General features: G+C 53.7%; 4 protein-coding genes across 16 annotated transcripts; 1 reads left to right on the top strand and 3 right to left on the bottom strand.

Annotated features, from left to right (window-relative positions):
- Window positions 1-5,532: 5,532 nt before the first annotated feature.
- ZNF414 (zinc finger protein 414) lies at window positions 5,533-30,933 on the bottom strand. Of its 11 annotated transcripts, none has more exons than XM_065578417.1 (9): window positions 30,781-30,933; window positions 16,067-16,220; window positions 14,203-14,310; window positions 12,873-12,980; window positions 10,701-10,806; window positions 9,460-9,989; window positions 8,371-8,421; window positions 6,823-6,981; window positions 5,533-5,985 (listed from the first exon to the last, which is right to left on the bottom strand). In XM_065578417.1, the coding sequence occupies exons 1-9, from the start codon at window positions 30,781-30,783 to the stop codon at window positions 5,909-5,911; spliced, it is 1,296 nt and encodes a 431-aa protein (XP_065434489.1). In that variant the 5' UTR covers window positions 30,784-30,933; the 3' UTR covers window positions 5,533-5,908. The 11 variants fall into 11 exon arrangements, with proteins under 11 accessions (XP_065434489.1, XP_005281286.1, XP_023961554.1 ...); XM_005281229.5 differs by having other exon boundaries at window positions 14,203-14,313; window positions 30,781-30,921; XM_024105786.3 differs by having other exon boundaries at window positions 30,597-30,906.
- Window positions 30,934-39,548: 8,615 nt separating this feature from the next.
- Window positions 39,549-89,956, bottom strand: MYO1F (myosin IF). The gene is made up of 28 exons (XM_005281233.4): window positions 89,779-89,956; window positions 76,975-77,112; window positions 67,017-67,106; window positions 65,974-66,068; window positions 62,590-62,677; window positions 61,869-61,958; window positions 61,365-61,496; window positions 60,760-60,894; window positions 58,472-58,604; window positions 57,762-57,958; window positions 56,723-56,803; window positions 55,984-56,070; window positions 55,432-55,518; window positions 54,815-54,982; window positions 53,527-53,612; window positions 52,052-52,133; window positions 51,857-51,963; window positions 50,810-50,908; window positions 50,475-50,619; window positions 49,608-49,722; window positions 48,302-48,471; window positions 47,568-47,713; window positions 46,933-47,079; window positions 45,950-46,098; window positions 44,841-44,924; window positions 43,651-43,852; window positions 42,857-43,023; window positions 39,549-40,991 (listed from the first exon to the last, which is right to left on the bottom strand). Exons 1-28 carry the CDS (start codon window positions 89,779-89,781, stop codon window positions 40,915-40,917), a joined length of 3,300 nt encoding a protein of 1,099 aa, XP_005281290.2. The 5' UTR covers window positions 89,782-89,956; the 3' UTR covers window positions 39,549-40,914.
- Window positions 89,957-96,315: 6,359 nt separating this feature from the next.
- Window positions 96,316-233,770, bottom strand: ADAMTS10 (ADAM metallopeptidase with thrombospondin type 1 motif 10). 2 transcript variants are annotated; one of them, XM_065578598.1, is made up of 28 exons: window positions 233,643-233,749; window positions 233,246-233,397; window positions 232,081-232,194; window positions 201,243-201,520; window positions 184,666-185,109; window positions 171,247-171,611; window positions 159,489-159,648; window positions 154,370-154,587; window positions 152,208-152,291; window positions 151,472-151,617; window positions 147,012-147,055; window positions 145,403-145,508; window positions 140,376-140,522; window positions 136,575-136,716; window positions 130,594-130,701; window positions 127,660-127,805; window positions 127,420-127,483; window positions 125,296-125,398; window positions 112,146-112,279; window positions 110,495-110,618; window positions 109,982-110,062; window positions 107,099-107,262; window positions 106,513-106,639; window positions 105,303-105,432; window positions 103,934-104,138; window positions 100,662-100,838; window positions 98,911-99,067; window positions 96,316-98,287 (listed from the first exon to the last, which is right to left on the bottom strand). In XM_065578598.1, exons 5-28 carry the CDS (start codon window positions 184,784-184,786, stop codon window positions 98,178-98,180), a joined length of 3,363 nt encoding a protein of 1,120 aa, XP_065434670.1. In that variant the 5' UTR covers window positions 184,787-185,109; window positions 201,243-201,520; window positions 232,081-232,194; window positions 233,246-233,397; window positions 233,643-233,749; the 3' UTR covers window positions 96,316-98,177. The 2 variants fall into 2 exon arrangements, with proteins under 2 accessions (XP_065434670.1, XP_005281291.2); XM_005281234.5 differs by lacking the exon at window positions 233,246-233,397 and having other exon boundaries at window positions 233,643-233,770.
- On the top strand, window positions 210,993-257,598 carry LOC101946149 (tyrosine-protein kinase ZAP-70). Of its 2 annotated transcripts, none has more exons than XM_005281235.4 (13): window positions 210,993-211,295; window positions 238,027-238,482; window positions 243,580-243,740; window positions 244,305-244,443; window positions 245,431-245,512; window positions 247,190-247,230; window positions 248,493-248,547; window positions 249,210-249,390; window positions 250,308-250,514; window positions 251,597-251,789; window positions 253,904-254,044; window positions 254,597-254,709; window positions 256,328-257,598. In XM_005281235.4, exons 2-13 carry the CDS (start codon window positions 238,081-238,083, stop codon window positions 256,458-256,460), a joined length of 1,848 nt encoding a protein of 615 aa, XP_005281292.2. In that variant the 5' UTR covers window positions 210,993-211,295; window positions 238,027-238,080; the 3' UTR covers window positions 256,461-257,598. The 2 variants fall into 2 exon arrangements, with proteins under 2 accessions (XP_005281292.2, XP_065434671.1); XM_065578599.1 differs by having other exon boundaries at window positions 211,071-211,305.
- The last annotated feature ends 16,849 nt before the right edge of the window (window positions 257,599-274,447 follow it).

The raw sequence follows: 274,447 nt of genomic DNA, 5'->3' as shown, positions 1-274,447 counted from the left end.
ACAAAAGGTGATGGGTTAAATGGAGGCACAAGAATGAAAGGCACTTGCCCAAGCTCAGTGGTGCCGCCAGGTCTCCTAAATCCCTGGCAGGGCCTGATCACCAGACTGCTGGGAGTTGCTTTTCCTTCCCCGGAGAGATGGTCCCACAGCCTGACTGGCAGGCAGTTCCTCCTGATCTCCAGTCTGTTTACTCCCGGATCTGCCCCGAAGACCCTTTGCTGTGGTATCCACCTCTGTAAGACGCAGGGATGTCCTCTCCCCTCCCCAGCCGACTGGCTGAAGCTGTTCCCGCATCCCAGCCCCTCAGCTCAGCCACATTGCAGCTGCACTCTCTCTGGGTGGAGTGGGCTTGTGGTTCCCTTGGCGCTACATCGATGCAGCCTGCTGTTGTGTTGGCCTCTTGTTGCATTGTGTCAGACTTCCCCTCCTATGTGAATTCCATGGGCGCTGAGGCTGCTCCCCACCCCTGGGCGCTGACTCATGCAGGGTGTAGTTGCCACAGGCAAGTCTGAGGAAGGCTTTGCAGTTGAAGCTGCCTGTACAGAGAGCTGCTGGAGGGAGGGAAATTAACCCTTCCATGGTCTTGGAGGAACTGCTCATCACCTGTGCTGGGGTAGGGGGAGTCTCATAGCCCAGAGTGGCTGCCTACCCCTTCTCTCTGACTAGCTCTGTGTAAGAGAACTGTAGAGTTTCCCCTTACCACAGTACCCTAGGACCTATTCTCCAAGTTCTCATCGCTGTGGTATGTGAATGCCTTCCACTAGAGCAGCGGTTCTCAAACTGTGGGTCTGGACCCCAAAGTGGGTCACGACTAGGCACGTAAATATTGTTTAAAAAGTTAAGCATTTAAACAGTTATATTGTTTAATCGGTTAACCAATTAAAGGGAGAGGGGCTGGGGTTGCTCCGGGCAGCGTGGCTAGGGTGGGGCGTTAACGGCTAGGGTTGGTTAACTGGTCAGACTAATGCTTACTGGTTAACCATTTAATATTTTACCTCTCTTGTCACAACCCCATTTTAATGCGGTCGCCAGGGTTAGCTTAGGGCAGTGGGACTTGGGCGGACCCAGGCTTTGGTCCTCCCTCTTGGGGTCATGTAGTAATTTTTGTTGTCAGTGCAAGGAAGTTTGAGAACCCTGCACTAGTGCATCAAGCAATGTGACCTGCAGCATCTGTCTTGTTTGCTCCTGTCCTCTTTCCCGGGGGAGACTTGAAGGTGGGTGGAGTGGTTTGTTTTGGTAGGGTTTTGTTTTGGAATGTCTTAATGATCCCGTTGCTCTGTTTATGTTGGAGAAGGCACGTCGGAGACATGTGTGTGGCCCAGGTCATGGCATGCCTGAAAAGGGCCAAGAAGCCAGTATAGAGGGCCGCAGGCAGGTCTGATGTGCTCACGTTAGGCTGAGGAGCTGGGCGCAGTGTTCTTAGTTAAGGGTTTCCTAAGGGCTGGATGTCACGGAGTCCCCGGGCGATGCTCTGGAACTGCTCCCCACAAAGCCAGTCAGGACGTTGGGGAGCATCCTCTCCCTCGGAGCAGACTGTCTTCAGGGCAAGAAGCTCACATGGCTTCACCTCCTGGGTCTCTCCTGGGAGCATTCAGCATATGCCCCTCCGTATGCTTCCCACAGCGAGTCCGCCCAGGCGGGGTCCTGGGGAAGCCAGAGGGTCCTGCACCCCCACTTCGCTGTCAGAGGTGACTCTCAGCCAGCCAGTAAAACAGAGGTTTATTAGATGACAGGAACAGTCTAAAACAGAGCTCCTCGGTCCAGCGAGCCAGACACTCCTGTCTGCCCTCACTCCTAGTCCCCAGCCAGCTCCAAACAGAAACCCCCTCCTCTTCTGGGCTTTGTCTTTTTCCCCCTGGGCCAGGAGGTCACCTGATCTCTTTGTTCACCTTTAGCTATTTCCTTGCAGGGGGGAAGGGCCCCGGCTATTTGTTGCTAGGAGATAGTGTTGGTGATTTATGCACATTGGCCTTTATCCCACCACCTAGAGACTTAAGAAATGCATAGGGGAAACTGAGGCACCCACACAGTATTAGGGGAAACATTAAGAACAGTCCCACTTCGTCACACAGGTATATGGTGTTGCTATGGGCCAGCTGAGTGGGGATAAAGACTGGTATAAGTGATGCCAGAGCATCATTCACCAGGATAGGACAGAGTCTCCCAGCCAATGGGTGATGAGAGCAAGCGTCACTAGCAGATGCAGCTATGTGAGAGCTCAGTGTTGGTGAGGTCTCCAGGAGTCTCCTGAATTGACCAAGTGTGGGGTGAAGCTTCAACCAGGGCCTAGGCTACAGCTGCAGATGCTTCAAAGTGCTTTCCTGGTGTGCCCCTCCTCTCCTTCTCCCCTCCCCCCTGTCTGTCGTGCTCAGGTTGACCCTGCTGATCTCATCCGAGCCATGGGGGAAGGATAAGTAGAGCTGGGTACCATCTGCCGAGCTGTGCTGGTTGGGTTCCTGGCATCCGATCTGCTTCACCTAGTGAAGGCAAATATGACCAGAGTCAGAATTGAGCCTTGGGGGGAAAGGTGGGTGGGAGGTGGCATCACAGGAGGGAGAGCCGATTTCCATGCTGCAGGTAGCCAAGTATTAAATCCATGTTACAGCTGAGGACCAGCAAGAGAAACTTGTCCAAGATCCCCCAGGGCTGGGGCAGACCCTGTGGCTACCAGACTAGCAGCCTCACTCCTGCATTAGTTTGCCCCTTACCCAGAGGGTGGTGTGTAACTCCAGCAGCTTGGCTCAGTCCTCTGCTGAACATTCAGCCCGGGCAGCAGAGATGGGGTGGTTTTCCCAGGGCAACATGGGACAATGGTGCCACTGTTTGTATTTCCCAGCCCCAGCCTTTGGAGCAGGTCGGGGAGTAAAGTGGTCCCTTGGTCCAGGTCCTTGTTGGGCCGCTTCAAAGGAAGTGCTTTGCTTTATGGAAAGTGATAAATAATGGTGTCCCCCAAGGATCTGTACTGGGCCCAGGGCTGGTCCACTTATTCATCAATGAGCTAGAAAAAGGGGCAAACAGCGAGGTGGCAAAATTTGCAGATGATACAAAACTACTCAAGGTAGTTGAGTCTAAAGCAGACTGCGAAGAGCTACAAAGGGACTTTACAAAAGTGGATGACAGGGCAACAACATGGCAGCTGAAATTCAATGTTGATAAAGGTGAAGTAATGCACACTGGAAAACATAATCCCAACTATACATATAAAATGATGGGGTCTAAATTAGCTGTTACCATGCAAGAAAGAGAGCGTGGTGGATAGTTCTCTGAAAACAGCCCCTCAATGTGTGGGGGCAGCTAAAAAAGTTAATGTTGGGAATCATTAGGAAAGGGATAGATAAGACAGAAAATATCATATTGCCTCTATATAAAGCCATGGTATGCCCCCATCTTGAAAACAGCATGCAGATCTGGTTGCCCCAGCTCAAAAAAAATACATTGGAACTGGAAAAGGGCAACAGAAATGAAGAAGAGATGGAACAGCTTCCCTATGAGGTGAGAATACCAAGACCTGGGACTTTTGAGCTTGGGAAACAAATTACTAAGGGAGGAGGGATATGATTGGGGGAGGCACATCCTATAAAAGCATGATGGGTGTGGAGAATGTACATAAGGAAGTGTTATTTACTCCAGCTCATAACACAAGAACTAGGGGTCACCCAATGACATTAATAGGTAGTGGGTTCAAAACAAGCAGAAGGAAGTATTTTTTTCATACAAACAGTCAGTGGAACTCTGCCAGAGGATGGTGTGAAGGCCAAGACTACAGGGTTCAAAAAAAGAACTAGCTAAGTCCATTTGGGGGGGGGGGGGGAAGAGAGAGAGAGAGGTCCATCAATGGCTATTAGCCAGGATGGGCAGGGATGGTGTCCCTAGTCTCTGTTTGCCAGAAGCTGGGAATGGGCGACAGGGGATGGATCACTTGATGATTCCCTGTTCTGTTCATTCCCTCTGGAGCACCTGGCATTGGCCACTGTCCAAAGACAGGACACTGGGCTGGATGGACCATTCGTCTGACCCGGTCTGGCCATTTTTAGGAATGGTGAACCTAGCACCATGGCTGCTTCGAGGCTGCTACTGCAGCACTGGGGGTGGGTGGTAAACGAGGCTGGCAGAGAGTAACTGTTTGGGAAAAGGCCATGCACCCGACACCCGGTCTGGGCAGCGAGCTGTTCTTCTGCCGCCACCTGGTCTTGCTTGTAAGATCCGTGGACAAGCCCTCTCCCTTCCTGGAGTGCATGTAGCGCACCTTGCATGGGGGGGAGGAGGGGTCACCCTGCTCCTGCTTGGGGCCCGTGGGCACCACTTCAATACAACTCATTATCAGGTGAGGCCAAACAGCTGCAGGTTGTGTAGGGCAGTGTTTAAAAGTAGCTTCTCTCTCTTCTTTACCCCCCTCCCTGTGAGATTGGAACAGGCTCTGGCTGGCGTGAGAAGAGGTAGGTGGGTATCAGCTCAGGTTTTCTTAAAGCAGGCTGCCAGGAGATCACAAGCCCCCCCTCAATGAGGGAGGATTTTAACCTGGCCAGGCTGAAGTGGTTTTCCTGAGCAAAAACCCGCTCTCGCCTCTTGACAGGTTTGGCTGCCGCTACCGTCAGTGACCCTCGCTTGCAAGGCAAAGGCAGCGCTTCGGTACCGTTTGGGCCACGACCCAGTTGCAGCAGGAATGGAGGGAATTTCCCCTTCTCTCGGGCCTGGGGTTACACTTGATCCTGCTCCATCCTACTCCCTGCACCCTGTAGGGAGGTTCACCTCCCGCCTCGGGCAGATACAGCTGGCTCAGCAGAAGTCTTCCGGCGCCCTTGCTCTCCTGTCCCCGAGCGCTGGATTAACCAGTCAGCAGAACAAAACCTGTTGCTGCCGGAAACAACCACGCCCTGGTGCTACAGCCGTAGCTCGGGGCAAGACCCTGAGGGTCAGATTTCTAGCCAGGCTCAGACCCCAGGAAGGTCCAGACTGAGGGGGCCTGTTTCACACACAGCATGCGGCACAGCTCGGGGGAGCCCTTTGGAGAACCGGACCCACCCACTCTCTGCCTCTGTCTCCCCTGCTGTGAGACACAGCGCGCTCTGCTTGGTTTTCTTAGAGCGTAAGCGCTAAAGGGCAAAGAGGGGCTGGGCGTTTGCACAGCAGGTCCCAGCCTGCAGGCACTGCCAGCGGAACCCAGCGAGCCTGCTCTGGCCAGCTCCCTACGCCTAGATTGATGCTGTCAGTTTCCTGCTCCCCAAAAAGCAGAATCCTGGAGGTTTGCCAGGAGGATGGGGAGGCACAGTGCTCTGAGGGAGGCAGGGCTGGCCCTTGCCCTGTTAAAAATTAATTATCCTGCCCTGAAGCTACTGCCTAGCCAGCCCCCCTCCCGTAGAGCCCTCCCCATGCAGTGTTCCTGCATCCAGCTCTATCCCCCAAGGGAAACTCACACCAGTCTTTTACCCGGCTGCAGCCCGCGCTTACAGCCCTGCCGCTCAGCCACCTGCTCCCCGCCCAGGGAGAGGCCATGCCCAAGGCAGCCCGACACAGAGCAGACGGAGACCCTTCTGTCCAATTCCCATTTATTTCTTAGCGACCTCATCCCCCGAGAAGAAGTCCACTAACTCCTGAGCAACTCTACCAGGCTCTACAGAGAACCCTTGTGCCTGAAGCAATAAGATCTGGAGCAGGGGGGAAGACACACACAAGCTCCCAGGACTTAAATTAAAGTTTAAAAAAAAAAAAAAACCTAAGAAAAAGCCTCTCCCTGCCCAAACTCTTTGCAGTGCACAGCTTGAAGTCAGTGGCATGGCTAGGGGGGAGGGGAGGGGTGCAAACACAGCATGGGAAGACGGGGGGGGGTAGGTTCCTGCTGCAGCCCTGGCCTTTACGTACACCCGTTCCTACGGCATTCCCATGCACATCTCCTTCCCCGCCCCTGGCATCAGAGCTGCGAGTACAGGGAGTTCTCCATCTCCGGCGGGAGCTTTGAGTGGAAGGAGGCGAGGCCGACGCCGAAGTCTGCAAGAGAAGCACAAGGGAGGCCCATCAGCGCTAAGAAATCCGCCAGCTCCCGGGCGGCTGCTCGAGAGGCTGTGGCGAAGTGGGGCATTGGGTGCATGGCCTCCTGGCTTGCGTGGGGCCAGCGCTCTGGCTTCCCGCCCCGCGGTTGCAGCTCAGCGGAGGCCATTGTGTTGGTGTAGAAGGCGAGCTTCGAGCCTAGCTGGTGACCAAGAAAACCTGGTTGGGTCCAATACAGCTGCCTTCGGGAGCTTGCAGAAAGGCCCAGGCCGTTATCTGCTCCAGGCACCTTGACGGACTCTGAAGCCTAATAAGTCCAAGGCCATTGCAATTTGGTAGAACCAGCCCGTTGTTCTGGGCTTGTGGGTGCAGCTGGCCCCTCTAGGAGCACTTCAGCCAGGACAGCGGGGCAAGGGGCAGGTTTCCCAGCCAAGGGGGGGAGATGGAGTTGGTGCAGCTCCGAGACAAGTAGGGAAGCAGTTAATGTCAGGGGCCATTTCTCGGGCAGCTTTAGCAGGGTCCACATCTCTCCGCTCCCTGTGCATTGGGGCAGCGTCCCCTCCCTAGATCAGTCAGAGACACGTTTTCCTCCCCCCCTGAACCTCCCCAAGCCAGGCTCCTTGCTTCTCCAGCCAGGAGAGGCAAACTCCAGCGCTGTCAGGCTCTGGGGAAGGGTGTGACTTTGGGAAGCTGGGCTATGACCCGCTCCCACTACGGGAACACTTGTCATGCAAAGGAATCTAGGCTGAATTCTGGGGCTCAAGATCCCCCGCTCAGCTCCTCCCACCAGCAAGCAGGCCAGATCCCCGTCCCCCAGCTCCCCCCGCTGCAGCGCACCCATCTCTCCATCCAGCCGGCCGGGCAGGGGTGGATTCTTGTGCTGATCCTCAATGTGCAGCGTCATCTCTTCCCGCGTGGCGCTGGAGAACGGGCACTGCATGCAGGTGTAGCGCCCTCGCGTGTGCTCCCACACGATGCGGCTGTTGGAGGAGTGGCCTGCAGCACAGGGGCGGAAAGCGTGTGCGTTGACTTGCTAGTGCCCGGGGAGAGCAATTGCACGGCCAACCCCTTCCCCCCCCCCCCCCGAGAGGCATGCGCAGCTGTTCACCACCACAATGGCAGCACCTGGGCCACGCCCCCTGAAACACACCCAGCAGGTGATGGCCGTGGGAATGGGAGATCCAAAGGCCAAGGCAGGCAGCATGGTACATTGGACTGCGATTCAGGACGCCTGGGTTCTATTCCCAGTTCTGCCGCTGACCAGCTGGTCCCCTCCCGCCCTTGGTCTGTCTTGTCTCTTGAGATGGTGCGCGCTTTGGGGCAGGGACTGTCTCTCTCTGGGCAGCACCCGGCAGGGCGGCCTGGGTCCCTGGTGCCTCTCGCTGCTATTGTAACGCCCCTAACACAGAAGAGGGGCAGGGGGCTGGGCCAGCGGCTGTTCCAGTTTACGCCCCAAAGGGCAGGTCATTCCCCTGCCCAAAGCCTTCGCTACCACACGCTTGACTCGGCTGGGGAAATCCAAGCCTCCCTGGTATCACAGTAGAACAGCTCATTTCCCACGCCTCCCAGGTTTGGCATGGGGTCCAACAGGGACAGGCCAGGCGGACGCTGTTTCCAAGAGAAGCCAGGCCTCCGAGATCATCCCTGCTCTATACCGAGTGGAGGGGAGCAAATGGTCAGAGCCCCCAGAAACTGCAGGGCCACTATCCCTCCCCAGATATCAGGGCCAGCACCCCATAGACACACACTAGCACCACAGCACACGGCGTCGGGCTCAGGGTAACAAAGCCAGGCCCGCCCAGGGTTGGGTTTAAACAAGGAGTCTTGTCCATCAAGACACCACCGCAGCGGTCAGTCCCAGACAACTGCCTCTCACCACCAGATCGATTCCCCCCGCCCAGGGCAGGCAGCACCCTCCCGTCTCAGCTAGAGATACGTCAGCAGTTTAATACCAGGCCTCCGTACTATGTCCCCTATGGAGGAGCTCGGAGGTCTCCATCCACTGACGGAGCAGTCTTGACGCTGCTTAGCGTACAGGCAATCAGGGCATAGGGCTGCAGGTTAGAACACCAGAACGGCCAGACTGGGTCATCTCCCCCAGTAGCCTGTCTTCCAACAGTGGCCAATGCCAGGTGCTTCAGAGGGAATGAACGGTTATTGGACTAAGCCACTCAACCACACGTATTGTGGTTGTTTTGCCCCCTGGGTGGTGCCCTTGGGCCTTCCAAGGAGAGCCCCTTGCTGTCCTGTGTGACATGGCTAATTCAAGCCCTCCCGCCGCTCCCCTTGGGTTCCCCAGTTCCCAGGGCAGGTCACCCCCTCACTGCACAGCAGCACCACCCAGTGACCAGAGAGCAGCCCAAAGCCGAGAGGTGCCGAACTAACCTGAAGTCACACCTGAGCCAAAGCATGGGAGGCGTGGGCCGACACACACACCTGCGAAGGGAATCGAGGGGCGAGACAAGCATTAGGCCTTCCCCTCCCTTGGCTGGGGGGGAAGGGACGCGACCAAGAGGCCCTGGCTCGGATCAGCTGCCACTGGCTTTTCAGAACAAGGCTGACAGGACCAGGGGGCATCACTCCAGGCGCTGCCCCTGCAGGAGTCCATGGACAGTTCCAGGGGGTGGAAGCGGGACAGAGATTGGGTGTGGGGGGGCGGGGGGAGCTGAAGGGCGATTTTTTTTTTTTTTTTAAGCACAGGGAGTGACTTTCAGACTGGAGCAAATGAGAGCCAGGAACACGTCCCGGTGCCCACACCATCCGCAGGTTTGCCAGGGCGTTAGTTGGGCAGCGGTCACAATAGCTGTCGCCGGGGCGCCTCCTCCGCCAGCTCCTGCGCCGAAGGGGTCCCCAGCGCAGGCCGACGACAGCCATGACGGGAAAGGGAGCGGGGCTCACCAGCCGAGCACGGCGGCCACAGGCTGGTGGGAGGGAGCGAGGGAGGGAGGAACAGGCCAGGGAGGCGTCACGGCCTCGGTTACAGAACGAGAGGGGAATTCTCCGCTGGCGTGGTATCTCCGTGGAGGCTGGTGGAGCCAGCGGAAGATTCAGCCCAATACTCCCCCAGGCCTTGGCAAACAGAAGGACAAATGGGATCGTGCCTCACGCCCCACGTCCGGGGAGCCCTCCAGGAGAGACGTGGGCCTTGCTCTCAAGTTTCCCCAAGGAGCAGCTTGTCTGTGGGGGGCGAGATGTTGGGACGAGGGGCGGAGAAATGGCCACTGGCACCCACCCCATGGAGCCCGGGACAGAGGGAATCTGGGCGCTTGCGCAAGTGGGATCTCTCTGGTTCTCAGGGTGGCAAGGGGAGGACAGGGCAGCTGGTGGGTAGCGTCCTCGGCTGGAAGTGCCTCCCCGCCCGCCTGTGGGTTCTGGCAGCAGCGGTCTGGGGCGAGCCTGGAAGGAGGTTTGCTGTAGCCTGGGGGATTCCCAGCTGAAGACGACAGATTTTACCTGCTGGCCCTGTGTTCTCACCTTGACTTTTCTTCCACACAGCGTTGGAGACGGGGAGGCCTTGGCTGGGCAAGTACGGCCTGAGGCGATGCTGAACCGAAGCCTGAGGTAGGCTGTAGGGAGAGGGGTGCATGTAGGACAGGAAAGGCCCCGGCACCGAGGAGTGAGGCTGGCCCGAGAACCGGGTCAAGGACGACGGCCCGAAGAGCGAGGGTTCCAGCAGAGGGAACGGGTGGGAGGCCGGAGAGACCAGGGGCATGGACTCCAGGGAGCCGTGGAGACTAGTCGGGAGTGAGGCTGGCACGGCGGTGGAGACAGCGTCCATGCTGGGGAGGATGGCTTCTTTCTCCATGTGCCGGATGACGCTCTGGAGTTTGGGCAGCCCCTCCAGCGGCTTGGCCGGGGGGTCCTTCTCCAGACCGGAGGTAGCAGGTGGGGTGGGCCTCTCGGCTTTCGGCGCCGGAGCCGGGCTGCTGGCGCTGTCGGAGCAGACGTGCAGGTGCTTGAAGAGGGAGCGGTGGGTCCGGAAGCGCAGCAGGCAGTTCTCACACCTGGGGAGCGACAGGAGAGGGCGAGTCTGCAACGGCCCGGCCCGAGGGGAAGCCGCCGGCCTGCAGGCTCAGCCGAGCGGACCAGGAAATCTCTCTCCTGGAGAAAGGAGCCATCCCAGGCACATGGCCGGAGTACAGGTCTGGGTCCAAACCCACCAGACCCCGCTAAGGTTGAGCCATTTTTTGACCCGACCCTTCCCCCGAAACCGGAGCCAGTACTGCAGCTGCCTCTTGCCCCCGGGGTTGGCACAGCCGTGCCAGCGGCCGCGTGCCCCTCTCTGCTCAGCTGTCACCCCCTGCTGCACTGCCCATGTTGTGCGGCCAGAGGTGCTGCCACCTTGGCAGTCACGCTGCGGCCGGCGGGAGTGGAACAGGCAATGGCTGCCCAGACCCCGACCCTCGGAGGCGGGACCCGTTGGGCTGCGGGACTCTAGAGCCCAGAGGACAAAGCCAACGCCGAGGAGGGAGAAGAACTGGCCCATTGCTTGTGGCGGGGCCCTGTGGGATCCAGAGGGACAGCACGGAGTGGTTCCCCAGGAGAGAGCCCCACTGCTTGGCACAGTGACGCCAGTGCCCTGGTGAATAGCCTGGTGGGCGCAGTGCCCTGCCTAGGAGATCTGGGGGCTCTGGACGCGCTGGGACCAGTGAGAGGGGTCGGTGAGGGAGGGGAAGAAGGGGCCTTATTTCTGTGACCCAAAGAGGGGGACTTACTTGAAGTAGCGGTTTGGCTTGTAGTGCACCTTCATGTGAGCCACCAGGTCCTGCATGCTGGGGAAAGTGTCCGTGCAGCCCTGGGTGGGGCAGTGGAATATTTTACCTGTCAGAAGAGGGGCAGAGGGGTCAGTGAGACACTCACAGTCAGGTCCACCGTAGACACAACGTTCTCAGCTTATATCGAGGGGATTCTTTATAACCAGCTACGCAATGGTTAGGGAGCCCAGCCCCTTCGACACGCACACCGTTCACCACTGTAAACACACTCGGAACCTCTACAGGAACTCCGCACTTAACGTCGTCCCGGTTAACGTTGTTACGTCGCTGATCAGTCAGAGAACATGCTGGTTTAAAGTTGCTCAATGCTCCCTTAGAACGTCTTTTGGCAGCCGCCTGCTTTGTCCACTGCTTGCAGGAAGAGCAGCCCGTTGGAGCTAGCTGGTGGGGGCTTGGAACCAGGGTGGGCTGGTAGCCCCCCCTCCCTCCCCCCATCAGCTCCCCTACGTTCCCTGTGCGGCAGGCGCCCAGCAGGCTATCAATTGCCGGCAGTTCAGCTGTCCCTACCCCCACTGCTGTGTGCTGTTCCTGCCCTCTGCCTTGGAGCTGCTCCCGGGAGCCTCCTGCTTGCTGTGTGAAGGGGGAAGAGGGAGGCTAATGTCAGGGTGTCCCCCTCCCCCCTGTTCCTGCCCCCCACTTAACCCATCTTCCATAGAGCAGGGGGGACAAAACGGACTCAGGGAGCTTGCTGATCTACTTAAAAAGGCAATGTACTTAGAGTGGGGTCAGTGTACTTAAAGGGGTAAAGCGCATCTCTTGCTCTCTCACACAGGGTGCGTGTCTCTGTCTGCCATGCGGTCTGCCCTCCCTTCATTCGTGCTGCATTGTAGAGTGTGAGGCTACATTAACAACGTGTTAACCCTTGAGGGCTCAGCCGAGTGCTAGTTCATCATTTAGCAGTAAGGCATTCCCTGGGAAATATCCCACCCTCTGACTCCATCACCTCAACCAAGCTTCACAGTCGTCATTGCTGTGTACGGTATTAAATTGTTTAAAACTTATACTGTGTACACACACACACACACACACACACACACACACACACACACACACACACACACACACACACTAATATAGTCTTTTGTCTGGTGAAAAAAGTTTCCCTGGAACCTAACCCACCCCCCACATTAACATTAATTCTTATGGGGAAATTGGATTCGCTTAACATAGTTTCACTTAAAGTTGCATGTTTCAGGAACAGAACTCCAACGTTAAGCGAGGAGTTACTGTATTTGCAAGGGAGGGCAGGGGACCTTGTTATCACAGCAAGAGAAATTTCAACTCCCCCACCCCCCAAAAAAAACAAAAATCAACCCCCCCCCCGGTTAATTGGACAGTTTACGAGCGGCGGCTCGGCAGCGAGTGGCTAATAAGATGAGGGGGTGCGGGGAGGGGCTTCGGAAGAGAACCTGGGGGTGGGGAAGTTAGTGAATTAGCTTCTCCTCGGACAGCCAAGGGGCAGATTGGATCTAGCTCTCAAGCAGCCGGAGCCCATTAGTGAGTGTTTGTACAGTCAGAGCCAGTGGGCTGAGCGTTTGGGATCAGGGAGCTGCTGTTTGCGAACACTTGGCTGGGCCAGTGCCGGTTCACACTGTCTGGGGTGGGGGGTTTATAGCTATGAGCTCCCATTCCCACGCACTGCTATACAAAGTTACGGCCAGAGCACCCAGCGTCTCCTGTTGTTCCTTGTTGGAGCAACTGAGCACTGAGCTCTTGGGAAAGTCCAGCACCTGTGCCGGGGCCAAGCCCCCGTAACCCCGGCCGTTATCACTCGACGAGTTTGCACTCTCCCTGCACACGAGTTCCAACCAGCCAATCAGTGGGTAGCAAGGCCATGCGACTTCAGTGGACAATCACCGCTCCAACAAATGCTCACGCGCAACCCACAGGCTGGAGTCTCTTCACGAGCTGCACTGCCATCCATAGCAAACCAACGCAGTAGAACAGCCAGGTTGATGCCCCAGAGGAAGCACTGGGAAGGGATAACAAGGCCTCCACATCTCAGGCATCCAGCCTGCCCTAGCATGTGGTGTCCTGACACCCCACCCCTCGGCAGCAAGGCCCCCCCTTCTTCCAGCACCCCGCTGGGATGATATGCAAGCCAGGCCTTACCCTCCAGGGACTGGGTGGGTCTGTAGTGGACTCTCATGTGATCCATAAGCTCCTGCATGCTGTGGAAGGCCAGTTTGCAGCCGTAGCTGGAGCACGGGTAGTGCTTCCCTGGAAGGAGAGAGCCACTGGAGTCATTTCTCTCCCAAGCCCCAACAGCTTCCCTGCCTTCATGTCCTCCCTCCTCCCCAGAACGCGTGCACGGCCTCACTGGTCCTTCCCTGCCGGCATCAGAATTAGCTGGCTTGGGCACGACGCACGTCACCCACCCGTGAGAAGATGGCAGGTTGCCCCTGGGCCAGAGACCCTGCAGATGTGAAACATAGCGGGTTCACGCAGGAAAAGGGTGCAGATGGTGGCAATGGCCGTTTGCTCCCCCCACAGCATACCTCATCCCTGACCTGGTGGGATCCCCAATGGCTCATTCAGGCTGGGGCTCTCTGCTGAGATGAGCAACCAACGGGGCCAATTCACACGGAGCGCAGGGGTGATGTGTGTCCCTGATGAGACCCACCGAACTCATGTCATACAGGCAGGGACAGCTCTATGTATTTTGCTGCCCCAAGCACGGCAGTGAGGCAGCCTTCAGCAGCATGCCGGCAGGAGGTCTGCCGGTCTCGCGCCTTTGGCGTACCCGCCGCCGAATTGCCGACAAAACCACGGGACCAGCGGATCTCCCACAGGCACGCCGCCGAAGGCAGCCTGACTGGCGCCCTCACAGCGACCGGCAGGCCGCCCCCTGCGGCTTGCCGCCCTAGGCACGCGCTTGGTGTGCTGGTGCCTAAAGCCGCCCCTGCATACAGGCTGCTGAGTGGTCAGATGGCAACAGTTTCCAGTCCCCATCGGCCTGGGCTCTGCTTGGACCAGAGACGAAGGGTCCAAAGCTTCAGTTCTCCCTTAGAAATATTCCATCACGTCCCTTTTCCCCGCCTCCTCCTTCCCACCTCTGCCTCTCTCCTGCCACTGCCTGGTCTCTCTCCCCTGCTCCAGGTAGCCACTGCTTTCCCTTGCCACCTCCTCCGGCGCCACCCCTCTGGGTCTTCTCGCGGGACAGTTCTCAGGGCGAACAGGAAAGGTTTAGCTGATTAACCCAGGAATACAGTAAAGGAATCTGGCCTGAACCCAAACTCCTTCCCCTTCTCTAGTAAGAATCCCAGGTTAACATTTAAGGGACAAGTTCGAATCAGTCTCCCTAAAGAAAACGGATGAACAGTTGTGCCCCTGAATATACCTGGAGCGGTGCCCTCTGCTGGAAGAGAGTGGACCTGCTGGGATCGCAGTTCTACCTCCCCCTCCCCCCGGCCCCCCATGCACTACTACTCCCTGAGCTCACCTGGGAGGGGTCTGCGCTTCGGGAGCCGCAGGTCCTGAGCTTGAGCCCCGCTGCCTCCACTTCCCGTTGGGTGCATCTGGCTGCCCGACACAGCCGGGTCATTGTAGCCTGCTGGAGAGATCCAGAATTACGACGCGAGCGTGGCCACCTGAGACGAGCTCCCAGCAGCCTGGCGAGGCTGAGCTGCAGTCAAGAGTAGCGTTGCCCAGGGCATAGCGAAGCTCTTGCCAATACCAGGCGGAGGCCATCAGACCAGGAGCGCGTTCGGCACAGGGGGTATTTCAGCGGTCGTGGTGGTCTCCGCGTTCTGTATTTCGACAAGGCCATTGTTGGGTGCCACTTCCCTGCTTCTCAGCGTTTGGATTCCTTTTCACGCTGAACCTGGGTGTTGGGTTTTTATTGGAAGCATCTAGGTTTGTCTACCTTGCCATTCAAAACCCGCAGCTGGCCCGTGCCAGCCGACTCGGGCGTGGGGGGCTCGGGCTATGGGGCTGTTTCAGTGCGGTGGAGATGTCTGGCCTCAGGCTGGATCTAGGACCCTGCAAGGTGGGAAGGTCGACACTGCCGTTAAACAGCCCCTTAGCCCGAGTCAGCTGGCACAGGCCAGCCGCAGCGCAGACCTCCGACATTGCGGCCTGGCTTCCCGATGCAGGCTCTCAGCCTGAACGCCTCGGAAAGGTTTGTGAGCCGCGTTGGGAGGGAGCCACAGCCAGGCCCCTCCACAGGGCATCTGGGGGCAAAGAACCAGCTCTTCCACTTCCCACCCAAATCCAGGGTTGTGAGTTCAATCCTTGAGGGGGCCACTTGGGGATCTGGGGCAAAAATCAGTACTTGGTCCTGCTAGTAAGGCAGGGGGCTGGACTCGATGACCTTTCAAGGTCCCTTCCAGTTCTAGGAGATGGGATATCTCCATTATTTAAATTTTTAAACATTTTTTAAACCAAGGCCTCAAGGCCATTTAAAAGCCAATGTCCAGCTCGTGCACTAAGTTCTGAGGCTCCGTTTGCTCTGCAGCAAAGAACTATTCTTGGCAATGAGCTTGTTAGCTGCTGGATCCAAGAAGGGCAGGTCCAGAACAGCCCTACACACGGGCGTCTCTAGCCTAGGGACGATTCCTACAGAGCACATGCAGGAAGCACTTTGGACGTCAGAATTTTCGTTGACCCAAATGGATTTCCCCACCCCCACCCCGAAAACTAAGGTGATACACTAGATCTTCACCACCACCAGGGCTATGCCACGGTCCAGACCTGGGATGGGGGCGGACGGGCAGGGGGGTGTAGGTCCACATTCAGATAGTCTGAACAGGGCTGGAAATTTTTTCAAGTGGGAAAAGCATTTCTTTCCCTGTTCTCCCATAATTCCAAGAGAGACGCTGGAGGGGTCTTTCCACCGTCTTAGTCTGATCTACTAAGTCACCTTGCCTGCCCCCCCAGCCAAGCCTGAAAGATTGGAGCAGGAAGGTTTCAGAATGGGAAGATGGGGGTTGGAAGGGAGAAAGGTTGGCGCTCGTCTAGTTCACCGCCTCTATGGAACCGGACGAGGGACATGCTGTCTTAACACAGGTGGGAGGTGACGGCCGAGACCTAGAGGTGCGCTCAGCTCTTTCAGCAGGAGAATTCTGCACGTGGGTCCCGATAGCCCACGTTTGACACCACCCTGACCAGAACCTCGTGGGGCAAACCCACGCAGCGGGGTCAGCTTTTGCGTTACTGTGAGCGGGGGCTTTCCACTCATGGACTCCGCAGCCTGCCACACGCACACACTGCCCGTGGCTCTTCCCTCTCATGCCAACTGCCTTGCAACCTGCATCCACGCTCCCCATCTCCCACCGACACTTCTGCTCCCGCGGAAACGTATTTACCGCCCAAGGAGAAGGAGGGCAACGCCGCGTCTTTCTCAGTCTTCAGGGCTTTGCTCTTGACGGGGCCGGGCGAGGCGTAGTGCTCGTGGTAAGCGAGTGCCGTGGCGGAGCGGGCAATGCCGGGCACTGGCGAGGGGCTCTTCTCCTGGTGATGCTAAACCAGACACAAGGGGACAAGGTCAGCTGTGCACAGAGAGGTCTCGTGAACGCGCAAGACCGACACCTCCCCTCCCCAGCTGCCAGCTGTGATGGACTTAAGCAGGGGAGAGCAGGCAGGGCTGGGCCCAGAGATGAGCAGGGAAAAGGTTCTGTATGAGGAGAGGCTGAAAAGGCCCAGGGCTGAGGAATACAAAGCTGCATGTGGCCTGTCGGGACTGGGAGCCCTCCACATCCTCTGAACCCCAGGCCGGCCGCCCCCCAAAAGCAGGGTCTCCTCTGCCCCCAAACCACTTGCTCCTTCAAATATTTTAGTTTCCCCTGCCCTGCCCCTCCCGAGTGTGGCATGGGAAAAGCTGCCGAGACAGCAGTGACCAATTCCGCCCCCTCCCTCCGCCTATCTGCTATCAGCTACTGGGGCATGTGGGTGCCAAGGAGATAGCTTTACCACTACCTGTGGCCACAGGACCCATGGGGGCATCACACTTCTACAGGGAAAAAAAAAAACGGGAGGGGAGGGGCTCACAGGGAAGATACGAGAGGGAAGGGGAGGCATGTTCGGGAATTGTCCTAGCCCACCAGCCTTCTGCTCTCCCTCTCCGGTCACTCTTCCCTGCCCCTCGTTCCCCACCACCGAGGAGAGGGCAGCGTGGCTGGAACGGGGCTGGAGGGGGGCAGCGGCTGGGCAGAAGGCCCTTGGGGTGGACAGGAGAGAGCAGTACTGGGGAAGGAAAGGAAGGGGGAGCTGCTGGAGGGGACGGCTGGTGGAATTGCTGCTCCTGCAGGGCCTGGTGAAGGACCTGCCCCGACGAAGCTGGGTCAGGCTCTGGGCATGAGCAGGTGGCAGGGGCTATGAAGGCGGAGGCCGTACGGCTCTAGGGTGACCAGACAGCAAATGTGAAAAATCGGGACGGGGGGTGGGGGGGGGTAATAGGAGCCTATATAAGAAAGAGACCTAAAAATCGGGACTGGCCCTATAAAATCGGGACATCTGGTGACCCTATACTGCTCCCTCTGGCCAGGGTGTGGGCTGGCAGCACCAGTCAGGAACAAATCACGTCAAACCAACCGAATGTCCTTCTTTGACAGCGTTCCTGGCACAGCGGATAGAGGGGAAGCTGCAGATGGGGATCTCTTGATTTTAGTAAGGCCGTCCCACATGAGGCTCTCATAAGCACACTAGGAATTACTATAGAACGGGTGGTTGAAAGACTGCCCTCAAGGAGTAGTGATTAGTGCCAAACTGGGAGGGCGTTTGTAGGGGGGTTCCACAGGGGTCAGACCTGGGTCTGGTACCGGTCAATATCATTAGTGACTTGGATCACGGAGCGGAGAGGATGCTTATTAAATCTGAAGAGGTCACAAGCTGGGAGGGGTCGCCAGCACTTTGGGGGGCAGGATTAGAATTCAAAACGACGGTGACAAATTGGAGCATTGGTCTGAATTCAACAAGATGAAATTCAATAAAGACAAGTGCAAAGTACTCTATGTAGGAAGTGCTGGGGGGAAATCAAACGCCAAGTACAAAGTAGGGAATGGCTGGCTAGGTGGTCGTACCGCTGAAAAGGATCTGGGGGTTACAGGGGATCACAAATTTAATAGGAGTCAAACTATGCGATGAGGGTTTGAAGAAGGCCAATATTCTGGGGTGTATTAACAGGAGTGTTGTATGTAAGACACAGGAGGTAACTGTCCCACCCTACTCGGCACTGGTAGGGCCTCAGCGGGAGGACGGTGTCCAGTTCCGGGTGCCCCACTTTAGAAAAGAGGTGGACAAATCGGAGAGTCCAGAGGAGAGCAACAAAAACGATAAAATGTTTAGAAAACCTGACCTCTGTGGAAAGGTTAAAAAACTCAGATGTTTAGTCTTGAGAGAAGAAGACTGAAGGGGGGACATGATAACAGTCTTCAAATATGTTAAGGGCTGTTACAAAAGACGCTGTTGATCAGTTGTTCTCCATGTCCACTGAAGGCAGGACAAGAAGCAATGGACTTAATCTGCAGCCAGGGAGATCTAGGGTAGATATTAGGGAAAAACTTTCCAACTCTCAGGGTAGCTAAGCTCTGGACTAGGTGTCCAAGGGAGGTTGTGGAATCCCCGGCACTGGAGGTTTTTAAGGACAGGTTGGACAAACCCCTGTCAGGGCTGGTCTAGGTTTACTCGGTCCTGCCTCAGTGCAGGGGGCTGGATTTGATGATTTCTCAAGGTCCCCTCTCCCAGCCCTGCTTTTCTAGGATTCTCAGTGCAGCAGGTGGCCAGGCATGCTGGCGGCCGAGCTAAACCCAGGATCTTGGCCAGCCTTAGCCAGAGCCCAGGATAGTCCTGAAAACCAGGAGACTCTCACAAAACTGGGCCACAGGTCTTGTCAAACAAACAAACTGGACATTGTTCTGTGGCTGGACCTCAAGAGCGCATTGTAAAGGTTACGGTGTTGAAACGCCGCGTATTCAGCAAGGGGTCCAGCCCGCAAGTCTACACAGCAACGAAACAGCCCAGCGAGCCTGAGTCAACTGGCACGGGCCAGCTGTGGGTTTTTCCTTGCTGCGTAGACCTACCCGTAGTCTGTGCATCTAGCCCGTACCCCCATCTCTGACAATGCAACGTTGCAAGAACCTCCCTAGCGGACAGTTTGGGAATAATATGCCCATGAGGACGTTTTTCCCACCCTCTGGCAGTTAGAGGTGGGGTGTGTCTGGAAGCAAGAGGGCTTTTCCCCCCAGGGATGTTCTAGGTCTTTGAGCTCCTACGCATTTTCTCAGGATTCAGATCTTCTGCAGAGCACCCCCAACAGGCCATTTTTAAGATACCCTGCATTTGTAGGATAGCCTGCTCCTCCCAGCCAGCGCATGCACCCAAACCCACAGTGCAAGCTCCAACAGATTGTATTGGCCTTGGAGGCACGCACCCACCAATGGCCAGTTTTTGCAAAGTCTTCTCCACATGCAGCATCGAAGACATCAGCGAGCTCAGGGTCTGCAGCTAAGCTCCTGCCAGGAGTACATAGATCAGCTGCAAAAACCCCTTCACCTCCCCACGGCAAGGAAGGCGGGTCAGATGCGGGAGACACTGGCTTGATTGGTCATCTGCCTGCCAGGACAGCTGATGACGGAGCAGTGCATTGTGGGAGCCTGCTTTATCTTTCTCTCCCCCACGCCGCCAGGGAAATCGGCCTTCCCTACGTGGGTCCCAGCCTAAGCCTATTAGAAACAGACCATCTTGAAAAAGCCATTTTAAGTTCCGTTAGCTGCAGTGAGAATGAAGGGCTGGGGAGCGACAGCTGCCAGGCTCAGACAGATGGGAGCCGAGGCAGGGAACAGCGTGTGTACAGCTCACCATCTAAACGAGGCCAAGCTGCCAACGGTATTTCCCCAAAGCTGTCGGAACAGAACAGCCCTTCAGGACAGAGCGGAGATCAACCACGTCGGTCTCAGAAGGTCCGGCCCCGGCCCAGTGGATGCATTAGCCTTGGAAACTCCAGGCTGTGAACGCCTCTCTCATGTCAGGAACTGGGCTGTTCCCCCACCTGCGCAGGGAGGCAGCGGTGGGAGTTAGAGGACAGTGTGTAGGGGACCCCATGCCATTCCATCAGCCCCACCTCTCCCCATGGAGGGCTCAGGGCAGCCCAGCTGCTAGGGAACAAGGAGGTGCCAGAGTTCACCCTTTGCTCAGACTCTCATGCAGGGATGAATATCTAACGCCGACACTGCTAACTACAGGGCGGGTCCAGCTGGAGACCGTTGGGCCAGTCCGCTCCAGGCACAGCGCCCACCATTACAGTGTGGGATGCTGAAGCTGGATTCCTAGTTTGCCTGGGCAGATGTCCTTGGACCAGTGGGGCTGCTTCCTCCCTTGGCATGGGCGTGTAGCTCTAGTTCACATCGGCACATCAAGAGCAGGGCAGCGCCGTGGTGCAACTCACTAGCTTGTTTCCAGGAGAGCCGGGTGTTTACTCTGTACCAGGCCTGAATGCAGCTAAGTACCCCTCAGCCCTGACCACTGGGGGAGGGTCACATAGGTGGCTCCAAGGTCTCCTTGATCCTGGCCTGCCAGTTGTGGACACTTGTCACAGGCCAGTTCCTAGTGGGACCATTAAACTCATTTTCATGCAAACCAGTAGTCAGATGAATGATTTTTGATCATTATTGCCCTGGGCAGGAGCTGAACCCATGACCTAGAGGTGCAAGGCTCCCTACTGCCAAAATCCCCTGGATACCCGCCACAGCCCCCGAGTATCTCATGTGTTTCTCCTCCCAGCACCCATTTTACCGACGACATGCCCATGGTCACACAGGAAGCCTGTGGCAGAGCGAGGAATTAAACTTGGGTCTCCCAAATGGCAGGCTAGCACCCTAACCGCCCCTCTCCAAAGGGCCACCGATGGATCCCTCACTGCCAGGCCGCTTGCAAACCACCGGTGAGTGTGGCACCATCTGTGTTTAGCTCGGTGCTTGGGGCAGCTGGTACCGCACAGAACCAGACCCCCCCCAAGGCGCCACTGATCAGCAAGGCTGATGGCGGGCAGAAGTTGGTCCTCCTTTGTACAGAGGCAGCACAGTGTCAAAGCCTGCTCTGTGGTACACAAAGAAGAGCCTGTTTCTCCTCCTGGCCGTGCTGCAGTGGAGTCGGTCAGGGCTAGGGACTCCCCAGGCGGATGCAGGCCCAGTACAGTGACAAGCATCACAGACCAGGCCAGCAAGAGATGGAAGGGGATAAGGACCTTGCCCCAACCACATCACTGCTAAACCCAGCTGCACTGGGGAGTTCTCAGCAGCGGGGATTGAACCTGGGACTGCTGGTTCAGAAAGCACGCCCTGCCCCACTGCCTGAGTTAACAACACCTCCACCTGCTGGCAAAGGGCCGCAGCAGGTTCATTAACCTTTGTGGCCCAGCCACCGCCCAAGCACCACCCTGACCTCCCGTCTTGGTCAGCCGGATTCCCCTCATGGCTTTTTCCTGGAAAAGTAAAAGCGACAAAGAGGAAGAACGCGGACAAAGGACATCTGTGGGATGCCCAGCAACTTCCCATTTGCAGGTACAGCGCAGGAAAATACTCCCAGGCTATGGCTCGGTGACCTCTCACCTTCTGTTCACCACAAGCAGTTAAGCACTGGCAGGTTTGGAGCTGAAAAATGTACTGATCTGAGCCTGGCTGCTTAACTTTGGGGTTTGTATTTAAAACAAAACAAAAAAACCAACCACCATATCTGGCTATTCTCTAGCTCTTTTCATCAAGAGAGCTCAAAGTGCTTTACAGAAATCACTATCCTCCTTTTGCAGATGGGGAAACTGAGGCATGGGAAGGCAAAGTGACTTGCTCCAGAACACCAGACAAACCAGTGGCAGAGCCAGAAACTGAACTCCCAAATCCCAGTCCAGTGGCCTATCTACTAGGCCACCTTGCCTTCCTCTTAGGCCAGATGTCAGTTTTATAGAGTTAGGGTGCTCAGCTTGTTCGCTTTCTGGTTTGTGGGGCCTCTTTGCAGCCATTGGCAATAGTTTCATGCTACCTGCCCAGTCTGTGCCTTTAAAGCCAGAAACTCCCTGGGCTTGTCTAGAGGATTATGCTGCCACTACATCGGAGCAGTCATAGGTCAGCACAAGGAGGCTGCTGCTTTTACTTCTCCTCCTTAGAGGCCGGAAAAGGAAGGTTCTGGGAGGACAGTCAGGGAGGAGTAAGGACAGAGCCAGAGAGCCAGGGGGGCGTGTGCAGTCGGTAGATGGATATTTGGGACCCATCAGGTACAAAGGCCTTAGAGCCCAGCAGCTGAGGTGCCTACAACACTTGCCTGAGAAGTGGTACCAAGGACAAAGGTGAGTGATCACAGCACTCCAGTTCCACTGGTGGCAGCAGTGGGATGCCCTTACCTTCCTAGTGGTAAGAGGAAGGCCTCTTATTGGCTAGTTTGGCTGGCAGTAGCTGGGATACAGGGGCCTGAGGACTACTCAGAAGTGACCCTGACACATTCCAACCGTTTCCTTAAATCCCAGAGAGGGGAACAGACAGGGCATATGGTGAGACGTAGGGCACCTCACAGGGCTATGCATCTATCAAGGATGCTTTGGGTGGTCCCTGGACCAAACCACTGACCCCAAGTGGAACCGAGCAGGCTACAACCACCACACACAAGCAAAGGGGGAAATCTTTCAGTGGGGCGATTGGGACTTGGTAGGCTCAGCGTGCCTCTGCCATTCCCCCCCACTCCACCCTGAGGGATCAGAACCCCCCCCCACCCAACCCCATACAGGGGCTGGAAATTCTATGCTTTCTACACTCTTAGGCTGGGGTTTTCCCCAGGCGGCCGAAGAATTTTCACCCCAACCCCCAGTAGGGGTCTGAGGCCCCCGCGGGTGTTCGCTTTGCACGCCGTGAGCTTTTCAGCGCATCTCCTCCTTTGGAAAGGTAGAGTAAAGAGACACAAAGTACCATTAGCTATAGCATCAGCTTGTGGGTCTGTGCATGTGCTCTCAGCAGTTTCTGTTGGAAATCCCCACCTCACAATCTCTGTACAATCTCTGCAGGGGTAATTTTTTTAAAACAACAAAAGGGAGAACTACCAGGTCAAAAAAATCCCTACGGGCCAACATTCAAATGACCTCCCGGAGGTAGAAAAAATAAAAATGCTGCATATCAGACAAGTCTTCGGGAAAGTCAGTCATTCAGCCCAACCTGATCAGTCCACCCTGGACTGTCTCAAAGGCTGGTTTGGCTCAGTCCCACGGACACGCAAGAAACAAAGACCAACAATCACCTCCAGCGAGAAGTAATCTAAAAGCGTGTAGAGAATTCCACAGAGATCTACACTGAGGGATCACGAAGGCTGCATCACTGAATCATCCGACTGCCAGAGCTAAGTCTGTACCTACAACGTTAGCTCTGCCCCCACTTGCGCATGGGCCTTAGGGTAAAGGGTTAAGTTTTCCAAGAGCACTTAAGGGGCTTATGACTTAAATCCCATTGAAAGTCAACTATGCTAGGCAGTGGACAGACTACATAAGTGACAGTCCTTGCCCCCAAAGAGTTTACAATTTAAGAGATAAGACAACAGGTAGGTGGAACAAACAAGGAGCAGGAGGGGGGGGGAGGGAGGGGACAGGACAACATATGGGCACAGTCCTTGAAACATCCTATATCTAGTCTTGGGGTAGTGTGAACCAGACACACTGAAAGTAGGGTTACCATAGGTCCGTATTTCCCCGGACATGTCCGGCTTTTTAGTTGTTAACTGCCGTCCGGGAGGATTTTTTAAATATATAAAAACGTCCGGAAAATACGGACGTATGATAACCCTACCCACTGCCCCCTCTCCTCTTGGGGTGTCAGCTCACTCAGCCTGCGGATTGCAACCCCCCCGTGCTGCTGCAACCCTGCGCCCCACGGCTAGGGGCGGTGGCGTCTCTGCAGCCAGCTGCTGGTGTGGGGGACCCGCGGCCGCTTCTCCCTCCTCTGAGCATCCCCCACGGCTCTGGCAGAGCCTCAGTCTCCCCCCTCTGTCCCGGCCGTGCAAGGAGCCCCCCCGCCAGCGGTCCGTGCAGCCGGGGCAGGTCCCGGCGCAGGGGAAAGTTTCTCGGTGCATGGTGGCTCCCGGGAGCCCGAGCTCCCCTGCCTGGGAAGGGCCCGCACTGCAGCGCCTCTTGCAGCCTGAGCTGTCGCAGCCTCATCGGGTCCGGCTGGGAGCGGGGTGGAGACTCCCCTGAGGGAGGTGAAGGGTGGGGGAATCTGAGGTGGGGGGGATTCTGAGGGTAGGGGGCGGGAGGCTCTGAGGCAGGGGCTGTGGAGAGTGGGGGGCTGTGGAGGGGGTGGGCTATGGGAGGAGGTAGGGAAATGAAGGGTAGGGGTTATGGAGGGAGGTGAAGGGGAGGACTGAGGTGGGGGTGCTGTGGAAGGTGGGGGCTATGGGAGGGGGTGGGGGGCTCTGAGGCAGGGGCTGTGGAGATTGGGGGGGCTGCGGAGGGCAGGCTCTCAGGAGGGGGGGCACTGAGGCAGGAGAAGGCTGAGGATGGGCCCTGTGGAGAGCAGGTGGCTCTGGGGTGAGGCCTGGGGGGTCCAGCAGGCGGGCAGGGAGTGGCTCTGGGGTGAGGCCTGGGTGGGGGGTCTGGTGGGCGGGAGGCAGCGGCTCTGAGGTGAGGCCTGGGGGGATCTGGCGGGAGGCGGCTCTGGAGTAGGGTTACCATACGTCCGGATTTTCCCGGACATGTCCGGCTTTTGGGTCCTTAAGTCCCCGTCCGGGAGGAATTTCCAAAAAGACGGACATGTCCGGGAAAATAGGGAGGCATGGTAAGGGGACCGCCTCCTCCCCGGGCTCCAACTTTCCCTGCTCCCGCCGCTCTCCACCGCAGCGGGGGCTGAAGCAACTTCCCCAGCGCAGCAGCAGCCGGGGGGGGGGGGGGGGGGGGAAGAGGGGGAATGCGGGGTGCTCAGGGGAGGGGGCGGAGACTTTGGAGAAGGGGCGGAGTTGGGGCGGAGCCAGGGCCCCGTGGAAGGGCCTCTTTTTGCAGTATTGAAATATGGTAACCCTAACTGAAAGTCTTTGGTGTTCTAGGTTTATCCCCTGTAGGCTAGTAAGATGTAAGTTGCAGAATATTAAATTTGGGAACAGCATGTGACCGATACAAGACTGTATCATGATGCATATACACAAAAGGGACAGAGTTAAGGATATATGTCAAGGTTAGCACAATATTAAGGTGGAGTGGCTAAACTGGGATGTTAAAAAGCACCCGTTTGACTTTGGAGCACAAGCCCCACTGTACGTCAATAGGATTTGTGCTCCCATCCCCCATGCAAGTTGCACCTGCAACGAGACAAGGGCTCCTCATTCGCTGAGCCCCTGCTCCAAAGCTTGCTTTAGCAAATGGGCGTCTTTGTATCAACTTCATTGGGCTTGGATCAGGCCTGAAGTGTGCCTTTCGCGCCAGTGAAAAAAACAGAGCTGACTGGGACCCGGAGTTCCTGTTCTGTGGGAAATTCAGACATTTAGAAAAAAAATTATTCCAATTGGGAACGAAAAACCAAAGTTTCAGAATTTCCGACAAAACAAAAAGTAAAAATTGATTCAGGACCATCAAAATATTTCATTTCGATAGCATCTAGGGCAACCAGACAGCAAGTGTGAGAAATCGGGACGGGACGGGGGGGAAGGATGTAATAGGAGCCTATATAAGAAAAAGCCCCCAAAATTGGGACTGTCCCTATAAAATCGGGACATCTGGTCACCCTAATAGCATCAAAAAGTGTTTCTTTAGTATCGTTTGATTCATTAACAAGTTCCCACAAAACCGTCTGGATTTCAAAGGAAAACTGTTCGGTTAAAAGGTTTCCCCACCGTAAACCTCCAGGTGCCGAGCACAAACGGTCCAGCCACATAACTCGGCACGCGCTGAGCCAACGGTTACCTTTTGCACGGGTGCCGGAGGAAAGGCTTGCATGCGTCCAGCTGCAACCCCAATGCCAGTGACAGCTCCAGGAGGAGCTGGAGATGAGGGGATAGGAGCGAGTTGCATAGAGCAGTAGTTCTCAACCAGGAGTCGGGGGGCTCTTAGAGGGCGTTGAGCAGGTTTCAGGGGGGCCTCCAAGCAGCGTCAGCATTAGACTCACTGGGGCCCAGGCAGAAAGCCAAAGCCCCCTGCATGGGGCTGAAGCCCGGGTCCCTGAGCCCCACACTTAGGGCTGAAGCCTGAGCAATATAGCTTCTTGGGGGACCCTGTGGCGTGGGGCCCCAGGCAACTGACCTGCTTGCTACCCCCTAACACCGGCCCTGGCTTTTATATGCAGAAAACCAGCTATCATGGCACAGGTGGGCCGTGGAGTTTTTATAGCATATGGTGCTGGTGGTGGTGGTAGGGGGCCTCAGAAAGGAAAAGGTTGAGAACTCCTGCCATAGAGGTTCTTAGATCTCCGCTCCGGAGCCGGAGGCCTATTTGCAGGGGAGCGGCCAGCAAGCCTCAACGTTTCTTCCGTTTGAAAGCCAGGGGTATTTCTGAACGGCGCTCCCGGAGCCTTATGGCCCTGAGTGCCATCGACAGGGCAGAGGAGTGGAGAAAACCCAGTGAAACATCGCACAATCCTGGCGGATTTGGAGTAAGAGGATGGAGAAAACCCCGCTGATTTGGGGTGGGGTGCGGCAGGGGAGGGGAAGATAACTTGGCATAGATTTTTCCCAGATTCCCCTGCTGATTTATGGCACCCCAGGTCAGGCTTCTCCATTGGGAGCAGCACCACTCGTTGCTATGGCAACAACTATTCAGCCTCCTTTCTTCAGGGGTTCGATCTCAGGCAGGGGACGAGCATCTTCTAAGCCCTACAGGAAGCAGCGAGCGTGCGCTTGCGTAGTGGGGGGCGAGGAGTGGGGGGAAGGAGAATCCAGTTTTTGGCACAAAACGTTCCGAGTTAAGAAAGGGAAGTGGCAGCAGGGTGTTTGAAATAGGGAGATTTTTCAGATCCCAGTTCCTCACTTTGGACACTGCTTCAGCTCATCCCCAAATGGCCACCGTGTTTTGAGAGCCAGAGAAAGGCGAGAGAGAATTTTAGGCCTGATCTCCCCCGCGGTTTAGCCCCAATTTCAGCATCTGGTACAGAACAGCAAACTCCCCAAGTCCAGTTCTCCAGGTCCCCGCTCCTTGTTGCACCCATTCACCCTCAGTGCAAAGCAGGTGCAGCATGTGATCAGATCAGAATGGGAGTGTTTTACAGGCACCGTCCTCGGCCCGCCGCCAGATCAGACCAGGACCTTGCCCTGGTGTGACTGCACGAGGCGTGGAGCCATGGGCATCAGGGCCATAACTCCTTGGTGTATTTCGGTCCTCCAAACCTTAACTCTGCAGCACAATCAGAGGCAGACAGCAGCTTGGGCAGACATACCTGAGCTAGCACTGTTAAAAACCGCAATGTAGATGTGGTGGCACAGGCTTCAGCGTGGGCCGTACCAGCATGCCGGGAGCCTGGGTACACACTCGCGTTACTAGCCCGTGCCACTGCATCTTCACCGCTCCGTTTAGCAGTGCTAGTGCGGGTAAGGTATGTCGACCCATGCTGCAATCACGCCTCGGGTCGCCGTGTGGACACACCGTTAGAGTCAGGATTCCAGCCCCGAGCGCTAATTCAAAAGTCACTTTCTACAAGTATTCCGCTTGGTTGTGCAAAGATCCACCATTTCCCCCCTCAAGAGACTTTCACTAGTGAGCTCTCTCGGTAGAATAACTGCAGGAAGCAAACGCAGCCAAAACACGGTCCTTTACAAAATCCAAACCAACGTTCCGTGGGGGAGGGGTTCACAGCAACCATGCAGCCCTAACTAGGGAGAGAAGTCCCCATTGCCACGTCTGTTAACGGCCACAGCTCGGCTCCCCAGTGCAAACACGAGGGCTCGTTCAGACCGGCTAACACAGAAGACATTCGCGAATCCACAGCAGCGGGATAAACGGAACAAATAATCCTATTTGAGCATCGATACCCTGCTCTGCAGCCAGAGGTTTAATACAATTTCTGAAACGCACATTGTCACACGCAGAGATAAGAGACAAAGGGTTTGGAGCCAGGGACTCCTGATCACTCACTACAAACATAATAAAAGAAAAGGGGGACGAGAGATACAGGAAATAAATGCTCTGACAGCAGAATGGCTTTTTCACTGATCGTTCTGCTGAGCTTTCAACCCACAGCTCTGGTGGTTGCTTGCTCAGTGTTTCCTGCTCAGTCTGGAAAGCATAAATTTGTCTCAGTTAAGCCTTGTCCTTTCTGGATGGATACAAGCAGACCAGGGATCACAGGGTTAATTACATACACGTTAAATAAGAATAACTGTGTTAAAAGAACACGACGACTGAGCTCAAATGACACGAAAGTGAGATAATTCAGATTTCTCTTCCAAAGTCTCCTTGACTCACGCTCATCCCCCCTCCCACACGTGTGTTTTGTATTATCGCATGGGGCTGACCATGAACTTCAACGCCATAATCTACAGTTTGTAATGGAGCCAGATGACACTTGTTTGTCCTTGTTTGAAATATTAATATTTCAGCCTTAAACGTAGATTTCTTCCTTTCTTTTTTTTTTTAAATGATGAAGGGAAAAGACAAGAACTTTGCATTTGTGATTAAATACATTCTCGGTGGAGATCACGCTTATTTATGACAGGTTTCAGAGTAGCAGCTGTGTTAGTCTGTATCCGCAAAAAGAACAGGAGTACTTGTGGCACCGTAGAGACTAACAAATTTATTAGAGCATAAGCTTTATGCATCCGAAGAAGTGGGCTGTAGTCCACGAAAGCTTATGCTCTAATAAATTTGTTAGTCTCTAAGGTGCCACAAGTACTCCTGTTCTTATTTATGAAGCATCTAACCTGTGCTAGTGAGAGGAACACACAGAGTTGCTTTGCACCAAGCCGTGATCACACCTGGGTGTTAATTTCAAGATCTATTCACTGGAATAAATGCAGCTGTGATGGTGGATTACAGCATTTCCCCTGCTCTTAATTATTTTCAGAGAGGGCTGCATGTCAGGATCCTAAATTTATGATGCTTTCACCATTTCTATGCCAGCTTTTAATGGCCCCTAGTCAAGTGACTTGCCCTAAGCAACCTTTTAAAATAGTCCTTCTGAAAATGCTGCTTCTTTCAAATCCTTCCTCATCATAGCTCACTTAGGCCAGGTCTACGCTACAGTGGCACAACTTACGGCACCGTGGCATAGATGCTTCCTACATGGATGGAAGGGGGTTTTCCATCGATGTAGTTAATCTACCTCTTCAAGAGGCAGTAGCTAGATTGGCAGAAGAGTTCTTCTGCCATTGACCTCGCTGTGTCTACACCAGGCTTAGGTACACCCACCTACAGTGCATCATTTTTAAGTGTAGACCAGGCCTTAGTTTGGAGCCTTTCATCACTAATCTCTGCCTATTCACAAACCTGGTCATGTAAATCAAATAACCAGGCATTAAGAAACAGAATAGATGATATGATCTACCATCATCAGTAAAACCACCTTCTCCCAAGAAAAAACAACGAGGAATCCTTGTGGCACCTTAGAGACGAACACATTTATTTGGGCATAAATAAGTTATTAAGTAAAATATTTATTATAATGTAAAAATAAAATAAAATATGTATGCCCAAATAAATGTGTTCGTCTCTAAGGTGCCACAAGGACTCCTCGTTGTTTTTGCTGATACAGACTAACACGGCTACCGCTCTGAAACTGTCTCCCAAGAGCCTCTCTCTCCCCCCACCCCATCTGACAGTGATCTCTTGCCACTGCCCCATGTGCTAGCCTGCAAATTGATCTGCAGAGGAAGCCTCCTTCCATGCAGGACCTATTTGAAGTTATTTCAGCTTGCAGGACCTTCCTATGCGTCTGTACTTCACCACACACACACACACACACACACGACATTACAGCAATACGGGGCGAGGGGGAGAATTCTCCCCCTCCCCCCAAAACAAAGGCTTGAACCCCCATTTTTCCTACAAACAGCCAGCACCAGCCCAAACCGGTGCAACACCCAACAGCTCACCCGTTGTCACAGCGCAATGCCTGACAGCCACCTCCAGTTCAGGCCACCCCAAGCCCTCTGAATAACTGCAGCATCCCAGAGCATCTGCAAGCAACCCTAGGAGAACAACAAAGCCAGTGCAGGCAGCTCTGGGACAAGGAGCCAGCTAACATGTGCAGTCAATCAGGGGTGGGGGAGAGAAACTGAGGTTTACAAGGGGGGGGGGGAGAGGGTGTCTTTACGAACAAAGACGAATTATAAAAAGGGGCAAGAAAAATCAACATGAAATAAGCAGCTTCCTGTTAAGAAAAAAGGGGCCACTCCAGGCCCATGTGACAGATGGGGGGGGGAGGGTACAATGGGCAGGGTGAATTCCTTATACCAGGTTTTCTCATAATCATCCTTAAGGCAGGGGGGTGGAGAGGGGCAGAATGGATGTAATGGCTGGGCCCCTGTCCAAGGGTCCCACTCCCCCACCCCTCAGGAGCCATCTGCCTGGCTCAGCTGAAAGCCAGTTTCAGTTTTCCTTTCCCCTCTGAGCGCAGAAGCTGCTGGCCAGGGGCTAGTTTAGAGGGGACCCCCCAGAACCAGGCATAGTAACCAAAGGACATAAGGCCACCTAGAGCGCCCCCTCCCACTCGGCCCGCACCCCTCCTCCCCCACCGCCCACGGGGGCTTGAATCCCCCCCCCCCCATCTCCACCCTAGCAGATGAAGTGACATTTTCTCCCTTTGCAAAACACAAATGCGGTGGATTATTTTAGGGGGTGGGGGAATACGTAACGCTACCCCCCTCTTTTAGCATGACCTGCTTTTCTCTTTGTGGGGGTGAGGAGGGGAACCCCCCCCCCCTCCTTAAACCCGCTCCTCCACGGTCCTCACTTACTTTCAGCCCCTTCTGGTTCATTTCACAAGCAGAGAGTCCAGCTGCCCCTGGTCAGTTTCAGGCTCTCTCTGTTGTACCGGGCTTGTTTATGTCCAGGACCAGGGAGGTGGGAAGGAGAAGGGGGGGGCTGCCCCCCAACACACACACACACACGGCGGCTCCTGGGTTAGCCGAGTCCACCTACCATTTCTCTGGCAGATCTTGCAGGGGAGGGGCTTTTGTTCTGGCTTTAGATCCCAAATTCTCCCGGAGCAGCAGCAAGACACATCAAAAGGCAAAGATGTTACATTGTAGCCATTTTATGTTAAGCAGCTGTCGCGAGACCGAGGGTGATGGTGGAGGGGGGGGAAGGGGGAGGGATTTGTTATAGGAGGGAAGTGAGGGATTAGATTCCTTTAGCAAAGGCGGGGGGGGGGGGGGGATCTCCTGGAGTTGACAAGACTCCAATACAAACCTAAGAGGCGGTGACTCCAGCGCCCAACCCCCTTGGTCCCCCCCCCCCCCTCCCTCTCTGCTCTCCTATCACATGATTGTGTCTCTCATGTGCTTCTATCCTGCTTATTCTTTGCTTCCTTTTCTCCCCTTAGTTTTTTTTTTTAATAAGGCCAGAGCTGATGGTGCCAATAAAAAAAAGATCTGCCCAGGCCAAGGGGCATCGGGTTTTGTTTAGGGCAATGCACGGCATGGCAGATGTGCACCGAACCATTACATCCAGAGGCAGAAAATGGCTGCGGCATCCTGACCTTTCGGGTGTTTGTCTTGGGCGTGGGGTTGGCGGCTCGCTTGCAGGTGTTGCTCTGCGCAAGGCCAGGCGGGAGAGACGCCCCCCTGCGCCTGTTCGTTAAGAGCGGCCACGGGATCTGAACCGATCTCACAACAGCCCTGAGCCCGCCGGCAACAAGGTCCATGCAGATGGACCCTCTGCCGCTTCAGGGCCTAGCAGCAAGATTTGCCAAAGAGTTTATGGGATTTAGGCACCCCATTCCTTTCAGCATTCAGTGGGAATTGGACACCTCCATTGCCTTTTGAAAAGCCCACCCTATGCTTACAGTTTAAGTTCTTTAAGAACTTGCTAGGCTTGACTAGGTTGAATTGGCTTGGCTGTGTGTACTGCAGACGTCCCTACGGGCCCCAATCCTGTTCGGGGCCCCATTGTGCTAGATACTGGACAAAAAGAGAACCACGAGACAGCCTCTGCTCCAACAGGCTTTCACGGATCTTGGAAGACAGAAAAGGGGAATATTAGGTCCTCCCACTTGCCAAAGCCAAAGATGTCTTTTCTCAATATTAAAAGGACCAGCAGCCCTCCCTCCATATCCCCCAAGTCCTGCAGCTAAGCATAATGCTGTGTAAATGCTGTAATTGTACAGTAAAATCCTGGTACTTTGAGGCCTTAGAAAATGTTCACATGGGGCCCCATACCAGTCTGCGACCCGCTGACCTGGGTCATCCACTAGATAGTGAGGGATTTCCCCTAATTCTCCACTGCTTTGTCCAGTCTAGTTTTCAATATCGCTTAGTAATGGGTCTCGCAGGAATGAGAGGAATCGCTGAGACTGATGTTTATGTGTTTATTAGATACAGAAGAAACGTCTGGGCCAGATCCTGCCCTAGATTACCTTTGTGCTATTCTTAGTGGGAGCTGTACAAACCTTTCTGAAGGGAGAATAGGCCCCATGTTTAGTAGCTCTGCTCCCTTAAGAGAGATCCTGGTGGCTCTTCTATTCCCAGTTCTCCCATTGGCCTGCTGGGTGACCCTGGCTAAGTCACTTCCCCGCTCTGTGCCTCGGTTTTCCCATCTGTAAAATGGGGATAATGATATTGACCTAAATATCAAGTGCTTTGAGAGCCGCTGATGCAAAGAGCTAGTGACGAGCTAGGGGTTAATATTGTTACAAGGATTCCTGGGATCAGTTTCTGGCTCTACCGCAGACCTGCCGTGTGACTTTGGACAGGCCACTGCTCCTCAATGGAGATAACACCCCTTCCGTCCTTCCCTTCCGTGAGGAGCCATTGGTCATTAATGTACAGAAGATGCTTGGCTCTTACAGCCATCAGCCCCTTGGAGAGGCCAATGATTAATGCACAGTAAGTCCTTCTTCTCAGGCATTTGTACATTTTCTGAGTTGCCCTTTGGGCTGAAGTTTCTCCAGTTATTCCCAGACCAAGGGCGTGTTGATCTCTGAGGAAGTTCCATGGGGGAGTTTTTGCTGTTACCAGGCGTGGCTCTAGTGGCAGGGGCAGCATGTACTACCAAGCAGCAATATAGACTCAGAGACTTTAAGGCCAGAAGAGAAGCCCATGGTCATCTAGTCTGACCTCCTGCACGTTGCAGGCCACAGAACCTCACCCACCCACTGCTGTAACAGACCCATAACGTCTGGCTGAGTTACTGACGTGCTCAAATCAGGGTGTAAAGACTTCAAAGGACAGAGAATCCACCACTGACATTAGTTTAAACCTGCAAGTGACCTGGGCCCCATGATGCAGAGGAAGGTGAACCCCCCGCCAGGGTCTCTCCCAATCTGACCCAGGGGAAAATTCCTTCCTGACCCCAAACATAGTGATCAGTTAGACCCTGAGCATGTGGGTGAGACCCACCAGCCAGACACCCGGGAAAGAATTCTCTGTAGTAACTGAAACTAACCTTTTCCTTCTGCCTTAGGTAATAGCTTCAGACCCGTCTCCTCCCGATCTGATTTGTCCAAAGCCAGTCAGTTTATAAATAATGAAGGCATGAAAAATCACTGGAAATAACAGCCTACCATGCACCCTCCCTGGGGGCTGTGACTCCAACAGCTGCACTGAGATGGGAGACCCAGCTAGGCAGATGTTTCAGCAGCATTTACTGCAGTGATGCGTTAGTGACCTCACTAAGAGGCACCATAGTTGACTGGTGACAGCGTAGAGACCCAAGAGACCTGGTGCTACCTGCCTCTGTAACTAATGGCATGCAGTGGTGTTGTCACCGTGTCGGTCCCAGGATATTAACGAGACAAGGTGGGTGAGGTAATGTCTTTCATTGGACCCACTGCTGTCTCTCTCACCGACAGAAGTCGGTCCAATAAAAGATATTACCTCACCCACCTTGTCTCTGTCACTGATTGGCGGTGTGTGCAACCTTGGGGCAAGTTACTAGGGCCCAGCTCCTCAAAGGGATTTAGGCACCTAATTCTCATGGGAGTTAGGCACCTAAATAACTTTGAGGAACTGGGCCGTCGCTGCACTGTGCCTCAGTTTCCCCATCTGTAAAATGGAGCGGATGCTGCTAATACTAGATGATCCCCACCACGCCGGTGCATGAAGGGTTCTCAGATCTGGGGGACCTGGAGTGCGACCCATGGCATGGGGGAGAGCCACATTCTTGACCTCGTATCCCCTCCCTGCAGAATCTCCCCTGCCAGGGGTTTTTGCGGCCTGGTGGGGCAGAGCAGGCCACCTCCTGCTCTGCTGACATCTGAGCAGCTCTTTAACAGGGAGATGCTGCTTGAAGAAGCCATGCAGGAGTTGTGTGGAGCAAAGCAGCCAGACCAGACGCCCCTGTCTGTTCAGGATTGGGGCTCCCCTTCCCCTGATCGCCATAACCGTGGGGCACTTTCCCAGCTCCCAAGGGGACTGAAGGGGTTGGATCTGAATGTAGCACCAGGGATTAAAAAATTGCTTCTGCTTCACCTCCTGCCTGGTGAGGATCCGGGCTGTTTCTAGCTGGGCGCATGGTGCCATCTAGTGTTAACTGTAGTGAATTAAAGTGATGTAAAGGTTACTACTGTCCTTCATAGCATTAGAAATATCACATGGTAATGTCCTCGCTGGGCTTCTTGTTTAGTGTTCATGGATGCTTTTTAATTCAACCTAACAAGGAAATTCCCTGACAAAAGCTCCACTGAGGTGGAGCTCAGGCTGAGAAGGGAAATCACCCCCCCCTGATGAAGGGGGATGTAGCCCACGAAAGCTTATGCTCTAATAAATTTGTTAGTCTCTAAGGTGCCACAAGGACTCCTGTTCTTTTTGCGGATACAGACTAACACGGCTGCTACTCTGAAACCAGTAATTTAGGGTAAACGGTATTAGGGTTTGTTTCTTTTTTTACATGGTGGGGTATGAGCAGGCTTTGAACCCAGCCCCGTCACCGGCAGAGACAGCACAGACCTCGTCCACGGAACTAAGACAGTGGAGATCCTGAAAGGGGCTTGGGGGTGGGTGCACAGTGGAGGCCTGGGGGGATTTGTTGAGTGTGGGGGACCAATCTCTCCCCTCCACGTATTCTGTCCCCCCACCCAGAGGCATATTCACTCGGCCCTCCCCATTGCAGGTCCCTGATGGCCATTTACTCAGCCGTCCCCTTCTCATCTCCAGCTGAGATGTTTTCCTAAAAGATCGGCTGTAGGAATTATTTGGGGCAGTTCTCTGGCCTGTGGGATACAGGAGGTCAGAGATGATCCCAATGGTCCCGTCTGGCTTTATAAATCGCCACCCTCCCCCAAGTATTCAGCAACCCCCCCCTTGTCTCCTGTCCCCCTCCTTTGGTCTCCCATCCTCCATCTCCCCCCATCCCTTGTCCCCTGCCCCCTCTTTTATCTCCTTCCTCCCCTTCTCCAAAGTCCCCAGAGTCAGTTTGGCAGCACCCTGGGGGGTGGAAAAAACTTCATCTCCCAGCAACCCTGGGCCTGTGTCCTATCACTCCCCGCCCCCTCAGCGGGAGGATCTACCCCACCCTAGAGAGAACTAGCTCTAGGGTGATCAGATGTCCCAATTGTATAGGGACAGCCCTGCTAGTTGGGGCTTTGTCTTATACAGGCACCTATTACCCCTCAGCCCCTGTCCCGATTTTTTAGACTTGCTCTCGGGTCACCCTAACTAGCTCCCACAGCCCCTGTGCCTGCATCTCCCCTCGTGACCTCGGCGAGTCTGCCCCACCCTAGAGAAAATGCCATCGACCCCCTCACTTCTGGGGTGGAGCATCTGCTTGGCAGGCTTGTGGCTGAATGTGAGGGGAGAGGCTCCCGGGGATGGGGAGCAGACCTGGGTAGGGGGAGAGAAAGCGGGACTGGAGGGGTTACTAGTCCGCCGGCTGGCCGGCTTGTACAGTGCCAGGACTGAGAGCCATTGAGCCAAACACTCAACCCTGCACGTCAAGCCAGGGGGTGCAGCAGTACCCCTAGGACCAGCAGCTATGCTGGCCGCACCGACCGCGCCTGCTAGACCTGACCTTTTCATCACCTTCTGCCTGCAGCCGTCCTCAAAGCACAACCAGCAGATTGCAAATGTACACACATTTGCATATATATATTTGCATAATGATACAGCGAAGGAGGAAAGAGGGCTGCAGTGAGGAGTGAAACCCCCAGCCCCTATGGTCTTTACCCTGTCCCCCCTCAGCCATTACAGCCCTTAGAAACCCCCTCCTCCCCAAACATACCCTCCTCTCCTTGGGCAGCACCAGCAGGCTCTCTCTGCTCCACTCCCCCACAGAACACTGGGAAGGGGAGGGTGGACGCCGGAGGAGTCTGAGGCCAGCCTGCAGTGTTTGGAAGAGGTACTTTGGCCAACGGGGTGCCCATAGAGGGCGGCATTCCAGCCGCAGTGGATGGGGCAGGGTAGATACAGCCATGGGAAACGGGCGTGGAGCGGCTGGAGGAATACAAGAGATGGCCTGTCAGGTGGCCCAATCTTCCCATTTCTCTGTTCTGTGGAGGGTGTGTTATAAGATCGTAAGAACATAAGAACGACCAGACTGGTCAGACCAAAGGTCAATCTAGCCCAGTATCCTGTCTTCCGACAGTGGCCAGTGCCAGGTGCTTCAGAGGGAATGAACAGAATAGGGCAATTATCGAGCGCTCCATCCCATCGCCCAGTCCCACCTTCTGGCAGTCCGAGGTGTAGGGCCACCCAGAGCATGGGGCTGTGTCCCTGCCCATCCTGGCTAATAGCCATTGACCGACCTGCTGAAGCGCTTCGCAACACTGGGAAGATGTCACTACAGAGTTAACTTGGGCGATGGGGTCTCACAAGAAAATTTTCGGTGGCCTCCGAGTGCGGCCATCAAGTCTCGCTTGTGGCTGCTCGGACAATCTTTCCTAACACCCTTAATCAACTTTAGGAAAAATAAATAAATATGCTCGTCAACGTGTCTAGACCGTAATTTGTTTAGGTAGGTTTTTATTGCAGCCTCAATAATGAAAATACTGTACAGTCGTCTCTGTTCTTTACCGGCCCTAAACAGAATAGAAACAAAGAACGTGCTTTGCACGTTCTGGTCTTTTCGTTGTGGTTTCTTTTGCTTTTTTTAAAAAAGGACTTGCTAGCTAGTAAGTCTGTTTCTGTGAAAGGTGATATTTGTATGCTTGTCAACACTGCTTGGCCCCCACAATCACCCGGCACGAAAAGCCCCTGGTGGCCCCATTTGAGAAACACGCACTGCAAAGCCCTACCTGAGTTCCTGGTGCCTCACCGGAGTGGCACTCCCCACCTGTGTGTCACCAGGGATATAGCCCACGGTCCCTTGTGCTGCAGGGAGATGAGCCGCTCTCTGATTCTTTCCCAGTGAACTGTAGGAGAATTTATCTGTCTTTCTGGGGGCACGTGCGTGTGTGTGTGTGTGTGTGTGTGTAGGGGGGAAAGGAATTGTGGGACGGCATTGGAGGACTGTCAGTACTCAGTGATTTAAGGTGTGTCCTCACTGGAAAGTGGGAAGGTTCCCAGCTAGTGAAACAGCACCTGGGCTCTAACCCAGGGCCAGGGAGCCTGGATATAAGCCCCCTTCCTCCAAGCACTCAGGAGAGAGGGTTTTGTGTGTGGACAAGAGGGGGTGGGGGCAACACCTGGGCGTGAGGCTGGGCTAATGCTGCAGTGAAGACAGACCCAAAGCTCACACAAAGTGGGGCCGGGGTGTGTGTATGGTGGGCAGACGGGACCGATGGCTTGGAGCACACACACACAACTGCCCCCTCTCCTGGGCACAGAGGCATCAGCTGGTACCAGGGAAAGATGAGGCACCAGCACTAAGGCCTGGAGGGGCTGGCCCCTGCCCCCAGCACAGCTCCCCCTCTATGAAATAACCCATCTCAGTCTCCCCCAAACATCCCCGCTCCTCTTCCTACTACCCCAGGTGGTCACAGCAGTATGGGAGGCCTCTGGGATAAAGGGCTGCAAGGGATACCATGGGGGGTGGGTGGGTGGGTGGATCAGGCAAGTCTTGGGAGCAGGGAAGGGAGCATGCATGGTATGGGGGAGGTCAGGGAGAGATCGCTATGTTGGGGTTCCTCCAGATTCATGCTTCCCTCTGGTCAGGCCTTCCTGCATTCATGCCCAGCTCTCAGACTTCTGCAAACATCACGAGAGGCCTTGCAAAATAGAAACAGTTCCTCCTGGTCAATGCCGGTGGACAGAGTGCTGTGCTGGAACTCAGGAGACCTGGAGTCTATTCCTGGCTCCGCCACAGGTCTGCTGGGGGACCTTGGGCAAGTCACTGCGCCGCTCTGTGCCTCAGTTTCCCCAGCGTTACAAGGGAGCTAACACTACTAACCTCCTTTGAAAGGGCTTTGAGATCTATGGAGAAGATGAGCTAACTATTAGATTTCCACCTTGTAGCAAACAGCGTAAGACCCGGAGAAGAGGAGAGAGAGCACAATTTGTCAGGGCCGAAAAAGAGCCTGGTCTTCAGAGCACACGGAGTAGCCCAGCCAATGAGGCCCCGCTCCACAAAGAGACTTGGGCGTTGTGACGCGGAACCTGCAAACATCTAACTAGAAACTCATAGGAACACCCTGAGCTGGGCACCTCGGGGCCCCGGGTGATAGATGGGTGCCTGAGAATGCAAGCCCAAAAAGCCAGCATGCTGAGCTGGGAGCTGCCGAAGCTAGCCCATGGGAGATGCCAAGGAGAGGGATATGTCCTAAGCCCCGTCCCCTCTATCGCGGCTTGCAATGCACAAACTGGGGACGATGGGTGCTCCTTCCCTTAGGCGCCGACTCCGTGGGTGCTCCAGGGCTCGAGCACCCACGGGGGAAAAAAAGGTGGGTGCTAAGCATCAGCCTCCCATCAGGCCTCCCTCTCCCCTCAGCGTCTCCCGCCTGCCCCGCTGATCAATGGGGGGCAGGAGGCATTGGGGGAGGCAGGGGGGAGGAGCGGGGTGCGCTCAGAGGAGGGGGTGGGAAGAGGTGGGGCGGGGCCTTGGGGAAAGGGGTGGAGTGGGGGCGGGGCCTGGGGAGCACCCCCTGGCACATTAGAAAGTTGGCACTTGTGCCCCCTAACTTGTATGCAATAGACATGCTCGGAGGCTGCCTAACACCACACAAACCAGCAACCAGGAGGCAAAGGCAGCCTGCCCTCCCCTACAACCTTTAGCTCAGGGGTTAGGGCACTCACCTGGGACACCCCCCCCCAATTCAAGTCTCCTCTCTGGCCCAATTAATATTGGGTTATTCGGTTATTTCGTTAGAACGGAACAACTTAATAGGAGCGCTTGTGGAGACCTACAGCGGAATATCTCACACTACCTGTGTGGGCCCAGGTGTTACCGACCACCCGCAGAGACCCCCACTCCCAGTTTACACGGACGTCCGGTCAGAAAAACCGGACCGAGGAAAAAGTTTTAGCCAACTCCCAAGGACAGTTCTGCCGCCTTGTTTCTCAACAAAAACAACTCAGCAACGGAATGTGAGACGATTTCCAGCCCAAGTGCGGAGGGGTCTGCGCTGAGAAGCTTTCAAACCATTCGGAGAAAAATCACAAAGCCCATTTCCCAGATCCTGAGGGCGACATTTGCACGAGAAGCACAATGCAAATTCGGAACAATTTCCCCCCCCAGCGTCAGTCTGTGTCTCCTACTTTACTAGGGGTGAGACTCATGAAGATCAATCAAAACATGCTGCCATCAGAAATCCTCCGACGATATAAGGTGAACATCCATTCACAGTCAACCCAGCATACGAAAGAAAGCAAAATTCTCCCTTTATTGATCTGCTAATTTGGGGCAGTCCAAGCTCTTTATTAGTCATGACAAATCCCTACATCCGTTGAGCCAGTGTTTTGGAGCATCCCAGTCAACCAGGGCTGTACGACCTGACTTGCCTGAAAATAAACTCCCCTCCCCAAAGAAAAATTGGCTCTCAGCACTTCAGTGAAATATTCCCCGTGACTTTTTCCCCGGGTAGTCAGATAACAGCAATACACACACACGGTTCTGTGGCACCAGGTTCCCCGGGGTGTCACTTTCTCGCCTAGACCTGTGTTGTTCTGGAGGTAGCGTTGTTAGAATTCCCTGCTGAATACGCATCCAGATCCCCTGTGGGACCCACGTGGTTTGGCCGAGCGGTTCAGCATAGCGCTGCGCCGCTCAGACGTATCGAAAGGAGACTGTACCTGAGCTATCATGCGGGAACGGCTGGTTTCCTTGCTCCACACCCTCCAGCAAAATCTAGATACAGAATCGTCTTCTTTGAGGTAACTGTGCAGTCTCAGAAGAGCATCCCCATTGTGTTGGTGCCAGGGTTTGTACTAAGGTGGGAACCACCACCTTGGAGGCAAGAGTTCCTATATCACTGCGGGGGGGCCTGAGGAAATCAGTCGTTAACCATGGCTGGGATTAACCGTGGCTGAAATTCCTGGGGATTTTGGATCCCCCATCTCCGCTTTCCCCGCAGCTCCAGGGTCAGGATTCAATGTGCAATAGCAACAACGTAGGAGTGCTATGTGCCGAGTCACACGGTCAAAGTCACCACTGCTATAAGTGAGGACAACATTATTCTTACTTACTACTTGTACTCGTCCTGTCCCGCTGTGCTAGGAGCTGTACAAATGTGTAACAAAGAGCCGGTGCCTGCTCCAAAGAGCTTACAATCTTAACTCGCGACAGCAATCGGGGTGCAGGTGACTTCCGCGGACCACGCAATGTTGCTCCAGGTCACGGACAACAGCAGAGCAGCAGAGCCACGCAGCAAGGGAAAGGAAACCGGAAAGGGAGTCGAAGCCCGCGGTAAAATGGCAGCTTCAGCAGAAGGGCACAACAAACAGCTGCCCAGCAGCCATCTGGCGTTAACTCCGCCCCCACCCGACTTTAAATACAAGCGTAATTGACAACGCCTGGGCCTGGGAATCCCAACGACGCTTGTGCCATAGTTTCTGCATCATGCTTGGTTGTTGCAGAGCTGTCCATCTGCTACACATCTGGCCTGCAGCTGTCCCTCCCAGTCGGCAAGGGGAGCCGGTGCTCACCGGGCAGGGCCTGTTTTCTCTTGATCAGAAGATGCGGTTGGATGAATTCATTCATGTCTCTCTCTGCTCCACCCGTCTGGGCAGCCGGCGGACCGAGGCTCGCTCAGATCTTCTTCACGTAATTCCCAGGGAAGAGCCCTTCTTTGCCGTGCAGCCGACCTTTCCACCATCCGGAGGGATCTGGAAAAAAGCAACGGGATCATGATTATTCAGTGCAGGGCCCGAGCAATGCCACTGGCGTGGTATTTGTGCCCTGCCACCTCAGTCTTACTCGGACAGGGGTGTGCGAGAGACAGAGAGCTGGGTACATGTCTGTGTTTGGTTGATGGGCTTTACGGCAGAGTTGTACACGTACCCAAGGTTCACGGTTGCAAGCCTACATAGGTACAGCCCAAACCCAGGGCATAGCTCAGTTGCTCCCTGGCTGAGAGCAGCCTTTTAAAGGATTGTTACTCATCCCTTTTTAGGAAGGGGTTAGAAACTATTTGTTCAATATAACTTTAGCCGGCAAGATTACCAGCCCGGGAAAACCATATAACAAAATCCTATGGCCTGTATTGAAGTGCTCTGGCCTGGGTTACGCAGGAGGTCAGAAGAGAGGATCGTATCAGTCCCTTCTGGCCTTAGAACTCGATGAGTGAAAGGTTCTCCAAACAGATCGCCTGCCTGCCAGCTACAGAAATACAACTGCGCACCTCATCAACCCCTCCCAGCGGCTCGCAGGGAGCAAACAAAGGCCTCTGAGGCTATGAGCAGACTCCCTGGGGAAGTCAGATTGTCCTTGGTAGTTCACACTTCCCCGACATCGTTTGTTAATTCCACGACCACAGCACGGGAAAGATGATTGTACACACCGATCCCGCAGGTGCATTTTCCTTGGTCAGAGGCAGGAAGCCAGGGTGTGTCCTCAGCCCTATGTTGCTCCGCTTGTCGTCTGAGGGTCCCGCCCCTGAACAAGTATTCAGGACGGCACAGTCAGCGAAGGGCAGCGGGGACCCTGAGATGGAAATACTCCCTGATGGCTGCACCCGATGGCTCCGTTACATTTTTCAGCCTCTGCAAACAGGTTCCATGCTTCCGCTAAGTCCTTTGGTCTTGATTCTTCATTTTGGTTCTTTAGTCTTTTTGTCCCTCTGAGGCATCCATCTGCAGGCGACTCTCATCCTCCCCCGTAACCCAGTTTAACAATACTCTGTTGGGTGCCGTGTCCAGGTTCCTTTACCTAAACAGCAGCCTCTCCCGTGATTGTGAGGTGAAGCAGCTAATCCTCAGGCCAATGCTTTGGCGGGCAGAGAGGAAGCATGTGGAATGTGCCCGACATAAGGATCCAACCCACACCCTGTGGTGGATGTCTCCTCTGCTTTATGACTGTGCAGCGAACGGGCGAAGTGCTGCATTAACCCGCCAGGCACACACAGATATACTGAAGATAAACCAGCCGGACGGTACGACGAATAACGTGTTGCTCATGAGAGCACAAGCGGCTGGCACTGAAGCCCCGATGGCGGAGGACAATCGAGATGAGCATGTTCCTAATGGGCCTTTTGAGAGGTTCTTAAGCAACTAAGCCATGGAAAAGGCTCCCAAGAGAGTCCAAGAACCATGCAAAGTCGCTAAGCGGGCAGCCAAAAAGCATGTAATGTCCCATCGCCCTGAGAAAAGGCCACACGGGACAGGGAAGAGGGTGTCCCAGCTAGCTGACAAAGCCACGTCCCTCACGCCAAGGCCACCTGCATTGAGCAAACAGCACTGAGCAGGATCCCACACTCTTTGGACATCCCTGATGATGGCTTGTGTGTTGCCCAGACCCAGGGCAGGAGGGACCAATAAAGAAACGAGGACGAGGCCAGTCAGCCCCAGAGACACCTTCTGATCCCCCGGCCGCCCAGCTTGCAGAGGCGGAAGGAGGCTACAGCAAGGCGGGGTTGCTGCGTCCATAGACTCCTCTCCTTTCCTTACATCCCTCCGCCCGCTGGGCTGCACTGCCCGCCCCTGCTCAGGTGTATGAGACGGGGGTGGGGGCGCAGCAGGTGCCTCGTACATACCTTCCAGCAGGATGTCGATGACGTCGCCGACGTTGAAGCTGAGCTCATCCACGTCCTGCCCGATGTACTGATAGAGAGCTTGGCAGCACGGGCCGGTGACCTTGGGCTGGGGCTTGGGGCGTCCCGCCGGAGGGGGCCGTTGGTTGACGCTTCTCTTCCTCTGCATGCTGGAGGGGCAAAGAACAAAAGGCATCCGCTCAGCGCGGGCCGGGCAGGGGTCATGCAGCAGCAGAACGCGGCGGGAACAGGGCAGTGGGGATCCAGCACAGAGAGCAGGCTCCTTCCAAGGGCAGGAGGGTCACAAGCTCCTGTGGATGGATTCCCCAGACCCCCCGCCCCCCCAAACCGGATCCTGACCCTGAGCATACCAAAAGGGAAAGAGGCTTTCCAGAGGGGCACACAGGTTAGAGCGCTCTTTGCTTATTCCCTAGTGCCACTGTCTGGACTTTCCCCGGAGGTCTCCCATTCCCGGGCTGCATGGGCACTGGTAGGGTCACCACCCAGGAGGTAGAGCTGCAGGGGAGAAGGAGGTCTAAACAGCCTCTTCCTCTTGGCTCCTCTCTGCCAGGTCACACAGCCCGGTGCTGGAGAGGTGATGCTGATCTCCCGCACCGTGATGAATGGGCTGCGCTGTGTCACGGCTGAATGCAGCAGGAGGGAACTGATTAAGAAAAAAGAGAGCAAATGTCCCAGTGCCCAGCTCCGAGGCGAGGGAGAACCCAGGGAGTGGCATTGGTAGCACGCAGTCTCTCTAACCAGCTGGCGCAGAGGGGCCCGACTTTTGCAACACCTACCCTGCCACCCCTTGGTCGGGCACATTCAGGAACTCCAAGTTTTGCTCCGAGGGGGGTCGCGCTTTGGTCCTGCGGCTCACGCCCTGTTTGGGCAGCATGGCGGCGGGAGGCCCCTGCGCTTGTTTCTGGGTCATGGAGTACATCTGCTCCCGCTGCCGGTTGTCATTACGGGGGAACTGGGCAGCGCCGTTCCTGCAGGTCCCTGAAAGAACCACCAGACGGGGATCGGTTACCCTGGAATACTTCACACCCACGCAGCCTCCCATTTCCCAGACAGGGAAACTGAGTCAGTGGCCAAGCCAGGACTAGATTCCAGTTGTCCTGGTTCCCAGTCCAGGGGCTGCTGGACATTGGGCCCGCTGCCTTTTCCATCTGAAAAGGCAAAGCCAGGACTAGATACCTCCTGAGGTCTCTTCCAACCCTAAGCTTCTCGGATTCTATTCTCTGACTTGGATTAACCCCTCCGTGGACACTCAGCGCACTTCCGAAACGGGGGGCTCTGCTGACGTGCCTTTGCCCAATCTTGACCCTTTCATGGGAGCTTTGGGGCTGAATTCACAGCGCTGGAGCCAGCCCTCTCGTTCTCCACCGAAGAGGGACAGTTCCAGGCAAACCGCCGCCTCCGACCTGGGCCCCGTAGGGCGGAGATGGGAGGCCAGCGTCCGTAGCTGCAGCTTGGCCCCTCCGCGGAGACTGGCCCCAGGCCTGCCAGCCAGAACCAGCGGAGAGAGTTGTTTTTTTGCAACAGGGACACCTGCTCAACAGGGGCTGGTCTGAGAACTAGCAACTCGTTTCACATGTGCCACTGAACAGCCGTCCGACGGCGGCAACTTTGGGTGCCAAGGGGCAAACTTCTGTCTCCCTGTCTCAGTCCCCGGAGCCATTCGTTCCTGCCCCCACCCCCCACTGAAGGTTTGCCGGGGGATGGCCCCTGAGCGCCCCCAGGGGACGGGTAGCCCCGAGGGGTCATGTTCTCAGGGTGCAGGGGACCCTGCAGAGAGCCACAAGCGCTGATGTCCCGGCTGGAACGGACACAGGTTTACAGCCCCGGACGGTAACTTCCAGCTGGCTCCAGGCCCTCTCCTTGGGGGTTCTGGGGTCGCCATCGGATCAGCAGGCTTCCCGGGGCGCGGGTTGGCTCTCACATGGCCCCTGAGGCAGTGCCCCCCCTTTGGCTCTGGCCGCCTCACCTCTTGGGGCTTGTGGGGCACCTCTGGAGGGCGCCGGTTGCTTGCGGTGGCCTTTGCTCTGCTGGACCCCTTTCTTAGTGGGCTCTGTTGGGAGAAACGAGAGCAGGGTGGATGGGGGCTGGGCCATATTGGGCTCTTTGCAAACCATGGTCGGCCAGTAAAACCTGCCATTCCTCCACCTCCTAATTCACCGACCAGCTGCACCGCTGCCCCTCGGCGGCATGTCCCCCTTTCACAGTCGGCAGAGGGGAAAATCCACTCCACCCTCCACAGAGCCCCCAGACTAAAATAATGACCCCCCCACCAGCCATTTTACAACCCCACTCCCCTCCAAGAGCTGGGGATAGAACCCAGGTGTCCTGCTTCCCAAGCCCCCCCACTCTAACCACTAGACATTACTCCTCTCCCAGAGCTGGGGATAGAACTCAGGTGTCCTGCTTCCCAAGCCACACACATCCCCGCTCTAACCACTGGACATCACTCCCCTTCCAAAGCTGGGGATAGAACCCAGGTGTCCTGCTTCCCAAGCCCCCCCACTCTAACCACTAGACATCACTCCCCTCCCAGAGCTAGGGATAGAACCCAGGTGTCCTGCCTCCCTGTCCCCCCCACTCTAACCACTAGACATCACTCCCCTCCCAGAGCTGGGGATAGAACCCAGGTGTCCTGCTTCCCAAGCCCCCCTGCTCTAACCACTAGACATCACTCCCCTCCCAGACCTGGGGATAGAACCCAGGTGTCCTGCCCCCCCACCACTCTAACCACGCGGGACAGAGTCCTGAAGCCCAAATTGTGCGATATTCTTCCTGACCCCACGACTGGAGCGTGCAGGACACCAGGCGCTGAGCGAAGCCCCTGCGAACCCGGCTCGCAGCGGGTTTCCGCATGGGCCCGCGCTGCTGTTAGCGGCGGGCGCCATCACCCAGCTCGAACGGCCTGTTTATTTTGCGGCCGGTGTTTATCCCGGGCGCAACGGGCCTGGTTCCGTACAAGCGCTCGGTACCACAAAGACCAGGGCGCAGAAGCTCCACCGTCCTCCGGGTGGACCTCGGCAGAACAGCCCCCCATCCCCGCCCCCCGAGGGCAACGGACCCACCGCCGATACTCACTGGAGTTCTTGGGGAGCCCGTCCCCGATGCTGACCGTCAGGGTCTTGCCTCCTGCTTTGAAGATGGCCACGTCGCCCTGGCCCCTCAGGAATGTGACGCTGCGCGTGCCACCTCCACCCCACCCTGCCTTCTTCACCCGGAACTGTAGTCTGAGCAAGTGGGGAGAAAGGCTGTCAGGGCGCAGGGTCCAACCAGGGACCCCCCCGACCTGGTGCGGGGGCTTGTTTTAAAAGCCCTAGTGCCACTGAACTTGACAAATCAGGGTCACAGGCTTCTCCTGACTACCCGCTACTCTCTACAGAGCCCCCAGACTAAACTAATGACCCCCCCCCCACCAGCCATTCTACAACCCCACTCCCCTCTCAGGGCTGGGAATAGAACCCAGGAGTCCTGCCTCCCAATCCCCCCCACTCTAACCACTAGCCCCCACTCCTCTCTCAGAGCTGGTAATAGAATCCAGGAGTCCTGCCTCCCAATCCCACCCCCATGCTAACCACTAGCTTCCACTCCCCTCTCAGAGAGTGGGAATAGAACCCAGGAGTCCTGCCTCCCAATCTCCCTACTCTAACCACTAGACCACACTCCCCTCTCAGGACTGGTAATAGACCCCAGGAGTCCTGCCTCCCAATCCCACCCCCACTCTAACCACTAGCCCTCACTCCCCTCTCAGAGCTGGTAATAGAACCCAGGAGTTCTGCCTCCCAATCTCACCCCCACTCTAACCACTAGCCCCCACTCCCCTCTCAGAGCTGGGAATAGACCCCAGGAGTCCTGCCTCCCAATCCCCCCACTCTAACCACTAGCCCCCACTCCCCTCTCAGGACAGGACTGGTAATAGACCCCAGGAGTCCTGCCTCCCAATCCCCCCACTCTAACCACTAGCCCCCACTCCCCTCTCAGGGCCGGGAACACAGGGCTCTCCAGTAGGTGGAGCTGAGCGGCAGATCGGCCCCAGCTGCCCCCGGAGCCCCACCGCCCCTTACGTGTCAGCGAAGCTGAGCTGCAGCTTGCGCTGAGTCAGCTCCTCGTAGCGTTTGCACAGCAGGCTGATGAGCTCCGTCTTAAAGATGGACTCCAGGAAGCTGTCAGCTTCCTCCTCGTGGAGGATGAAGAAGTCGTCCTGCCTCGTGCTGGCCAGACAAAGAACCAGAGAAGAGGGCGTCAGAGCCCAGCTGGGAGCAGCCCTCGGGCTGGCTGGAGGCCACACGGATCCATCTGGCGATCACAAGGGCCAGGGAGCTGTCGATTTGTAAAGCTGTCCATGGAATGTGACGCTTTGCCTGGGGCCTCCCCATGCAACCCCTTCCTTGCACCCCCACCCCGGTCCCCCAGGAAGAAGGGAGACTGGGGGACAGCAGGAGAGCCAGCCCACCAATGCACGCCATGCTGAGGGCCCGGGGCATTGGTAGGAGTGGTTGAGCTGGGTGCCTATAGGGCTGAGGTGATAGCAGTGGGTTGGTTTCCTGGTTGTGGGGGGCTGAAGCTGAGGACTCCTGGGGAAGGAGTCACTATGCCCACATGCAACCAGACCCACATTTGTGGTCCCAAGACCTTGCAGAGGGCTGTGGGGGTGGGCGAGGTCCAGGCTACTAGGGGCCCTGCCAGTTGCAGGGGTCACCTGAGTGAGACTCTGCAGATGGCCTGGATCTCCACCTTCTTCTTCAGCACCTCCTTGATCTGGCCTTTCTCAGGACCCTTCTTGACCTTCTCGCGGCCAATCAGGTAGAAGTACTTGGGGGTCAGGATGAAGTCACGCTTGATGGCCTGGGGGGAGAGATGGGGCAGCAGTGTGAGGGGAGGCGAGCGCCAGCGGGAGGAGCCCGGACCGACCCTGGGGAGTCAATCGCCACGTCTCACAGGGAGCAGCACCGGGGACCCCAGGGCAACAGCGGGCAAAGCTGGGGAGAGGAGGTCAGCACTTTGGGGGCATCGCTGGCGCAGAAGTGGTTAAACCAATCACTGTCTGCAGACTTCAGAAGGGGAGAATTCCCAGCCCGCTCCCAGGCCCCTCCAAAATCTCTCTCTGTTTCTGTCTGGGCAGGGGTAAGCAGATCCCATTTTCATGCGATGCCTTTAAAAACCGAGCGGCTGCCTGCTCCCGGGCAGGGAGAAATGGACACCTCTGGGACCTGACTGACCGCAGCCCTGCCGGAGAAATGGGTATGGGATCCCAAGGATAGCAGGGCCCTTGAGAGGACTATAAATAAGGAACTCTCCCATCCATACAGCGCAGCCTGGGATTTACCTCTTCCTTTCCGAGAGGAATCTCTCAGCACCCGCCCCTGGGTGAGGAGGAGGAATCCCGTCCCCCTCCCCCACACCCTCCCCCCCGCCCCGGACGAGTCCGTTTACCTTGAATCTCCGGTCGTACTTGGTGACCGAGTCGGCGAAGTCTATCCGCTCCCTCTTCCCCATGAACTGACGCAGCTCAGGCCTGTCCTCCATGCCCAGATAATCGCCCACAAAATTCCGGTTGATGCTGTTCTTCCTCCTCTCCTTGAAATTGTACAGGATGTGGGAAGCTGGACAGGGACACACAGTAACAAGAGTCAGTCGCAGAGCGGGTCAGTGGCCCGTCCAGGCAGGTATGTCGTCCCCATGTTGGAGGCTTTCAGAGGATGGCGTTAAAATTCTACAGTGTACTTTACTGTGCAACCCTATACCAAGGGGGTGGACATATCTTCCTGACCCCCAGTGTATGCCCTGAAGCCTGAGCATTTATAGCTCATGGGATTTTTGTCCTAGCTATTCTAATTGCAAATGCTATTCTTGGTCATATAAATGTCCCATCTTACTGAGCTGCTTGTCTCAATAACATCCTGCAGCAGCAAGTTCCACAGGTTAATTATACGTCACATAAAGTGTTTTCTTTCAGCTGTTCGAAGTTTGTAAACTTTTAATGACACTGATGCTTGTGTTGTGGAATGGGATGAATGGGAGCGCATGCCTGGCCTTCTTTGCACCATTATTTTAGGTGCTTGTATATCTCCTTTCGCTTTTGGCATGAACAATTTGAGCGAATTAGGAAACATTTGGAGTGTTAGTAGTAGTACAAGTAGGAATACCTGCACTTCCATATTACGTTACAAACATTTATTAATTAACTAAGCTTCATAACACCCCAGGGGAAACAGAGGCATGGAGAAATAAGTGGCTTGCTGGAAAACACAGAGGAAATCACGGAAAGCTTGTAAAAGAGCTGAGGATTCCTGCCTCCCACACTCCACTGCTCTAAATCCCCTCCCTCTCCGAGGCAGAATAGAACCTAGGAGTCCTACCACCCAGTCCCCACTATTCTAACCCCTGGGCCACACATTCTGGGAATAGAACCCAGGAGTCCTGCTTCCCACTTCTCTCATTCCAGACCCACAGCCAGGAATAGAACCCAGGAGTCCTGCGTCCCAGTCCCAAAACTTATTAAAAGGCCATTGTCAAAAGTTGGCAAGGGCTAACTTTGTGCCCTGCCTGCTTCCCCCCCACCCCTCGAATGGCTCCCCAGCTGCTCCTCCCTGTGCAATCCAGCAGGCGAGAAGGTGGAATGCCCAGCCGGGCTACGTGCACTTTACCCCAGGTTGTATCAGCTCCCTGCTCGGTGTCTCCACAGAATCTCTGCCCGCTCCCGCCCTGGGTCTGCTGGCGCAGCTCTCGGCTCTCTTACCCTCCTCTCGCATCTGTTCGTACTTCCGGATGGCGATGTGCTTCCGCCAGGCCTTCTGGATAACTCGGGCAAAGCCGTCAAACTTCCGCTCCCGCATCTCCTCCAGCAAAAAGAGCTGGTGGCAGCAAAACACAAACACACAGGGAACGTGAGACCCAGCCAGACCTATGCAGAGATGGGGTCGCAAGACAGAGCCAACCTGTGCTCTCCTTAGGGGCTGCAGAAATGGTTTGAGTAGAAAGACGGACAGACAGACAGGTTTCTATCTCATCTAAACCTCTCTCTGTATCAGCTATAACTCCCTCTAGGTTGCACTGGATGAGAGAGGACACCAAGTTGACTTTATGGGGGCCGTGCCCAGTTTTCTTCATTCCCCAGGGGGGTTGGGAACCAGAAGGGCAGCCTCCCCCCTTCTACCCATCAGCCGAGCCCCCGTGAGCCGAAGGCTGGGGAAATTGGTGAAAACATTTGACACTCATTCGGTTTATGTTTTTTTATACCCTCTAATGTTAGGAGTTTACCCCCAAATTAACGAGCCTGGGAGCTCTCTGCCAAACATGCCTCTCTTGGAAATGCTGTCATTCCCTAGATCCCCTCTGCTGAAGTTCAGACCATTAGCTGCAGGGCAGCCCTGGGACAGAGCAACACAGAGCCACAGAGACCAGGTGGGAGGCCCTTTGTCCCAATTTCATGGTGATGGCTGGTGACCTGCTACCCCTTCCGGCATCTGTGCTGGATGGAGCCGGGTGATTTTATGGGGGCCGCCAAGCACATCCGTTGCCCCGCCTGGAATCCTTGACAATCCTTGGGGGCAATGGGTGAACCCACATTGTCTTAGGGCAGATGGGCAGGAGCAGGGCCACTTACCGATTCTGGGTTCTTGACGAAGACCTTGCTCCGGCCCATCTGATACTGGTCGGCGTCCATGTTAACCGACCGCAGCAAGTGCTGCACGCCCTGGCGCTCGTCCCCGCGCCAGCACGGCCACGTTTCTGCCGTCAGGATGGCGTACCTGCCGGGAAAGAGGCACGTTAGCTGACAGGCTTCCGGTGACCACAGCTCGGATGCCTTCAGAAACAAGAGGTCCTCTCTGGAGCTCCCAGATCTAGCTGTGCTGATTCCAGGCGCAATGGGTGGGGGTCCAGCCCTGGCAGAGTGCACTGCTCCGGGGGTCCCTGCAGCACTCCCAGAGGTGGCCTTACCTTTGTAGAAACTTGTGAAAGACCCGTCGATAGGCAAATCCTGCCCTACGTACGCGGATGTTCTCTTTCAGCCCCAGATATTCCACTTGGTGCTTCACCCTGCAAAGCAAGGAGGGGAAGAGAGACGCTCAGTACAGGTGACCGATGCGCCCTACGGACGGACTCTCGGGCTGGAGCGGGGCCACCTGGATTTTGCTGAGTCTTGCTGGCAACGTATGTGTGAGGTGGGTGGGCATGTACACGCGGGTGTGGGAGCGTGAGCGTGTGCATGTATGGAGGAGTATATGTGAGTGTTTGCACGAGCGTTACACTTAAACTGGCCTGCTGGGTGACTGCGGGCAAGTCACGTCGCGGCTGTGTGCCTCAGTTTCCCCCTCTGTAAAAGCTTTGAGATCTGCTGATGACAAGCGCTGTATAAAAGCTAAGTATTAATTAATGATTTTAATGATTAATTAACCCTGTCTGGAATCACAGAAATGAGAGATGGAAAAAAACCTCATGTGACATTTTCAAAAGGGCTTCAGGGACTTAGGAGTGCAAGGCCTATTTTCAGAAGTGACTCATTTTCAATTACATTTCGGCTCATAGGGGCCAGGATTATAAAGCTAATTAGGCCCCTAAAGAGGAAGATAGCGGGGTTGTCCAAAGCGCCTGAACAGATGAAATGCCCGACACCCATCAAAGTGGTCAGGACCTTGTTTGCAGATAAACGTTTTTTCTGCCTTGAACCATGACCTGGATCTGCGGGCAGTCCCCTGGGGCTGCCTAGTAATGAATCTTTGGCTTCTTGCTCACACACTTGCAGTGAGGAGCAGTCTGGCCTAGTGGGTAGAGGCACTGGTGTGTCACTCAGGAGACCCAGGTGCCATTCCTGTTGAGCTCCTCTGAGACCTTGGGGAAGGTGTCTCCCCTCCCACCCTTTGTTTAGACCATCAGCTCTTTGGGGCAGGGACTCTCTCTCACGATGTGTATGTGCAGCTCCAAGCGCAATGGGCCCGCTAGGCGCTACTCGTAATGCAAGTAATGAACGGCGAAGGCCTCTCTCACCTGCTTTCCTCCCAGTCCTTGGGTCTCTTGGTCTCGTTGGGTTTGATGCAGCGGATGTAGTGTGGCGTGCACTTCATGAGCGTGTTCACCAGGTCGTTGGCCTGTTTCTGTTGGAAAGACCGACGTCGACAGTGTTAACAGTCTCACTGGCTCCCCGAGGGAAGGGAGAAGCTCTCCCGTACCCTCCTCCCGTACCTTGATCTTGGAGCTGGCTGTGGTCGGTCGGCCCTTCTTGTCGGCATCTAGTTTTTCTGGGAAAAGCATCCGGATGAAAGCACTAAAAGGCAGAAAACAGTCACCAGCGTGAAACCGCCACGGACCCATTGAGGTTCTGAGCTCCCCGCCGCAGGGTCTGGCCAGCTCAGGGAGCTCCTTTCAGCGCTGGCTCAGGCAGGTGCCGCTGCGGTTGAAGTTCATGGGAGCCGCACCTGTTTACACCAGGGCTGAATTTTACCCCGAATTTTCCCAACGGGGCTGACCAGCAGCAGGAAGATAGGAGCTGCACTACTAGATCAAATCCAGTCCAGTGTCCGGCTTCCTACACTAGAGTCATAGAATCATAGAATCTCAGGGTTGGACGGGACCTCAGGAGGTATCTAGTCCCACCCCCTGCTCAAAGCAGGACCAATCCCCAACTAAATCATCCCAGCCAGGGCTTTGTCAAGCCAGGCCTTAAAAACCTCTAAGGAAGGAGATTCCACCACCTCCCCTGGGAACCCATTCCAGTGCTTCACCACCCTCCTAGTGAAATAGTGTTTCCAATCTAATATCCCCCTTCACTCTTCTCTTCTGCAGACTAAATAACCCCAGTTCCCTCAGCCTCTTCTCGTAAGTCATGTGCCCCAGCCCCCTAATCATTTTCGTTGTCCTCCGCTGGACTCTCTCCAATTTGTCCACATCCCTTCTGTAGTGGGGGGACCAAAACTAGACGCAATACTCCAGGTGAGGCCTCACCAATGCCGAATAGAGGGGAATAATCATGTCCCTCGATCTGCTGGTAATGCTCCTACTAATACAGCCCAATATGCCGTTAGCCTTCTTGGCAACAAGGGCACACTGCTGACTCATATCCAGCTTCTCGTCCACTGTAATCCCCAGGTCCTTTTCTGCAGAACTGCTGCTTAGCCAGTTGGTCCCCAGCCTGTAGCGGTGCATGGGATTCTTCCTTCCTAAGTGCAGGACTCTGCACTTGTCCTTGTTGAACCTCATCAGATTTCTTTTGGCCCAATCCTCTAATTTGTCTAGCTAATACCTGATGCATCCCAGGAAGATGAGTCCCCCCCCCCCGCCCTTAATAGACTGGTACAATGCTGCACATAAAGGGGACATGCTTGCCTGACCCCTGAGAGCTGCTGTGCAACAGGCCAGTATACAACCCAGCAGGCTGGGGCACCACTTTGTCTGAGGCCAACAAAGGGTTAAGCTCAGTTAAGTTCTGGGGAAGGGCTGCTTGGGAGACAGAGGGGAGAGAAAGCCACTGGGAAGGCCAGGCTCCACACTGGGGGTAGGGGGCTGTCACAGCCCTGTCCTGTCCTTCTCCCTGCCGGGACAGGGCTCTGGGCTTGTTTCTCCGGCTCAGCTCAGCAGTTCGCACGTAGACAGAACTCAGGGCAGGAGCTTTAAGAAGACCCCTGTGATGGGCCCGGCTATATGGCCAGGGCGACACTCACTGTTCGCTGCTCTGCATGAGCTCAATGAGGTCGGTGAAAAGCACATCCCGGTTCCGTTCACAAAAGCCATTCACGTCGTAGGAGACCTGGAAGGAAACGTCAGAAATCAGCCCGAGGAGGGTCCTCTACGGACCAGATCCACGGGTTGCCTGAGCCGCAACGACCCGCGCTTTGGAAGAAATACACGTTTGCCGTCAAACGTCCCATGAGCGGGTTGCATACGTCTTGCATTTGTTCCGAGTTATCCCTCCCGTGATTCCCTCGGGTCGTTCTGGGCCTGCAGCTTGTTGTGGGGAGCGCTCCCTGCCAGGACGAGCGTAACCCGTGGACTCAGGGCTCTGGTACAAATGCCTCTGCTGCCAGGTGACTGCAGCTTTGCCGAGGTGCCTGACTCAATGCAGCCGATGGATCCAGGGAAGTAATAACTGCATGTGTCCCTATGGTGCCTAGCCACACGTAGACACGGGAATCAATGGGATAGTTGTACATTATCCATGCAACAGCGGGCATCATTCACTCTCTCTAGGCACTTACCTGGTCCTCAGCACCATCATACCTGCATCATACCTCACCCCTGTGAGTTAGGGGGGCGTTATCCCCATTTTACAGATGGAGAACAGAGGTACAGGGTAGATTCAGGGATTCACCCCTTAGCCCTTGCCCAGTGCCCGATGTATTATTATTTGTGTTATTGTAGCACCTTGGAGCCCACTCATGGACTGGGACCCCACTGTGCTAGGTGCTGTACAAACACAGAACAGAAAGTCAGCCCCTAAGAGCGTCTCCACTAGACCTACCCATTCCGTGCATATACCCAGGGATCCATGCAGTGTGCAGCTGTGTCCACGTGATGTGTGTGTACTCCCATGGGATTATGTGCAGGCGCCTGTCCATGCAGGGTGAGCGGACAGGGATCCATATGGTGTGCGGCTGTGTCCATGTGACGTGTGTGTACTCCCATAGGATTATGTGCAGCGTGAGCGGACAGGGATCCATGCGGTGTGCGGCTGTGTCCATGTGACGTGTGTGTACTCCCATAGGATTATGTGCAGGGTGAGCAGACAGGGATCCATGCGGTGTGCGGCTGTGTCCATGTGACGTGTGTGTACTCCCATAGGATTATGTGCAGCGTGAGCGGACAGGGATCCATACGGTGTGCGGCTGTGTCCATGTGACGTGTGTGTACTCCCATAGGATTATGTGCAGTGTGAGCGGACAGGGATCCTTGCCAGGTGCTCGCGTGGGTGCCGTGTGCAATGGCGCGAGGCCCTGTGTCCATGCAATATACCTTGCCTGCATAGTGGTGGATTACAAAGCCCGAGTTCCAGCTGTTGAAGTGCTCATGAGTTCCCACCGCCGCCTGGAGCTTCTGCAGGAGGGTCTGGTCCGCCCCTTCCCCCGTCGCATGCATGGTGGCACAGACGTCATCGAGGACGCTCATGATCCCAGGAGGATTCTGGGAGAAAGGGCAGGAACAAACGCAAGGAAGAACGTGGATGAGGGGCCCTGTGTTCGCTGCATCACTGACCCGCAAACCTGGGCGCCTGCCAGCAGCGCTGGAGGGAATGCAGGGATCGCAGTATCAGGGATTGTCCCGGATTGCTGGGCCAATCCCAGTGCCAGGCTTTGGCCCGTTCAGCCCAGCCACGTGCTGAGAGGGGTTATGCTCCACTCAGGTCAAGCGAATTAACCCCTTATGCAGAGCACGCGGGGAACAAAGTCACTCCCCAGCGCGGGCTCGTTCCCTGCGATGTCACCTGCACAGTGCTGCCGTTCTGCAACTGAACACTGCCCAGGGTTTCAGTCCCCTTCAGCATCCAGTGGGTTAAGCACCTTCCTCGGGGACACACCCCACAGCCCGCACTGCCCCCTGCCAGGAAGGACAGCAGAACTGCCCTCTCTTACCAGCTTGTTCTCTATCAGGTCACACACCACTTTGTTATTGAAATACTGGATCGGGGTCCACTTGATCCCCTCCTGCACATACTCTTCCTAGGACAGACAAGAGAGGCCCAGCTGATCCAGCTGTGTACGGCAAGGACGGAGCTTTGGGACCCACAGCTGGGGCACAGGCCGATGGGGGAGGGGGACAGTTTCACCTGCCTCCCTTTTATGCACATAAAGTAATTCCCGCAGATGCAAAATTGTCTCGGGGCCTTGGGCTGGCTGCAGACGCATTCAGGACCTTTGGGGCAAGATTTTCAGGAGTGGGGGCCTCAGGTGAAGTTCCTACATCCGTACTGAAGCACCTGCTTTGCAAAAGTGCCGAGCACCTAGCAGCCCCCTCCTGCCTGTTTCCCTGGTCTCTGCCAGGGGGGGAAAGAAAAGGCCACAGGCAAATGAGGTAATGCATACGCTCGTTTGCATAAACCCGCCTGATTTCAGAACCTCCAGCCTTAACAAGCCCGTCTCTGCTCTCCCCTGCCCCACAGCGCGTTGCCCCGGTGTGCACCGTACCTGCTCCGCTTTAAGGGTCAGCTCGATAAAGATCTGCTGCAGCTTCTCATTCACAAAGTTAATGCAGAATTGTTCAAAGCCGTTTTTCTACAGAGGTATAAAGGAGAGAGAGAGAGTGAGATCCCAGCTGGGAGGTCGGCTCCCCCCGACTCACACCCTGTCGCTCCTGTTGGGCCTTATGGGGCATTCTGCAGGGGGCTCCCCGGGAGAACAGCCAGCCCCAGCTCGGGACTCTCCCTCTCCAGGCTGGTGGGTCCCAGGGACACTGTGGCTCTGCAAGGCCGGGCAATTAGCTCCCCAGCTGGCCTGCAAGGGGAGACATTGGCATAGGGTCTAGGGCGACGGCCCCTGGCTCCAGAGCCGGTCAGTGGGGAGGATGGGCACCAGGAGGGGCAGCTGGCAGGCTGGTCCGTGCAGAACTGGGTGTTATACAGCTGTGGGGCAGACTCACAGGCCAACACAGATCAGTCCCCCAAACAGTGGACCCCCGAGAAGGAGCCCAGCATTTTGAGGGGTGCCAAGAAGGAGGGCGGTGGCAGGTGGAGGAAGAGGAAAAGGGCGTAGTGGGGAAACAGTGACTCTGGAAGGGAGGTACCTTTGGGTTCTGCATCTGGGAACCCCTCTTGGCAGTCTAGGCTGCAAGGGGAACCCCTGCATTTCCCTCTCAGCTGTTCTGTAGGGAGCGACCGTGCCCTACGGGTGGGGGGAGTTGGCACCTCCATTCAAGTGTAACAAGTACCTGGAATATTTCAAAGCCGTAGATATCCAGCACCCCGATACTGTACTCCTCATTGGGCTTCTGCATGGCCCTGTTAATGGACTGCAGGGGAAGAAACGGAGAGAGGGAGAGTGAAGGGGGAGAGACACAGGGAGAGCTTCAGCACCAGGAGGTCTAGTTCTCCGACATGTGACACTGTCTTTCTGGCCTCGCGGCTCTCATGCATGCGCTGACCCTGGCTCTGGCCCTGGGGGAAGGGAGAGGGACCCTGGCGAAAGCCAAACCCTGTCCCTTACTCACATCGCACCTAAAACGAGAGCCAGTCACAACGGCTGCTTTGGCCCCAGGGACATCGTACCCAGTGGAGAATGTCAAATCGAAGTCAGACACGTCCCCTTCATCACAATTCAACACACCATTCGCAGCTGCTAATCCCAAGTGTGTTGGAGGGTGGATCTATCTATCTATCTATCTATCTATCTATCTATCTATCTATCTATCTATCTATCTATCTATCTATCTATCTATCTACATACACCCCCTCTATCTATCTATCTATCTATCTATCTATCTATCTACATACACCCATCCATCCCATCCATCCATCCATCTCCCTGGTGTCTGAGTGCCAGCCAGAAGCCCTGCCCCATACTCAGACAGGGGTCTGACAACTTCAGTAGGGGAGGGGCCAGCAGCTGCTCCTTGATGAGGAGGAGGGGCAGCTGCTGCTTTAGAGACAGGTTGAAGCGGGAGAGGAAGGACCATCACATCCTCTGCCTTCCCCTCAAGTGTTGGGGCAGTTTGGGGGTGGGAGACTTTGGGGAACCCCGGCCATGGGTCTCTTCAGGCAGCTGCTGCTGGATCCACGGCTGGTGAGATGGGAAGCCTGTAACCACCCCTGGGTAGATGGGACTCAGTCTCCAAGGGGCATCCCATCCTGGGGGCTGATCTCCCCCAGATTCCTAGTCAGGACTCGGGAACAGCCACAGAAGAGATTTCACACAGAGCCAGGGACCCACCGGCTCTGCTTAACCCGGGTAGCTTGGGGCACGACCCTCACCTCCACGAGGAAGTCAAAGACCCGCAAGTAGAGCCCCTTGGCCAGGGCGTCCCGGGTGTAGGACGCCTGCTCCACATTCAGGGTCACGTTGATCGACTCCGACCGGCCGCCCCATTTGCTGTCCATCTTCCTGCTGGTGATCTTGTCATTGAGCCTGTCCTTATCAATCCCCAGCAGGTAGGCGGGGAAGGCCAGCACTGCACACAGGGAGTGAAAGTCAGGGTGTCTCTAGACACCCCACCAGCCCATACAACTCCCTCCCTCTGCTGTTAGTGAACAGGGCTGTTGTTGTTCCCCAGCTCAGCCATGCCCCCATGGACAAGGGGTGGCTGTGGTCTAGTGGTTAGAGCAGGGGTCCTGTGTGCCAGGACTCCTGGGTCCTATTCCTGGCTCTACCAATGTCTTGCTGAGTCACCACTAGCCAATTCACTTCCTCTCTCTGTGCCTCAATTGCCCCATCTCTAAAATGGGGACAGTGACGCTCAGCCTTGTCTGTATTGTGCTTTGAGACCTGTCGTGTAAGGAACTTGCATATAAGTCCAAAGCATTATGAAAAGCATCTCCGCTTGATCTCATTAACTAAATCCAGCCTGGATATTGTGAGCTGCTTATCTGCCCTGACACTGGGTGGAAATCTACCCATTCAGCTGTCTCCTGGTCTTCTCTACTGGCCCTTTCCCGGGGGGATGGATTCAGGCTGTGGCACTCACAGTCAGGGTTCTCCACCTGGGCATAGTTGCCCTGTTCTCGGAAGTTAATGTTGCCCAGGTGCAGAATTCCAGCCACGATCTGTAACACCAGCTGCTGGTCCGCTCTGGCGATGCCTATCACCTGCATGGCGTTCTAGGGGGCAGAGAAAGCATCCCATCAGCCCGGGTCCCTGGTATTATGGCTGTACACTTATTTGGGGAAGATTTGGAAAATTAAAACACCAGCAAAAATAAAGCCACCGTGACCATTTGTGAAATGGAATATTCAGCCAAAAAAAAAAAATAAAAGAATTAATTTTTGTTGACAACGAAAACGTTCGGAATGTCCTGCAGGACTTCCAAGGGTTTTAGACGTGTCCGCACTTTCAGAAATGTTGCCCTAGAAGAAAGCAGCATCCGCTTCCGGGACCTGGTGAAACCCGGACACGAACAGCCCTGCTGTATCAATCTACCACCAAACAGACAGCACTACTGAAAAGCAGCCACCTCTGGGGTGGGAAGACAGCAACGAGGTGGCAGGTAGCACCCTGCACAGTAATGGCGGGTTAACATTGGCAGAGGACACGCCTCTTCCAAAAAGTGCCAGGGGTTCATTCCTGCGCCGGCAGAGCAGACAGGACCAAGCACGGGTAGAAAACAGCCTCTCTCTGCCTCAGACAGAAAACCTAGCTGGTGTTAAGATGGAGTTTGATACATTTATGAATGGGACGGGGTGGCCTATGATAGCAGAGGACTGGACCAGTGACCCAGGAGGTCCCTTCCGAGCTTGTGTTCCTACACATATGTGGCTGTGTCGACCGTGGAGGCCCTTGGCAGCTTTGCTCTTAAGGCAGGGGTGGGCAAACTATGGCCCAGGGGCCACATCCAGCCCTTCAGACGTTTTAATATGGCCCTCGAGCTCTCGCTGGGGAGCGGTTTTGGGGGCTTGCCCTGCTCCACATGTGCTGTGGCTCCACACGGCTCCTGGAAGCCGAGACATGTCCCCACTCTGGCTCCTATGTGTAGGGGCAGACAGGGGACTCCGCACACTGCCCCCGTCCCAAGCACGGCCCCCGCAGTTCCCATTGGTCATGAATTGTGGCCAATGGGAGCTGCAGGGGCAGTGCCTTCAGACGGGGCAGCGCACAGAGCCGTCTGGCTGCGCCTCCGCATAGGAGCTGGACGGGGGACATGCCGCTGCTTCTGAAAGCTGCTTGAGGTAAGCGTTACCCAGAGCCTGCACCTCTGACCCCCTTCCACGCCCCAAGCCCCTGCCCCAGCCCTGATCTCCTGCCCACCCTCCAAATCTCTTGGTCTCAGCTTGGAGCACCCTCCTGCACCCTGAACCCCTCATCCCCAACCCCACCCCAGAGCCCGCACCCCCAGCCAGAGCCTGCACCCCTTCTGGCACCCCACCCCCCTGCCCCAGCCCGGAGCCCCCTCCGGCACCCTGAACTCCTCATCTCTGGCCCCACCCCAGAGCCCGCACCCCCAGCCGGAGCCCTCACCCCCTTGCACACCCCAACCCCCCAATTTCATGAGCATTCATGGCCCGCCACACGATTTCCATACCAAGATGTGGCCCTCGGGCCAAAAAGTTTGCCCACCCCTGCCCTAAGGGCTGCTTTTGGTTGCCATGGGAATGCTGGGAAAATAATACAAGATGGCGGCACCACGGGTTCAGAGACTGGGTAGCTGGCCAGATCCCCACCCATCTCCGAGTGTCCCGCTCTCAGAGGGCGCGCGGGGCGCCAAACCTGTTTGCGCATGGCCAGGGCCAACGAGAGGGAGGGGAAGCCGGTACAAATTACTGGGGCCTGGCGGTCTGGAAGGGGACTCGGGGTCCAGCTTCCCCCCATCTCGTCGGCCCCGTTTAGCCCCGCTAGCCTGGCATTCAGCTGCAGGCATGTTGCCACTGTTCCCACCTGGATGTCCAGCCCTCTCTTTCAGCTCCAGCCAGTCCCTCTGGAATACGGGGCCGGAGGGCCCCAGGAGCAGCAGAAGATGGGGCACAAAGAGCTGCCTTCTTGGAGATCAATCCTGTTTTCATTCACAAGCTGGGCCAGATCAGAGGGATAGCTCAGTGGTTTGAGCATTGGCCTGCTAAACCCAGGGTTGTGAGTTCAATCCTTGAGGGAGCCATTTAGGGAACTGGGGTAAAAATCTGTCTGGGGATTGGTCCTGCTTTGAGCAGGGGGTTGGACTAGATGACCTCCTGAGGTCCCTTCCAACCCTGATATTCTATGATAAACATACAGCTCAGGTAAGAGCCACATTCTAACATGCCCCACTGTGAGCACGCCACTCACCATGGTCTCGTGGAAGTCGCTCCGGTCATCGGTGCCGTCCACCTTGTAGGTTTCGGACTGGTTCAGGTAGTAGTAATAATCGGGGGTCATGATCCCCAGGTTCTGCTGCTGCTCCTGGGAGGCCCCTTCAATGAGCTGCCGGTAAAGGGGAAGAATGCAGGGCTGGGGTCAGCTCCTGGAAATGAACCAGCCCTTGGGGATCCCCTGCTCTGCAGCGTGGGGCTGTCTGTCCTGCTCTGCAGCGTGGGGCTGTCTGTCTAGCCTTGGAGTGCCGTCTCCTGCTCAGCCAGAAACCCAGGCCTATCAGCAGCTCTAGGGCGCAATTCTGCTACAGACGCTACAGCGTAAAAGCATGGGGGCACACTCACTCGTTTCCAGGCACGGACGCCAGTACACAGGCATGTCCATTTGCACACTCACGATGATGCCCGCATGTGCACATTCACAGATACACTCACACATTCTTAGTCAATCATGCACACATGTGCTGATATGCACACTCAGCCGTGTTCACTCTCCTGTTCTCTCTCTCACACACACACACTTGACCGCCGTGGGGCCCGCTCAGCACCAGATCCCCCGGGTGCCCAGGTTTGTCAGGGTACCTGGTAGTAGATGTGGAAGTTCCTCTCGCTCTCATTCTGGTTCACCACCCTGGATTTCTCCAGCAGGAAGTTGGAGATCTTCCCTCCATCCGGCTCACCGCCCCGGCTGAACTGGATTTCAAAGTATTTCCCCTGCCGAGGGAAGACATTTCAGCCGTGAGGCTGCAGGGCTGCGGTTCTCTGGGAATCAGCCAGAGGCCGGGCCGTCTCATTTCAGGGACCCCCCTGTCTAAGGAAGTCTCTCCCACCTTCTCCCAGGACCCTCTGCCTTCAGGCCTCACCATGTTTCTCTTCCCCACACCTGCTGTCGCCTGTCACTGGCAGCTTTCTGGGGCAGGGTCTGTCTTTGATGACATGTATGTACAGCACCATTACACCAAGCTTTTCACTCCTGATTGGGGCTTCTAGGTGGAACCCGTGGCTCCCATGGGACGATCACATCTCCCAATCCGCACACCCCTCCCTGGGACCGACCAGCGGTGAAATCTGGCCCTGGAGACTTACAAATCGGCTGGAGTTGTTGTTCCGGACGGTTTTGGCGTTCCCAAAGGCTTCCAGCAGAGGGTTGGATTGCAGGATGATGTCTTTCACGTGCTGAGGATTAGAGCAAAGACTGGGCGAGTCAGAGATCGGGCCATGTCCATTGTCTCACGGGGGACTAGTCGCAGCGTGGTGAGGTGCATGGCAAAGGGCTGCCAGAAAGCTGGCAATGTGGCACTTCACGGTTTAGGGGCGGGGGACAATTCCTAGCTCTTGGCTTGGAGCAGGTTTGCTATTTCCACCTCTGGGTTGGTAGGATGGAAGGGCATTGCTCCGTGTCAGGCTGGCACAAGGCAGGCAGTGCCGGATCTTGGTGCGTGTGTGGGCACTGCCGGATCTGTGTTGGGAGCGGTTGGTTTGGAAGCGCCAAATCCTGGATTAGAGCAGGGCAGGTCTGAGCATGCAGGGTGGGGTTTGAAGAGGAAGCAGGATCTGGTGCCTGGTAGGTCATCACCTTTCCCGGGCTAACCTACGGTGATCTCAGCCGGTGGGGAGAGCTGAGGAGCTGCAGAAGACGGGGAAGGAGGAGCTGCCCTCTGACAGACAGAAAGATGATTCAACCCTAGGAAAGTGGGTGGGGGGGAAGGAAGGGATGGAGTGAGGTGGGGGAAATGGAGAACAAGAATGACGCGAGGATGAGTAGAGAGAGGCTCAGAGAGAGCCCGGGCTGCAGAGGGAGCCGTACCTGCACTTTCTCTCCACCGCCGGACACTTTGGAAATGTAGCCCATAATGTATTTGGCTGCCACCGTTTTTCCAGCCCCGCTTTCCCCACTGCAGAAACATTCAAACAAAACGGGGGGACGTGAAATAACCTGCCCAGTGTCTACATTTCCAGAGAGAACCACTGCCCTGATGGAGGTTTCACTCACCCCTTAGCCCGCTGTGGGTTTCAGAGGCAGATTACACTTTTGTGGGGCTCTGGACCAGAGCAAGGGGGGGGCCCTCCCCACCCCTTCCACCTGCAGTGCCCCCCGCCCCTTGCGCTCCTGCCAGGAGCGGGATTGGGGCACGGGGGCTTCTACTGCTCCCCGGCAGGAGCATCGGGCGGGCGGAGCAGGGCAAGCCCCTGCACCCCGACCCCGCTTCCCGGCAGGAGCGCCGGGCGGGCAGAGCGGGTCCATTTTTCCAGGCCCCCCCAGTTGGACGGGGCCCCTGGACACGGGCCTCGTTGGCCCAGTGGCTAAACCGCCACTGCAGATGGGCAAGGTACCTCCTTGCCCAAAGACAGAATATTCATTCCTCCCCTAGAATGGGGTGCAGACAGTGACAACCGTCCACCAGTGACCAAACTTCCCTCTTTGGGCCTGTTTTCCTGTCCATCCTTTGTCTATTTAGGTAAACACTACGGGACAGGGACTGTCTCTTGCTTTTTCTGTGCAGTGCCCAGCACAATAGGGGGCCAGATCTCTCTTGGGGCCTCTAGACCCTATTGCAATCCAAATGCTACATCATTTTATAACTCGGAGACTCTTCGGTATTCTCTCCGTGTCTGCGGAAGGGGAGCTCTTGCTGGGTACAGGAGGGTGGTCCCGTTTTGAGTTGAATAGTTCTTCCTGGTCCCTGTGAAGGGGCAGTGGAGGTGTGTAGCGATATGGAATCATGGCTGCACATCCCTGCAGCAGGTGGGTGACGAGATTCCAAGCTCCGCACACTCTGGTTCCTGGCTCAGGCCGATGCCTGTATTATTCGTTTTGGTGCCTTGTACCTAGAAGGGAAGTCTCTGGACTTGCCCCACATCCGGACAGCTCCTCCGCAATATTCAAACAGACAAACCTCTTGCGTAACGTTCATTTCCTGTGCTGAGCTGCCGTCCTCTGCATACCAGCCGGGCACATTTGCTTTTAGCAATGAGGTCCAGGGGTAGGGTGACCAGACAGCAAGTGTGAAAAATCGGGACGGGGTGGGGGGTAATAGGAGCCTATATAAGAAAAAGACCCCAAAATCGGGACTGTCCCTATCAAATCGGGACATCTGGTCACCCTATCCAGGGGACTGAGTGCTCCACTCAGATTCAGTAAACCTGGGCTCTATTCCCGGCTCTACCGCAGACCCGCGGGATGACCTTGGGAAAGTCATGGCCCTTTGTCGTGCCTCAGTTTCCCCTCCCAACCTTTGGCTGACTCATCTGCTTGGACTGAAAGCCTTTGGGGGCAGGAACTGTCTTTTACTAGATGTACGTACAGCTCCTAGCGCAATGGAGGCGAGCCATGATCTTGCTTAATAATGAAGCATGAAAAGTGGCAGTGTGGTGGGTCATGTGAGAGAGGAAATACGTTAGGGCTTGTCTACATGGGAAAGTTTAGCCAGAGCTATACCAGCGTCCATATACACAAGTATAACTATAGCAGTTTAGATTCACACCTTAGCTCAGACGTGGGCAAACTACAGCCCGCAGGCCACACCTGGCTCGCGGGACTGTCCTGCCCAGCCCTTGAGCTCCCGGCCGGGGAGGCTAGCCAGACCCCAGCCCCTCCCCTGCTGTCCCTCCTCCCCTGCAGCCTCAGCTCGCTGTGCCGCCAGCGCTCTGGGTGGCGGGGCTGCGAGCTCCTGCCGGGCAGTGCCGCAGCATGGCTGGCTCCGGCTGGGCGGCTGCCAATCCTGCTGCTCTGAGAGGCATGGTAAGGGGGTGGGGAGTGGGGGGGTTGGATAAGGAGCAGCGGGTCCCGGGGGGCAGTCAGGGGACGGGGAACGGGGGGGAGGGTTGGATAGGTGTGGGAGTCCCGGGGGGCTGTCAGGGGGCGGGGGTGTGGATAGGGGTCAGGGCAGTCAGGGGACAGGGAGCAGGGGGGTTGGATAGGAGGTGGGGTCCCGGGGGGCGGTTAGAGGTGGGGGGGTCCTGGGAGGGGGCAGTCAGGGGACAGGGAGCAGGGGGTTTGGATAGGAGGTGGGGTCCCGGGGGGCGGTTAGAGGTGGGGGGGCCCTGGGAGGGGGCAGTCAGGGGACAGGGAGCAGGGGGGTTGGATAGGGGGTGGGGTCCCGGGGGGCGGTTAGAGGTGGGGGGGTCTTGGGAGGGGGCAGTCAGGGGACAAGGAGCAGGGGGGGTTGGATGGGTCGGGGGTTCTGAGGGGGGCAGCCAGGGGGTGGGAAGTAGGAGAGGGCGGATGGGGCAGGAGCCAGGCTGTTTGTGGGGGCACAGCCTTCCCTACCCGGCCCTCCAAACAGTTTTGGAACCCCAAGGTGGTCCTCAGGCCAAAAAGTTTGCCCAGCCCTGCCTTAGCTTATACTGGTCTGACTTTCCCCTTAGGCTGGTGCGGAAGTTTGTTCTCTTGAAAGTGGACGGGAACTTTAACCTGAAAGAGCCTAGCGGTGATGACTGGTGACTACAGTGCCCATACTACTCATTACGTGGAGCGGGCCGGGAGAGGGGAGGACTGATTCTGAGTATGCCTGAGAGAGGGGGCTGGCACAAGGCGGGCACTTGGTGGGTTTGTGGAACCCTCTCCTAGCCCAGCGTTTCGTTGGACGCCGTGCCAACGTGCTCCCTGCTAGGAATGCAGAGTCCAGGACGTCTGCAAGTGCCTTTGATAACAACACTGATGAATAACCTCACAATTCGATGGGGCTTTTCATCCCCGAGCACTTTGCAGATCACACACATCCACGGAGCTCGCCGCACCCCGCCACTGCTGGGCAGCTACCTTTGCAAGGCTTACCGCGGCTTACCGGCACATAGCAACGGAGGAGAGGAGGCGAAAAATGTTGTATCCAGTCAAAACTGGAAGAGGAATGTAGGGAGGCGGGACTGGAATTCAGCCAAGACACCAGCAGTAACAAGCCTGGTCATATGAAAAGTGTCGTGGAATCTCTAATGACCCCAAGAGGGCAGGACGCTAGCTCCACTCTTCTGGTTTACTTCTTCTCCCGAAGACGGCACCACTCCCCGCAGCGCGGCAGTGGGGTATTGGATCAGTACTGGCTCTGAGCGTGCCACTGACTGAATCGCCAACGCCCTCTCTGTGGGGCACCTATGGGGTCCTTGGGAAACAGACCTGACCCTGCTCCGCAGCTGAGATCAACCCCCACTTCCACCCAAGTCACGCTTATTTGGGAGTCGGTGTTCTTGCTACCTGATAATGACGCACTGGTTCTCTCCGTCGATCAGCATGTTCCGGTACATGTTGTCGGTCAGAGCGTAGATGTGGGGTGGATTTTCATACTGAGCCTAGCGGCCAATGAACAGACAACGAGAATAACGGTTACTAACTACAACGCAGAGTCTAACGCATAAACCAGAACCCTCTTGGTGAGCAGCGCTTTCCCTGGGAGGATAAGAGACAAACATCCGCCACCTCCCTTCTCCAGTTAGGCACCCAAACAACCTTAACTCTGCCCTATAGCAATGCCTTAACTCTGCCCTATAGCAATGCCATGTGGTAACTATACATGGATGACCAGTGGTTCTCAACCTATTTACCATTGTGGGCCGCGTATGCAGCATTCTACGTTATGTGGGCTGCATCCACACAGTATATACACTACCTGTATGGCCCTGAGGATGTCACCTGGGCCGCCGCTGTGTGCCGATTGGGCTGCAAGCAGTTGCATGCTGATGCTTGTGACGCCAGATTAGATTAAACTGATTTTTAAAGACACATTCGATTTTTTTCATATTTTTTCCCCCCTTCAGGGCAGAATTAAGGTTTTTTGGGTGCCTTATCCGTGCATTTCCATATCTTAATACCTTTGGGTTTCTTTTAAGTGTAACCTTAACTCTGAAGCTCCCGGGCTTATAAAGTTGGTTTTTGGAATAACTGCAGCTGCTCGGTAATACTTTTTTACCCTAAGTTGCTGATATGTACTTTCAACCTTTACACAGGTTTTGTTTGGAAATAGATACTGCAGTAATCCCTATAGCTGGAGAGGAGACAGACACCCAGGGAGCTGCCCGTGGTCATCCAGCAGGTCACAGAGTGAGCTGGGACCAGAACCACACCTCCTGACTCCCAGTCCGAGGGCCTAGCCTAGCCTGGGGCCCGTTTATACAATCAGTTAGAAACGTGTCTGCGCCTTGCACGTTATGCATAGGTATAAGACAGAATAGCCCGAACAAGGAGTCATGTCAACCAGCCCCGCCCCAGTTCTAACCCCCAAGACCAGCCGGCCTCCTCACCGCTCCTTGGTACAGCTCAACCTCCCGGTCCGTGAAGTAAGGCATCTGCTTGAAGGGATTGACGGAGATGAGCACCGAGCCAATGTAGGTCTGAGCTGTTTGTTAAGGGCCGTCAGCTTCCCCCGTGTTTCTCCTTTTCCCACCCAGCCCCACGCACCAGACATGCCACGGTACCCAAAGCCAACAAGACCCCAAAAGGACCACGGTAGATTCAGGCGCATGGTGAGGACTTTGATACAAGAGATGGGTCCAGACCAGCTCCCTCTGCCCCCACTCTGGAACCTGGGGGGGATCTGGGATCTGGAACAGAACTTGGCAGAGGTGCTGGAATTGGGGGTGCAGCACCACCCCCAGCTTGAAGTGGTTTCCATCACATCCAGGGTTTACAGTTTGGTTCAATGGCTCTCAGCACCCCCACTACACACATTGTTCGCGCTCCCCTGGAACGTGGCAGCTTATTGGGTGGCTCACTGCAGACAATACCCCATGGCGCTGTTACGGCCCGAGGAGAGTGATGGCAGATGGACCGTTCTGGGCTTCTCTGGCTCCTTCTAACTCCGGGGCCATGGACCTGTCACACAGATTGCCATCCCGGGGGAAGGGGCCATGATGCGGCACCTTGATCAGCAGGAGAATTAAGGGGTAGCAGCAAGCGGGGGTGCTGGAACAATTTGTATACTGGGGGTGCTGATGAAGGAAGCCATGGGAATCATGGAGTTGGTATTTGTTATTACTACTTCAAGCCAGGGGATGCGGCAGCACCCCGAGTTCTAGCAGCATTGGCAGCAAGTAAAACACATGATGTGCCTCCTCTCCTCGTGGTAAGGGAATCGCCGGGCTGCAGAGGGCTCATGCCACAGCCCTGTCCCTCCTAGCAGCTCCCTGACATGGGGCTGCGGGAAGGAGGCACTGGAATTCCACCAGGGGCAATGTTGGAGGAGTTTGTTCTTTGGGACCAGTTCAAAAGGCAGAAGGAAAATCAGATTCGGTGACACCCAAGGGCTGAATTTCAGGCGTTCAGCTCCCATTTAAGCACCTCGAGAAGGGCCTGGATTTTCACCTGACACGCGGGGTGGCTCTGTCGGAAATCTGGCCACTTTTGTCACGTGCCTAAGGGGGAGCTGCGCGCGTTTGAAAATCGGGCCCCAGTTGCGGGTGCCAATGCGGAGCACTAGTGAAAACTCTGCCCCTAGTGGCCAGGAGGTTTCACGAAGCCTGTCCTTGCCCAGCAGCACCTGGTGGGTGGTCTCCCTCCAAAGCCGTGTCCTGCGGAACAGCAAAGCGTTCTTATTGCAATCTTGAAATGGGCTGCGCTCACATGACATCACCCCGCGGTGAGGCTGTGTTGCCACCACGTAAATGCAGAATGCCAGCTGAGATAGTCCGTGGGTTTGATCCTGTATTGGAAAACGGCCACTGCACTAGATGGACCAGTGGTCATGTCCTATGCAGCAGGAGGTTGGGCACAGGACGAAGATGGGCCAAGGGTCTGATCCAGTGTAAAGTGGCTCTTCTCTTCTTAAGACCTCGCCTAATGATGCATTTGCAGAGTTTTCGCCTCCTACCCAAGCGCAACAGGAGCTTTCTGCAGCCTCGGACTGGACGACAGCCCGGGACAGGCCCATGAAAACAGGGGCCGCCCTGCAAAATCAGGTCCAGGTGATGACCCTGTTGGTAGGCCCCCCACCACCTCTGAGTTGTGGCCTCCCCAGAGAGCATGTAGCAAGCGAAACAAGCGGTGAAAATCGCAGCCTGTTTTGGAAGGGCGTTCCCCAGCGCGGCTTTGATGTGGTGAAACAGCTGTGCCACATGAAGGGGGCAGGAGGCCCGCTTCTGCACAAGGAGTAGAGCCTCATTGTTCCAGCCTGGAGGTTAACTGGCCACACCACTCTTGCCCAGTAGTGCCCTCCAGCGTCCCCAGTCACTGTGGCTTGGCCAGGGTCCTCAGGGGAGAGTCCGTGTGGAGCACAATACGGGATGGAGCACTCGGCAGCTCATCATGGGTTACCACTACTTCCGGCCACCTCGGCGATGCTCACCCTAGCAGCCTTCTGCAGCCTGCTTGGTCGCCCGCATTCCTTCCTTCCTAGTCAGCCCCACGTACAGCAAACCTGTCTGCACAAAACGCCTAGAAAAATCCTCGCATGTGCCAGAAGCAAACCCCGGGATCCCTACAATGGAGAGAATTTTATGGGCTAGAGCCTCAGCTGGCGTAACTCCGCAGGGCCCCGCTGAAGTCGGTCAAGCTACACAGATTCACATCTGGGTCCAATGAGTGACATTTACAACATCCTGTGTGCACTTCGCCCAGTTGTTATGATCGACACTCAGCACTTCATAGGTCTCAAAGCCCTTTAGAAAGGGGGTACAATTACCTCCCTTCTACAGATGGGGAAACTGAGGCACAGAGCCACCTCACGGCTTGCTTAGTGAGCCTGGGGCGGGGCTGGGGACTAGAACCTCGGTGTCCTGACTCCTACAGCTGCACCTTCCGCCTGTCCCTCCTATAGACCTGCCCCATGGTATCTGCCCTAGGTGGACCAAAGATGGAGGCACGTGCATAGGACACCCCAAAGACGGAGAGATAGGAGGTGGTGAGCTGGAGGGTATTGCCGTGAGGGGCTATGGGAACAGCAGGGCTGGGGAGAGCAGGGGGGACCGTTACAATGGAGGGGTCTGGGAGAGGAGGGTGGGTGTTACAGTGGGAAGGTGTGTGGGTTCATACAGAGCTAGGAGAAGCCTCACTCCCTGCCGCAGACGTTTAATCAGGACGGGTCCCCCTCACTAACTGTCAGGGTGGTTAAACACTGGAACAAATTGCCTAGGGAGGTTGTGGAATCTCCGTCTCTGGAGATATTTAAGAGTAGGTTAGATAAATGTCTATCAGGGATGGTCTAGACAGTATTTGGTCCTGCCATGCGGGCAGGGGACTGGACTCGATGACCTCTCGAGGTCCCTTCCAGTCCTAGAATCTATGAATCTATGCCCACTTGGTTCAAGAGGGGTGGCTTGTCCCCCAGGAGAGGGAGTGACCGTGGGGACTAGCGTGTCTCTTACAGAACGGAAAAGGGGGAGGAAGAGGAGGTGGAGGGGCTGGTGCTTCCTGTGGAATGCAGAAGTGCTCCAGACTGACTCATGGCTGGACACTGGGCCCTTACACAGCAGCAGAAAAAAAAAAGGAAGAGGGAGGTTTCTGTTTTTTTTTTTTTCTTTTCTAAAAAAAACCAAACAAATGAGCCACTCCAGCCCTTCCGGGCTGCTGTCACAGGCAGGAGGAGCACCCGCCCTGAGCTGTCGCAGAGCACAGCCTTGTAAGGACACAGCCTTGCCTTCGGTGGAAACCACAGCCCACTCGAGCGGTGTGCGCGCTGTCTCTGGTGCGCTCCTCTTCCCTGAGACCTGCCGTAGCTCACTGCTCCCGTCTCCCCTGCAGGGGAACAGTGTTCCCAGCCTGATAGCCAGGGAATTCAGTGCTCAGCCAGGCCTAGAAAGATTTCCCTGCTGCCAGCTCGCTGCCTCCTAGCAGGGATGGGACGCGGGAGCCAAAGGAGCGCTCTGGATGGCCATTGGGACGGCGAAGGCCCTTGTCTGGGCACAGGGCCAGGCTCAGTCTCATGCCTCTGTGGGTCAAACCCCGTGATAATCAAATATAAGGTCAGGGAGAGTTTATGTTCTCGGTCTGATGAGCAAGGAACCAGCCAAGCAAAGAGTGACGCTGCAGGGTTGTGCCGACTGCCTCCTCCGATCGCCATCGCAGCGAGCTCCTTATAGGCAGGGTCAACACCCACGGCCAGGCGGCCATCAGAGACTCGAGCAGGAGGGGGGGCTCCACAGAAACCGTCTTCCTTCCCCGGTGCAGTGCCCCATGTGGACACTCGCCAGGGAAATGCGGGAGACTGAGATCATAATGCATGAGGCTAAGCAACATCGCAGTTACAGAACTAGAACCCTGAGCACCAGCTGTGCTGCAGATGAGCATCTGGCTGCGTAGAGTCCTCAAAGACGTGCTGGGCTAGGGATGGAGGCGAGGCAGGTCAGCGTGAGGTGCAGTGGGGCATCAGGGCTGGGATAGCAGGGGGTCTTGGCCTTCCCAACATCCTCTGGCAAAGAGTTCCACAGGTTGACTGTGCATTGTGTGAATTGTCTAGGTCCCTCATTGTGTGAGGGACCTAGACAAATTAGAGGATTGGGCCGAAAGAAACCTGATGAGGTTCAACAAAGACAAGTGCAGAGTCCTGCACTTAGGGTGGAAGAATCCCATGCACTGCTACAGACTAGGGACCGAATGGCTAGGCAGCAGTTCTGCAGAAAAGGACCTAGGGGTCACAGTGGACGAGAAGCTGGATATGAGTCAACAGTGTGCTCTTGTTGCCAAGAAGGCTAACGGCATTTTGGGCTGTATAAGTAGGGGCACTAGCAGCAGATCGAGGAACGTGATCGTTCCCCTTTATTCGACACTGGTGTGGCCTCATCTGGAATACTGTGTCCAGTTTTGGGCCCCACACTACAAGAAGGATGTGGAAAAATTGGAGAGAGTCCAGCGGTGGGCAACAAAACTGATTAGGGGTCTGGAGCACTTGATTTATGAGGAGAGGCTGAGGGAACTGGGATTGTTTAGTCTTCAGAAGAGAAGAATGAGGGGGGATTTGATAGCTGCTTTCAACTACCTGAAAGGGGGTTCCAAAGAGGATTGATCCAGGCTGTTCTCAGTGGTACCTGATGACAGAACAAGGAGCAATGGTCTCAAGTCGCAGTGAGGGAGGTTTAGGTTGGATATTAGGAAAAAAATTTTCACTGGGAGGGTGGTGAAGCACTGGAATGGGTTCCCTAGGGAGGTGGTGGAATCTCCTTCCTTAGAGGTTTTTAAGGTCAGGCTTGACAAAGCCCTGGCTGGGATGATTTAGTTGGGGATTGGTCCTGCTTTGAGCAGAGGGTTGGACTAGATGACCTCCTGAGATCCCTTCCAACCCTGAGATTCTATGATTCTATGAATAAAAACATCAAACAGCCATACTGGGTCAGACCAATGGTCCATCTAGCCCAGTCTCCTGTCTTCTGACAGTGGCAGCCAGGTGCCCCAGAGGGAATGAACAGAGCAGGGAATCATCGAGTGATCCATCCTCTGTCACCCATTCCCAGCTTCTGGCAAACAGAGTCTAGGGACACCATCCCTGCCCATCCTGGCTGATAGCCATTGATGGACCTATCTTCCATTAATTTATCTAGTTCTTTTTTGAACCTTGTTATAGTCTAAGAGGCGCCGAAGGACAGGGCTGGAGTGCGTGGGCAGAGCTGTGTGGCAGGCCAGGACTGGAAAAGCAGGGGGTGCTAAAGGGCAGGGACTGAGACGCATCAGCACAGCTGCAGTCAGGTTGCCCACAACCTTGCAAAATCCTCCACTCCATCTTCTCCTGTTTCACACCCCATCCCTCTCAGCCCCGCTGAGCCCGCTGCCGCCCTTACACGCCAGACGAAGAGGAACAGCGGCAGCTCCTTTCGGAGTCCATTCGCCTATTCTTTAAATCCAGGAAGTGCTTCCCCTGCCCGACCCAACATTGCCACAGAGCGCTCCCGGTCCACGAAAGCATCGCTCCAGGGACGCCCGGGTCCGCTCCTTGAGCCTGCTCAGCTGAATCTGGTCTCTTTGCTGGCCTCCAATGTCGGGGACACGTGAAATCAGCGAGACCCCCAGAGCGGCCGAGTGTGCTGTGTGCACCGGGGCAGTCCCGGCATTCAGCAAAGGCCTCCGTTTTAGAAAGAGCCGTGGGCTGGAGCAGCGCAGAGCATCGTGCTTTAGAACGACCCATGCCAGGGCAGCAGCTCTGGGCCGCTCGAGAGGCCTTAGCGTAAACCACAAAGTCAGCCGCTGGGTCCCAGTGCCATGGGGGAGCACAGCCACACGGCCAAGGTGAGGGGCGGGGGCAGGAACCGGGCCAGCGAGGGCTGTCTGCCTGTGCCGCGGAGCACACGGGTGGTGAGACTGGCCGAGCCCAGGGCAAGCTCCGTCTGCAAAGAAACTTTGGGCTGGGGGCTAATGGTCTTGGCACTGGGATCTGGGAAGGATTCCAGCGCTCGCCCCAGAGCCTGAGTCCTTAGGCTGGGGATGCAAGGTAGGAGGACACCACGTGGAAAGAAATAACAACCATGTTTCCTCCCTTTAAGCCCTCATGGGGAGGTCCGTCCCAGGACCTATCCGGCAGCAGCTCTGGTGCGGTGCACAAAGGCCCGGGGGCAGGATTTGAGAGGGACTGTGCAGCGTAGCTCATGAGCTATTTGCTAGACAACAGAATGAAAACCAGCAGGGCTCACGCTTCCTGGGTTCTGTTCTTGGCTCTGGGAGAGGAGCGTGGCCTTGGTGGGTGCACAGAGAATAGCCAAGCACATAGACGGGGCAGATTCTTTCTGAAACACGGTGTGGCTGAGCCTTGGGTGGGCTATGCCAGAGAGCTGGGCTCTGTTCTCAGCTCGGCCAGAGGTTATCTTGTCTGTGAAACGAAGAGAATAACACTTGCCTGTCTCATGGGGAGCGCTACGAAGACTTGCTCAATTGTAAAGGTTGCACAGAACCTGCTGTGGGTGAAAGAGACGAGACTGGCTCGCGTGGTCTCCTGGCTCCCAGCTCAGTGCACCTTCCCTGGAACAGAGATGAAGGAAGCAGAACAGTCTCCTGAATGTAGGGACCGACTGCAGGGAGGCAAGGAATAGAGCCCCAGTGTCCAGACCTAGTGGGGGTGCGGATCTGGCCACGTGAGCCCGTCCTCCGGAGGTAAGGGGACGAGGAACTGAAATTAATTCCTCCAGCAGCTGTGACTGCATCGGAGGCCCGACATTTAGATTTTGTAAAGATAAAGCCTTCACCGCTAACGACAGTAAGGGCCTGATTCTCCATCATCCTGCCTCTTGTGCACTCATTGCAGTGGGAGTGCAAAACACAACCCTTCCGCTCAGGGAACATTTTGCACCCCTTTGCACAGCGTACACACTGGCACAACCAGGAGCACCTGGTTCGGGGAGCACCGAACCAGGCCCGCAGAGCAACACTTGCCTGACTCTAAACAGCTATGAAATGGGAACGTTATTTCACGATTGGTGTTGTTTTATAACTTGTCCTGCTGCAGGGCTGGGAACCAAAACCCCAAAGTGCTGTCCGATGGATGAGAGCCAGGAAGTGAAACTGACCAGTGTGGTTTCTGTATCTGAGCAATGAAAGGCATCGAGTCGATAAGCAGCATAAATGATAGGTAAACAGGTTTCTGTGCGGGGCGGGGCAGTGGGAGCATGTTCCGTTATGCTCCATACTCCGCACTGGCTGTCCATTCATATCGGGGAGCCATGCAAGGTACCTCAACGGTCTAGGCTCTAGGTGTTTCAGAGGATGCCTCTCTCCCGTGCCCTGTTGCAGCCGGTGTGCTTCTGCTGTCTGTCTGAAGGCTGGAGCTCATGGGAGCTGGCCGTTGGCTCCCATCAGGGATACAGTCAACTCTTTTACGGTGATGCATCTTTGCGTGCAGGCTTTCCACTTGGCGGAGGTTCTGGATTCTCCTGTCACTCAGCCTTGCTTTCTTTGGAGGCTCCAGTACTGTCCATGCCACACTCAGGTGTTCCAGCCAGCTACAAAAACGCAGAGGCGTAATTGAGGTGCCGGTGTGTTTTCCCATGAACAATGCCCTGGTGCTGCTCTGTAAATAGTCATCCTTTTATAACGCCCCCTCCGGCAGACTGGCTCCCAGCTCCAGTCAGCCTAGTTATACTCGGCCCCGTGATCCTACACCCTGGTACCTGGTGTCATCCAGCCAGGCCTCTGCACTGGGGAATGTATACAGCGGCTGCAAGGGGCTGGCCACAAATATAAGAGATTGTTCCGCCTGCTCTCGCTAGGACTGGCTGGAACTGGTTTTTGACAGAAAATTGGGTTTTCAACCAAAGAATTTTTATGTGTGAAAAGCGTTCAGCTTCTGCAGAAAATTTAGATATTTCATAAAAAACCAAAACATTTCAGTTAAAAACGTCTCATGGGAAGGGTGCAGTTCAGGTGGCGTATGTTCCCATTCTCCTCTATGGGCCAGGCTTTCTGGCCAGACTACATCTTCCATGATGCATCACAGCCAGGGACTCCTATTCACCACTTCGCTTCACCAACAGGGTAGAAAATGGTGCACCATGGGAGATATATTCAGGGTCCTTGTATTCCTCTAATGGCCAGCTAGGCTTTTTGGCTGGATTACATCTCCTATGATGCACTGCTTTCTACCTTATTGGTGAGGGGAAGAGACCCTAGCTGTGATGCATCATGGGAGATGTAGTCTGGCCCGAAAGCCCAGCTGATCCAGAGAGGAGAACGGGAGCATAAGTAACCAGAACTATAACTCCCATCAGGCACTGCTGCTCCCATTTCAATTAGAATAGTTTGGTTTTGGGCCAAAATATTTCACCAGAGATTCACATTTTTCAGTGCACTGCCTGCCCGGCCCCTGTTTTCTGACCAGCTCTACTTTACATAGGTGGGGTTCCTTCCCCCAGGTACAGGAGCCCCCCAGGGGAATAAGGACGGGGCAAGAGGGACAGTGGTGTACTGTAAAAGAAATGTTGTTACTGCTCTGCTTGCTGGTGATCGTTCTCAGTGCTGTATTTCCCACAAGCCGAGGGGCCCGTAGGAGAAAGCGGTGAGTTACGAACGGCCAGATCATAGAATCATAGAATCTCAGGGTTGGAAGAGACCTCAGGAGGTATCTAGTCCAACCCCCTGCTCAAAGCAGGACCAACACCAACTAAATCATCCCAGCCAGGGCTTTGTCAACCTTAAAAACCTCTAAAGATGGAGATTCCACCACCTCCCTAGGGAACCCATTCCAGTGCTTCACCACCCGCCTAGTGAAAAAGTTTTTCCTAATATCCAACCTAAACCTCCCCCACTGCAACTCGAGACCGTTGCTCCTTGTTCTGTCATCTGCCACCACCACAGTCTAGATCCATCCTCTTTGGATCCCCCCTCCAGGTAGTTGAAAGCAGCTATCAAATCCCCCCTCACTCTTCTCTTCTGCAGACTAAACAATCCCAGTTCCCTCAGCCTCTCCTCGTAAGTCATGTGCCCCAGCCCCCTAATCATTTTTGTTGCCCTTTGCTGGACTCTCTCCAATTTGTCCACATCCCTTCCCCCAGATCATCATGACACGGAGGCCATGGGTCCGACAGAGGCCCCGGGTCCGACTGAGACCGTCCTGCAGATCTGGGGGAAATGAGCTTTCCAAGGGTGCCTGGCCTGGTTGCTAACACTGAAAGCCAAAATATCAAAAGACCTCAGGGCTGGAATTTCAGAAGCACTTCGCACCCAGCAACACCCACTGAGACACTCCCCGGCACATTTTCAAGTGAGCTCAGCACCCAATGGGCAAAGCTCTTTTGAAAATCCAGGCGCTTGTTTTGGTGCGGAAATGGGAGCTGACTTCGTTTGAAATTCTGGCCCTGACTTTGAGCGCTGGAAAATTCTGCCCCTAGTGGCCCAGAGGGAGTGCGCACTGGTCCGTTCAGCCTTCCAGAAACCCCAGGTGTCATTGCTTCTCCAGCCTTCCTATGCGAAAAGCAGGAGCTTCCATACACGGATTGAGACAGGCATCTGGTTTTGTGGCTGCATCTGAGAGTGCCTGCATCCACTGCTGAGTATTGTTCAGAGGCTCACGGGAGATATCCCTACGCCTCCTACGACAAGACAATTGGGGACTATTTTCCCCCTGTATCTCCAACCTTGGAAGGACATTGCTGATACAAGAGCCTGGCCTCGCCCCCTTTACAGGGATACCGCTAGACCCGCCCGTGAAGGGCAAACCTAGAATTGCCAGAACAGACCCCAGAACTAGTCCACTGAAAGGCACTCAGGTGCAGCCCCGCTGCCCCAGGTGTGGCCTGTTTTGGTTTCTATGAGACGCCCCAGTGCCCCGAGCGCGGCCCCTGGAAAGGATACGAAGATGTAATCATCCATGAAGCGCTTTTTAAGGTTTTCCACAATGGCATCCTCGGAGATTTTGGAGAGCAGGACCATGTCATCCACTCCGCTCTGCTTGACATTGTGGCTCTGCCAGTGAAAAAGCTCCTTGCTGCCCTGTGGAGAGATGGGGGAGAATTACTGCACACAGCAGGGCAAAGGAAATGCTTTCCAGAAAGCAGAGCAGGTCCAGTGGCTAGGACTCGGGTCTGTGAGTCAGGACCCGTGTGTGTGTGTGTGTGTCCGCTCCTTGCTTAGCCACTGACTCACCATGTCACCTCTGTACCTCAGTTTCCCCATCTGGAACATGGGAATAATAATACTCAGGCCCCTTTAGAAGGTGCTTTCAGATCCCAGGAGTTACAGAAGAGCAAAGTGTCACTGTTATTTATGGCTCGAACTCATTTAAAAGATCCGAAAAGCGAAAGGCTCTGCTTGTAAAACAGAGTGCAGCTACAGCCAAGTCAATGGAGCGGCACCAATTTGCAAGAGCAGAGAATTTATCGCTTAATTTAAAGCAAGTACTGTTATCCCCCCCCTGCCCTCCACACTCCTCCACTCGCCCCCCTCCCCCCCCGCCTGCGTGGCCTTGCAAAGATTGCCCTGACATTTGGCACTAGCCCGTATCACGCAAGCTGCGCTGGTTGGACGCATCGCTTTTGGGGCCTGCGGCGAAACATCATCCGAAAAGCTCAAAAGGCTCCTCTGGGGAAATGAATGAGGGTTGGGCGGGTGTGGGGGAGAAGGAAAAAGCAGAGGCCTGTTTGGGGTGCAGCCGGATTGTGCAGAATCTGAACTCCCAGGACGTCCCGGGACCAGAGCCTCCTTCCCCTCCTGCGGATCACAAGCTGGGGAGGCCCAGCCTCACCAAGCCGCCTCGTTTTGGCCCCCATAGCAGTCCAAAGTCAGGAGGAAGCAACTCAGTTTACGCTTTAGCTGGTGTTGCCACCTCTGAGGTACAAAACACCAGGACAATCAAGCTGGCCGACAGGCAGCGTGTACTGAGCCCCTGACAGATTTCCTGGGACAATACCTCAAAAACCAGACCATCCTGGGAAAACCTGGCCAGGCAGCAACCTTGGCTTTAGCCCACTTCCATCCTGCTGGGCCGCAAGCCGGAGGTGCTGCGTACAAATCTCACCCACTACGCGATCAAAAACGAAGCTCAGAGACAAGAATGCTTCTCTGTACAGCACCAATGGCCTGTGCTCCCCCACATCCCATATCTGGAGTCTCTTGACTCCAACATGGTGTAATAGATCTCACCCCTCACCAGGGCACGCCCGGCAGCCAGCCACAATGCAAAGGATGAGCCCTGCCTCGGTTTCCCCTTGTCACTGGGGCCGACTGAGCTGCCCATTCTCTCCCTATGGACCCAATCACCAGCCACCTCACCTGTTTGGGAAAGGAAATATGTCCTCCTCCAAGTCCAGTGATTTAGTTGGGGATTGGTCCTGCTTTGAGCAGGGGGTTGGACTAGATGACCTCCGGAGGTCCCTTCCAACCCTGAGATTCTGTGATTCGATGACAGGCCCACTCCTAGGCATAGTTTATAACTGCAAGCTTCAGCAGCTCTCTCAGCGTAAGTTCATCAATCCCAAACGGGGGGTTTATAGGGACAGTCCTGGTATTTGGGGCTTTGTCTTATACAGGTGCCTGTTCTCCTCCTCCCACCCCCATCCTGATTTTTCACACTTGCTGTCTGGTCACCCTCACCCCAAAGCCTTGTCCAGCTGTGTTGCACCCAGTTCCTCCGTCATTCTTCCAGGTCCCATTCTCACGGCCTTCCACCCAAGAGTGAACAAACCCCACCTCACAGTTCCCACGCTCCTGTTCCGGGGCTTCCGCACCACTGGCCTGTGACCACACTTCTTATGACTGTTCCCCTTCAACCCTGGCCTCAGGGCTCCTCTGAGCAGGCTTCCAACAGAGTTCCACGCCCCCGGCCCCTCCGCTGGCAGCTCCCCCTGCGGGGTCACCCTCGTGCTGAGCCAGTTCTTCCCCGCAGAGCTCTTCCACCTAGTGGGGTTCCCCAGGTCTGTCACACCAGCTCCTCTTCCCTCCCAGGAGCTTCCAACTCCTGCTCTCCCAGGTCCCTGCCACTCTCTTCAGGGACCCCCCCCCCCACTAGGGTGACCATATTTTCCCAAAGGGAAAACAGGACACCCCCACGGGGCTGGCCTGAAGTGCTCCCCGCATGGGGCTCCTCCCTGCCTCCCGCCCGCATGGGGCTCACCCGAGGTCCTCCTCTCCCCCTCTGCACGTGAGGTGGTCCAAGCCCCCCTGCTGCCCGCCTGCGCCCACCCCGAGCCATTCTCTTGAGCCTTTTCTCCTGCGCAGGGCTGGCCTTGCCGCTTGCCCCCCACGTTCCTCCACACCCCGCTAGGAGTAGAAAAGAAGACCGAGAGGGGACCTGATAAGGCTTCAAACATGCTAAGGGCGAAAGAGGACGGTGATCAATTGTTCTCCATGACCATGGAAGCCAGGACAAGAAGCAATGGGCTCCATCTGCCGCAAGGGAGACTTAGGTTAGACGACAGGGGCAACTTTCTAACTCTAGGGGAGTGAAGCTCTGGAACGGGCTCCCAAGGGAGGGTGTGGAATCCCTGTCACCAGAGATTTTTAAGAACCAGGGCCGGCTCCAGGCACAAGCTTACCAAGCAGGTGCTTGGGGCGGCCACTTCGGAGAGGGGCGGCACGTTCAGCTGTTCGGCGTCAATTTGGCGGACGGTCCCTCACTCCTGCTCGGAGCGAAGGACCTCCCGCCGAATTGCTGCTGCAGATCGCGATCGCGGCTTTTTTTGTTTGTTTGGCTGCTTGGGGCGGCCAAAACCCTGGAGCCGGCCCTGTTAAGAACAGGTGGGACAAACCCATCAGGGACGGTCTAGGTTTGCTTGGCCCTGCCACAGTGCAGGGGGCTGGACTAGACGACCTCCCGAGAGTCCGTCCAGCCAACTGTCCTATAGTTCTGTGACTCTCCCTGAACGGCCGCATGGCTCTTTATAGCAGCCAGGTGCCCCCTATCAGGCCCCAATGGGAGGCAGCCAATGAGTCGCAGGTGAACCGGACCTGTTCCCTCTTAAAGGAACCAGTCTCCCTGTGACACTGGGGCCCAGATTCACAAAGGGTTTGAGCCTCGTAACTCCCACTGACGTCACAGAATCATAGAACTAGAAGTTAGGAGCGTAAACACTGTTCTGCATCTGCGTCTTAGATTGGAAGTGCTTTGGGGCTTTGTGTTATCTGTTGGTACAGAGCTCAGTACAATGAGGCCATGGCCTCTTGGTGCCCCTCCAGTACAGATACATTAATAAGTATAATGAATAATTTCCTCTCTGTGAGAGATGAGTAGGAATTGCTTGTTTCTGTTTTTCAGTGTATCACGGAGGAAGTCTTCTGAGGTTGTCTATCTCTGTACTTACATGGCAGCTGGTTGTGGGGGAAGCTGTGGCCTGGGGTTTAGGACTTTCCAGGCTATGCAAAGGGGATCAGAATGAGCTGGGCTGTGCCAAGTTAGTTTCCCTTGGTGGCTGCCATTTTGTGCTAAGCTTTCATTAAAAAAAAAAAAAGTATCTAATACTTAAGGCAGCAAAGAAAACCTTCCAGAGGGTGACCCGAGTGTAAACTCATGCAATGATGCCTGCCTGAGTCTGCAGGCAGCCTGAAACAACAGCTCTGAGAGAGGTTATCTTAATAGAGTGTTAACTCTGAAACTTAATAATGACAAGTTAAATATCAACTTTGTTCATCACTTAGAACCTGGTCAAAGCAGACAAGAAAGAATCCAGGTTATTATGGTGTGATGGGCTGCTCAACCCACTGTGAATAACCATCTTGTTTTGGTATCACACGGTGGTCGTGCTGGGCATGTGGGAGGAGTTTGGTATGGGGCGGAGCTGTAGAAAGTACAACCGTTTATTTATTTCAAGGCTGACCCTGCTTTGGTCACTCCTAGACGGTCTCTTCCTTTCCAGCCCAGTTCATTGCTCGAGTGAATTTCACTAGGTTTCACTCAAAGCAGGAGCCGTTCATCAGGCCCTGCCCATCCGGCAGTCCCTCGCTCGGTGAATCGTCTGCACGTTGCTGCTGCTGGTGCTCCAGAATTTCCTTTTTTCACTTGCCGTGCATCAGCACCGGCTTTCACTTCTCCCGTCAGCCAGTTGTTTCTTCCGCTTCCCCTTTTTCTTCTCTTCCTCTTTTGCTTTGTTTTCCTCTCTCTCCTGGAGCCACAGAGCTGATTTTGGACTCATGGTTTCAGATTGTGCCACATACTCATATAAATCCGGCCCAAGCATCCAGCCTCTCCCAGCGGATTCACACGGGAAAACACCTGCTCCCTTTGTCCCCTCCTCTGTCACATGTACCGCTCCTGTGCCGCCGGACCTCACCAGACCAGCAGGTTTCAGGCATTCTCTGATGAGGTCGCATCCACTTGTGCGGATCAGCCCATTTCCCGTCCTTGTCATTCCTGTACCTTCTCCACGGTGTCATCTGCCGTGTGGGCCAGCAGACGCTACTCGGCTGGACGCAGCCGTGGACATGAAGCCTTTGGTATTTAGGAAGCACCAGCTGCTAGTATAGAAGGCCGCAGCAACACATGCCACTGTCAGCTCATCACACCTGTCCTCAGCTCTCTGCATTGGCTCCTCGCAGAATTTTAAATCAACTTCAAGGTCTCAACGCTTATCTTCAAAGCACGTCACAGCTTGGGGTCAGGCCGTCTGAAAGTGCCTACAGCTGCAGGATGAAGACTTGAAGTTGACAATGGTGGTACCGTGCACCCCTCCAGCCCAACGGACCGCTCTACAATAAGGATACAGCAAATTCGTGCAGCAGACAGGGCTTTCGCGGGGGCTGGCCTGAGACTGTGGGATGAACTCCCCCAGAAACCAAGGCCCATCGCAAAGCTCCCCACCTCCCGTTCCAAGTGCAAGGCGCCTTTCTTTGCCCTCGCCTTCTCCAACATAACCACATAGCACCAGGTAGAGTTATAAACAACAACCACCCTAAACCGTACCAAAAAACTAGACACTCCACTGCACATGCGTCTTTTGGGGAGAGGACGAGAGACCAACCAACATCTGGCAGATGCTGGTCATAAGAACGGCCAGACTGGGTCAGACCAAAGGTCCATCTAGCCCAGTATCCTGTCTACCGACAGTGGCCAATGCCGGGTGCCCCAGAGGGAATGAACAGAACAGGGAATCATCAAGTGATCCATCCCCTGTCGCCCATTCCCAGCTTCTGGCAAACAGAGGCTAGGGACACCCTCCCTGCCCATCCTGGCTAATAGCCATCGATGAACCTGTCCTCCATGAATGTATCTAGTTCTTTTTAGAACCCTGTTTAATTGCTTAATACACAACTGGAAGGTGCTCGGATACAGAGGTGAGCACGGAGTAAGAACCTATCTAGAACAGATTAGGATAGCAAGGGCCCAAGGGAACACAGTATGTGATGTCATGGGCCAAGTTCAGCCCTGCCGTAGCTGTACTGACGTCAGTGGGGATGACCATGGCCCCCTCCTGTCCTTAGGCCTGAGAGGTCAGCAGGGGGTGAGGGAGGGGGAAATGTTACAGTCCCTAGGTGGAGACAGACGGAGACCACCGAACAGCGCCTCTCAGTGACCCCAGCCACATCTCTTACTAGCCGCAGGACCTGCCGTTGGGCTCTAATACCAGCCGTGAAGCTGAGTCATGCAACGGGAAGCCTGAGGAAAAAAAATGCTGTTATTCCATATAAGCCCAACTCCACCTCCCTCCGGGTACCCGGGGCACAAAACTCTTGTAGACGGAACTGTCACAGGATTGCGGCTAGTGAGCAGGGATCCTTAGCAGGCCGGACTCTGTGTAGGCAGGATTTTGAGAGACACTTCGAGAACTCAGCCTGTTCTTCCCTCTTTCTCTAGTTCCTTGTTTGAGTTCCTCCATCACCCATTCTCTTTCTTCCTAGTGAGACGTTCAAAAAGAAACCCAGTGAAGATGGGATCATCGTTCAGATTAATCATGCTGTTTTCCTGGCATGCTATTATTAGCCAGACTGTTGTATGACTATTGGTAGCATTTATCATTGTGCAAGCGAAGCAAGGGGCTAATGGAGCCTCATGCTTCAGGGCATGGTCAGCTGGTCCTGACAAAGGTCAGGAAGGGATTGTTCTTCCATGCACAGCCATTCGCAAAGGCAGATGCATTATGGGGCTTTCTGGCCTTCCTCTCAGATCTCTGGGATTGGCCATTACCAGAGCCAGGATACTGGTCAGACTAGGCCGGCCAGTGGTGTTATCTGGTGTAGGCACCCTGAGCTTGCTGCATTAAAGGGTTAAGGCAAATAGTTTAATTTCCTGTATCACAAACAGGACAATCCTGGTCCCGTTTCGTTCAATGAGAGTTTTGTCACTGGCTTCAGCGGGAGCAGGAATTGTCCCCGTGACAGCACTTCTCCAGCACCTTCCGCTGGAAGAGCTCAACGTCTCCTCTACAAGTACGTGTGAATTAGGCCTCACCGTACCCTGTGGGGCAGGGTACCCCCTTTTACGGGCGGGGGGACCGAGGCACAGGGAGGTCACACTGCAAGTCACGCACCCAAGTTGTCACATCCGTGGCAGAGTCTGGAACGTGTGATGCACAGGCTGCAACGCTGAACGCTAGCTGCACACCCACCCTGTCACACACAGACCGCTGCCAATGAAACCTGTGAACACAAGTTTGTGTTTCTGACTCATTCTTCACAATAAAGCCGCAGAGTGAAGGGAAGCCCTTCCATGCTAGCTAGGCCTGCTGAGGGAACTCACATGCTCACGGCTGGAGGGTAGCTAGCTCTCTGACTGGCCAGAAGGCAGTTCTGGCCTAGGGCTTCAAGCATAGGGCTAGCTGACAGGAGACCCAGGCTCTAGTTCCAGCCTCCTTACCAGCAAACTTAAGTAACGATCAGCCGAGAAGGGGGCAATAAGTGAGTTTGCTTTCACAACTGTTAGCCCCCAGTTCCCCTTTTCCTTCCTCAGTAGCACCCTGCGGTCGCAGCACAAACCTCAGGCCCAGCTCTTGCAAAATCCCAGAACTCAAGAACCAGGGCTTGAAAGTGTTGCCTGCAGCATTTCAGATAATTTCCGTGAGACAGTCACATACGTGCAGCCCCCCTCCCCTGGGAGGCGAGGGGTTCAGTCCTCCCTGCCAGGGGGCCGAAAATCCCCGACCAGGGTCCTTTTCCTCTACGTTCTCAACAGCGGGGGCCTTTCAGATCCCTGGACGTGACTCAGAGACCAAGCTCTTTGGGGGCAGGGACTGTCTTTCAGTTCTATGTACAGCGCCTAGCACCACAGGGTACTGGTCCATGCCTGGGGCCCCGAGACACGACTGCAATACAAATACATAAGTATCGATAATTGTGATCGTCACTCGAATTAGAAAAGGTTCCACTTCCTGTAAGGCTCCCAGGGGCTGGCCTGGCCTCCCACTGGTATTTGTAATTACTAGGGCCCCAAGCCGCTGCTGATTTCAATGGAAGTTAGGAACCTAAGTACCTCTGAGGACCTGAGTCGAGGACCCTTGGCTTGAAGCCAGGGGGTCTGATTTGACGTTTCAATGATTGGGAGAGGTTGTGTTTCACGCCCACCTTGTACTGGTGCAAATGACAACACAAGGTACCAGGTGATGGAATTTAGCCTCTTAATTTCTCTCTCTTCTGCTGTTATTTCTCTCTGAAACCGCCTCATTTAACTGGGAGACAGTTTGTAGGTTTAGCATCATCCCAGCCCGACTGCAGGTGCCTTCCTGCATTCACCCAGCCCAATGAGTCTAGACCAGATTTACAGATTTTGTAAGGCCGGAAGGGATCATTAGATCATCTTCTCTAAGCACCTGTATCACACAGGCCGTTCCATGTCACCCAATTACCCCTGCACTGAGCCCAGTAACGTGTGTTTGACTAATACACATCTTCCGGCAAAGCAGCCAGTCTGGATCTGAAGAGATGGAGAATCCACCACTTCCCTTGGCAGGGGCGGCTCCAGGCACCAGCGCACCAAGCGCGTGCTGGAGTGGCAAGCCGCGGGGGGCGGCCTGCCGGTCGCTGTGAGGGCGGCAGTCAGGCTGCCTTCGGTGGCATGCCTGCGGGAGGTCCGCCGGTCCCGTGGTTTCGGCGGCAATTCGGCGGCGGATACGCCGAAGGCGCGGGACCGGCGGACCTCCCGCAGGCATGCCGTCGAATCCGCGTTACCAGCGTTACCATGCCGCTGAAGGCTGCCTGCCTGCCGTGCTTGGGGCGGCAAAATACATAGAGCCGCCCCGTCCCTTCGGAGCGTGTCCCGTTGGTTAATCACCCTCGCTTATTTCTGTGCCTTATTTCTCATGTGAGTTTGTCTGGCTTTAACTCTCAGCCATTCATCCAACACCCTCGCGGACGAGCAGGCTTTAGGTGTGAGTCTAGTGGCTGTACTCATCTGTTAGCTGCGATGAGGGCACACTAATAACGAAACCTAGGGCCCGATTCCCCATTACGCTGCACCTTGTGCAGCCAGCCGTTCACAACAGGACGCAGAGGGTGTCAAATACTGCTAAATCGACGACACGCTATGCAGGGCAGTGGGGGTTCTCGCCCCACTTGTTTGTGCCCTAGTCTGACAAGTGAGGCTTCATCACTGGCTGTCACCGGCACTTGTATTTGCTAACTGCCTACCCACCCCGCAACGGCTCAGATATTTTGCACAGATAAAGATCCGACACAGTATCCAACACAACGTCCGCCACGATCTTAAACACCATCTCAGCCTTGCTTCAAAGTGCAATTCCAGTCAGGAAAGCAAGCAGGAAAAACAAAGACAGCGCAAAACGGGGCAAAGGCTCACTTCGGAAAGAGGGGCAGCCGGAGCCTTAGTACCCCCTGAACTACTCAAAAGACCAAGAAGGGGATAGTGCATTACCAGCCAGGAAATCAAAACCAATCAAATAGGGACGGGGTGTCCAACTTCCCCGGCACAAAACCCCACCTAGGACCGGAGAACCCAGCTGTGTTCTATCTGCCACTTGTGGGAGTACGAGTGACAGGAAGGATGAGTAAACTTGAGGTGAGAACACAGAGGGGGCCGTCAAATGCCCAGTTCCCAGCTCTGCTATAGACGTCTTGTACGGCCTTCAGCTAGTCACACAACAGCATCGTGCCTCAGTTTCCTCATTTGCAAAAGGGGGCTGATACCCCGACTCGCCTCGCCGGGGCGGGAGAGCTATGTGACGTGCCTTGAGATGCTCAGAGAGGAGGGGGGAGCATCGGAGCTGCGGGGCAGCCAGCTACACGAGTTGATCTACTCGCTATTGTGGGGGCTAGAATAGCCTCTGGCTCGCTCCCCCCCAACTCTGCAGGGCCAGGAGAAGGGAAGGATGGAAGACACAGAGGAATCCCGCTAGTATCAGCCTGACCACAACGACACTCTGAGAAGGTGCACCGTTCGCCTGCTGCTACAGTTCGGGGTTTTTTTTTTTGTAACACCTCTCACCATGCCTGAGAGCCATCCTCACGCTGTCTGTATTGAACCGGCTCTGAGAACAGGCCCCCAGGGGCAGATTCAGCTCTGCGCAGACACTGGGACAGAGGCAGCTGGCATCTCACCGATTCAGGGGCTCCTGAGAACTCAGAACTATTTTCAGTTGAGACCAGCCAGGCTGGCGGGGAGGCGAGGGGGGGGCAGGAAGCCCCATCATAGGGGTCGTTTAAAACCAGAGAAGCCAAAGGCCTCGCTATAGGGGCAAGTCTCGCACTGCTCCCCACACAGGGGACCAGGGGGGTCGCATAGGCCTTTTCTCATCTCGCCAATCTTTGGGCCTGATAGTCTCCCGGCTGGCACTTCACGTCACCCTCGCTGGTGCAGCACAAGGTGCCCGGCAGGGGACAACCAGGCCCAAAGAATGCGGTGCTGGGAAAAGGTCTGAGCTTCCCTGGTGCGTGGATACCGTGGGGATGGGCCCTCTGGTCCCCCCGAGAGACAGGGCCTGCCCCTGCCTCAGCATCGGTCGCGCGCTCCCCTCTGCATTCACACTTGCTGCTGTGTCCCGTCCTGGGGAGGCAGAATAGGATTATCCAAGCTGGAATTTTGCCTACAAATTCTACTCCTCCAAAAAGTGTCATGGGCTCCTTGGGGATGGCAACTGGTCAGAGCCTAGAGAGATGGTCTTGAGGCTAAAATACAGGCCTAGGGATCAGAAGACCTGGGTTCCCCCAGGTCCTATAAACTATGATCCAGTCAGTCCTTTACTTTCTCTTTGTTAAACTGAATAGATTGAGCTCCTGGCATGTGTCTAATCCTTCAATCATTCTCTCTGCTCTTCTCTGACCCCTCTCCAATTTCTCACCAGCCTTCTTGAATTGTGGGCACCAGAACTGGACGGACTGTTCCAGCAACGGTCGCACCAGTGCCAAACACAGAGGGAAAATAACCTCCTGCCTACCATGCCAGACTCCCCGGTTTATGCATCCAAGGATCGCATTAGCCCTTCCGGCCAATGTGAAGCACCACATCATGTCCTGCTGATTCTCTCTCCTACGCCCCCACATCTTTTTCAGAGTCAGGCCGTTTGGCGTACCCTGCCTTGGCCTTCCCATCTGTGTCACTGGAGGGCGACACTGAACTCCCTCTCGGTCGTGTTGTGATGCCCAATAGCTGGGCAAAGAGCTACAACGTTCATGCCTTGGGCGGCGTGCCTGCGGGCGGTCCGCTGGTAACGCGGATTCGGCGGCGTGCCTGCAGGCGGTCCGTCGGTCCCGCGGCTTTGGCGTCCCTGCTGCCAAATTGCCGCTGAAACCGCGGGACCGGCGGACCTCCCGCAGCATGCCGCCGAAGGCAGCCTGACTGCCGCCCTCACGGCCACCGGCGGGCCGCCTCCCGCGGCTTGACGCCCCAGGCACGCGCTTGGTGCGCTGGTGCCTGGAGCCGCCCCTGGCTTGGAGATGACTGTGCTGCTGAAAAGCTGAAGGCCAGCACGTCAGGGGCTCTCCAGCAGCCTGGGTAGCTCACGGGTCCTGGTGGGCAGGGGCAGGGAATTCAAAAGCAGCTTCTGTAACCTCACCACGTTGCCTGAACCCCTCCATCGCCATCAGCCCTTCGCCCCCCACCCCCAGCGCAAACAGCCCCCCTCCAGCCAGGCCCCCCCAGGCAGCAGCGGGTGAGAATCCAGCTGAACAAGCCAGCGTGAGGCCTGGCAGCATCCAGCCCGTTGGGCTCCCCAGCATCCCCCGCTTGCCTGTCCCTCCCCTCGGCCCTGGACGAGGCAGGGATGTTAATTCTCATTCAGCCCCAGCCCCACAGGGGCTCACCTGGCAGCCCCAGGGCCTTACTGGGAAGAGGGAGGGGTTTGTGCAGCCCCCACCTTCCTGTGTGGGGGATGGGGGGGGGTTGCAGCTTCCCAGCCTCTGGGAGTCTTTCCAGCTCCCTCTTCCCCACACAGCCATGAACCCAGGTTACTTCAGGCCCTCGGGGACCAGGTGCTCCCTGGAACTGAGGGCAGAGACGTTTGAGTGGGTGGGTTCAGGGCAAGGGGGCAGCAGGGGCAGGGACGCATGGCAGGTGCTACAGATACAGTGGCGGGGTGGGGGGGAGGGCAGCAGGCAGTGACACCTTGGTAGATTTTGTGAGGGAGGGAGCAATGACCCCAGTGGGTGCAGAGCAGGGCAAGGTGCAGTGACCCGGTGGGTGCAGAGCAGGGAAGGGAGCAGTGACCCCGTTGGGTGCAGAGCAGAGAAGGGAACAGTGACCCCAGTGGATGCAGGGGCAGGGAAGGGTGCAGTGACCCCAGCGGATGCAGGGGCAGGGAAGGGTGCAGTGACCCCAGTGGGTGCAGAGCAGGGAAGGGAGCAGTGACCCCAGTGGGTGCAGAGCAGGGAAGGGAGCAGTGACCCCAGTGGGTGCAGAGCAGGGAAGGGAACAGTGACCCCAGTGGATGCAGGGGCAGGGAAGGGTGCAGTGACCCCAGTGGATGCAGGGGCAGAGAAGGGTGCAGTGACCCCAGTGGATGCAGGGGCAGGGAAGGGTGCAGTGACCCCAGTGGATGCAGGGGCAGAGAAGGGTGCAATGACCCCAGTGGGTGCAGGGGCAGAGAAGGGTGCAGTGACCCCAGTGGGTGCAGAGCAGGGAAGGGTGCAGTGACCCCAGTGGGTGCAGAGCAGGGAAGGGAACAGTGACCCCAGTGGATGCAGGGGCAGGGAAGGGTGCAGTGACCCCAGTGGGTGCAGAGCAGGGAAGGGAGCAGTGACCCCGGTGGGTGCAGAGCAGGGAAGGGAACAGTGACCCTGGTGGGTGCAGAGCAGGGAAGGGAACAGTGACCCCAGTGGGTGCAGAGCAGGGAAGGGAGCAGTGACCCCAGTGGGTGCAGAGCAGGGAAGGGTGCAGTGACCCCAGTGGGTGCAGGGGCAGGGAAGGGTGCAGTGACCCCAGTGGGTGCAGAGCAGGGAAGGGAACAGTGACCCCAGTGGATGCAGGGGCAGGGCAAGGTGCAGTGACCCCAGTGGGTGCAGAGCAGGGAAGGGTGCAGTGACCCCGGTGGATGCAGGGGCAGGGAAGGGTGCAGTGACCCCAGTGGATGCAGGGGCAGGGCAAGGTGCAGTGACCCCGGTGGGTGCAGAGCAGGGAAGGGTGCAGTGACCCCAGTGGGTGCAGAGCAGGGAAGGGTGCAGTGACCCCGGTGGGTGCAGAGCAGGGAAGGGTGCAGTGACTCCAGTGGGTGCAGTGATGCCCCACAGCGGCAGAGCAGGGGGCAGTGCCCTGGCCTTTGCAGCATGGATCCAATCTTTTCTACTTACCATGGTGTCCTTGCAGCCTGGGGGTCCTGCTCTTCCTGCTGCAGCCCGGAGACGGGGTGGGGTGGGGCTCTCTCGGCGGGGGTGCTCTGGGCTCCTGTCACTGGGGATCAGGGAACATGGTCCCTCCCTGACACTGGGTCGCCTCACTTAGCTTTTCTGCAGCAAGTGACAAAAGTGCAACTAAAACTAGGACTGATTTCCTTTTTACCCCTCCCCCCCTTGCTTCCTCATTTGAAGCTGAGTGGTGAAGGGGAGGGGGGAGCAAGTGCTGTCTACCTGTGGGAACTGGCACTGGGGATGGGGAAGCACCCACTGGGCACCATGCCTGGGTGCGGGGGGCAGAACGGACCCATCGCTGGGCTGTGGAGCAGGAATAGCTCCCCAGGAGCGTCCTCGAACAGCCTGGCATTCGGGAGGCAGCTGGCAGCGGGCTGCCGGGCGAGCATATGGCTTTGGAGGGGCTCCGGGCAGTGCCTGCTGGAAGTTGAGATTACAAAACAATTTCCTCTGTAAGCAGCTGTTTTCCCACTCCCCTGGAGTCTGGGCTGAAATGAGCCTCCGGGGGGAGGTCTCTGACCCAAGCGGATTATGGCTTAGTTACCGACTGTCTTGCTTGGGCAAAGTTGGAGCAAAATCTCCCGGATCATTTTTGACTGGCTGAGCCCCCACCTCTTGCCCTCCCCTTCCTGTTTGCAGACCCGATGGCTGCCCTGGGTGTGCTGCAGAGATAACGCCCAGCCGGCTGCGCTCTGACGCCCGCCTGCGCAGAGTCCTAGGCCAGGAGCACGGCTGGGACCACCTTGATCAAACGGCGTGGCTAAAACTGGAACAAATCCACGGCCGCCTAGCACTTCCCATGTGGTACGTTGCAGCCGAGCCGGGGCAGAACTCACATCCTCCGGCTCCAAAAGCACAGGCCCCTGCCTCATCTGCGACAGGTGAATCTCCTTTAAGCAGTACGGGGCCTATGCCACACAGCTGAATCATTCTAATCCATCTGCTCGAGGGCAGTGGTCCATGTATGTGTACACACACTAGCCAGTTCGTTGCAGTAATACACCACGGGCACCGGAGCAGGGAGCCCGGCTTTCGGCCGAGCCCCCTGATGTTTAGGGGGGGGTATCATATCCTGGGTGCGAGCCACATGGCCATCGCTAATACAGCCACAGCCCTTCTGAGCATGCTCCGTCGGGAGCTGCTCATTTACTTGTTAAAACAGCCCCTAGCGAAGCCCCGCCCACTTGTGACATCACAAACTACTATCCCCGCCCAGCCCCACTAGGTGTTGCCTGCTGCGGAGACAAAGGGCCAGGTTTTCATAAGGGCCCAGCCAGGGAGATCCCTGGGGCTCCTCCCCCTTTGCAGAGGGGCCACGCCCTGCATGGGCAGCACATGTTACTGTCTGCGCCCCCCCAATTCAAATGCAGACAGACAGTGGGGGAAACTAATCGGGTAGTCAGGGCGGGGTGGAGCCTGGCTCCAGCCCATAATACTCTGGTGACCACTTTTCTGCATCCCTTCCCTCTTAATGTACAGCCCGGATGTAGCCATATAAATAACCAGGGGCTCTTCTCTCCTGCACGGCGGAGCGCCTCTCTGGGGGAGTGGGGAGTAGTGGTCCAATTCCCCCAGGCTCCCGGTCCACCCGTTTTGTAGATACCCCCATCTCGGGCATCCCCAGCAAAACCGCATCTGTTCCTGGCCTCAGCTCCTCCAGGTGGTCGCCACCCAAGGGCAGAGGCCGTGGTCCTTGCGTGTCATTCTGCTCCTGAGGGCGTCTTACAATCCAACCATCATTTCACTGGACTTGAAAAGACAAGGGGCCAATTTGCTCTAGGATGGTACCCGGAATCGACGCTGTATTGAAATGTTGGGTACAGCCCACGTCCTTTGGGCCCGGCTCTTTGTCTTTAGCGTAATAGGCACAGGGCTGTTTTCGGAACTCTTGCATGGTGTCAAGTATCAGAGAGGTGCCACAGGACCCTCTGTTGTTTTTTTCGGAAATCTTGTTGCCTTAGCATTTCCCTCTCCAGGCTGGGATGGATTAGATCCGCACGAGCGCTTATCTTCCTGCCCATCGGTAGCTAGGTGGGCTCACACCCAGCGCACTCGGAGGCCTGGTTCTGTATTTCCAAAGAAATAGAGCGAGGTGCCATAAATCATCTTTTCATCCCCTCTTTAAAGATCCTCTCTGCGAGGCCACTGCAGGCTGGATGAGATGGGGAAGTTTGAATAGATTTAATCCCATTTTTGTTCAGAAAGTCTTTGAATTCCATGCTCGTAAAATCTGGTCCATTGTCTGTGCCGAGGACACCGCGGTAACCCATGTGAGGCTCAGGGCTGTCGGAGCCGTTCACAGGTAGCAGTGCGGGTCGTTCAGCTCATCACGTGCTCACGGGGCAATTTGATGCTTGGCCTCAGGGAGGGATGAGGGAAAAGCGTCAGCGTCAAATCATTGCAGGTCTCCTGGGCCTTGGGCCAGTGGCCCATGTTGTTTGCTGCAGTCTACAAGAGTCTGCGAACTTGCACTTTAAAGGTGACCTGCAAAGTGTGTGCGTGTACGTGTGCCCACGTGTATATATGTGGCATGTATGTGATGTGTGCACACACGTGTGTATGTGAGTGTCTATTTTCCAGCCAGTGCCAACCTGACCCCCGAGCAGTAGTGTTTAAAATCCGTTACCATCGCGCAGCTCTGGGCGGCCTGTGCAAAGTGTAGGTGAACTCGCTGCAGTTCCTAGGGGAGCCCCACACTTGTCCCCCTCGTCGGCAGCCTCGCGAGAGAGGCCCAGCACTGGGCTGTGGAGTCGGGCCTCCCCTCTCCCACCTAGAGACGCTCACTCCCAGGGCGGGCAGGCAAACTGGCTGCGTCAAACGTGAATGAAGCAGGGCTGGGGCTGGAGCTAAACGGGGCAGTTTGGGGCTTGCAAGCCTTTATTTGGCTCCACATTCTTGTAAACCCCCAAAACGCTGCTCCTGATCTTGCTGGCAAAATCAACGAGGAAAGGACTGGCCGATAACGACCAGCTTTGCTGCTCCCGCTGGAGGAGGACGCTGACGCCGGGTTATGCCCAGGGAGAGACTTGTCCGTTGTCCTGTCCTTTGGAGCTGTCCTCTCTGCAGCGCTTGAGCGATTCCGCTCGTGGGCCCAGCGAACAAGACCGGCCTGAACTTTCTCTTCCCTTTTCTCAACCCGTAGGAGAGAGGGGGCTGGACAGGGCTGGGCTTTTGGGGCATCGGTTAGCTGGGCCTTGCGCTGATGGTGGCACATTAAAGGGTTATGTCATGCTGATCAGTTCTGCGGGTGTCTATGATGGAGAGGAGATTGTGAAACCAAATCCCAGTGAAAAAGTCTGGGAGCCAACTGACACGCCTAAGCCAGCAGGAGAGCTGCATGCCACTTAACCGTGTCTGTGCAGAAACAAAGGGAAATGATCAACCAAGAACCACTCACAGTCACAGGAAACGGTCGGCACTGAGGTACACCCACGTGCGGAGCACTATGAATAGCCAGACAGAGATGGGTCTTTAGAAACGCCTACTGTGTCTAGTCACAAACCCCTCTGTGATGATCGGCGGCACCCGTCGCAGCCTAACCAACAAGCAGCTACGAACCCACTCAGCCCCATGGGCGTTAGCAGGGATTGAAACCTGGCCCATCACCACTCCGGGTGCAGGCCGCAGCGTCTCAACGAGAGCTCCTGGAACTGGGCTATTGTCATAGCCTTGTGCAGCTCCAATCTGACCTAGGAGGAATTAACGATCTCCGGGCAGGTAAACAGACCGGCAAAAATGTCCCAGTCGTTTTGTTGGTTCGCTGGAGTTTTGCTCATTTACCAGGCTCAAGTCCCGCAGCGGAACTTGTCGTTCACATGGGCTGGCGTCAAAAATGTCCAAACTCCGCTGCCTGGAGCGAGACCCCTCCGGCCAGATGCAGCCACCCAAATGTAGAGGCAGCCTGATTTGCAGAGGCACCGAATGCGCACAAACCATCCGGAGCTGGGGGTGGGAATCAGACTGCTTATTTCAGCCTGGGCTTTGAAAGGCTCTTTAAGGAAATTAGGCACGGTGGAAAGCCAGCGGGGGAAGGGTACCTATGGATTTAGGGGTCCAACTGTGGGCCCTCAGGGTTGAACATTTTGGCTTGCGTGTGCCCTGACTGGCCCCTTTTCACGGCTGGGGGCCACCACAGATTAGGGATAATTAGTAGCATTTGGCAAAGAAAAGAAGCTCCCGTGGGTTGTACGGGTGATTGTTGGAATTCACATGCACTGCTGCGGTCCTTGCTCAGCGGGTACAAAGAGTAGCTAAGAAGCGAAAGGGCTTATCTCAGGAGGATCTTCTCTCTCTGCAAGTGAAGAGGTGATTCTGTGATACGCCCTCCTCGGGCAGGGAGGTGCCCAGGGTTAACTGAACTACCAAGCTCTGAAAACGACAGCAAGGCCCAGGTAACAAGGGCGCCGTTCTTGTGTCTCTGCAGCGTGATGCTGGTGAGCTGGGATAGGCCACCCTCCTGCTATTGATTAGATCAGTGTCGCTTGCTCCACACACAGGACCATATTTTGGAATAAGTTTCCTAAATTCCGCCTGCCTGCTGACAAATCCCTGTTTGTAAGAACAGAGTTATAACGCCAGCCCCTAAACGCTACCGGGGGACCCACTGCACGTGCAATTCTTTAGCCTGCAACCAGGACCTCAGGGCCTGTCTACGCTGGGGATATTTGCATCCCTGCAATTCTACACAGTAGCGGCAAACCAGAGTAAGCCAGACGGGGTCAGCCCCATAGTGCATCAGGGCAGGATGTCTGCACTAGGGGGTGGGAGGAAGGGACGTTGCAGAGATGTAGCTACAGCAGTACGTACATCCCCAGTACAGACAGGCCCTTAGATGCTCAAGTACTCATTTTGCGCACAGGTGATCATGCAGTGCAGGGACCTTTCCTACAACGCAGTGAGGGGGATCATTGAAACACTGGAAGGTGGTGGGATGGGGAATTTCGATGCCTTTCAAGGGGAGGTGGGATAAAACCCAAGACGCCATAAATCTGGCCAATGGGGAAGCTGGAACAAGAGGAACATTAGAATCAAATGAACTAAAGCCCTTAGCTCTACCACTGCGTTAAGGGTCATTTAGTGTCTCAGGCTTTGCTGTTGGATTTGAAAGAATGGGAAACATCATAAAATGGCACAAAGAAACCCAGCCTTTTGCTTGGGCAATCTGGCCCCAGCGAGTGATGGTTTGATTTTTGTTTCTCTCATATGGAACAAGACGAAAGCAGGATTTCCTGCCTCAGAACTAGTTCAGACTTGGAGGAGTGTTGTGCTTTGATGCGGAGGGACATCTAGTGGCGGATAACTGCACCACACAGGCGGGTTTCCTTCCTGAGATGATCTGGCTACATCTAAAGTAGGACAACAGTGACAGGCCAATTCCTGAAGCACCTCAGGTTTGAGCCTTGCTGCTAGGCAGAGGCAAGTAGTGTTGCCAGCGCTGGTGATATTCGGGGTTTTTCTTAAAGCCCCAGCTCCTGGAATCACGGTAGTTTGTCAGAATCCCCACGTTCGTTTCAAAAGAAAAGGTTCCAGCCCTCATGGCAACAGAGATGGAAAATGTGAGGTGAGTGCACCTGAAAGGCTCAGAAATGAGAATGCAAATTAAAAGCGCCACCCCCTTTACTAGTTAAAAGAATCTTGTGATTTTGGAGGGCCTGATTCCTGATTTTTGAACGCATGGAGTTGGCCATATAACGTCTTTGGGAGCCTCAGGATGTTGAGGTGAGCTGGTAACTTTTTCATAGACTCAGTGTCTTTCCTTTGGCTGCTTGCTCCTGTCTGACGGCAAGACTGGCTTCTCCTCATTCCAGCCAGGCACGATCAAGGTAAAACACTCCCCCCCTGCCACTCACCGTGGTGTCCTGGCCCATCCTTCGGGGTCGTGGCGGGTGTGTATGGTGCAGGGATAGCAGTCGTCTGCTCCAGAGATGGGTGGGAAGCTGAAGCCATGAGACAGTCCTGCAAGGAGCAGCCGGCTGGGATCCAGTGACAAGGCAGGAGGGGAAGGGAAGAGCGGGCGAGTCACGTGGCAGAATGAAGGAGACAAAGCAGGCGTAAATGCAACACGTCCTTCCCACAGTCCCCCCAGGCTTAGCAATCATCCATCCTCCTCTGCGCCTCTAGGGATCCAGAGATCGCCTTGTCCCGGGCCGCTCCAGAGACCACAGGGAGGAATTGTTCCAGTCCGCTTCCCCACCTTGACGGTAAACCCTTTTAAATCCCCTCTTGCCTGGGAGTTATGGGGGAACCCCACCAACGCTGGTTGGGTCAGGGGGGACAGGGATGGCAAAGGTGCGCAGAACTATGTCAATCCAAAACATGTCCTACTCCCCAGGTTTGGAGCGGGATGGGGGGGTGAGTCTGCAGGGTGGGGGAGGGCGGCCTGGAATGGGCCACTGGGACGCAGCTGAGCGCTCGGCCCAAGGCCCCAGGCCACCCAGGCAGGTGTGCGGCCAGCTGAGAAATGACACTCGGACCAGAAGCTGCCCGGGATGGTAGCTACTCCTTTATTATAGATCATGCCGTTATTTTGCGCCTTCTTCTCAGAGTTAGTATTTTAAACAATTTTGGTTATAATATATTTCTATAAAATCGTGAAAACAACGCCCCCCCCAGAGTAAGCGTTGGAATGGAACATTCCACCAGGAAGGAAGACAATTAATACCCACGCGCCAGCCAATCAGGAGCCACCCAGCACCTGAGAGGCTGTGATTGGCTGGTGAGCGGATGATGCTGCTGTAGCAGGTATATTAATAGCTAGAGACACTGGGGCAAGGGAGGAGAGAGATGTTCATCGTTCCTGCATTGTTCCTGCAAATGGAACAGACCCCCGGGCTTGGGCCTTGTGTTGCTTCATTATGATGCAGAAAAATGTGATTTAAAAAAAAAATCCATGTTCTTTTCACATTGGAAACTCAGGTCCTGTCTAGCCCTGTTTTTCCTGGAAGACTCTATGGAGAGCTGGGGGAAATCATAGGACGATAACACCCCCGTTAGCAAGGCAGCGGAACCTGATTGAGCGTGACGTGGAGGAATGTCAAGTGTGCTCTTCTCTTGCGGGTGCTCCGCGGAGGAGTCGGGGAAGTGGATTGGGAGCGCTCGTAGTCCTAACTGAATCTTGAAAGGAGAAAGCTGTGCTTTCCGTTAAGGCACCGTGCTGCAGGAGGCAGTGGGGTGCAGTAGGCAGTGCCCTGGCCTGGGATTCAGGAGACCCCAGTTCAATTCCTGGCTCTGCTGGGTGACCTTGGGCAAATCACTTCCTCCTTTTGTTTCTGCTTCCAACCTTTCTCTGTCCTGTCTATTTAGATTGGAAGCTCGTCTGTCTCTTATGTATACGTACAGCACCTGGCACCACAAGGCCCTGACTTCAGCTGGAGCTTCTAGGTACACCCCTGTGATACAAATAATAATAAAAGGCTTCAGAAAACCAATGTTTTTAACACACCTTCCCCTCCCAATTCACCCAGTGTCACTTCCTTGGGGACAATCAGTATCCGACCGGTTCTCCAGTCATCCACAGAGCCTTCCAGGGGAGACATGGCTTGCACAAACCAAACAATCCTGCTCCTCCCACCCCAGCAGCCTTGCTTCATCCATCATAAAGAAGCCCAAAGGCACAAGCCAAGGGTTGTCCTTGGCAGGTTGATGCGCCACACAGCTAAAATCTTTCTCCTCTTCTTGCTCTCCCTGTTTTCCCTGGGCTCCCGCTGGCGCAGGGCAGGACGGACTGCTCCATTCCCTCCCCTGCCCGAGGCCTGCTTCCCAGCGCCATGGCAGCCACAGGGCACACTCGGTTTCCCAGAGGCGGACAGCGATGCCCTTCAGAAGACTGGGCACGGAGCAAGGCGAGGGCAGGAGCAGAGCATGCTGACTGGCTGTCGAGAACCGCCCTGCCCTCCTCAGTGTGGCGGGCAGGGCTGTTGGCACCGTCTGGAGGCTGTTGGCTGGTGCCCGCAGGACCCAGCTGTGCTACTAAATAAATAACAAATGTCAGAATTTCAAGTAATGTCCTTGTTGCCACGCTCTCCCCAGCTCTGCCCTCTCCCGGCACGGTGACCAGCTCCGTTGTGGCCGCAGAGATCTCCCCGCTCCTCCCATGCTTTGTGCTGCCTGTCTCCGGAGTGGCACACGCCTCGGCAGTGGTTTAACTGAGGGTCCCGCCACTGGGGTTCTTGTGGGGTTGGGGTGGGGGGGTGTCGCCGGCTCCCACCAGAAGCACGACCAGTGTTTGGGTTGAATCCTTTGGAGATTCGCGGGGGTCGGGGGCGGAGGGGAACGGCACGGCTCGGCTGCCCTCCGGCATTGCTTTCGCCTTCCAGTTTTCCTACAGGGGTCGCCTTGCTCCTTTAATGCCCCTGGCACGTTTTACAGCACATCTGTCGGAAGTAGGTCCGGCTGCAGAACTTGAACTTCAACACCAGGGGGCAGTAGGCGACCTTGTTCACATCCTTGCATTCTGCAGGGAGCCCAGAGGGAAAAGGGTTAGAGACCCCACTGCGCACAGAGGGGGAGCCTAGTCTACGTAGGTAGGGTAGAGAATGGGCTCAGAGCAGCCCCCCACCCCCGAGCTGAACTGCCCCAAACTCCGGGAAAGTTTTGTTCCCCAGGGCCCAGTCTCCAGGGACTGGCTGCCAAGCAGCAAGTGGGGTGAACCCCACATAAGGGCATGAACCGAGCTCCGGATGGTGAATCTTATAGGGAGATCAAGGCCTCTCCTCCCAGGGGTCCCACAGTGCTTGGCAGACTCAGCCGGACAAAGTGTACATGCAGCAGCCACTTCACCCTCCACCCACTAGGGCGACAGGTTCAGCACTGACCCAGAGGGGAGAGCGCCCCTTACTGAGACCCCCCCCCACGCCCTGCAGCACAGACAGCGCCCCCATGCCCCCTCCAGGGGGCCTGGTTCAGCGCCGACCCAGAGGAGCAAGCGCCCCTTACTGAGACTCCCACCGCTCTGTGCAGGGATACTGGGGTCAGCATGGACCCAGAGGGGAGATTTTGACCCCAGCTGTTAGCAATGGAGAGGATTTAGAGCTGAAGCGCTCTCTTCTGGATCTGCGTGGCCAGGCCGGCCGGTACCTTCGGGGCTCTCGGTAGGTCCTGATTTGCACCTAGCTTCACACTGCTGCATGCCCACAGGCTTCAGGTTCTCCCCGCAGTCGCTGGACGGCTGCCCAGTGTGGGCCAAGCACTGGACGGAGCGCCTCTGCTGGCCGAGGCCGCACTGCGCGGAGCACTGGGGAGGGGGACAGGGCAGAGTCAGAGCTGCCCTGCAGTTCTTTAACCACACACAGGGGGCTGGGCCTGGCCTCTCCCCGGGCTGGAGCCTGGCCAATGGGTTTAACCCAACCCTTGATGGCTGCAGCTTGCTGCTTCCAGCTGGCTACAGGGACTCCTATGCACGCAGCTGATCACTACAGGCCAGCTGCCTTTATAGGCCTGATCCAAGCCTACCGGCCCTCCCCCTGCAAACCCCTCAATAGCTGTTACGGTGGAGAGTCCAACCCTCCACCCCCACCCTGCCCTGCACTACAGAGCCCAGTTCTCGGTACGTTTGCTAATCCAGCCGCCCACCCCGCATCAGTAACTGGGGCACTGCCTAGGCCGCGGAGGCAGAGACGGCCTGCCTGTGCCTGAGTGGAGGGAAGCTCCATCAGCCGAGTTCCCTGGCTGGACATCCCTTACTGGTTGATAGCAGAGGGCTTCGAAGGCTGGACTCCTGGGCTCTCGGGGAAGGGGCTGGGATGCTAAGGGGGGGGGGGGACGACACCAGCCGTGCCCAGGTAAATAAGGGTCCCCTTTGGGAAGGGAAGAGGAGCAGACCGAAGGGCATTCTCCCCTTTATCTGCCCGGATCCCACCTGGCCACGGCTTGGGGGCTCCTCGTCCCACTTCTCCCCGTTGCAGGGAAGAAGCAGGTGCTAAAACTTCATGGCTGAGTGGGAAGAAAGTGCCCAACTGACTCCAGGAGGGGGCCTGGTGGCTGGGACACGAGCCAGCCTGAACGCTCCACCTACCCCGGGGAAGGGGGGGCAGGGAGAGGGAGCCCCAAAGGTGGCAAAGGAGCGGCTCCGAGCTTGCACAGGGAGGCGTTTCATTTGCCCAGCCGGCTAGTCAGCACAGGGACCCCAGTGACTGGGCAAGAGACAAGGCTTGAGCAGCTGGAGTCCAAGTGGCATAGGCAGCAAACCCACGGAGTGCTGCGTGCGCCAGCCAAGCAGGGACTCCAGCCAGGCCTAGGCAAGACTGGCACAGCCGACCAGGAGCCAACGCCCACCAGTGTGCTGATGACCACCGGAAGCAGAGCGCTGCCTGGCACGCAGCCCGGTGTCTGTCTGCGGACTCCGAGGGCACGTCTACACGGCACGGCCGCGGCTGGCTTGGGCTGTGGGGCTGTTTAATTGCAGTGCAGATGTTGGGTTCGGGCTGGAGCCTGGGCTCTGGGACCCCACAAGGGGGGCTGGTCTCAGCTTGGACGCCTGCGTCTCGTCACTGCTATTTCGAGCCCCGCAGCCGGAAGTTATTTATTGCAGTGTAGACGTGCCCTAGGAGCCAAAGGGGGCCGTATGGATATAGCGGCGGGCAGACATTGCTCTCAGGCGAACAGGTGCCTGCGGGCAAAGGGACTGGGGCGGGGCTGTTTGCTGCGGTCAGTCAGTGTCTGCCTGGCAGGCCTGGTACTTCAGCTTTTCCACACATGCTGCATTATTCAATTCCCTGTGGTGCAGCACCCCCTGGTGGTCCCACCTGGGAAATCTCCTGGGTTCCCCACCCCAAGGCTACCGAGTGGGCCGGGAACTCCTGGGACTCCGGCAGGAGATCATTCAGTACCTCTCCCCATTCGCCAGTCACCCACCGCGGGGGCGGGCAGCGTCGCAGGTTGCATCTCATGTTGATCGGGGGCTTGGTGTTCTCTGGGCACTGTGAGGTCGGCAGGGTCGTGCTGTGGTCGCCGCTTTTGCAAAGCACGAGGCGGTGGCGGAAACCAGGCCCACAACTCGGGGTGCACTGCAAAGGGCAGGCTCAGATTTAGGGTGCACAGGGAAGAAAAGATACACTGATCTCAGGGGGTATGGAGAAGAATCTCCCCATTCCCTCTCCACCCAAGGGCATACAAGGTAAAGGTCTGAGCAACAACAGGCCCCGTGTCCTGTGACACCCACGCATTTCAGCCTGCCAGTGCCCAAGTGAAGAAGGCACCATGTCACCAAGATAATACTGAGTCCTGCCTGGAGTGCAGGGGACTGGACTAGATGACCTCTCAAGGTCCCTTCCAGTTCTATGATTCTAAGATCCCAACTTGGGGAGGCAACTATGGGTCATGCAGGTAACTTACAATGGCGGTGGGATCTCTTCCCTGAGCACAGCTGAGTTTGTGAGCTCAAGGCACTCCCATCCCGCTCAACACTTCCTACCGGGCGCACCCCAGGCTCACTCATGACGTTACACAGAGCAGGCGGGGTCCTCAGCTGCTGGAACGCAATGTAGTCCCAACTGACTTCTGCGCAACGACGACAATCCACAGCTCAAGATCTGGCCCCGTCATTCTGTTTGGCACCTGCTGCATCTGATCGCTTCTCTGCAGGAAATGCCACCCCTAATTCCCTCCTTCTGATCTCTCCAGTAACGCCAGAGAAAGCCAGTGGAAACTGAGAATTACCCTGGGCTAGTTTAAATACTGCAGTCAGGTCTCTCCAAGCTAAGTTATCCCAGTTTGGCCGGGTCTCTCCTCTGCCGGGAGCACCTCCACTGAGATCGGCAGCAACATGGCCTAGAGGTTAGAGCCGCGGAGGCGTGGGATCAGGAGACTTGGCCTCTACTCCCCATCTGTCAGATGTGGGGAATGATGCCTGGCTACAGCGCTTTGAGATTTCAGAAGAAAGGAGCTGTGTGTAGGGAGCCAGACCCTCGGCTGGTGTGGACGGGCGCAGCGCCACTGAAGTCGATGGAGCTACACCGATTTACACCCACTGAGCATCTGGCCCAGTAACTGTCAAGCATTAGCGTCTTCGTGGCCTCTCCAAAGGCAGCAGCCTGACAACCGCTGAGCGGCTGCTGTGGGGAGGCCAGCGCTCATCCCGCTGGCTAGAACAGGCTCACTGTTTCCTTGGGCTCCCCCATCTGGCTGTGCCCCAGGGGTGGCGCTTGTCTATTTAGAGTGGAAGCTCTCTGGGGCAGGGACCGTCCTTTCATTGTTTGTGGGGGGTCCTGGGCCGTGACTGGGGCTGCCAGGAGCTACAGTAATACAAAAATAAACTAATGAATAAATGACGCCTTCTTTAAATTAGGTGCCAGACAGGACCTTGCTTCGAAGGGGGCAGGGAGCTCTTCGACCAGAGTTTCTAAAGCGATAGCTCAGTGCCTTCGGATTTTCCCTTCTTGAGACAAGCCACTAAGCCAGCGAGCTTTCTCCCTCCTCGCTGCTTCGGCTGAGACTCCAAACTCATTTCACTTGGGGTCGTAACAGGCTAGGGACGTACTGACCCTCCGTGCTAGCTTAGCTCTCAGAAGTCTGCTGTAACACTGGCTTGACATGTCAGCTAATGAAGCCCTAGGCTTGCCCCTCCCAGCTCAGAGGACGTCAGAACGTAGAACTGGAAAAGGTCCCGAGAAGGACAACCAAAATGATTCAGGGGATGGAACAGCTTCCGGATGAGGAGAGATTAATAAGACTGGGACTGTTCAGCTTGGAAAAGGGACGACTAAGAGGGGATAGGATCGAGGTCTATAAAATCATGCCTGGGGTGGAGAAAGTCAATAAGGAAGTGTTATTTACTCCTTCTCATCACTAAGGCTGCGAGTCTGTCACGGAGGTCATGGATTCCGTGACTTTCCGTGACCTCCGTGACTTCTGCAGCAGCAGCAGTTGGGTGTGTGGGAGGGGGCTCAGGGCTAGGGGCAGGGGGTTGGCTGGTGCGGGGGGGCGTTTACCTTGGGGCGAGGGGCTCCCCGGCCCCCACTGGCATGGCCCTGCAGCGCCTTCTAGGCGGAGGGGCCAGGGGGCTCCACGAGCTGCCTGCGCCCACAGGCCCCGCCCCCACAGCTCCCATTGGCTGTGGTTCCCAGCCAATGGGAGCTGTGCAGCTGACGATTGTAGCAGGAGCAGCGCGTGGAGCCCCCTGGTCCCTCCGCTGCCTACGAGCTGCAGGGACACGCAGACTGGGTGGGGAGCCCCTGCCAGCCCCCCAATCTTCATCCTCCCAGCACCAGTGGGGGTCCCAGGCTGTGTGCCACTGCCCCCCCCCCAGCACCAGCGGGATCCTGGACCACCTCCCCCAGCACCCACGGTGCCCCCGGACCGCCCCCCAGAGCACCCACAGCCCCCGCCCAAATTTTAGTTAGGGGTATATAGTAAAAGTCATGGACAGGTCACGGGCCGTGAATTTTTGTTTACTGCCTGCGACCTGTCCATGACTTTTACCAAAAATACCTGTGACTAAAACCTTACTCATAACACAGGAACCAGGGGTCACCCAATGAAATGAAGGGGCAGCAGGTTTAAAACAAACAAAAGGAAGTATTTCTTCACACAACGCACAGTCAACCTGTGGAACTTGTTGCCAGGAATGTTTTGAAGGCCGACATTATAATGGGGTCCAAAAAAGAACTAGGTGAGTCCATCAATGGCTCTTAGCCAAGCTGGTCGGGGATGTAACCCCACCCTCTGTGTGTCCCTAGCCTCTGACCGCCAGAGGCCGGGAATGAGCGACAGGGGATGGATCACTTGATGATTCCCTGTTCTGTTCATTCCCTCTGGGGCACCTGGCATTGGCCACTTTTCAAACATAGGATACTAGGCGAGATGGACCATTGATCTGACCCAGTCTGGCCGTTCTGACGTTCTTAGGACCTAATGCAGCCTAAGCGTTCAGCGTGGGGCAGACACCGTGAAGTCACCCAGGTTCCCACCCAGTGGCAAAGCCCCATTAGGTCCCACCTAGTCCATCGCCTTGGTCAGTGCAGGACTGTGCCCTGCATGGGGCAGTACCCCTCCCCCGGTGGCACTGTAGGCCCTGGACAGCCTTGGCCTGCCCTAATGATTGGAGCGCAGCAGGGCCCAAGCTGTAAGGACCCAGTGGATTTCGAGAGCAAGGGGCCCTTACCTCTGACCAGTCCAGAGCGGCCCATTCTGGGGGGCACGTTTGGTTATTGCAGGGCTCGTGCATCTTGGGCCGGGGTTGGGCGCAGGAGCCATCGTCCAGGATTTTCTCCTCGGTGGCAGCGACCTTCCTCCGGCAGACGACGCTGCGGGTGCGGACGCCTTCGTTGCAGCTCCGGCTGCATTCGGACCAGTTCCCGATCACCCAGCTGGGAAAAGAGACAAGCGCTGGCAGCTAGGAGCGAGGCTTGACCGTGGGCAGCCGTTGTCGGAGCCCAGCACTAGGAGCCCGCAGCCCTGGGCTACATCTACACAGCCCGTGCAGCGAGCCTCCGAGCCCGGGGTGACGGACTTGGCTAGCACGGTGCTAGCCCTCTGAAAACAGCTGAGTAACCAGCGCTTTGAGGTTGTGGCTCGGGCTGGAGCTCGGGTCCTGAAGCTACACAGCTATTTATACAAGTCCTGTAGCCTGAGGCTGTCACAGCCCCCCCTGGGGTGAGAGGCTGGCTCCCACTGGCTGTGTACACACACCCCGAGTCCGCCCCGGCCTGGCACGGACTGGCTCTGCACCGGTCATTTAATCTCTGCATGTCTCCATTGCCCCACGTAGAGCGGGGACAGTGACACCGACTTGCGAGGCTGCGTCTGCGCATGTTTCTAAAGGGGACGCACAGAGAAATGGTGCTAATATTGCGGGGAGAGGGGCCCCGGGGGGGGGGGTGAGTGGGAAGAGCAGGCACAATGACTCTGGAGAAATGCCGCTTTACAGATGAACCACACACTCTGTGAGCCCATCCCCTGCACTAGTCTAGTGGCTAAGGGCCCCGGACAGGGACGGGGGTTCTAGTCCTGGCTCTGCCACTGATCTTGGGCAAGTCACGGCCGCTCTGTGCCTCAGTTTCCGCCTCTGTAAAATGGGAACAGTGCTATTGTCCTCCTTTGTGAAGCACTTTGAGGTGAAAAGCGTTGGATCTTATTATTAGTGACAAAGCGGAAAGATAACATAATACCACACCCTTGCCTTTCCTCTGGGGAGCCCAGTGGCGCCACACAGACTTTAGTGCCTTGCTGAGTATGATCATCACCCCCAGAGGTTGGATGTGACTCCACCCAGGAGCCTCTGGCCATGTCTGGAACGGATCAGCCTTTCTCCCAGAGGGAAGAAAGACGGGGAACTGAGTCAGGGGAAGAAAAAAGACGGGGGAACCTGCTTTGCTGATTCAGGGAGACAGCAGGCACCAGATCCATTCTCCACCTCGATCCAGCCCTGCTTCTCCATCTGAGAACCCCACCGGTCGTTCCCCAGCCCAGCCGCCCCACGCCCTGTGATCTCCAGCAGCAGACACCCTTCCCAGCCCGGTGACCGCACTCACGTGGGCGGACATGGCTCAGTGTTGCATGGCCTCTGCTTCTCAGGTAATTTGGTTTCAGGGCTACAGAAATGGTTGAAGACTGTGGAGCTGTCGGCCTGTTTCCTGCATATGACGGACTGGACTTGGCTGCCTGCGGGGTAAGGGGAAGGGAAGAGAGAAATAGCTCGACCCTGGGTCCAGAGTTTAGAACCGTTCAGCACGCCCCCTGCTGGCTAGTCAGCAGGCGCGATGCACCACCCAGCTGCTCACTCTGGGGCTACAGGAGGGCACAATCACTAGACAAGGATGCCCCTAAGTTTCTGTTTAAAGTCAAGTTTTCCATCATCTCTACAATCTACAACACCAGACAGGGTGGGCTGAAAACTGGTAGGTCAGGTCAGGGCCCAGGGCAAAGTTTGTAGAGAAAATGTGAGGGCATTTGATCAAGGGGTTCCTGCACCCAGAAAAATAAACCGGTTTTGAAAGTTTTGTATCTCTTTTTTTGAGCAGGATTAGGGGAAAGCAGTGAGACGGCGAGGGGGAGGGGAAGGGGGGGCTGTCCTGCACTCCCCTTGCTGAGGACTCCTGCCCCATGCAAAACCAAGGCCCCTAACATCAAAGCTGAAAGATCGTTCAGCCTTGGTTTTGAAACTGCCTCCGTCTTCTTCTAAATATTTGCTCAGCCTCTCGCAGCCAGGTTCTGCAGACACCCCACAGAAACCACGGCTTCAGCTCCCACCGGAACGAGCCCAAAGGATTCTGGGAAGCATCTGTCTGAGGCGGACCATTAGGCCAACCTCCTGCCTAACACACGCCATTGAATTTCAAGTGTATCATTTCAACCCAGTGACCTTTATCAGCCACTCTTGGGGTCCAGCCAAAGAACAACGTCCAGGATAGGTGACAAGACCTGTTGTCTAGGCAGCCTTGTTGACTGACACTGAGTTGCAAGCGGTTGAGTGTGAGGTCCTAGTCTGAGAGCCCCATTAGACCAACATGGCTCCCAAAATGACAGGTTTCAGAGTAACAGCCGTGTTAGTCTGTATCCGCAAAAAGAAGAACAGGAGTACTTGTGGCATCTTTGTTAGTCTCTAAGGTGCCACAAGTACTCCTGTTCTTCTTTTTATGGCTCCCAAAGCAAGTCCCTGTGCGTGGCGTCTTGTGCCTGGAAGTCAAGGGAGTTGCCGACACTACACCGCTACCCCAGCCAAAGTACAGTCAAACCTCTCACCCCCGGCACAGAGAGCTGAGCATTTGGTCCATGGGGTGTAGTGCCAGGAGTACTGGGTCAAGGAGCCTCGGGTGATGGGCGCGTTGAACTTGTACTGAATTCCCTGCAGCTCTGCCCGCACGAGAACCTGTGGAGAAAGGGGCTGTCAGTGCATTGGGGCCGACGTGCCATCAGAGCCGAGCGTGACCATGGGCCCGTCTCGTGGTGTGTCCCAGGACCTCCACCAGGCTCTCCAAGCTCTCCAAGGCCCGCTGGGCTTCCCTTGCCTTCCCAGCTCTGAAACCACTGGGAGTCGACTCCGGCCCGCCACAGCAGGGCAGCCCGGAGGCGTGAAGAGCAGTGATCAGGAGGGACCACAGAGCCAGGCCAGCCAAAGCCCAATTTCTTTCCAAAGCCTGGCTCTGTGGTGTAATGGACCCTCCGCTCCGGAGCAGGGATCTGAGAAGAATTTGGCCCCTATGGTGTCCCTGTACCCCTGATTAGCGCTAACTCTGGTGCGTGTGTCTGGAAGGGGGGATAATCGATTGGGGTGGGTTAGCCGTGGCCAGGCAGGCAGGCCAGGGGGACAGAAAGGGCCGTTACCAACCATGACAATGAGAGTGGCATTGGTAGGTCCTAAGGCCTCCAGCGATTCGGGGTCGTCCTGAGATCTCCTGTAATGGAACGTCGTCCCGGCGACGTCAAAGCGCCTGGGCGGGTCGATGGAGAGCTTCCCATTGATGAAATACTCATCGTTCTCCCCTTTCAGCGCTGGAAGGACAGGCAAGGAGAGGGTCCTCAGTGTGGAGGGGACTGCCGGCTATTTCCCAGCGTGCACTGCTTCCCCCCACCGAGTTAACGGGCAAAGCTCGGAGGCTATCGATTCTCTTTGAAAGCAACTCTGTACATAGGCCCCCGGCCCCCTGAGCAGCTCTGCCATGGGAATCATGGGGCATGGCTTCTAATACACCCCTCACCCTAGTATCTGGGCACTGCGATTTCCTCCTCTCCCCCCCCCCCCCCGCGACACCATAACACTGCTTAGCCTGCCATCCAGTGCTCTTCAACCACTGTCACAAGGCGGGGAAGTACCATTGTCCCCATTTTACAGATTGAGAAACTGAGGTGCATGCAAATTAAGTGACTTGGTCAAGGCCAGGGGCAGAGCTGGGAACAGCCCCCCCCAGTCTCTGAATTCACAGTCTATGCCTGAGCCATTGGACCACACTAAAGATGCCATAGTGGGACAGGGCTTACCAGCCATCCTGGTGGCACTAGGGATGGTAACCAGGGCAACAGCTTAGCACATGCCAGTTCATACGCCGGTAGTGTAACGAACGGTGGCCACAGGCTATACACAGAGACCCCAGCACTGCTGGGACCACACTCGAGATCTTCCAGGCCCGAAATGCAACTTCTAGAGCAGAGGTGGGCAAACTACGGCCCGTGGGCCACATTTGGCTGGCGGGACCCTCCTGCCCGGCCCCTGAGCTCCTGGCCCGGGAGGCTCACCCCCGGCCCCTCCCCCGCAGCCTCAGCGCGCCCCACTGCTGGCACAATGCTCTGGGCAGTGGGGCTGTGAGCTCCTGGGGCAGCGAGCTGCAGAGCCCGGCCTGACCCAGTCTCTGTGCTGCATGGTGGCGGCAGCATGGCCCGGCTCCAGCTGGGCGGCGCGGCTGTAGTACCGCCAGGCACCGGTGCTCCAGGCTGCGCGGTAAGGGGGCAGGGAGCAGGGGGGGTTGGATAGAGGGCAGGGGAGTTTGGGGTTGTGGTCGGGGGTGTGGATAGGGGGCGGGGCAGTCAGAGGGCGGGGAACAGCGGGGTTGAATGGGGGCAGGGGTCCCAGGGGAGCAGTCAGGAAGGAGAGGGGGGGTTGGATGGGGTGGCGGGGGGCAGCCAGGGGTAGGGGTTCTGGGGGCAGTCAGGGGACAGGGAGCTGGGTGTGTGTGGATGGGGCAGGAGTCCCTGGGGGGGGGCATCAGAGGGCGAGAAGCAGGGGGGAGGGGGGAGATAGGGGGCAGGGGCCGGGCCATGCCTGGCTGTTTGGGGAGGCACAGCCTCCCCTAACCAGACCTCCATACAATTTCCGAAACCCGATGCGGCCCTCAGGCCAAAAAAAGTTTGCCCGCCCCTGTTCTAGAGCCTGTGCTAAAGGAATGGCGAGTGAGCAGCTGGCTGTTGTAGTCGCAGAGGACGGTCACTAGAGGGAGACACGATCTCTCTCTCTCACACACACACACACACACACACACACACAAAGCCCGTGTGTTACACTAAGGCCCGCAGTTAAGTTTTTCACGGTTGCACACTTGTTGTTGTTAACGTGCTCTTTCCCACGATGCTTTGGGGCAGGCTGGATGGTCCCGCATTGGTGAGAAACGCAGGGGACACTCGTTCCCCTCCAGGCTGGAAATCTCACGCGCACAGCCCGGACAGGCAGGCCCTGCAGGGGACTGGCCGCAGGGAGAGATGCCGGCTGTTACTCCGGGGACAGAGGCAGGTTTGGGTCGTGCCTTTCCACAGGTGTGATGGGCTCACAAGTGTCCCAGCCAGGCAAGCCCCATTAGAGGAGGACGTAAATTCCCAGCCTGCCCCTTAGCCAGGATCATTCCCGGTGACGTGGATGCACCAGCCAATCGTTTCTGATGGACTGGAAAGACTAGGGGAGCCCCGCTCTGTCCGACACCAGGGCAGGCCCTGAACCAGCACCAGGGAGCCGGCCCGAGGGGTCCCTTCCCCGGTCTGGCACCAGCGCAGGCCCTGTTAGCGAATGCTGCTCCCCCAGAACTGCAGGGAAACCCCAGCTTAAGGGAGCCCCCTCCCATGGGACCTCCGTGCAGGCTCTGACATCTGCTGTGGCTCAAGGTGACCTGCCAGGTGAGGTGAGGTTTACATTCCCCTCCCTTCCTCTCCCCTTGCGGTAATGGCTGCTGATCGCTTGAGACAAGCAACGAGGCAGAGTCTGGCTGGAAAGCCGAGCGAGGCGGCTGGTTTTGAACCCCCAGCCGAACACGCCGGCTCCGAGGGAAGTGCCAAGGAGCCGGGGCCAGCGCCGGGGCGTGGGGTTGGTGTCGGGTTATGTTGCTGAACGGAGGCGGAGCTGCGGCGAGACAGGGGGGCGTCTACGCCACACACAAACACCCCACCGGCCCTGAAACAGCTCCCCCATCGCGCCCTGCCAACCTCGGCAGGCACCGCGCCTTTGCCAGCCGCTGCCACCCCTGGGGAGGGGGAAAAGCTTTTCTCAGTGGTTAGCTACCGAGTGTCGAGAATACTTCCCCCTACTGCCCCTCAGGCTGGCACCTGGAACCCTCCCAGTACCCCCCCTCCCCAGGGAGATCTGCCAGACAGGTCTTGCCCACAGAGCACCCACAGAGAGGGGCGCCTTGGCACTGAACGGGCATGTAACTGGGATTTCACTGGTGCTCCATCGTGACTCTCCCTGTCCCCCAGCGTCACCCCTGGGCTGCAGACCCTGCTGTCTTCTCACCCAGGTAGTTGAGAGAGAGATTCAGCTCCCGGATATCAATGTGCACTGAGCCCTTGGGGATCCAGATCACCTCCTTGTAACCTGGAAGACAAGCCCAGGGCGTGGGGTTAGCAGGGAAACCTGGCCATGCTGGGATCAGAGAGACTGCAGGGGGCAGCCTGGGGGTGGGGGAGACCACCTGAGCCCAGCGCAACTTGGGTGGGGTGGGGGAGGAATCCTGAACCCCACCAAGGGAAATCAAGTTGAGGACCCCAGCATAGCCCAGAGGCATATCCAACCCCCAGTGCAGGGAGCCCACGGGCATATCCAACCCCCACCTCGGGGAGTCCATGGGTGTACCCGACATCCCCCACCCTGGGGAGCCCACAGGTGTATCCGACCCCCGCCACCCCACCCCAGGGAACCCATGGGTGTATCCGACCCCCCCATCTCCTGAGATAAAGGCACTGAACCAGAAGAAAACGAGCGGCAGGTAAATCAAGCCGTGTCCCAGCTGGGCCGGACGCTCCTTACCCCCCTCGGGCAGGGACTGGTTGAAAATGCCTTCGATGGTCTCGCAGGTACTCCCGTCTCCCCCACACACGCGGCACTTGTCCTCCTTCAAGTCCGAGCCGAGGACGCGGTCGCAACCCACGTGCTGGAAGGAAAGAGCCCGGGGGATTATCTGCCTGCAGGGGGCGCTGGCCTCCAACTGACCGGCCCTCCCGACGGCCATTCTGGTATCAGGTGCGGGAGGGTTCAGACTTCCCCTTTGCCTCCATTTTACTCCTGCCCCCTACCCCTCACAGCCGTGGGGGCTCAGCATGGCTCCCCTGTCTTTCTGCCACCCCTGGGGGATGGCAAGAGAAAGGGGTGTGAGCATGGGGCCCGAGGGCGAAATCTGCCTCTCCCCATCCATGCCCTGAGCGCCCAGGGGGAAGGGCTGAGCGTGTGTGTGGGGGATGCCGTGATGGAATTCACCCTCCCTCCTGGGGGGGCGGGATTCCCCCCATACCTGCGAGAAGGCTCCTGCCACATGGAGCTTCGGGATCTCCCTCTCCAGGCCATTTGGGTACGAGGGGTGCCCCCTTTTCCCTTGCCCAGCCCTGCCACAGGTTTCGTGCTGGCCCTCCACGGCTGGCTGGATTCACCCCCTGAAGCAAATGCCCCAGATCTCTATGGTCCTGCAACGGCTAATGCCGGCCCCAGGCGAGCGATGGGGTGACGCCAAGGCTCAGGTGGAGGAGCCCCTGCCACGTGCCAGCGCTGGCCTGGCTATCTGGAGGGCTTGGCTCACGAGAGGAGGCTCCATGCTCCTCCCTGCCTCCGGCCAGGCTGGGCCCTTCGCCCTTGCTGGGGCCTGGACCTCCCACTGTGGGCGCAGGGTCAGGCCAGCGCGTCTCCGGGCCCCGATGCTGAACGCTCATCGGCTGGAGGCGGAACGTGCAGCTGCCCCGAGGGAGGATGAGGAAGAGGGAGAAGGTGACGTTTTCAAAGGGTGGAAGGAGGAGACGCCATGTGCTTGTAATCAGCAGCCCCTGTGTGACCGGCTGCTTCCTGCCAGGCTTCCACCGTGCTCTGGGGTCCTTCACAGCACAGGCCCCAGGGGTCCTTCACAGCACAGGCCCCAGCAGCTGGAAGGGACAGGCTGGGCCTACCTCCAACTTCCCAGAGACTCCTGCTCACGTAGCAATGCCCCCTCAGATCCCGGAGGGACTCTCAGGCCCCTTCAGGTCCTTCAGACCTTCCCCAGAGCTCTTGAGGGCTTTGCTCGTCTCCTCAGGGCAGCGTGCGGCGCTACCTTCACGGCCACCCACTGGTGTGGGGGAAGCCTCAGGCCCTGAGCCTGTCCCACGGTAATGCTAAGCACTCACAGCGCCCTCCCGGGCAGGGGACGTCGGGGCTATTGCCCGCACTCCGCAGATGGGGAAACCGAGGCACGAGAGGTGGGCTGACCTGCTCCAGGTCACAAAGAGTCAGCAGCAGAGCTGGGGCCTGGGCCTCATGCTGCGTCCATGAGCCCCCGGGCAAGTGGGAGAGTAGCTGGCTCTGCTCTGCTCTCCCCACCGACAGCCAAGGCACACGAGAGGGGCCTGCAGAGCGCAGGAGAGGGTCTGAGTGCCGGCAGGGGAGCCCTCGCCTCATCCCAGCTCCCTCCCCAGCACCCCCCGACCTTGGCACTTACCTTGCACTCCCCGTTGACACAGATGTCATTGGAGTCCTGCCGGCAGGGCGTCCCGTCCACCACGGCCGCTGCCCGCTCCGTGTAGAAGTTGAAGCCCTCGGCCAGGCAGTTGAGAGAACAGGATTTCACGCCCCCTGCAAGAGAAAAGGAGGCGGTTCCGGTTCCACCTGCTCCAGCGCAGCGACAGCCAGAGGAGCGATGGCGAGGGCCCTACCACATTCACGGCAGAGCCGCCGGCAGCAGCAGCGCAGAAGTAAGGCTGGCATAGGATGGCCCCGCCCTTTCTGGGCACCACCTTCAGAGCTGGGCGCCCAGCAAACAACCGCTGCTCTCCGGCCGCCCAGCTCTGAAGGCAGCACAGAAGTAAGGGTGGCAATACCGCAACCCCCCTAAAATAACCTTGTGATCCCCTGCAACTCCCTTTTGGGTCAGGACCCCCAGTTTGAGAAGCGCTGGTCTCCCCCGTGAAATCTGTAGAGTATAGGGTAAAAGCACCCCATGGACCAGATTTCCACGGTCCGGGACGCGTTTTTCATGGTTGTGAATTTGGTAGGGCCCTAGTGATGGAGCTTCCCCCCAGCCTCACGCCCTCCACTCTGTGCCTGGTCTAGGCTGCTCCGAGGGGTCAGGAGGCCCCACTGCCAGGCAGCAGGTTCAGAGCAGCATCAGGCCTGCTCACTAACTACCCTGTGGGGCTTTGGGGCAGAGACAGCCCCCCCGAGGGCGCCGTCTCCAGCACGCCTTCTGGGAGCAGCCACTCCGGCCTGACAGGCTCTTCTTCCTCCGGGCTCGTACCGCACAGCCCCCGGCTAAACCCCCGGCCACTGGACCAACCTGCCTACTCACAGGTGGGTCTGATGTACACCTCGAGGCTCAGAGGAGCTACCCCCTCCCCCCCCGCCCCACTGTAGGTCAAGCGCCAGAGAAAGGTGCGGACGGAGGGAGAGGTCCGGGTTCAAGAGAGCTTGGCGGGGGAGTAAAATCCTGACCTCCTGCCCACGCCACCCGCAGGCAGCCCAGCACAGACCCACCCCGGAGCTGGGTTAGCTCCGCCTCTGGCCAGCACAGGCCAGAGGTGAGCTGGAGGGCTGAATTCACACCCCGTGACACCTGCCTGCCAGGGGTAGCCTCCCTAGGGTAGGCGGGCCCGAAACCTTCACAGGATGGGAGCCATGGAGCCGGGGGAGAAGATGGAGGGGAGATGGAGGGGGAGGTCAAAGGCAGAGCAGGGGTGATGCTCACCATTTTAGTTCTCGAACGCTGCCCCCCTGCCCCGCTCCCCGCCTTGGTAAGGAGGCTGCACAGTCATGAGACCACCACCCAGTTCCATCCTCTTCAGCTACAGGTGCAGAAGGGCTCCGAAGGGCAGGGCAGGGCAGGGCAAGGATATTGGGCCATTCGTAATGGGGGGAAAAGCAGCTCGAATGTGCTGCTTAGAAGGGAGGAGAGAGGGAATCCCAGGGGAAGCAAATCCCACACTGCGGGGAGGGGTTCCCTTCCTAACTCGCTCCCTTCAGGCCCCAGGGTGGAGGTCTTTAACTTCCCCTGGGGCGTGAGCCCAGACAGCCATCAGTGCGAAGTTCCTGGAGCAGGCCTCGTCTGTAGGGCAGGGGGTAGGGAAGGTGGGGTAGTTAAGAAGAACAAGATGGTGACATTCATCCCCATGGTGAACCATCAATATTTCTGAGCCCAACCTAGTTCTCATGGAAATCACTGGCAAAACTCCTATGGGCCAGCAAAGGGAGCAGGACTGGGCCTGACGCAGACACTGTATCGTGTGTCATTTGACAAGATCTCAACCTTCAAGGATCGGCTGACCATCTGCCGGTGACTGGAAGGTTGTACCCTGTCTCCTACCGACTATGGTGCATTATGATTTCTTCCTCGTGGTACCAGCGATGTTCATGAGCCATTTGCTGGAGCTCTGAATCACCTAGCTTAGTGAGAACCTCAGCAACTGAAATCTGCAAGTCGTTATTGCACATCAAAGGGGCAGATGGAGGGAAGAGGCGGCCCAGCTGCGTCTGGGAGCCTGCAAGTTCAGTGAAAGCAGATGGAGGGGGAAGGAAGAGGGAAGTCAGATGGGGGGGACGTTAGAGGGGAGTTCAGTGAGCTCTGGGCAAAGCAGCTGAGAATGACGACGGGGCTAGGCACTTGGTGAAGGGGGTTGCGTTATCCCTGACTCTCTGAGAGCCAAGGATTATCACCTACCAAAACTCTTTTGCTTTGACCTCCCCTCTATCCTTGAAGGATGTTGAAAGATGCTGGACTGACAGTGCTACAGTCAAATCGCAGGCCAGGAGCCATACATGCTTCTCCTTCATGCTCACCACAATGTATCTCAACACTGGCTTGGGGGATCATTTTGAAAGGTTTAATAATATATTGAGAATATACCTATCTCATAGAACTGGAAGGGACCCTGAAAGGTCATCAAGTCCAGCCCCCTGCCTTCAGTAGCAGGACCAAGCACTGATTTTGCCCAGATCCCTAAGTGGCCCTCCTCAAGGATTGAACTCACAGCTCTGTGTTTAGCAGGCTAATACTCAAACCACTGAGCTATCTCTCCTCCCCAAGGAGAGAGATTCCACGGCCCATTGAATCCTCAGCTTCCTGCCTGAACTCACCAGGCATGGTGATAGACTGTCACACCGACTCCCATCCACTGGGCACTCCACTGAGGTCACCAACTCATTTCATGGAGGCCACCAAGCAGCCATCAGTGGGCAAGGCCTTTAGGTGGCTACGCCCCATGGGTGGATTTGAACTTGTCACTTGAAGGTCAGAGGTTCAACGTCCCGCCCTTGAGACAGCTGGACCTCTGCTGCTAGTTTAGTTCTCTTGGCCGCAGCATCCCAAAGCTCCTGTGTCCGAGAGCTCCTTTCCTGAGAGTCATCAGTGTACAAGACAAGTCTGCATCCTGTTACTCGCCATAGTTTAGTGCCAGCAGGTGGTGGCTTCCCACGAGGACAGGGACTAGTGATTTGGGCTAATTCAAGGGCTCAGTGGCTGCCCAGGCCGGACAAGGCCACAGGAGCACCTTTGACTGGCCTTTACTGAATTTATTTTATACCCTTGTTTGTCTTACTCTTCAAAACCACCCCAACCCTTGCAGCCGCTCCTCCACCGGAACCTCATTCTCCTTCCATCCCCGAAGCCTCCCACCATTTCTGCCTCTGGGATGGCTTCTTTACAATGAGGTGCCCCGCGTTGCCTGCCCTACCAAGGGGAGGAGAAGTCTCTGATCTGTGGAACGATGTTGTATCTTAAATAATACAGCCGAACCCTGGGCTTTTCTGCCTGTCGCTGCTGTGTCTGGAGCACGCCGGTCATTGAACTGCACAGAGATACTGAGAGGTGACAATTCAGAAGAGCCCATCAGTTTGCCCAAGCAGGTTAATTGCCCCTGGTGTTCTCTAGGTTAAATCCTGTCTGCCATCTTGCTTCAGAGCTGGTTATTTTCAGAGGTGTCACTCCTGCCTCCCCAGCATCACCTCCTAGTGACAGACACAAAGTCAATCCTGCCTGAGGATCCTTCAGCCCCAGACAGAGCCACTCGCTTTCCTGTTGTATCCACGTCTCGTTTCTTCCATCACTTGACCATGGGACTGAATACGTAACAAGGTAGGACCGAGAAACAGCCAGAGACTCAGCGGGTCTCATTTCAGGACTCGCAAATGTTTCTTTAAACTGCTCCGCACACGCAACCCCCTTTCCCCTCCCCACTTCCCTTCCTTCCTTGTCTTGGTTTCCCCTGCAGGAGAAGTGAGACCTCCCGCCCCGTAAAGCAGCTAAATCATGACACAGCCTTGCTTCCTCCCCCTTCCCTGTCTCCTCCTCCATTTCAGCAGCTGTGGGGTCCTCTTGCTTTTTCCTATAAGACTCGCTTATTGCTGCTGTCCTATGTTCAGCCTACAGCAGCGACCGGCCCAAAGCGTAACCATCACGGGCTCAAAAAAGCAGCCAACACGGAAAACGGGAATGAAAAACGTACTATGCCAAAGAGGGGGAAAAAGGGATCAGGGGTTGGTGGCGTGAAGGCCAAATTCCTTCCTTTGCCCCGGCTTTGTTGCAGCACCTACAGGAATGGTGCAGGGCGTAAGAACTCGGGAGAGAGGGAGGGAAAAGCTGGCAGGTGTGAATCCAGCTCTGGGGGAGGCTCGGAGTTTCCTCCTTGGCTTTTCCACATTACAGCCCAGGAGGAGGGTTTTTTTTATCTTTTCCTTAAATCCTTCAGAATTCAACCTTCTTTCCAAGTGAAATCAGCAAATAGAGAAAGTGAGCGAGCGAGACCTCCAGCTGAGGCCAGCACAGTCTGGCTCCTAGCAGGTCAATCAGGGGTAAATTCCCCTTGGGCTCACTTGCCGATGGAACACCAGCATCCTGTGTCATGTCTTGGCGGTGGCGATGTGCAAAGGGACGCCAGCCAGTGGGCAGGCAATCTGGCTGACCAGGCTAGTCCACTCAGGTGACTGTGAAATCCCAGGCCTCCCGGCCTTCTGCTAAATGTGCATGGCTTATTTATTTTATCTGATGGGAAAGTAAAACTGGAAACCGTTTGTTTTGATCGACTGGGTCGTAACCGGTTAGGCAAATTAACAATCCTTTTGCTGAGATCAATGGGCAAGATGCCCCAGTAGAAGGGAGCAAGCCGGCTTGGGACACTGCATGGGAGAGAAGGGGAGATCTGCTCACCGGGGTGAATTCTCCGGGATAAATGGAACAGAAGATCCTACAGTGGATGTCTCTGCCCTTTCCCTGGCTGCTTGTACCAGCCACCCGCTATGGTTATATGCAAATACCAAGCAGCTAGTGTCAAGTTTTGCCACATCCCAAGAAGTTTGTCTTGTAGATAAGGGCAGCGGACAAGGAGTCAAATCATTGCCTATGTGTGTCTCCCCTCCTGCCCTTGGCCTGTCCTGTCTGTTTAGATGATGAGCTCCTTGGGGCAGGGGCTCTCTCTCACTCTGTGTCTGGGCAGCACCTAACACATGGGACCCTGATTTAATTGGAAGCCACTGACACATGCAGAACAACAGTTCACCCCGGGGCCACGATGCCTCCCCGTGGCTATGATGCATCCCCCTTTATGCCTCACACTCTGGGCCATCCCACGGTTCCCTATGGCTTGGGCTCCAGTGTGGAGGGATCACCTCCTTTACAAACCGACAGGCTGGAATGAAGTTGCTTGGTTGGGGGGAGGGGGGAGGAAGAAGAGCTGCTTTGCTGAGAGGAAGCGCATCTCGGGTACCTCCTGGAGCCCGCTCCCTGCCAAAGCCCAGGATGGCCCAGGGTCTGAGAAATCTCTGTGAGTAGATGATGGTTTATTGGCACCTTCCCCTGGCCAGCTGTTTGGCGGGGGATTTGAGAAAGGCTTGCAGCTGGGAGAGCTTTTCTTTAATAATAAAAAAAAAAAGGGTTTTAAGTGCAAGGGAAATGGAGAGAGAAACCTCCTCCCACACGGTTTTCTGCCTCACTCACTCATGGCCTCATCCAGAGCCCACTTTGAGGTCCCCGGGAGTCTTTCCGCTGACTCCAACGAGCTTTGGATCAGCCCCTATGCATGCTGCTCGGCGAAGGCTTCCCAAGCTGTATTTGTCCAAGGAAGCTCACGGCGAACAGGCTGCACTCCTGCAAATCCGTGGCAGCACCGGCCGGGATCCCTGCGCAGCCTCCAAGAGAACTAAACAAACAGGCCACGAAGCAAAGCCACTCGGCTCCTTTCTAAGCCAGAAAACAGGGAGCTCACTGCAGCCTTCTTGCTATTGGCATTAGCCGCGTGCATCCCGGTCGTCCCCCTTCACACACGGACGGTCCCTCCTAGACCACTCTGCCCCAGCGCGGGCCATGGAGCACAAAGCCTCGTCCCTTCTCCCTCAATGCCCGTTTATAGTATTGTAGCGTTGGCAACTCCGGTTTCGGTTCATGCAGTACAGACACAAGGCAGAAGAGCCAGCCGTCCTGCGGGGCAGAAACAAGCCGCCGCTAAATGGGGAACGGCTCTGCGGCTGGGACCCGACTCGGATCGCCCCGGCCGTGGTGTAAACCCCACTGGCGGAGTTACTCCGGATTGACGGCTACGATTCCGGTGGTGGTTTATGTATTTGGTTCCTTGGCGGATGGAAGATTTAAAGAAAAGAAAACATGCGAGCTGTTGTGCAAAGGAACTGGTCCCCGATGGCCAGTTTGTGGGCTGCTGCCAGGCGACATTCTGCTGTGATCATGTAAACAGCAGGGCCAAGCCATGATTGTATTTGGCTGGGGGAACGACTGAGCACAGCAAGAAGAGGTGCCAGCTAGGAAGTAGGTAGCAATGGCCCAGCCTGGCTCTAGGGGGCGCTGTGCTGCTCTGTAGATACCATCATCCAGACGAGAGGTGAAATGGAAGTTCACGGTATGTGGGAAGCCTTAATCCTGATGTCCTGGCCAAATTCCAATGTGGGTTACGGCAGTGGGCCAAATTCTCCCCTGGCTGACACGCTCGACCATTCTACTGCGGTGAACTCTGCATTAACGTACACCAGTTGAACCCACCCGCTGCTTCCCTGAGCTCCTGTGACACTCCTCACTTCCTGTCCCAATGCTGAAGAGTGCTGGCTCACTCCACCCCCTACCCCCTGCCTTTCTGTGAGGGATCAAAGGATCTCGGTCCATCCCTGACACACCTCACAGAGACGCTATGGGGCTCTCTCAGTCTTTGCAAAGGGTTTGGAGCTCCTCCGAGGACAATGCAAATGAATGAAAGAACAGCGATACTAACAACCCCGGGTGGAACAAAGCGGCTGGATTGCATGGGGCCTATTAGCCCTTTGCCATCTCAGTCTTCTGTGCTTTGTCCCGACCTGCCTGACTCTCGCTGGCGGCTGGACCAGGCTTGCACCATTACACATCAGAGAGGCGGGTTTCCCCACCCTGTGTGTAAAAGCAGGTGTTGCCTGGGGATGTGGGCAGGGGAACCCGAGCGGCTGCAACTTGTCGCTGCTGCTCTCCGAGGTTTCTGATACTGCGGTTTCTCTTTCCCTTGGCACGGGATGCTGTGGAATAGCGGTGTTGGCTCAGCAGGGCTCCCAGGCCATTTAGTAAGGAATGGAGGAGGAGGAGGAGGGAGTTTTGCCCCTGGGGTGTGGGGGGGCGAGTGGCCCAGTTCCAGATTCTTAAAGTCCATTCTGGGGGGGGGGCCTTTGTGAACATGCTTAGTGGGAGAACAGCCAGAGACCAAATCTGTGACCCCAGGGGCCTCACTGGCAGCTTGCTGGGAACCTAACTGGCTTGTGAATTTCAGAGAGACACATTTCTAAACAGCAAAATTCAAACCCAGTTCTGAATTCTCCCCATGTTCGAGGGGGTTTGGATCTGGCTCGCCCCAACTAAAGGCACTTCTCTGTGTTACCTGGGATATTTGCTTGCACTCAGGGGTGAAAGTAACTTAAAGGACTTACCTGTACGCCGGAGTTCTGAGCAGGAGCGTGGCCTCAACTGGAAGAGGCGTGGCCTCAACCGGAAGAGGCGGGGCCTTTCAAGATTTAAAGGCCCTGGGGCTCCGGCTGTGGCTGGGAGCCCCAGGGCCTTTAAATCACCCCGGAGCTCCCAGCTGCAGAGGCGGCTGGGTGCCCCGGGGCGAATTAAAGCGCCCAGGGCTCTGGCTGCCACGGAGCTCTGGGCCCTTTAAATCACCAGGGGAGCCTGGCTGCCGGAGCTCCAGCAGCGCTTTAAAGGGCCCGGGGCTCCCTGCAGCGGCTGGAGCCTTGGGCCCTTTAAATCACCGCCGCGGAAGCCGGTCCAGTCCGGCACGGCGTTCTGGCTCTTGCCGGTACGCCGTACTGTACCGTACCGGCTTACTTTCACCTCTGCCTGCACTTGCATCTTTCTGGCTGGATCAATCGAAAAACTTCCTAACTGTCAGGGGGGTGAAGCACTGGAATAAATTGCCAAGGGAGGTTGTGGAATCTCCATCATTGGGGATTTTTAAGAGCAGGTTAGACAAACACCTGTCAGGGATGGTCTAGACAATGCCTTGAGTACAGGGGACTGGACTAGATGACCTCTCGAGGTCCCTTCCAGTCCTATGAGTCTATGAAATGGTTCGTGTGCTGCATTCACCAGGCAGGGGCTGGTCAGACTGTCGGATCCTGTGAAGCTCCTTTAAGGACTTTGGGCTTTCTGTGCAGCGTTGTTCACCTGCTGGGATCAACTGGGTGGATCTCATCTAATCAGTTCCTTGCCATTTCAAAGTCGTTGCGCACGGATGGCACTTCGATCTCCCCTGCTCTCTGCCTGGGGCATAGACTCCAGTCACCCAAGGACTGAAATAGTTTAGTGTTTAACTAAGGCCTTTGGGTTTAATATTTGGGTGAAAATTAATGGCTTGTGTTATACAGGAGGTCAGATCTAATGGCCCTTCTGGCCATCAACTCGATGGATATGGGTTATTTGTTGTTGTTGTTTTTTTACCTACCAACACTACAAATTCAACTGGGCTCTGAGATTCAAGCGGGACTCTTCCCTTCTCATGCATCCTGGCCAGAAATAAAGATCCACTAGCCTGAATCCCGCCTTCCTTTATTATTACTATTTATTAATTTAGAGAGAGTGCTCGGCCCTTTCCACACCCAGAGAAACATTCCCTGTGCTAAAGGACACACAAACCTAAAAGCCAAAGATAGCTGAAAGAGGCCAGGGGATGCAACGTACAAACAAAGGGCCTGATTCCGCTCCCTCCTATAGCAGTATAAACCAGCAGTGGTTCCACTGAAGTGAATAGGGTTACACAGGTGTAAAAGTGTATAAACGAGAGAAGAATCAGGCCCAACGTGATCACAAGGATGGCAGATCTTTTGTTACCCTATTGTCTTCAAATTCGGCCCTCTCTTACCTTTTGACTTCATTGCGATTGCATGGGGTCAAGTGAGATCAGAATTTGGCCCTGCGGCTCGAATGGAGGTAACCACGCTGAGCCAGGAGAGAATCCAGCTCTCCCCCAGCTGGGTTGGCTCTGCAGGGTGAATAGGGTTGAAAGTTTATCTGTGTTGAGCCGCCATGGCTCTGAATACACCCCAGGGGTGGGTTTGCTGGGTAAGAAAGGGCCACTTTCCCAAACTCCTTTCTCGGGGCAGAACCGTGCTGGTTGGCTGGCTTTCCAGCGAATGTTAGTGTTGTTATTCTGCACCAGCTCATCGGCAGCTGGGAAACCACAAAGACTGATGGGACACAAGCTACTGAGCAACAAAGGATCATGGGTAAACGGTGTGAAAATTCCAAATGTTGAAAACTAGGCTGATCCACAAAACATTCATCAGGAACACCAAGACGTGTGTTTTTTGGCTTTGGTCCGGTCCGTCCAAAGTCAATAAGAAAGAACGGCCATGGGTGCTTGCATTTACCCACAATGCTTTGCCGCAGAGGACGTGTTTTGTTCCCGCTGCCAGCCCGTCCCCCTCTCGCCTCCCCCAGGAAGGAATTAAAGTGCATAATAGCTTATGATGAGCAGTCTCTCCTGTTTTCAGCAGACCCTGGTTCCCCACCCCGACCCCATGAGCTGCTCCCCGCTCCCTTGGCTCTGACATTCGCCAAGAGCAAAATGAATAACTAAGCGAATAAAACAAAATAAACAAACAATTAAAGCCACATTCCAAGAGGTATCTGCTGACTGTTAAACTCGGACAGGCTGAGCTCAGCGCTTCTCGCTGGGTCTGTGTATCCTGCACTCCCAGGGTCTGGGCTCCAAGACTGTTATAAATCACCACCAGGAAAACACGCCGTACCGGCCCCAGGCAAAACCCAACCTCAACTCGCCAGTGACCCGGCAGCTGGCGCCAGGCCTTCAGCCGACTGCTCCTATCCTCCCCGGGAACCGGCTCCCTCCCCCAGCTGAGCCATGGGGATGCGCTATGCCTTTAAACCTTGCTAATAAAGACAACTCTTGGGCCTGCTGGGTTGGCCCTAGGTGGGATCTTGCCCCGCACAGGGCCACCCTCCCTGTCCCACACAATGGCAGCCATGTTGGCGAAAAGGTGGCATCCCGGTGCAAGAACACGGGGACATCTTGATGACCCTTGCTGTGGGAGCCGGCCCAGATCTGAGAGCTGAAGCTGGTTACCTCAGAGAGGAGCCTTTCTGAGGGGGCTAGTGGAAGGGGGAATAAGGAGCCAGCGGCACTTGGAGCTGGCTTGACCAGGTGCAGGGTACCAGATTTCCCCGCAGGGTGAGGCAGCAGCTGACAGAAGCTCTCTCCCAAGGTGGCACCATCTGAAGGAGCAGAGAGCACTATGGGAACTCAGGAAAGACTCCAGGACGGAGCGGAGTATGTCCTATGGGTGGGACTGATGCCTGGGAGAGAGAAGGGGACTGAATCCCTCTCCGCCCAGCAGCCAGACAGGAGGGAGCGGCTGGAGCACAGGAGAGAAGAGCGGGAGGTGGGCAGGAGATAAGGAGAGAAGAGCATAATCCCTGACGGATCCTTGGAAGCTCTGAGGGAACTGGTGCCGCCTCTGAAGCATGAGCAGAGCAAAGGGTTTTGCGGTACGGGGTCTTGCTGCAACATGGGGCGAGGGGAGAAACCTATCAGATGCAAATGGAGGCACTTGGACAAGCCACTCGGCCTCCTGTATCTGGGAAGATTGATTCTGTCTCTTATTAGCTGAAAACAACAACGTGGAGATGGGATGGCCTGAGACAACCTCTCCCTCCTCCAAATAGACATGTAGCAGGTTCCCTCTAGGGTAGCACCATTGTCTTCAGCAGACTTCCCACGCTTCCCAAAGGACACCCAGCAGCACTCCCTCTGAGCTACCTTGATCCCTGGGGATTTGACCGGCCAGGCACCATTGCTGGCAGGGTCACCTCAAACCAGCCACTGATATTCCCCTCCGCAAAACAGCTGTGATAGTCTGGCTAGCGCCACCGACCCCACTGGCCTTCATATGGGGCTCAGTCGACATTTCCCTCTCAGTCCTTGGTTTCCCTTTCTTGCACTTTGGTGGTCAGGAGTCTCCTCTAATAATACTGACAACAGTCACCATTCAACGTGCTCTCTGGCATTGGGAGCTAGACAGCGTTTTCACAATGTACGCAGTACTCCCTAGCTATTCCCAAGGTAGATGGAATACCTCGGTAAAAGCTGGGCAGTAGCTGGGACACTAGGTTAGGATTTGGGGTACCTAGATTCTATTCCCACTTCTGCTGGCATGACCATAGGCAAATCATTTCCCTTCTGCGTGCCTGGCTTTCCCCATCTGTGCAACAGAGCTAATGATACTGACTTGTCTTTGCAAAGAGCTTTCAGGTTTGTGCATGAGCAGGGTGCATATGAGCGAAGTATTATTGTTATTAGTTATCATCACGGCCAAAAGCAAAACCAGGATGTTTTTAAAGAGAGACAACTCCCCAGTGCTTTGCAGACATTAGCTTACGATGTCTCGTGTCCTCCTCAGAGGACGATGCGTTTTATCGTCTGATTTTTCAGATGGGGAAACCGAGGCAAGGAGCAGGGACGCGCCTTACTCAAGGTCACAGAGGAAATCAGGGTCAGAGAGGTGGACTGGAATGCAGGAGTCCAAGTGCAACCAGCCAATAGAGCGCTGCACCAAGCCCCGTAGTCAGACACTAGGCCACGCCTCTCTCTCAGCTGGGACTGAGCAAGAGTTTCAAGTATTTCAACTGCATTTTCCACCGTGGAATCCCGCGGGGTCATTGTCTGACTTCTGGCTTTGCCATTTTATTACATTTTTATTGATCCATCCCCTGCAGCCTCAGCACATCTGTTCCTGATGCAGGGTCCCCCCGGAGAGATAAGCTTATTGACACAGCTGCAAAGGAGTTCCCCAGTCAAGTTCATTAAGCACATGAAGGAGACGCACTGTTCTTTCTCATTATTAAAAGATTTCTGCCACACAGATCTCCCCCTCCCGCCTCCCTGTTAGCCATTCACTTCTACAAGACCCGTTAGAACTGCCCGAAGAGAAGAGGGGGCACTGCTAGCAACCAGCTAGCTCAGAGGGTAGACTCCGCTCTCTTCCCCAATTGGCTGGGCACAGACTAAAATGCCAGGCGCTGAAACGTGAAATCTGGGCGTGAGAGTGAGGCTAGGTGCATTATGGGTAGAGGTGGGCAAAAAATGTTCAGCGACTAGTTTATTTGCTGAAAATGACAACTTCAGGTCAACTGAACCTGTTCACGAATTTCGGTCGAATAGTTTAGGCCGGAAAAAAAAAACCAAGGGGCGGGCGGGTGAAATTCTGACGCCGTCAAAACGTTTCAATGTTTTTCAAAAGAAAATGGTTCAACTTTTCATTTTGAAACAACAGCTCGTTTAGAAATGAAGCTACATTTATCTTAAAATCTCCCCGGAGGGTAAAACACACCCATAAATGGAATATTTTGTTTTTTCATTCGACGCAAAGCAAATTTTTTTCTGGTTTTACATTCTGACAAAAAACGCTGAAAAACGGTCATTTCATCTGACTCAAAAATACGCCCCCCCCGAATTTTTTGGTTCAGCCACCAAACAAACAAAAAACAATTATTCATCTAGCCCTAATTATGGGAGGATTTCACTTTTCTTCTACGGCTACGCCAATACCAGAGGCTGGGTAGTGAACTAAATTGAGCAGTGGTTTCAGTCACTAAGCAACTCCTGTTTTTGTCTCTGGTCTTCTTGTTTATACCACTCAGAAATTAAGGAACAATCAGATCTAAAGAAATAAACTAAACAGCTCCTCTCCTGTTGGATTTTTGTCTGCATAGCTAGGAATTTAAAAAGCAGCTGCATAGAGTAACACGAACAAGAGCAGGAGAACTGCTGGGTGGTGTCTCCAGTCAGCTGTCGGAGGAGAACAAGACTTCAATCAGCGAAGTGTGTTTCTAGTTGTCATGCAAGAGTCACTCTAAATGTGGAGGCAGACAGCTCCTAAAAAGGGACTGGGGTGCCACACGAACGGGCGACCCATGGAAAGACAGATTTGACGAAATTTGCCAATCTGTGAATTTGACGAATCTGCACATTTGATGAAGTTGCAAATCCCTGCAGAAGGAGTGAGTAACCTCCTATTAATAAGACTCTGCTCCAACTCGGGCTGCCAGAGCTCCTGAGGCCCAGAGATGCGCTGGTGAAGCAGCGAGAGGACCAGTGCCGAACAAGTCCTGTGCCACTCACCTCCTCGGTACGTCTTCCAGGTGTAGTATTTCCCTCGGAAGGGGATGTTGTCGAACTCGGCGCACTGCAGCTCTCGGAAGTCGTGGGAACCCGGAGGGCAGTCCTGCGGGGCACAGATTCAAGTGAGATTAGTGGCTTCCCTAGAGCCTAGCAGAGAGCCAGGGTGACCGTGCATAAGCCCTACAAGGAGGAACTGCCGTATCAGAGTAGAGCCACGGTCCTTTCACATGGGCATCTTGCTTCCAACAATGGCCAACGCTCGGCACATCAAGGGGAAAGCCAATAACCCCTGCCAGTGATGTCCCTGGCCAACTGTAGCATGGGAGGGGCATCTTCTTTCTAAACCCAGGCGCAGCAGGAAGGCCAATGGCACCTGCCATTGGATCCCAACCACTGGGTCTGCAGATGGGACTCCTGCTTGCAAGCATCCCATTCATTTGTGAATCACGTCAGGGGCCTGATACGTAGCCAACTGAAGGCAACAGGAAGGCTCTCAACGACTAATGCAGGGGTTCTCAAACTGGGGGTCGCGGCCCCTTGGCATTGCAAGGTTATTATGTATTATGAAGGCAGCGCTGTCACCAGCAGCAGCGCAGAAGTAAGGGTGGCAATGGAGCGCTAAGTCTGCTGGGAAAAGTGATATTGGCAAAGTTTCTTCATGCCCCCGGTATTAAACAATAACCATTAAAAAAAAACCCTTTAATGCTTATAACAACAATTCAGTAAAAATATTTTAGTCTTAATTTAAAAGTGGAGAGAAAAGGTACATTCGTTAAAAAAAATAGGGTAATAAATTTAGCATTTAAATAATGTTAAATATAAAAATGTGTATAAGGGGGGGTCACACTCGGAGGCTTGCTTTGTGAAAGGGGACACCAATATAAAAGGTTAGAGAACCACTGGACTAATGCCATTAACGTCACTAGCAGCCTGCAAACGAATATAAAAGTTACAAAGGTTGGAGATACAGGCTGGGAGCGGAGAGCTGGCAGCAACGAAATCCCAGAATCATAGATGTTAGAGAGGGCAAAGGCTGTAGCCAGTGGCTCTCAACCTTTCCAGACAGGAGCCTGATTTGTCTTGGGTATCCCCAAGTTTTACCTCACTTTAAAATGACTTGCTCACACAATCAGATATAAAAATACACAAGTGTCACAGCACACGATTGCTGAAAAATGGCTGACTTTCTCATCTCTACCCTATAATTATAAAATAAATCAATTGGAATATAAATATTGTACTTACATTTCAGTGGATAGTATATAGAGCAGTATAAACAAGTCATTGTCTGTATGAAATTTTAGTTTGTATTGGCTTCGCTAGTGCTTTTTAATGTAGCCTGTTGTAAAACTAAGCAAATACCTAGATGAGTTGATGTACTGCCTGGAAGACCTCTGCCTACCCCCAGGGGTACCCATACCCCTGGTTGACAACCACTGTGCTAGGCCATTCAGTCACTGTCCTTGGGACAGATGCAGGATTGTCCTCTCCCAGACGCCTTCTAGTCTAGCTTTAGGTTAACTTTCCATTTGCCTCTTATAAGGCTTTCACCCCTTCCCCTTGGGACACTGCGTCACTGTTTAATAGAAGATTTTGGGCAGGGACTTTTTGTTATGTTTGTCTTCAGTCCCTAGACCAGTGGGGCCGTGATCCCTGACCAGGGCTTGGAGCTGCTCTTGCAACAAAGTCATCAGCATGATCTCAGAGTCAGAGAGTTCTCCTCAAATTCTCCTTCGTTAATTTCACCCCCGGTTCCTCATTCTTCACTCCATGGACCACACCAAATAGCTCTTTGCCCATCCTGCAGGTATGCATAAGCTGTTGCCGTGACATCTCATCACTTAGCCACGTCACTCTTTCAAGCTTCAGTCACAACTGAATCCCTCTGATCGTTTCGTGGCTCTTTTCCGCACTGCCCCCAGCTTGTCAGTGTATTTCTGGTTCTGTGGATGCCAGCACGGTACCCAGGACCCCCCGAGCCATGCAGAGAGGCACGACCCTCTCCCTGCTTTCTGATGTAACCCTTCCCCCGATTGATTTGGCCTGGGTTGTTGCCATCTCCCACTGCAGATCCATGTCAAACTCACTGTCCACCATCCCCCTTCGAGCCCTTTTGCTACTTACATCGGTGTTACACGACCGATAGCGTTTCCGCTCGCCCAGGCAGTACTTCCCTCCGATGGTCGGCCTTCCAACAGAGAACAAGAGGGGAGAGAGAGGGCTAAGTGAGACGGATCACGCTGCTTGGACACATGGCCGCTACATTCCCCGCCAGTGCAAACAGCAGTGGCAGGGCAGGGCAGCAATCCAGGGTACTCCCCCCAGGGGAAGGGTTGCATTCGGCGGCGCAAGCAGTTCACTTACCGCGGGCTGTCGCAGTGGCGGATGGATGACGATACGCCTCCCCCGCACGTCCTGCTGCACTCCCCCCAGGAGGACCAGGCTCCCCAGGCGCCGTCCACTCCCTCTGGCCGCGTACCGAAGGGCACGCACTCCCTCTTGTAGCACCACTGGGGAAACACAGAGCGTCAGCGCCCGAGAGCACACGGGCTCCGCACGGGCAGCTCCCCGCCCCGCGTCAGGCCGGCGCGGCCCAGGGAACGGCCAGGATGGAGCAAGGCGAGACCCGTTTTGGGACACTAAGCACAGGGCCCAGGCCGGCTTGTGGAGGTGCAGGGATGGGTTGGCCAGGGAGGCCTCCGAGGTGCATTTTAGGGGGTGGCAGGGTGGGCTCTGGAATTTTGTCAGCTCTTTGGAAAGGGAAGCGAGGCCCAATTTCCGCTCTTGCCGGGGCGGGGTGGGGGAGGGCAACAGTGCAGGTGTTGAGGCCCGGATTGACCCTCCTGCCATGATCCACTGCTGTTCGTGAGCTTTTGGATTGGCAGCCCCAGGCCGCATCCAGCCTCTGAGGCAGACAGAGGCCATGTATCCATTCCCCGTGCCCAGGGCTAGCTGGCCGGTTCATCCCAGCACTCGCATATTGTGACCAGCAGCAGTGGAGGAAGGAAAGAAGCCTGCCCAGCCATACGGGGCGAAGACGATGTCAGCTCCAACACCCCAGAGTCATGCCCTTCTTTTCTCTGACTCATGTCTCCCACCCCGGCTCTTCCGCGATCTGCCTCTAGAGGGTGCCAAGGAGCAACATGGGTAGCACGGCCTGGACCCTGGGGCCAAGCGTGAGCAGCAGCAGCTCTTGGTACCAGAGACCCCACAGGAACCGATTCCCAGAGAGCAACTACGACAGTCCATTGGAAAAAAACCACAGAGAGTCGAAGCTGGATTACCCAGAAATCTCCGAGTTGCCATAACCCAGAGGGCTGGTAAATCAAGAGAGTAGGCAGGAGAAGTCTTTATGCACCACTTAGAACGCAACTGCGGCGCTTTCCCCTTCAGGCTAATCTCTGATAGCCAAAACAGCTTTGCTGCTTCCTACAGCTTGATCCTTATTCCCCCACCAGCCCAAAGGGGAAAAGCCAATGCAGACCTGAAGGCGCAGATCTAGCAAGGTGTTCAAGGTGGGGGGCTGGCCCAGCAAGCAAACCAAAGAGGGAGATATCCAAACTCCGGATTACCAGGAACTTTAGCTAACAGGGGTTCTGAAAAAGCAACATTCCGTTGACGCTTATATCAACCAAAGACCCTCAAAACACTTCATAACCATGAATACATTAAGCCTCACATTCCATCTTGTGAGGTTGATCAGTCCCATCATCCCCATAACACAGATGGAGAAACTGAGGCGTACAGAGGTGAAGTGACTTGCCCAGGGATATACAGTGAGTCAATGTCAAGAGCTGGGAATAGAACCCAGGAGTTCTGGGTGTTCTAACTCCTAGACACATTGCCTCTCTTTAGAAAGCTGCCAATCACTAATAACTGGTAGAAAAGGGTAAAAAAAAGAAGAAATTAATAGAAAAAAAATCATGGGTAGAAAATTTTCTCATGGTGCGTGGAGAGCCCTGACCAGCAGGGATGCCCAGCTTCTACATCCGAGGTTCTCAAACTGGGGGTCGGAACCCCTCAGGGGGTCACGAGGTTATTACATGGGGGGGTCGCGAGCTGTCAGCCTCCACCCCAAACCCCGCTTTGCCTCCAGCATTTATAATGGTGTTAAATGTATTAAAAAGTGTTTAATTTATAAGGGGGGGGGGTCGCACTCAGAGGCTTGCTATGTGAAAGGGGTCACCAGGACAAAAGTTTGAGAACTACTGTTCTAGATGCTGTTTCATACATTTCAATCTGATTTACAGCTGAGCTGAGTGGACCGTTCGCAAGGAACAACACGCTTGTCAATTTCTGCCTCTTCTTCTGCCTGAAACTCTGAAACCTATTAATGATTTGAAATGATTCTTGAATTTCTTTGCAACAAATTCCCCCCATTGGAAAAACTCACGTCCATTTCATTGTGAATGTTCAGGGCCTGATTCTCCATCGTGTACATCGTGCAAAGGGCACGTTAGTCATTAACAGCCAGCTTTAGTGACCCACGTCACTCTGGCTGCATGAGGTCCGGGGCAATGGAGAACCAGGCCTTCAGTAGTCAAGCTCTGAAATTCACGCTGGGTTGGCTAGTCACGTGATGTTGAGCCTGTTCCCCGATTGGGTGGCATGCAGCTAACCAACCCAGTGTGACTGACAAGCGTCAATTTCACAGACTGACGTTAGTGCTCAGTGAATAGCCTTAAACATCTCCTCCCTCGAGTATCGGCAGTGGAAATTCTGAGCGAACATGAAGGGGGCGTGGACGCTGCCAAATCACAACTCACTTTCCAAAGAGATAGTCATGGCAACACACACAGCCAAAACGGTCCACGCTTCAGCTGACTGGAAAAAGTGAAGGGTTAATAACACCGAGCTTTATCTAGCTCTTTTCATCCGGTAGATTTCAAAGTGCCGCACAAGCCATTATCCTTGCTTTACAGAAGGGGAAACTGAGGCATAGATAAGTGACTTGCCTGAGACCACCCAGCAGGCCAGAGGTGGGAACAGAACCCACGTCTCCTGCGTCTATCCATTACACCACAGGGCCTACCTGCAGCTGGATTTTGGGCCTCATTGGGGTGGGGGGTTATAGAGTCTCTCACTTAAGCCTAAAATGAATTGAAATTCAATGATGCTCCTTGGTAGATTCCAGCCTTAATCTCCAGGTCTACCCCCTCCACACTGGGACACTAGAGGCAGGGGTGGGCACACAGTGCTTTCAAAACACTCACCAATGCAGCAGTAATCATGCTAATCATCAGAAAATTGCTTCAACCGCACAGTGTCAACTCACGCTGGTGCCCTGGGCTTCCTTACCCCCTTTTCAATGGTATTGGTTTGGCATATGGTCCCCTCAGCGGCCGGTATGCTGTTGGTAATGCAGCGGTTGCTTTTGCTCAGACACCATAACTCACTGCAGACTTCCTGGAAAGAGACGTCATCGGTGGTGGTGGTGGGGGGGGGGGGAGAAAAAAGAAACAAACAGAGCCAAGGTTAGGAATCACTTGTGCGAGCAGCAGCGAGGGTTGCAGTAGCAGCCCTTTGGTGTCTTTGAGAAGCTCCAGCTGGTCTGGGACATTCTAGGAATGAAAACATTTTCAGTGGGGAAAATACAAAACCGGGATCATATCTGGAGAGGCGCTTAGCCCTCGCAATGCACACTGAGTGCAGCCCCTCTTGGGATCTGGCCCGAGGATATTTCCGGTTCTTTGGACACCATTCATTGTCCATTCGGAGACACGGGAGCAGAGTTTTCAAAGCTGGACACCTGTGTTGGAAGGACCAAAGTGGCACTAAGGCAACAAACTGTGCCCCCAGCACATCCGAACTCCATTTTTAACAGAAGATCCCTCGCGGAAAAAGTGTCTCCCAGGATTACCCGGTACGTCCAATTCTAACCCAGTGTGTTCAGCCCTTCCCCTTCTCCCAGTCCTTCCCTTCTTGGGTGATGCTCGCGGGAATGTCTCCTTCTCTTGGTCTCAGTTATGAATACGAGGGAACAGATCCTGGCCCCTCCTGTCAGCCTCTTGGTGCCAGGTGGATGGAGATCTGTGTTTACAGGGCAACTGGGAATCCCCAAGAGATGTCAAGCTGGTTTTGATGGTTTATGCCTGAAACACCACAGGAAGTGCACTAGAGGGGGGGGGGGTGCCGGCACTACAACTGTCCCCAGATGGTGTAACGGTCCTTAGGGGACCGTTCCAGCTGGAAGACTTTAGATCTGCCTTTAGGAGGCTCTCAGTTATGCCAGGTGCTGAACTGGTGCCAGGACTGGAGGAGAGGGAGGCTGGCTTAGAGAGTCTCCTTCTCTCTCATCAGGTCCTGCCCTGAGTGCATCTCGGCCCTCAAATTCCACTCCTCCTTCGAAGCAGCTCTCAATCCAAGTTCCAGGTTCTCAAGCCCAGTCCCACCAGGACCCCTCATGGGCAGCGGGCGAGCAAAGCTCCCCTCGGCTGGGCCTTTTCTCCCCTCGGTCCATTTAAAGCCCACCCAAAAGTCAGTTCCGTCACAGAGACTCTGCCAATCCGTCACAGCTGCTCAATTGGAAAAGGCAGAAGTCTCGGAACCTGCTCTGGCCCCCAATCTTCTACATCCAGACTTCAGCACCTGCAAACCGCAACGCAGCACCTAAGGAGGGTGGCTGAGTTGGTTGCCGGATCTCTGTGGTGGCCCTTTTGGTATTAGAAGCAGCCTATTTGAACTTTTCAGCGTTACACAGAAAGTGACTCCCTGGGGAGAGGGGGGAGTTCATCTAGGTGTGTGGGTATTAAAAAGAAAATGATAGTTTGTTTTTTTATTATGGTAGAAACGGCCTGAGATGTGAGAACAGGAGCTAAAGGGGCCATGGTCCTCCGTTACCCCAGCCTCGGCAGGGCAGGGATATCCGATATGCTAATAGTGAATACAGGCTTTACGGCGTGGATTGCAAGGCCTCTTAAAACACTGCCACCTACCAGCTGAGTCCTTTGCTCTAGCCACTACGTGGCATGACTAGAGCGGCAGACCCGCTTAGCACTGTCCCAGCATACAGGGAGGGGAGGGGGGAAGCAGCACTTGCTGTGGCAGCAGCATAGACTTGCGTTGGTGAGTCTCGCAGTCGCCAAGATGACCAGGTGCTGGAAGGAGGTTGGCAGCAGAGAAGTGAAGGCCACTGGCTGATACAGAGGGAGGATCAAATGGGATTCAGGATCTAGGGAAGGTGACTGCTGGGCCTCCCCCAGAGATGCAGGGACAATGGGATTCGGAATCCAGTGCCATATGCCCTGGAGTCAGGGCTTCTTCGGAGACCCGGGGCTTGCGGTATTGAGGACCCGGCGGCACGCACATCACGCTCTCAGGCAGGCCTGGCTGCGATCCGAGCAGGAGAGCCGAGGCCTTAGCTATATTCAGCCAAAGAAAGCTATAGCTCATCGGCACTACAGGCCCGGGGCTTAGGGTTGATGAAACCTCCAGGAATGTGTCCGACCAAAGTTGGCAACTCTACCGGTGCTGCTGATAGAGAACGAGGCAAAATCCTCCCAACCTCTGGCCTCCCCCTCATTCCCAAAGCGGCAAGAGCTGACAGTACCACGCTCGTGCAGGCCGCCAGCCTGCATCAGGTGACAGGCCATTCATCACGCCTTCCTCTCTCATCTGAGCGCGTCAGGAGGAAATCCCCTTTGGCCCCTGTGAAGGCAGCGCTCAGAACAGGAGCCGACACCCCAGGACGATAAATTAACTCGTTCAGCAAGTGGGAATCCCCCTGATGGGTGCCGAAGGGGGCAGGACGTGAACCCGACCCTGGTGCTGCTCCCATTGTTACTGGAGTTACCATACGAGGGGACTAAGGACAAAGAAATACCGTAGTATCTTGCAGTAATGATCCAACACCCTACAGAGGCTGGGCGTCTCAAAGGGCTGTAAAGGAGTCCAGCACCCAATTCCCACTGAGGTTCAGTGGGATGCAGGCGCCTAACTCCCTTAGGCAAACCCCAGCGACTAACCTCACTACTGCCCCTGATTAGAGGAAGGAGAAGTCATCTCTGCTTATTGATATGTGTCTACCACTCTTCATGCCTGTTCACCCTGCAGAGCCAATAGAGGGATGGGAGAGGGAGTCTGCTCCTTCTTGTGCATCAACAGAATTGCTTGATGAGCTTCTACCAGATACATCTGGGCAGCCCACTGAAGGGCAGAGGCTCCACAGGCATCGCTGGGTTTGTCTACACTGCACACTAAGCCCAGGCTGACTCCAGTTTGATCCCAAGGCCCCCTTCGGTCCCCACACCAATCAGTCTAACTTGGGTCACCCAGCACTTAGGACCTGGGTCCTAGGACCCTGCTAGGGAAGTGGATCAGAACCTGAGTCTCACTGTGACTTGGGTCCAAGCCCTGTCGTTTTGCAATGTGGACGCGGGTTGAGCCACAGACCCGAGTTAGGTGGTCTGGGTGATGCAGGACGGACAGGTTAGCACAGCTGGGAGACCCAGCTCCAGCATTTGTAAACCCAGGTTTACAATGCAGTGTGGACACAAAAGCACAGGTCCCATAGACCCAGGTTTAGTGTGCAGTGTAGACAGACCAACAGAGGGCAGAACTGGAAGACAATCTTTCTGTAAAAAAAAACAACAAAAAAACAAGGAGTCCTTGTGGCACCTTAAAGACTAACAAATTTATTGGGGCACAAGCTTTCGTGGGCTAGAACCCACTTCATCAGAGGTATGAAGTAAAAAATACAGGAGCAGGTATAAATACATGAAAGGATGCGGGTTGCTTTACCAAGTGTGAGGTCAGTCTAACGAGATATATCAATTAACAGCAGGATACCAAGGGGAGGAAAAATAACTTTTGAAGTGATAAGAGAGTGGCCCATTACAGACCGTTGACAAGAAGGTGATGAAGTGGGTTCTAGCCCACGAAAGCTTATGCCCAGATAAATGTGTTAGTCTCTAAGGTGCCACAAGGACTCCTGGTTTTTTTGGTTTTGTTTTTTACCATTTCTATAGTCACTGTTCTGGGTAGTACTCTACCCGAATTCATTAAGGTGAAGAAGAATGTGCAGGTCCTTGGGCATCACATGGTTATGGGCAGCTGTAGTCTTTGGGTCAATTACTCTAGAATACTGCAGGTGTCCCCCCACAGGACGCATCTACATAAGCTAAAAGGGAGCTGGGGAATGGGCGCGTGAACTTGGAAAGGTTCCATTCCACATTTGCAAATACAATAACAATCAGCCCTTGTTCATGGATTCATTTTAAGGCCAGAAGGGACCATTAGATTATCTAGTTTGCTCTCCTGTATAACACAGATCATAACATTTCAACCAACCTCAACTTCATTGAGCCCAGTCACTTGTGTTTGACTAAAGCAGAATCTACAGAAAAGCCTCCTGTCTTGCCTTGAAGACCTCAGGATATGGAGAATCGACCTCCTCCCTTGGTAGTTTCTTCTTGACTGTTAGAAATGTGGGCCTTATTTCTAGTTTGAATCTGGCTTTAGCTTCCAGCCATCAGTTTTTTGTTCGGTCTTTCTCTGCTAGATTACAGACCCCAGTGAGATCTCCCGATGAGTCCGAGCTGATTGATAATCATCTGTTTTAATCCTGCCAGTCCCACAAAGCCGACACGGCTGCAGGAGGGTGAGCAGGATTCTCCTCTGTCTTGAGCATCAGGTCAAATGACCAGTTAAGTTCTGATTTCAGAATCGTGTCGGTTGCTGATGATGCTAGAAGCAGAGAGAAACCAGCGTGGCCATCAGATCCCCATAATGAGCAGGTGGTGGCTGCCAATGAAAAAGAAACTCACTTTGCCTTGTAAGCAGAGTGAACTGCGGTGGGAGCTGCTGATGGATGCAGAGATGCCATCATTAGAGAATCGCTCTCTGGGTCATAATTGGAGGAAGTGAAATGCATCCGAGGGGCTCTTTGTGCATCTCTAGAGCAGGTGATGGGCCAGACTCTGATCTCAGTTACACGAGTGTCAATCCAGAGTCACTCCATTGGCTTCTGTGGATTTCCTCTGGATTTACACTGGTGTAACTGAAATCAAGATCTGGTCTTACTCTCTTTTCTTCCTGGCTGTTTTTCTTTTCTAACCCTAGTTTGGCTCTCCCCACGGACCCACCAGTGGTGAGCAGAGCTGGTAATTTTACTGTAGTTTAGTTTACTCCTCGTTTCTCCGTGGCCTCCCCAACTCCAACAGATCCATCGTGCGGCGCCCTCGGAGACCTGCAAACCGCTCCTCCATGAATCGGCGTGGAGGCCCAGTCCACATCCCCAGGCTGAAAGGCAGCACCAGGCCCATCTTTCCTGCTTCCTCTTGGGATGGTCTGAGTCTTTTACGTTTCATGCTGGAAGTGAATCAGTTTTGAATCCCTCCACCTTCTTCCCCATCTAGGGTGAGGCCTGCTTCCCCCGACTAGCTCACGGGTGATGCAGCTTGCACTTGGCCAGATACATCCCTTCCAGCCTGACAGCAAAGCTACTGAAGCACCTTCCTGCTGGGTTCAGTCTCCAACTCAGGTGGATTCTCTGTGCACTCTTTGGGAAGCTGGGCCTTTCACATACCGCTATTAACTCTTTGGTGCACAGGCCTCCAGCTGAAGTTCCAATCGGACAGGCTGTTCAGACCCAGCGCAGGTGGGGAACGGAGCAGTTATGTCAGGCAGCACTTTAGGGACAGGCCTGGTGGCGGATACGGTTCACCTCCAGAGGAGTCTGGCCTTCTACAGCAGACGTTCCCTGGCTTCAGCAGCTTCCCCCTGAGTTGATTGGCTGAGTGTGAAAGAGGCGGAGGGGCATTCTGGGGAAAGGCAACGGCTGGTTTAATGTCCCAAAGCTCTTTCACCGTTGGGACTGTCTCATCTGAGGGAGACCGATCCTCTGTGAAGTGTCTCTGTCCGTCTCCCCAGGAAAAAATTCCCACGGGAGGGGTTTCTCCTCCTAATTTGCGCGCGTGTGTGAGGGAGTTCTCCAGCCAGCTCCCAATAACAACGACGAAAATTACCAGTGTGAACAAACCCCGGCCATCACCCGCCAACTGCTCCAGCGAGGACTATGGTGCTCCCTAAGCAGCGGATGAATCGGGTGAGTGGTTTGCTTCCGCCAGAGCTGAGCGGATGGAAACCGAGCTCAGCTGAGCTCGCCCTTCGCAGATCTGACTGGCCCCTTCCGCCCTTTCACAGCAAAGCTAACAGGGAAAGTGCTTTTGTTTCACGCAAGCCAGCAAAGCCTCGTGGGAGGTGGCCCCGATGGCCCAAGCCCTTCGCGGCCCAGCCCTCCGCCCCCTCAGAACCGATAGTAAAGCAGGAAGGCTCTCTACCCCGTATTTACACTGGCGAGATTTAACTCCGTACTGGAAACGGCACTGCTCGTCCGCGTCATAGGCCTGTCCGGGAGCCACCGTTGGGTAGACAAAGTCTTGCTTGGGAGGAGCGTTGTTCAAACATAGTCCCATGCCTGAGCTGGAGAAGAAATAGAGAATCACAGATGGGAAACCTGTGCAGACAAATGGGGTTATAACCAGCCAGTGGAGAACGAGTGATGGGCTTGGAGATGAGCCTGGGTTACCTCTCCAAACAGCTGGAGTCTGCACAACTGGGATGGAAACCTCAGTGGGACAGGCTTTGTCGAGGTCTCTCAGCACCTCCACCTCCAGACAGAGCCGGGAAGTGCAGAGGCTGCTGGGAAAATGACATGAAACAGGAGGACAAATGAACCAAACTCTTCCGAACCTCATAAAAGGCTCCGTCTGAGTTTTCAGCAAGGACCCAAATACTACAGCGATGGTGGCAGTGGAGATACCAGAGACACAGGGACCTAGAACTTCAGACTGGTTCTCCTGCTACTCAGATTGGAGTTGGGGTCAACCTGCAAAGTCTGGATCTGAGTTTCAAGCTTTCCTTGAACTCTAGAGCTGTATGGTGCTGGGGTTTCAGGTCTACCCATTGTGAAGTCTGGGGCCCCCGGGCAGCAGGAAGAGGATAAGAGAAGGGAAGGGAGTGGGAAGGTTAGTCCTGTGACCAAAACACAAGGCCAGGGCGCAGGAGAACTGGATTCTGTCCCCAGCGATTTGCTAGCCGACCTTGGGAAAGTCACCTAGGGCAAGATTTTCAAACAGGTTGTCCTAAATGTAGGCAGTTGAATTTGGGCCTCTGAGTGTCTGAAGATGCTGAACGCACCCAGCCTCTATCGGCTGTGGCAGGATTTGAGTGCATTCAGCTCCTCTGACAGGCCGCTTTCATTTAGGCACCGAAATATGGACTAAGTTTAGGCACTCAAGTTTGCAAGTGTCGGCTTTAATCTCTCTGGAGGGATTTTCAAAGGTATCCAGGGGAGTGAGGCACCCAACTCCCTGTGACTTTCAGTGGGTGCCAAACTCCCATAGGCCCCTTTGAAAAGTCAGCCCTCTATCTGTAGGCTGGAGATAATTATACTGACCTACCTTACAGGGGCAATTTTGGGACTTATTTAATGTTGATAAAGTGCTCGGAGATCCGCCCTCTGTAAGGGCAAAGGACTAGGCTCTGATTCAGCAAAGCACTTATGTACGTCCTTAATTTTCGGTATATAAGTGTGGTTCTGTGGACTGCTGGGTTTGAAGCACTAGCCTATAGGCTTTGTGTCTTGTTGCCCACCCCTCTAAGCTACCCACTCGGACAGGTGGCCTTTTGGGTATCAGATCCGATGGAGAATGCATGGCTGGAAGGAGCAGGTCTGAGCGCAGAGCTTCTGCGCTTCTAGATCCCAGCATCACGTGCCTGGAGTTAGCTGGAGCTCTTCACGCAGGAGCCACATGGCACAAAAATGCTACAATGAACAATGGCTGGAACACTCCTGCTTTTCCCAGCTTGCCATGTGTGTGCCAGGCCGTCGTGGGGATGCCCAAGTTTTGCAAGAACTTTGCCTTTCCCTCCCGCACCACAGTCCTTCCTTGCTGCCATGTTCTTTTCTGAAATCAAATCTCCAGTCATCACTCCCATGGCCGCTGTGGCACAAGAGGACCATGTAGGTACGTGCATCTGAGCGGGGGTGGACGGAAGGGATGGCAAAGGGGACTAAAGTCAACTCTCCATCCCCGGCCAACCAGTTGAGACCCTTCAGGGCTCTGTGCCAACAATGGAAACCTCTTTGGTGAGACCACATTTCTCTGGCACTATCGAGGGAATGCTCTTTGCCATGTTGCGTGTGCAGAGTTCGCTGCAGCCAAAGACGAGCTGCCAGAACTGGAATTTCATGGTAAAGCCTCATGTCCCAGACAAGGGGAGGAAAACTCACGCCCTCGGGGTCCCATCGGAAATATTTGTGTTTGTTACATTCTTTAAAAATTGCAACTGGAGGAGTCTTTGTTTAGGGCTCTGATGCTTGGACCATTCTAAGACTAGACCAGTGGCTGATGACCCCAGAACATTGTTTGCTCCTATCCAGCTTCAGTTTAAAGTCAGCATCATCTTTCTAGCAGAGACAGGGGTCCACATCACACCAACAACCCCCCATCACAACTGGTGCTAACCTGCGCCTCCTTGATAGGAAAACTGAGGACTGCACAGCCACAGAAACGGAGCCTTCTTGTCCCTGGGAGTCCTGCTTGAGCAGGACTGCACTGCATTGCTAGGACGGGGTATGATTTTCAAAAGCACATCAGTGGCTTAGGAGCACATGTCCCATCGATATTCAGTGGGACTCAGGGGAGAGAAATTCAAAATCACCAAAGGAACTTTGGTGCACAAATCTTGACAATAACTAGGACTTGTGCACCTAAATCCCAAAAGGTGCTTTTGAAAATCTCTCCCATGTCTCCTAAGTTGCATAGCTCAGGGGAGGGCAAACTACGGGTGGGAGGCCGGATCTGGCCCATCAGGGCTTTCAATCCAGCCTGCAGAATTGCCAACCCAATGGCGCAGCGGGGCTAAGGCAGGCTCCCTGCCTGCCCTGGCCCCGCACTGCTCCTGGAAGCGGCCGGCACTACGTCCCTGTAGCCCCTGGGGGAGGAGGGGGCAGAGGGATCTGTGCATGGTCCTCACCTGCAGGCACCGCCCCCCGCAGCTCCCATTGGCCGGGAAGGGGGAACCGCGTCCAATGGGAGCTTCGGGAGTGGTACCCACAGTTGAGGGCAGTGCACGGCAGAGCCGCCTGCCCCACACCACCCCCAGGAGCCATTGCCGGACATGCTGACCACTTCCAGGGCAGCGTGGGGCCAGGGCAGGCAGGGAGCCTGCCTTAGCCCCTCTGCGTGCCACTGCCACCCTGGAACCGCTTGAGGTAAGTGGTGCTGGGTAGGAACCCTTCTTGCACCCCACACCCCAACCCCCTGCCCCGAGCCACCAATCCCTGCCCTGAGCCCCTGCTGCACTCTGCACCGCTCCTGCACCCTAACCCCCTGCCCTGAGCCCCCAATCCCCTTGCCCTGATCCCCTTCCTGCACCCCACACTCCCTCCTGCATCCCAACCCCCTGCCCTGAGCCCCCTCCTGCACCCCGCACTCCCTCCCGCACCCCAACCCCCTGCCCTGAGCCCCCTCCTGCACCCCGCACTCCCTCCCGCACCCCAACCCCCTGCCCCATCCCTACATTCCTGGCCCTGCATGCAATTTCCCCACTCAGCTGTGGCCCTCGGGCCAAAAAGTTTGCCCACCCCTGCCTTAGCTATAACTGAAAATCCTCTTCCACAGCGTATGGGGGAAGCTGGTTGTGCTGCTGCCCATGCCGCGTGGATAAAGAGAGGAGCTGACTCTCCCGGGCACCTTTCCTCAACACGCAAACCCCTCTCCGCACTTCCTGGCTCAACCAAAATCCTTTGAAAGGTCTCAAAAAGCTGGTGGTTTGTTTGGGAAATTCCTGCAAGTTGGGAGGATCTATGGAAAGGTCTGGATGCTGCAGGGCCAGGTAAGTCGGGAGAGTTAGTGGCATTAGCAGAGGGTAAATGTACAGAGAGGAGGGGAAATGCATTGTTGGCTGGGAAAGGGCTGGATATTGGAAGCCAGGGAACAGAATGCATATGGGGCAGGAGCATGTGGGGTAATTTATGAGGATGGGCAGGGGAAGCCAAGGGAATCGCTGTCAGAGGCTGGAGAAGTCTCTGCGCCTGGGGGAAAAGGGTGGGTGGGGCTGGCCAGGTTTCTTACTCCAGGAAGCTGGTGATATAATCTCGGCTGCAGGTCGACCATACGAAGGGGTTGGTCTTCATGGTGATGTGAGCCGCCATGAGCTTGGCCGTTTCCTGCCCGCGGGAGCCGCAGCCGTTGCCAACTCCATCATGGTTCATGCCGAACCTGGAAAAGGTCACAACAACAACGACAAAGACGCGAGCTGCGGTTACAAGCAGCTGATGTCCCTCCAGCATGTCTGGGCACAGAGCCACATGCCGAGATGGCCAGTCTCCTCGGCTGGGGGAAGCCAGTAAGGGATGCTGGGCCGACGGAAGACGCCCTGGGAGATGGGGACTTTTGGGTGCAACCGGTCAGCTTTGCCTGCCCCTCCTGGGTACCCCCTCTTCTCCGGGCCTCCCACCACTTCCAGTTTCTGATCCCTCCCTCAGGCAGGGGACTAGGATTGGGAAAACATGGAAGAACTGGAGCGGGGAAGAACAGCGAGGATCTGACTACATGGCTGAGTGGGGAGACGGGGCTGGCGGCAGAGAAGATTTGGGGGGGATGTAGGGAGCTGTGTCCTGGAATTCCCTGGGAGATAGAGGAATCTCACTTGATCAAAGAGCGGGAGGGAGAGTGGGGATGGAGGTGGGACTCAGTCTGGGAGGAGGGAGATGGACCAGGGAGGAGTTTACTCAGCTCTAGTCTCGGAGTTCCATATCCTGTTAATTGTTTCAGGACCCTGTAGACCAGGGGTAGGCAACCTATGGCACACGTGCCAAAGGCGGCACGCGAGCTGATTTTCAGTGGCACTCACACTGCCCGGGTCCTGGCCACCGGTCCGGGGGGCTCTGCATTTTAATTTAATTTTAAATGAAGCTTCTTAAAAATTTTAAAAACCTTATTTACTTTACATACAACAAAAGTTTAGTTCTATATTATAGACTTATAGAAAGAGACCTTCTAAAAATGTTAAAATGTATGACTGGCACGCGAAACCTTCAATTAGAGGGAATAAATGAAGACTCGGCACACCACTTCTGAGAGGTTGCCGACCCCCCGCTGTAGACTGTTCTCGTATCGTTTCTTTCCCCTGCGTCTTCAGCTTCACTAGCCTTACTTACTTTCCAATTTCGCTTATCTTTTTTGGCATTGTTTCTTTCCTGCTTTGCCAAGGAGGAACAAGAAAATAGATGGGTGGAACACTTTAAAGAAGTGCTAAACCAACCAGAACCAATTACAAGACTGGAATTTGACAGTGATAAACCATTAGACCTAGATACAGATTTGTCTGAGGTAAAAATCGAAGAAGTAAAAAAATGCATTGCAGAAGCTGAAAAACAACAAGGCGCCTGGTTTGGACGGCATTCCTCCTGAGATGCTTAAATATGGAGGTGAAGACATGGAACGAGTCATCTGTTCGCTGTGCAGCAAAATATGGACGGAGGAGAAAGTGCCGGAAGAATGGACCCTTGGTATCATAATTAAGTTACCAAAGAAAGGTGATCTAAACAATTGTTCAAATTGGAGGGGAGCAACACTTCTATCTGTCACAGGAAAAGTATTAGCAGTGGTCCACCTGAACAGAATGAAAGGAAAGATGGATACCATCCTACGTGAACAACAATCTGGATTTAGACAAGGGAGATCGTGCACAGACGCTATTTTCACCCTGAGACGGATTATTGAGAACACAATTGAATTTCAAGGCAGTCTTGCCATTGATTTTGTGGACTTTCAAAAGGCATTTGACAGTGTAAACAGAGAAACAATGTGGAAAATGGTGGAACAATATGGAATTACAACAAAATTAATTAACATTATGAAGGCATTCTACGCCAACTCAAAATGCTGCATTAATATGGAAAGGGATTGATAGAACAAGGTGTAATGGTCTCAAGTTGCAGTGCGGGAGGTTTAGGTTGGATAGTAGGAAAAACTTTTTCACTAGGAGGGTGGTGAAGCACTGGAATGGGTTACCTAGGGAGGTGGTGGAATCTCCTTCCTTAGAGGTTTTTAAGGTCAGGCTTGACAAAGCCCTGGCTGGGATGATTTAGTTGGGAATTGGTCCTGCTTTGAACAGGGGGTTGGACTAGATGACCTCCTGAGGTCTCTTCCAACCCTAATCTTCTATGATTCTATGATTAAGCCATTCAGCATCAAGACAGGTATAAGGCAGGGGTGCATCCTGTCTCCTTTTTTGTTTATACTAGTCATCGACTATGGATTAAAACAATGCAACAGTGATACATATGGCCTAAAATGGAACAATTCATGGCTATTTGATCTAGGCTTTGCTGATGACATCGCTTTTATCAATGAAGATGCCAACGGACTACAAAAATGTACAAATCAAGTAAAAGAAGTAACGGAGACGATAGGTTTGAGATACAATGCAAAGAAATGTAAAGTCATGTTAATGGGGACTATAGGGACAGAAATCAAAATTGAAGAAGAGAAACTGGAGAAAGTGGACAATTTTACGTATCTTGGAAGTACCATCAGCCAAGAGGGTACTAGTTCCGAGGAAATAATAAGGGTATGTCTACACTACCCACCGGATCGGCGGGCAGTGATCGATCCAGCGGGGGTCGATTTATCACGTCTAGTCTAATCGATCCAAGAGCGCTCTCCCGACGACTCCTGTTCTCCAGCGCTGCGAGAGGCGCAGGCAGAGTCAATGGGGGAGCGGCAGCAGTTGACTCACCACGGTGAAGACACCATGGTAAGTTGATCTAAGTACGTCGACTTCAGCTACGTTATTCACATAGCTGAAGTTGCGTAACTTAGATCAATCTCTCATGCCCCCCCCAGTGTAGATGACCAGGGCCAAGAAGATGAATCGGGAAGGCCAAACTCTGCATTTTGCAGACTCAAAAACATCTCCCTCAAGACAAAACTGAACGTGTACAAAGCAATTGTTATCGCCATCACAACACATAGCAGTGAGACATGGCAACTTACCAAGAAAGAGACGCAAAAGCGGGACGCATTTCATCACAGATGTCTGAGAAGAATATTGGGAATAGGGTGACCAGATCACCCACGTCAAATATCGGGACGCGGGGGGGCGGGGCAAAAACACCCTTCCTCCGCAAGCGCTGGAGGGAGGCCCCGGAGACGCAGGGGAAGCGCGGGGCCGGGGTGAGTGAGAGTCCGGCCTGGCCCCGAGTGCAGGCAGGACTCAGTTGGGCGGTAGGGAGAGGAAGGGGGTGGCCGCTTCCTCCCCCCGCGGCAGTGGGAGCTGCAGCAGCGGCTGCTCCCGAGTCCCGCTGCCCAGGGGGGAGAATAGCCGCCGCCTGGCCCCGCGGGCCGCCCCCCTACTCTCCCTACCGCCCGACTGAGTCCTGCCTGCTCGGGGCCAGGCCGGACTCTCACTCACCCCGGCCCCGCGCTCCCGCTGCGTCTCCCGGGCCTCCCTCCAGCGCTTGCGGAGGGAGGAGGAATGGCGAGCCTGGAGAAGAGGAGGGGATTCGGGGAGGGAGCCAATCGGGGGAGGAGGGGGCGGAGTCGGGGCGAGGGGGGCGCGAGCACGTCCGGGCTCCGGCGCATTTCCTTGTTTGTCCAGTGTCGCAACCTAACATCGGTCGGGACGCGGGACAAACAAGGAAATATCGGGACAGTCCCGATAAAATCGGGACGTCTGGTCACCCTAATTGGGAGTAACAGAGAGAGAAGAAGACGAATGAAGAAGTCAGAAAAATGACTGGACAAGGCACCCTCTCACAAATAATCTACAAAAGAAGACCTCAGTGGCTGGAACATGTGCTGAGAATGGAAAACAAACGCTTACCAAATACCGCCCTTGAATGGAAGCCAGAAAAGGCAAGAAGAAAGAGGGGAAGACCGCGAATAACATGGAAACGAACAGTTCTGAACGACATCAAGCATCTCAACATGAAATGGGAAGGTTTGGAGAGAAGGGCAGTTGACAGGCAAGGATGGCAAATGTGGGTAGCCCAATGTGCAGCAAAGCACGGGATGGACTAAGCTCTGACTCTAAGGTAAAGTAAGTCTCTGAGTAATGAGTGCTGAGAGCCTGATCCGGCGAGGTCATCACCTGCTGATGGCAACAGGAGTTGAGTTCCTACAGCATTTCCCAGGATTGGGCCCTTACTGACTAATATTCTCCCCTCGAATTAATGAGACTCACTCTGTACTGGGCTTGTAACGCAGTATTATAGGAACACGGCATTTCCTCTGTTTGACCAGACCATTGGGCTGCCTACTCCAGAGTCCTGCTTCTAGCTTCAGAGGATAGTGTAATAATCCTGACCACCCACAATGCACCTCGACAACTGTGCATGAAAGCATGTGGGGCACAACTTCCTTCCTGACCCATGGAGGTGGCAGCTGAAGACATGGAGCATGAGATTTGATTGCTCTTAGCTTAGCCTTTATAACTACAGGATGCTATTCTTGTCATTCTTGATATGTGTCATTGCTAGGCAGGATTAAAAATGAGGAGGGGCTAATTTGAATAAATGTATTCATTATGATTAAATATTTCTACTGAGGAGCATGTGCATGTGAGGTAAATGGGTCCCGCCGTGCAAGGTGCGGTACAAACATAATAAACAACAGTCCCTACCGCAAAAGTTTACACAAGAGAAGATAAAGTGTCAAGGGGCTATTAGTGCTTAGGCTTCAGGACACAGCACATCACTAAGGTCAGGAAGAAATTTCCCTTCCCCATGATACATTGGTCCAGGTGCATTAGGCATCACAAGCCTTCCTAGGATGCACGGAGCATTGGCCACTGCTGGAGACAGGACAATGGACTAGGTGGACCAATGGCCTGGTCCAGTATGAGCAAGAAGTGAGATCTTCAGTCTACATGGACTACTGGTGTGATCTGCTTTGGCCCGGAGTGGGGACATTGGCCTATCTGTTCTGGTGGGTTATTGAACTGGATGGACTGTTGGTCCCACCTCGCATGGCTATTCCAAGGTCTTTACACTGAAGATGATTCTCCAGTTGGCTACTGGTGAGAGCAGCCCAAAAGGGGAGGTCTTTCCTGTGAAGCGACTCCCCGGGGGAACGCTTCCGGGTGTAACACTCACGTGTGGCCGATCTCATGGGCAATGGTGAAGGCAGTGGCCAGCCCGATGTCCTCGTTGATGCTGCAGCTTCTCTCTCGCTCACACATTCCTCCCACCGGGGCCAGCCCTAGGAAAGGCAGCTGCGGTTGGTATGGGGCCAGTGAGGAGCATTGGTGGCGGGGTGTAAGGCCACATGTTTCAGGGTTAAACAGCGGGCTTTGGGCTTAATGTTAATTTGGAGTGTTAACCTGGCCCGGAGGGCCTGACTCTTTTCATTGACTTCAGTGGACCGTGCATCAGGCACAGGAGGGGAAAGTGGTTTGCTGGGCTCTGGCACCCATGTCTCCAGCGACTCCCAGGGCTGTTCACAAACTTGCTTTGCCGCGAGATGGCTGGCAACAGCAGGAGGGCTTGGAAACGCCAAGCGCCAATAAAACTCCACCAGGCTTCAGATCTGCTCCCCAGATTGTCTACACAGGGAGGAAGTGGAGCTGGTCACACCAAATGAGCCCAGTGGGGACAGAAAGGCTCATCCAAAGCCTGTCTGAATCTCGGTCTATAAAGGGCCGAAGCCACGGTCCTGCCGCTGTCCATTGGAAAGAGACAAAGCCCAGATCCTGGGCTTCCGCTCCGGGGGTTTGATTGGCACCCATCACCACTAGAATCAAACCTGTGTCCATCTGTGCTGCTCAACACCTCGGAAATATCTCTGGGTTCCTCAGTCCCCTCTGCACACACAGCGCCCCAGGCTCAATGCCGGGCACCCTTCCACCCGTGGAGGCAGAAGCAAGGCAGCGGGGCGAGGGGGGGCCTTTGGTTATTTGTTAAGAGCATAGATTCCTACCGACAGGTGCCATACTGAGACAAGGTAAACCTCTATGTACCTACAGGGCAGGTGCAAGCTTCCCACCAATCTATCAGAACAGGACACAATCCCACGACGAGTGAGGAGCTTGTCCTCCATGGCCCATTCAGTTCTTGGCCTCCTGGCTGGACCACCTAGCCTCTAAGAAGATGCTTTGAGATCCATCCCATCTATTTTACTTTGGGGGAGTATACTCAGCCCTCCCTTCCAAGACCGCTCAGTTCAGACCAAACTTACGGAGACCCTGGGTATGGGCAGTACAAGAGGGCAGAGCAGAGAGAACTGCGGGGTCTGTGTCCAGCAGCGGCAATAAAGAATTCCCTTTGTGTTCAGAGTCCTAGCTCTCTCCTTGGCAGCCAGGGAGACTGGGCAGCTAACCAGCCTTCAGAATGAGACCAGTTCTGAGTTACTGGGCTGGAACTGGACAAGGGATAGAACAGTGAAATGGTCCAAAGCCAGTCACCAGACCCTTGGCACTAGGTAGATTTTTTTTTTAACACTTATTGAAGTAAGGAGGCAGTGTGGCCTAGACGATCAAGCATTGGACAGGGACTCAGGATACCAAGGTTCTGTTCCCAGGTCTCTCACAGGCCTGCTGGGTGAGCTTAGGTAAGGCACTTTGCTGCTCTTTGCCTCAGTTTCCCTATCTGTAAAATGGGGCTACTGATCTCCTTTATCAAGCATTTTGAGATCTATTGACGCAAAGCACTAGATAAGAGCGAAGAATTAGTTACAACAGAGTCTCTGAATTGGGCTCTTACCTACCTAAGGTGCCACATGGCTTGTTCTTGTAGATGCATATATCGTATCTGAAAGATAAGAAAGGAAAGAGATGAAATTAAACCAAAAAACTGTGCAGGCTGAAAAGATGGCAGCTTTCATTAGATCTCCATAGTTTCCTCCCAATGGAAAAAAAACCACCATGGTTTTCTGGCTAATTGCCAAAGCATCTTAGCCCCACGGGATTTTCCCCTAGGATAGGTGAGCACAGATCCTTTGGATATTTGCCATCCGGCTGCTCTGAGCACCTGTATTATCACAGCCTGGGTCTCTGAAGGTTTGTCTACACTGCACCGCATGGCTGCGAGTCAGCTGACTCCAGTTCATGGGGCTCTGACGGCGCAGCTATAAAACTGCAGTGTAGATACGCAGGCTGGAGTCTGGGCTCTGAGACCCACTCCTCTTATGAGATCCCAGACTCCAGCCTGAGTCTAAGGGTCCACACTGCCCCGCAGCCCAAGCCCTGCAAACCCGTCAATTGACCCAGGCTCTGAGACTCGGCGCTGTGGTGTTATTTATGGCAGTGCAGACGTCCCCTGAGATGCCAGGAGATCTTGGGAACCAAGCAGCAGCAGTGCCCCTCCCGCTGGAAAATACCCTCCTGATTTCGTTTGATCAAGAAGAAAACGATGCCGAGATTGAAAGAAGGAAGCGAGCAGCAATTTGGATGGCCAATCACAGCACCTGTTCTACTGACCTCACTCCAGGTGAACCACCTACTACCCATGGGGCCCTGCTCCCAGTGCTTAATATGTGCCAGGGCTTGCCAGGGCTGAGCCCCGGCACCTCCGGGCCTGGCCGTTCAGAGCCCCGGCACCTCCGGGCCTGGCCGTTCAGAACCCCGGCGCCTCCGGGCCTGGCCGTTCAGAGCCCCGGCGCCTCCGGGCCTGGCCGTTCAGAGCCCCGGCGCCTCCGGGCCTGGCCGTTCAGAGCCCCGGCGCCTCCGGGCTTGTGAATGTAAAAAAAATTGCTCGAGTCCCGGTACCTTTTTAACTACAAATTAAGCACTGCCTGCTCCCCAATAGACTTTCCCATGAGTGTCTGAGAGCCTCACATGCCCCAATGAATGAATCCCGCCTCAGGCTCCCTGAGAGCCACCTTTCACAGATGGGGACAGCGACGCACAGGGAGGTTACGGCGAGGCCTACGTTTCCCAAAACAGCTGCTCATTTTGTGCGCCTCGGTTTCCGGAGGAGTCCTTTACCCAGGCTCAGACGGGGGGACCCGAGCAAACTCATGGCCGCTTCGCCGCTTTGGACAATTTTACGCCAGCAGAGATCTCTCGGGGCACCTGACCTGGCTGCCCTGATCTCAGCACGGCTGGAGGGGGAGGCGTCAGCAGGCTCGGAACAGGGCTTGGCTCTGCGATCCGCTTTCCCCATTAGTCAGCCCCAGCCCAAGTCCATTGAGCTTCAAGGCGAGGAGCGTGACGCATATAGTCTGTCAGGATTCCTTCACCTGGGGGGTAGGTACAAAGAAAAGCCAGAGCTAAGCGCCAGATAGGAATACGCATGGGCTTTGGGAATTAACAATTCCGTGATCCCGGCCTTTCTTGAGTTGTTATACCGTTGTGTGACAGAGAGAGAGAGAGAGAGAGGATGATGGAGGGTGGGCTGGAATAGCAGGGGTGTTGCTGGTCAGGAGTGAGGTGCATTGGCAGGGCTGCCTGTGGGCCCAGGGCTCAAAGGGTGGAGGATGCGGAGTCCAGACAGAGCCGTGAAGGGGCGGGAAGCTCACGTGCCAGCCAGCATTATAAATCGGCCTCGCTACCGCTGGCTGCCTCACAGGCCCTGAAACCGGGGAGAAAAGCAGCTTCCAGCAGGCTATGGGTTAAGAGTGACAATTGCTGGTAGATGGCTCCTGGCCCTCTGGCCTCCCCGCTCGCTCCACGTGTCCAAACCCCTCGCCCTCGACAGGAAACCGAGCGAGGGGGAAACATTCGCCGCTTTGTTTCGAGCGGATTCCGCTAAAGCCTTCGGAGGTTCTGACTTGACACGTCTCCGGCGGAGGCAAAAAGCCCACAGCTCAGCAAGATGTTATCGGGAGACAGGGAATTTATTACAGACAGCTCCAGATGCGGTAGGCCCTTCCCAGGGCTGGCGCGGGAGCTGGCCCCGGGGACTTGGGCCCAGAGAGTCTCTCAGGGTTAGTTCAAACATCTGGCAGGAGGCCGAGGAATTCGGAGTCAGCGTCCGCGTCCCACACGCGGCAGCCGCTGCCAGCCAGGGAAGGTGAAGTCGGGGCTGACAGGGCTTTGGCTTGCCCCTCCCCCCCACATCAAAAATTTCACAAGCTCCCCTGACATGAGCCAGGCTCCGTGCAGCTCCGAACTGGAGCGAGTGTGCAGCGTGCTGGGGAGGCCAGCAGGAATCGGCTCCTGCTTGGAGACTCCCCGCTCTGCTGCTTTCATTTTAGGACCTTCCCCCTTCGCTTCCTGGAGGAAAAAGGAAGGCGCAACCTCCCCTCCCCCCCGCCCGCAGTTGCCCACTGCAGGTGCCCCAAACTTGGGACGTCCAACCAGTCTCCACCCGGAGCCCCCCACCATTAAAACGGAGCCTTCTGGTGGGCGAGGGGCGGCCAGTGCTGGCTGCGGGCGAGCATCGAGCAGCTGTACCGAAGCCTTCCAAACATGCCTGTCAGCCCCCACGGACGTGCCAGTCTCATGCCCCATAACCAGTGCCGGGCTCTCAGGGACCCCCGGCTTCTGTCTTGCTCTTACACAAAGCAGGTCCAGCATCCCAGTGCCAGAAGAGGTGCGCCCTGTTTGGCCAGGTAAGAGGGCGGGACAGCTAGAAAGGATCAATGTGAACCTGAGAAAGGAGAGGGCGGAAGCGGCTGCTGGGAACGGAGCAGGCTCCAGTGGTAAAGGGGCAAGAGCTGGACTTCAGGGGTGCAAGGAGGCCTTTAAACGAGGACTAGAGCCAGGAAAATGAGGGGGATGAAAAGTCAAGCCCAAGCAAGGCAGAAGTTCAGTTTACGTTTATACTTTTAGTTTGGGATTTTGTGGGGAATTCCCGGGGAGAGTCCTGAGGCTCGCGGCCCTGGAGGACGGGAGAACCCAGAGAGGCTGTGGGGGAGAAGGCCTGACAAAGGTCACAGTAGGAAGAAAAGCCCATGGAAGTAGCACCGAGGAACTGGGGGTTGTAGGATACCTGGGCTGGATCCCGGTGCACGGTTCCCTGGCCAACCACTAGTACAGCGGCATGAGGCCGGAGATGGGGGACAAGGACACCTGAGGTCTAAGACACTTGGGGCTTGCCTTGGAGCAGAGACTGCATCAGTCAGGACAGGGCTGGTGAGAGCTGCCAGAGACCGGGGGGCTTTGGAAGGTCCCCGAAGGAAGTTGCGGTTGGTTCCTGGGAGAAGGCTGAAGGCAGGAGAGCAGCAAGAGGGGTTTGCTGGCTGACTTCCCCTAGCCAGAGGACCAGGGCTGAAGACAGCTGAAGGCTGGAGAGCAGCAGAGGGAGTTGCCTGCTGACATCTAACCTGGAGAGCTGAAGCCGAGGGCTGGAGAAGGCTGAAGGCAGGGGGGCAGTGGAGGAACTTATCTGCTGACATCTCCCCGCTGCAGAGCTGGACCCAGGGGAAGAGTGAGAGGACCGGGGGAGTGAGGGATGCTCCCCTGATTAGAATGATCTCCCAGAAGAGAGGCAGCGGGAGTCCCACTCGGAAGAGTGGGGTTACACTCCAGCTGGAAGGACTTGGGTGGCAGTCCTGGCAGAAGGACAGGAGAGGACCACGCCAGGTACGGCAGAAGACACTGGAGAGTGGAATGTGGGGCACCGAGGGCCTAGATGCCCTGGGATTTTAAGGACTCCATGCGCAGGAGGTGACAAATGGACTATGGGTTGGGACTGATGTTTTGGGATATTTGCACAATGTTTCTGTAATAAACTCGATTGGGAGGGGTATTATTGAGGCAACAGAACCTGGAGTACAGTTATTGGGTCTCCGAACGAGGGACACTGAGGCAGACGGGCCTGTTGTGCCATGGCGTGCCTCCGGAGAGCGCTCCAGGTGGGGCTACCCTATGCCCCAGGTTAGTTAAACCCTGCACAGTTCTCATATCTGCACGGTGGTCATACAGAACAGTACGGCCCAAAGCACCTGGGTACGTGCTTCTATCCCATTGATTTCAGCACATATCCTTCTGGACAGGCCGGGCGAATTCTGGGAAGACATCGTAGGACTGTCAGCACTCACGGGGTTTAGCCTGCGTCCGCACTGCAAAGGGTGGGTTACCAGCCTGGCAAAAGCCTCGCTCGGGCTTTAGCCTACAGCCCCAGAAGGGCCAGCGAGCCTTGGGGTAAAGCAGCTCCATGCTGGGGAGAGGCGGGTTTGTGTCTGGATGGAAGAGGTTTGGGGGCAACATCTGGGTAAGTGTCTGGGTCACCTCTGCAGTGAAGAGGGACCCGGAGAGCACAGCCCAGCAGCGGGGGCCTTACCTGGTGATCAGCACGGCGGTGTCGTGGTTGGCTATGCCGTTCTCGGGGATGGCGTTCCCATTGCCGTTCCGGTTCACAATCGATTTCTGCCACTTGCAGAAACTGTCCAGGGATTTCCCAGCGTGGTGGTTAATCTCCAGGGTGGGCTGGAACGGAAGTAAGAGGAGAGCGTGTGACATGGGGAAGGTGCACTGCCCCTCTCTAGATGAGCAGGGGGCTAAGTCCAGCACTGCTTCCCTCTCCCATTGCACAGTGGGGCGGTGGGCATGGACTGGTTGGCAGGCAGAGGTAGGGAAAGTACAGCAGAAGATGCAGGTCCTGCCTGCAAGTAGAACGGCAACTGGCTCCCTGCAGCAACCCCTTCTCCACTCTGTCCGAACAGAGAATTAAGCCCCCAGTAAATACTTGGGTCCATGCAGGGGCACAGCAGGTGAGTTCTGATGGAACAAAGGTGGTCTGGTCTCTAGCCCAGCAGGTACCTGGCACATGCACAGCAGGTGTGCTGCACCTGGGAGAACCTGCTTTGTTGAGCAGCACACCAGGTGCGCGCTGCATGGAACCCGGACCACTCAGCAGCAGTTCACAGCTTTGCCACATGGGAAAAATACAAGATTTCACAAAGCCAGGGCAGCACTGCCGGGTCAGGGGGTCATGACTACACTGCACAGCTGGGGGTGGGGGTGGGGGGGGTTTGGCAAAGCTCCCACACTAGCCAGAAGCTCCGCTGCCACCTTACCTGGTCCTCAGTGAGAAGGATCAGACGGGTCACAAGGATATTGACAATATTGCCCAGACTTGAGTCCTGGAAAAGTTTGGCAACCTGACCTCCAAGAAACAAGAAAAGACAAGTCTTAAAAATGAGCTCAGCATTGGGGAGAGGGCGTCTCACGTGCCCTCTGCTGCTTTCTGCTGGAAGGAACCAGGTCGGCTTGAGTGTTTATTGGTGCGTAGAGGTCTCGCCCTCCACTGCGGGGAGGCCTGGACTCAAGATACAGGGTAGCCAGCGATGGGCTGGAGCCATCACACTGGGATCTGGATTTCAGAACCTAACAAAGGCCAAGGGTGTTCAGATCGGGGCTTTGGTTGTGCCCTGAATCTAACAGAAAGCGCCACCTCTCTAGATCTTCTGCTGGAGCTCAGAGGGTGAAGGCCTCTGGCTTTGGGGCTGCACTGTCCTTGGGTCTGAGCGTTGCTGAGGACCATGCGTAGGTGCAGGGAACAACGTGGTGAATGTTTTACATCACGTGCAACAATCGGAAATGGGCTTATTTTCAAATCTAGCACCCGCCTTAAACTACACACAGAACAAGCCCCAAGTCTAGCTAAACGGTGTCCTGAAGGGGACGGGGCAAAGAGCCGGCAAAGACAGGCTTTCATACCTGCTGTCAACAACTTCCCAGCCTGTCTCCTCTCACGGGAAGACAGGAGTCAGCACACCCAGCTCACCCCCTGAATCCATCTCGCCTGGTATCCTGCCTCTGTAATAATCTGCACCTGGTCCTATTGGGTTCTGGGGAGGATGCATTGAGCCCGGGAACTCAAATAATTACGGGGGACAACAGAAAATATAACAAGGGCAGGTGTGAAGGTCAAAGGGTCAAAAAAAGGGAACCCGAAGGGGACCATCAAGCAGAGAACCCTGGACAGCGCCCACTGCTCCTCGAAGGTGTCAAGGGAGCCAGCGGACGCCGCCCGGAGGAACTCTGTCCGGATGCGTGAACAGAGGGAGGATCGGAAATAGGCCCCAGAGTCGCAGAGAACCCCCTCAGCCATCATCCTCTCCCCGGTGTTGTAGATGGCCACTTTGGCCATCGCTAGGTGCTGCAGAGGAAGTCCTTCCCTGTCCATAACTCACCTGGAGACCTGAGCAGCATTGCATGGAGGGATGGGATATAGTCCTTCCTAACCCTCATGTCAATCAGCTTATGCCCTGAAGCATAATGATGGCCGCTCTGTTTTCCCACGTGTTTCACCCTTTCTCCTGCTCTATTCGCAGTGCGGATCATAAAGGAGGTGCTGTTTAGAGAATGGCTTTTGGTCCCCCCCTAAGCCTACAGCTGGGGGCTTCAACCTTTTTTCATTTGCGGATCCCTAAAACATTTTGAATGGCGGTGCAGACCCCTTTGGAAATCTTAGCCATAGTCTGCGAACCCAGGGGTCCATGGGCCCCAGGGTGAAAACCACTGCCCTACAGCACAGCTGTATGGGGCTAGACTTTGCCACTCCTAGTCAGATACCTTAGCACCCGACTCCAGAAGTGGTCCCCATGGGCTACACGAAGAACTGTAGGCTCTGCCCGGAGTAAGGGGTGGCATGTAATTGCTCCACCCCAGCAATAGCCGTGGAGGGCTTTCTGCTCCCGACACCCCGCACCCTGGGGGCGGGGAGTAAGTTACTGCAGGCCTCCAAAGGGGCCACCCATTCCCCACTGCTCTCTAGCCTCTTCTTATCCATGTGCTGGCAGTGGGAGCACTGGGTCTGCCCCACACCAAACCCGGACCCAAGAACTGGCTGGGTCGATCTTACCCGCCTGAACAAGGAGGCGGGGGCAGAGCTTTCTCCCGCTTACTGTGCCCTGCTCGGCCGAGTGAGATACGGGCACCGTCTGGCCTGTTTTGATCCGCCCTCCCCAGCAAATACACAAGTTGGGTTTTGGGTCACCGTGTTTTAGGCCAACCAGGCCATGTCTAGACTCAGGTTGTGACCTGTCCCAGGGCTGCTGATGACCCTCCAGGAGGTGGGGCGCCCTCTGAGTGCAGCACTCTGCAGTCTACCTCCCACCTGCTCCCTGGCAGCCGATCCCGGTTTGCCAGCAGCATGGGCACACGGCTGTCCCCTGGCTCCCATCCCGGGGGCCACAGGGACCCTGGGGGGCCGTGATGTGGGTATAACACTTACAATATTCATGATGGCCAGGATGTACTGCTCTATGTCCCGCCGCCCGTGGTACCCCACCATCATTTTATCGGCCACCACGAGGGTCTCCACGTAGCGCTCGGTGCTGACGGATCTCTTCAGGGGCAGTTGGCCTCGTTGGCTGTTATTGCTTGATGGTTTCAGAGGGGAGGGCTTGAGCGTCCGCAGCCACCAAGGTCTCCCCTTCCAGGGCTTCTCATCTGAGGAGAGAAAGGGGCCTTCTGGCTTTGGGGTGCGCTTTGGTGCGCGTGAATGGGATTCATCACAACCCTGTCCTGCCAGTTCCCCTTGTAGCCCAGCCCTGGTAGCCACCCTCCTCGCCATCTGCCCTTGCACTTCAATGCCGAGGCGGGCGGCACCTTCTGCTACCCCGAGCCGGAGCCCTTTCCTCAGCGCGGCCCGTGCTCTGCTCTGTCGTGGGGAGCAGCTGCGCAGATTTAGAAACTACAAAGAAATAACCTGAAAACAAGGCAACGGCAAATCATTTTCTTCTCCTTTTATCTGCCGGGACCCGAGTTTGAGATTCGGGATTCCCCCTGCAGCAAGAGCTGCAACCTCTAAGGGTACGTCTACACTGTAAAAAAACCAACCCCACAGCAGCGAATCTCAGAGCCCGGCTCAACTGACTGGCGCTGGCCGGGCTCATGCTAAAAATAGGGCTCAAAATAGCAGCGTAGACATTCCCGGGTGGGGAATGGGGCCTGGGCTCTGAAACCCAGTGCGGAGGGTGGATCTCGGAGCCTGGGCTCCATCTCGAGCGGGAACGTCTACGTGGCTATTTTTATCCTCGCAGCAGGAGCCCGAGTCCATTGACCTGGGCTCTGGGACTCACTGCTGGAGGTTTTATTTTGCCGTTTGGATGTACCCCAAAGCAGCAGCAGGACTGTGGTATTTTGCTGCAAGCTTCAAGAGCAGTTGGTGCCACCAGCTGGTGCAGCGAGCCCTCTGCCCCCCAACTGGCTGCCTCCCAATGGGTTCAACCTCCCTGGGCTCCTTCCCCACCGCCAAACACTCATGGTGACTTCCCCTGGGGAGAAGCATCTTGCAAGGAATTCTGGGAGCTGCGGTCTGCTGGAAGGCGGTGGCCAATGCTCCCACTGACCTCACCAACTGGGAAACCAGAGGCAGGGCGAATTCATGTCCTCTCTGTCCTGACGTGGGACTCAATCCATAACATCCCCCTGGGCGGGAATGCGGCCGTGTCTGGCCATCAGGGAGAGGTGACTCTCAGTCACTGCCTTGCGGCAGCTCGGGCTAGCCCACTGGGGCTGACGGGGAGGAGCTCTTTGTTGCACACAGGCGAGGCTGGGCTGCTCAGGCAGTCGGGGCGCAGGGGATGGGAGGGAGTGTCGCTGCTGCTGCGGCCAGTTGGGCTGTGGTTGTTCTGAGCTGTATTTGGCCCGTGGCTCTTACTCTGTGGTCTTTGCTTTCCAAGAAACAACTGGGAACAGCCTCGCGTTCGAGGAAGCCGGGGAATGTGGCAAAGAGTCAGCCTTGCGTAACACGGGGCCAGGAGAGTCCAGATCGTCTCCTGATGCTCCGGCAGGCACAGGTGGGACGGAGCTCGCCTCAGACCCCGCCTCAGGCACCAGCCCTTAGAGCTGCGCTTCCTCAGCGGGTCAGGGAGATGCTGGATTTACGTGCTCTGGGTCAAACGCATCCTGCAGTGACATTCAAACTTGCCAAGGGCCTGGGGCAGCTGCCTCTCTGCATTCTCTGACCCTGACAGAGAACCCTGGAGCTTCTCCTTTCATCTTCCTTTAGTGCGATCAGCAGGCGCCTACCCAGGGCAGCCTAGGGGTGGGATTGTCGCCTTGCCACACACTACAGACAATGGGGATGAATCTCAGATCCCCCCTGCTCCCAAATCAGAGGCCCTGGCCCCAAAGGAGAATCTCCCCTCCCACTGCAGGACCTACCACACACTATGTATTTCAGGTACATATATAATATCCAAGTGTCTGACAATCTTTAATGTCTTCTCCTCACCAGGGAGGCAGGGCCGTGCTGCTCTCCTGCATTCACAGAGGGGGAACTGAGTCACAGAGGCTAAGTGGCTTGCCCCAGGACACACAGACAGTCTGTGGTAGAGCAGGGAACAGGGCGCAGGTAACCCAGGTCACAGGCTAGCACCCTAACCACTGTTCTTCAGCTCTACACACCCGTGTGCATACACCACACAGTGCATTAGAATATGATGCATAATCAGATCAGTTAGTCCGTAGGCTCTCTGTGGCAGGGAGCAGTTCTCTGCCGGCTGATCACAGACCTGTGCACGGCGCTGGGGATTGGTACGGCTGGCACGACAGAAAGGATTTGTGATAGTGAAATGGGGCCCGTAGGTGGGGGTTCAGCATCGTTCCGCAGAATGGAGGTCGCCACAAATTTTGCAGCTGGAAAGGGCACTTCTACCGGCACCCTCTGGGCCATCTGTATCTGGGGGTTCATCACCTCTAAAGGAGTCCTGTCCTATGCTCTTCTAGGGCACCGATCATCAGAACCCAGATGGCGAGGAGAAGGGGGAGGGCCGCCCAGTGGAGGGGTAAGAAAGGAAGGTAAATACATAACTGCCCTCCTTTCCCAATACCTCCCAGAGCCCACGGTGACTCTCGGAAGCTGCTGTTTCTCTCCTGTGAACGGCTCCGGTGTTCTCACCCTGTCCATGGAGCATCCGACAGCATAGCAGCGCAAATGTGACTCACACTGACAAAGGGAAGTGTAACGCTCCAGCCCAAACATGAGCCAAACATCCCACATGGCAAAGGGGGGGCAAAGCCCCAACTCGCCACAGCCGGGGCCAGAGATCCAGGATGAGGGGTGGACCGGCATCATCCGCACATGCACTGACATTCCTCTACCCAGGGTGTGCCCCTAAACACCAGGCACTGATACACAGAGCACGCCTCGAGCACACAGACACAGTAACACAGTACACACACACACACACACAGAGCACGCCTCTAGCACAGACACAGCACACACACACACAAACACGGCACACAGACACAGCACACACACACACTCAGCACCAGAGACTCACCCAAACATACAGTACCTCACCCCACACCTCCTCACACAAACACATCCACACAGAGACACAACCCCTACCCCCAACACAGAGATACTCACACAAGGCACCTCCCTCCCAGATCCCCCCTCTAAACAGAACCTCCCTCCCAGGACCCCCCCAAAAACCTCCCTCCCAGGTTCCCGCCCCCCCCAGAACCTCCCTCCCTGCTCCGCCCCCCCCCGAATGAACCATCCTCCCAGGTCCCTGCCCCCCAGAACCTCCCTCCCAGGTACCCCTCCCCCCCAGATACCGTTCCCCCCACAGGCACCAAAACTCATGGTACTATACCCCACTCAAAGAATCACCCAACCTACAGTCCCCCCTCACATGGTGCATAGACACTTCAGTTGTGCTCACCCCAACGTAACAACACTCACCCACCCACCCAGAACGGAGACGCCCACGAACACTCACCAGCATACACAGATACCCGCATGCACAGGACATGCTCAAGATGGCACCTATGATGCAAAGTCTGGATCCAGGTCTATGGTTTGGGGGTATCGGGGTCACACAGACACTCATGCTCACCAGCTCAGTGTCTCATCCTCAGACTGCGAGGGGAGGACGTGAGATGAGGAGGGATTCCTTCCTTTAACCCTAACTGTATATATTTTGATCACCCCTCCCCCCCCCCACACGCACATTTTCACAACGTTATTCATCATTACCCCCTTGTGCGTGTGCATCCTTTAATTACATGAGCACATGCTAATTTTCCACAGCACCCCCGCCTCGTTCAGCGCATCGGATGGATGGCGCTCAATTAACAAGCAACTAGTTCAGGTTTTCTTTTCTCCTCATTGTTCCATGTGGGTCCCTAGGCCTTATTCGCTGCATGCTATTCATCCAGTCTCAGACTCTCTTGCACCCAGTCCCAGTCTCCTTGCCCAGCAGTCCCAGTCTCCCCCACCCAAACACCCAGTCTCAGTTTCCCTTTCCCCCCAACCCTCCTGCCATCCTCTGGTCTCATTCTGCCCTCAAACACCTCCAAGCTCCTTGTCCCAGTCTAATACCCCAACCCCCACTCCAGCTCTTGTCCTAGTTGAGTCAGGTGGCTTCCTTTTTCCCAGTGCCTGGGCTCTGCAGGGGGAGGGGGACATTGAGGCCACAGTTGAGACTGGCTCCCAGCTCTCAATTCCAATGCCTGAACCAAGACCCTGGCCCAGCAAGTCCTGTTCAGTGTGGACGGAATCTTCAGGGAATTTAACACCAAAGCTCTAGAAAGTCTCCACTGAGCATGTGCAAACTGGAATTTTTCAAAGGCTTATAACTTGGCCAAATTTGGGTGGATTTTCATGGGGGCAGCAAAAGCCACATCCCTGACACAAAGGCCACCCACCTGCCAAACTTCAAGTCCTTGCTACAAAGCATGGGGTTGCTAAAGCTTCTGAAAGAAAAAGGTCACCAGGATTTTTTAACGTTAGCAAAGCAATACATTTTTCACTGCACCCATTCTCGGAAACGGCTGAACTGCGTTGGCTGAAATATAAAGTTACAAGCAACGGGAAACTGGGTCTTATAATGGAAAGTGTCAGGGAACCTTAATAATAGCCAGGTGCTGCCAGCCCTGCCTATAACTATCATAGCTTCATGTAATCCCTGCTGACACCGAAGGGACTCTTCATCCCTGCGTGGTGACTATGGCATGTGTACAGGGTTAGTCCCCGTACGGGCACTTGGAACAATGTCCCTAGTCGAGTCATCTGCCTGGATTGAACTCCCGACCTCTGGATCTAAAATCTCTTTGAGCTAAAGAACCAATCCCATTAGTTTACAGGCAGTAGCTGACTCGTGATCTTTTATATGTGGCCTAAGCGTTACAAGGGGACAGAGGTACAGTGTGATAGCCTGGTTTACATTTGGTTTCCAGAGTCGGCATTCCTGGCCTCTCTGAAACAAGCTCGGCGACGCCAGGTTCTCATGGATGGGAGAGAAATCTGGCTCGATCAGCGGGATTCTCTGGCACACACGGAGGTGACTATCATAGCGTTGGGGAGGATTTGAGGGTTTGTCTGTCAACATCGATACCTAAAACACCGCAGGCCGCGTCCATGTGCGAGTGCTGCAGAGATGATCGCTTGTACACAACATGGGGGCTTCCCTCGCCTTCACTCCCTGTGCTCACGTTGGCTCCCAGGCTGAGAGGCTCAATGAAATACTCTTCCTCCTCGGCAACGATCACCCCGTGCTGGAAAAGGAGAGAGGGAGGGGGCAGTGAGGAGGGAAGCAGGGTGCTGTCTCCCAACTGCAAAACTCCACCCCCCCAGGGGACAAAGAGGGTAAGACGCATCAGCTGCCGTGGATGAAATAGGAACAGAACTGAACCTTCACACAGAGCTTAAACCAACATAGCCTTGCTTGCGAGCGTAGTCCCGGGTTGATTGTGGAACTATGAATGTTTTCTGGGAGCATTCACATATTCATTAGTTAAATGGCTGCTTTTATAGAATCATACAATATCAGGGTTGGAAGGGACCTCTGGAGGTCATCTAGTCCAACCCCCTGCTCAAAGCAGGACCAATCCCCAACTAAATCCCCAAATGGCTCCCTCAAGGATTGAACTCACAACCCTGGGTTTAGCAGGCCAATGCTCAAACCACTGAGCTATCCCTCGCCCCCCCCATTCAGTCTTACTAATACTAATTCAGTATTAGCCAAAGTCATACCTAGCTCCCATATGGTCCTTTTCATCCATAGAGCTCAAAGTACTTTACAAAGGAGGTAAGCCCTTTAAAGGTATTTAGATGACTAGACCTAGATGTTTCTGAAAATCTCACTAGGCACTTTTTTGCATCTTTAGGCACCTAAATACCTTTGAAAATCTAGCCTAAAGTCACCCAGCAATCCAGGTCTCAAAAGTCCCAGGCAGGGGTGGGAGGGGGTGTCTACCCACTAGACCACACAGCCTCCTCATTATGTTTCTTCCTTCACACTAGGTGATTGGCCAGCTAAGGCTTGGTCTACACTGAACATTTAGGTCAGTGGAAGAACAGCTAGGTCAATGGAAGAATACTTCCCTCGACCTAGGTGCTGTTGCTCCGGGAGGTGGTGTCTCTACACCCACCGACAAACCCCTTTGCTTGGTCTAGGCTGTATCTATTCTTGGGGGTTATGCCGGCAGAGCTATGGTGCGGTAGCAATGCTAGTAGAGTGCTGCAGTGTAGACATGGCCCAAATCCACTGGCATTGCTTCTGGTCCCTGACCAGCTTCCACTTCTGATTTCTCCCCGCCCCCTTGATTGAACATATCTCAGCGGTGGCTGCACAATTCGCTTTCTGCAAACCGGTGTGCAAGCAAAACTCTGCCCTCCTGAAAAGCAGTCAAGAGAGGGTGGGGGACCACTCGAAATGCAATTCAGAACCAGCAGGATGCCTGCGAATACTTTTCCCTAGAGCCTGCCCGGCTCGTTAGGCCAGACTAATGGTCTAGGTGACCCACAAGGATTTTTGCTAGCCTAAATTCTATGCTCAGCTCAGCTCTGCATGGTCTGAGGGAAGCCTATCTATCTTAAGTGCTTATATGATCACTGTTATGCCCATACATCAGCACCTCACAATTGTTAATGTATTTATCCTCGCCCCACTCCGGTAAGGTACGAAGTGCTGCTAACCCCATTTCACAATCGGCGAACGGAGGGAGAAAGGGACTTAGGGCTTGTCTACACAAACCTGGAGTTCCCAGCAAGCTGGGGTGTGAATCTGCCCTGTAGTAGCCTGCCGCAGACTAGCTGTCCGTGTGAACCCTTTGATGAGCCTTTTTGAAACAGGCATAGACCAAAGTGCATTAAAGAACTGTTCAGGTGGGTCCAGACAGTCCGTCTGTGGGAGATTCACAGCCCAGTTTGCCGCAGACTAATTGTGCAGGTAGAGAAACCCCAAGCGACTTCTCCAAAGTCACGCAGGAAATCAGGGGTGGAGCAGTGAACTGAATCTGAGTCTTCCCGGCTAATCCCCTAACCACTGGGCCACGCTGCCTCTCGGTGCTCATAACTAAAGTACAGCCCTGGGAACAGCAACGTTTGGGTTCCCTTCCAAGCTCTCCCACTGTTTGTTCTCTGGCAAATCACTTCACCCCTCTGGCCCCAAGCTTCTGGCTCCGTGGGGTGAGACTGGAGATCGATAAAGCCCCCTGAGATCCTTGCATGGAAGGTGCTATGTAAGTAAAATAATGATTGCTGGGAACGTGGGGGTGAGCATTCTTTGGGGGTCTATGCTGCCTCCCTAACAGGGCTCTCTCTGTCTCCTCCTTCCCCCCTCTCCCCGCTATGAAAGCTGAATCAGGGGAGTGTGCACGCCGCGAAGTCCCCATCTCCACCGAGTGCTGGGGGATTTCCTTCTGCACCAAGCTCTGTTGCTCTTGGCCCGGCTCCACCTTTTCATACACAAGCGAGGTAGTGTGAGGTTAGCCTGGCAAGGATTCCAACAGAAAGCCGAGCGTCGGCCTGCAACGCCAGCTGGCTGCTGGCTTTGTGGGACAGGGGGAAGGAGGTCACTGCCGGCTTATGGTGGAACAGCGGGAAGGGAGAGCACGGAACTGCCTGGAAATCGTGTGCAGCTAGAAAAGGACCCTACCGATCTGCCCGGGACATCATCTCTGGGACCACTGCAGAGTTTCTAGTGTGCAGGGGACACCACCGCCTCTCCTGCCCGTGCGTGTGTGAAGCTCTGACCTTTCTGGGGTCCAAAAGCAGCTCTGCAACGGGCCAGGCTGAGTGGCTTGGGTTGCTGACATGACATCTGGCTGCTGAAAGGGGACGGACCGGAGTCCTTCGAGATGTAGCTGCGGTTTGTGGGGGAGATGAGCCGGACATCCTGTCTGCGCTTTGCTCAAGTCACCTGCAGAGCAGGAATGGGCTCTGAACCGTCTATCCCATTCGCTGATAGCCAGGCGTGGGAGGGTTTGAGCGCTGAGCCGGCAAACACTTACACGGGATATTGCTAACGACACTTGCCTCCTTTGTGAAGGGCTTTGAGATCTGCGGATGCAAAGTGCGATGTAAGAGCTCGGGATTATTATATAAGATTCATGAGTAAAGTTAAGCACGCCTGTGTTTGGAGGACGGGGCCTTGATTTGTCATTCTTACGAGTTTTGACTCGAGAGGGATCCAAGCCACGAAGTTCACGTCTGGATTAGGCTCTGGATCCAAACGTCCCCAAAATACAGGGAAGTTTGGAGTTGGGAGGCTAAGGTTCTCAGATGCCACAGCACAAAGGGGTTCAAATACTAGGGGGATGGGCTGCCTTATAAAAATGAGAAAGACAGACAGGCTCCGTCTAGACATAGGAGCCAGTAGTGATAATCAGATCATGATCTTGATGATACCAGAGGTGGGAGATATTCACCAGAGCAGAGCTCTGGGGTCGAACTCGGATGGATAGCGAATTATGTTGACTTCCAAGGTCATTTTCCCGCCCCGAGTCTTAATTAAATTAAAACTGTTGCAATCAGGAAATTAACCCCACCTCCAACATCAACAGATAAAAAGGGGCCAAGTTCTACTCTTACTTCCCTTGGTGTAAAAACCAGAGTTAATTCCAGTGAAGTCAGTAGAATGACTCTGATTCACACCAATGCGAGAGCAGGATTTGATCCCAAGCATTACTCATGCCAAATGTAAAGGCCTGAAAAATTCAAGATTCAGAAAGAAAATCAGACTGTGGCACAATAATTAATTCCATAGTCCTTGATGGTCAGATAGAACTGACAGCACAGGAGGGCCCGCATAGGCTGTCTGTCTGTCTGTCTGAAGTATTTACACAGCTCCAATCACTAGAGTATTTATTAATCATTATTATTATTATTTGCATTGCAGTAGGACTCAATAGACCCAGTCATGGAGCAGGACTCCACTATTCTAGGTGCTAGACAAACACTGAACAAAAAGACAGTTTCTGTCCCAAACACCTTACAATCTACAGTATGTATTTGTCTACAGGGATAGAATGTTGGCTCATAGGGTTTTATCAGTCCCGATCTCTACTGCAAGGTTATAAACCATGGAGTTCTTTTTGGCAGAGACAGCAATGGGTGCTGTTTTTTACTCCAGGTTTGTACAGCTCCCAGCACAATGGGGTCCTGATTTGGATGGGAGGCCCTACTGCAATACAACTCATAATAGGAATAACTTACCAGTTAAATCAAATTCTTTATCAAACCCGTTAATAATTAGCATTAAGGAGGAACTGGAATGTTTTTAAACCCTGTCAAAAGCTCAGAATGTCACGTGCTATGCCTCCCCGTGAATATTAATGTTAATACCTAGCCTGTCTCCCCCAAAGCACTTCACAAAGGAGGGTAAGTAGCATTAGTCCCTTTTTACAGATGCAGAAATTGAGGCACAGGGAAGCAAAGTGACTTACCCAAGGCCCGCAGCCATTCAACAGCAGAGGAGGGAGTCGAACGCAGGCAGACTGATTTGCAAGCCAACTTTCCTAACTACCAGACTATACCGCTCCTTGGCCCTAGCAGCAGGCCTGGTGTCTTGTGAACTCAAATCATGGGAGGTAAAGGAAGGAAAGTGTGATTTTCAACCCTTTCCTTCTGAGCTGAGGTTATCTGTGGTGCTCCCAGGCACCTGGGTCTCGGGGATCCCAAACAGCCAGTGGATTGAAATATTGCTTTGGGTAATGCAAGGTTTTCAGTTCCCCTTTAGGGCCCAGGCAGAGAAGGGCTGCTGGGCCTGCTTTCTGCCGCCTCCAGCTGTTTTTCGTTGCAGGCTTGTTGGCGGCCTTGCCTTGCTGGCAGCTAACAGCCTGTGCAAGTTTTGGAATCCTGACCATTCTGCCCTTCGCTTCCGACAGCTTAAGCCTCGGTGACTTTTATTCTGTTCAAAATGAAGTGTAGCAAAGAGCACATTGCATGAGGCAGCTCTCAGTCCTGGGATGGGTGCGCATTTGTGGGTAGCAATGGATACAGGAGATGGATGTGTTCAGATCTGCATGTGTGTTCAGATGATTGTGATTGTGAGTGTGGTGTAGATGTCTCAGGGTGTGTTTAGATAGCAGGATAGAGAGTGTGTGTGTGTGTGTGCGCACAGGTAGCTAGCAATAGGAGTCAATGTGTATCTATGTAATTATCAGTGGGCCAAACTCAGAAGTGACATAAGGTGTGAGCTATACATCATTAAGTGGGTGTGAGCTAGTGTAACTTGCATGCTGAGGCAGTGGTGGGTGCAATGGGGAGGAGTAGCAGGAAATTCAGAGAACAAGGGATGGTCTGATTTACGTTACCCCTTCTCACCCTCTCTCCTCATGTCCGTTGCTTTTCCTGCAACACCCATCCAGCTTCTACCTCCTTCATGTACAATTTACACCAACGTACGCCAACTGGCACCACTTAGCAACATCTAACATACAGCCCACTTTCCATCCCCTCTCAACTTTGCTCTGTGTGAACGGGTGCAGGAAGTCAGCGGATGTACCTGGCATGGGGCGTGTTGGCCATAAGGAACAATCCTGCACTGGCCCCTGGGACAGGGTCTGGGTGAACTAATAGGTCTTTTCCATCTGTATTTTACTGGAGACAGAGGGAGCAGGTGAGAGAGAGAAAAACAGAGCAAGAGAGATTGCGGGTTTGGGGTTGTGTGCGTGGCTGCTGAGTGAAATGTTGGGGCTTGAGGTGCCCTGGCAATTGGTGGTGGCTGAGGGAATGCCGGGTGGAATGCTGGGGTCTGAGGGTGTCGGGGTGGTGACGGGTGACTGGGGGGCAGCCGGGTGGAATGCTGGGGTCTGAGGGTGTCGGGGCGGTGACGGGTGACTGGGGGGCTGCGGGTGGAATGCTGGGGTCTGAGGGTGTCGGGGTGGTGACGGGCGACTGGGGGGCTGCGGGTGGAATGCTGGGGTCTGAGGGTGTCGGGGTGGTGACGGGTGACTGGGGGGCTGCGGGTGGAATGCTGGGGTCTGAGGGTGTCGGGGTGGTGACGGGGACTGGGGGGCTGCGGGTGGAATGCTGGGGTCTGAGGGTGTCGGGGTGGTGACGGGTGACTGGGGGGCTGCGGATGGAATGCTGGGGTCTGAGGGTGCCCTGGCAGTTGTGGGTGGCTGGGGTGTGAAGGTGTCAGAGTAGTTGGGGGTGACTGGGGGGCTGCCAGGTAGAATGCTGGGGTCTGAGGGTGTCGGGGTGGTGACAGGTGACTGGGGGGCTGCGGGTGGAATGCTGGGGTCTGAGGGTGCCCTGGCAGTTGTGGGTGGCTGGGGTGTGAAGGTGTCAGAGTAGTTGGGGGTGACTGGGGGGCTGCCAGGTAGAATGTTGGGGTCTGAGGGTGTCGGGGTGGTGACAGGTGACTGGGGGGCGGCCAGGTGGAATGCTGGGGTCTGAGGGTGCCCTGGCAGTTGGGGGTGGCTGGGGTGTGAAGGTATCAGAGTGGTTGGGGGTGGCTGGGGGGCTGCCAGGTGGAATGCTGGGGTCTGAGGGTGTCAGGGTGGTGACGGGCGACTGGGGGGCTGCGGGTGGAATGCTGGGGTCTGAGGGTGTCAGGGTGGTGACGGGCGGCTGGGGGGCTGCGGGTGGAATGCTGGGGTCTGAGGGTGTCGGGGTGGTGACGGGCGGCTGGGGGGCTGCGGGTGGAATGCTGGGGTCTGAGGGTGTCGGGGTGGTGACGGGCGGCTGGGGGGCTGCGGGTGGAATGCTGGGGTCTGAGGGTGTCGGGGTGGTGACGGCGACTGGGGGGCTGCGGGTGGAATGCTGGGGTCTGAGGGTGTCGGGGTGGTGACGGGCGACTGGGGGGCTGCCAGGTGGAATGCTGGGGTCTGAGGGTGTCGGGGTGGTGACGGGCGACTGGGGGGCTGCCAGGTGGAATGCTGGGGTCTGAGGGTGTCGGGGTGGTGACGGGCGACTGGGGGGCTGCGGGTGGAATGCTGGGGTCTGAGGGTGTCGGGGTGGTGACGGGCGACTGGGGGGCTGCGGGTGGAATGCTGGGGTCTGAGGGTGTCGGGGTGGTGATGGGCGACTGGGGGGCTGCGGGTGGAATGCTGGTGTCTGAGGGTGTCGGGGTGGTAACGGGGACTGGGGGGCTGCGGGTGGAATGCTGGGGTCTGAGGGTGTCGGGGTGGTAACGGGGACTGGGGGGCTGCGGGTGGAATGCTGGGGTCTGAGGGTGTCGGGATGGTGACGGGCGACTGGGGGGCTGCGGGTGGAATGCTGGGGTCTGAGGGTGTCGGGGTGGTGACGGGGACTGGGGGGCTGCGGGTGGAATGCTGGGGTCTGAGGGTGTCGGGGTGGTGACGGGGACTGGGGGGCTGCGGGTGGAATGCTGGGGTCTGAGGGTGTCGGGATGGTGACGGGCGACTGGGGGGCTGCGGGTGGAATGCTGGGGTCTGAGGGTGTCGGGATGGTGACGGGCGACTGGGGGGCTGCGGGTGGAATGCTGGGGTCTGAGGGTGTCGGGATGGTGACGGGCGACTGGGGGGCTGCGGGTGGAATGCTGGGGTCTGAGGGTGTCGGGGTGGTGACGGGCGACTGGGGGGCTGCGGGTGGAATGCTGGGGTCTGAGGGTGTCGGGGTGGTGACGGGCGACTGGGGGGCTGCGGGTGGAATGCTGGGGTCTGAGGGTGTCGGGATGGTGACGGGCGACTGGGGGGCTGCGGGTGGAATGCTGGGGTCTGAGGGTGTCGGGGTGGTGACGGGCGACTGGGGGGCTGCGGGTGGAATGCTGGGGTCTGAGGGTGTCGGGGTGGTGACGGGCGACTGGGGGGCGGCCAGGTGGAATGCTGGGGTCTGAGGGTGCCCTGGCAGTTGGGGGTGGCTGGGGTGTGAAGGTATCAGAGTGGTTGGGGGTGGCTGGGGGGCTGCCGGGTGGAATGCTGGGGTCTGAGGGTGTCAGGGTGGTGACGGGCGACTGGGGGGCTGCCGGGTGGAATGCTGGGGTCTGAGGGTGTCAGGGTGGTGACGGGCGACTGGGGGGCTGCCGGGTGGAATGCTGGGGTCTGAGGGTGTCAGGGTGGTGACGGGCGACTGGGGGGCTGCCGGGTGGAATGCTGGGGTCTGAGGGTGTCAGGGTGGTGACGGGCGACTGGGGGGCTGCCGGGTGGAATGCTGGGGTCTGAGGGTGTCAGGGTGGTGACGGGCGACTGGGGGGCTGCGGGTGGAATGCTGGGGTCTGAGGGTGTCAGGGTGGTGACGGGCGACTGGGGGGCTGCGGGTGGAATGCTGGGGTCTGAGGGTGTCAGGGTGGTGACGGGCGACTGGGGGGCTGCGGGTGGAATGCTGGGGTCTGAGGGTGTCAGGGTGGTGACGGGCGACTGGGGGGCTGCGGGTGGAATGCTGGGGTCTGAGGGTGTCGGGATGGTGACGGGCGACTGGGGGGCTGCGGGTGGAATGCTGGGGTCTGAGGGTGTCGGGATGGTGACGGGCGACTGGGGGGCTGCGGGTGGAATGCTGGGGTCTGAGGGTGTCGGGATGGTGACGGGCGACTGGGGGGCTGCGGGTGGAATGCTGGGGTCTGAGGGTGTCGGGATGGTGACGGGCGACTGGGGGGCTGCGGGTGGAATGCTGGGGTCTGAGGGTGTCGGGATGGTGACGGGCGACTGGGGGGCTGCGGGTGGAATGCTGGGGTCTGAGGGTGTCGGGATGGTGACGGGCGACTGGGGGGCTGCGGGTGGAATGCTGGGGTCTGAGGGTGTCGGGGTGGTGACGGGCGACTGGGGGGCTGCGGGTGGAATGCTGGGGTCTGAGGGTGTCGGGGTGGTGACGGGCGACTGGGGGGCTGCGGGTGGAATGCTGGGGTCTGAGGGTGTCGGGGTGGTGACGGGCGACTGGGGGGCTGCGGGTGGAATGCTGGGGTCTGAGGGTGTCGGGGTGGTGACGGGCGACTGGGGGGCTGCGGGTGGAATGCTGGGGTCTGAGGGTGTCGGGGTGGTGACGGGCGACTGGGGGGCTGCGGGTGGAATGCTGGGGTCTGAGGGTGTCGGGGTGGTGACGGGCGACTGGGGGGCTGCGGGTGGAATGCTGGGGTCTGAGGGTGTCGGGGTGGTGACGGGCGACTGGGGGGCTGCGGGTGGAATGCTGGGGTCTGAGGGTGTCGGGGTGGTGACGGGCGACTGGGGGGCTGCGGGTGGAATGCTGGGGTCTGAGGGTGTCGGGGTGGTGACGGGCGACTGGGGGGCTGCGGGTGGAATGCTGGGGTCTGAGGGTGTCGGGGTGGTGACGGGCGACTGGGGGGCTGCGGGTGGAATGCTGGGGTCTGAGGGTGTCGGGGTGGTGACGGGCGACTGGGGGGCTGCGGGTGGAATGCTGGGGTCTGAGGGTGTCGGGGTGGTGACGGGCGACTGGGGGGCTGCGGGTGGAATGCTGGGGTCTGAGGGTGTCGGGGTGGTGACGGGCGGCTGGGGGGCTGCGGGTGGAATGCTGGGGTCTGAGGGTGTCGGGGTGGTGACGGGCGGCTGGGGGGCTGCGGGTGGAATGCTGGGGTCTGAGGGTGTCGGGGTGGTGACGGGTGACTGGGGGGCTGCGGGTGGAATGCTGGGGTCTGAGGGTGTCGGGGTGGTGATGGGTGACTGGGGGGCTGCGGGTGGAATGCTGGGGTCTGAGGGTGTCGGGGTGGTGATGGGTGACTGGGGGGCTGCGGGTGGAATGCTGGGGTCTGAGGGTGCCCTGGCAGTTGGGGGTGCTGGGGCGGTTGGCAGTGACAATTGGACAGTTCTGTTCAGTGAGGAGAGAAAGCAGAGCGGGAAGGGGGAGATGCTCTTGGCATCTAGGCAGGGCTGGCTCCAGGTTTTCTGCCACTCCAAGCGGCGGAAAAAAAAAAAAAAAGCCGATCGGTGACACTTCAGCGGCAGTTCAATCGCGCCGCTCCATTCTTCGGTGGCGGGTCCTTCACTCCCTCTCTTCCTCTTCGGCGGCAGCTCAAAGAGGAAGAGAGGGACTGAGGGACCCACTGCCGAATTCCCGCCGAAGAACCAGACGTGCCGCCCCAATAGTGGATGGAGTGCCGCTGCCGCCCCTTTGTATTGGCTGCCCCAAGCACCTGCTTCCTTCGCTGGTGCCTGGAGCCAGCCCTGCATCTCGGATCCTGTTTCCTGTCCCAAGCGGCCCTAGCTGCCTGCACTCTGAGGACCCAGGGGAGGAAGCACGACGGCCGAGTGAGGGGGTGATGGGGGGGTTCGGTGCCTGATGCGGTCAGCTCCCCAGAAGGCTGCCCTGTGAGGTGGCTGGGCGCAGCTTGGACGTTGCCAGACTCCCCCCACCCAAGCACCTGGACTCCCTTTCCCCATCCCCCACACTGATGTCCATAAGCTCCCCAGGACAGCGGAACTTCGCTCAGGTAATGGGGAGATTTCTGGGCTTGCAGAGGGTTTATTTCCTGCCCTGTTGCACCCTCCCAAGTGGGGTTGGGCGTTCGTCTGTCATTGGGATCTCTCCATCCCCCATCCATTCCCCTGGGATGTTCTGGGCTTGGTCAAAGTACTGTCTGGCCATCAGGTGTCCTGGGATGTGTGGGCCGCTGTGGGAAAGGCATTGATACCAGATCCCTTATGAGTCAGCAGTGTCCAATGCACCCACCAGCTCACCCTCTGAGTCCTAGAAAATCCGCTAGGACATCACTGGAGCGCTTACCCTCAGATGCATGGAGAGCCCAAACTGACACAGCAATCTGGGGAGGGGGAAAGGATCCAGGATGCATCCTGGTGCCGGGGGTGGGGTGGAAACATGGTAAAAGGATCCTTGACATAATGAGCCAGATTCTCATTACATTAGGGCCTTTTCAATGGCAACGTAAAGCTGCATTAAAGGCGGTGTAAATTCATGCCCATGTTAATGCCCTTTTATGTTGCCCGAAGGGCCTTGGCATAAAGGAGGATCTGGCCCACCGACTCGATTCCTATGTATGTTTACCCCACTATGGAATATGTTTGCGCCATCCTTCTCTCTGGGGGGCAACAGGGTATCATACTTGGCAAGCTATTCTCTGGAGGTAGCACCAAGCCCCATGTATGGGGAAGCCCCAGAGATACCACACCTGCCATCAAGGGGAAGCAGAAGGTGACAAAGTAAATGCTAATGTGACCAGTGAGACGCTGGACTCCGCCCTCGTCCATGCAGGAGGCACTAGGGATACTGGACAGTCTCACAGCATAAGCACAATATATCCTCTCTGTGACTCAGACGACACACTGCATCCCCGCCTGGCAAGGTTGATGTCACAATGTGACAGCACTACCTCATCTCTCATTAAGGCGTTGCCAGGGCAGAGCGATGCAAGGTTTGCAATCCAGCCGTCTGGCATCACTAGGCAATTCTTTTTCCCCAGCAGATTAAACATAACTGGGTGGCAATGTCTAAGGACAATTTATTAACTACACAGGTCTGGATAAGCATCTTACTTTCTGAGGGCTTGTCTCAGAGAGTCCTGCCCCCTCCCTATCCTCCCTATCCCAGGCCAATTGATGTCAATGGAAACTGACTGGCTTCCATGGGACTTCGACTAGCTTTTGGTCACCCTCAGCTTTAAGAGAGTGAGTTACGGCCAATGGAGACGATGGATCCCAGCATGCAATGTCCCATCTCAGCTCTGCCCGCTTGGCCATAGAATCATAGAATCATAGAATATCAGAGTTGGAAGGGACCTCAAGAGGTCATCTAGTCCAACCCCCTGCTCAAAGCAGGACCAATGCACATCACAATGGAGCACTGAATGCTGGGACCAGTCACCTTAGTAGGTTGCACCTCCGTAACGAAGATCCGGGAAGCTGCAATCTGCTCCATTTTATGGGCAGCCCTAATCATTGTTACCACCCTCGGCTGGGCAAACTGGGAGGGCCTGTCTTACGATCCCTTTGGAAGCTCACCAGTCCGTTGCAGTTGCTGATGGCGACTTTGGAGTTCAGGTACTGATCTTGCAAGTGGCCCGCGTAGTGGCAGTCCTCGTGGAAGTCGTGCTGCCAGTCCACCCCGTCCCGCTTCCAGTACTCCACCGTGAAGTGCTCGGCCAGCAGGTTGGAGTGCAGGGTCAGGTTGAGGAGGAACTGGGTGCGGTGGGCGGAGACCTTGTAGAAGACCCGCCGCTCAGCGGCCTCGTAGGACAGGGAGCCCAGGCTGCGTCGGGAGCGCCGCTTCAGCTGGCTTCTCATGTCGAAGGTGAGGAAGTCCCCGTTTTGGTCCACTTGGATGGGGAAAGCGATTTCATAGTGATCGAGGCTGGAGAGGAACTCCTCTGGAGGGCAAAGCAAACGCAGTGACAGTCACGTTCTGGAGAAACAGGGAGGCCAGGAGACCCGGGGCATAGTAAAAGCCAACACAATTCTCAGCTACAGGGGCATGTCAAAAGCAGGGAGAGGACCATCCTTCTCTATAGAGCTTTGGTAAGATTGCAGCTAGAGTACTGCACCCAGGATGGCCCAGTGGAGGCAGGAAGGATGGTTGAGTGGTTAGGGCACAAGCCTGAGACGCAGGATACCTGAATCCCCTGCTCTGCCACTGATTCCTGAGAGACCTTGGGCAAGTCACTTCGGGCTCCTCTACACTAGAATCGCTGCAGCAGTGCCGATGAAGCTGCTGCCAGTGCAGATGCTGTATGCTGACGGGTGAGCTCTCTCCCCTCGGCATCATGACTCCACCTCCCCGAGCAACGGTAGCTCTGTCAGTGGGAGAGCTTCTCCTGCCGACGTTGCGCTGTCCACACCAGCGCTTAGGTCGGAGTAACTTACGTCGCTCGGGGGGCGGCTTTTCCACACCCCTGAGCGACTTAACTTATACCAAAGTCAGTGCTAGTGTGTACAAGTCACTTAGTCTCTCTATGCCTCAGTTTCTCTTCTCTAAAATGGGGACAATTCCCTACATCAGAGGGGCACTGTGAGGATAAATATGTTACAAATTGCCAGGTATTCAGACACCACAGGAATGGGAGCCAGGTAAGCTGGAAAGCTGAAGGCAGACCGGGAGGATTGATTGGCAAGGAGAGATAAAAAGCACTAGCTAGGCAGAGCTAATCCAGACAGCGACCACGAGGCTGGAAGAAGGCGACAACTATCTACAAGCTCCTGAAAGGTGTAAATACCAGAGGGGGAGCAACAACCCTTAGGAACAAGAGGCTAAAACCGAGCAAAGGAAACTGGGCCAATTTTCCTTACAGTTCAGTTGTATTAGCCTGCAGAGCAGTCTCCCCAGGGCAAGGATGGAAACCTGATTGTTTGCGTGATTTAAACTAGACTGAACAAAGGCCCGCCGTGAGGAACCTCCTATGCTCTGGCCAGGGGATGGACTGAAGGACCAGAGAGGGCTTTTCCCATCTGTCTTCTAGGATTAACTCATTTGAGTGTGCTGCCCTTGGAGAGAGCCACATGCTCTTTTGGCAAATTACAGCTATTTATTTCTGAAATTCTTAGATCAGGGGTTCATTTCCTTGGACTCTGGGCTTGCAAAAAGGTGTCAAGGGATTGCGATCACCCTGCTGCCTTTCCCATATTGCTGTATGGGCCGGGGTTCCCTGCTAGAGGGAACAGGGGTCCGGGGATGGGAAAGGGGGTCCCAGAACAGTAAACGCTGAGAATTACTGTCCTAGAGGGAAGGTCTCACAACTGTGCACTAAAGCACAGAGGGTGCACTAATGGTTTAGTGAATGAAGTCATAAACCCAGAGCCTTATGTTGAGAAGAGGAAAGGAAACACACTCCTTGACCAAACAATCATTGACTGTCTACAGCCTGGTACTGAAGAAAAGAGGGCTACTCTACAATTTTCATGATCAACTTTTAAAGGATAGATATGACAATAACTACCTTCTAGTCCAGTGGTTCTCAACCCGGGGTACACATACCCCTGGGGGTAGGCAGAGGATGGACCCCCTGGAAGACAACTCCAGATATTTCCCTTATTTTACAACAGACTACTTAAAAAGCACTAAGCGAAGTCAGTACAAACTAAAATTTCATACAGACAATGACTTGTTTATACTGTTCTATGTACTATCCACTGAAATGTAAGTACAATATTTATATTCCAATTGATTTAGTTTATAATTATATGGTAAAAATGTGAAAGTCAGCCATTTTTTTCAGTAATAGCGTGCTATGACACGTCTGTCTTTTTATGCCTGATTTTGGAAGCAAGTCGTTTGTAAGTGAGCTGTAACTTGGGGGTACACAAGACAAATCAGACTCCTGAAAGGGGGACAGTAGTTGTGCTAGTCCTTCAGCATAGCCATCGATTTTGATAAGTGATTGTGCTTTTTTGTTAGCAACTCAGCAGTCAGGTTCCTTCAGAACTTTGGGATGTACCCTCTGGTCCTGATGACTCATTGCTATTCATTATAATTATTATCATTTATGTGATGGTAGCACCAAGAGAGACCAGGACCCCGTTGTGATAGGCATGGTTCAAAACCCTGTTCAGAGTCCCTGCCTTGAAAATCTTACAATCAAAATAAGAGAGACAAAGGGGAGGGAAACCAGAGTTCAAGATCACACAACAGGCTAGTGGCACAATCAAGAATAGAACCTACCCCGGCCAGTACCCTCCCCACTAGGCACTTCTGCCACTTGTTGCACTTTAACTTATCAACTTCTTCTATCATCTCCTCCTCCGCTGCTTCAGTCTCTGAAAACAGTCCAACCCCACTTAGCGTATGTGCTCTAACAAGGTCCCAGTCCTACACGTCTGACTGCACTTGTAGGGGAACAAGACACCTTTCTCCATCAAAGAGATTGGCTCCATGTAACTTTTAGTGCCGTGGTTCCCAAACTTTTCAATGCCACGACCCCCTCTGGGCTCACCTGTGTTAACCAGGCCTCAGGGTCTGAGACAGAGCCCCGCAACCCAACCGGGACTCAATGGGACCAGACTACGCATGTTGGGTTTGGGTTGCATCTAGGTTAACCACTAGTCCCTTATTTTAAGATGTATTGAAATGTATCAAAACTGATCATGACGGATTCCAATCTAAAGATGAAAGTGAAGCGTATGATAATTGCATGATGTACCTGAGGGCAGTAGAAATGTACATTTGAGTGACAAATCCATACTGTGCTCAAGGAAATGGGGTTTCCCTAAAACGTCCCTTAAAATGAAATGTTGTCCCGGATTTTTCACACGGTTTCCCCTTATTCCCATCCAACGAATCGCCCTAGTTGGGCCAGGTTGTCTTCTGACCCCCTTGGGCTTGGCTTAGGTGGGCTCCCTTCCCCCTGCTCAAGAGGTTGGCATAGCAGTGGCTACAAGCCCCATCCCTGCTGGCTGCCGCCACCTTGCGGTGCCAACCCACGCGTGGCACAGCCAGGCAGTGCCGGACAATTGGGGCGGGGCAAGCAGCTGCCCCTCGCAATGCAGCACGCACATCTCGTGACCTCCTGATGCTCTTTCATGTTTCATGAGCCCCCCAGCTCCCTCGGCAGTATGACCCACAGTTTGGAAAACACTGCTCTAGAGAAACTTCTTGTGCAACTAACAAACCATCACAGGAATTGCCAGAGTGATTCAGACCTGAGCTCTAGCGAGCCCAGTATCCAGTCACGGGGTAATCTACCTGCAGGGCATGTCCTCCTAACCCCCAGTAGCTAGAGGCTGACTTATACCCCGAAGCATGAGCTATTCATGGCATGGACCAGGAGAAGTTCTACCCTATTGGACTCACCTGCCCATTTTGTCCAAGGGATTTGCTGTACGGTTTGCATCCTTTTTCTTGTTGCTTTCTGGGGAGAAACCAGGCTGCCCTGAGGTGGCTGCATTTTGCCTGGTTCCACAATGCCCATCTTCAACGCCATCATAAATCTAGACTCCAAATTACGCTGTCACCACATGCCCAGCTCTGGAACGTTTACTTTCCTTCCAATGCATTTTCCAGCGTGGGCTCTTGACAGAGTGGTTTCTTCGGCTACTGCTAATGGAGCAATCCTTCCTACTGGCTGGGTCTAGGGGTTACGTCCGGACCTTCCAAACCATAAACACCTCTGGCACCTATTCCTTGGCCTGACCAACCAGAAGCGATGGTTTTATTTTCACTCCTTCTGCCTCGGCTTCCCCCACATCAGACCACATCTGGTGCGATGCAGCCGGGCAAACAGGAAAAGCTATTTCCACTTAAGGAATGACTGGAAGCCTGCAAAAACTTGCTGCTACCGGAAGCATTTTGTTTTTCTTTCTGTCCTCTCCAGCCTGCCACATGGGCAGAAGGAAGCCTGGCTAGGAAGGGAGCTTGTGCATCTAGTGGTGAGAGCAGGGGGCTGGGAGCCAGGAGCAGGGCTCTCTGCCACCGACTTGCTGTGTGCAGCTAATCCCAGAACAGAGCGGTGGCATTGTCCAGTGGCTAAAGCATTAGCTTAGGCGGTGAGAGAGCCAGCTTCAAGTCCCTGGTTCGACACAGACTCCCTGTCTGACCACGGGCAAGTCACTTAGCCTCACCGTGCCTCAGTTTCCTATTAATAAAATAGGGATAACAGCATCGCTCTACCTTGCAGGAGGGTTGTGAGGATAACTACATTAAAGATTGTGAGGTGGTTAGATAGGGGGCTATGTATTACTATTGCGTCTAGGAGGCCATCAAAGACCAGCACGCACTGCGCTAATTGTTGTACAAACACAGAACAAAAGGACAGCCCTGCCCCGAACAGCTTACAATCTAATGTATCGAAGACAGACAGACACACACACACACAGAGGTTCTATCTATCAGCCTGTAAAGTGGGGATAAAATGACAGCTTGCCTGATAGGGGGCTATGAGGGTTTATTAATGTGTGGGAAGTGCTTTGAGATCATCAGCTAGAAGAGGGGCAAAGTTACTCTTATATCCCCGAGATTCACGCAGCGACAGAAGTGGAACTGGCAGGTGCAGGAGAGGGATCTCCACCTGCCCCCCAATTCCTGGGAGAGAACTGATTTCATGGGCTGGTCCGACACGCTCACACCCAGCAAGGCAATCCAATCCAATCCAAAAGCTCCCCGTGAACGAGGGCTGGAGAACGCTGGGGGCTGGGAATCGGCCACCGAGCCTCTCTGCTGTAGGCCACCGGTTGGAATCTAGCCCTGCTTAATAGCGATCAGCTGTCGGGTGCTCGATCTTAAAGGGGGATTGTCAATTCACAGACTGCACTTCTGTTGGAAAATGGTTTCGCAACTCTAGATACATCTGCCCCTGGGCCCTGCTCCTGTGTTTCTCCCTTCCCTAGAGTATTACGGGGGCTCCCCCTACTCTGCTCCAGTAAGGGGCTCCCGTGCTCCCCTGGCCTGCTTCACTACAGGGGCTCCCCCACTTTTCTGCCCCACTCCAGTACAGGGGCTCCCCTGTTCCCTCCTATCCTGGGGGACTACGGAGGCTCCCCCACCCATTGGCATTACAGGGCCCCTCTACTTCTGTTGCCTAGCGTTGCGGGAGAACTAGCTTGTCTGGCCCTTAGCCAGCCTCGTTCCTTCCAGAAAATCCAGTCCTGTTCTCTCTCTCCTTGCAGCCACTCATGCTGTATTAATAGACCTTGGCGTGACATCCGTAGAATTGTGCCCATCTGTACCAAAGGGGTTTGCACAGGTGATAAGGCGCCTGCTGTTTCCCGCAAGCTCTCTAGCAGCGACCGCATTCCTAGAGAGAGACCATACTAAGCCCTGGGGGAACAGAACCTGCTGAGATGTTTGGGCTGGACGGCAGGAACTTGCTCAGTCCCTATTCTAGGTCTCCTCTCCGACCTAGGGAGGGGAAATGCATCTGCAAAGGAGCGTGAAGGGTGCAGGCACGGACGGGGGCAGAGAGGAAGCAGGAGACACAGAGTGGGAGTGTCGGGGAGGAAGGGAGACAGCAAGGAGGAGACGGAAAGAGGTGAAGCGGGGCTGGAAAGAGGGAGCCGAGGCGGCCCAAGGAGGGGAAGAGAGGGAGCATGACAGGGGAAGGGGGAGGCAGGAAGGAGCTCCCTACCAAGTGGTGTCCTTCGTTCCAGAGAGCCCAGGACCTTGTCTCAGTTCCTGCACCTCGTACCGCCGCATGGTCGCCTGGGATTATGGGATTAAAGGAAGTCACAGCTTCCCTGGCCTTGTTACCACAGCAGAGACAAGCCCCGGCAGCAGCCCATTCACACATTTCATAATGCCCTCCGGCCCCCAAAGCTCAGGCTGCTCTGGGACCCCATGCCTTGAGTCAGCTCGGCTACACAGTATGGCAGTACTGGGTCAGACCAATGGTCCAGCTAGCCCCGTATCCAGTCTTCTGACAGTAGCCGGTGCCAGGTGCTTCAGAGGGAACGAACAAAACAGCAATTATCGAGTGATCCATCGTCTGTCGTCCAGGCCCAGCATCTGGCAGTCGGAGGTTTAGAGCCATCCAGAGCATGGGGCTGTGTCCCTGCCCATCCTGGCTAATAGCCATTGATGGACCTATTCTCCAGGAACTTATCTAGTTCTTTTTGAACCCAGTTATATTTTTGGCCTTCACAACGTCCCCTGGCAAGGAGTTCCACAGGTTGACTGTGTGCTGTGTGTAGAAATACTTCCTTTTATTTATTTTAAACCAGCTGCCTATTAATTTAATTGGGTGACCCCATATTCTTGTGTTATGTGAAGGGGTAAATAATACTTCCTTATTTACTTTCTCCATACCAGTCATGATTTTATAGACCTCTCTCATATTCCCCCCCTTAGTTGCCTCTTTTCTAAACTGAACTGTCCCAGTCTTTTTAATCTCTCCTCATATGGAAGTGGTTCCATACCCTTAATCATTTTTGTTGCCCTTCTTTGCCTCTTTTCCAATTCTAATAGTCCTTTTTTGAGATGGGACAACCAGAGCTAGACACAATATTCAAGGCGTGGGCGTACCATGGATTTATACAGAGGCATTATGATATTTTCTGACTTATTATCCATCCTTTTCCTAATGGTCTCTAACATTCTGTCGGTTTTTTAGACTGCCGCTGCACATTGAGCAGATATTTTCACAGATCTAGCCATGTTCACTCCAAGATCTCTTTCTTGAGTGATCACAACTAATTTAGACCCCATCGTTTTGTACGCGTAGTGGGGATTATATTTTCCAATGCGCATTACTTTGCATTTGTCAACACTGAATTTCATCTGCCAATTTGTTGTCCCATCACCCAGGTTAGTGAGATCCCTTTGTAACTCTTTGCAATCAGCTTTGGACTTAACTCTCTTAAGGAGTTCTGTATCATTGTACATTTTGCCACCTCACTGTTCACCTCATTTTCCAGATCATTTATGAATGTGGTGAAAAGCACTGGTCCCAGTACAGATCCTGGAGGGACAGCACTATTTATCTCTCTCGATTGTGAAAACTGAGCATTTGTTCCTACCCCTTTCTTTCTTATCTTTTAGCCAGTTATTGATCCATGAGAGATCCTTCCCTCTTATCCCATGACTGGTTACTTTGCTTAAGAGGCTTTGGCGTGGGACCTTGCCAAAGGCTTTCTGAAAGTCCAAGTACATCATATCCACTGGATCACCCTTGTACATGTGCTTGTTGACTCTATCTAAGAATTCTAATAGACTGGTGAGGCATGATTTCCCTTTACAAAAGTTATGTTGACTCTTCCCCAACATATCGTGTTCATCTGATGTCTCTCAAGTCATCTCCCACTGCTTTATATTGTCCTCTGCTTACACCAACACTGCCACTAAATCCTGCCATTTCTGTCTCTAGGGCTTCCATTCCTCCACATTCCCACAGAACGGCTTTCACCACCTCACACCCTGACTACTGCAGTCCCCGATCCTGGCCTCCCTGCCTCTCACCTCACTCCTCTCTAGTCTGTCCATAAATGATCTAATCCTGAATGTGTCTACCTTCAACTTCTAGCCATCAGAGCTCGTTATACCTTTGTCTGCTAGAATGTTCATTGTGTGTCGGGACTAAGAGACTGGGATCAAGTTACCCCTTAACCTTCTGTTTGAGAAGCTAAATAGATGGAGTTCCTTGAGTCTATCATCATAAGGCATGTCTTCCAGGCCTTTAATCATTTTCGTGGCTCTTCTCTGAACCCTTCCCAATTCATCAACATCCTTTTTGAATCGTGGACACCAGAACTGCACACAGCATTCCAGTAGCAGTCACAGGGGTGACAAACACAGAAGTAACATAGCGCCTATTCCCATCATATTCTGGCTCCCTTTGACAGACATTGATCTACACACCTCCACTGATGGGTTGGATTGCATCTGAACAGCTGGGCCCCCCAATCCACCTCTAGTTTGCAGAAGTGACAGGAACTGTCCGTGGTACCATAAATTGGTGGACGTCTATCCCATGCATTTTCCCTTCCTCACCATATGGGCAGCAGCTTGGATTGCTCTAAACCAGGATCATATCAGATTACTGCTCTGGCACCATGCCTAGCACAGCAAAATCATACCAGAAGAATGTTCCACAATTGGGAGTGCAGGCTAAATGCATTTACACGGGGGTCCCACCTATAATAAAAGGCAGTGTGCTCTCGTGACTGGAGCACAGGGATATTATAGAGTCCAAGGCCAGAAGGGCCCAATCTGATCATCTAGTCTGACCCCATGTGTAACACTGGCCAGAGAACTGCTCAGAAATAATTCCTGCTTAAACTAGAGCACATCTTGTAGAAAAACACACAACCCTGAGCCAAGAAGTCCTGAGTTCTAATCCTACTTGGATGCTAACTAACTGAGCAGCCTTGGACACATCACACAGGCGTCTGCAAATGTTGGTTTTTAATTGCTCTGTGCCTCAGTTTCCACATCTGCCAAATGGGGAGTGTCATTGCAGGTGGTGCCTCTGCTTGGCTGCTCTGGGGTTAGCTCTTTCCAGGCCTGAGGCCCCCTGTAGTAAGAGGAGGCCCTGAGATATAAACCTTGGTATCAGAGGCCTGGTATGAGGCCTAAGGCCTGAACTAAAGTAATGGTCAAGACTTTGCTAACATAAAGCAAAGTTAAGCTGTGAACCAGAGGCAGGCCCTGCTCACAGAAGATGGCAAGGAAAGGGCTGATGCTGCAACAAGAGACATACCTAAAAGGTACTGAACACCAGATATCAGAACATACACTATACCGGAACATTCCACAGATAATATGGAACAGGCCGACCCATCCCAATGACAGGGGCAAAAGGGTAAAATGATGGATAGAGTTGTTTTGATCGAACCAACATGTACAAGGTGAGAGGCGGCACCTTACTACGTAGAGGGGTTGTACCTCAATACGTCAGGAGTGATGTGTAACTTGTTTGTACCTGTGTATAAGAATGTATCCCTAGGGTGGTGTCTTTGTCTGGCCGAGGGGGCAGTGGAAAGTCCCGCTACTGACTGAGCCGGGTCCATTGCCAAGAGGCATCTATTAGTAGTATGCCCGGTAGACTAAGTAATCTATGGGGAACTGCAGTTGTGTCGCAATAAACCTACTCGACGTGACTTTGCATTTTACTAGACTCTGTGGTCATTGGGGGTTCTCGTCGGGTTTGCTGCGTCAGCTATCTGCAGAGCTGGGGCAGCACACAGAGGGAACACACGCACGCAGCCGAGTGATGTCAACATAGGAGAAAGCAGAGCACCACACCGGTAGCGTCTGACAACATTCACACTTCTGCAGCTTGCTGCCTTCCCCTGCTGCCGCTCTCACTCTTTCTGTCTCTCTGGGGCCCTTCTTTCTCTCTGGGCGCTGCAACCTCCTCTTCACGACTTGACCCTCCAGCCAGGTCACTATCCGTGTTTCCTTCTTACAAGGTACCAAAATCTCTCCTGACAAATGGGCAGATAGATGATGCTATAGTTGCCATGATGGAGGATAATGCTATGACAGGAACTGTTCGTGGGAGAACAGTGGCAGAGGGAAACGGAATCACCAGAAACATACATAACTTCACATTTCTGTGCGGCTTAGTGTTGTGGCATGACCTACTGTTTGAAATAAATGTTGTAAGCAAGAGACTCCAAGGTGTTGACCCTGATGTATCTGGAGCAATGGAACAACTGGACAAAGCAAAGTCATACCTACAGTCTTACCGGTCAGATGAGGGATTTCAAAACGTTCTGAAAAGTGCACAGAAGTTGGCAGAGGAACTTCACACTGCAGCTGTTTTCCCACCCATTCAAGAATACAAGAGTCACCGAAGAAGAAGACATTTTGATTACGATGCACAGGATAATCCCATAAGAGACCCCAAACAACAATTCAAAGTTGAATTCTTTAACCGGGTGCTAGATTGTGCAATTCAGTCAGCTGAAGAACGTTTCATGCAGCTCAAGGAACACAGCAGTATATTTGGGATGTTTATGATATTGCAAAACTCCTCGCTATAGCTGAAGAAGACCTACACCAGCAATGCAGGGCACTAGAGACAGTGTTGACACATGATGACATGTGCGATATTGATGTGAGTGATGTAGGTGATGAACTGAAAGCCCTTTCAAGATACATTTCAGCAGGATCAACTCCAAAGGTTGTCCTGGAATATATGTGCACAGATAAGATGACCACCCTCTTTCCAAATGCTTTTGTTGCTCTGCGCATACTTCTAACACTTCCTGTAACAGTTGCCAGTGGAGAACGCAGCTTCTCCAAGCTGAAGTTAATAAAAACACATCTACACTCCACAATGACACAGGAGAGGCTGGTCGGCCTTGCAACCATCTCAATAGAGCATGAGCTGGCCCAGGCTGTGGACCTTCAGGAAGCAGTTCAAATCTTTGCAACCAAGAAGGCACGGAAAGCACCACTTTGATTATTCAAACAGACAAAAATGCCAGTGTTTACTATGCAGACAAGGTGTCAAGTATCAGAGGGGTAGCCATGTTAGTCTGGATCTGTAAAAGCAGCAAAGAGTCCTGTGGCACCTTATAGACTAACAGACGTATTGAAGCATGAGCTTTCGTGGGTGAATGCATCCGAAGAAGTGGGTATTCACCCACGAAAGCTCATGCTCCAATACGTCTGTTAGTCTATACTGTGCCACAGGACTCTTTGCTGCTTATGCAGACAAGAAAAGTTAACTTCCAAATAGCTGAACAGCAAATGTAAGTGTTACTTAAAATGTTTAAATAAATAAAAAATATATGGAGATATACCCATCTCATAGAACTGGAAAGGACCCTGAAAGGTCATCAAGTCCAGCCCCCTGCCTTCACTAGCAGGACCAAGTACTGATTTTGCCCCAGATCCCTAAGAGGCCCCCTCAAGGATTGAGCTCACAACCCTGGGTTTAGCAGGCCAATGCTCAAACCACTGAGCTATCCCCCCTCTGAACAAGGCATTTTAAGTTGTTCGCTCTCCTTTATTGGGGTAGGTAGCAGAGCGGTACCATGAGAGGAGTAGAACAGGAAGAAGGCAGAATTGAGACCTTTCAAAGTTTTGGCCCAAGCGAGGGGGCCTCATTTGAGCTCCCCGCCTCAGGTGCCAAAATGCTGTGGGCCGGCCCTGGGTGCGCTGGATGAACGGCACTGGATCCCCGGACTGGAGCAGCAGGGGGCACTGTAGATTTGACAGAACTGAGTGGGGGGTCAAGGCTTGGCCGCAGGGGCTGTTCCAGGTGAGGACCGAGGTGCTTTGGCAGAACTGCGTGGGGTAGTTAAGTTTTCACTGGCGTTTCTTTAGCGCAGTGAATAAGGTAATGCAGCTGGAGCGAGGTGTGAACTCACTGATGGAAGAAGCCCAGAACATTCAGAAGAGGCATTGCCAGAGCCTTTGGCTAAAAGCCCCAGGAACTGTGTTTGTTTCCGATTAAATGTCTTTTCTGCCTCTATAAAACTCTGAACTGCACAGCGTCGGTGGTGGTTCTGCTTTCAGTCACCTCTTAGTTTACCCCTGCTCAGGCTGCAGCTAGAGGAGGCCGTCCCACGGATTTGGAGCACAGATGTGGCACTCGGACCGTGTTCAGAACCCAGAATAGTTTTGTGGCTTTGTCCTTTCTCCGTTAGAACTCTATGTAACAAGCAGACCACAGCCTGATGGCATTAGGCGTGTGTGCAAGGGGCCTTAATACAGCGTTGAATTTAGCCCGACTGCAGCTAGCCCCATCACCCTGAGTGCGTACAGTTCCCTGGGCATAATCTAGGATGACCAGACAGCAAATGTGAAAAATCGGGATGGGGGTGGGGGGGTAATAAGAGCCCATATAAGAAAAAGACCCAAAAATCGGGACTGTCCCTATAAAATCGGGACATCTGGTCACCCTAGCATAATCCAACCACCTGCACAAGTTCACCTAAACCCATGCACCCTGCATACAGACCGACAGACACAACCAGCCGGCAATACCACACACTAACTCAGAAATGCATTCATAGATACACCGCCAGATGACACGCACATGTTCCCAAAAGTACACAGACGGACACCCCGCCCACCCACACGCAAGCCCATAAAATCACAGCTATCTGCACAGACACAGACCTATACATGTACAGACATATACAGACACGCATACACAGAGACATGCCTGCAAACACACACGTGTCAATATGCACATACACACGCGTCTCCCTTTTCATAAGGCTCTTTGCGATAAAGTTCTTACTCCTACTGGGATGCTCCACTCCACTGAAGTGCAATGCGAGCGTCCTCATCCCGCTTGCTAACAGGCAGCTCCCTCCTGCTCTTCCTAGCTGTCATCCTGGGGCTTGATACAACCCTTATCGGTTTGCCGGCTAAGCACTGCCTAAAATCAAGGAGCATTAAATCCCACAACAAAAGCATCTCTCTTTTTCACGGAAAGACAGGGGTCTATAACTGGGCTACAGGCTTAACAGAGCCAGTTCTAGGGGTTCCCCTACTTTAGGGGTGGGTCAAGGGATTCCCTAGCACAGCGGCTCTCAACTTTTCCAGACGACTGTCCCCCTTTCAGGAGTCTGATTTGTCTTGTGTACCCCCACGTTGCACCTCACTTCAAATCAACTTGCTTACACAATCCAACCTAAAAATACAAATGTCACAGCAGGCTATCACTGAGGGATTGCTGACTCTCTCATTTTTACCCGTTCATTATAAAATAAATGGATTGGAATATAAATATTGTACTTACATTTCATACATAGAGCAGTACAAACAAGTCATTGTCTGCATGGAATTTTAGTTTGTACGGACTTCGCAAGTGCTTTTTAGTAGCCTGTTGTAAAACGAGGCAGATCTCTAGATGAGTTGATGGACCCCCTGGAAGATCTCTGCGTACCCCCAGGGTACATGTACCCCTGGTTGAGAATCACTGGACTAGCACAGCAGGACTAGCGCGCAGGGTTTCCCAGCTTAGAGCCAGCATTAGGGATTCTGCCCTCCTCGGCACACAATTCCAGCCCCTCTTCCCCGCCCCCGTGGGAAATCCCTACCTTGTGAGTGGAATTTGTAACCGGGAGAGTCGCACGCAGCTGTGGTGAAGATGAGAGTCCACGTCAGAAGCCTCCAAGCGGTTGCCATGGTTAGCGATGCTCGTCTCAGCGCAGGGAGCATTGTACCAGCCTAAAGGGCTCTGTCCCAACATGTCTCTCTTTGGGCCACTGCTTATGTAGAGACAGGAGTCCTTGGTCCCTTCCCAGACATCCTCAGCCTCTCCGTGCTCTCCCCAAAGCAGCGAAGCCGATGGAATCTTTGTAGTGCGCTGTACCCGGGCCGGCGTAATGGCTTCAACATGTGCTAATTAGAATCAAAGGCTCTCGGCGGCATTGCCCCTGCGGAAGAGAGGGTGAGGAGAGGGAGCGGGAGAAAGAGAAGCGGAGTAAAGGAGAGAGGGAATGGAGGGGGAAAAAAGGAGAGAGAGAAAAAGGCAGGGAAAGCTAGGGAAAGCAGAGTGTGCAGGAAGGGAAGAGTGAACGTGTCAGAGAAGGAAAGGAAAAGAGGGGCGTGGGCAGGGGGAAGAGTATAAATTAGATCAACCACGTCATTTTCTAGCATGTTAAAGCTCCGTTAGGCAAGGGGCCTGCTCTCCGGCATCCTGCCCCTTGTGTCATCATTTCCACCAGTGAAGAGTGGCTGCCTTTCTGACTGACTGGCCCTGTACCCCCTTTGCACCCACCTGCCTGAACGCTCAGCTATACTGAGATCCCTTATACCGCTTGGGCCAAGTAAAGAGACCTTCAAGTGATGGCAACTGCCATTTGCCCCCACTTTGAGGCCCCTTTGCCCTGCCAACGTGGTCTAAATCGTTCTGCGTGTAAACAAGACCCCCCCCCTTTTCTCGGCTTTGCGCCAGGCAAAGGAGAATCAGGCCCCAGCCCCATCTGAGCTCTTGATAACAAACCACAAACGCAGGCCCAGCGCTGCTGCTCTGGCAGAAACGTTTTACGGCGGCACAAGGCTTGAGCGTCGGAAGTGGCCGCTCACCAGCGAGCTGGCTGCAGAGACCTCCAGAGAGAGAAACAGGACAGAGCGGAAGCGGAAGGCACCAGGTGGAGGAAAGGGTCTGAGTTCCAATCACTCCCGCTGTAGCATCAGGCAGCATTTGGGGTGTCACTGCCATATCTGTGGGGACAGACTGGGATGCCACAAAACAGACAGGGCGTGTGAATGCTCAGGCAAAAGGCTGAGGAAGATGGGCTGTACAGACGAACGTGTGAATTCAAATAGAAAGAGCTTTTCTGCTAACAGGAGGATGGCGGGTGATGGGTAACGGGAATGGCCTGCAGTTCACAGCAGGGTTGTGCATTCTGCAGGAACGGGAAGAAACCTGAATTGCTCTGTGTTTTGTATTTACGTTTCTAGGTTAGGGGAGTTAATTTTGCTTTAGAAAGATAAAATAAACCAAAGATACAGCTTCCTTGGGGTATTTCCACCATTCACGAATTTAAATACCATGAGCTTGTGTTTAGTCCCATAAGTGGCTCCTGGAGGCATTACGAAAGTTAATATTTTGTTACGTCAAATACTAATTGGACAGGGACGGAATGATGCAGTACCTATCTGTGAACACTAGAGGGAGTCTGGGGAAAACAGAAGATGGCGCAGAGCCTGCTGTAATTTGCGAGTTTCTTTGAGACCCTCCCTCCCCATGACGTACATCACTGCAGCTTGGCTAGCTAACATCCCAACCCCTGAAATGGCTCACCCTGTCCTCTCAGGTTACTCTGTCCACTACCAACTGAGAAAGACAAGCCTGGGGCAGGGCGGCTGTGTCATTCCCATCCCACCTCCATGCAAGGGAGGTTCCCTTGAGAGAGAACAATGTCCCCCGAGTCCATTCACGTGGCCGGTGAATCCAGCAACGTCTGGGATCTCCAAAAAGCATCGATTTCATGGCAGAACTGAGAGAAATATTCTCCAGGCACGATGCTGGAGTCCCCAAGGCTTCCTGATTTCAGTGCATGCCCGAGCAGCTCCTCTGAGAAACCGGAACGGAGCTTCATCTCAACCTTCTCCTCCTGGAGCTTTTCCCGGGTAGTCTCCTGTCTAGCTATTCAGCCAGTCACACTCTAGACCTTATCTTTAGCCAGGATTTGGGCACTGGGAGTCCTTGTCAGACAGTCAACTCATCCAGGCTAGCGTCAGCTCTTTCTCCCTACCGATAATAGTCTGACCATACAGACTCAGGAAGCCAGCCAACTTTCAGAACATCCTAAAAGAAACTGGCCACCAAATAAGTGGCCACGGCATGGAGATCTGGTCAGACATTTGGACCACATACTTTCCACTGTCACTGACACCTTAGTACCAAAAGTCTCCTTCCTATCACTCCATAGACACCCATGGCACTCAGATGACTTGCGGAAAGGAAGGAAGCATGAAGGTCAATAACGAAAACTGTGAACAGCCAGGGACAGAAGCATAAGAAATTCGTTGCAAAGAATGTTAATCTCAGATCAGGTCACACACATCCAAGAGGTCCCCTCAGGTATACTGATGGACACATACAGAACCCGTGATTCCATTTCCGTCCCCATGGATTTGGACTCTTCATATCAGATGAAGTCCTGGAAGCACTGCAAGATCTCAGAGGCACCACATGCAACTTTGTCCCGTGCCCTTTTTGGCTTATTAAGGACAGCCGGTAACTCTTGGGCTCCTTGGTTAATTTATGTCTCTTTGGATGAATGTAGATGTCTTCCCTCTCAAAGCCTTGCAAACTCCAGCTAGTAATTAAGAAACAATTGCTTGACACAAACTTGGTGAACTATCCAGTATGTCTGTCTGTAGGCTGGTGTCTAACCTCCCATTTCTAAATAAGGTGGATGAGAAGCTAAGATTCCAACCACACCTGACTGCCATCAACATTCTGTATCCCTTTAAATAGCAGGCCAGGTATGGGTCAGAGATGACCCTGGTTGTGTTACTAAATGATCGCTTCTTTGCTATGGACAGCGGAAAAGTGTATTCCTGGCACCAGGCTCTCCTCTCAGTCCAAACCCACCGAGTTGTAATGGGTATCTTCAGTTCTGTCTCTTGGGTTCTCATCGGAGGAGTCCTACAAGGTTTTATCGTCTCACACATGTCGAGAAGACTATTAGAAACCCTGGGTTCAAATGCCAAGTGTATGCATATAGAACTCAATTGTCCATGCCCTTCACATCCTACGCAGAAACCATCATCTCCCAATTATGCCATAGCCTCAGTGAAGTAAGTACATGGCCGAAGAATAGCTGGCCAAAGCTTGACCTTGGGTTACTCTGGTCACCAAGAACAGAGAAATCTGGGGGGCTGATGGGCAGGACTATCCCACCTCTCAATGTAAGGCCGATGTGGCCCGTGCTGTGGGGTCACGAGGCAGTGACGTAGCGGCGTCCAACCTAGTGACCACAACACGACCTTCAGCTGTACCAGTGAACGGAGAGTAAATTTAAGCGAGCAGCAATCGTAATCATGCAGCCAAACTGACGCAAAACCTCAGAGCTTGTCCATCATGAGTCCCCTTAAAGCTGCGTGATTGAAACTGCACAAGGGAGACGGGAAGCAAAAGCCCAGCATGGTCTGGCTCTCCTAAGTCAGCATTTTTAGACTCTATTAAGCTTTGAGATTCCAGCTCTTAAACTTTGTCCTACTTCCAAGGTTTCTGGACAGAAAGCCTCTCGGCTGAAGTATATTTCCCCTGGGCTTTACACTCCTAATTTGTCTTGTTTTTCCGTTGTTGAACCAGCTTCCTCAAAGTGGTTATTATTTCCTGTCGCTCTTCCACATCTCCAGGACCCTGAGCTGCAGTGGTCATGACTTCTGACCTCCCTCCTCTCCCCTCCATCTTTCCCTCCCTCTCCCTCTCATTTATGTTAGCAGCGCCCTCATCCCCAAAGGCATCAAAGCCTGGGAGAGGTTGCAGAGCAGGGAGAGCCTGTCAACCCTTGACCCCACAGGGAGGAAAGTCTGTTTTTAGCACCACAGGTTGGGAATTAGAGCTGTAAAATTCCCCTGAACTGCAGTGGGGGGAAGGGCCCAAGCGTTGATTCCCTCATGCCCAGGGTGGTGAAAACGCATCCCCTTTTCCACAGCACTCCACCTCTGAGACCCCCAATGACCCTTTATCATGGGAGGGAAAGACCCAAAACAAGGAGCAGAGGAGGAGGGAAGCTGGAAGACCAGTGGGCTCCTCAGTTTCTTTAATATGTATAAAGTTTTCCATAACGTTCGTGTCAAGCTTTAGCTTTCAGGATGTCAATAATACACAGACACAAACAGGCAGGAAGACCACAGATCTGTGCACGGGGGGAGTGGCAGTCTCTTCGGATCTTACGAGGCGGGGCCATGTCCAGCAGTGAAGAGGTCCAGGGTACAGCGTGACCTCTCTGGGTCTCGTGCCTGCCTCACTTGGGTCGGTTCCGATTTGCTCCTTTCCTAGGAATTCATTGTACTTGGCAGGCACTGCCTGAGAGCTAACACTCCCAGCTGCGGGTGCCAAGGTGGATTTCGCTGTGTGAACTCTTGGGTTGTGGCGTGAGTACAAGGCGGCTGTTTGGATCCCTGGCTCGAAAGAAAGAAAGAAAGAAAGACAGAAAGAAAGACAGAAAGACAGAAAGGACAACTGTTACTAATTTCAACATCGGGTCTGCAGACAGAATTCCCTGAAAGCCTGGCTTTTTGGCTCCGGAGGCAGCTGGATGGGAAGGTAATAGAAAGCAGATGGGCTCTGAATTGGCCCAAGAAGAAGGTTCAAGGTGCCTCCTAGTGCAGAGGAGAGGAACTTAAATGCTTTTAAAGGCGCAGGGGCTTGCTGGTTCCAGGTTTCTCATCCAGCGTTTGCAATTTATGAGCTCAGGTGTCCCTTTCCCTTTTTGAGAAATAAAGACAAACGCAGATTTCTGCTTCCAGCACGCCCCGGTGGGAGGAAATACTTGTGAGCCCCTCTTGCCAGCCCCTCCCCATCCCCCTTCCACCAACACACCTTCCCTGATGTGCAGCGTCAGCTGCTGAAAACAAGGAGAACATAAAGCTCTGGAATCAGAACTTCCAGACCGTGTTGTTCTCTTAACTAAATAATGAATGACTAATACCTGGCTTTTGTCTGTGCCGTCGCAATGCAGTAACAGTTCATGCAGGCTGGATACACTCTCAAAACCAGAGGAACTTAACCACAGAACACTCAGTTAATGCCCCGCGTCTGCTGCCCAGATCCAGTGCGGGTGGCCGATATAATTAGATCAGGAGCGCACAGCCCGAAGGAGGAGGATGTTCCAGGGGTTTAAGGTGCTCGGTTGGAACTTGTGGGACCTGGCTCCAATACCCTGCTCTGTCACACACTTCCTGGGTCACTTCGGGCAAATCACCCAGGCAATATCTACACTCTGGGCCTCACAGCAGCACAGCTGTAACTCCGCAAGGTCTCCGGTGTAGCCGCTGTATGCCAACAGGAGAGCGCTCGCCTGCCGGCGTAATTAAGCCACCCCCAACGAGCGGCAGTAGCTGTGTCGGTGGGAGAGCCTCTCCTGCCGACATAACGCCATTCACACCGGTGCTTTTGTCAGTGAAACTTATGTTAGTGTGTTTTTCACACCCCTGACCGACAAAAGTGCGAGTGTAGACATAGCCTTAGTCTCGCTGTACCTCAGTAAAATAGCACTTCTCCAAAACACAGGGGCGCTGGGAAGATCAGTGCATGAAAGATTGAGGTGCTCAGGGCCATAAGTACCAGAGGTAGACGCCATCCAGCCGGATAGTTTCCTTTCTCCAAGATTTCTCATCATAAACAATCACCGTAAACCAAACTGCCCCGTCAATCTGCTTCACTCCTATCACCACCGCTATTGACCAAGACCAGAAAGATGCTACTGTAGGTCAACAAGGTCCTGAACTGAGGAAGGACCCAGGACTGCTGCAGAGCAAAGACCTTGCAGCAGGAGAGGTTCAGAGTTCATCCAAATAGTCATAGACTCATCCTGAGATTCTCATAATCTCTTCTCTCTGAAAACCAGCCTCTTTCATTACCCGCTCTTTCATTACCAATTCTGGTTTGGAGCCTTTGCTGAAATATGGCGCTCAGATATGGACCAATCCAGTCAAAAGGTGAAGGAAGGATAGTTCTGTGTCGTCCCAAAGTGCGGTCCCAAACCTAGTCTGGGTTATTCTACTCAGGGGTATATAGTAACCAAGGCCAGTGTCACCGATTATTGCATAATTGTTCATTATCAGCTCTGAAGACTGGAGTTTTGTCCACTGATGGAAATAAGCTACTGAGATGGGCCATTGGCCTGATTTCTGTGTTCCTATGAAAGGAAAAAACCTGCAGGGATCACTCAGATAAAATGTGAAAGCTGAGAAATTTGTGATCAAGAGAACTCCAAATTGCTTAACGGAGGATTGGCATTTCTTGAAAGCCAAACGCCAGAGCCGCTGTTAGCTTTGCCAGGCAATAGCTGAAGGGAGGCCATGGCTGGATCTCCAGAGACAGCCCTTAATTCGTTCCTCATGGCCCACCTGCACAGCATCCCTAAGCTACCAGTGAAACTGTACCACAGAGAGGACACCATCGTCAAGGGCTGCACCCCCTAGTCAAGCCTCTCTTTATTAGGATGATTATTATTTTAAACATAAATTTCCCAGACATGTGACAAACTCATTCTTATCAACCAACTGCGTATCTTTGTTCTCTGCTCTTTGAAAGGAGAAACAGGCTGTCCTGCTGGGCTTGGTCGCATGCTGAAATACCACCAAGTCACTGACTCCAACTGGCCATTCGGCACCATGCGACTGAATCCGATTGGCCGTTCGGCTCCATGCGACTGAATCTGATTGGCCGTTTGGCTCCATGCGACTGAATCCAATTGGCCGTTCAGCAGGATGAGAGGCACAGCCAGACAGGTCTGTTTTGAAGTGAAAAATTCATAAAACATGGGAATTTTAAAATTGAATTGAATTTTGTTTTAGTTTATTTTGTTGAGGGAAATGAGCCCTTTTCTGAGTTTTTAACCAAATCCAAACCCCATCAAGTAGCTTTGCCCCTCATTGCGAAGGTCTCACGTGCCTCAAATGTAGCAAGTTGTTTGCTCCAGCGTGGCGGAACAAGGCAACCGGCCTGCCACTCACACATCAGGGAGATCAAAGTATCAGCCCCAGAGGTGAATGGCGTGCACGTCGGTCTGGGGTCTACTACTCCCCTGGGTGGTGGTGTCGCCTTCACTTCCCTTTCCCTTGCAGGTGGCTGTCTAGCTGGGGGGTTCTGCTGACGCCGATCATGGCAGTATCTGAGCGCCTGCCCCATAAAATCAACAGCAACGCCCCCAGCACACGTAATGCTCAACACTGGTCCATTCTACCGCGTAGTGTGAGCATCCCAGAGGGCGGCACGGCGCCTGGACCGGCCACAACAGCCCGGTTGGTTGCGCTGGGATCTGTTTCTCTCTGGGTGCAGGAGGGCTGTAAGGAGCTGAAACAGAAGAAGGATCGCATGAGACACCCAGCAGCCTCAGCGCTGGAGAGTCTCCTGCCTGCCAAGGTGAGGGCATAAGGACTTGAAGGGTTAGAAAAAGCCTCTCAAGACCTGCCTGCTTGCCTTTGAAATGGGGCCCTCAGAGCAGATCCCATTTCTCATGGCTCCTGCTCCGCTGTCTCCCTGCATCCTGTACGCTCCTGGCTCTCCAGGAAGATACTGAGCTGCGTCCTAAAGGCGTTGGTGAGTCCCAACTGCAGCTGCGTGCTCCCAAGCTGGGCAATGCTGGACAAGCGCAGCTCTCTGGGGCTGCCCTGGCTGCCGGCCAGCAAGGGGAGTTTAGCGCGTTTGGGTTCGTTCTCCTAAGCTCTCTGCAGGCCCGTTCGGGCTCCACAGGAGAGAACGCAATTACCCTTCGCTTCCCTCCTGTTTTGGGCCTAACACTCCCTCCCTACACAGCCTCAAGCAAGGAGCCAACGCAGAAGTCATTGAGAACTCAACCCTCGCTGGGGAGAGAACGCCAGCCAGGGGACCAGGGCTTTGATTTCCCCAGGCCTGGGGCAGAAGGCACCGCATTTTAGCGGGAGGCAGCCGAGTCCAGGACAGGGGGCAAGGGAGTCCTGGGATCTCTTCCCTGCTCTGCCACTGACCTGCTCTGTGATCTTGGAGGCATCGCTTGACCTGTCTGTGCCTCGCTTTCCTCATCTGTCCCACGGGGATCACGTTACTTGTCCAGCTCCCTCATACAGTGCGTTGAGAGCCTGATCTGGGAGGTGCTGTAGACATGGGGGCAGTGCCTCCTGTCCTGCCTCACAGGGCAGCGTCTGCACTCGGTCGGAACCCTAGTCCTTGGACCACCCAGATTAACCCTCTAGGCCCGAGATAAGACAGCTATGGACTGAGTGACACAAGAAGCTCCTGCCCTCGAAGGAGACACCGGCCCCGGGACGTCTTTTTCTTTAAGGAGATGAAGCTAAGCGTTCCCAGGCAGGTCCCCTCTCAGACAGGAGTTATGCAATGGCTTGGAGCCATTCCATGTGACCCAGACTTGCTGGCCCCCAGCCACCACACTCCTCACTGGCTTCAGCTGTTACAAAACGGCAGTGAAAAGAAAAAAAAAGAACAGGCAGTCACTGAGCGAACGTCTCTGCCATCGGCGTGTGCGCATGCCATCGAAACGTGGGTACACACACGCCACCTTTGTACAAGTGTGCGGGCCATCAACACATCGGCTTGTGCGTGTGTAGGTGCCACCGACACTTATATGTCCTTGTGCCATCCACACGTGTGCATGCCTCTATGCCTCTATGCACACATGTGTCATCTATGCATAAGTGTGTACGTCCGTGTGTGCCATCTACACGTACATGGATATGTGCCATCTCTGCGTGTGTCATCCATGCATAAGTATGTGCGCCATCTACATTCTTGTGCACCATCTATGCATGTGTGCCACCTAAACACATGTATGTCTGTGTGTGTGTGTACCAACTACATGTGTCTGTCTGTGTAATTGCCACTCCCATGCCTGTGTGACTAGGTATGTATTCCATCTACATAGAAAAATCTCTCTACCCGTGTGTCCGTGTCTGCCACCTGTGCTGGGTGTGCTACAAAATTATAAGGGCCGAGCACGTGAAAATTTGACCCTGAGTTCTTTTGAAAATCTAGCCCTGCCTATCTGACGTGTATACGTAATACTTGGTCCTGCCAGGAGTGCAGGGGGCTGGACTAGCTGACTCTCGAGGTCCCTTCCAGTCCTACGATTCGGTGATTCCATGTACGTGTGTTTGTCAGAACATGGGACAGATGGAACGTGTGTGTGTGAGAGAGAACACGGGACAGATGGAACACGTGTGTGTGTGTGTGTGTGTGTGTGAGAGAGAGAGAGAACACGGGACAGATGGAACGTGTGTGTGTGTGTGTGTGTGTGTGTGTGTGTGTGTGTGTGTGTGAGAGAGAGAGAGAACACGGGACAGATGGAACGTGTGTGTGTGTCAGAACATGGGACAGATGGAACGTGTGTGTGTGTGTGTGTGAGAGAGAGAGAGAACACGGGACAGATGGAACGTGGGGGGTGTGTGTGTGTGTGTGAGAGAGAGAACACGGGACAGATGGAACATGTGTGTGTGTGTCAGAACATGGGACAGATGGAACGTGTGTGTGTGTGTGTGTGTGTGTGAACATGGGACAGATGGAACGTGCGTGTGTGTGTGTGTGTGTGTGTGTGTGTGTGTGTGAGAACACGGGACAGATGGAACGTGCGTGTGTGTCTGTGTGTGTGTGTCTGTGTGTGTGAGAACACGGGACAGATGGAACGTGTGTGTGTGTCTGTGTGTGTGTGTCTGTGTGTGTGAGAACACAGGACAGATGGAACGTGTGTGTGTGTGTGAGAACACGGGACAGATGGAACGTGTGTGTGTGTGTGTGTGTGTGAGAACACGGGACAGATGGAACGTGTGTGTGTGTGTGTGTGTGTGTGTGAGAACATGGGACAGATGGAACGTGCGTGTGTGTGTGTGTGTGTGTGTGTGTGAGAACACGGGACAGATGGAACGTGTGTGTGTGTCTGTGTGTGTGTGTCTGTGTGTGTGAGAACACGGGACAGATGGAACGTGTGTGTGTGTGTGTGTGTGTGTCAGAACATGGGACAGATGGAACGTGTGTGTGTGCACGCATGTATGTGTTTATTACAGTCTCAGCTGACAAAGAGAGATTCAGGATACAACCATAAAAAAAAAAATCAGCAAACCCTATTTCCACCGGATCCAGAGCCACAAACACCTGCTTCAGTCGTTAGCGTTCAACGGTGCAGACTGATCGTTTGGCACTTGGGGCCTCCACACCAGCTCTGGGGCCCCTGCACCCGCTCCCATAAACTGGATCGTTGACTGCTTAATAGTTCGCCGTTCAGCGGGATCGCCGGCTCTGGCGTCCCGTCCTCAGACATAAGCTGCACTGTGTGCAACTGTGAATGGCTCCACTATGCTCCTTACAGTTTATGGGGTTCGGGGTGGGCAGGAAATATGGACTCACCACCTTCTTGGGTGTCAGTGAAGGCAGCTTCCCTCCCACTCCTCTTACTGCCCCCATCCCCCTTCCTTGGCCACCGGCAGCGTCCGCGAAACCCAGCAGTGTCGCTGGCTCTCCTTTGGTTGCAATAAGCGTGTCAAGGCTCGGAAAAGGATGAAGCATGCATGGTTATACACAGGCAGCGAAACACCCCTCCTCCTCCCCCCCCCACCCCCCTACAAACAAAACCTCATGGCCTGATTCTCCACTGCCGAGAGCCTTGTGCAGCCATCGGCACCTGTGCAAGACAGACGACCATGGTAGCCTTCTACACCCACTGGGCACGGGTGTTAATACCTGCACAGGGTGCAGGGCTATGGAGATTCAAGCCCACAGGCTCACCGGGTGGCACGGTGACCACGCCACCACAGCGCCAGTCTTGATCTCTTCTTTCAAGCACAAGTCCCACTGATTGACTACAGACGAAGAACTTCAGTACCGAGCCCGACGCTGGGACGCCGCACGAGCGCTAGGGCAACGCCTTGCAACTCCACCGTGCCTCTCATCCCAAAAGGTCCCTACGTCTTTTAACCGCCAGCATACAGCGATCACTTCGCCCTCTCTGGAGTGGAGCGCGGCAGTTGTTTAATGCTGGACAGTGACACTCCAAGGCAGCAAGTGGAGCCGGGTTAAAGTGGTGCACAGCTGCACTCAAAACCTGGGACTGTGCTGGGATGCAGCGATTCTGACCTCTGGGGAGTCATGGAGGATCATCAGGGATCAAAAGAGCGAATGCCATCCTTGGATACATACATGGGGCACTCTCGAGTAGGAAGCCTAGTATACCTCTTGGCACTGGTGCGACCGCTGCTGAAATACCATGTCCAGTTTTGGTGGACATAATTCAAGAAGGATGTTGATAAATTGGAGAGGGTTCAGGGAATCATCGAAGGATGAGAAAACCGGCCTTCCAGTGAGAGACTCCAGGAGCTCAATCTATTTAGCTTAACCAAGAGACGGTTAAGGGGTGACTTGATCCCAGTCCATAAGTACCTGCTTGGCAAACAGAACTTAGAATCATAGAATCGTGGAATAGTAGGGTTGGAAGAGACCTCAGGAGGTCATCTAGTCAACTTTGATCCTGGGCTCCACAATCTAGCAGACAAAGATATAACAAGATCCAATGGGTGGAAGCAGAAAGTCTAGAAATAAGGTACGAGTTTTTAACAGGAGGGTAAGTAACCACTGGAACAATTTACCAGGGGTACTGGTAGATTCTCCACCACTGGCAATTTTTGGATCAAGACTGTACTGTAGGCGCTGCTCAAACAGAAATTAATTCAGGGACATCCTATGGCCCGTGTTATGCAGGAGGTCAGACTGCTCACAACCATCCCTTCTGCCCTTAGAATCTCTGACTATTCTGGTATGTGCTAGCTGCCTAAAGTAACACTAGGGAGGGGCCGAGGGGCGGGTTTAGGGGGTTCTGTGCGAGTATCACCACTCTAGGATCTATGGGATGAAATTAAGCAAAGGAAAATCTACACTAAATATCAGGAAAAGCTTCTTACTCCTGAGATCTGCGAGGCTGACAGGAGGGAACTGGTCACTGCTTTCATTGTTTGCATCACTTAAAAATGGCCTGGACAATACACTGCGGGGAACCGGTCCCCCACTGGTTGAGGGTGGGCTTGATTGATTGAGGGCTTGCTTCTCCACGGCACTGCAACTCTCACTATTATTTTTCTAGCTTGGCCCTGTGCAAACATGCGTTGTCACTGCCCCGAGGTTTACACCATTCAAGTCAGATGCAGACGGATGGTGGCTAAAAGTCCCACGCATCATGAGGGGAGCATGTCTGACGGAGGGAGCTGAAGGAAGAGAAGCGCGTGAGGGAAGGAACATCCACGCTCTTCAACTCCCAATAGATCGGTGAGTGGAAATCAAGGCTGGAGTTAATCCTGGCCCGAGCAGCTTCTGGAGGCAGGGGAAAGGTACTTTAGAGCAGCCGGAGAGCCAGTGACAGTACGGCGCTGAGGAGGAGTGTTGCCCAGGAAGCATTGCAGAAGGAACGGTGAGTCATACTGCTGGGCCCTGACTTCTATATGGATCTCATGGAGTCTCAGGGTTTGCAGGTCATGTCTCTTGCCTCTTGCTCTGGGCTCCAAATCCCTCTCCTGATGGGAGCATGAGCAGTCAGCTCTGATGGCTCTCACCTGCCAAGATTTTAGGGTCCCTTTCTCCCCCGTCTGTGGGCTCTCCCCTGGAGGACGCATGTCAGCCAGACGATTTAGAGTTGACGGGACACGGCAGAGAATGCTTTGACTTGCCAAAACGTGTAGGTTTCTAATGAGGTAGCTGCAACTCAAAGGCTATCTATGCCCAGTCACCGACGAGACACCGCGGTTCATCGCTTTGGAATATGGGGCTGATAGCCAGACAGGGGATTGAACTAGTTCTTTTGTTCTGGTTTCAACTGAAGTGTGAAATCCTGGTGCCATTGCATGGTAAAACTCTGGGTATTGCATGCACTAAGATCAACTCATGTTAGGACCAATATCTATGTAGGTTTTGCATTCATTAGGGTTTTGCAAACCTAAAAGGAGCAGAATCCTGTTAGTGATTTGTTTTTTCTTTAAAAATTAACTGAAAATGGAACAGAAGAACGGCCATCCTGGGTCAGACCAAAGGTCCATCTAGCCCAGTATCCTGTCTTTTGACAGTGGCCAATGCCAGGTGCTTCAGAGGGAATGAACAGAACAGGTAATCATCAAGTGATCCATCTGCTGTTGTCCATTCCCATCCTCATGCAAAGAGAGGCTAGGGACACTATCCCTGGCTAATAGCCATTGATGGACCTACCCTCCATGAATTTATCTAGTTCTTTTTTGAACCCTGTTATAGTCTTGGCCTTCACAACATCCTCTGCCAAGGAATTCCACAGGTTGACTATGCATTGTGTGAAGAAGTGTTGGAAACCCAAAAACGACAGCATTGGCCTAGGACAATCAACAGGAAGTGAAAGCGACTAGAAACGGTGCCGCCGAATAGTCTGTTTTCACTGCCCATACTGAGTGAAACCAAAAAATAAACTACCAGCATCACTGGAGAACAGTCCGATCCTCAGCTGGTGTCAACTGATGTAGCAGCTCCACTAACTTCAATGAAGTTATGCTGATCGTAAAGGGATACTATCGAGCTAAGTATTTCTCATCTCAGTTACTATTAACACCTTGGATTAGGTCTGAAGACAGTTTCAATGTGATTCGGCTCTGGAAACTGACCCCCAAAATGGCCTGGTGTTTCTCATGCTGGAATGATTCCACATCAGATCTGATCGGCTTACCAACCAGAAGATGGTTTTCCTAACTAGCCGCCCTGCAAACCTTGCCCGGAATCAGAGTCAAGCTGTGCTCTTTCTGGTTCCTGCGTCACCCAGACATCGGAGCCTAAACTTCGCCATAAAACTCCAAATCTGCCTTGAACCTTTCTGAAAGTTGAGGGACTTTGGTTCGCTTTCTGTGGGTTTTAACCTGATTGGCACTGCCCCTGTGCTTGGTCTGGGAAGTGACAAACGGCTGAGAGGCACTTCCCGGCTTGGAATGAACTCAGAGCTGGTCTATGGAGGTTTTCAGAGTCAAGGGGGGGTTGGATAAGCTTTAGATACGGCCGGAACCATCCCACTAACTGATGTTCTCTGCTCACTGGGCCCCAATACAATTCCTGCTGAAGTCAATGAAAAGACTCCCCCATTGGTTGAGGTTTCCTCGGAGCCGCACAGCGCTCACCATCTCCTGCCCTGGTGGGCAGCCAGGACTGACCGTGGCCATAAATGCTCCCCTCCCCCTCTGGGTCACCCCACTCCTCCTGAGCGTCGGAGCATTTTATTCCTCCATTGTCAGGGGCCCAGTGACCCGTCTTATGGCCAACGGGCCCTGGGTTCTTTGCACTTGGTGCTGCCCTCTAGTGGCCAGCTGCCTAAACTAACAAACAACACCTGTGACCTCTATACTTTAAGTACCGGAAATCAAGCATTGCTGGTTTTTCCGTGTGGCTGCCTAAAGCACATTTATATTCCTTGTATGGGAGGGGGAATCTGTATAGCTTGGGGCAGCCAATAGCCCTCCCTGAAGCTAACAGCTCTCTTTGTCATGGGTTTTGTTTGGGGCATTCCGTGCCCAAGTGTTCTGCCTCCAATACCTTGTCCTTGTGAACTGGGCAAAGGGGTTGGTTTACCCAGAAAATCACAAGCGCAAAATCTATGTGATTTTGACCATATGGCTAAGGGTGAGTAGGACTGGAGAACCAAATATAAGCGTCTGGAAGGTTTAAACATCAAGGAGGGGAAAGGAATGTACAGGGAGGGCCAGTGGGATATAACTGAGAATAATTGGATGAGATGGAGCAAAGGAAACACTTGGTATGTTTAATATAAAGAACTCTTCCTGACAGCGAGATCAGGGGATCATTTCAGAAAAATTCTGGGGCAGGACAAAGTTGTGTCAGCAAATAGAACATTATATGTGATATTATGTCCTGCAAGTCATGGTGGGGGTGGGGGTGGAAGACATAATCAAGCATATAGATCTATAAAAGTCACGGAGGGGCAAAACAAGGTTTAGGGGATCAACTGCCCCCTTGTCCCATAGCAAATGATGCCTGTCTATAATTTTGTGGAAACATGGAACCGGCTGAGACCAACATAGATACAACAACACTGCAAACTATAATTCAGCGGATCAGACTCCCAAGAGACAGCGTCACTGATGGAGACATTTAAAACTAGACTAAGAAAAGCACTGGTGAACAGACGGTGGGGAGGAATCTTGCGCCGGCTGGGGAAATTGACTAGATGGCCCAATAAGTCCTGTCCCTTTCCCACAGCTTCCAAGCTTCTATGATGGATCCAAACCAAAAGACCAACAGAAATCACAGAGCCCCAAGAACCCTCGTGAGCCTCTGCACAGCTGATGCCAGACCCTGAGCTGTCAAAGTCTAAACCCTACTGACAAAAATGGATAAAACCAGGATAGAAATCCCATCTGGCTGGTGTGTCTGAGGATGATAGCGAGTCTTCTCCCATGGAAATCGGTATCAGCTGCCATTAGAAAAACTCAAGGCTTACAAACACTGTGATATTGGACCCAATCGCTGCTGAGAACAGCTCTGGCCCCAATTTGAAAATTTAAATCTTGCCGCACACCCCTAGTTGGCGCCAAAGTCAGAGGGTAGCAGCCCTTCCACAGTGCTCACACCAGTCCAGCATTCAGTGCCTCTCCTGATTTCATTTTGCTGGACGTGATCGCCAAGGTTATTTTATAAACGCCTTCCTATTTATAGCGCAGCTCTACCAACCCTAATGAGATAATCTGCTGGCATTTCACCATCGCTAACATTTACCTTGATGTTTAAAATAACATGGTCCGGGGGATTAAATGAGAAAAAAAAACCCCCTTTAAAAATATAATCAAGGCAGAGAAACATATGACCCAGTCCGAACTGCCAAATGCCTGATGCTGGCTCACAAAATTAGAGGCACTGTAGCTTTTTGGGGGCAGACAGTTTATAAGCCACATAGTACAGGAGGGAAAGCAAGCCTTGGCGCTCCTGAAGTCAGAGAGAGAGAGAGAGAGAGAGAGAGAGAAAGCAATGTGTGCTTATACTCAGGAACCAGGGTAGCTAAGAACATATAATTCTGCAGCGTGATTACAGCTTTGGGGCTTGGTAATTGAGAGTTTCACCCCATAGCCGCTTTGCAAAAGGGACTCCGATGTTAGAACAAACAAGCATGCAATCAGAATCTAAGCAGTTGACTGGTGTGTTTGGGAGAGACAGAGAGCAAGCGAGAGCAAATGCCTGACTCCTGGTGTTTGCAGCCACTCTGAAACACAACCCAGAGTTTTTATGGAAACTCTGAATGTTGGAGACGGGTGAACATGGTTTTCATTCTCATAAATGTTTTTCCAGCATGCAGTATTCCTCAGCCTCATTCCTTCAACCGGAGACCGTTTGGATTTCAAAGAACATCTGCATAACCCCCCTCCCGTCACCCCCACAAGCCCAACCTCTGAGAGTTTGCTCTGCAAAGATTTCTTTATTAAAAAAGCAAATTACCTTGGCTATCTTTTCCCCCTCTTTCTTCTGTTCCCCCCTTCTAGTGTGTCAGTGTCTCTTCTTTTTCCCAGCCGCAGCCAAAAGCGTCTCTCTCCCTCCTGCGTGTGTCAGAAACTTTCCAGGCTGCGGGCGTGTGTGTCGTCCTTCCTCAAGTCACAGCAGAATAGCCTTCTTCTGTCAGAGGTCGGCAGCTCTTGAGTGAAAGGCTTTGCTGAAAAGTCTCCTTTCAGGAAGTGAGCGGTAATCAGAGAGCAGCTTGCAGGCAGCATGGATAGGGGCTGTTAAAAAAAAATCACCGCTCACTCAGGAATTTTGCCAGGGATACACACACACAAAAAAAGTCAAAACCCCACAAGGCCATAAAAGCCCTGCCCAGACTGATGAAATCACTAAAGAAGGCAGGCCTTTTCTGTTACAAAATAAAACTACTCAGTTTCCCTGTTCTAAAAGGAAACACTCCATCCCTTACTTGAATTAATGGGACCAACTTTTCGTGCTGTGTTTGTACCGGGCCTATCATGGTGGGGTTCTGCTCCATGACTGGCGTTCCTAAGGGCTACCGTAATTACATATGGTAAATAATTATAATAATTAATGACCAGGAAACTAGAGCAGTGGTTCTCAACCAGGGGTATGTGTACCCCTGGGAGTACGTAAAGGTCTTCCAGGGGGTACAGCAACTTATCCAGATATTTGCCTCGTTTTATAACAGGCTACATAAAAAAGCACTAGCGAAGCCAATACAAACTAAAATTTGATACAGACAATGACTTGTTTATACTGCTCTATATACTATCCACTGAAATGTAAGTACAACATTATATTCCAATTGATTTATTTTATAATTAGATGGTAAAAATGAGAAAGTCGGCCATTTTTCAGTAGTAGTGTGATGTGACACTTTTGTAGGTTTATATCTGATTTTTGTAAGCAAGCAGTTTTTAAATGAGGTGAAACTTGGGGGTAAGGACTGGGAATGGCTGAGCCATTACAAACATTGACTCTATCTCCCCTTGTAAGTACTCTCACACTTCTTATCACACTGTCTGTACTCGGCTAGCTTGATTATCACTTCAAAAGTTTTTTTTCTCTTAATTAATTGGCCTCTCAGAGTTGGTAAGACAACTCCCACCTGTTTATGCTCTCTGTATGTGTGTATATATATCTCCTCAATATATGTTCCATTCTATATGCATCCGAAGAAGTGGGCTGTAGTCCACGAAAGCTTATGCTCTAATAAATTTGTTAGTCTCTAAGGTGCCACAAAGTACTCCTGTTCTTCTTTTTGCGGATACAGACTAACACGGCTGTTACTCTGAAACTTGGGGGTATGCGAGACAAATCAGACTCCTGAAAGGGGGACGGTCGTCTGGAAAGGTTGAGAGCTCTGAACTAGAGGAACGGATCTGAAGGTGATGTGCAATAGATGTTTTAGAAATTGGGCTGCTTTCCTTTTCCACAATGAATAAAGAAAAGGTCCTCCCCTCCCAAACGCCTACGTTTCTTTTCCACTGAAGATTTAACCATAGAAATATCAGAAACATCAAATCTAGTTGTCCCTGGACCATTTGTACCATGAGCTCTCACCCCTTTACGAAAAGGGTTGTGGGGAGGGGTTGGTTCTTTAACAAAAACATCCTTTCTCCAACTTGTTACTAGGCGTTGGAGTTTAATACCAACACACTGAGTTTGATGGTCCGTCATTTGGGGGACGGCCACCCTTTCAGCTCAGCCTTGTCCACAATCCCCCGCCAGCTTGCTGGAAAAGTTCAGGGCCCAGCTGAACCCGCACAAATGTCTGCTCTGCTGCTAGTGACAGTGCTACTTAAATCGCTTGCTAGCCTGGCAAGGTTAGCTCTGAAGAGCCTTCTGTTTCCCTATTGCCTCAGGGAGACCACGGAGGGGTCACTTTGGCCACATGGCCAATCCCGATCAGTCTGGAAACACGGGCTGCAGGGTTTCCTGATCGCTGGGGACCATCAGGAGCAGAGAGGGTGAACTGGGGAATGAAGCATTGCAGCCCCTTACCCTGCAGCAAAGGGTGCCTGCCTCCCAAAATCCCGCAGCCCACCACACTCCTAGCTCAAACCGGGGCATGTTGGAGAAAAGAGCCATCAGGTGCAGTGATGTAGTGTGCATACAGACACCACTAGCCAATGGAACAGTGGTTCTCAGCTAGAGGTACACATACCCTTGGGGGTAGGCAGAGCTCTTCCAGGAGGTCCATCAACTCATCTAGGTATTTGCTTAGTTTTACAACAGGCTACATAAAAAGCACTAGCGAACTCCGTACAACCTAAAATTTTCATACAGACAATGACTTGTTTATACTGCTCTGTATGCTATACACTGAAATGTAAGTATAGAAGATAAAAACCCTACTCTGGGGACTGGAAGACATCCTTTAACCTAAGTGGCTTGGCTGGTTCTGCCTATCCACCCTTCAGCCAAGGACCCTGATGTCTGTATAGAACTCAGCCAGGATTTCACTCTGAAAGCCCCAGCAAGAGGCCGACGTTCTGGCGGGTGGGTAACACACACATGGCTACGTTGGAAGCATAGACAGCAGAGGTCAGAGCCGCCGGTGTCTCTGCACGAGGCGACACTGGAAGCACAGAAAACGTCAGGCAAGAAAACGCCTTTTCATTTACGGACATTAAAAACCCAAAGGAATTGGCCATTTATTGAATAAAAGCAGTTCAAAGAGGAGGTGATTGTTGGGTTGGAGTCTTGGCCAGCTCGCTTGGTGGGTGGGAAGAGTGGCTTCCTTCCTTCCTCTTCATGCAGTGCACGCTGCTTTGGCCATTGTATGAGCCCCCAAAGTACATGCATAAAAGAGCAGCCAAACAAAGTATTTGGGGGCTTAATTGTTGAATGGAGCTGCTTCTGGCCAGGGGAACACTCACTAATTGCACTGAACCTGGCCTGAAGCCAGGCAAAGGACTTTCGAATGACTTCTCTCTGCTAAAGCTTGTCATCAAGCACTTCATGTATAATTACAAGGAAAGGAGGTTCCAAACATACACCTTTCCTGCCCAGGAATTTGCTGCCCCGCATTCTCTCCCCTTGATATTTGTTTTTTCCCATTGCGGGAAGAGATTCTCCTTGTATTGGAAGTTGGATTTTGTGGCTTCTCAACGGATCTGCAGAGATACCGCTAGAGACCATATCGTAACATACAAGGGGGCAGGGTTAAAGTACCGTCTTATGCTCAAAGCCTCCTAGCCCTGCATCTGAGCACAGAGCCATACTGGGGGACTATCATCTGCCCACGCAGTCTCCCTCTCCTTGCAGGGCACCTGAACAAAGTGGCTGGGACTGGCTGTCACTCGCAGCCCGAAGGAGGAGAGGGTTTCCTGGCTGGCGTGAACCAGAGCCCCTCTCGCCCGTGGTAATAGCGCCTCCAACCCTAAGAACTGGCCAGGCCCAAGGCGACTCATGCTGGAGCCATCCAGGAGCTTCCTGGTTGTGACTATCCTGAAAATCCGCAGCAGCAGGGATAGAATTCAGTTCCAGCTCCTTCCAAAGCGCAGGCCTCTGTCGCTAAAGCAAACACTGACCGTCCATCAAGCTGTTAACAGTGCATGGCAGCAGACACACAGTTGTACAGTTCAGATTCTCTCCAGTAGAGGGCAGCGGTGACGAAATGAAGATTTCGGGCAGGACTGGCCTGCAAACCCCACCGTTCGACTAACTACGCACACCGTTGTTTCGGGAGCCGCTCTCTCTCGCAGTGAAGAATTTTGGTCCTGTTTCCAGGAGACGCTCAAAATCCCACGCCACTGGCTTTGCTGCAACCTCACTAGTTTGGACCCTCACAGTTTGGAGCCGGAAAATCAGCAAGGGCCTTAAAAGCAGTTTACACTGCGCCCTCGTGTGGCCACCACTGGCAATAGTCACATAAGGATTCAGGTTACCATCATATTTCAAATGCACTCAGTCAGTACTTCTCACATTTTCCCCACGTGACATTGCATTTGGCCTGAGCAGAAACTTTTGCTCCAAGGTCCGGACTGCTTAGTTGTCATCCGTAGTTAAACGCGGAGATCCCACAGAGCTGTTGTACGGAGTCCGATCCCGTCCCTCTAGAAAGGTTGTAAACACGATCACATACAGTCTGATGCACACGGCAGTCATCGTCACTGGATACAGTTGTCAGATTCCCCCGAATCTGTGGGGTGCTCCTGAGTTTTCAGGGGGCTGCCCCACAGCTCTGGCTCGTAGGATAATTAAAGAGCCCCTGATAGTATTTGAGGTCTTGCGATGTTGCTCTGCAGCAGTGTCACGACATTGTGTCCTTTTGCTGGAATGTGGCATCCCGACAAGATGACACAAAGAAGGGTGTGATGCAGAGGCCTGGTGCTGTGTTGTGATCGTTTTGTACCACAGCGAAATAAAAACAGGAACCAGGTCTTTCTGTGCTGAGATCATGGTCTCTACCACCTTCAGTTATCCCCATCTACCCAGCTATCCCCTCAGCCAAAAAGCCTTGGACCTAACGTATATGCCAACCAACATCCCGATCACCTGACTGTACTTTCCCCCCACCTTTCATGTGCCATCTAAATTGTCAGCATCTCAGGTCCTGGGTTTTTTTATGTTTGTACAGCACCCAGCACAATGAGGACCTGCTTGGGACCTTTAGGTGCTATCGTAATAAACAGCAGCAGCAGCAGCGAGTAATTCGCACTCCCTGCACCCTTTGCCACCCAAAAGTTGCAGGGCTGAGCCCTTGCAAGTGAAACTAACTACCAAAAAACAGTGAAACTGACGTCCTTGATTTTCATAGCCTGAGCTGAGAGAAATGCAAAAAGGAAGCAAGCTAACAGCACCAATAGGGAGAAATAGATCCCATTAATAAAAAAAAATGGTGGTCAGTTTCATTAATCTCAGGTATTCCTTGTCATGGAGGTGATTAAATGAGTTTGGTGCAGTAACTTGATGTCACCCTAACTACACCTCCAAAGTTATATGAGTGTCACTAGGGAGAACAAAGGCCCAGTCTGGAAGTGATATCGAACGACTGATGGCTTTGACAGTGTGGCTGGAAGGGGACATGGCTTATTGCCCCGGCCTAATGGGGGCTTTGAACAAGGACAAACGTGCAGGCGAATACAATGGAGAGAAAGGGCCCTTGGCTGAGGCTAAACAGGCAATGAATGGCTCAGGTGGACAGTAAGGTTGGTATGTTTAATAACACTCCGGACCCTGTACTGTGCATCATCCCGCATGTAACAACACACAGAGATGGCTGTAGTGCCTTGCGCACATTTAAATTCAGCTTGCTGGTTGACTTCCCTCTCATCTGCAAATACCTCCATTTTCCCTGTTATACAAAGCTGGCTTCCTTCCTCTGCATCCTTTGATCAGTTCTCAGGAAAGGATTTCAGCAACACCAACACCCCTTACCGCAGCACCCTTTGGGATAATCAGACCAAAGCCTGACTCTGATCTCCCAATGTATATCGGGAGCGGCTCCGTTTCCACCAGTGTGTATAATCAGAGTGAGTTGACAGGCCCCCAGGCCTGGTACTTATGGCATGCTATGGTACTTATACAGTCTCAGTTACCAGAATTTCTGCGCACCTCACAATTGTTAATGGATTTATCCTCAACACCCAGCAGGTAGGACATCCCCATTTCATAGATGGGGAACTGAGGGCCAAAGAAACAACGTGATTTGCCCAAGGTCCAGCAGGGAATTGAACCTAGGCCTCCCAAACCCCTGGCTAGTTCCCCAACCACTAGGCTTTCCTTCCTCCCCTTATCAGCCTGTTGATTTTGAATTCAGACCTGGTTCCCCTGGGGTTTTTTGTGCATTACTTTTTCCCCATGAGTCCCTGATTCATGGATATCATCTTGTCTTCCTCAGCTGGCCAAAGCATAGATAGTGATGCACGTGGACGGTCTCCTGGGGCAACTTGAGAGGACGCTGGGTTGTTAAAAATCCAAGACTCTGCAGGAGGCCAGATCTAAAGCCCACGAGATCCAATGGACAGGCTCTGGCTGAGACCCTTGGACACGGCAGCTGATCCAGCCGCGTGCATCCTTAATCATAGTTCTGGCCTGAAGCGCACTGAATTAAGGAAGGCGTCTCAGCTCTCAATGGTGCAAAGAGAACTGTTTTAAGGCAACAGAATGGGAACGCCACCCCAGAGGTAGCGAGGCTGACTTACACAGCGTCGCTGGAGACGGTGATTTATAAAGCACAGGACAGAGGGTAATGTGCAAACATATGGGAATCATTTATGGATTATATTGATGGGTCTGGGATTAATGTATGAAAATATGTCACCCTGCTATATTTTGTTGGAAGGCTTGCAGGACTGTGAACAGTTCTTGCTAAAGTATGCATTCTGCTGCCAAGTTATGGATGTATGTTTCTGTCATCTTGTTGCAGGGGCTGTGGGACTGACTGGTGTGGTTGTGATGTGTTGTGTAATTAGGGCTTAGTCAAGAACTGGGCTGTGAACGTGTTTGCAGAGACATGAAGAGTGTGTGTGTGAGTGTGTGTGCATACACACCACTGCCCTCTCCTGGAGGAATCAGAATTGCCCAGCTGTGTGTCAGAGGTACACATACCCCCAGAGGGTACGCAGGGGTCTTCCAGGGGGTACATCAACTCATCTAGATAGTTCCCTATTTTACAACAGGCTACACAAAAAGCACTAATGAAGTCAGTACAAATGAAAATTTCATACAGACAACTTGCTGATGCTGCTCTATATATACTATACATGGAAACAGAAGGACAATATTTATATTCCAATTGATTTTTTTTTATAATTATATGGTAAAAATAAAGAAGTCGGCAATTTTTCAGTAATGGTGTGCGGTGACACGTCTGTATTTCTATATCTGATTTTGTAAGCAAGTAGTTTTTAAGTGAAGTGAAACTTGGGGGGTACACAAGAGAAATCAGACTCCCAAAAGGGGTACAATAGTCTGGAAAGGTTGAGAGCCACTGTCCTATACTATCGAGAGAGATCCCTGGCTTCCCTTTAGCTCAAATGCACTGCTTCCTTGAAGCAGGAAGATCTGGGTCCTATCCCTACTGAGGCTATGAAGTTTTGAGTGGGGATGGTATGCAGCGTAGCAGTCCTGTGTTTAGTGTTAAACCTTTAATATAGGTTGGTGGTCACAACCTCATGCTGCTGCAGAATTAAATGTAAGAAAAGAAATCCCAGATTGAAACCTGGCAATAAAACCCCGTGGTGGGGAGGGGGGGGGGGGGAGGAGAAACATTCATGGGCAGCTGGTCTGTCATATGCTTTCTGTCCTAGGATCTTGTTTGCACTTGCACTTGGACCTTAAAACACTTTAGAAATATCAGAGGATTAAACCTCTAACTACTGGACCAGTACGTCTCAACATTTTCCATACCTGCACCCTCTCCCCTCTTCCATACCGGGACTCCCCCCAGAATCACCCTCCTGGGATATAACTCGGACCAATCTGAGAAGGGCAGGGTGGTTGTGACCCTCCCAGGTTCAGAACCCCTCCACTAAACATCTCAGCCTCCTTCCTTAAACAGACAGAAACCAAACCCAGGAGTTATTTGCCCATGCCGGTCACTGGGAGGCCCGGGCTGGTTTTCGTATGGCGGAAGGGACTATGTGACCACTGCCCTCTAGTGGATTGAATCAGATCTGTGCAGAAGTTTGTGCTGCCCTCTATGGGAGGAGGCCTATGAAGAGGACCGAATCCAAAATCCAAATACAAATACAGCTGCCAATGCAGCTTCTCCTACATCCTCAAAGGCTGGGATTTTGGAGGCAAAAGGTGCTAAACTCTGTTCCCCACACTGTGACTGTGGTGTAGACAGGGCCTTTGCTGCACGCCTTTTCAGAGAGGGCGCAACAAAGCCCTCTGAAGGAGGAACGGGATAGGCCGAATACATCCACAGGACCAAGATTTCCAAAGCAAGGAGCCGTTGCCTCTTTCAGCAGCTGCGAGGCTCTGGGGGAACCAGGATGTGAAATACCTGCAGCACGCTCAGTGAAACTGCAGATAGGGGATTTGTGAGCCAAAGGACTGGGACCGTTAGCATGGGTCTTTTCCATGCAGCAGCACAGAAGATGGACAAAACCAAAGCTTGGTCACTGTTCGGCGTCCACGGAGAAAGAGGCACTGAGCAGAATGAGATCCTCCCGACATGCCTTCTGGGTGCTCGCAATGAGCTACTGTTATTACTGCAAAGGTACATAGAGCTTTTCTCATACGGAGGCGAGGTCTGCCTGCTGACAAGTACAGTAGAGATGGCTGGATGGGTAATGGGGCGGGGATCCTTTCACCTCTCAGACAGGGATTTACAGCCAGTGCAGGGGTAACCCTAAGTCTTTCCCACCTGAGGCTGTTCAGCGTGAAATGGGTTTGGTGGATCTCAGATCAGCTCTTAGTGGACAGATGTGATGTTATTGACATGAACTGTAACCATATAGATCATTGTGGCAACCAAGTTCCTGTAGTGGCACCAAATCTTGTATAAAGGGGGTCAAATAAGGTGTCTAAGACAAGGTTATGGTTTGCTGGTTACGATTATGTTGTCTGTATGCATGGGTCATTTTTGTATTTAAAGTTATAAGTATTGGTTCTATACGGTCTGTATTTCAAACTTGTGCTATGCTCCTGGATTACACCCCAGACAAGTTGGTGTCAGCTCTGCCGAGCCTGCTTGATGGCCCATGAAGGACCATCAGCTACACGGTTGACCCTTTGAGAGGTGGCAGATACACCTTGTGACTCAGCAAGACACACAGGGACATGCCTATAGACAGGACTCTGAGGTTTTTCCATGCCATGTGATGGACAGCTCGTCCTTGGGACAAAGAAAGCAGAGACCTCATGGCAAGAGATTATAACAAGCTGCTGCATCTCCTCCATCTTGTCTTCAATCCTGCTTCTTACCTCTGGAGTGACTTTGTTACAAACGGAAGTTCTACACAAAGGACTGAGAAGCCATCCCAGCTGGGGATGTTCCAGAGACTTGAGTTGAACCTGCAGTTTATTCCATCACCGCTACAAGCCTGAACCAAGAACTTTGCCATTGCTGTATGTAATTGATTCCATTTAACCAATTCTAGCTCTCACCTATATCTTTTTCCTTTTATGAATTAACCTTTAGATTTTAGATTCTAAAGGATTGGCAACAGCGTGATTTGTGGGTAAGATCTGATTTGTATATTGACCTGGGTCTGGGGCTTGATCCTTTGGGATCAAGAGAACCTTTTTTCTTTTACTGGGGCACTGGTTTTCATAGCCATTCATCCCCATAATGAGTGACTCTGGTGGTGATACTAGCAAACTGGAGTGCCTAAGGGAATTGCTTGTGTGACTTGTGGTTAGCCAGTGGGGTGAGACCAAAGTCCACTCCGTCTGGCTGGTTTGGTTTGCCTTAGAGGTGGAAAAACCCCAGCCTTGGGCTGTAACTGCCCTGTTTTAAGCAATTTGTCCTGAATTGGCCCTCTCAGTTGGGTCCCACCAGAACCAGCATCATTACAACAGGTGTCATATCCCAAAAAGCCATTAGCGGGGCAATACAAATGACCCTTTCTTGGCGGTCTCAGTGGAGTGGCCAGGCCCAGATTCCCTGCGCTCTAGCCCCCAGTGATTTCTACGTGAAGGGCTGTGGCATGTTAGTGAGGTGCATTGTGCCAAAGGGCTCATTTCCCGGATAGTGTCTCCTCCATGGATGAACTTTGCTCTCCAGGCAGGGCACATCAGTTTCTTCATTTGATTTTGTTTTCCTCCATACCAGGCAGTTATGCAACCATGTCGGGCTGGTTCTCAGAACTCTGTGCCCCTTCAGAGCTGCAGAGCTTTCTTCTCTTCTTTCCTTTCCTGTCTTTGCGACAAGGAAATAGGTCACATTTCAAAGAAACCTAGAGGCGGGGGTTTGTGAATGTCAGTCAGCACAGGGGATGGGACGTGGCTCTCTCGCTCTCTTCTGAAGCCATCACGTTGCTTTTACGCCCAGGAATATTGTTCGCTTTCTTTCTGCGTATTTGATGTAAAGAAATCCAGCCGAGACCCTCGCCCCATCTGCAAAGCCAGGTAAGCTACGGTACGTGGTCCCTTCTCTTATATCTTTCTACATGTCCTCAGAGCACCGAGGGCCTGTTAAGTATCACTGCAAATGCACTGAGCCTGATTCACCGCTGCATGGCTCCAGTTTCACCCTGTTGATTTCAGGAGCGGTGCAGCAGAACAAAACTGGAGGAAGGTTAGAGTGTTTCAGGCCCCCTGGAGTTTTCTTTTAAAACAGAGGGAAGTTAGACAGCTTGGGGTAGTGATTAAAATGGCCTGACATCCTTTTACCCAGTGGCTCTCAAACTTTTCCATACCAGGACTCACCCCCAGAGCCTTTTCTCCGATCTAACTGGGATCTAGCCAGAACCCCTGGTCCCAGTTAGCAACACGGGAAGGAGAGCATGGCTGAGATTCCCAGACCCCTGTTCACAAACACCTTTAAATAAAGAGGGGGCCTTCGTAGGCTCTCCACCTACAAATATCGACATCAACTATACTCCACAAGACAGGCTGTTGGCAAATTTTCATCTATTTCCCTACATTTCTTTGTCATCTTGTCTCTTCTTGCTCTGCACTTGTCTAGTGAAGACAGGCAACATTGCAAAATCCCATCAATTCGAGCTTGGTTATGGGAAAAAATGGAACAAAGGAAATTTGAGGTTAAGTTTCCAGAAATCTTTCTTAACGGTCAGATTTGTTAGACCGTGGAATAAGCTCCCAAGGGAAGCAGTGGGAACCCCATCAACGTGGGTCAGTTATAAGTAGATCAGGACAAAGAGCTGGAGAAAAGATCACAGGGAATGTTCCTATGTTGGCAGGGGGATGGGATTAGGTGATCTAAGCGGATTTTTGTCAACCGTGTCTGATTTCTGTATTTTTTCCATTCATTATCCTTTCCCCACTGGTGTCGAGGAGTGGCAAAGCTTCCTGTATGCCATGCTGATATTCCTGTAAAATGCTTTGGCACCACAATTGAGGAATACACAATTTCATAAACAAATAGGCATGAAGCCACAATTGCATGAAGTGATAACTTGTAACGTGGATGGGCGGTTTTATGACTTTTTATAAAGGTTCTTTTCCACCATAATGAGGAGACAAAACATGACAAGGTCACTCCTGTCCTTGGGCACCTGTCTTTCAACCAACCAATGCCCTGGGCACATTTGTCCTTCAATTGGCCAATGCCTGGGAAATGAAGGAGCAGGCAGAGGGTTTTCTGGGGAGAACGTTAACCCTTGGTTACCTATCTCTGCTGCAGCCTCTGTGAAGCAGTAAAACGGGGCTGGGACCTGTTACGAGCAGATGTCCCACTGGGAAGTCAGCCTGTAAACATGACGTGCGTGGGACACGGGTTAAGGGCCATGTCACGTTTTGCACTGGGTCCCGGGTACGTCAGGCAGCACCGAAGTGGCAAAGGCTTGGGAAGATTGACTTGGCTCAAGAATGGCAATAAATATCTTAGCAAGGATGGGTCTTGACTAACACAAACCTTGGCCCCATGGGGCCAGCAGCATAGGAAGCAAAGAGGTCAGGGACTGAACCATTTTTCACCCCTACTAATGGCCTTGTAGGTCAGAGTTGAACCATTTTAACGGGGGGGGGGGGGGGGGAGAGAGGGGGGAGGAAGAGAGAGAAGCTTGTATTTGCTGATGTCCATCTAGGTGAAGACCTATATATGTGTTGCAGGACACCGGTCTCGGGGCCACTGAGATGTGGCTTTCTAGACAGAATGTGAGGAATCAATATGAAATAACTTGAAATTCTACATATGTTGTAGAGCACCTGCTTTTTTACGAACCGTTGTTAATCCCAGTTACCATAACGAAGTATTAGACAGACTGCAACATACGGACTGTCAGCATTATGACTTCTGCTGCAGACTATATCATTTGTCTGGGATCATTCCCTCTGCCTCCCCGTGGTTAATCTGTATTTTTAAATTTAGTTCATCCTGACTAATTATTATCAATGATTTCATTTCTATTGCAATACCACTCCCAGGCCCTTATCGAGGCCCCATTTGCGAGGCACCTTACATCCCTGGAAGGAAACGTTGGTCCCTGACCCAAAGAGATTGGTCCCTGACCCAAAGAGATTCCTAGTATTAGACTAGAAACAAGTACAGTTGAACCTCAGAGTTATGAACACAACGGGAATGGAGGCTTTTCAGAACTCTGAATTGTTCGTAACTGAACAAAAACGTATGGTTGTTCTTCAAAAAGTTTACAGTTGAACATTGACTTAATTCAGCTTTGAAACATTACTATGTGGACGAAAAATGCCGCTTTCCCTTTATTTTGTTAGTAGTTTACATTCACACAGTACTGTACTGTACTGTATTTGCTTTTTTTGATCTCTGCTGCTGTCTAACTGTGCACTTCCGGTTCCAAATGAGGTGTGTGGTTGACCGGTCAGTTCGTAACTCTGGTGTTCATAACTCTGAGGTTCTACTGTAGATACAAGCAGCCGGTATGGGGGTGGGGGAGGGGAGAACGAGGTTCATGTCACTTATTCATTAACTGCAGGGGGAGAAAAGAAGGAATGCTAGATGCTCTCCTGGAAAGGACAGGTCCTAAAGAAGAAGGATGGGACGGTGGTTAGAACATCAGCCTAGGTCTTGGGAGACCAGGGTCCAATTCCCTGCTCTACTCCAAACTTCCTGTGTGACCTTATATCAGACACATCTACCAATGAAATGCAGCCCGCTCTGGGGTGAAACAGCAACCGTTCTTAACCGAGAACAAAGTCAGCAAGTGAATGATGCCACGTGAAACTGCAGGGAGAGGCCGAAAAAATGTTCTTATCCAAGTGGATATTTTGCCACATAAACAGGGGTGTTTAACCACCGTGTATGTAAGAATCATCATGGAGCTTTGATGACCACACAGGATGGCCCAGGCTATGCGCCTTTTCTGAAAGTCCGCACCCCTAGCATCCCATGGCTTCGCTGCTGATCCAAAGGGAACAGGGCCCTCACGTCCCTTAAAAATCTCCCAGTCCAGTACTGACCCAGCCCAGGGGGACGTAGCTTTGAGGTTTGACCACCATCACAGCCCACGCCCTCACTCTGTGCATGGGCCAACGAGATGCAACAGAAGCCCCCTCAATGTTAGGTCCTCGAAGCTCCCCGCCGTTTTTAATGTGTTGCCTCCAGTTAGCTGCTGGCGTGGAACTGGGTCGTAATCGGCTGTCATCTCTGGGCAGTACGACAACTCAGACAGGCTGGTTATTTGTCTGTCAGACCATCGACTATCACAAAGCATTTTACTAATTCAAAGTAGCCCCGAGATCAAGTAGGTAAGGTTGCTGCGATGACAGTTCTGCTGTGGCATTGTCGGCTGCTTGGGCACGGAGGGCTCCTCCTCGCTAGGGTGTGGTTTGCAGCACAGGAGGTAGGATCTATGGGGGGGATCTGAGATTCCTCTGGGATACCCCATCCCAGACCATAGTTAGCCCCTCCCGCTGCTTGCGAAGCTGTGGCTACACGCTGGTGCGATGAGAGCTAGGACCAGTAGGTCTCCTCGAGCTGCGAATCACTCTCCCAGCTCTGTGTGTAGACATACCCTGGGTACGTGCAGAACATGCAGTAAGAGGACTGCAGGACGGACTGGCAATGGGAATTTAGTCCGTGAGCAGCTGTGTCTATGAATGCCCAACGCGGACAGGAAAGCATCCCAATTCAAGGCAGCACGTAAGATTGGCTTCCTGGGGCGTAAGCACAATGAAACTTAAGCACATGCTTAATGGTTTCCCTGAATCAGGGCTAAAAATGTTCCTCAGCCTTTGCCATGCAGCAGATGTTAAGGGCTGGATATTTCAAAATTCAGCATCCAAGCCACTTCCACAAACAATGCAAAAAATTACAAGTGCATTTGCACACTCAGAATGGACCCTTTCACACAAGAAACAGCAACTAGCGGACACCGACATCCGTTTTCACTGAGTCACCTGCTTTGCACAAATGCATGCTGGTCTCGTGCAAACATCCGCTTGCACTTCAGTGCCCATGACGTTTTGCAAGTGCAGCAGAGCTGATGAAGTTTGAACCTTTTCCCCCTGGGGTCTTAATGCCACCCTTTAAAAAAGGGGAGAGCCCACGAACGTGTCTTTTAAGCACGTGCGTTAATGTGAGTTTTACCCACATCTTTGGAGATTAACAAGACAGGAAAAAAATCTTCTGCTGAGAAAACGGTGTTAGTGGCATGCTCTCCTCCAGGCTAATGATTTGGATGTGGGGAGTCAGCCCCGAGGAGCTACTGACCGGGCTCCCAGCCTGCATTTAAAGATCACTTGCTACGGGTGTGAATATTAGTCAGTTCTTGCACTGCTTGTATTGGCTGCCGATTAAGCTGTGCATCAACTGTAAATTAAGCGTATGACTTAAGGGTCTTCAAGGAGCAGCACCGGTCGGCTCAACTGATCTGTTTTTGCTGGTCATCCCAGATGATGATTAGTTCTGCGCTGGCTTGCGATTTCATTTGCCCCGATTAGAACCTTAACCAAAATCGAAGCTCTTAGGTCTTTCCTCTGTGCACTACCCCGCCCCCACTGCTCTGTAACCAGCCTCAGTATTTCAAAGCAGACTAAGCACAGGAAGTTTGATTCTTATTTATATGAAGGCCCCTGGGTGTAAATGAAAGTCAGGCCCTACATTCGCTGCTGCCTTGAATTGTTCTTCATCTGGCATCACTGTTTGCAAACCCAGCCCACTAATGTTAGGCAACTAGCGTAGGATTTTTCAAGGGATCCGAAGGAACCAGCTCCCATTTAATTTCAGTAGGATTGAGTGCCTAACTCCCATAGGCTTTTTGAACATCCCGTCCTTCCACATTTCGGCACCTAAATCCGTGGCCTGATTTTCAAGGGTGCTGAGCATTCCCAGATAGACCCGGTTGGGCTTTTTTCAAACACAGTGAGTTTGGGGTCGACAAACGCCAATGAGTTGAATTGGAAACTTTTTGCGGAAAAGGGCCAGTTTTGACTAATTTTACGGCTAGAAAAAAAAAAGTCGAAAAAACTTTCCCAAATGGTCAAAACAGAACATTTCAACATTTATAAACAAACATGTCCAGAGTTCCGGTTTAAAATGACTTTGCCTTTCAAAATTAAAAATTAGACTAACAATTAAAAAAATAAAAACGGTCAAAATTGAAATGACTTCTGTTTGCCAGAAGCTGGGAATGGGCGACAGGGGATGGATCACTTGATGATTCCCTGTTCTGTTCATTCCCTCTGAAGTACCTGGCATTGGCCACTGTCCGAAGACAGGACACTGGGCTAGATGGACATTTGGTTGACCCAGTATGGCTGCTCTTATGTTCTTAGGGATAGCTGTAGCCGTGTCAGTCCCAGGATATTAGACAGACAAGGTGCTTGAAACAATAGCTTTTATTGGACCAGCTTCTGTTGGTGAGACATTACCTTACCCACCTGTGTCTCTCAATCTGAAATGAAACATTTCAATGGACCTGAACATTCCCCCACCTGACATTTTTGAGATTTGGCCTTTTTGTCCCAATTCAGGCTGGGAAAGTTTTTTGATATATTGAACATTTTCACAGGACAGGAAAACCATTTTTCATCCAGTTCTACTCACAACTCCCACATAGGCCGGGATGTCAAATGAGCTGAAGGGAATTAGGGGCCCATTGACTTTCAGTGGGATTCAGATGCCTAATTTCCTTACAGTACCTCAACAATGCCACAAAACCACCACAGCAGAGAGTCTTAGAGCCTGGGTTTCGTAGTCCAGGCGCCAGCCCAAATCGGGAATGTCTACACCACTATTTTTAACCCTGGAGTGCAAGCCCGAGTCAGTTGACCCGGGCTGTGAGACTCCCTGCGGCAAGGTTTTCTTTGTAGCATAGACATACCCTTAGGTCCTTGGAAAATCTTCCTGTACATGCCTAAATGTGTACTTCTCCGGGGGGAGGCCTATCGTTCAAGTATCGGAGCAGGTGCAGGAGAGTTCTTTGGGTTTATAACTGATCAGGGTCACGTTCACCAGTACGCCTGGCTGCTTTACCGTGCTCTGCTGACACAAAGGAGCCATGAGCCTGGGGAATTGACCAGCTAAAGTGGATTTATAACTGCCGGGGCAGTGCAAAGCAGCTGGAGTGCAGGGGGGCTGGGACAATTTGCATAGTGGGGGTGCTGAGAGCCATCGAACCAAACTGTAAACCCTGCATATGATGGAAACCACTTCAAGCCAGGGGGTACGGCAGCACCCCCAGTTCCAGCACCTCTGCGGGACTGCACTGGTGAATCTGGCCCTGCATCTTTATTCAACTTTTCTCGAGTTCCACAAGTGCATGAATAATACATGAATGAACAGGCACAAAAATCAGTTTGGACGTTCAGTTACTGTCCTCCAGGAAAATGCATGGTTGGCTGGCGCTGGCTAAAAATCTTCCCTTGGATTTTTTTTAAAGACATTTAATGCTCCTAGGCCAAATTCCACATGGGAATCTGATGGTCAAACTTTACTTCGGTGGTAGCTCATTTCAGGTCTGATATTACTCCCATCAAAGGGCACGGCAAAATTCCCAGTGGCGTCAATGGAAAGCGGATCCTAGTTAAACTGCCTTTGGTCGCAGGACCATACAACTTATTTTTCAAGAGCCGGCAGGAAGTGGCACATCTGCACTCTGGAGCAGAAACATTCAAACAAGCTCCGCCCACTTCACTGCAGTGGTGAACCCAGAATTTGCACGTTTGACCCTGGCCTTACAAGATTCTGGGCATTTCTTGCAAGGGGCTGAGCCCCCACCGACTTCCCCTGATCCTGCGGGAGTGCCACAGCTGGGCCTGCACATGCTACTCTGCCCACAGCCCAAGACGATCCAGAAGCTCACTCCTGGGCCATGCAGCAGCAGGAGGCGGAGCAGGGGCCGTGCTTGCAGAGATGAGAAAGATAACAGCAGGGGCGCTGGAACAATTTCTATAGGGGGGGGGGGGGGGCGGGAGGGGGCTGAAAGCCATTGAACAAAACTGGAAACCAGTTCAAGCCAGGGGGTGCGGCAGCACCTCCAGTTCCAGCACCTATGGAGCAGGTAACAGATTGCTGCTAGCAGCAACACACAGAGCTTTGAAAATGAGAGGCTTGTGTAACCCAGGCCTGCCGGATGTGGTGCTTTGTCCCCCTCTAGTGGCACCTAGAGCAGTAGCACTGCACCTTTCCAGACTCCCGTACCCTTTTCAGGAGTCTGATGGGTCTTGCATGCCTCCACGTCTCACCTCACTTTAAAAACGACTTGCTTACAAAATCAGACGCAAAAATACACAAATGTCTCAGCACGCTAGTACTGAGAAATTGGTGACTCTCATCTCCCCTATCATTATAAAATAAATCAGCTGGAATATAAATATTGTACTTTCGTTTTAGTGTATGGTGTACAGAGCGGTATAAACAAGTCACTGTCTGTATGAAATTTTTGTTTGCACGGACTTTGCTAGTGCTTTTTATGTAGCCTGTTGTAAAACTAAGCAAATACCTAGATGAGTTGATGTACTGCCTGGAAGAGCGCTGCCTACCCCCAGGGGTATGTGTACCTCAGCTGAGAACCACTGAGCTAGAGATTAATGAGTCTGTACAGCTTTGGCTAAGAGTTACCTGGCGTTTAGCTCATGCAGTAGAGACTAATGCACTAAGCTTCATAGGCCCCAGGTTCAAGCCCACCTGCCGCTGACTGGGGTCTGTCAGTGTTACACATAGGCACTGACACCCGTGGGCAGCAGGGTTCAAAGCCTTTACCAGGCAGTGCAATGCTGAAGGGACAGTTGCACTGTGGGATTGTTGTTGGAGGACTGCTTATCCTGGTACTTCTACGTCCACATTGGCACTCTGCTGGTAGAGGGTTGTACGTCGCTCGGGAGTAGGGGAATAGCTGTGTGAGCAGGACCCAGAATTAAGTGCGGATGCATGCAAGGCTGTGCCAACTGTAACACTACTTAGCGTAGACCAGACCTACACCCCTGGCCCTGCAATTGCTAGGATGTGGGTGGACTGCAGCTACGATGTTAACCTGGAGCCGAGGGGAGGGTTTACAGGCTTGGTAGAATTAGTTACAGGGTTAGTTTAGCGGGGGTAAATTATGTATAAACAGTCCAGGCCGGATGCAAGTAGGAGCAGCACCTTAGGGCAATGTCTGTCTTTTCTATCCCGGTACATTATTAATTATTATGATTATAATTCTCTCCTGCTATATAAATAAAAGCACCTTTTATCCTGAAAGACCCCAAAGTGCTTTGCAGATCGAGTAATCACTTCACCTGCCTCTAAGGTAGTACACAGCCACATGACAGACATGTCAGGCAGCAAGTAAAGAAAAATACTGAGTGAACGTTTCTGAAATACAAATTTCCCGTTGTATCGGGGAAAATCGACCGTGAATCTGTCTGTCAATGGGAAAGGACCCCTGGCTCTCAAAGGCCCCTCTTCTCAAGCTCCTTCCAGGGCTCTCCAGCCGGGAGTGCTGAAATATAGCGAGATTTCACAAAGAGGCGGAGAGGAATTTTAACACTTCCCTTGACACACACTGAAAAATCCTTCAAATCGCAAGGGTTAAAACCAAAGCAGGACATTGCCCCTGCAGCGAGACTTGGCAGGGCTGCTTGCAGAATTCCACAAGGCCCAGTCGGGAGATGGATTCTACGGGATGTGCTGGATTCTTCCAGGGGCTCCTGGAACGATCCCAATTCAGACAGCATTCGGGGTAAGCAAACCATAGTAAAACCACTGAGCCTGCAGATTCCTGGGGCTATATTATCCGTTAGCCGCGAGTATCTGGACAGTTGCTGGGCATTAGAGAAAATGTTAACGAATGTCGACTTTTCAGGAGGATTAGCACCAAGGATTATTCAGCCAAAAATGTACCATCCCAAAGTGCTTAGAAATCTTTTGCGTGTGGCCAAATCATTGTGGAGGAAGAATGAGCTGACAAAGAGCAGGAGAGGGGAGATGAACGGCTCACCAGATGGGATACAGGGATGGTGCCCATCACCTATAGGGCATGGGTTCAAATCCCGCACTGGTCCAGAATGAATGTCTGGTGGCATGTGTGAAATGAATGTGGTGGGTCTTGATCTGATTCTACCCTCCCTGAAAGGTTTTGGCCTCTGTTAGACAGCAGGTGAGACTAGATGATCGTTGGGGTCCCATGAGACCCTAAAATTGATGAATGAATACGTTTATTTGGACTTTCCAAATGTTTTTGACAAAGTCCTTCAAGAGGCCATTAAGGCAACGTCTCGTAAGAGACTATCCAGACTGGTTCATCCACCCCTGCTTCGCATGACGCCAGTTGTGTCAATTTTAAAAAGACAAAGACAGATTCATCACATTCTCCCTGCCTTTCTGTTACTCCGTCAACCGCCTCCTCTCCCTCCCGTCGTTCTGCTTAAAGCGCCTCCGACGGCACGTTTCACCAACAGACCAGACTGGAGCCTCTTAGAGGTCACTAGGGCAAATGGAAAACCGAGAAGAATTTCTCATTTCAACATTGTGACACTTCACAGTGAAAGTCATTACACCCCCCTCCCCCCCAGATGTTTGTGTGGAAAAAGCTGACATGCTGAACATTTCATGTGTATAAATGCACATATATGGCCTGTTCCTTATCTGGAGAGATTGTGATCACACACAGAAAGCACGAAAGCAAAGGTGAGATGAGGGTGACCAGATCGCAAGTGTAAAAAATCAGGACAGGGGGTGGAGGGGTATTAGGTGCCAATATAAAAAAAAAGCCCCCCAAAATCAGGACATCTGGTCACCCTAGGTGAGATGCCAGCATGGCCATATGATCATTATTAATTATTTAAAGCATGCTTTGGCATTGGACAAAGGTGCCAGCCTACGTGAACCCTGAGTTGGTGGGTGGAGCCTACCAAAATGACAACTGGCCCACCGCCCCTCAAATCAGGGAGGGGCCACAGAGTTCAAAAAGCAACAGATTATGGAGGACAAAGAACGTCAAAATAGGCATGGGGGTGCAGGTCACGGGATCAAGACAAGCAATGCAGAGGGGGACACCGGGCAGAGAACAGGTCCAATGGACACGGCCCAGAGGAACTCTGCCCGGGCACATGAATGGACAAGAGACTGGCTAAAGGCCCCATGGTCATAGAGAACCACATCTTCCCCCCCCGTCCCCAATCCAGCTTCCTCCTTCTGGACTGAGGGGAGCCAGAGACGGCTGGGGATTTTCAGATGCGCGCAATGCTGTATGCAGCTCTTGCTGAAGTCAGTGGGAGTTTTAACCTTGACTTCACTGGGCGCCGAGTGAAGCCAATGCTGAGTGCTTTTGAGAATCCTACCCTGAAGTCCTCAGTCTACGCAAAAAACAGCCACCAACCGGGTTGCAGCAGGGCAAACTTCCACATGCCCTCCAACCAACACACTTCACTGTGACCTGGAAGGATTCCCTCAAAGAGCAAGTTCATCCCCTTAGTCAATTCAGTTCTTGGACTCTTCTGGGTGTGTGTGGGGGGGTGCCAACTAGATTGTTGTGTCAACCTAATCGTTGTGATGGGGACGCTAGTCCGCTATGAATCAGACCGAGGCAACAAACGCATTTCCCCTACGGGCTACCAAACAGCTGTCAGCCTGGAACAGCCAATCACGTCTCATCAGGACTGGTTTCCATCCAGTGATCTGGAGGTGAAAGGCTCTGTGGCAAAAACCCAGTTCCTTGAGCAATAATGTTCCCCCAGGAGAGTTTGTTTTCACGGGTTATTACCAGATGATCCAAGGAGCAGCCTGCACATTGATGAGATAACTGGACGTTGCTGGGCACTGCAGAAGGGTGTGGCTGGAGATGACGGAGGTCTGAGGGTTTTCTGGGGAGAACATTAACCCGTGGCTGCTGATTTTAGCTGCAGCCTCTGTGCGGCCATAGAATGGGGCTGGGACCGGTTATGAGCAGATGTCCCACTGGGAAGTTAGCCTCTAAACCTGCGGTGCTAACGGCCCCGGTGAGTTTGCCTAGGGTGCCAAGTATGCAAGGCAGCAAGGCCATGGGGAAGGCTTAGGAAGATTGACTCGGCTCCAGAATGGCAATAAATATGAGGAATAGCTCAGTGGTTTGAGCATTGGCCTGCTAAACCCAGGGTTGTGAGTTCAATCCTTGAGGGGGCCACTTGGGGATCTGGGGCAAAATCAGTACTTGGTCCTGCCTAGTGAAGGCAGGGGGCTGGACTTGATGACCTTTCAAGGTCCCTTCCAGTTCTAGGAGATGGGATATCTCCATTAATTAAATTATTAAAAATATCTTAGCAAAGAAGGGCTTAGAGTAACTCAAACCAGACACCCGGGGCCAGCAGCACAGAGAACGCAAAGGCTAAGGACTGACCAGGCCACTGAGAGTGAACTCGGTTTTCTCCGCTAGTGATGGGCTTGTAGGTCAGGGCTAAGCCACCTTCCAGGAAAGGGAGGAGCTCGTTCTTCAGGGCTGTCAGTTCAAGCCCTTTAACAGCCAGCAGAAAAGACGACAGCATTCCAACCCATGGAAGCAGAACATTTCTCCATGGAACCTTTTCCAGAGTTTTCTACAGAGCATTCGCTGAGCCTGACATTACACTCAGGCCAAGATTAGAAATCCGGAGAATCATTTTCCCCAAGTGGAACTCACAGAATTGCAGAAATTAGATATGGGAAAGTCCTATTAGCTCATCCCATCCATTACCTGCCAATGTGGGATTATTCCCTACAGTATGTTTTCTAGTCCAGTTTCAAATGACTCAAGTAATAGGACTTCCACCACTTCCCTCAGGGAGATGGTTCCATGCTCAAATGGAAATGTTTCCTGATAACCAGCCTACATTTTCCTTTCCTTAATACCAGGCCATTCCTACTAATAATATCCCCTTGGAACAGGTTAACAAACTGCCTCCTCTCTCTCCTTAGTGATCAAGCTCTTCAGACACTTGGAGTTGGCTATCACATTTTCCCCCCAGTCATGCTTGGCCAACACACCATGTGCATAGTTAGTTCATGAGAATTATACTCATAAATCAGTCCCGCCAGCCTTTCAGCAGTTTTAATGCTCCTCTCTGAATTTTTGCAAGTTTGTTGACATTTTTCTGACACTGAGATGCCAACTGAAATAAATCACAGCAAGATCAGGATGCCTGGCTCCTTCGTTTGCCAGGGGCAGCTGCATCGGGGGCCAGGTGTCCACTTCTTTTTAAAACAGCAACTTTTTAAAGCTTTATTCCATACAAAGCAGACGTCTCTTTGTTTGAGAACGGATGAATGCACCCCAGGCTCTAGTGGCTTTTGCCCTGGCTGGCAATGGCTTCCATTCCAGGCACTCAACCGTCTGTATTCATAAAAGTGAACAGCACCACTGCTTAGTGACAAACAAGCTATCTGAAAAAGGTATTGTCACGCCTGGATCTGCTGGCCCCACTAGACTGCCCTTTCAAATGAGATACAAAAGCCTTGTGACTCGTGATCTCTTGGCAGATGTTGCAAGAGTAGAGATGTTAACCGTGATGTCCTGGCCAAATTCCAACTTGGGTAATTATGTTTGCCTTCTCTAAATCCCCTCCTGCAGTTTTAACTGGAGAATGTATTCTTCTCTTCCCCAGACGCTTGTGTAAGGTCACAACAGCGGAACGGCTGGGACGTCCCATCTCCGAGGGACATCCCAGCCGTTCTGCTCCACTAACTTTACGTTGCAGAGGTGGGTGAATGAGCCATATAAACAACTTGGGAAGTGCTCAGCATCTTTCGTCAGGAAAGGTCCCAATCTGCAGGTCACATTATTATGATCACCAAAAAATGGACTTCTCCATCCAGCGGCTACACGCATTCGGATCGCCCTACGAGCAGAAAGGACCTGGGCCAGAAGTAGGTGTCCTAAAATGAGCTGCTCCTGGAAGTCAAACTGGTGAAATTGAGAGGACTAGCACACAAGCCTATTGTCTCACTAGTAAGGCATAGACCTCGTGCTACCCTTTGCACAATGGTGGATTTCAGCCCGACCGAGCTGTGCTAGGGGCTGCACAAACAGATAGTCCTCGTCTCTGTGCACGTCTGAGTCAGTCTACTGCACTCTGTTTGGCAGTAGAATCTTGACAAATGCTGTGAATGGATTTAGAGGTGGAATATGAAACTGAACATGAGTGGAAAGTGATGCATTTGGAGAAGAAATCCAAGCTAAGTAGCTCTTAAATGGCAGTGACGCATAGGTGCTGGAACGAGGGGTGCTGCCGCACCCCCTGGCTTGAACTGGTTTCCGTCAGATACAGGGTTTACAGTTTGGTTCAATGGCTCTCAGCCCCCCACTATACAAATTGTTCCAGCGCCCCTGCAGTGAAGTAGAGCAGTTAATGCAGTGAAGGACAGAGGAGGAACCTCAGTGTACCGACAAACCCAACTTTACATGTCCCAGCGGTACAGAAGCCACCGATCTACTAGCCTTCTATCGCACAGGGACACAAGACAGAAATACAAGGATATTGTGCGATCACCGAGTAAAGCTCTGCTCAGACTGCATTTGGGATGAAGTCTCCAACCCTGCGTATCTGAATTGAGGACAGATACAGGTACCCAAAGGGAATTCACCATAAGGTGATTAGCAAGATAACTAGATCGGAGGAGTTTGCTGACTTGGCGGTACGGTGGCATGGACTGACAAACAGATTGAGGTGATGATTAAGAAGTGACGTGATGAAAATACTGAAGCCAGCTCAGGGTTCTCATTCAAGCTGGTCAAAAGTTTTCCGACAACAGTTTTCAGATGGAAAATGCTGACTCAGTGGAACTGAAACATTCTGCGCGACCGTGTCGATTCCGGTGAAACTTTCAATGGAAACTGTCAATGGACTTTCAATGGAAGTGGCAGGTAGACTGGCCCGTCAGCCTGATTTCCTGCTAGCCCACCTGCCCACTGGCCAACCAGCCAGCAGGTGGGCAGGGTCCCAGACTCCGTGGGCGGCCAGCTTCCCAGCCCACTTACCAGCCTGGAGTTTTTCAAGATATTTCCATTCTGTGAAAGAAATTTCATTTCCAGCTTTTCAGTCCAACTTGGAACAATTTTTTTTTTCTGGAACTGCATAATTTTCCACTGTTCTTGCACAGCTCTAGTTATCATACGTTTTAAATTGATGATCTATTGGCCTTTGCTGAACTGACTAGAATTAGAAAACTTAGGGTTAAGGACGCATCATTTTGCCGAGTGATTGGTGAAGACGTGGGTGATGCGAGCCAAGGTAGAGCCGAGTATCGCTCACGTATTTAAGCACAACGCGGGATGATATATAATGCAATTAACAAAAGGGGCATTATTATTATTTTTTCTTATTTGCACTGCAGGACAACTTGAGATCAGAGTCCCACGGTGAGAGGCAGAGTGTGCTAGTGGCTGGGCCGGCAGACTAGGCATCAGGGACCCATGAGTCAATTGGCAGCTCTGCCACTGACCACCTGTGACCTCCTTGGCGAGTCCCTCGGCCTTCTCTGTTTTGACTGTAAGCTCTTCAGGGCAGGGACCGCTCCTTGCTGTGTGTTTGTACAGCACCTAGATCTTGGTTGGAGCCTCTAGGTCAGGGGTGGCAAACTTTTTGGCCTGAGGGCCACATTGGGTTTCGTAAATTGTATGGAGGGCTGGTTAGGGAAGGGGGTCGTGGCCCGGTCCCCCACCTCCTGACCCATCCAATCCCCTCTGTTCCCTGATGGCTCCTCTGGGACCCCTGACCATCCACACACCCCCGCTCCCTGTCCCCTGACCGCCCCCGGACCCCCGCCGCCCCATCCAACCCCTCCTCTCATTCCTGATGCCCCCCCCAGACCCCTGCCCCATCCAACCACCCCTTCTTCCTGTCCCCTGACTGCCCCCGAAACCCCTGCCCCAACTGCCCCCCATCCAACCCCCCCTCCTTTCTGACTGCCCCCCCCCCGAACCCCTGGCCCCATTCAACCCCCTGTTCCCCCCCCCAACCCCTATCCACACCCTCACCCCCTGACCACTACCCTGAACTCCCCTGCCCTCTATCCAACCCCACCTGCTCCCTGCCCCCTTACTGTGCTGCCTGGAGCACCGGTGGCTGGCAGGGAGCCGGGCCACACCGCTGCTGCCACCACGCAGCACAGAGACCGGGTCAGGCCGGGCTCTACAGCTGCGCTGCCCCAGGAGCTCACAGCCCCGCTGCCCAGAGCATTGCGCCGGCAGCAGGGTGAGCTGAGGCTGAGGGGGGATGTAAAACAGCAGGGGAGGGGCCGGGGGCGAGCCTCCCGGGCCAGGAGCTCAGGGGCCAGGCAGGATGGTCCCGCCGGCTGGATATGGCTCGTGGGCCATAGTTTGCCCACCTCTGATCTAGGAGCTACAATACAAACAGTAAAAAGATGAGCTAAACTATAAGATTAAACATCAAAGCCAAGCTATCTGGGGGGAGGGATAGCTCAGTGGTTTGAGCACTGGTCTGCTAAACCCAGGGTTGTGAGTTTAATCCTTGAGGGGGCCACTTAGGGATCTAAGGCAAAATTAGTACTTGGTCCTGCTAGTGAAGGCAGGGGGCTGGACTTGATGACCTTTCAAGGTCCCTTCCAGTCCTAGGAGATAGGATATCTCCATTAATTTATCGCCCCTTTCTAAATTAAAACAAGAAAAACAATCCAAATTTGCAGAGGATTAGGTCTCTGGTGGGGTCATTTTGTGGTTGGAAACACATATTTCTGACAGTTGCTTAAGCACGAGGCACACAGTGTGGGTGAGAGGCCGAGGTGCAAAGTGTCTCCCTGTAAGACGGCTGCCTCTGCAGCGCGCAGCGATGCTTTCAGTCATGCATGAGAAGGTGCTTGTTAAATGCATGGTCACAACAACTGCGGCCAGTGCCGGAGATGAAAGATCGTTCTCATTGCTCTCATTCTCCTCCACGGCCCCCATTACCAGGGTACCCGAGTGCCTTGTGGTGCTGCTGTGAGTAAGAAGCACGGTTCATAGAATCATAGAAGATTAGGGTTGGAAGAGACCTCAGGAGGTCATCTAGTCCAACCCCCTGCTCAAAGCAGGACCAATCCCCAACTAAATCATCCCAGCCAGGGCTTTGCAAGCCTGACCTTAAAAACCTCTAAGGAAGGAGATTCCACCATCTCCCTAGGGAACCCATTCCAGTGCTTCACCACCCTCCTAATGTAATAGTGTTTCCTAATATCCAACCTAGACCTCCCCCACTGCAACTTGAGACCATTGCTCCTTGTTCTGTCATCTGCCACCACTGAGAACAGCCGAGCTCCATCCTTTCCAGAACCCCTTCAGGTAGTTGAAAGCAGCTATCAAATCCCCCCCCCCCCTCTTCTCTTCTGGAGACTAAACAAGCCAAGTTCCCTCAGTCTCTCCTCGTAAGTCATGTGCCCCAGCCCCCTAATCATTTTCAATGCCCTCCGCTGGACTCTCTCCAATTTGTCCACATCCCTTCTGTAGTGGGGGGACCAAAACTGGACACAATACTCCAGATGTGGCCTCCCCAGTGCCGAATAGAGGGGAATAATCACTTCCCTCGATCTGCTGGCAATGTTCCTACTAATGCAGCCCAATGTGCCGTTAGCCTTCTCAGCAACAAGGGGTAACTGTTGACTCATCCAGCTTCTCATCCACTGTAATGCCCAGGTCCTTTTCTGCAGAACTGCCGCTTAGCCAGTCGGTCCCCAGCCTGTAGCAGTGCATGGGATTCTTCCGTCCTAAGTGCAGGACTCTGCTCTTGTCCTTGTTGAACCTCATCAGATTTCTTTTGGCCCAATCCTCCCATTTGTTATCCTCCTTTATCCAAAGAGGCTCAGTGACTTGCCGAAGGTCACACAGGAAGTCTGTGGCAGAGCCGGGAATTGCACCCCAGCCTCCCCCCCTCCCAGACTAGCACCTTAACCATTGACACATCCTTCCACCTCATTTCTGCTCTGTCAGGCCTCTCTCCTTTGCACAGTATGTGCCATCGACTGGGAGCCTATTGCTCTGTACCGCAGACGGCCATGGAGATGGAGGGCTGGAGCCCTTATGCTGAGACAATCTGGGGGCCCGACGAAGGCACCAACTCCTCTCTCTGGTTCATTACTCGGTCCCAGGAAAATGGTCAAGCCTTGACACTACATTGCGGCTGCTGTCCTCACAGGGCTAGGCCTGAGTGGTAGGCATGGGGCGCCGAGGTAGATTGAAACCAAGTTTGAAAGACTTGGCGTTCCCTATCCAGAGACAGTGCCCCCCTGGCAGAGCGAGCAGAACCATGCACACTGCTGGGAGCTCCAGGCTGGGATCTGTCTGATGCACCCTCAGAGTTACTATATGCATTCTATATGCATCCGAAGAAGTGGGCTATAGTCCACGAAAGCTTATGCTCTAATAAATTTGTTAGTCTCTAAGGTGCCACAAGTCCTCCTGTTCTTCTTTTTGCGGATACAGACTAACACGGCTGCTACTCTGAAACCTCAGAGTTACTGACTGCTAGTCAAACGCGACACTGGACCTGTGGGATCAGAGCCATCGGTTCTCTGTAGTGTGTGTGTGTGCGCGCCTGTCCTCCAGCCTCTGAATCAAATCCACGTGCTGCAGACACAAGCAGTCGTGTGTTCTTCACACACAGGCAGCAGAGTCTAGACCCCCTCCTCGTCTTTCAGCTCCAACCACACACCACTCCGCTGCATGAGCGAATGGAGAAACTTGGCTTCAGAGAGTGGCAGCTAGTCCCCTATCCTTTCTGTTGGCTTAACCACTGGGGAGGGGGAGGGATAGCTTAGTGGTTTGAGCATTGAGCCTGCTAAACCCAGGGTTGGGAGTTCAATCCTTGAGGGGGCTATTGAGGGATCTGGGGCAAAAATCTGTCTGGAGATTGGCCCTGCTTTGAGCAGGGGGTAGGACTAGACCTCCTGAGATTCTATGATTCCATCACTCACACAGCCAGGATGCTATGGTTGCATTGCATGCACAAAGTGCCAGCTTTATCCAGAGCATCCCGTCACAAGGCAGATGTCATCCTGCCACTTCAGGGAAAAACCTGCTCTAGAAATGCAATGGCCTCCTGCTATCATATGCCAAAGGCCAGGCCCTGTGACATGATGCCAAGGAATCCCAAGCCTCCATCCAACGACTTCGCCCCAGAAGGAAAACCCTGGGGAATGACTATCTTGGTCATACGGAAGATGATACTAAGAACTGATTTCATGGGCAGGTCTGGGCCTGGCTGCGACAGCCTCCCTGAAACTCAGCAGGCTTCTTGCTGACAACCTGATCCAGGATCCCGTGAGGTCAATGGCAGAGCTCCTGTTAACTTCGGGGGTGCAAGATTTGATCGTGGCTTAAGTCGGTCAAGCTCAGACATTTCTGAAATATTTTGAAGATCAAACACGATATGAAATGTAGACCAAGTGCCACAGCCAGTAAAATCCTATGCCCTGCCTTGCGCTCGTGCATTGCTTTCAGGAGACAGATGGATCATGCTTCTTAATGTTGCAAAGAGATCCCCTAGGTTACCGTTGCTACATGAGATAAAGGGTCCATCGCCTGGAGATCCTGCTGTAGGACAGGGACCTTATATGGCTACTCCAGGGCAGTATTTTGCCATGGCAACTTTAGCGGAGCCAAGACTCTTTCAGTAATTGCCCGAATTAGATTGAAAAAGTTTACGTCCGCTCTGTGGTCAGTCACTGACTACTGCAAAGAGCGACTGCCCGAAAGCAGCCAGGTTATGTAAGTTATCCTGTTTCACGCAATGCTGCTTAGCCCCTTAGAGAGCGATGTCTGTGGACTCTGCTGTCCTTTCCCCCCCCGCCCCAACAGGGAATAATTAGCTAGTGACCATTTGCGAAAAGGAGGGTGCTACTGAGCGGGGTCTCCCATACGACATGGATGGGGGCATAGGAGTACCTGAATAGGGAGAGAGATAAGGAAAAGCATAAGTAGATTTATATTGAAATCTGCTTAGCCAGCAGCCCTCACCAATCAGGGGTGTTCATGATGGGTCAGCACAAGTCAGTAGACGCCCACTGTCCTGCTGCTTCTCAGACAGTCCTGACCACTGCTGGGTCTTTCAAGACCCCACTGCACTGTTTGCAGTAGAACACTGACCAGACTCCAGCTCGGGTGACTTCACACTGCCCTCCCGATTTACCTGGCTGTACAACTGTTCTTAGGCTCCCACGGATCGGAGCGTTGCTCCGCACTGCCAATCAGCGGCCACATTCCACCCCAGAGGTGGCTGCATTCCACTCGTTCCTGTGGCGTACAATTTGCCCATCCATTTGGGAAATGAAAGGCACTCTATAAATGGAAGACAACTTTCTTGTAACAAAGAGATCCTCACCGTTAAAGCCTCAACCCCTGTACACACAAAAAAAAATCAACTCAGATACGAAGCCTTCTTGGCTGAGAATTGTGCTTTCAAACTGCCGACTGAGCCATGCCCACCAGGCCCACTCCTCCCCCCATGCAGGTGGCCTGCCTCCCTCCCCACACAGCCATGGGATCCAATTGCTTCCGCTCATTAGCATTTGACAAATAACCACAGAGAGAGAAAAAGGCCCCAGCAGGATATGAACAAGCTTAGGCTTTCACTGCCATCTGACTGCACCGATCGAATGTGTCATTATTTTTCCATTCTTTATCACCCCATCTCGCCTTCCCCTTCGAGCGGAATCAGCGTGCTGCTCTTTCGGGGGGCTCTTGCCAGCTCAGCATGGCTGTGCCGAAGCACGGGCAGACTGAAAGGGCAGGACGGGACTGAAGTGTGTAGGTGGCAATTCCTGAGCTGGGGGGAGCAGATGTAGAGGGGAGTGTGCGTGGGTGGGGGGCACTCTGCATCAAGGTTCATGAGTTTCCTCCCCGCCCAAATGTGATGAGCTTCCCCTCAGTCACCAACTACCCCATTCCGCTGCAAGTAAACTCAACAGCTGCTGGGGTGGGGGAAGGGGGTCAGCCCAGGACCAAGACAGAGCCTTGCTAGCCAGTGCTACCAGATCACAACCGGTCAGTGAGTTGGGCAAAAGTTCCATTTATTTAAGCAATAAAATCTTGGTAATTTAGGGTTCTGGGCACCATGATCAAGGATTGAGTTGGGGGCTTGTGGTTTGGCTTAGCTGCTCATAGCCCGATTGATATAGGCCCCTCAGGGCTCTTCAGTGAAACCTTGCTGCTGTCTGCCCGGGCTGGGAGGTTCCCTTCCAGCTGCAGTGTAGACAGGGCCGGCTCCAGGCACCAGCCTAGCAAGCAGGTGCCTGGGGCGGCCAATGAAGAGGGGGGCGGCACGTCCGGCACTTCAGCGGCGGGTCCCTCACTCCCTCTCGGAGCGAGGGGCCTGCCGCCATAGAACGAAGCGGCGGTAGAGCTGCTGCTGCTTGCGATTGGGTTTTTTTGGCTGCTTGGGGCGGCAAAAACGCTAGAGGCGGCCCTGAGTGTTGACATCCGCTAAGTGGAACGTGGGCGATACAGACAGGGACACAGAAGCAGCTGCCTGCCACAGACCCTTCCCCGTATCCAGAAGAGTGATCCTCTTTCAGTGACAGCTGAGAAGTAGAGAGGCTATTTATTGAACTCTGATTTCTCCTCATTTTCCTGCCTGGGGCAGTATTTTCCTAACCTCCCTCCCGGGGTATCAGAGAAATTATTCTACACTTTGCTTCCTAAAAATGGTGCGTTTTTACTAGGGCAAAATGGTCCCCATGTTCCACACCAGAAGTGGCTGCATTTCAGTGGTGGATGAAAGATCTCAACATGCACAGTCTGGGATCCATAGGGATGAAAGAGACCTCAGACGTCTAGTTATTATTGACCCTTTTAAACACACAGCCAAGTACTTGCCTTCAAGTTAATAGCCTTACCTGCTCACTTCCTTAGACGAGAGAAGACCAGGTCCCAGGTGAAGCCCCAGTGGTGCAGGTTTCCAAAAGAAAAGCCTCAGAACAGATGATGAGGGGGTTTGTTCTCCAGGGTTTCTGTAAACATGAACACAGTCATTTCACTTAATAAAACCCTCTTCCAGGGAGAAATGACTCTTCTTAGCAATATCTATTTGCCTGTATTTGACTTGTGAGCACAAAAAGCAGAAGCAAAATGTGAATGGGCCTAAGTTATCCAAGTGATTCCGTTCCAAGGCCTGACAATAGCTGACAACAGCAATGCCCCTATTGGCGCAAAACCCTGCAAGGCCAGGGCTCCGGCAGAGCCGTGCACGAGGCCGCGGGGGCCAGGCAGGTCCCTGCGGGCCTAGTGGGAAGGTTCCATGGCAGTTGGAAGCCGCCAAGCGGGAGGAAGCAGCGGCCGTCGGTTGGGAGTCTGGCGAGCAGGGGAGAGTTTCTACCCTGGAACTAGCCAGCCCTACCCCCCGTCACAGCAAGTCCGGTATGCGGCCATGTAGGGCTCCCAAGGGCACAGCCTCCTGGTAAGCAGACGCAGGCGTAGAGAGAAGGGGTGGAGGGAAGTGGTCTGGACGTGGATAAAAATCTCCCCTCAGAGCACCTCAGACTAGCGCCTCATTACTGGGCCCCATGTAACCCGCATCCCTGCTCTCGCTCCCCCTTCTCCATCCACCTCCCTCCCCTGCTCTCAGCTCCGGGCCTGGGTCGGTCTCACTGCTCTGCCACCTTGTCTCTCCGCCTTAAGCGCCTGCCCCTTCAAACAGCCCCCCTCCCCAGTTCTCAATTGCGATCACACCTCATTCCCACCATTGCCTCAAGTCCACAGCCAGGTTGGGGCTTGTTTGCTTTTCCCAGGGCCAGGTGCCATTGTAGCCACTGGAGTCTTACCACTGCCACTCCCTTCATGGTATCATCCCCACTAGGACTCTGTAGAAATTAGGGTGACCGGATGTCCCAATTTTATAGGGACAATCCTGATATTTGGGGATTTTTCTTATCTAGGTGCCTATTACCCCCCACATTCTGTCTCAATTTTTCATACTTGCTATCTGGTCACCCTAGTAGTAATGTTCCAGCAGGGAGGGTAGGAAAAATCAAAAGCAACGGGGCAAGAAAATGGCTCCCCCACCTCAAGCATTACTGGCTTTCCAGAGAGACGCAGCCGAGCTCGGGGGAAAGCAGGCGTCATCTTCACCAATACCACCCTTGTCCCTGCTGTGTTTCCTGGGATGGGAATAGACCCTTGCAGCGGTTCTGAAGGGCCAGGCCCAGCTAGAAGTGCTAACAAGAGAACAGCCAAAGGGATTATTTCTCTCCCCCCCCGCCTGGTCGTTGCCTTTCATTAAGGCAACCCAAGCCCTGGAGCCACTGCAGCAGGGCTGTCCCACGTGGCTTCCAGGCACTGCCGCTGCCTCCGTTCTCCACCACCCTTTTGCTGGTGTTTTCTGAACATGCCTCCTCTTTTCAGGAGTCTGGTTTATTAAGGTAATATTCAAACACCCACAAATCTCCCCCTCCAAACCCACCTTCCATCCAAGCTAGCTCAGACCCTTGGTGGAGGGTTCTTCATGCTGGCTTCACTGATCTTCCTCCTAGCAGACTCCTATCCCTGCAGCTTCTGCTCAAGCACACCAGAGGCCTTATATTTCTCAGCAGGCCTAGTGCTCAGTCACACGCTCCCATCACATTGCCCCCCCACCCCTCTTCATTCCCTTCACCTGGGGAGGCAGGCTACACCTGGCACAGGTGATGCTGAACCTCATCCATCTTAAAGGGCCAGCTCACACTGTGAGAGCTGCATGGCTGGCGTTTGTTGTGACCAGGTTAATAATAAACAATAATAATAATAATATCGCCAGCAATAATCATAGGAAGACATAAACAGCCGTCATAACAGGCTCCATGCTTCTCCCTGCTTCACTGATCCAACCCCACTACTTTGATTGATTTGCACCAGTGTCACAGAGAGCAGAATTTGGCCCAGCCTGTTGTGTTTAGATGACATGAAGCGATACACTGTTGCTGTCAGTTTTCTCCCATGCCGAGGTCTGTGGCAGGCTATAGATAGCTGTAAATGACAGATATCTTAGAGATCTTTCTGTTTGTCTTACCCAACTAAATGTGGTTGCAGTGTTGATCAGACCTAATTAAGTTGGGGAGAGGCCTTTCTCACTGCGACTTTGCACACGAAGACCAACGTGTTCTAAAGTGGCCACTGATTTTGGGTGCTTCTGTTTTTTGGATGCTCAACTTGAGACACTTCCGGCATGTGGGGATTCTCAGCACCTCCAGAAAATCAGGCCCAAACTGCAACCCAACATTTAGAGGCTGCTTGAAAAACCAGGGTCTGATTGTAGCAGTCAGGGGGAGTTGAAGGTACCTAGCACCATACAGGCGCTTGCCTGGCATGAAGGGTTATAAATAAAGCCTCACAACACTGCTGCAAGATGGGGACAAAAATGCTGTACCTATGTCACAGAGAGGGAAACTGAGGTACGGGACAGCTAAGAGAGTTGCTCAGGGTCACATGGTGAGGCAAGTGGCAGTGTTAGGAATAGAACTCAGTACCACAAAATATCTTTGAGGCCAAGTGCTTAGCAGGGTTGAGAAAAGGACCAGACATGTATATAGATAACAAACATTTCCCATATCCTGGGGCCAACACGGCTACCACACCACTGCATTCAACAATTTCCATAGTTATATTATAATAGTAAAGATTAAACACAAACTTTGGAAGGGATATAAACCCACATGCATCAGGGCCTAAACCACTCCCTAACTATCAGTGGTCAGGAGGTAAATTTAACTAGGGACTAGTTACTCCATAATTGTTTCCTGCAGAGTTTCTTGCACTTTCCTCTGATGCAACTAGTATTAACCACTGTTGGTAACAGTGTACTGGACTAGTTGGACCCTGGTCGGAACCAGTCCGGCAATTCCTATGTTCCAAACTCAAGTCTCCTGCACCCCCGATCCTGCTCGCTGGCCCATTTGGTCCCTGTATCCTCCCATTTCATGCATTTGATTAAAGGGGCTTCACAACGCAGGCTGAATTTTGCTGAGCCTGACAGAGTTTAATTTACGGCTTGTACCCAAGTTGCAAACCTCCCTGACTGTTTCCTGCTGCGGTTTCCTGCAATAGTAAAACGCCTCCGCTGTTCAGCCTGCTTTCCCCTTCGGTTGTCTGATGGCCCTTTCTGGGCTTCAGGCAGATCAAAAACAAATAGGTCAAAAAAAGCTGGTGGCCGTAAATCCAGCTCCCGGTGCAGGTATCTCCTTGCCTTGCTCCTGAGCAAAGCAGGAGAGCTCTGGCAGGATGGCGTCTCTCCAGCAATCCCCGTCCATCCCCATTCCACATACACTAGGCCAGTGGCTTTCAAACTTTTTTTCTGGTGACCCAGTTGAAGAAAATTGTTAATGCCTGCGACCCACGGGAGCTGGGGATGAGGGGTTTGGGTTGTGGGAGGGGCTCAGGGCTGGGGCAGCGGGTTGGGGCACGGGGGTGAGGGCTGCGGGGTAGGGCCGGGAATGAGGGGTTCAGGGTGCGGGAGGGGGCTCTGGTCTGGGGCAGGGGGTTGGGATGCAGGAGGGGGCTCCAGGTTTGGGGGTAGCTCAGTGCTGGGGCAGAGAATTGGGGCACTGGCTTACCTCAGGCGGCTCCCAGTCAGTGGCACAGCGGGGGTGCTAAGCCAGGCTCCCTGCCTGTCCTGTCACTGTGGACCATGCTGCACCCCGGAAGCGGCCAGCAGCAGGTCCGGCTCCTAGGCGGAGGCTCACAAGCGGCTCTGCGTGGCTCTGACCCGCAGGCACCGCCCCCCTCAGCTCCCATTGGCCAGAAACCGGACAATGGGAGTGCAGCCAGTGCTCAGGGTGGGGGCAGCATGTGGAGCCCCGTGGCCCCCCCGCCTAGGAGCCGGACCTGCTGCCCGGGGCGCAGCGTGGTCTCAGAACAGGTAGGGACTAGCCTGCCTTAGCCAGGTAGCATCGCCGACGGGACTTTTAACAGCCCGGTCGGCGGTAGTGACCAGAGCCACCGCGACCCAGTGCCTTCCATTCCACGACCCAGCACTGGGTCTCAAACCGCACTTTGAAAACCACTGCACTAATGTATATCATTTATAAAGTCAACACTTATTATTATGATTGATTATTTGTATTACGGTAGCACGTAGGAGCCCCAGTTTGTACTGTGCTAGGCACTGTACAAACACAGAACAAAAAGACAGTCCCTGCCTAGCCCACACACTACCAGGGTGCGGCCAGCCCAACTCAGAATGCCATATGACTGTCTAAGGCCTGGTCCTTTCTGTGCTAGCCTTTAGTGTGCAATAGGTCCGTCCCTCAATCGACCAAGAGGCCTGGCCATTGGGACAATTGAAAATCTTGTCGGTCTGTTTTTATCTATCGTTTGTCTGATAGACTGTGAGCTCTGTCAGGCAGGGACTGTCTTTTTGTTCTGGGTTTGTACAGCCCCTAGCACCATTGGGTCCTGGTCTCTGACTGGGGCTCCTGGACACTATGCTACTAGGACTCCTACTAATAATTAATAAAGAATGTGTGCAGAAGCGCAGAAACCAGACACAGCAACCCAAGGAGTCGGGTTGACAGTATTCTGAACGTGACCGGCACATCTGTGGAAAGGAGACGCCAGCTCAGCTCTTCTCACGTCAGGCTACATCCCCATCAAAGGTCAGCTCCCAGGGAGCCAATGCGCCCCCTGGAGTTCACTGGTGTTTCCATTAATTAATGGAAACTGGCCTTGGTCTGTGGGTGGGATTTAGATAACTTGATACCAAAACCAATAGCGCAGACAACAGCTCATTGGTGGAGGAGACTTGTCAAAGGCTCAGCCAGCAGTGTGACATGATGCATTGGGTTCCTATTGAGAGCTGGCTCTACCGGGATAGGTGGTAAGTCCCTTTCTGGTATTACTTTGCCGTGAGTCTAGGGGCCTCTGGTGACATCTGCCGATTCCAGTATGAAAAGGGTGGGAGAATTGTACGGAATCCAATCTGCAATGATGGATTGTCACACTGGAGTCACAGCTTTCTCTGGGTTGATAAGCACAGAGGACCAGCCAAACTGGCCCAGACCGTTGGTCCGTCTAATGGACAATCTTTGACAGGGGCCACTGCCAGATACTCCGGTGGAAGATGCAAAAAATTCAGCAACAGATAGGGAAAGGTTCTTCTTTACCCTTGTCACTTGGCGGTTGGATTATACCTAGAAGTATCAGAGTTTTATATCCTTTATAAACTTGTATCCTGTCTAGTGGAACTGTCAATGTTCTGATTACCCATAGAACTGTCTAGTCCTTTTTTAGAGGCCTGCTAATCTCTTGGCAGTATCAGTAGGTTGAGGTAGTGAGTTCCAAAGGTTAATTACGCATTGCAAAAAAACAGTATTTCCTTTCATCATGATCTACACGAACCTCTCTGGAGAGAAGATTTGGGGGAGTAGGGGGCTTTTTAATGTAGACGATAATGGCATAACTAGATCCAATGACAATTTCAGGCTGCAATTTTTTAACAGTGAGGATAATTAACCATTGGAACAGCTCACTAGAGGATGCAGTGGATTCTCCATCACCTGAAATCTCTAACTCCAGACCAGATATCTTTCTAAAAACCACGCTCTGGCTCAGTCAGCAGTTAGGGGGGTGGTAAATGAATCACAGGGTGGAATTATCTAGCCTGTTACGCAGGAAAGGAGATTAGATGATCAGAATAGTCCCTTCTGGCCTTAGATTCTCTTCATTGACCCTGCGGTAATGGCTTGTGGGCAGATGGATGGAGATGGCGACGTGGGCTCTGCACTCCCAAGGGGTCCTCTGCTAACAGCTTCCCTTTGTCCGTGGCCGTATTGCAATGCAATGTCTCAATGAGGAATTCTGCTTCCATTCCCTAGGTCCAGCACACAGAGTGTTTGAGCAGGTCCAAGGAGCCCCAGTCAGCGCACGAGATGCCGGATGTAGCCAGCAACCTGCCCTTCTTCTACGGCAGCATTTCTCGGTCGGAGGCCGAGGAGTACCTCAAACTGGCGGGCATGTCGGATGGCCTCTTCCTGCTGCGTCAGTGCCTGCGGAGCCTGGGGGGCTACGTCCTCTCCATGGTGCACAACCTGCAGTTCTACCACTACCCCATCGAGCGCCAGCTGAACGGCACCTACGCCATCGCGGGGGGCAAGGCGCACTGCGGGCCGGAGGAGCTCTGCGAATTCTACTCCAAGGACGCCGACGGGCTCTGCTGCACCCTCCGCAAGCCCTGCAACCGCCCCAGCAGCGTGGAGCTCCAGCCCGGCGTCTTCGACAGCATGCGGGACAACATGGTGCGCGAGTACGTGCGGCAGACGTGGAAATTGGAGGTACTGGCTGGTCCCAAGGCAAACGCTGTATTCGGACCCCTCCGGGGACTCCCTCAACTCCTCCTCCCTCCATTCATCCCACACCGACTCTTCTCTATCCCTTTCCACACGCTCAGCACAAGTGGGGCTCCTGCCGTTTGGCAAAGCCTCCCTGAATCTTCCTCCCTTTTCCAGTTCCCTCTGCAGCCATAGCTCTGATCCTTTGCCTATGCCTTCAAATTCCTCTCTCCCTCTGCTCCGGCTTAACGAGACGGGTCCTGTCTGTCCTGCGTGGCCACTGCAGAGCTCACAGCATAAGAGGGGGGCTACCCCCAGTGTCCTTAGCCTGGCTACAGCGTGGGAGGTGCTACTGTGCACTCAGCTCAAGCTAGCTGCGCTTCAGGGGGGCTGTACGGGACGTGCACAGAGCCAGATCCGGAGATGCTTATTCCGCTTTTCCTCAGTTCTTTCCTCACTGAAGTCACGGGGAGTTTTGCTGGTGGACGCAGGAACCGGTGTATCGAATCCGAGCTCGCTACGTATCTATTTATCCCCATTACGAAATAACTAGAAGGACGCCTGTCCAAGGCTCTAGGCAACGGACCGCACAACAGTGCATGCAATTTAGAACTTAGCAGCATTAATCTGAGCAGGTCAGCAGGGACTCCTTTCCGCCCTTCCTCCTCCAGGAAGCACACCGCCAGCCTTCTCCCCAAGCCCTCGCAAACAGGCGGCGTTTGCAGCATGCCAACGAGGTCACCAAGTTCAGGCTAGTTCAGACCAAAGGGGGAAGCAAGTTCTAAAATCTCTAGGCCCCCCACTGTCAGGCACCCCCTCTCTTTTGCAACGAGGGATATCCAGCTCGCAGGCCACTGCTGACTGCGGCTGCGGCACTGGGAGAGAGGAGATCCCTTAGGCAGGCTGGTCCTAGGCCATTTAGGGCTTTATAGGTCATAAGACCTATCTATGAGAGAGGCAGTGTGGCCTCGTGGACAGAGCCCCAGACTGGGATCTGGCCACTTGGGTTCTAGTTCCTGCTACGCTGCCAGCTGCTTGCTGTGGGCAAGTCACTTTCCAGCTCCGTGCCTCAGTTTCCCCATGTGTAAAATGGGATAATGCTACTGCCCTCCTTTGTAAAGTGCTTTGAGCTGTATGGATGAAAAGTGCTAGCTAAGAAGTATTATATTAATTATTAGTATGACTCATCTGCTCCAGTGTCCCGTCTTCTAACAGTGACTGGTACCAGATTCTTCACAAGGGCAGATGCAGTAAACTCCATAATGGACAGTTATAAAATAACCTGCTCACATGGGAAATTTCTCCTAGCCCCCAGGCAGACTGACTGGCTTATGCCTTATTACATATGTCCCTTACAGAATTTTACCCTCTGTCTAATGTAACTGTGGATGTACTTGTTATCCATAGACATTTCCAATCCTTTTTTGAAATCTGCTGTGCTCTGGGCCTCAGTGAGATCTTGTGGCAGAAGGTTCCGCAGGCTAATTATAATTGTGTGAAGACATCCTGCCTTTTATCCGTTTTAAATTTGACACTTTTGTTTCATTGAACATCCCCTTGTTCTTGTATACCAAGAGCGGATGATTAGAAGTTTCCTCTCTACCTTCTGTTTATTAACCAATACTTTGTATACGTTATTACGGCCCATCTTATTCACCTCCTCTCTATGGAAAATAGTCCCAGACTTTACAATCTCTCTTCTTATTAGACTATTTCATGCCCCTAAACATGTTGCCCATTTCCAAACCTCCACTAATTCAGCAATATCTTATTTTTAGATGGGGTGTGTGACAGGTTCCCTGGGGTGAGGCCTGGGACTGTGGGACCGCTGTGCCCCCTGGATTCACTCCAGCCTGGGCTGTCTCCCACAATGCCTTGCTAGTGACCAGCAGTGACCCTCCAAGTGCAATCATCACTCAGCACAACCACATGTGAAGCCCCACACTCAGCTAGATTGCATGAATGCTCCCAGAGCCACTCATGAATCACACAGAGCTAGGGCTGCCCAGAGGATTCAGGGGGCCTGAGGTTCGGCGGCAGGGGGCCCCTGCCTCCGAATTGCCGCCGAAGACCCGGCACTTTGGCGGCGGGTCCCGGGGTGGAAGGACCCCCCGCCACAGGTCTTCAGGGCACTTCAGCGGCGGGTCCTGGAGCGGAAGGACCCCCTGTCGCCGAACTGCCGCTGAAGACCCAGTAGGGAAGAAGCTCCGGGGGCCCGGGCCCCACGAGAGTTTTCCGGGGCCCCCGGAGCAAGTGAAGGACCCCGCTCCAGGGGCCCTGAAAAACTCTCATGGGGGCCCTGCAGGGTCCGGGGCCTGGGGAAATTGCCACACTTGCCTCCCCCCTCTGGGCGGCCCTGCACAGAGCCAAATCCCCCCAGCTCCCAGCACTGCACCTCAGGAATATACCGTCTTGCACTGCTCCAGATGGACAGTGCAGATTTATTAATTGATTCACTACTTCATCAGTGGAAAGTGGACATATACTAGCCTTTGTCAAACCTGAGCAGATTTGCCCCACACTTCATACAAACTCACTGGTAAAGTTAAACAAATGTATTGACTATAACAGGTAGATTTTAAGTGATTTTAAGTGATAGGCAAAAAGTCAGAGTTAGTTACCAAAAGAAATAAAATACAAGCACTCAGTCTAAACTCTCAACCCTGTTAGACCGGGCAGCAACTAGATGAAGGAGTTTTTCTCACCCCACTGGATATTGCAGTCCTTAATATATAGGTTTGTTACTTAAACCTGGGCCAACATCCTCTGTTGGAGTCTTGTCTTCTCAGTGTCTTAGTTGCTTGCAGCATAGGTGGGGGCAGGAGAAAAGGCCCAGTATGTGTCTGTTTTATACCCTCAGTCCATGTGCTTGGAAAACACAAGTCCAGACATGTCTGGGTGGGCCTTGCTAAGTCTCTAGGCAAGGCTGAGCAATTCCCCTGCCATGGCCTCATGCAGATGAATCATTGCCTCGTAACTCCCTTGCTGGACAATGGTTGTTGATGGGTTGATAGATACCCCACCTGGGCCTTGGTTACTTTCCTTGCTGTTGCCTCTCCGGAGCTAATGTCTGGCTGATTCCCCAACATACAGCATGTTTTCGTGACCACCGTACAACACAATTCTCATAGCTTCCTATGCATTAATGATATACACATATGACTGGAGAAATGACTTTCAGCAGGTCATAATCTTTCTCCTGATACCTCACAAGGCGTGCTTTATATGTAAAATCACAATCACATATAAATGAGGAATATGGGGGTTACATGGTGCTCCCACAAGGTACAGAATGTCACCTGGTGACCAGAACTGCACACACTAGTTCAGAGGCAGATGCACCACTGATTTGTATAATAGCATTACAGTAATTTCAATGTCACGCTCTGTCCCCTTCTTTTTGCATCTTAGAAATTTTGCTTTTTTCAACCTCTGGTCCACAGTGAGCAAAGGTCTTCACTGAACTGTCCATAGCGATGCCGGGGTCTTTTCTCTTAGCTGAGACTGTCAATTTAGAACCCAGTTCATATTATTCCCTCCAATGTCCATTACCTCGCCTTTGTAACAATGAATTTCATCTGCTATTGTGTTTCCCATTTCCCTAGCTTGGTTAGGTCCCTCTGAAGTTCCTTGCCAGTTTCCACTGGTGTAAGTGTATAGACTTCAATGCAGTAATTCCATGATTGACAGCGGTGTGAGAGCAAACTAAGGCCTCAAAGGGTTAATATGGTCCTACCCACTGTTCTAACAGAAATAAGCCCTTGTAATAGGGTTGCCAACCTTCTAGGATTGTCCTGGAGTCTCCAGGAATTAAAGATTAACCTTTAATTAAAGATTATGTCATGTGATGAAACCTCCAGCAATACGTCCAACCAAAATTGGCAACCCTGCCTTGCAACAGAAAGGCATCACCAACTCAATGGCTTGTCTATGTTATTATTATTAATAATAATATCATAGCACCTAGGAGCCTGGTCCCCAGTCCTGGACCAGGAGCCCGTTGTGCTAAGAATGAAAAGACAGTCTTTGAGGGTGGGGTGGCAAAATCGCCTAGGAGATTTGGGTACCCATTGCCCATCAGAAATCAATAAATCCCGAAGGTGGCTGGGAAAGATTCCCAGCTTTTCAGCTGCACTGCTCCCCAGGTTCTTACCTCGTGCTCTGGTAGCCACCAGGTGCAATCCACGAGGGGTCGTAGAGGGGTTTGGCAGGATGGGCATTATGCATATGCTGGGGCCTGTTTGGGTTGGCCTACACTACGGGGGGGATCGATCTAAGTTACGCAACTAAGTATGTCAACTTCTTGACATACTTAGATCTACTCACCGCGGTGTCTTCACTGCAGTGTGTCGACGGGAGATGCTCTTCTCGTTGTGGTGGAGTACCGGAGTCGATGCTAGAGCGATCGGTGGTTGATTTATCATATCTATTCTAGACATGATAAATCGACCCCTGCTGGATCGATCGCTGCCATCGATCCGGCCAGTGGTGTAGACAAATCCTCAGACACAGGAGATATAGATGCTTCCATGCGAGTACAGGTCGTTAATATAAAGTGTGCCATCTACAGGCGAATAAGACAATGTAATTGTCCATACATTTGTGGGAGCCATAAACTTGCCGTGCACTGTGAATGGCTTCAAGATTACATTGCTCTTAACAGGGACGAGGGAGCAAAGTAAAGGGAGACAGAGCAGCCAGGAGAGAGTTTAAAAGGGCTCTGGATTGACAGTGGAAGACAGACCCCAAGGCTTGTGGCCAGCTCTAACAATAGTCCTCTTCTAAAGGCCACCACAATGGTGGCCTTCCGCTTCTCTCACCTGCAAGTCGGTGAGCTCTCTTCCCTTCCCCACAATGTGTGGCGAGGGGCAGGAGAGACAGTGACGCCTTTGGACGGGAGCAGAATTCAGCCCAGTATCGCTCCAGTGGTGCCGACAGCCAGAGCTTTATCGGCGACCAAGAGAGGGATTCTGAGGTCTCCTGAGAGGTCGCTATCACCTGCCCAAGAGGATGCAATGAAAACCAGCGTTGCCCTGCAGCAGCTGGCCCGGTGCCTAGCAGTAGCTGGATAGAATGGTCTCCCTTCTCGCTTCCTTGCAGGGTGATGCCCTCGAACAGGCCATCATAAGCCAGGCCCCTCAGGTCGAGAAACTCATTGCCACCACTGCCCACGAGAAGATGCCCTGGTACCACGGCAACATCTCCCGGGAGGAGGCTGAACGCAGGCTCTATTCCGGAGCACAGCCTGATGGGAAATTTCTGTGAGTATCCAAAGCGCTGGGAGATACCTGCTCCTGTTACCGTGACCCCCCCCACCCCATTATGCCCCGTCTGCTTGTTTCCGAGGCGATGCAGAGCCGGGTGTCGTCAGGGCTGGGCCAGCAGCTGAGCCCATGTCACAGTTCCCCACGTTTCCCCACGTGGGGGGCGGAGGAATGAGCCCCATGGAGCTCCACAGGGGAGTTCTGGAGGCCCAGGAGCAGCTCCCATTGCCACTCGGGCGCGGGCTCGGAAAGGACCAGAACCGTGCTGCTGTGAAGTGCATGCTGGGAGATCGGCGAGGACGGGACCAGTGTGGCGCGCCGGGTCTCTGCCGTGAGATTAGTACCCGTCCAGGAGATGTGAGCGCCCCAGGATTTGGAAACCAGGCTTCTGGCCTGTTCCATAGGGAGCAAATCCCATCCCCCCATGGAAGGATGTGACCCGCGTGGGAGGGGGTGACCTTTCCCGGAGCTCTGGTACAGGCGCCTAGTGAGGGCGCCCAGTGATTTCACTGGGCGAGCCCCAAAGCCAGCCACTCTGACCCCCTCCTCCTTCCCACCCAGACTGCGAGAAAGGAAGGAAAATGGCACCTACGCGCTGTCCCTCGTCTATGGGAAAACAGTGTATCACTACCGCATCGACCAGGACAAGTCCGGCAAGTACTCCATCCCCGAGGGAACCAAGTTCGACACGCTGTGGCAGGTATGATGCGGCGGGACGCTCTCCCCAGGCCCCCCTCTCCCCAGTCAGGAGAAGGAGAGTTCTCTTGTCTCGGTCTTGGGGGATAGAAAGGTTTAACCTGAGCTTCAGAAGCCTCCTGAGGCCTTACCAGGAGAGAAGAGCTCTTTCCAGAGGCGGCATTAACCCTTTAGACCTCAGTTTCCTGTATCCACTCCCCAGTCAGTTCTGTGCAATAATACTAGCACTCTCTGCTGTAGATCTGAACATGGACTCGAACTGAGAGGAAGAGTGCCCATTATTTCTAGCCCTCTGGCCACTACACTTTCATGGTCAGGAACCTCGAGGTGGCCTTGTTAACTAAGCCTGTACTCGGTGGGTATACATCACGTACCTAGCCATAGGATCACCCCACATAATGCTAGAGATTCCGGCCTACAACGAGTCCTGACTCACCTGCCTTTCCCCTATCCTTCCCTCCTACTGTGAGCTGCCTCCTGCTGCGATGTGTCCGTAGCCAGGAAACTCAGATGCCTTTTGTGAACGCCACCTTTATTTTTCAAAGAGTTCTCTCCTGCAGACTTTCCTTTTCACAGAATCACAGGGCTGGAAGGGACCTCAGAAGGTCATCTCGTCAAACCCCCCTGCTCAAAGCAGGACCAATCCCCAGACAGATTTTTACCCCAGTTCCCTAAATGGCCCCCTCAAGGATTGAACTCACAACCCTGCGTTTAGCAGACCAATGCTCAAACCGCTGAGCTATCCCTTCTTTTGTCCTTGTTTGCTTTCCCTTTGTGTAGTAACAACCCAAATCCCTCTCCCCAGCCAGCAGGGTTTGTAAATACAGAGCAAAGAGGGTCCCGAGTACATACACAGATGAGAGGAACTAATGGGCTAATGGGGGCCTGTCCACCACAGACCTAAGAGAAATAGTTCCCATAAACCACAAACGTTGCCTGTAAAACAAAGCGGTGATTTTCCTCCCTCTCCTTTTCCCGATTCCTCCCCCAGCTGGTGGAGTACTTGAAACTCAAGCCAGACGGACTGATATATTTCCTGAAGGAAAGCTGCCATAATCCCAATATGCCGGCAGGTGAGTTGAATTTTAAGGGCAGGTCCAGCTGCGAACATGATACCTCGTCTTCATCCTGGGGATCTACCGTAGCCCCAGGGTTCGTTCGGTTTTCTGGTGGATCTGCCCCGCTGTTCTCTTGCTTCCTGCCATATTAGATCAGATCACTGGGACCAGCTCAGTTAGCATCCCGCCCCCTGCCCGAACGGTCTCTATCTGGGATTTCTGCACATCTCTCTCTGAAGAATCAGGCGATGGCCAGTGTTGGATGGCGGATACTGGGCGAAAGGCCCTGGATCTGCTCGGGGACAGCAATTGCGACATGTGCGTGTTTCATAGCAGGCTCTGGCATTGGCCTATCCTGGCTCTTGCTAAACTGCAGCGCAGCGTCACCCCGTCTTGGCCAGGGGCTACGATGAGGGCTAACAGAGGGTAGGAGCTCAGCTCTCACACCTCCCCTCCTCTCCCGTGGCTGGGGGGAGAGCTCCCCCGACGGTTTCACTCCACATTAAGCACTGCTCTCCTCTGCTATCCAACTCCTGCCTTAGCAAACCAGCCCCCGCATCATTCTAGGGCGGTGTCTGGCCTGCTGCTGAAAGGGGGGTGATATTTCAGATGAAGGCAAAACAGGCCCCTCCCTATGGGAGCCCATTGCGCAAAGCTGTGCATGGTGGAAATAAACAAAGGCAGGGAAGACAGCGATGATGAAACCAGATCCAGAGATAAGACAGAGGGGGTCAAAGCCTCAGCTGGCGTATATTGGTTTAGCACCATTGAACCCAGCCACTGGTTTTCATTTCCACACTGAGGTATCAGTCACCCGGTGCCCTCGTTCAAGCAGGAAGGCCAAGGGGCTCTGTTTGCCCCATGCCTGCTGATCCACCGCCAAGCGTGTGGAATGGTTCTGGCTGTGTGTCCAGGGGAAGGGAAGGGGTTTATTCTGTATTTGTTCGTTTCTGTTGCTCCCTGGCTGTTTTAGTCCTGTTTTTGTTGAGGCCGAGTGTATCTCCTGCTGGGGAGCGGTGCCAGACTGACAGCCCTGGAGTCTTAAGGTCTTTTATCCCCCCAGCAGGGTCAGTCTGAGCAGCAACAGGACAAGCTCCCCCCCACCGGACCCAACCAATATGTCTCCATCCTGGTCGGGAGGGACACACAATGTGGGCGCTCAGCACCTCGGACAATCAGGGCCACAATGTCCCATGTGGGGCAAGAATTAGTGGCCACTTAGGCCAACGTTGGCCTCCGGAGCTTGCCTAAGGTCACTGCGAGACAGTGGCAGAGCTGGGAAGAAAGCCCAGGTTTTCCAAAGTGACTCATGATTTTGGGTGCCCCACTTGAGACACCTTGAAGGGGCCTGATTTTCCCTGGAAATCAGGCCCTCTTTAAGGTGTCTTAAGCTGGACCGCCCAAATCAGGACCATGTCTAGTCAATCTCAGATCAGTGCCCTGTTCTCTGGACTGCAGTATTTCTCCCGGGGCAGGGGCAGAACTGCAGTCCCTGCTGCTAGCCACGGGGTTCCCTGCACCCGTCACCTCCTACCCACACCAGACTCTGGGGTCCTCCTCCTCATTGACTCCACATTGTCAGAGCAGGCTGAAGGGCCCCCAGTGCGAACTGGAATCAGGCCTGGGCAAAAGAGGTGAATGGAACCCCCTTTGGGCAGGGCAGCGAGCTAACGTCTCTTTCCTGATTTTCAGCAACTGTGGCACCCCTCCCGCCGGCCCACCCCTCCGGAAGCGTAAGTTTGGGGCGGTATCTTCTCTCCGTCCCTCCAGAGCTTCTCACGTCCTTGCCTTTTACCTGGGGAGAAAATCCTGCCTTTCTCTGAAAGGAGAGACTTGACTGGAATGTAACACGGGTAGCTTAACCCTCTGGCCATTACAGCTGGAGATGGAAGCAAGCTTCTGCCATGCAACATGTGGGCCTGTAATTTGGGGAGTCCAGCTTAGCCCCAGGCCGGCCTGCCTGGCAGAGGCTGGGAACACTCAGGCAGACCTGCCTAACCACTGGCTTTTAGCCCGATCTTTGTGCCCCTGCTTCTCTGCCTTTCTGAGTGCAAAGTGCTGCAGGCACCGCAGGACTCTGGGGAGGTAGACACACAAAGGGGGGCTGAGGGACTCCCAGCTCTATTGGGCATTCGTGTACATGAGTCTCGGTGCCTGGCTAATAAAGGACGATGCATCACAGAAGGGTGCACTCGACTCTCCAGACAGCCTGCCCCTTCTTCCAGTTTTTGTGCCTAAGAATCCACCTAGGAATATCCACTTCCCCCAGCACTAGGAGCGGGATCTATAGAGTTATTGGGGCAGAGCTGGACTCCAGATTGGCAGCAGAGTATCTCCCAGCAGACAGATCCCAGACTGGCTCCAGCCCATCTGCCCTGGGGGGGCACTCAAGCCATGGCTGCAGAAGAAAGAGAAGCTCCTTACCAGTGTTGAGATGGTGGCCTGGATCCCTCCTCCCCACCCCCTTCCTTCTACAGATTGTGTGTGGGGTGGAAGGGACAGCGTGGTGGATGGGGCTGCCCTCTCTCTGTTTCCTTGGGGCATAGGCAGGGTGCATGTGCTGCCCCAGTAGATGCTGCTAGCCAGAGAGTGGGCACACAAAGGCAGTGATCTCATAGAGCCATAGGGATTATGGGAAGGCACTGGTTCTGGAAGGTCCCAGTCCCCCACCCCAATTGTTTCCCCCATAGGCACTGAGTTTTTCTTTTCCCAGGGGGTGCGCCACTCCTGCTTTGCCCCAGGGCCCCACCCCCCACTGCAGCCCTCCCCAAGGCCCCCACTCGCTCGCTGCTTTCTGCCCCGCCAAGCCCCTCCCCCAGCTACCAATCAGCTGCTTGGCAGTGACTCCAATCAGCTGTTTGGCGGCACCTTTATCAGCTAATCAGGGGTGCCACCAAACAGCTGTGGCCGGTATTTTTTTCACAGAATCGATGCCTATGGTTTCCTTCAACTTATATTAAATGCATCATTTACTTTATCACTGTTTCTCTCCCAGGCCCAGAGACACCTGGGGGCTCTTAACGCAGACGGCTACACCCCGGAGCCCATAGGTGAGTATCGCTGCAGAGGCCTCCCTTCCTGTCAGTACAGATCCGGGAGAGGGCGCCCTAGGCCAGCCAAGCTGTGGGACGCGAGCTAGTGGTGCCGCATGTACCTACAGCTACAATGCAACCGAGCTTTTTCGCAATGCCTGGCACATGAGCACCACCTTCTGGCTAAGAGAGGTGCTACAAGGCTTTCATCGCACTAAGGCACCCGAGGACAATCCAAAGGTCCCATTTGTTTTCCAGCGCCCCAAACCACTTGCATGAATGCTATAAAACGGTCACTCCCAGGAATAAACCAAGCCCAGCTCAGTCCTGTCCCCCCTTCCCCCGCCTCACTACTATCGACGGGCTCGTAGCCACAAACACTGAAACACGTGCGTAATGAGGCTTCAGTGGCACTGCTCATGTGTGAGAAGCCGTGCACACAGTAGGCGTGTTTAGGACCAGGGCTCACCAGGGCTCGGGGTAGTGGGAGCACTGACAGCTCCAACTCCACCCCGTAGTAGGGGTGGGAGGGGCCAGCACAGGCTGGAAAGCCAAGGGAGGTGACCGAGAGGGAGGCTGGAAGGTCAGCGCAGGGAGGACAGTGGCCAGAGGGAATGGGGAGGCTCTGGGTTCTGGCAGGGGGCGTGTGACAGATCCCTGGCCTTGTTCTCCTGTGGAAGGCCCAGGGAAATCGCGCCTCCTGCCCATGGACACCAGCGTCTACGAGAGCCCCTACAGTGACCCGGAGGAGCTGAAGGACAAGAAGCTCTTCCTGAAGAGGGACCACCTGATGATTGACGAGGTGGAACTGGGGTCAGGGAACTTCGGCTGCGTCAGGAAAGGAGTCTACAAGATGCGGAAGTAAGCGCTGTCCAAAAGGGATGAAGAGGGGAGCATGGTTCAGATTGAGCCTAGGATAGAGATGGGTCAAACCCATCCCAGGTCAGGGGAGTTTGGGTCCAGGGCTTTGGTTCAGACCCATTGCTAGAGTAGACGCTGTAACAGGGGTGGAGACAGGAGTGTCTGTGCTGATGGATGGGGGTGTGTGCATGGGAAAGCTACATGTGAAAGGTGCCACAGCGATTTCATGTGCACTGGGGAATGTGGGGCGCATTGGAGTGGCCAGCGATGGGAACTCGCACATTGACAGCCAGTACCGGAGGTGTCTGCTGGCCAGGCGTGAATTCAGAGGGGGAGCTCATGGTTTTAAGGAAGGCGCCTTGATCCGCTAGATGGGGTATGGGATTGAGAAGGAGGAGACGGGTTCTATTCCTGGCTCTGCTACTGACTCCCCATGTGACCCTGGAAACGGTCCCACCCCTCTCTGTGCCTCAGTTTCCCCACCTGTGAAATGGCAGCAATAATACTGATCCTGCTTTGTAAGGTGCCTTTAGAAAGGGGGCGGGAAGAGACTAACTGCCCCCGATTGCACAGTATGAGACAAAATTTTTCTCTCAGTTGCTGTCATTATTTCTTTAGCTACCGTTTCCTGTCCTTGCGTACTCGAAGCGGGTTCCCCAGGGGCTCTGTTGCAGGAGCACCTCACCCAGAGTTAATCTGCGATAGCCTGGCTTCACAGACCTGGAGCCCATGACCATAACTGGGAACGAGATGCCCTAATAATATCCTGATTACCCCAGGCATTGTAGATACAGCCCAGTGAGCCACCAGCTTTAAACAGTACCACTGACCGCTGGTTCGCGTTACTGGCTGCGATACACTCCATCATCTGCAGCTTAACCCACCCCCTGTGCGGTTCTCCTCTCGCCCCCGGCTAGGAAGCAGATCGATGTGGCCATCAAGGTGCTGAAGAGCAACAACGAGAAGGCCGTGAAGGATGAAATGATGAAGGAGGCACAGATCATGCACCAGTTGGACAACCCCTACATCGTCCGCATGATCGGGGTTTGCGAGGCAGAGTCCCTGATGCTGGTCATGGAGATGGCCTCGGGCGGGCCGCTCAATAAGTTCTTGGCTTCCAAGAGGTGAGTTTCTTTGGGGTACAGAATAGCCATGGCTGGCTGATTCCTCTCCGCTTCTGGGCACTGTCCCGTCAGACTCACAGTAACGGCGGACGACTTGTTTTGAAGATGGAGGGATATGGAAAATAGTCCCAATAAAACACTAGGGAGCTCTCTGAAACATTCCTAGAATAGTCTGGCTGTGGCACTTGTAGGACAGGTGTGGGGAGATAAATGGGTTCTTGGCACACATTTGGGGTGACCCACAGAATTCGCTCAAGCCTTTGCCTCTCAAGTGATGAGCCGACATCTCAGACTCCTGAGACCTTTATATCACACGCAGAGGTATCATCTGCCTGCCTGCCATCTACCCTGATCTAATCTAACACAATGCAAATAATAAGGAAGAATGAAAATGCTTAAAATGTTCTGTTGGGCCTTTCAGTCAACAGCTAACATCCTGTCCAGCCAACCAGCTTTCTCGGTTTCTGAGCACGGTGATAACACTACTTGGTGATATGGCCCTGTTTCACAAGAGGCCTGGAGTGCCATCAAGTTCTAGCAACAATATGTTGCTTGGGGGGAGGCATAGCTCAGTGGTTTGAGCATTGGCCTGCTAAACCCAGGGTTGTGAGTTCAATCCTTGAAGGGGTCACTTGGGGATCTGAGGCAAAATTAGTACTTGGTCCTGCTAGTGAAGGTAGGGGGCTGAACTCAATGACCTTTCAAGGTCCCTTCTAGTTCTAGGAGATGGGATATCTTCATTAATTATATATTATTATTAATATCAGCAAGCTGGTGGTGGAGGATGTATTGGCTGGCTAGTGGAACTGCCCAATAAAGTATTGTACTTGCTAGTGTGTGCATATCATGGTCTTCTATTGTGTGTAACCAGAACTATGCAGCTGTGTGTCACGGGCCCTGTACTGCTAATAGCTAAGGGAGATTTTCTTTTACTTTGATTAGTAAGGGCTGATGCTTCCAGAGTAGGAGAGTCCGAATTCGCTGCTCACTGTGGCTGTGAAGCTCCGAGGGCCACGGTAATGACAGTTTCCTACTTGTCCAGGGATTTCTTGCTGTATTGTCCTCTCTTTCCTTTGCCCCAGAGAGGAGATTCCAGTGAGCAATGTTGTAGAGCTGATGCATCAGGTGGCTATCGGGATGAAGTACTTGGAGGAGAAAAACTTCGTCCACAGAGACCTGGCTGCCAGAAATGTCCTGCTAGTCAACCAGCATTATGCCAAGATCAGTGACTTTGGACTCTCCAAGGCTCTTGCAGCTGATGACAGCTATTACAAGGTGAGTGGAAGCACAGCAGAGGAATCATGGGCCGGGGCATATCTACAGAGTCAGCCCCGATGGAGTCCGTGCCCTTCGCTCCACCTGTTAACGGAAGCCAGGCACGCATCTCACATGCGTGCCATTGGGACGCTCACCCAGAACACCCTGTGACCTGAACCTTTCTGGCTTGCTGCTGAGACCTAGAGCCATTCCCAGGAGCTCTGCCTTGTGATCACCCCAAGTTCTTATCATGCCTGCGGTTTATATAATACCATAGCTGTACAAGGAGCTTTGCAAACATTCAGAAAGCCGGTCTCTGCCCCAAGGAACGTACAATTTGACACAGACGGGTACAATGGAAGGCTAAGGATCAGGGGTAAGAATGAAGATGCATAATGCTGGAGTGGAAAGACACACAGTAGAAGAGAGGTCTGTGAAGGGATCTGAAAGAGGTGTCGGGGGGTGCTAGGTATGTAGCAGGAGAGGCTGGGGGAGGGTGAAGTAAGAAACAAGAGCGGAGATGCTGGCAGCCGGGAGCTCTGCTGAGCCTTGAGGGTGACAAGGGGCTCGAAATACTCATGGACAAAGGGAGGAGGGAACCAAAGGGGGGGCAGGGATGGCGGGTGAAGGGGTGGAGTTGTGGGAGACGGTTATTTTCACTGCAGCCATGTGGAGCTGCTGGAGAAGGGAGGAGCGAAGCAGAGAAGCCAGAGAGCGAGCGGAAGAAGGAGCGATGCTGAGTAGATGGAAGCTCGTCAGGGCAGGGACCAGCTTTCTGTTCGGTGTCTCTGTAGTGCCCAGCACAAGGAGCCCCATTTCCCAAGGGGGGCCCCCAGGTGATCCCACGCTAGAGATAGTAAATAACAATTGCCAACGTAGCCAGGTGTGGCTGCCACACGGTGGCACCATTCGCTCAGTTATCGCTCCAGACACAGCTCAGGTCCCAGTTTCATTTTCCAGCCTGGGTGTGTTGTGTCGTGTTTTTAACCTAGTGGCACAGGCATCTGCCAGGTGACACCACAGAATCTGGAGGGCGTCCAAGAGGCCACGCAGGAGACCTTGTGCTCTGGATGAGCTGTTGTTCCGCCCGCCCTGAGATGGGCGTTATGGATCAAGAACAGGCATAGCTCCTGGCTGGAACGCTGCCTCCAGAGCGTGCCTTCTGGGGGAAATACAGATCTGGATTGGATTCTGCATTCAGGGGCCCCAGAGGACACTGTAAACAGCTCATTAGTCACATGGAGGATGGGCTGATCCCAGGCTCCGTTTCAGACAGGGACAGAACTTCCTGTTACTTTCATCCTCCAGCCATTCTGGCAAACGGGGCCCTCTCCCCATATGACACTGGGGCAGACTTACCCCCTGGAGAGCCAGAAAGGAGGTTGCTCGAAGGACCCTGCTCCGATAACTCAGCTTTGAATTAGCGATGGACTCAGTGCACCATTTGGACTCCGATCCGGATTCAAACAGCTCAAAGTGCAGGGGTTTTCAGACCTGGGCTTTTGGTTCATCCCGGTATAGTGATAGGGGCCAGCTCATAAATTGATAGCAGCCTTCAACTACCTGACGGGGGGTTCCAAAGAGGATGGAGCTCGGCTGTTCTCAGTCGTGGCAGATGACAGAACAAGGAGCAATGGTCTCAAGTTGCAGTGTGGGAGGTCCAGGTTGGATATTAGGAAACACTATTTCACTAGGAGGGTGGGGAAGCACTGGAATGGGTTACCTAGGGAGTTGGTGGAATCTCCTTCCTTAGAGGTTTTTAAGACCTGGCTTGACAAAACCCTGGCTGGGATGATTTAGTTGGGGATTGGTCCTGCTTTGAGCAGGGGGTTGGACTAGATGACCTCCTGAGCTCCCTTCCAACCCTGATATTCTATTCTATAAATTGGATATTGGTTCCGGTCGTGACCCACTGCTTCCCTGACCTGTTGGGGTTGCTTGGATCCAGGGTTTGGAGTTAGGCCCTTTGAATCTGCCTTTGGCAGTGAACTCTCACTCGAGAGGTCTTGAGCTCATTGGACCGACAGATACGGCAAGGAAGACCCAGGACAAGGGGCTCCGGCTCAGGGCATGGGAGTGTGTCAGGCTCTTGCTGGGTAAGCTACCCCCTTCTTTGCATCTCTTTGCTTCAGGCCAGGACGGCTGGAAAGTGGCCCCTGAAATGGTACGCGCCAGAGTGTATCCTGTACCACAAGTTCTCCAGCAAGAGTGATGTGTGGAGTTATGGTGTGACCATGTGGGAGGCCTTCACCTACGGGCAGAAACCGTACAAGGTGAGCAGCGCGAGGGCGCTCTGCCGCTCTGCCGGATCAGAGTCCGCTTTACTCACCAAGGGCGGCTCCTCGGCCGTCCCAGCGGAGTTTGTGCTCCCACCCCATCCCCGCTGTCTCAATGCATCCCGCAAAGAGCCGGGGAGCAGTCCTGTAGTAGAGAGAGCACCCAGAGGGCAGGCGGACAGAGCTGTACGCGGGGCAATGAACTCTGGGGTGTCTTTCCTCCCAGGGCAGGGAGGAGGCCAGCCAAACTAATCACCCAGGCATGGTGAGGGGGTCCCCCCTACACTGCCAAAAAGCAGTGTGCTGGCCTGGTTACGAGGTCAGACCTGCACCAGGGCAGGTGTGAGATACTAATGCAAGGTGCTGTGATTACCGACAGCATCATCCCAGGAGGTGGGCCACGCCCAGTGCCATTAGCTCCTTACAGACTCAGTGCAAAGGGCCCCCCGGGCGGGGGCGTGTCTTACCTGCCCTCTCTCAGCTGTCCCATCAGCTCCCGTGCTTGGTGGGGAGGGCAGGGTCATTAACACACTTCCCTACTCACCCTAGAAAATGAAAGGCCCCGAGGTGATCAGTTTCATAGAGCAAGGGAAGCGCATGGAGTGCCCAGCAGACTGCCCGGCAGAGATGTACAAGCTGATGCTGCAGTGTTGGACCTACAAGTAAGGCTTTCCCCAGCTAATCTCTGGAGCAGGCCCCCTTGGGACTGGGCACTTTGTCGGCATGAGGGTGGCGGGTGTGTGTGGGGGGGTGTCTCCCTCTGGCTTGGGCTGCAGGGTCTGTGATGAGTGATGTGCTTATTTTTTTTTCTTCCTTCCCCTCCCCTGGCCTGCAGTTCCCCTGGAGGAGGTCAGAGCCCCTCTGTCTTGGAAAGTGTCTCAGCCTCTCCAAGGAGGCCACCCTGCCAGGCTGCAGCATCTGTGGTCAGCAGGTGCATGGGGATGACCCTAAATGAAACTGACAAGAGCCGGAGGGTTGTGACAGGGATTTAGGTGATCAGTCATTAGGTACCACAACGCAAAGCAAAACAGGCTTGGGCGACTCTAGATTTAACATAGCAGCTCCTCAGGGCGAGCCCCTCTGGGTGACTCACCTCTCTGCTCCCCCTGGGGTTTCCGAGCAATTGGAAGGGCTCCTCCCTTTGCCACTGACATGTGAAGGAGGGTCCCTTCGCTCAGCTCTGCCTGGGCTGTTCAGTTACTGGCCTTGTTGGTCTTTCTTACCGGGGTGCTAAGCAGCAGGGGTGGTAACTCCCAGGGCGGGCACCCCTACCCCTGAGGGTCCCTTTCCCTGTAGCCTGGCAACGTTGCAGAATCAATGCTCACAGCCAAAGCGGTCAGTGCCTTCCCACAGTCCAGCAGTGTCTTTCCCGCTCAGCCAACTTCTGCAGCTTGGGCCCATTCCTAGGTTCTTCTTGGGGTGCTGCTGGATGGCTCCTGGCACGGGACACAGAGCCTGTCGCTGAGCTGAGTCCAGCCCAGGTCAGAAGTGACAGGCATCTGCCTGCTCAGTGCAGGGTCCACATCCCAGACCCGTTAGCACAACTGGTTTCCTTACCTGCAGACTCAGGAGAGAGGCCAACGATGAATAGACCATGGTGGCCGAACTCTCCTCTCAAGCCCCGGTGCAAACATGGTGCCAGGAAATCTTCCCACATCCCCCGCTCCCTCTGCCCCACTGTCAGCGGACTGGGTCAGACTCGTAGGCAGTCAGGCCTAATGGTCGGGGCAAGGGTCAGGCCTAGTGGTCGGAGTCTGAATGCCAGAGCCCAGGGGTGAGACAGTCAGAGCCGAATGCCAGCACCAAGGGTTGACGCAGAACCGAGGGTCGGAGCTGGATTACCAGGCGTCAGGGAACTTAGGAGCAGGGCTGGTTCTGAGGCAGGAGCGAGGCTGGAACAGGACGGGAACAAGGCAGGGTGCAGGACAGGGTCTGGGCTGGAGCTGTGGAGGAGCAGAGCAGGAGCAGGGCTTGCAGCGACGAGCACAGGGAGGTAGAGTTCGTGGGCGTTGAGCAGCCAGCGAGCTGCCGCTAGGTTTAAGAACCGGCCTGCTGGCTTCCCCAGCCAATCAGGCAGGGCAGGCCGTGAGGCAGCCTGGCTGGCTGGTTAGGGCGTCAGGCGTACTGAGCAGGTGCAGCTGAGGGTCTTACTCCTGACACGGACACTGTGCATCCTCGGGGCGCGCCTGGGCTGTCCCCCCCATCCTAGCCCGTTTGCTTTGGTCAACCCGTTCTGGTCCTTCTTGCTGATCCTTCTTCAGTGCCTCCCTTCTCTTCCAGGTGGGAAGATCGCCCAGGGTTTGCAGCGGTGGAAACCATCATCCGTTCCTATTACTACAGTATCGCCGCCAAGACAGAAAAGGGGCCAGAGGAGACGGAGGAGGAGGACAATGCGAAAGCAACTTGCCCCTGAGTCTTCCTCTCTGGGCCCAGAGGAGTCCTCGGCCCGGGCGCTCTCTAGTCTTGGTCTTTCGGGAAGGGTGCTGGAGATGCCCCGGCTAGTTTGGGTTTGGTTTCTCCTGCTGGTGCTTCTTGGGGAGTCACAGAACTGAGCCCTTTGGAAAGAACGGTGCTGGCGGGACTGGCGCGGCAGGGGAGGCTCCCAAGGGAACTCAGCCATAGTTCAATCTCTCGGCCGTGATTTGCAGCCTTTGCTTGTCCCGCCTGGGGGACTGGGCAGAACAGTACGGCAGCCCCCTCCTGCACACCTCCAAAGCACCGTCCCCGACTCTCAGCACTCATGCCGGGGTTCCCCACCTCGGCTCCCGCCTCCAGCAGCACACGGCATGTCCCCTAACTCTCCCGATTTGCCAGTGGGCTGATTATGGCCGTTCCAGTGAAGGGGTGGGGGGCAGAGGACAGGGAACCACAGCTGGGCAGGAGGCAGCTAGCATATTGCACTCCTAGAGCACCGAATGAGCTGCTGTCTGCCCCAAAGGAGCCTGGCTGGGCAGGGTGGGGGATGAGCTGCTGGCCACTTCCACACCTGCTCCTTCCACACCTGCTAGCAGCACTGGGAGTTGGGCGCCGGGGAAATGCTCCCTTTCAGTGGGAGGGGCGGGAACTGTCCGGGAGCCCACTCCCCCGTGCCTGCCACCGCCTCTGCAGGGCGAGCACCTCTACCAGGGCTGGCCAGAGCATCTGCGGCCAGGCCGGGGAAACCTTTTCCCACCAGCTAAACCCTTAGCTCCCCGTGCTCACCTCCGGCCCCTGCCCTGGACACTCCCCACCATGACCAGTGTTGCTCTTTCTCAGCTTGGAGATCCGCTGACCCTATAAATAAACTAGGCTCGTTTTTACCCTGGGACCCATCTCAGACTATTCAACTCCTGCAAACCTTGGCAGCTGTTCTCACCTTGCTACTGGCCTTGCCTTCGGATCCTTCCAGCAGCCTGTCAGGCGCGAGGCGTCCGGCCAGCCCCCATTCAGCCGGTAGCATCACAGAGCTCTAGAGCCTTGCTGACTCATTCAGACCTCAAGGAGGCCTGGCGAAGTTTAAAGTTCAGGGAGCGCTAGTCTGCTCGTCATAATAAAATGGGCTTCTAGCGGGGTGGCTGGTTTCCTCTGTGTCATTTCAGCCCCATGTCTTCGCACCTCCTTTGACAATCCCTCACCATCAAAGGCCGACTGATTATTTAGTGTTAGGGTTACTGTGGGTATGTCTGTACTGGAATCACAGGGTGAGATTGTCGTTTGAGTAGACATCCCTTGAGCTTGCTGTCATGTAGCGAGCTCAGGTCCTGCAACTGCAGCAGGGTGCACTTCAGTGCGAGCTAACCCCCAGGGTCCCGGGATAGCCTGTACTGAAGCATCTGCAGCCATTAGGGTGACCAGAGAGTGTGAAAAATCGGGACGGGAGGTGGTGGTGTAACAGGAGCCTGTATAAGACAAAGACCCGAATACTGGGACTGGCCCTATAAAATCAGGACATCTGGTCACCCCACCTGCCATGACTTCAGTGCTCCGGTTCTGGAGCTAGCTAGCCTCTGGCTCTAATCACACCCATCAAGGGCACCACATCAGAGCCAGCAGTTTCGGCTGGGGGGGCTGCCCAGTGCTTTTGTACCATTCACCAGCCATAGCGAAGTCGCATGGCCAGCGGCGGCTCCAGGCACCAGCGCTCCAAGTGCGTGCCTGGGGCGGCAAGCCGTGGGGGGCAGCCTGCCAGTCCCTGCGAGGGCGGCAGTCAGGCAGCCTTCGGCGGCGCGCCTGCGGGAGGTCCGCTGGTCCCACGGATTCAGCAGCAATTCGGCGGCGGGTACGCCGAAGCCACGGGACCGGCAGACCTCCCGCAGGCATGCCGCCGAAGGCAGCCTGCCTGCCGTGCTTGGGGTGGCAAAAAAGCTAGAGCCGCCCCTGTGCGTGGCGCCATTGGGCAGAGGGCCAGCCGTGGGGGAGACGGGGGACTCAGAGGAGGGTCAGCTGCTCAGTGGAGCAAGAAGGAACTTTCAGGCGCAATCCCGTGCAGGGCCGGGGGCGGGGAGCGTTGGAAATGGAGCTGGAGAAAGAGCTCGCTTGAAACAATTGGTTTTTAAAAAATCGAAAAAACCACCCTACGCTAAGGCAGGCTTCCCCCGTCGCCTCCCCGCACACTCTCCCTTCTACTCCTTGGCAGCAGCCCAGCCTGCCCTGGGGCTGGGTTAAATCAAGGCGCTGAATCTCCCTCGCGGGTGGCAGCACAGGCTGCGGTGTCGGAGACGGGCAGGGCGGCTCCGCAGGGCCTGATGGAGCACCGGGCCCAAAGGCCTGCGTTTCCAGAAAGGGGTAGTGGTTTGGGGTGCCAGAGGGTGGCCATTCAGTCAGCACCTTGTGAAAAATCAGGCAACATTCGCGTCTCAGCTTGGCTGCCCCAAATCACTCGCCGCTTTGGGACGTATGGAGGCGGAAGGCCAGCATTGGTGGGGCCCGCCGTCAGGAGCAGTTAAGCCTTTGAGTCTGACATGAAAACAATGAAACAGGAAAAAATAAATGGCCTTGCCTCCCCCGGCATCTGTCTGAGCCGCCCCCAGGCAGCAGACGCAGTTAACGTCTCCCAGCTGGAGAGGCCAATCTACGTGAGAAATGCTGTACTAACCGCAAGCATCCCACCAACCCCTCTCCAGGACAGGACAGGAAATGGCTGAAACTCTGTCAGTAACCTCACAGGGACCGTGGCCGCTTCCCCTGCGGGGGAGGAGAGAACGCAATGGTGGGGAAGGCAGGCAGACAGGAGACACGAGAGGGAAAGGGTGGTTAGAGCACAGACCTAAGGCGGTAGGGACCTGGAGCCTCTCCCCAGCTCTGTCCCTGACTCAGGGAGTCACTTGACCAGTCTGGGCCTCAGTTTCCCCATCTGTCAAATGCGGGATATCAAATCTATCAAAAAGTGATATCGCCTCACCAGTGGAGCACGTATGTGTATTTTGTGACATGCACCAGGCGCTTTGAGATCTTCAGGTGTGTGGGGGAGTGTTAAGAGCCAAGTATTTATGACTGAATTATCACTGCCTCGGTTTCTCATGGACTCTGCAGAGAACAATCTACTCCCAGGCCTGCCCACATGAGACCCGTGCAGTCAGGGATGCCACTGGGGTGTGTGTGTGTGTGTCCCTCCAATCTTGCAGCAGGGTCCACAGCCTTGTCCTTCCTTGTCAAGAGACAGCCAAGAGACTGCGGTGTGCGCAGGGTGGGCGTGGGGAGCAGAGGAAACAGAAGCTCAGAGCTGTACCAGGCAGGGAGATGGGAAGCTTATCTCTCGCCATCTCCTGGCCCGGCCCAGCCGTAGCCCAGCCAGGGGGCTCTGTCCAAGAGGTGAAAGCGGCAGCTAGAGACCAGGGCAGGGTAGAGCTGTTGTCTGGGTGGGCTGGGGTCTGACGGGAAGGCCACACAACCCCTGGAACGGAGCCAGCCATAGCTCTGGCTCTCCCTCCCAGCATGCCCCATACGGTTACCTGGGCAGGGGTCAGTGGATTGAACTGAATGTTTAATGAGCAGCCCCCTCGCCTGACTCAGAAGCAGCCTCAGGAAATTTACAGGGACTGGAGTGACGCCAGGTGCGTAGGCAGCTTAGCTCCTTCTGCCTCCGAGTGCAGGAATGAGCTAGGCCTGAGGGCATTCTGCGCCAGAAACTTAAAAATTCTGCGCACAATATTTTAAAATGCTGCAAATTTTATTTGTCAAATAAATGGGGAGGCCCCAGCGTGGCAGTGGGGAGCACGGGCCATTGGCTGCACAGAGGTGGGAGATCACTGTGCAGCTCCCCCTCTGGGATATGGACTCAGCGGTGAGGCTGCACCCAACCCAGACACAGCGCAAGAACTGGGCCTGCCCCAGAAACACCCCAAGGCCCTGCTCCTCCGTGCCAGGTGCACCAGGTGTGGGCAGGCAGGCTCAGCAAGGCAGGATCCAAGTGTGGAGGGGTCCAGGTGTGGGTTGAGAGGGTTCTGTGTGGGGCAATGTGGGTGCGGGTGGCTCAGTGGGGGATCCGGGTGTGGGGGGATCTGGATGCACAGGGGCTTATTGGGGGTTTCTGGGTGCAATGGTAATGGGACTCTGCAGGGGTTCAGGTGAAGGTGGTCGGGGCTCAGCGGTGGGGTGTCTGGGTGTGGGGGGATCAGTGGGGGGGGGGTCTAGATGCTGGGGGAGTGGGGCTCAGTGGGGTGGGGATCCAGGTGCAGGTCCAGGTGGGGTTCCCCGGGAACCCCAAGCAAAGGGCATGGCCAAGGTGACAGAAGGCAGGGCCCTTCTGAAAAACCGGCCGGGGGCTTCACAGAAACGTCAGCAGTCGCTACAGGGGAAGGGGGAAACTCGACACTGGGGGGATGATGTCATGGGGCCTCCCTTGTGAGTTAGGAATGAAGCAGTCTCCAGGATGGTTTGCCATTTGTCACCTCCACCCGCTCTGGCTGGAGTCACGCCGCCGAAGCAGAAGCTATTGTTGTGGGTAGAGGCCTGTTGGAACCCCTGCCATGTCTCTGTCCCTGTTGGGGTCAGGAACTTGGAGACATTAGTGCAGCCAAACCACTGGCTGATCTACTAGGTCAGGTGTGTTTAGCACAAACCCTCTCCTCCCAACCCATCTTGCTAGGACGGTCCCGGGAGATATATAGTCACACAATGCTTTGTCCTCTAGCACCATCCATCTTACCACACCAGGGCTCTTCGAACCTCACACCCCGCTCACTGAGGCAGGTCAGTATTATTTTTGTCTCCATTTACATATGGAGAAACTGAGGCACAGAGACAGTCATAAAGTGTAAGGCCAGAAGGGACCAGCCAGTCTGACCTCCTGTATATCCCAGGCCATCAGCACCACCCAGTGGCAGGGCTGGGAAGAGCACCCGGGTCTGCCATTGTCCAGTCTTGTGCTTTGACCACTAGATAACGTCTCTTCCCCATAGTTCAGAGAAGCTGAATGAGACAGCTGGGGAACTTTACCCCCAGCCTCCAGCACATAGAAGGAGAAGGACCACGGCCTGCTAGATACCCATCATTCACCAACTGGCTTAGAGAGAATTATATACAGTTCTAGGTGCCGGGGTTCCTCCTTTTATAACCAGCCATCCCTCCTGTCCCCAATGGGCTTGCCATGGGAACACGAGTAACTCAAGGGGATTGAAGGGGAAGTAAATTTAGAAGACAGAAAAGGAAACACATCCCTTCACATAGCAGAGAGTTGATCTGTGGAACTCACCGACACAGGAAACCATTAGATCTATCTATCTAGATATCCAAGCTCCTTTATAGTACCCATCACCACAGCATGAGCATTGAGTATTTAAGCCCTAAGGTGCAGCTTTCTTCCTATCACTGAAGCAATGGGATACCTATTATTTCTTCCCAGGTCCAAAGTGTGAGTGATCCTCCAGGGCCACCGAGATTTCAAGGGGTCAGGAGATTGCATTTTGTTTTTGTACATCACTGTGGCTCTGCTTCTTGAGTAGCAATCTGCACACTGGCAGGGTGAGCCGGGCTGGCCCGGATGTGTTCACAAGTGGTTTGCAGATCCGTATGGCAAGCCTCTGCGTGATAGGGAGGTGTCAGTGCTAAACCCATGGGGGTGAAATGAAACTTAGCAGCATCGACCGCTTCTGGCATTCCATGTGACCCGCTCCCAGGCTAGCAGTGCACCGGGGGGTGAGCCCCCTTGGGCAGAGAATTTAGGCTTTAACGCTGCTTTGAAGTTGGTTCCTGAACCGCCTCCTTTATGGAAGCATCCAAAAGGTAAGTCCCGTTGTGTCTGTGTTGTGTGTTTCCCTGACAAGCTGCAGCAGCATCTGCCTTGCAGTAAGGTCTATTTTGTTGTGCTTACAGGGTTGGCCTCGGCACAAGCGGGATGAGTGGCTCACTGGAGGTTGAAAAGGGAGCCCCAGTGGCTCTGCGAGGATTTGGAACCCAGAACCTCTTCAACTGCGTGAAAATCCCTGTGAACTCTTATAACACTTTGCATTCACAAAGCACTGCTAGATTCCAAAGCAGTTTACAACAGTGAGTATCATGCTACAGATGGGGAAACCGAGGCACGGCACGAGGCAGTGACGTGCCCAACATCAGTGGCAGAGGCAGGAATAGAACCCAGGAGCCCTCCCTGCTCAGTCCACTGGCCCCTGTAGATTGCATCGTACCATTAATCTGATACCGCATGAGCGGAGGTGCAGTTACAGAGCAAGACAGACAGGTTCACACCTCCTGTCTGTCCTGGACTGGTGGCTATTTTTGTCTCCAGCAGCCAGCTCTCAGGGTGAGCCGTGGTGGTTTCAGCATAGCTTTTACTCTCCACACGCTGTCTGAAGTCTGTGGCCTCCCGGGCTCAGCTCCTGTCAGTTTAACACATTGCTCTAAGCAGGGCCGCCCTGGGTGGGGGGAAGTTTGTCCCCAGCCCCCTGCTTGAGAGGGCCCCCGAACCTGTTAAAATTGGAGTGAGTGGTGTTAAGCTCTGGTTCACGGGGTCACAGCGCCCCTCAGGTTTGGGCCCGGCTGCTGAGGGTGCTGGGACCCCATGCACCAGGTCACAACGCCACTCACTCAAATTTGGCCTGGCCACCCCTCCATCGTGACAGAGGGGCGGTATGACCCTATGGCAGATAGCAGAGCCTGGAGCGAAGAGCTGGGCCCAGCCCCACGGCACAGGCGCAGCCACTGCGGGATGACTGTGGGGCGGTCTTGCTTTCCAACCTCGGCCCCTCCCGCTGGGGCCTCAATGTGCAGCACTGGCCCTATATCAGGGATTCTCAAACTGGGGGTCAATCAGGGGGTCGCAAGGTGATTCCGTGGGGGGTTGCGAGCTGTCAGCCTCTGCCCCAAACCCCACTTTGCCTCCAGCATTTATAAGAGTGTTAAATATTAAAAAATGTTTTTAATTTATAAAGGGGGGGGAACTCATAGGTTTGCTGTGTGACGGGGGTCACCCGTACAAAAGTTTGAGAACCAAGGCCCTAGATTATCTTTCTATGGAAAACGAGCTCCAAATGGTTCGTGTTTCCTCTGGGAGCACGTGCTGGGACTGGCCTGTAAAGGGCAAGGGGGCTCTGGGAAGGAACCTTCCCTCATGACTAAATGCATCTGTTTGGGCCTTAAAGGGGCAGGGATTAAACTAAAAGTCCCCCCGTCCCCTGAGTGTTCCCCCCAAGGGGTTTACACTCCAGTTAGGTCTGCCGATTCCCTGGGCTATCTGCAGCTTGTTCAATAAAGCCTGCAGCTGCTTCTGCAGAACGAAACTCAGCGACACTCACTTCTCCCCCAGCTGCTGAGCTGATATCGGTATTACTCACAGGTTGCTTCTAAGGAAATTCTCAGGAAGGTTGTCAGAGTCCCCTAGTATCCCTAATGTGGGGCTTCCGAAAGGACAAACATACCCATGTTCTACTCAAGGCACATCTTAATTCGCCCCGTCCCAGATACGGTGAAGCACAGGGTCTCAGAGAGAATAAAACCCCCAGGGCCGTCACCCCGCGCTGTGTTCTTTCCCCAGAGTCCGGGCGCACCTCGCATGGGGCTAAGAGGCTGAGGATGTGAGCGGCTGGGCTGTTTTGCATCAGTGAGCATTTCCAGCCCAAAGGCTATCATAGCATTTGGGGATCCTGACTGCGTGCCTGGTTGGAGGTGAGCCCTTCCGCCATGGCTAGAGGAGAAAGGCCAGGCTGTAGGGCCTCGGGAAAGCCAGTGGCCTAAGTTGCTCATAAGGAGTTGGATTTGGTCTAGCACCTTGCTATTACAACCAGTTCCACACGGGCAAACAGAATTCTGTTACCGGGAGGGAAACATTTGCTAGAATTGTATTAATCCTCAAAGAGAAAAACAATTCATTGTTTACTTAATGACTAATGGATTTACATTGAATACCCTCGTGTCTCCCCTGTAGGGCTTCACTGATCCATAGATACCTATAGATACATGTGGAAGCAGCATCAGGTCCCCAAATCTTCACTGACCAGCTGTGTGACTGTGGGCAAATCAATGCCCCGCACCCTGCATTTCCCCTCCCACCCTGTGTCTGCATTGTCTATTTAGAGTGTCAGTTCTTTGGGGCAGGGACCATCTCTCCCACCCCGTGTCTGCATTGTCTATTTAGAGTGTCAGCTCTTTGGGGCAGGGACCAGCTCTTCCTGTTCGAACAGCCCCTAGCACAATGTGCTCCTAGGCATTGCCGTATTACAAATAATAACAATATCCCCAATATATTCTCTGCACCAATAAATAGGCACCTTAAAGACTCAGAACTCAGGTGACTGGTCAAGGAAGGGGGTGGGGGGATCAGTTTGTTTAAGATGCGTGCTTGGGGGTGTTTAGCTTTTTTTGTGAACCAAGAGCCCACCATTTGGCGGCAGAGGGGGGGGGGGGGGTTGACTTTTAGGTAGAAGGGTAGGAAATTTCTTCTCGCCCCCCTGTTATTAATATGAGTGTCGTGTTAACAGGGACACAGCGACATGAAATATAGCGGCAGTGCAAACCACAGAGGCAGCACTTGTTTCCCAAACATCCTTTCTCATTGGCTGCGGCCCCTTTTTCCCTACGTGGGCTGGCAGGGGGGCGATTTTTTTTTAAACACACACAGTGGTTCATTTCAACTTTACACCAAGGGGCTGAAAAACCCCTTTCACCTGCTCAACCGAGACTCATCCTGGCATTGCAGGTAAAGAAAACAATCCATTTCATCCTCCCTTGTTACAGCTTTTAGGATTTTTCTTTGAATTGTGTTTTAAAAAAACCCACCAAATGTGGCTGTGCCGTTAATCTATTTGCCGATGGTGTTGGAGAAACGCTCCCTTGGAGTGTGGCTATTTCACTTTGGGTCCTGCATTCAGTGGGTCCTGATTCGCACAGGTGATGAACACCAGCAGTTCCAACTGGCATGCAGGCATCCCCAGTGGCTCAGAGGCAGGCCTCGGGAAGGCAAAGAATGCAGGATCTGGCTCCCTGTTTGGAGCGTTTGGGAAGATGTGTAGACAGACAGAAATAAAGACCTGAGGGCAGATCCTTAGCTGGTGTAAAGGGTCATAGACCATTTGTGGACCTATGGCCATTTCTGCTACATAAGAGCTAGGTATTAAAGGAAAGTGACCAAGTCACTTCCCCCCCCGTGCCTCAGTTTCCCCATGTGCAAAATGGGGTTAATGATGCTGACCCACCTTTGTAAAGGGCTTTGAGATCTATGGAAGAAAAGTGCTAGCTAAGAGCTAGGCGGTGGTGTCATTCGTTCTGCCTCTGGGGAATGACTCCTGGGTTCTCGTCCCCAATCGGCCACTGACTCATTGCATAACCTTGAGCAAGTCACTTCAACTCCGGTTCTCCATTTGGGAAAGGGACATAATAACACGTAGCTCCCTCGCAGTCGGTAGCCAGCTAGCCAGGGGGGTTACCAGGCTGCCTTCCTGTTGGTAACATGCTTTGAGGGCGTCGGACATGAGTCGCTAGGGAAAGTCAATGTGCTATTGTCCCAATGTTTGTCTTCTTCCAGTGCACATGCGGCACGGCTAGCTTTACGGTCCAGACTGTCCGCGTGTCGCTTGTCATGTGACTAGGGGCTCTGGCAGAGGGAGGCGATAGTTGTCTGTAAGCATTTAAAGCGTAGGTGCACGAAGGAGGGAGAGGAATAGGCTGGGGGAGGGGGGGTGCTTGGGGTAACAAACATTACTGGCAAACGGCGAAATGTGGACCAGCAAGAAACTGCGACAGGACGTTTCGGCTGAGTTCCCGGCCTAGTTTTGGAATGGGGAGATGTGTGAGCCTGGGGGAAGGGACGGGAGTATCCGTGCTCGAACCGTTTAAAACTAGACTTGGCGTTAAGAAACGGGTTGCAGGGAGCGGCCTTCAACCGGCAGGGAGTGGGCAACCTCGCTGGTCTTTTCAGAGCTTGATTCTCCACTGCCCTGTGGCACCGGCAGAGCGGGGCGGGAACCGGAGTTTCCCTCCTGCGAAGAATTTCACATTTTCATTCTGAATCAGTTGGCGGGAGGGTCGATTTCAAACCATTACGTTTTGGGGGAAGAGAAATGGAATGTTTAAAAAAAAATGTCAGAGCCCTGCTGCCCCTCTGGAAGGTAGCTGGAGAGATGGACAGCCCCAGGGACCTGGCTAGCTGGGGAACTGTATTGCCTGGGTGCGAAGACAGGCTGCTTAACTCCCCTCCTGGCTTTCTTCTTGGCCCCTGAGAACTGGACAGCCTGGGAAGCTGGATCAGAGGAGGCGTGGGAGGCCACGGAGGTGGGGAACCCTGATGACCCACCAGGGGGGCTGCCCAAGAGTCAAGGACGGGGGCAGGCAGATAGGCAGGTTTCCATCAAACGTTTTGCGGCAACTGACACATGCCCGCAGCAGAACATTTCAATTCCCTCAGGCCACATTTCCTGACGGAAAACTCAGAAAATTCCCAACAAGCTGCCGTCGCCATGGACACCAGGGCAAGGTGGGCACAAAGCCCTACCGCGGCGGAGTAGTAGCACGCGGCTCCTTCTTTGCACTGGTGTCAATGACAGCACCAGGAGGAGGGTAATGGAGAATCAGGCCTCCGGTCACTCGTTCCTACGATATGAACACCCCCCCGCTCTGGATAGAGGGGAGGGATTCCTTTAGGGGACTGTCACAAATGAGGGTCAGTCCCGAAGGACTTTTTATGACCTGGACCTAAAAATGAACATGAGATACGATACGTGCACGGTGTGCGTGTGCATCTGTCAATCGTATCTGGGCCTCCGCTTTCTAGGAAACTTATTTGCTTCAAAATTAACACTCTAATTTCCTCCTTTGGCTTTTGACTCCCTACTACAGAGGAGATGATGTAGCTATTTTGGTATAAAGGATCTCAGAGTGGACTAGCTTATGCCCCTTCCTTTACAGGTACTGGTACTATACCGGTATAGTGAAAGCAGTACAATTTTTGTGCATCTACAAGGCTTACCTTCCCAAAGGAATCAACGTTTGACTATACACCTCTACCTCGACATAACGCGACCCGATATAACACAAATTCGGATATAACGTGGTAAAGCAGCGCTACGGGGGCGGGGGGGGGTGTGGATCAAAACAAGTTCGATATAACGCGGTTTCACCTACAATGCAGTAAGATTTTTTGGCTCCAGAGGACAGCATTATATTGAGGTAGAGGTGTATTTGTGATGATACATAAGGGTGTGCCAAACCGTATCGATTTTCTCTGGCTATTATAATATGCTATTTAGCTGGTAGAAATTCAACTGTATGAGATTAAAAACCCCACACCATGGAGAAAACTGCAATTAGTCAAAAAGAAGATAACCATTTCAAACAAACCTGAATGCTTGTTGGGGTAGCTTCATAAAATCAATGGAAGACGGGAATGCAGCAAGTGTAATAGGAGCTGAGGGGTGAAAACATTATCTACTATTTGGAGTTAAATCACACATTTGATACATAGTCCTGCCATGAGTGCAGGGGACTGGACTAGATGACCTCTCGAGGTCCCTTCCAGTCCTACGATTCTATATCTCACCCAACGTTAATAGAAACAAGGACGGCAAAACTGTGATGTGGACTCAAAACTAGCTAAAAACTCGCAAACATAGCAAGACAGGAAATACCAGAGCAGAGCATCTAGGACATTATCCTGTCTCCAAAGAGAAATGGTGAAAAGCAACATATGAAACAGAGGAGAGACATCTAATGAGGTGCTCCAAGGACTCTCTCTTCGGACCAGCCTTATTTAACGTCTTCACTGATGATCGGGAAGGGGGAGTAGACAGCACACTAATGAAATTCACAAATGATACCAAATTGGGAGGAGTTGCAAACATGAGAGACAACAGGGAAAGGGACAGTATCGATTGTATTGATTTAGATGGACTAAAGGGGCCCAAAATCACTGTTCAACATTAGACAGTAAGGTTTGGTATTCAGGGGCTTCAGCCTCCATGGCAAACACCATTAAAATGCTTTTAACCTTTTATTAAAGATACAGAAAAGAAGGGAAAAAATAGGTAAAGCATTTGAAATGTAAAGGATGAAATTAGGCTTTCATTTCAACAACATCCCTTGTTCCCTTTCCCTTTAGCTGGAAGGTATCTTTAGAAAAGGGGTTCTCAAACTGGGGTCAGGACCCCCCTCGGGGGTCACGAGGTTATTACATGGGGGGGTCACGAGCTGTCAGCCTCCACCCCAAACCTCGCTTTGCCTCCAGCATTTATAATGGTGTTAAATATATTAAAAAGGGTGTTTAATTTATTAGGGGGGTCACATTCAGAGGCTTGCGATGTGAAAGGGGTCACCAGTACAGAAGTTTGAGAACCACTGCTTTAGAAGGACTCCCGCTCCCATCCCCTTGTTTGACAGTCTGTTAGCTGGTATTAAAGATGGCAACTACTGTCTCTTTTGGGGAAAAGAGAAGAAGTTAGTTGAGATGGGCTGGAGCTGTGGTTATTGCAGTCTGATCCTGCTTCCTTTAGAAAACAACACACAAAAGGGGGGAGAAAAGAACAGCAAAGATGAAAAATGCAGCTTTTGCCTCTCGGGTGACCAGATGTCCCAATTTTATAGGGCCAGTCCCGGTTTTTGGGTCTTTTTCTTATATAGGCTCCTATTACCCCCCACCCAAAGGCAGCACATGCTCTTATCAGCCTCTTTGAGACCTGGCAAACTTCTACCAGCATCGGGCTTTTCAGGGCATTGCTTTTAGCAGCCTCTTTCTGGCCACAGGCTTTCAGCAGTGTTGTACAATAGACAGGTTGTAAATGCTTTGAGGCAGCCATTAATTGTGTTGGCACACACCCCTGTACCAGACCTAGCATGTTGTTGCCACTAGAGCTTGGTTAAATTTTTTGGCAAAACTTTTTTTTTTTTTGGCCGAAAAATGGAGATTCGGATCAATTGAACCATTTAGTCAGTTTTGCCGAATTGTTTCAGTTGAAAAACACCTAAGAGAATTCTGGGAGGGGGGTGGGGGGGACACTCTTTCTTTTCTGCATGACTTGGCTTCAAAATGTGCTTTAATTCAATTTTTTTAAAAGTGATTTTAAAAACTCAAATGAAATATTTTGTTTCATGTTTGACCTGTAATGTGGTTCCCCCCCCCCCCCCCGCAACTTTTTGAACTTGGGATGCCAAAAAAAATGAACAAACTTTTCATTTCAGGTCAAGGCTCGCCCCCCCTTGCCCTTAATGTTTTTGTATGGCAGCGAACCGATAAAAGTCAGGTATTTGCACAGCTCTAGTTGACGATATGTAAATAATAATAATATAGTTATGGTGCATTTGGATTCCTTTTGCGTGCGTGCATCAACACAGAGCATCATGGCAGTAGACGTTCATGGAATCTAGGTTTTCTTCATCATTCCTCTTCTATTTGCCTTGTAGCTTCCTCTAACCGAGAACATGTCCCATCCAAATGACCATGCTGTGGGGATACGTGACTCTACCACTCTGGCTCCTGACAGCACAGTGAGAGATGATGCCCCCCAAAGGGACCTCATGTGTTTCCCACATCCTGTCTTTCTTCCCCACAGCGTCCTGGGGATTAGGGTCCAGAGGAGGCTGCCTGTGGCCAGCTTCACAAGACGGAAACAAGAGTTCACCCCCGCGGAGAAAAAGGATGCCAGTTACTGGACCAAGAGGAGGAAGAACAACGAGGCCGCTAAGCGCTCCAGGGCTAAGAAGTGCTTCAATGACTTGATGCTGGAAAGGAGGCTCATGGCCATGAAGGAAGAGAACTTGCACCTGAAGACAGAGCTGATGGCTCTGAAGCTGCGGTGCGGGCAAGTGAAGAACCCAATCTCCTCACAGCGTCACGTATTTTACAGCAGCTCCTTGCCCCATTTGATGCCCAACTTCTGGCATTTCAAGATGGGCCAAATCAGAGCACCCAGGGCTCACCCAATGCCCCTCAATCCAAGCCAGGAACAAGATTTACTGACCAAGACTTCGGTGGGACTCATCTTTTCAGAAGGAGATCAGCCCCCGCCCCCTTCGGGCTTAGGCTCTGGGAAGGCGTGTGTACCTGAGGAGAAACAAGGCCCAGGACACGAGGAGTCCATGACCTGCAAGGGCTGCCCTTTGGAAAGTGAGAGAACCAAGAGACAAGGCTCTGGTATCAGAGTGAGACCTGATGCGGCTGCCTCTGCCCAAGATCTCTTTAGTACCAGCTGCAGCATGGGACTCCAAAGCCTTCCCTACAGGCTTCAGTTAAAATATATAGGAAATGAAGACCAGGAGCCCCTCAACCAGAGGGGCCATGTGCAAATGGCATCCACTCAAGCCTTAAGGCCAGAGCTCTGGATGGATTCTGCCCCATACAGACCCCTAATCCCCAGCCTGTCATTGTCCCAGGCCAATGCTTCCAGCAGTCTGATCCCCACAGCTGGACATTGGTGGAGAAAAAAGTGTAGTGCCTGGAGAGCACCCAGCGGGCCTCCCATGGGGTCCCCTGCTCTGGGCTCCTTCAGCCCATTTGACTTCCCCTTAAATAGCATGAGCTACCAAATAGGTGCAGAGCACCTTTGAAAATCTGTCCCTTATTTGGGTGACTAACTGGGAGCTTTGCTTTTTGGAAAACATGGCCCCATTTGTCAGGACCTGAACTCTTAGAAATCTGGTCCTGAACTTTTTTTTTTTTTTTTTTTTAAAGATAGCTGGTCTGGCAGGAAGTCTGCTCTTGGGTAAAGAACTATACGGGGCCTTAAGAGATCTGCCTTCATTGCAGATGAACTCGGCTGTGTAATCTACAAACTCGGCTGTGTAATCTTAAGCAAGTCACTTCACCTCTGGATACCTCTGCGCCCCTTCGTTTCCTGTTATGTTCTATTCCTTTCCCCCACCCTTTAGCTAGATAGATTGTAAATTCTTTGTAGCAAAGACTGACCTTCACTGCGTGTGGGCCCAGCACGATAAAGCTTTGAGGTTGATTGATGCCTCTAGGTGCAACTGGAACACAAACAACAACAATAATAATAGTAAAGCCAAGCTAGTACCTAAGAAGTATGGTTTTCGTGATCTTATGCCCAGATTATACACAGATAATATGGTCATGAGGGTTTATTAGGGCCTGAATAGACGGGTAGATAGGAGTTTGTTATGCCTGAGGATTCTTCAATTAAAATAGAAGGGCAAAGCTAAGTATAATTCCAACCAGTGGTGTCTTTCTATTCAGAACGCTCCTTCTTAGGTCTAGAAATACTGTAGATCATTTTGCTTGGTGGAATATGAGTAGTTTTATACATTGTGCTCTGTCTTTAAAACCCCAGCAACGGCCCAATTCTGCTCTCAGCTGCCTTGGAGTGTACCCCATCAAATCCCTTCTGCTTCCTCTGGATTTACACCCGCGTCACTGAGAGCAGAGTTGGCCCTAAATGTAAAAAATAAAAAAAGACATTTGTACCAACGATAATAAAAAGATGTAAGTGTTTAGACCAACAGGATACTGTGTTTTCTAGACTGCTTGGATAAAGGTCTATTTGAGTTTTGCATTGTTGCCATAATTGTCTTGTTCTCCATTTTACTCTATTATTATTTTAGCACCTTTCAGCTGAAGATGTCAGAGTCTTTTACAAACATGAAATTAAGCCTCACCCGCCCTGGGCATTAAGCAGAGTTGGTCAAATCATTTGTTGCAAATAATATTGGTTGCGAATTTTGGGAGACTTTTTTTTCAATCAAATGATGATTTGAGAATCACTTTTTTCTCTGTGCCCCCGCTCTGTAGGTCACCATTGTCACCACCCTTCTTGCACAGACACAAGAGAGATGGAGTGAGTTGCACATGGCTACAGGCAATTTAGTAGGAGAGGGTGTTGTGAATAGAATTCAGAGATCCTGGCTCCCAGTCCCAGATTCCAACAACTCCTCCCTCATGCAAGACACGAGCCTGGAGTATAAAGTCCTGAATGTTAAAACTCATTCCTATGCTGGGCATATATACATATATACACAGAGAGGGAGAGGCATTTTAAACATGCTGTCCCACACTGTATGGTTTGTCAGTGAAAACCTCAATGCAAATAAATATGAACTGCAAACTCCTTCTAACACACAAAGCAACAGAAGGTCAGTTTATTAATCAGTTCAAGTAGCTCGGTAAAGGAAACAGAGGTTTTAAAAAAAAAACAATGAAAGGAGGTGGGGGAAGCAGTGAGTGGTCTCATGACATTTTGAACCAGACCCCAGTGAGAACCCCAGGAGCACCGGCCCAGTGTGGTTAATGTTTTCAAGCGCAGGTGGGAGGCGTGGTGGGTTTCTCCTTTGTGGATTTGATGACTAATCTATGAATAATGAAAACATGAATGCGGCCCTGGTTATTGTGAGTGTGCAGAGATGCAAATGCAACACCCCCCCCCCTCCCGAGAATCATACAAGTGTAGGGCTGGAAGGGACAGTAAATTAAATAGACCTAGGCCATCCCTGACATGTCTTTGTCCAACCTGTTCTTAAAAACCTCCAATGATGGGATTCCAGAACCTCATTAGGTAACTTGTGTGACAGCTTGGACCCCTTTTGGGATGCCACCTGATGTATTGGGGTTTCACTGAGCCCCTCCTGCTCCACCAGCCTGGATTCCCTCTCCCTGTTTTACTGAATTAGGCTCTCTGGCCTCTTGCAGCACGCGCGCGCACACACACACACACACGTAGGGCCACACCCAGCTGCAGACACAGCTTGAAGTCAGCTCTGTGTGAGAAGATTCACCCAGCACTCACATGTACACCCCTTTTGGGGAAATAAACCCAAAATACTGTCTTGCACTGTATAGAAAGATCTGCACAGTGCAAACTCATAAAAATTCGCCCTCTCCCTCAATGTGAAGAGAGATATGCACAGCTTCTTGCCCTGCCAGATATGAATTTGCACAAACTGGGTTTAATAATAAACAAAACAAATTTATTAACTGTAAAAGGCAGATTTTAAGTGATTATAAGAGATAGCAAATAGAACAAAGCAGATTACTTTAGTAACTATGATGATACAACATTACTAAAGATAGTTATGACCCAGGCAGATTGTGAAGAGCTACAAAAGGATCTCTCAAAACTGGGTGACTGGGCAACAAGATGGCAGATGAAATTTAATGTTGATAAATGCAAAGTAATGCACATTGGAAAACATAATTCCAACTATACATATAAAATGATAGGGTCTAAATTAGCTGTTACCACTCAAGAAAGAGATCTTGGAATCATTGTGGATAGTTCTCTGAAAACATCCACTCAATGTGCAGCGACAGTCAAAAAAGTGAACAGAATGCTGGGAATAATTAAGAAAGCGAGAGATAATAGGACAGAAAATATCATGTTACCTCTATATAAATCAACGGTACGCCCACATCTTGATTACTGAGTGCAGATGTGGTCACCCCATCTCAAAAAAGATATATTGGAACTGGAAAAAGTTCAGAAAAGGGCAACAAAAATGATTAGGGGTATGGAACGGCACTTTTCAGCTTGGAAAAGAGATGGCTAAGGGGAGATATGATTGAGGTCTATAAAATCATGACCGGTATAGAGAAAGTAGATAAGGAAGTGTTGTTTGCTACTTCTCAATACACAAGAACTACAAGTCACCAAATGAAATTAATAGGCAGGAGATTTAAAACAAATAAAAGGAAATATTTCTTCACACAATGCACAGTCAACTGGTGGAACTCCTTGACAGAGGATGTTGTGAAGGCCAAGACCATAACAGGGTTCAAAAAAGAACTAGATAAATTCATGGAGGATAGGTCCATCAAAGGCTATTAGCCAGGATGGGCAGGGATGGTGTCCCTAGCCTCTGTTTGCCAGAAGCTGGAATGAGCAACAGGGGATGAATCACTTGATGATTACCTGTTCTGTTCATTCCCTCTGGGGCACCTGGCACTGGCCACTGTTGGAAGACAGGATACTGGGCAAAATGGACTCTTGGTCTGACCCAATAGGGCCATTCTTAGGTTCCTATGTTCTTAAATAAACAGTGAGCAAAGTGAACTTA

The sequence above is a fragment of the Chrysemys picta genome, chromosome 25 (genome assembly GCF_011386835.1).
Source record: "Chrysemys picta bellii isolate R12L10 chromosome 25, ASM1138683v2, whole genome shotgun sequence".
In the NCBI taxonomy this organism is placed as follows: domain Eukaryota; kingdom Metazoa; phylum Chordata; order Testudines; family Emydidae; genus Chrysemys; species Chrysemys picta.
Note: the sequence above shows the minus strand (reverse complement) of the source record. Positions and strands in the feature narration are given on the sequence as shown.

What these genes read in the sequence shown, in the direction of transcription:
- ZNF414 (XM_024105785.3), bottom strand. Translation starts at nt 30,617, where the DNA reads ATGAACCAGAAGGGGCTGAAA. An exon ending in ACCCACCCAGTCCCTGGAGG is followed by an intron (nt 10,807 to 12,872) that starts GTAAGGCCTGGC and finishes CTCTTCTGACAG; the next exon opens with GTAAAATATTCCACTGCCCC. An exon ending in AAGCCAAACCGCTACTTCAA is followed by an intron (nt 9,990 to 10,700) that starts GTAAGTCCCCCT and finishes GTCGCTCCCCAG; the next exon opens with GTGTGAGAACTGCCTGCTGC.
- MYO1F (XM_005281233.4), bottom strand. An exon ending in TTTCACAAGTTTCTACAAAG is followed by an intron (nt 50,620 to 50,809) that starts GTAAGGCCACCT and finishes CTTTCCCGGCAG; the next exon opens with GTACGCCATCCTGACGGCAG. An exon ending in CATCGACATCCTGCTGGAAG is followed by an intron (nt 40,992 to 42,856) that starts GTATGTACGAGG and finishes GCTTTTTTCCAG; the next exon opens with ATCCCTCCGGATGGTGGAAA.
- ADAMTS10 (XM_005281234.5), bottom strand. Translation starts at nt 184,786, where the DNA reads ATGCTCCCTGCGCTGAGACGAGCATCGCTAACCATGGCAACCGCTTGG. An exon ending in ACCGCCGTGCTGATCACCAG is followed by an intron (nt 147,056 to 151,471) that starts GTAAGGCCCCCG and finishes CTTATCTTTCAG; the next exon opens with ATACGATATATGCATCTACA. An exon ending in TGACTGGCGAATGGGGAGAG is followed by an intron (nt 99,068 to 100,661) that starts GTACTGAATGAT and finishes CCCCCTCCCCAG; the next exon opens with TGCTCCGCGCAGTGCGGCCT.
- LOC101946149 (XM_005281235.4), top strand. Translation starts at nt 238,081, where the DNA reads ATGCCGGATGTAGCCAGCAACCTGCCCTTCTTCTACGGCAGCATTTCT. An exon ending in CAGCCTGATGGGAAATTTCT is followed by an intron (nt 243,741 to 244,304) that starts GTGAGTATCCAA and finishes CTTCCCACCCAG; the next exon opens with ACTGCGAGAAAGGAAGGAAA. An exon ending in CTACACCCCGGAGCCCATAG is followed by an intron (nt 248,548 to 249,209) that starts GTGAGTATCGCT and finishes CTCCTGTGGAAG; the next exon opens with GCCCAGGGAAATCGCGCCTC.